Raw genomic sequence first — 241,580 nt, forward strand, 5'->3', positions numbered from 1 at the left:
GCGCCATGGGACCGGTGAGGCACTGCAGAAAGGTGAAGACCTCGGAGGGAGAGTTTAAGGGTTGGGACAGGAACCTTACATTGGAGTCACCACTCCAGCACTGGAAAAAAAAAACGCTTGAGCTTTAAGCCTATAGTCAGATTCATTGAGGTCTGTTCACTTTTTTTTTTACTAGCATATAAAAGCAATTTGTCTTTTTTCCCCAAACCCATTACCCTAGCAGCTTTTATACAGAACTTCTAACATGTGTCCATTACACAAATTAACAGATTTATAGAGAAATTGCTTTACTTTATTTTGTCTAGTTTTAAATATATCCATTTTGCAAGACATAGTTGACATTCTGCAGACATCAAAATTTCTAATGTCTAGTGTCATTCAAACTTGTAAATATTAGAATATAAATAGATCTAAATGTTTTTTTTTCAAGTCTGGCCAGCCCTGGAAGAATGGGTAGAAGATTACTTCTACTCTTTCTGAATTATACATGGCAGACATACATTCTGTATTAGTTCATTATTAATATATGTTTGACACTATAAGGATCCATGCAGGCTTGTAGCGCTATTTTGTAGTCCTGGAAAGGTACTTCGGTGCATATCGGCTCCAAAAGTTGTCCTCTTCTTACCATCTCCGATAACGCTGAAGCCATAATGTTAAGCTTTGTTAGATCTACAAGGATAGGAAAGGTAAAAAAAAGGGAATATGAAGTCATGGTGTTTTGTACAGTCTTCAATCTGAATTAAATATTTGCTTTAAAAAAATAAAAAGGCTGGTCTCACATGTTTATAATACGATTGTCATTTTATAAAATCGCTAAACCAAGTAAAGGCTCTACATCCCCTTCCCCCAGTAGTATGGGTCGTTTCTTTTCCTACTCCATGGTGGTGAAGTCTGGGAGAAGATGAGAGAGCCTCCTGAAGTGAGTGTCCCTCACTGGAGTTTTTGGTTAATCTCTGCAAGAAATGGGCTTCATCCTCCACAGTCTCCTGGAGGCACTGATGGCAGAGTCTGCTCTCAGGGATTGTAGTTATGTCCACACAGGGCCGCTGTCAGGGCTTTACTACCCTTACTGCTGTATGGGGCCCGGAGAGCATCAGTACAGAGGGGGGCCCATACCCCGCCTCTTATGCTTCTGCTCACTGGCCACCATCGTGCACTAAAGTGCACACACTTCAGCACTGGGGCCTGGGAGCTTCTCCCAGAGCTCCACTGCCATCTAATCTTGATGACTGTGCAGCTCCAGCTCCCTTCGCCTTCTCTGGCCTTCCATTAAGGCGACGGTGCATATGTGCCAACATTGTATGAGGATGCTAGGAGCAGAGCTGCGCCTGTAGCGGATCTTCCGGAAGGTAAGTATGAAAAAAGTTCTGTATTTTTTTCTTAAAATTAATTAAATGGGTGAGGGGAGGAGGAGGGAACTGCACATGATGAAGTGGGGGAAGGGGACTTGCAAGTGATGAAGTGTGTTTGAGGAGGGACTGCAAATAATGAAGTGGAGAGGAGTGGGGGGGACAGTGGACTACAAACGATAAAGTGGGGATGAAGGGGACTGAAAATGATTAAGTGAGGGAGTGAATAGGAGTGCATATGATGAAGTGAGGGGAGAACGGGGACTACAAATGATGAACTGAGGGTGAGGGATGGGGGATAGTAATTGAAGGTGGGGATGGGGAGAGCAAATTATGAATTGAAGGTGTGGGGAGAGCAAATGATGACCTGAGGGAGAGCAAATAGTGATGAACTTTGAGGGTGGGGGGCGTAAATGATTTTTTGAATGTGGGAGATAACAGTCGATAATGAATAGAGGGTGGGAGAGAGAGAAGACATGACAATGAATTGTGGTGGAAGGGGCATGTAAAATGAATTGGGGGAGTTGGAGGAACATAGTGGGGGCCGTTGAGGATGTAGTGACTGGTAATGAATTGGGGGAAACAGTACAGGGGCTAATTAATTTATAGATTTATTAGGTGGGGAAAGTGGCTATTTATAGTTAGTGGAGACACAGTGGTGCATTATAATTTGTATTTTGAATGGTGGGTTGCACAATAATTATATATTAATGGTTTGTGCACGTTTGTATTCAGAGGTGTAGTGTAGAAGAAAGCAGAAAACTGGGGAATGTGCTCTGGATAACTGTTATTTTATACAGAGACGAGTCCTGGCTGGAAAAAGTAATGGCATTCAGCGCTGCATGAAAAAGAAAAGCAAATATGAAGGAATTCAGCTAGAGACTTCACTGGTGAGTCGGTGTGTTACATGTACACTGATATTATACACTATATACTGTGTACAGAGCTCATGTGCATAATGTCACTAGTGAGTCAGTGTGTTACCTGTACACTGACACTATATACAGAACTCCTGTGTATAATGTCACTAGTGATCACTGTATTACCTGTACACTGACACTATATACAGAGCTCCTGTGTATCTCACTGGTGATCACTGTATTACCTGTACATTTACAGTAAATAGAGATTCTGTATATAATGGCACTTTGTATTATTTTGTTAATTAGTGATCAGTATTGTAGTATTCGGTCATTATGTGGTGGCAATATGTGGTCTGGTCATGATGTGGCTGTATTTATTCCTTGTATGTGGTATTATTCAGTTGATAGTTGGTGGTAATATGTGGTCTGGTCATGGCTTGGCAGTATTGGCTACTTGTATGGCTTATTATTTGGTCACTAAGTGATGGTAATATGTGATCTGGTCATGGTATGGCTGTATTTTTCCCTTGTATGTGGTAGTATTTGGTCACTATATGGTGGTAATATGTGTTCAGGTCATGGTGTGATGGTATTTGTCTCTTGTATGTGGTATTAATGGTCATTTAAAAAATAAAATTGTGACGTTCTCTTAAAGAAAAATATATAAAAATATGCCTAAACAGTTTTTGGGATATTTTAAGAAATGTTTAATAGGTTAGAGTAAAGTAGTACCTGGCCAAGAGAGTCTACCTTGTCCTGGTGGTGGCTAAAAAAATCTTTTGGCCAGAACAAAAGCTGCTGGCTATTTATGTGATCTGGTGTTTGATGGGAACTGTTAATCTGATTGGTGAGAATGTGGTGCAGAAGTTTAGTTTTTCCAAGAGTGAGAGGTAGGACTGTGGAAGATTCGAGGGGTGTAGGTGGAGCTGGGCGGAGTCTCAAGGGGGCCTGAAGATTTTGCCAGTATGGTGCCCTTTAAATTTCTAGCGGCAGCCCTGTGTCCAGATTCAGTGAGTAGGCTGTGGGCACTCAGTCTGTATATCATCAATTTCTGTGATTTGTTCATGTTGCTCCACAAGACGCTGAGATATTCCACTTTGCCTTTGTGTACCATCTTCTGGATTTTGCTTTTTGTCAAGCCATGCAGATTGGTGGCTTGGTTAGGCTGGTTTTGGGTGGTTTGTTGGGGGGCTTTGTTCTACTTGGGCTTCCTGATGTAGCAAGGATTTCTGATGATAGAAGCTGAGCTACTACTTTGTAGATGAGTCTTGAATGATAGCACTTTCTTCAGGATTTCTAGGTGTAGTGGAAATCTGCCCAATTCTGCTTCACATTCGCTGTTTGATTTGCTCTGATTGACTTAGACAAGGTGTTTGCCGAACCTAGGTGGAATATTTCTGTTGACCTAGTGTCCCACTGTGACCAGTTTGAGTGCCTCAAACTTTGCTACCATACTGAAGGATTGGGGCAATTATGGTATCAAAGCATTTTAGCCAGACGGATACAGGTGCCTTGAGATGGTACAGTTGTTTTCTGATGGCATAGAAGTCTTTGAAATCCTTGTCTTTCAACAACTCTATGGCTTGCTTAAAGCTCCCTGATCAACTGAGTTCTAGGCCCAGGTAGGAGTGCTTGTTGGTTTCTGAAAGTGGACAGTTGTCTATTATGAAGGGAGATGGGCAGCTGGTTTCTTCTTTCTTTTCTGGAAAAAACATATTAGCTTTCTTCCAGTTAATTGGCAGTGCCCATGTGGGGTTTTCAAGTGATCTTGTATGCTTTTCTCAGTGATAACAGCATGAGGTCATCAGTATTCATCGGAAATTTCACCTTGATGTCATGGAAGGTGATGTCACGGGTGTGTCAGAGACGGCAGACAATCGCATAGCATCTGGTTGCAGAAGGTCTCTGCGGTTAGCTTTGCAGATGCCTTCCTATTCCTTCAGACTCTTGGATCCAGTGGCAACCTCCCCTGGCTTTAATTAATACACCTGGACCTGGGTGTTTATTGACATCCTGGCTGCTTCTGGGAATCGCCGGTTATATTTGCATTTCTCCCTGTTGAAGCTTGGAGCTATAGCTGTCGGCTATCTTCCTCTTTGGTGCTGTTGGAGGACGTCAGTGTTTTCTCTCCAAGTCAACTCAGAGGGACAGAGTGCCCTCTGTATCCAGTGAGGACAAGGGATTGATTACCTGCTTCAGTCCATGTTTCCAGGAGGATCTGTATATCAATATTTTTCAGTTTTTGATTGAAGTCTGGATTGCCGTTCTTACATCCCAAGGCTGAAGTTTTCAGGTCATGGATATTGCAGCTACTGATGATTAAATGTGACATTGTGAGCGTGGTCTTTATCACCTCCATATCAGTAATTGCTCTACTCTGTATGGGGAGGGTTGTGTATTCCATGGTTTGTGTTTCCCATGGCCTAATTTTGGGTACAGTTCACAGTTTCCAGTTTGCTGAGCATAGTCAGTTTTAGGTCTATGTGTTGGTAGTGCTCTTTCTAGAGGTTTTTGATTCATGTGGGTGGTCCAGGTCACTCGACTCTGTTTAGCACTATGTCTTTGAGTTCGTAGACAAGAACTCTGATTCCTTGGTTGTTGAGATGTTTATCATCATACAGGTGATAGAGATTTATGGCAGGATGTTGTGAGCGATGTCTGGTGTCAAGGTGGTCTTGGCTGCTAGCTCTTTGATGTATTGGGTGATGTGTCTGGGGACATCTTTTCTTGCCAGCAGAGATGACAGGATGACCTTACAGCCTGGGAACTTTTGTCTTGTAGGCTTTGCTAGCTGGCACAATTGTTCAATATATATTATTTATTACGGCTGTTGCTTCTTCTATAGATGAGCAGTGGATTTTGGAAACCCTTTTTCTTGGGAAAAGTCACGTTGTTTTGAGGTATTTTCTATTGTAGGCAGCACGGTGACGCATGGGCAGCACGGTGGCGCAGTGGTTAGCACAGCAGCCTTGCAGCGCTGGAGTCCTGGGTTCTAATCCCACCTTGGACAACATCTGCAAAGAGTTTGTATGTTCTCTCCGTGTTTGCGTGGGTTTCCTCCGGGCACTCCGGTTTCCTCCCACATTCCAAAGACATACTGATAGGGAATTTAGATTGTGAGCCCCATCGGGGACAGCGATGATAATGTGTGCAAACTGTAAAGCGCTGCGTAATATGTTAGCGCTATATAAAAATAAAGATTATTATTATTATTATTGTAGGTCTATAATCTGGACTGTATCAGGATGTGGTGATTGGCTTCTCCCATGTAGTCTTTTGTTTGCATTCTGTTTGCTACTCTGTCATATTGTGGGGGCCCGCTGTCATTCTTGACTTGGGGTTTTTATATTTGGCTCTGGACCACCCTATATTTCTCGGTTACTTTCTGCATTGCTCTCTATATTTAGGTGGTTATTTAAGTTAGTGGTGTTATTGTTGTTGGCTCTCACTTTGTCTGCAACTCTCCTCTTCCCTGGGTCCCCCTCTTGGGTTACGGGTGGTGTCCAGCTCTTTAACTTTGCTATCTCTCCTCTTCGTTTTGCATTTTCTTGCCGCAGTTCAAGTTTGATTTCCTGGACTGCTGAGTCTAGTACACACTTTAGTCTGGTTATCTCTGCATCTGTGTGGTTATTTGTCTTTGGAGTTGCTCCTTAAATATTGTAAAGCTCCTCTCCAGCTGTAACAGGCAATCTATGGGGATCTCTAGTGTGGGGGGGGGGGAGCATGATTAGGGCTTTGGGCAGCAGGGGGATCTCTGGTGGTCCACTCTGTAGAAATCTGCTCTTCACTGTTCCTACATGCTGGCCTTACCTCTTTGTGTTTGAGCCTTGACTTTAATGTGAAGAAATATTTCTTCAAACGCCTGAAGGATGCCCTCATTGTCCGACATGACTATTATGCCAGAGTGGTATAAATTAATGGTGATTGTGACGTAGTCATTCTGTGGGTCTTTTACTCTGATTTGTCGGCCCCTGCTGATGCCACATTTTAAAATGTTTTTATACACTGTGTGCAGAATTATTAGGCAAGTTGTATTTTAGAGGATTATTTTTATTATTGATCAACAACTATGTTCTCAATCAACCCAAAAGACTCATAAATATCAAAGCTTAATATTTTTGGAAGTTGGAGTGGTTTTTTTTTAGATTTGGCTATCTTAGGAGAATATCTGTTTGTGCAGGTAACTATTACTGTGCAGAATTATTAGGCAACTTAATAAAAACCAAATAAATTCCCATCTCACTTGTTTATTTCCACCAGGTAAACCAATATCACTGCACAAAATTTAGAAATAAACATTTCTAACATTCAAAAAACAAACCCCCCCAAAATTAATGACCAATATAGCCACCTTTCTTTATGATGACACTCAACAGACTTCCATTCAAAGATTCTGTCAGTTGCTTGATCTGTTTATGATCACCATTGCGTGCAGCAGCCACCACAGCCTCCCAGACACTGTTCTGAGAGGTGTACTGTTTTCCCTCCCTGTAGATCTCACATTTTATGAGGGACCACAGGTTCTCTATGGAGTTCAGATCAGGTGAAAAGGGAGCCATGTCATTATTTTTTCTTCTTTGAGACCTTTACTGGCCAGCCACGCTGTGGAGTAGTTGGAGGCATGTGATGGAGCATTGTCCTACATGAAAATCATGTTTTTTTTGAACGATACCAACTTCTTCCTGTACCACTGCTTGAAGAAGTTGTCTTCCAGAAACTGGCAGTAGGTCTGGGAGTTGAGCTTCACTCCATCCTCAACTCGAAAAGGTCCCACAAGTTCATCTTTGATGATACCAGCCCATACCAGTAACCCACCTCCACCTTGCTGGTGTCTGAGTCGGAGTGCAGCTCTCTGCCCTTTACTGATCCAGCCTCTGGCCCATCAAAAGTCACTCTCATTTCATCAGTCCATAAAACCTTTGAAAAGTCAGTTTTAAGATATTTCTTGGCCCAGTCTTGACGTTTTATCTTATGTTTCTTGTTCAAAGGTGGTCGTTTATCAGCCTTCCTTAAATTGGCCATGTCCCTGAGTACTGCACACCTTGTTCTTTTTGTTACTCCAGTAACATTGCAGCTCTGAAATATGGAAAAACTGGTGGCAAATGGCATCTTGGCAGCTTCACGCTTGATTTTCCTCAATTCATGGGCAGTTATTTTGCGCCTTTTTTGCCCAACACGCTTCTTGCGACCCTGTTGGCTATTTGCCATGAAACGCTTGATTGTTCGGTAATCACACTTCAAAAGTTTGGCAATTTCAAGACTGCTGCATCCCTCTGCAAGACATCTCACAATTTTGGACTTTTCAGAGCCCGCCAAATTTCTCTTCTGACCCATTTTGCCAAAGAAAAGGAAGTTGCCCAATAATTAAGCACACATTATATAGGGTTTTGATGTCATTAGACAACACCCCTCCTCATTACAGAGATGCACATCACCTGATTTACTTAATTGGTAGTTGGCTCTCAAGCCTGAACAGCTTGAAGTAGGACAACATGTATAAAAAGTATCATGTGATCAAAATACAACTTGCCTAATAATTCTGCACGCAGTGTAGTGTTTGCACAGGGCTGTATGCCAGGCGGAAGGCTACTCGCTATAGAAGATGACACGTGTCTTTCTCTTATCTTCTTCCTTAAGGAAAATTGATTTCTGCTTTTTGCCTGATGGTGGAGTGTTTTATGGTCTTTCCTGCACTCATGCTCTTGTGATCTATCGATATGTTATCTCATGTCGCCCAAGCCGCTGCTGCTACAATACTGACCTCTATACTAGGCTCAGTTACAAAGCTAGGATTCTCTGTGTCCAAAATGTGATTTATTTTCAAATTTCCTTTTGGGCTTGTCCTCTAGAGGGAATCTATAGGGTTTGGAGATGTAGAGAGATGTAGCAAAATGTCTTTACTTCTTGATGTTCAGCTCTGGGGTCTGTCAGACTTGACATTCTTTGCTGCATGCAGCCTGTGTTGTACAGTTCTCGCTTGTCATCTAAAATTCCTCTTGAATCCTGGTTTCTTCTTTTCTTTCTTGGATGTGTTTCAGTCCTGCTCACTTCTGCCTTCCATGGAGCCAATATTTTCCAGATTTTGCCTTACAGGTTGCTTATTACAATGTGTAAGTTGTTAAAATATCTGTAGCTCATGTTTAGTGCAGATCACTCCTGGGAACCCTGGGTGTTGTTCTCTCTCTTTCTCTCCCTCGCTCTCTATCTCCCCTTCTTCACCTCTTCTCTGTAGCTATTTTAGACATAAGCCATGTTCTTTACTGAAAGCTTTTCATAAGACTCATTATTATCACAGGCAGGACTACAATAATAAGTAACACCTCTATACAATGCTGATAGCACAGAATTCACCATTCATAAAAGGTGATTTCACAGCTGACCTTGATCCTCCTCCTTTGCACTCACCCATTATATTTTTCACTAAAAAGCATATTGTTGGAGACTATTGCTGTGAATGTTCATATGAAGTTCAGATACAGTATATAGATGTCTATTTGATTCCAAACATCTATAACACAATGGACTGACTGTACTAGTGCTTCATGTTTACTTACCATGCATGTGGTTTCGCTTCCATTGTGTCATCCAAAAGCCACATACTTTCATGTTTTTAAATATTAATGCTTTCTAAAATAAAGCAAATGTTGATAATTTTATGTTCAGAAGACAGTCAGAAAATTCTAGTAAAATAAGTATAATTTGTATCAATATTATAGACTCAAAGTCTGAACAATGGCGCTGCTAGATTGCTGTAGGTAATGTCGGGAAATAAAATATGACACTCAAACAGCAATTTTAAGAGTTGGAAATGATGCAGTTTTTGGAAAAATACCAGAGATCCAAATCCCAGGCAACAATTCCGGTTTCAGTGGTTGGACTCCACCAAATCTAATAGTAGGTAAATTCCTTCAACACCTTCATGCCACAGCCGGTTTTAATTTTCCTGACCAGTGTCAATTTATGAAGTAATAAATCTGGAATGATTCACCATATCTCAGTGATTCTGACATTGCTTTTTCATGACACATTTGACTTCATGATAGTGGTAAAGTTAGGTCTATATGACTAGCGCTTATTTATGAAAATATCGAAAATTTGACAAATTTAGAAAAACTCAATTTTTGAACTTAGAATTTTTATGCCCTCAAAAAAGTCATACTGCAGAAAACAATAAACAACATGTACCACATGATATAGGTATAGATAGATATAGATATAGAGAGAGATAGATATATATAATCTATTATATTTTTTACTTCCACTTTATGGCAGCATTACTTTTAAACATTTTTTTAGAAGGGTTAAAAAATGAGGAACACTTTATTTTTCATCGGGATGTTTGCAGAACCAAAGCGAACCTTGAAAGGTTTGCTCATCTCTAGTAATGACAACATTTTCTGCTCCAATTTCTGTGGAAACACCATCTACATCAATGTACACATAAATACGCACAGATAACTATTACCATAAAAACTGCTACGACAAATACATGTTCATTAATAAACCAACCTCTCTGATTATTGGGAAAACATTAGAGATAAACAAATCTTTTGAAATTCAAGCTAACCAGCTTTGCAAAATTCTTTTTCCTTTTTTTGAAAAATTTGATTTGCAATGAATCAAAAGAACTGCAAAGCCTTCAACTATCTTGAAAAGATGTGTAGATCACTCTAAGGTCCCCTAGGATTGTATGTATCCCATTTCAAGCTCCATAATGCAAACACACCCTAAACCCACATGCGCATGTTGAGTATTTGAGTTTTTCACCTTCGTATTCAAAAGCCAAAACCAGGAGTGGAACAGTCAGAGCAAAAGTATAATAGAAACAAGTGCAACACTTCTGCATGTTTCACCCACTCCTGGTTTTGATTTACAAATTCTGCAGTATAAAACTAACCAAATACTCAACGTCTGTGTGCTGCTCGTGTCTGTAGCGTCACAAAATACCTGCATGTGTGATATACTTATATATATATATATACACACACTCACTGGCCACTTTATTAGGTACACCTGTCCAACTTCTTGTTAACACTTAATTTCTAATCAGCCAATCACATGGCGGCAACTCAGTGCATTTAGGCATGTAGACATGGTCAAGACAATCTCCTGCAGTTCAAACCGAGCATCAGTATGGGGAAGAAAGGTGATTTGAGTGCCTTTGAACGTGGCATGGTTGTTGGTGCCAGAAGGGCTGGTCTGAGTATTTCAGAAACTGCTGATCTACTGGGATTTTCACGCACAACCATCTCTAGGGTTTACAGAGAATGGTCCGAAAAAGAAAAAAAATCCAGTGAGCGGCAGTTCTGTGGGCGGAAATGCCTTGTTGATGCCAGAGGTCAGAGGAGAATGGGCAGACTGGTTCGAGCTGATAGAAAGGCAACAGTGACTCAAATCGCCACCCGTTACAACCAAGGTAGGCCTAAGAGCATCTCTGAATGCACAGTGCGTCGAACTTTGAGGCAGATGGGCTACAGCAGCAGAAGACCACACCGGGTACCACTCCTTTCAGCTAAGAACAGGAAACTGAGGCTACAATTTGTACAAGCTCATCGAAATTGGACAGTAGAAGATTGGAAAAACGTTGCTTGGTCTGATGAGTCTCGATTTCTGCTGCGACATTTGGATGGTAGGGTCAGAATTTGGCGTAAACAACATGAAAGCATGGATCCATCCTGCCTTGTATGGAGCATCTTTGGGATGTGCAGCCGACAAATCTGCGGCAACTGTGTGATGCCATCATGTCAATATGGACCAAAATCTCTGAGGAATGCTTCCAGCACCTTGTTGCATCTATGCCACGAAGAATTGAGGCAGTTCTGAAGGCAAAAGGGGGTCCAACCCGTTACTAGCATGGTGTACCTAATAAAGTGGCCGGTGAGTGTATGTATTGCTAGTTATGGTGAGGGCTGGTTCCTCTGCTGGGAAAAACTGCATCCACACAGATTATCCAATCCCTTACTGGGAGATCGATCACTTTAGCCTGCACCTGGAGATGTGCACGATCCCTCAGAGGGGAGGAGATGCTTCTGACAGGTTGCCATGTGTCAAGCAGAAAAGATGTAGGAAGAAGTAGCAAGATGGAGGTCCGCAAGCAGAAGAGAGGAGCATGGACTCTCTGCTAGTACAAGCTGCAAAACACAGGGCATCAGTCAGGGCCGGCGTCAGCACCCGGGCAAGTGCCGGGGCCCTGACAAGACAGGGGGGCCCACTCACGCAGTCATACATCCATCTGGCTGCTTTAACCCTTTCTACCCTTTCAATTTGCCCTGCCTGGCACAAGCATCTTCTCAGTCAGTGCAGGGCCAGGCACATAGGGGTTAAGGACACAGCCAGCGTGACATTTTCGGCGGAGAGTTCTCCTGCTCTGCTCTCCTGGCTGTGTGCACTGTGCAGTGCTGAACTAATCAGGCACAGGCAGATTCCGGACTGGAGGAGCTGCTACCGGCACCTGAGTGAGTGCCATGCTATATCGCTGTATATTCTGACAGTCTGGGTGACCTGGGGCGGCCATGGGCTGGGTGGCTGCAGCTGACATATATATATATATATATATATATATATATACTACAGCAGCCGCCCAGCCCAGGCCCCCAGCACAGCCTGTATAGATACAGTGTATATAATATATATACAGGATAGGTGCTGGGGGCCTGGGCTGGGCGGCTGTTGAAGTACATACACTGCACAGTACCACTCCCCTGTATATATACACCGCACAGTACCTCTCCCCTGTATATATACACCGCACAGTACCTCTCCCCTGTATATATACACCGCACAGTACCTCTCCCCTGTATATATACACTGCACAGTACCTCTCCCCTGTATATATACACTGCACAGTACCACTCCTCCTGTATATATACTGTACACTGCACAGTACCACTCCTCCTGTCCTGTATATATACACCGCACAGTACCTCTCCCCTGTATATATACACTGCACAGTACCTCTCCCCTGTATATATACACTGCACAGTACCTCTCCCCTGTATATATACTCCGCACAGTACCTCTCCCCTGTATATATACACTGCACGGTACCTCTCCCCTGTATATATACTCTGCACAGTACCACTCCCCTCTATATATACTCCGCACAGTACCTCTCCCCTTTATATATACACTGCACAGTACCATCACGCCCCTGTATATATACCGTGCACAGTACCATCACTCCCCTGTATATATACACTGCAGAATTTACAATAGCTATCACTCATGTAAGAAGTGAAATCTGGCATTGTACTATACCTATATTTCTCTGCTGTATCTGGGCATCATGAATCGTGGTATGTGTTAAAGGGGGGGGGGGCACTGAGACTCTTTCGCCCGGGGCCCTCAAAAACCTGGAGCCGGCCCTGGCATCAGTCCCTAGGGCACAGAGACTTCCAGGGTCCGGTACTAAACATAAAGATGGGTTGGTTTTCATATAACGAGCAGTAGAGTGCTTTTGACCAGGAGTTCAGCAGCGCAAGAGAGGGTGTTTTCCACAAGATTCAAGCTGCCTGCTCGAGGGAAGGGATCACAGATCCAGTAATAGCATATCTTTTCCCTGGTCTTAGGGTACTACAATATTTGGGGGTATTTATCTTTGCATCAAGTGTTAATGTGCTTCATGTGTGTAAACTATTTCCCTTTACTACATTATGATTTTTTTCTATCATTATATATATATATACACTCACTGGCCACTTTATTAGGTACACCTGTCCAACTTCTTGTTAACACTTAATTTCTAATCAGCCAATCACATGGCGGCAACTCAGTGCATTTAGGCATGTAGACATGGTCAAGACAATCTCCTGCAGTTCAAACCGAGCATCAGTATGGGGAAGAAAGGTGATTTGAGTGCCTTTGAACGTGGCATGGTTGTTGGTGCCAGAAGGGCTGGTCTGAGGATTTCAGAAACTGCTGATCTACTGGGATTTTCACGCACAACCATCTCTAGGGTTTACAGAGAATGGTCCGAAAAAGAAAAAAAATCCAGTGAGCGGCAGTTCTGTGGGCGGAAATGCCTTGTTGATGCCAGAGGTCAGAGGAGAATGGGCAGACTGGTTCGAGCTGATAGAAAGGCAACAGTGACTCAAATCGCCACCCGTTACAACCAAGGTAGGCCTAAGAGCATCTCTGAACGCACAGTGCGTCGAACTTTGAGGCAGATGGGCTACAGCAGCAGAAGACCACACCGGGTACCACTCCTTTCAGCTAAGAACAGGAAACTGAGGCTACAATTTGTACAAGCTCATCGAAATTGGACAGTAGAAGATTGGAAAAACGTTGCTTGGTCTGATGAGTCTCGATTTCTGCTGCGACATTCGGATGGTAGGGTCAGAATTTGGCGTAAACAACATAAAATCTTTGGGATGTGGTGGAACGGGAGATTCGCATCAGGGATGTGCAGCCGACAAATCTGCGGCAACTGTGTGATGCCATCATGTCAATATGGACCAAAATCTCTGAGGAATGCTTCCAGCACCTTGTTGAATCTATACCACGAAGAATTGAGGCAGTTCTGAAGGCAAAAGGGGTCCAACCCGTTACTAGCGTGGTGTACCTAATAAAGTGGCCGGTGAGTGTATATATATATATATATATATATATATATATATATATATATATATATATATATATATATATATATATATATATACACACACACACATATACACACGCACACTGGATACAGGCCAACTGGCCCTCTTTTTCTAGCTATACGTCTGTGCAGGGTCAGACAGGAGTAAAGGGACAGCCGTCGTATGAGCGGGGGCGCCAATTTCTTGCCAAGTTAGGGTGCCAACCTCCGCATCTAGGTAGGATTACAGGCAGGTGCAAAGATAGGGTTATACCACTCCTTCCGGCACTTCGGCTGAGTAAGAGTGTTATTTACTGAGCACCATTATAGTTCTACACAGTGTGATGAAGTAGTATACATTATATATTTCCCAGGGCCATAGGGTCATTTTTTGAGGCTAAGTTTGCTCAGGGGCTACACTCTGCACGTCTTTATCGTAGCAGAAAGTGGTATATTAGGTTGAATATTACCTTGAGAGTATTTATTTATCCCGAGGCTGTCTATCAAGAATACAGATTCCCTCGGATGATAGGTAGCCCTTAGTCTCCTGCACAAATTTTTTTGTTTATTACACTTTTTTTCGTGTCTTTGCTGCGTAGACTTTGTCACCTTCATGTGGTAATTTACTAGGTATTGTATTAACTTAATAAAGGTTATATTATAGAGAGGGGTTTTTTTATTAGTAAGTAGGATATTAATGAGGTAAATAAACACAGCCTGGTGTTGGAACCAGACTAAGCACCCAATCATGAAATTATCATAAAATGTTCCGGTCATAATAGTTCGAAACGATGGGTTATGGGCCCATGAATGTCTGTAGTGGCGAGGATGCAGTGGCTTTTCAAGCTGATTGAGAAAGCTAGAGACTGGCCTATGTTCTCCTGTATGTAAAGGAGCAGATTATCGTTTCTGTTTTGAACCAAAGTTTCCTCTTTTCCAAAAAAGACCAACCGAGATATGTTGCTGCTTTTATTTTTTTAACATGCAAGTAACTGGCCATAGTATTGGCGTATGCATACACCTATACTGATCAAGCAAATAGCGTGCCAGCTCTGAAATATCTCTCTCCCTAAGCATTAAATCACTATATTATTCTCTTTTCTTCACACACTATTCGTCACTACTGTGTCATCACACACACTATTTGTACGATTTGTTCACTATTTTATGACTTTTGCTATTTCTATGGCTAAGCGGAGCTGAGACATGTTCTCCCTATCCAGGTTTACCACAAAATGGCTATTGCATTCCCTGCTTCAACATTTCTGCAAGCTATGACAGTCACTCTTGATTCGCTAACCCACCATGTGATGGGATAGCTGCAAGGTATTATGGGGAAGTCCACCTGCCAGTCTGTAGTGAAGGTCGTGTGATCCTTTTCTGGCTGATGTAATCTTATGCAAGGTGTAAAATGGCAGTTAGGAGATTCAGATAAAATGAACTTAAAATTGTTTAAATTCTTCCCGATCAGTGAATTCCTAAATCATTTTGTTCATCTCTATTTAATAAATACCCTACAGATACATTTGTTATTGACATGCTGATGAGAAAAAATGCTGTTAGTAAGTATTAACCCCTTACTGACCTCGGACGGGATAGTACGTCCGAGGTCAGCTCCCCTGCTTTGATGCAGGGCTCCGCGGTGTTAGGCGTCTATGAACTCGTAGTGACCTGGAGAATCATAATGGCAGGTCAGTTTTAGCATTTAGTGAACCTAGCAAAAAAGCCAAGCAAAAAACAAGCGTGGGATTGCACTTTTTTTGCAATTTCACCGCACTTGGAATTTTTTTCCTGTTTTCTAGTACACGACATGCTAAAACCAATGAAGTTGTTCAAAAGTACAACTCGTCCCGCAAAAAATAAGCCCTCACATGGCCAAATTGACGGAAAAATAAAAAAGTTATGGCTCTGGGAAGGAGGGGAGTGAAAAATGAACACGGAAAAACGAAAAATCCCAAGGTCATGAAGGGGTTAAGACAGGTGCCATTCTGGAGAGTGGCTAAATTATCATAAGTTAAATACTAAGGTGGGAAATGTGATCTGGTCAACAAGGTAATTAAGAATGATGCTTATGGTTCTACTAATGTATGTGAATGAGTATGTGAATACATACTGCAGGTAAAGGCGTTGGTTTTCTTGACATTCCTCCATATGTTACCATAGTGCTCCCATCCCTATGGAATACATAATAAAACGATTTTTAAGCATATTTTGTAAGAGGAACATGGGTTGCTATGTTTATATAATATAGATATTTATAATTTTTTTTAATAGAAATAGCAAATATTTTTCATAATGGAAGTCAAACAAAATGTGCTAAGAAAAATAGATTGCTTAACAATGGAAAAAAAGTACAAAGCATTGTTCTGCCAGCTGACCACCTGTTCTCTTGATATTATCTTAAGTTATTTTTTTTTTTTAAGATTATCAGCTCCGTACTTATAAAGAGCCCTACATAATGATTTATGCCAAAAGCATGGCATCAACTTCTCCCAGGATCCTCAAGAAGGATTTGTTTAGGCTCATAATGTATCTTAAAGGGATCTCCAACCAAATGATGTCCTGTATTTGTGTGACTGTTATGTGCTCAAGCATCCACTTCCCCCTATATATTTACTGGGAATCCGCTAGAATATGAACAGAAAAATATACATCTTGTTTTTTCCATTAAGAGCTGGTTATATTGAATAGGAACCTAAGCAGTTTCTCTGCAGTTACCCAGGACTGAACCCTCAGGAATAACTTGAGTGGATCACGTGTACCTTGATACTCCGACTGGATCTACACTTATTGTGGATCACATCCCCTAACAGGAGTACAGTCAACAGTCAGTTCCTGCTGCAACAACAGTTTACCTAAAGAAAGTCTATCACCAAGTTTATACTGCCCCATTCCTTTGGCAGTCTTTCCTCAGTACGATACAATACTTTAAAGGGCATTATCAAGTTTGGAAGTTATCCCCTATCCATGGGATAAAGGGTAACTTCCCGTTAGCTGAGGTTTCAACTGCTAGGACTCTCACAGATCTCAAGAACTGAGGCTCTGACGAGCCCTGAGTAAATGGAATGGTGGTCGAACTAGCAACTGCCATTCCGTTGGTCTTATGGCCGTGCCGAAGGCAAGATGAGAGCAGTGCTCAGCTATCACATTAAGAATAAATGGAACGACCAAATGCATACGCTCAAACATGAATGTGCAAAAACTTGTCTTTATATTCGTTCTAGCAGGTCTGCTCCAAGCACCACTGCCAGTGCCCTTTTTGTTTTAAAGGGAACCTGTCAGCTGATACATGCTGTGCAAACCCTTTAACTATATGATATCCTAATGAATCTGCCTCTGTCAACATTGTGTCCTGGCCCTGACAGAATGTGAGCTACCTGAAGCCACCAAGGAAGTTAATATTAAAGGGACTGTCCAGCCTCAGAGTACAAGTCTGCAGTCACTCTGAATCCTCACTGCACGCTGTGAGGATTCAGCGGTGCTGGCGGCGGGCACATGACAGCAAGTATGTGATTTGCACACATGCAGTCATATGCCGAATAGATGTGCACTATATTGTTCAATCTAAGTGAATTGAGTGAGGCTGGACACATCTAGTCAAAATGTGGCTGGAAGTATGTGCATTGTGCCTAATGCTAGGATTCATAAGTCTGCAGTCATAAAGAGTGGCTGCAGTCTTTTACCCTAAGACCTGACCACTCTTTTAACCCCTTTTCCTTTTTGGGCATTACATAAATATGTTATTTGGATATTAAGTCAGTAAAATATAAAATATGTGAGGGATAGACACCATTTTTCTACATTTGTATGGAAACTAGGCTCTGGGTAGCTATTCTGTTTGAGTGTTTTGCAAATGGGCACAATGCCCTTTATACAGATCAAATAAAACTAGCTTTCTTATTGACAGGCAGTTTAATACTTCTTTCCTAATAATTCCAAGTATCAGCTGCTGTACTAATAGGATTTCTCCAGCCGTGAGTTGTAGACTGTATTCATGTCTGCTTCCTAAACAAATCATATAGAGTCATTATCTAAGACAAGGTGGCAATCAGGTTACCAGAGTTGATTTTTACAGGTAATACACAATTTATTCTCCAGTAAGTGACACCTACTTGAGAAGGCAGAAGAGATTTCCAGCAGCTTTTCCACCTACACAATTCAGAGCTAATTTCGGCCTTTCAACTTCCTGAAAAGGGATATGAAAGCGTGGTCAGCTTGCTTCGCATGGCTGTGTACTTTGTGTTGATAATTACTTCATACTGTCACTTCGTATTACTAGTTACAAGCTTGTACTAAAATCCAGCCACCGCGGATGCTTTACAGCTGTAAATGGAATCTAGAAAACGTACAGGGAGTACTGTGTACAGAATTACCTTAAACAGATTTGCCATTTCTGTTTTCTCCAGCATATCCTCAGTAATAACATAGCTGGCACCCTGGGACAATAGTTTCTCCTTCAATTCGGCCAAATTAGGTCTTCAAAGTACAAAGAAAATGAACATGGTTAAATAAATACAGCAGAAAAGCGAAAAAAGTTTATCAAACAGCCACATTATTGATTACATTCATATTTTTTCAATTAAACTGGAATTACATTTGAAGCCAATAGAAGAAAAACATGCTTGGTGCAAGTACAACATGAAGCATGAATAGTAAAACAATCTGGCGCGCAGCAAATTCAAATAACTCTATAAGGTCAGTGGGGGTGCATACCAAGTGAACATGTAACGGAGCATGCCAACAAAGAGAGTCACTATAAGGTATGCACACCAGCCGAAGAGATATATATACACTCACCGGCCACTTTATTAGGTACACCATGCTAGTAACGGGTTGGACCCCCTTTTGCCTTCAGAACTGCCTCAATTCTTCGTGGCATAGATTCAACAAGGTGCTGGAAGCATTCCTCAGAGATTTTGGTCCATATTGACATGATGGCATCACACAGTTGCCGCAGATTTGTCGGCTGCACATCCCAAAGATGCTCCATACAAGGCAGGATGGATCCATGCTTTCATGTTGTTTACGCCAAATTCTGACCCTACCATCCGAATGTCGCAGCAGAAATCGAGACTCATCAGACCAAGCAACGTTTTTCCAATCTTCTACTGTCCAATTTCGATGAGCTTGTACAAATTGTAGCCTCAGTTTCCTGTTCTTAGCTGAAAGGAGTGGTACCCGGTGTGGTCTTCTGCTGCTGTAGCCCATCTGCCTCAAAGTTCGACGCACTGTGCGTTCAGAGATGCTCTTAGGCCTACCTTGGTTGTAACGGGTGGTGATTTGAGTCACTGTTGCCTTTCTATCAGCTCGAACCAGTCTGCCCATTCTCCTCTGACCTCTGGCATCAACAAGGCATTTCCGCCCACAGAACTGCCGCTCACTGGATTTTTTTTCTTTTTCGGACCATTCTCTGTAAACCCTAGAGATGGTTGTGAGTGAAAATCCCAGTAGATCAGCAGTTTCTGAAATACTCAGACCAGCCCTTCTGGCACCAACAACCATGCCACGTTCAAAGGCACTCAAATCACCTTTCTTCCCCATACTGATGCTCGGTTTGAACTGCAGGAGATTGTCTTGACCATGTCTACATGCCTAAATGCACTGAGTTGCCGCCATGTGATTGGCTGATTAGAAATTAAGTGTTAACAAGAAGTTGGACAGGTGTACCTAATAAAGTGGCCGGTGAGTGGATATAGATATATATCTATATATATATAGATAGATAGATATAAAACAGGAAACTTTATTGGTAACAAAGTTTAAAAACAATACAATACTCCACCACATGAGCCCCCACTCTGTGTAAGGTATAGCAATAAACAAAATACACACCTAAACAATCAAATGAATAACAAAACAGAGAAAGATAAACCTAAAATGAAATATAGGCATATAATACTAGAACACCCACCAGCAGGTAAATAGTACACAGCACCAAGTCAATAAAGGTATAAATGACATATATATCACATAGACCTAAAAATATAGTCTAGATCAGGGGTGTCAAACTGCATTCCTCGAGGGCCGCAAACGGGTCATGTTTTCAGGATTTCCTTAGCATTCCACAAGGTGCTGGAATCATTCAGTGCAGGTGATTAAATTATCACCTGTGCAATACAAGGAAATCCTGAAAACATGACCTGTTTGCGGCCCTTGAGGAATGCAGTTTGACACCTCTGGTCTAGATCCATGACGGAAAAAAAAAAAAAAAAGTGCTGAGACATGAGCACAGGGTCCAATTTGTCAAGTAATACAGACACTGTTAAACAGGAGCAAATAACCTGGAAAGGACTGCCATGCTGGCGGCTGAACACAAGAGCGGGTGGTGGGGGAGTGGACTCCCAACGCGTATCGCTGTTACCAGGACAGCTTCGTCATGAAGTATGGACGCAACTTTTTTTTATCTTATCCACTTTCAAAGGCAAAATATTATCTTGTGTTTTCCATTTCATCCTAAAAACAGTGATAGTTATGTGTCAGGTGGAAAAAAAAGAAGTGAGTCTAGTACATGCAACCGACTGTATAATCATTGTATAATCCTACCATGTTTTTCTAGAGGAAGACAAAGATCTCCTATGAGGCAATTGCCAATTTTCTCAATAATTATGGTCAAAAAATCTTTCCCAAATGAAATGATTGGCCCCAAAATAAATGCCCGGATTACAGATCTAATCGCCAGCAATCCAGAACATATACTGTATATTTTCATATGACTTCTTTATTTATTTTTTTTTGCAGCCTTGTATGTTCTATGCTATATCAATTAAGGTAAAACACACTTTTTTAAAAAGCCATTTTGGGACAAGAAACCCAAAGTGACTGGTCAAAGAGGTATGTCCAAGTGGCTTCTCTTCACCCTTCTCCCCTTGACTGACAGGTCCCTCCCTAACTAAATACACATTTATGGGAGGAGTTCTATCAGTCTAGGGGAGTGGGGCTTGAAGTAGCTGATGTGGCCTTGCATTTTGGAGTAATTAACTGTCATGATAGGACTGGAGAGTAAACTGGGACCAGGGGCACCTTTCCTGGCCTTAGCACTAGGGGCCGCCCTAGCTCGCCCTGTTCCCCGGGATACCTCAGATGGTGAGGATGGAGCGCTCCCAGACGCAGGGCCGCGGGGTGCTCGGTACAGGGCCTCTCTGTCTCGATCCTGGGGTTGTCACGGTGGCTAGACCCGGTCCGTGACCCTGCTAAGGGGCGTCCAATGAAAGGTGTGATAATGGTGCGTGGTGCAAGTCGCGATGAATAACGAGGACACAGAGTTGCAGTCTCTTTACCTCTTTACTGAAGGCTTCAGGATCCGCAATCCAGAGCACTGCTAACAGGGCTGGCTGAGACCGGCCAGTCCGAAGGCACATCCAGAGTTCCCTTTGCAGGTGGAAATCAGTGCCTACCTTCTAGCGCCTGTGTGTTGTAGTACCTCCCTGCTGAGCACCACGGGATAGTCCTCAAAACTGTTGTGTCTGTTTCTGATGTTCTTTCTCACAACTCGTATCTGTTCTGATGTTCTTTCTCCGTGCCCCAGATGATATGGCTAGGACGCATCCGTATGACGGGTAGGCCTGGAGTTCTTCCGGGACCCTAGAGACGCCCCTCTCCCACAATTGCCTCCAATGTCGTCTTAGGTGATTTAGGTGAGACAGCCAACCTATAATTAACTGTCCTGCCGCTGTTTGAAGTAATGCTTGGAGCCCAATACTTCCTCGGCGTTCCGGCCACCGGCTACGCGCCTCCGTAGGATGTTGCCACGATCTTAAGTCATGACTCCTACTGGTTCTATTCTCCTTTGTGCTGTGATCTCATTTCTCACTTCTCCACAATAAACCTCCCTTCGTGTCCTTTCTTTGGATGCCACCGCAATGGGGGCAGGCGCGGCTCCATAACGTTCTGTCCTTTTCGCTAGGCCACTGTCAGGATCCCACCCCTGACAGGGACCCGCCGGAATCTTCCCCCGCAACACCCCCTGCCACAGGATGTTGCCTGGATCAAACCCAGTCAGCTTCTCTCTAACTTCCTATCCAACCCCCAGTTTTACCAGATTGTGAGGAGTGGCCTAATACATAGAACCCTTTGCTCCCTCTGGTGGCCAGAGTGTGAAGTGTAATGTGTGACTGTGATACCTGGTCAGGTGAACTCCTTAAGTGCCATCAGACGTACCATCACTCCCCTTAGTGGCGGAGCGTCAGTACTGCAATGACCACGACTCTGGGGCGCTGCAAGGACGCCGGGGCCTTTGCCCTGTCTCCTAGCTGCAGCCCTGCATCTGTCCACCTACCCCACCCGGGGAAGAGAGGCGCTACTGTGTACCTTAGTACACCAACCCGACAGACAGGAGAACAAAGACAAGGGTAAAAGAACATTCCACTCACACAAAATATACTCTCACAAATAACAGAGGTATTCACCAGGGTGGGAAGGATGGGGGAAGAAAATAAGGCAGGTAAGGATGAGGAATTTCCAAGCGTACAAACCAAGCACCAGTCGCACAATAAACTCCTCCAGTTCTCCTTATCCACACCAGCTACTCTCACTCCATCCAGGTCTATGTAACAAGTGCTAACTCAGCCAAGGACCTGGCCAGAAGGCCTAGCTTTTATAGGAGAGAGGAGTGGCTAACCAAGCACTGCTGAATGCAGGGATTTCCACATGGCCAATTAACCCCTGTCCTGCTGAAAGAAAATAAACAAATTTAATACACTAGAGAAGTGCTTCTCAGCGGTGAGCAGGAGCCATCAGACGCTGTGGTCTTCTGGCACTGCTCTGTTGCGGTAACTCCGTGACATTATCCTAGTTTAATCACCCCCGGCAGGCTTCTAAATGTATGTTTTCTCTTAAATGTCACAGCGTAAAACAATTGTAGATGGAAAACTGGAGCCAGTCTCTGATTCATGCTGCTTTTGGTTCAGATGTCAGGCTCTATTTAACCTCTTCCAGACATGGCCAATTTCCATTTCTTTTTTTTTTTCTTTTTTCCTCCCTTTCTCTCAAGAGCCATAACTTTTATTTTTCTGTCCACATAGATATATGAGGACTTGTTTTATGTGAGACGAGTAATACTTTTGAATGACACCATTCTTTTTATCACATAGTGTATTGGAAAATGGGAAGACAAATTCCAAAAGTGGTGAATTTGCAAAAAAAAATCCATCACATTTATGACATTGTTTTTTTGGGAATTGTTTTTATGGAGTAGTTTGTGGTAAAAATGACCTGGCATTCTCCTCATTAGATTACGGTGACACTAAATGTGTACACTTTTTATTTATTATTTTACAGGTGGAAAAAAATCAAAAATTAAAACAAAAGGCTTTGATTGTGTCGCCATTTTCTGAGACGTGGAACAATTTAATTTTTTGTTTTATAGAGCTGTGTGGACTTCATTTTTGCAGCGTGAGACATTTTTATTGATACCATAGAGGGATATAACTTATTGATCTCTTCTTACAGCATTTTTTGCAGTATTTGCGGTGACCAAAAATACACAATTTTAGCATTTTAATTTTTTTTAATCCTTCAGGTTTTATATTATGATAGATCTGGCTTTTCTAGACATGGGGATATCACAGATGCTTGTTTGCTATTTTTTATTTATTATCCTCTGACTATTTGTACTATATACAGCAATACCACAGTAGTGCTGCATATAATAAAAATCACGATCTCTTTTTGAAGTCCAGTCACAGGCTTGGTTTCAAGTGAGCTCTGTAATGACAGGTACAGAGGTCTGTAACAGACCCCCAGCTGTCATAGCAAATTATTGGCGCCCCGTGATCGCTTCACAGGAGAGCAGATGGCCAGGGCCGGACTGGGACTAAAATTCAGCCCTGGCGTTTGATGTTACACAGGCCCACTTGTCGCATGGTGAATATAGAATATATTTGTGCACCTGTATGTCAAAAGATGTGAGGTGCGTTTAACAAGACTATATAACATACAGTCCCAGATGGTCCAGTATTACAGTTCAGTCTTATTTATTGCTCCAAGGCCGGGGTCACACTAGCATATAACATGGCTGAGTGCTATGTAATGATTAATGAAACATCGTATAGCACTCAGCCCAGTGTTATCCTTTGGAGATCTGTGATTATTTTCTCATGTCGATTTGGCATGAGAGAACAATTGCTGCATGCTGCAATAGGCAGCGACACTCGGCTCACTCGCACCCACACAAGTCTATGGATGCATGTGAAACATCGGACTGCACTGGAATGTCATTCCAGTGCAGTCCGATTTACGAAAAGACAGGTAATGGAGGAGATGGAGAAATTACTTTCTCCATCTCCTCCGCAGTTGTGCTCTGATTCTCCCACGTGAGAGCATCGGAGCACAGAGCACTGACACATCCGAGCTGGAGCCGAGGGTCATTGGCATATCGCATCCATTGCTCTCGCATCTGATGTTATACGCTTGTGTGATTCCAGCCTTAGTTGCAATACGAAGAAAAGTTGCTACGTTACACACACAGCAGGGTCTCGTAGACAATGAAGATGAAGCTGCGCTCTCCATAGTGCTATGGTCTTGACCCTGGTAATGTCGAGCCGTTGGGGTAGAAAATAAGAACCCACCCCCACCCACCGAATGACTTTCCCAGTGTCCCATACCCTTGACCTGAAATAACAAATAACTACAAATAATTATTTGGAATAATATCGGCCACAGCAGCCTTTTTATTTAATACAAACAAAACATATATGAAATAAACATCCAATAACTTTAAACTAGGAGGAGTCCTTGGAGCTCCCAAGAATCTGGTGATCAAAACCCTGCATAGCGTGAACATTAACAAAACCAACATTACTCCCAGCCGTTACCACCTGGCTCGGGAGCACCAAAAACCCCAGAGGGTTCACTGTTCACGCTACACTTTCCGGGGAACCGACCACCTCTGCCGGAACCCCCCACCAATTCACCAGATCCAAAACCACTTTACCACTAAATCCAGAGGAGCCATAAGCCAATGGATCCCCCAACCCAATTTCCACCAACTCCAAGGACTCCACCCAGCCACCACTACCACAATGACCCTTGAACACTTAAAATACCGTCAACCCAAATCCCCACCATCCCAAAAGAAAAAAACGTAAACAAATAGGGCGGGAGGGCGGGACACCAATTGCCCAGAGAGCGGGAACTGACCAGGCCACTCCCCCCACCACTAGTTAACCTTTAAATTTCTACCCACAACCCCCTGCACAGTTAACCCTAACCCCTCCCTCCATCCCACGGTCATGCTGTCCTCCACTTACGCCGCGGGGGGGGGAGGGGCGGCTCAGCTCCGGCCATTACTTGACCCTGGTAATGTCGAGCCGTTGGGGTAGAAAATAAGAACCCACCCCCATCCACCGAATGACTTTCCCAGTGTCCCATACCCTTGACCTGAAATAAAAACCGCACACAAATAATTATTTGGAATAATATCGGCCACAGCAGCCTTTTTATTTAATACAAACAAAACATATATGAAATAAACATCCAATAACTTTAAACTAGGAGGAGTCCTTGGAGCTCCCAAGAATCTGGTGATCAAAACCCTGCATAGCGTGAACATTAACAAAACCAACATTACTCCCAGCCGTTACCACCTGGCTCGGGAGCACCAAAAACCCCAGAGGGTTCACTGTTCACGCTACACTTTCCGGGGAACAGACCACCTCTGCCGGAACCCCCCACCAATTCACCAGATCCAAAACCAGTTTACCACTAAATCCAGAGGAGCCATAAGCCAATGGATCCCCCAACCCAATTTCCACCAACTCCAAGGACTCCACCCAGCCACCACAATGAGGGACTTTGAATACCTCAAAGACCCGAGACCCCACCAAAACGAAACGCTATGGCCTTCTCCACACCTTCCTGCAGACCAAGCACCCAAAAATCCATCCCGACAGCGTTCAAATGCACTCCGTCTGCCAACCAGAACGCCCCAACCCCTTTTTCCAACTCGAAATGCCTCACGGCAACTCCACCATTCCTGGTCACAAAAGCCGACACGGCCCTATTGACCTTAATCCTCGCCTTGTTAATTTTATCCAGTGACCGCATATGCCTCCAGCGTTTTCGCGGTACTATCTCCGACCAAACTACCGACAATCCAGGATATAAAACCCACAACCTCAACATGTCTTGCTTTATATCCTTAATTAATTCTCGAAAGGGGCGTATCCCCAAATCATTACCTCCTACGTGCAATACCAAAACATCAGGCGACTTGTCTAAAATTACCGCAGCATGAATTTCCTTCAGGACCCTGTTCCAGGCCATGCCCCGAAAGCCAAGCCACCGAACCACTGCCACCGACCGATCGAAACCCAGTTGCCTACCCTCCGACCGTACGTCAGCTCGCAGGGCTCCCCAATGCACATAGGAATGACCGAAAATCCACACCAGTAGGAGGTGGAAAACCTGAAAAATACAAACACAAGCAATCAAATCCCCACCATATCACAAAACAAATAACCATAACACCGGACCTTACCAGATGACGTAATCATACCCCACTAACACCTCACATAACTACGGTATCTATTTGACTTCCATCTGCCAATACGTTTAATCACTTCCGCATCCAAACCACCCGCAGCCGCGTCAGTTGCCGCCCCAATCCGAAACGAATGAGGAGTAAAGCGCGACCCATCCAACCCCAATTCATTAATCGCCTTTTTGAAAATCATGCCAAACTGATACCTTGACAAAGAGGAACCGTCCTCATGACAGAGCAACGATCCAGCCCTGAGAGGCATGAGCCCCCAAAAAACTTTCAAACAAGTAACTGGGCACATACGCGAGCCGGCGACTGCACCTAGCACCACCTTCTTACTGCGGCCCACCTGGTCAGTCTTTGAGCGACGTAACCAGAACTCCACCCTATCCTCCGACAATAACACGTCACGCGCCAAAATCCCTCCCACCACTTTTTTGGTAGGAGACACCAACTCACCAATCCTCAGCGCACCGAAAAAGGCGAAGGAAAATGCCAAACGGAATAAACAATGCTCAAAAGCCGATCCGCAGCACGTACACAACGCCTCACCCATCCGTTCCAACATAGCAAAAGACACGGGACGCCGTGAGTCCAACCCCCCGCATCGCCTATGGAAACCTTTAACTGCTTGCCACACCAAAAACACTTTGGACAAATCCCGTTGCCCCCTTAACTTAAAACCAAAAGCCAGAGCAGCCAGCAAGCGCGATACCTTCGTCCACGACAAACCTTCCGAAAACCCTCGACTTAACCAAGACAGCAGAACACCCACTTGGTCATCCGAACTAACTACCCCCGGGCAAGCTGTTAACATCCCCTCCCAAGACAACCAAACCGCTTGATACGCCTCCCATGTTTTGGGAGCCAACGATGACCGTATCAAATCTTCAGCGTCCCAGATGCCACAATCCAAAGGTCCGCAGGGCAATCCAAGCCGACGGTCTCTGCTTCTGGAGCCAATACCCGAAAACGCTCGAACTGAAAACGAGAAAGAGAATCCGCTATTGAATTACGCACCCCAGGCACATGAGTTGCCGTAACCTGTGAATTCAACTCCAAACAAGCTAACACCAGTCGGCGAAGAACCCGCACCACGGGAGGTGACGACGCCGTGAGTCCATTCACAGCACACACGACCCCCATATTGTCACAGTTAAAACGAATGCGCCTGTTACGGAATTCATCCTTCCACAAGTGAACCGCCACCAGAATTGGAAAAATTTCCAACAACGCGATGTTACGAACTAGCCCCGCCGCGATCCACTCAGCAGGCCAAGGTGCCGCACACCACTGCCCCCTGAAGTAAGCTCCAAAACCACTACCACCAGCTGCATCTGTAAACAAATCAAGCGAATCATTGTCAATCGCCTCTTCCATCAACAACGACCGACAATTATACGAACCCAAAAAGGTGCTCCAAACTGCCAAGTCCTCTTTCAGCTCAGATGACAAGCGAATAAAATGGTGCGGTGCCCGCACTCCGGCCGTAGCACTCGCTAATCTCCTGGAGAACACTCTCCCCATCGGCATCACCCGACAAGCAAAATTGAGTTTACCAAGCAACGATTGCAACTCACGCAAGGTCAACTTCTTCAAACGCTGCGCACGCGCCAAATCCTCACGCAATCCCTCAATCTTGTCCACCGGCAGCCGAAACTCCCACTCAACCGTATCAATGACAATACCCAAAAAACTCAAACACGTACTCGGGCCTTCCGTCTTTCCAGGCGCCAGGGGAACCCCAAAACGCTCACAAACCCATTCAACAGCCCGCAAAAGCCGATAACAACGATCAGACCCAGCCGGGCCTACACACAGGAAATCATCCAAATAGTGCATAACTGAATCGCAATCCGAAACATCCTTAACAACCCACTCTAAAAATGAACTGAACGTCTCAAACAACGTGCACGATAAGGAACAACCCATAGGCAAACACCTATCAACGTAGAAACCCCCCTCCCAAAAACAACCCAACAGACGAACACTATCAGGATGCACCGGTAGCAACCGAAACGCCACCTCAATATCCGTTTTGGCCAACAGGGCCCCTCGTCCGAACTTACATACCCACGCAACAGCTTCGTCAAAAGACGCGTAGACCACCGAGCAAAGCTCCGGCGCAATACCGTCGTTAATAGACAACCCACGTGGATAAGACAAATGGTGTATCAAACGAAATTTTCCCGCTTCCTTCTTGGGGACCACACCAAGTGAGGAAACAACCAGGTCCTCAAATGGGGGAGACTCAAAGGGGCCAGACATCCACCCCACCGCCACCTCCTTCTTCAACTTCTCTGACACAACCCCCCCATGTAATACTGCTGACCGCAAATTCTTCAGCACCCGAGGGACCACAAATGGAGGGGCAGGAATCACAAAACCATCCCGAAAACCATGATACAACAACACCGATGCCTCTGCCTTGGGATACCTATCTAGATAGGGGACCATCTTTTCCAGCCTCACCGGCGTCACCCCCATGAGAATTCCCGTCCCCAGACTTCGACTTGGCTTTTTTAAAGAATTTTGAAGCCCCGTGAGAGGACCCGCTGCAATGGGAACACAAGTGTTTAAATTTGCAGTTAACCCCAAACTTGCATTGCCCATTGTTGAACTGCCAACATAATCCCGCCTTTTGACCCCCTGACTGACTGGACTGTCCCGACATTCCTGCCGAACTGGACCGACCGCTCTGACCGGAACCACCGGTCCCCCCTTGAAAGGAATGACCAAACTTATACTGCGCCATCACCCGAAGCCAGAGCCCAATATCCTTTTGGTCCCAACGAAGAGTCGGACGTATAGCCTTCCGCTGCCGGAATTGCTCGTCGTACCTCAGCCAAGCCTGCCCACCATAAACCCTATGAGCCTCCCCAATAGAGTCCATGTAGCAAAACAGGCCCGAACAATTCTCCGGCGCCTTTTCGCCAATCACACTTGCCAGAATGGCGAACGCCTGCAACTAGTGTTGAGCATTCCGATACCGCAAGTATCGGGTATCGGCCGATATTTGCTGTATCGGAATTCCGATACCGAGAGCCGATACTTTTGTGGTGTCGGGTATCGGTATCGAAACAACATTAATGTGTAAAATAAAGAATTAAAATAAAAAATATTGCTATACTCACCTCTCCGACGCAGCCTGGACTTCAGCGAGGGAACCGGCAGCGTTGTTTGCTTAAAATTCGCGCTTTAACTTCCTTACTTGAAGTCCCGGCTTGTGATTGGTCGCGCGCCGCCCATGTGACCGCGACGCGACCAATCACAGCAAGCCGTGACGTAATTTTAGGTCCTTCAGGATTTTAAAATTACATTCCGGCGTTGTGATTGGTTGCGTCGCGGTCACATGGGCGACGCGACCAATCACAAGCCGTGACGTCACGGGAGGCAGGAGACGCGCGCATTTTAAAATGCGCGCGTGTCCTGCCTCCCGTGACGTCCCGGCTTGTGATTGGTCGCGTCGCCCATGTGACCGCGACGCGACCAATCACAGCAAGCCGTGACGTAATTTTAGGTCCTTCAGGATTTTAAAATTACGTTCTGGCTTGTGATTGGTTGCGTCGCGGTCACATGGGCGACGCGACCAATCACAAGCCGTGACGTCACGGGAGGCAGGACACGCGCGCATTTTAAAATGGTCCCTTGAGGGGCTCCTGCGCCGCCGGGGGGCCCGCGGAGCTAAGTCGGGCGACAGGCGTTCCGGAGGCCTAGTCCGACGCGAACGCCTCACAGGGGACGCCGGCCCCGCCACTAACCCTCCGCTCCCCACGATGCCAGCAACTTGCTGTTCCAGCCAGCCTGGAGGGTGCACAGCCGCTGCAGCCCTCAGGCTCTCCAGGAGTCGATCCACGGTGGACATAGTGAGTGCACACCAATTGCCCAGAGAGCGGGAACTGACCAGGCCACTCCCCCCCACCACTAGTTAACCTTTAAATTTCTACCCACAACCCCCTGCACAGTTAACCCTAACCCCTCCCTCCATCCCACGGTCATGCTGTCCTCCACTTACGCCGCGGGGGGGAGGGGCGGCTCAGCTCCGGCCATTACTGGTCCAAAGTGACCACATTAGCTATGTTTTGCTTCTATGGGAAAAATGTGCATAGAAAATTTTGCATATCTGCAAGAAAAATGGACATGTTGGGAATGTGAAGCACATACCGCAGGTCAGTTTACACTGCATAAAAAAGCCCAGTGGGCAGGAGATTTTTATACGGTAAATCCCATCCACACTTATGAACTGTAAGACGCTGCATTTTTGATGCAACAAAAATATGTAGCGCCAAAAACACACCAATATCTGAGAAGCCGGCAGTGCTTTGGACACAGTGGACATGTGCTGCGTCCATAGTGCTGCCTAAGGCTATGTGCACACATTGAGGATTTCTGTGCAGATTTTTCCACTAAGTTTTTGAAAAATATGCACGTAAAATGCACGGCCACAGATTTCTAGCATTTTTTGTGCACATTTCACCTGCATTTTACCACCTGCTGATTCCTATAAAGGAGCAGGTGTAAAACGCTGCGGAATCCGCACAAAGAATTGACATGCTGTAGAAAATACAATGCAGCGTTTCCACGCAGTATTTTCCACACCATGGGCACAGTGGCTTTTGATTTACATAGTACTGTACAATGCATGGAAAACTGCTGAGAATCCGCAGCGGCCAATCTGCTGCAGATCCGCAGCCAAATCCGCAATGTGTGCACATAGCCTAATACTGAACGTCTATACATACCCTTAAAGTGAACCTGACTGCTGATATCTGCTATGTGACCCATGGGCAGCATGTGTCCGGCAGCGGCTGTACGATCTAAGCCAGGTATGTTTGTCTCTGAAACGCTGCGGCATCACAGAGAAAAACATGTCTGACTTCTCCCCTCCGGCTGCCAATGACTGGTGTGTCTCTGTACACACACGCAGGAGGAAACTTGTCCCTCAGTGGGAGCAGATGGGGAGAAGCCACCAAGGACCTGCCTGTCTGACTAGTCACCCGTATGGCCTTGGTCCTCGGCGGCTTTTAAAGCAGCAGCATTTCAGAGTCAAACATACCTTTCTGGAATCATACAGCCAATGTGTGACACAAACGACCTGCAGAATGAGCAGCATCTATCAGCCATCATATTCCCTTTAAGATCCCATAGGTGCCATTTATGTCACATGGTTGACTATTATCCTTATCACTTTGAGGAGTACTATAACTCCCAGCATGTACAGAAGCTCCTATGGCATGCTGGGAGTTCTAGTTCACCACAGGAGTGGTGATTTTCTCTTGAATTAGGGTATGTTTCCACGGTCAGTAAATGCTGTGGATTGGACGCTGTGTACAGCCGCAGCATCCAATCCGCAGCGTAAAGATGTTACAGCATAGTGGAGGGGATGTAATGAAATCCCATCTCCACTATGCATGCAAGGACACCTACGGCGCCCCTGTGGAGACGGACATGTGACGCGTCTTTCCAGAGCGCAGCATGTCTATTTAGCTTACGGAGACACTCAGTCTCCACAAGATAAATATCACCGTTCTATGTATAGGATGCGGTGATTCTGCACGGTTCAATGAACACATGCGGAATCACCGCACTTATAAAAGACGGTAGCACTTACGACGGAGAGAGTACAGTATGTGCTGCGTCCAAAGCACTGCCGTTACTGACTGTGGAGACGTGGCATTGGAGCAGAGTGGACACAGCTTTTTTTTTTCTTTTAATTCTATTATTGCTTGCCTTTTAGCAGCTTCTTTTTTCCTAGGTACAACTCCGGGGCTTTCTGTGATTCTGCTCAGGACTTTAAGGTTATCAGCAGCTCCTAAATCTTTTCTGTCCCTGCCGCCTCGCTGGTCAGGAGGAAGTGGGCAGTCTGATGTCCTGATCACCAGCTGCAGTAAGAGGCAAGGTCGGAGCAGCACAGAAAGCAGAGCGCGCCTCTCCCCCTCCCCCTGCCTGTCTATGTTACCTCACTGCAGCTGGTGATCAGGACATCAGACGGCAGCCGCAAACTTCATCTCTTGCAGCGGCAGTGATTTCAACAGAGCAGCTAGATCGCTTCTAGCTGCAGAAGCTGACATCATGAAGGTGCAATAGATCGAGCGGCCCACTACAGGGACCGGCCGTTTTGGCATTTGCCAGAAATGCCCGATGGCCAGTCTGGCCCTGGCTGATGGCCATATAGAATGAAGCATCCACGTGTCGGCACATCGTTAATGTTGCTGTTAGAGTTTAACAGTGGCATTTAACATATTAACAGTCTTGGGAGGAGCTTTGCTCCACCCATGACTGTTGTAGGCAGGTCTTGGCTGTACCACTGTTACACCCAGTCCGGTCCCTGTACCTTTGCGGGGTCCCCGTCAGGACTCTCGCTCTGTGCCGGCTCCACGCTGTCCTGACAGAGCCTCTCCTTCCCCTACCTCCTCTGCTTCCTGGCATGCAGCCAGCAAGTCCTTGGGCTGTGTGCTTAGGTCGCGCGCACGATCGCTCCCGGTCTCTTAACCCCTTTACCCCCAAGAGTGATTTGCACGTTAATGACCAGGCCAATTTTTACAATTCTGACCACTGTCCCTTTATGAGGTTATAACTCTGGAACGCTTCAACGGATCCCGGTGATTCTGACATTGTTTTCTCATGACATATTGTACTTCATGATAGTGGTTAAAATTCTTTGATATTACCTGCGTTTATTTGTGAAAAAAACCCAGAAATTTGGCAAAAATTTTGAAAATTTAGCAATTTTCCAACTTTTAATTTTTATGCAATTAAATCACAGAGATATGTCACAAAAAATACTTAATAAGTAACATTTCCCACATGTCTACTTTACATTGGCAAAATTTTGGAACCAAATTTTTTTTTGTTAGGGAGTTATAAGGGTTAAAAGTTGACCAGCAATTTCTCATTTTTACAACACCATTTTTTTTTAGGGACCACATCTCATTTGAAGTCATTTTGAGGGTCTATATGACAGAAAATAACCAAGTGTGACACCATTCTAAAAACAGCACCCCTCAAGGTGCTTAAAACCACATTCAAGAAGTTTATTAACCCTTCAAGTGTTTCACAGGAATTTTTGGAATGTTTAAATAAAAATGAACATTTAACTTTTTTTCACAAAAAATTTACTTCAGCTCCAATTTGATTTATTTTACCAAGGGTAACAGGAGAAAGTGGACCCGAAAAGTTGTTGTACAATTTGTCCTGAGTATGCTGATACCCCATATGTGGTTGTAAACCACTGTTTGGGCGCATGGGAGAGCTCGGAAGGGAAGGAGCGCCGTTTGACTTTTCAATGCAAAATTGACAGGAATTGAGATGGGACGCCATGTTGCGTTTGGAGAGCCACTGATGTGCCTAAACATTGAAACCCCCCACAAGTGACACCAATTTGGAAAGTAGACCCCCTAAGGAACTTATCTAGATGTGTGGTGAGCACTTTGACCCATTAAGTGATTTACAGAAGTTTATAATGCAGAGCAGTAAAAGTAAAAAATCATATTTTTTCACAAAAATTATCTTTTCGCCCCCAATTTTTTATTTTCCCAAGGGTAAGAGAAGAAATTGGACCCCAAAAGTTGTTGTCCAATGTGTCCTGAGTACGCTGATACCCCATATGTTGGGGTAAACCCCTGTTTGGGCGCACGGGAGAGCTCGGAAGGGAAGGAGCATGGTTTTACTTTTTGAACGCATAATTGGCTGAGATTGAGATCGGACACCATGTTGCGTTTAGAGAGCCCCTGATATGCCTAAACAGTGGAAACACCCCAATTATAACTGAAACCCTAATCCCAACGGTAACCCTAACCACACCCCTAACCCTAATCCCAACCCTATTCCCAACCATAAATGTAATCATAACCCTAACTTTAGCCCCAACCCTAACTGTAGCCTTAACCCGAGCCCTAACCCTAACCCTAGCCCTAACCCTAGCCCTAACCCTAACCCTAATGGGAAAATGGAAATAAATACATTTTTTTGAATTTTTTCGCTAACTAAGGGGGTGATGAAGAGGGGTTTGATTTACTTTTATAGTGGGTTTTTTAGCAGATTTGTATGATTGGCAGCTGTCACACACTGAAAGACGCTTTTTTTTTTTGCAAAAAATTTTTTTTGCATTACCACATTTTGAGAGCTATAATTTTTCCATATTTTAGTCCACAGAGTCATGTAAGGTCTTGTTTTTTGAGGGATGAGTTGACGTTTTTATTGGTGACATTTTCAGGCATGTGACATTTTTTGATCGCTTTTTATTCTGATTTTTGTGAGGCAGAATGACCAAAAACCAGCTATTCATGAATTTCCTTTGGGAGAGGCGTTTATACCGTTCCGCGTTTGGTAAAATTGATAAAGCAGTTTTACTCTTCGGGTCAGTACGATTACAGCGATACCTCATTTATGTAACTTTTTTATGTTTTGCCGCTTTTATACGATAAAAACTATTTTATAGAAAAAATAATTATTTTTGCATCGCTTTATTCTGAGAACTATAACTTATTTATTTTTTCTTTGATGATGCTGTATTGCAGCTCGTTTTTTGCAGGACAAGATGACGTTTTCAGTGGTACCATGGTTATTTATATCCGTCTTTTTGATCGCGTGTTATTCCACTATTTATTTGGCTGTATGATAATAAAGTGTTGTTTTTGGCCTCGTTTTTTTTTTTTTTTTACGGTGTTTGCTGAAGGGGTTAACTAGTTGGACAGTTTTATAGGTCGGGTCGTTACGGACGCGGCGATACTAAATATGTGTACTTTTATTGGTTTTTTTTATTTAGATAAAGAAATGTATTTATAGGAACAGTATATATTTTTTTTTTTTTGAATTTTTTGGGGGATTTTTTTTTTTTTTTTACACATGTGAATATTTTTTTTTTTACACTATAACATTGCCCCAGGGGGGCATCATGTTATAGTGTAAGATCGCCGATCTGACACTTTGCTGTGCACTGTGTCAGATCGGCGATTTGAAGTGCACAGCTCCTGGAGGCTTCCCGGCGCCTGATCTGAGCAGGCACAGTGAAGCCACCTCCCTGCAGGACCCGGATGCCGCGGCCATCTTGGATCTGGACCTGCTGCAGGGAGGAGGCAGTAAGAGACCCTCGGAGCAACGCGATCACATCGCGTTGCTCCGGGGGTCTCAGGGAAGCACGCAGGGAGCCCCCTCCCTGCGCGATTCTTCACTATACCTCTGGAACACTGCAATCATGTTTGAACGCAGTGTGCCGGGGGTTAATGTGCCGGGTGCGGTCCGTGACTGCTCCTGGCACATAGTGCCGGATGTCAGCTGGGATAATCAGCTGATACCCGGCCGCGATCAGCGATCCCCCGTGAGCGCGGCCGATCGCATATGATGTACTATCCCGTCGGTGGTCATACGGGCCCACCCCACCTCGACGGGATAGTACGTCTAATGTCAGAAAGGGGTTAAAGAGACAACGTTCATTTTCCAAAAAGTGCTTCTGACCAATGGCGGGTTAATGATTACTATTTCTAGCCCCTCCACCATAGAGAGGGTGCCGGAGCAACAAGTATCCTCAGTTGCTAACTCCTGGTTCCTGCTAGCATGTGCTTCTGTTTCTGAAGTTCTCTGTCAGTGCTCCACTTACTCTGATTGTCTACACAGACTATCTGCTACCCGTTACCTGGCTTTCCTGGACGATCTTCAATCTACTTACTCCAGTTCAGCCTCGGTCCGCCATCCAGTTACCTGAACCTCAGGACATCATCAGTACTGCTGGAACCAGCTTCTACCTGTACCCCTGGAACCCACCGGTTAGCTCTACGTCACCCGCTAACCCAGCTTGTCTGTCTGTCCTGATGGGTTAGCTACCACAAGTCCAGGGTCTAACTGGAAGTAGCACTCGTGTCCCCCAGGTATCCCAGTCTGACCCTGTTTGAGGGGTCTTACCACGGGTGTCTGGGGCTCATGAAGTCACGCCCCCTTGGGAGCCCCCCGGACCATAGTCCAAAGGTTCCACATTTAATTACAATAAAAACGAATGTGAACTTCACCATCTGTGCCTCCGTTTCCATTCGTTACAACCACACAGTTATTACCTGAGGGTTTACTCCGTGAGCCCACCCCATACACTCGCTATCGACTTGTGCAGTACATGTACAGCGAATGTTGGTAAGGGGTGTGGTAGATTGGCTCACTCGGTTGCTCACATAAATAGACACAGGAACTTTTCTCATTTATATCTTCTACTGGTTTATTAAAAAGGTACACCAAGTATTCCAGCATCAGGGTCTTCCTAAAAGCTTGAAGTTTATTAGGTAAGTATAAAAATATATAGCAATTTGTCACAACCCCACAGGGAGATATTAGTGTTAGTGATGAGCGAAGGTGCTTGGATACCATCTTTTCCGAGCACTCTCGGGTGTTATCCGAGCATCTGGGCGTGCTCATATATTAATTTTGAGTCTCTGCGGCTGCATCATTTGCAGCTGTTAGACAGACAACCTCAACACATGTGGGGATTATGTAACAAACAGTCAATCCCTACATGGGTTGAGGCTGGTTAACCCCTTCATAACCTTGGGATTTTCCGTTTTTCCATGTTCGTTTTTTGCTCCCCTTCTTCCCAGAGCCATAACTTTTTTATTTTTCTGTCAATATGGCCATGTGAGGGCTTATTTTTTGAGAAACAAGTTGTACTTTTGAACGACATTATTGGTTTTAGCATGTCGTTTACTAGAAAATGGGAAAAAAATTCCAAGTGCGGTGAAATTGCAAAAAATGTGCAATCCCACGCTTGTTTTTTGATTGGCTTTTTTACTAGGTTCACTAAATGCTAAAACTGACCTGCCATTATGATTCTCCAGGTCAGTACGAGTTCATGGACACCAAACATGTCTAGGTTCTCTTTTATCTAAGTGGTGAAAAGAAATTCCAAAATTTGCTAAAAAAAACAAAAAGATTTCGCCATTTTTCGATATCCGTAGCGTCTCCATTTTTTATGATCTGGGATCGTTTGAGGGCTTATTTTTTGCGTGCTGAGCTGTCATTTTTAACCCCTTTCTGACATCTGACGTACTATCCCGTCGAGGTGGGGTGGGCCCGTATGACCACCGACGGGATAGTACATCATACGCGATCGGCCGCGCTCACGGGGGGAGCGCGGCCGATCGTGGCCGGGTGTCAACTGCATATCGCAGCTGACATCCGGCACTATGTGCCAGGAGCAGTCACGGACCGCCCCCGGCACATTAACCCCCGGCACACCGCGATCAAACATGATCGCGGTGTACCGGCGGTATAGGGAAGCATCGCGCAGGGAGGGGGCTCCCTGCAGGCTTCCCTGAGACCCCTGCAGCAACGCGATGTGATCACGTTGCTCCGAGGGTCTCCTACCTCCCTCCTCGCCGCAGGTCCCAGATCCAAGATGGCCGCGGCATCCGGGTCCTGCAGGGAGGGAGGTGGCTTACCGAGTGCCTGCTCAGAGCAGGCGCTGGTAAGCCTACAGCCCTGCACAGCAGATCGCCGATCTGACAGAGTGCTGTGCACACTGTCAGATCACCGATCTGTAATGTCCCCCCCTGGGACAAAGTAAAAAAGTAAAAAAAAAAAATGTTTTCCACATGTGTAAAAAAATAAATAAAAAATAAATTCCTAAATAAAGAAAAAAAAATATTATTCCCATAAATACATTTCTTTATCTAAATAATAATAAAAAACAATAAAAGTACACATATTTAGTATCGCCGCGTCCGTAATGACCCAACCTATAAAACTGTCCCACAAGTTAACCCCTCCAGTAAACACCGTGAGAAAAAAAAAAAAAAACGAGGCAAAAAACAACGCTTTATTACCATACCGCCAAACAAAAAGTGGAATAACACGCGATCAAAAAGACAGATATAAATAACCATGGTACCACTGAAAACGTCATCTTGTCCCGCAAAAAACGAGCCACCATACAGCATCATCAGCAAAAAAAATAAAAAAGTTATAGTCCTGAGAATAAAGCGATACCAAAATAATTATTTTTTCTATAAAATAGCTTTTATCGTATAAAAGCGCCAAAACATAAAGAAATGATATAAATGAGGTATCGCTGTAATCATACTGACCCGAAAAATAAAACTGCTTTATCAATTTTACCAAATGCGGAACGGTATAAACGCCTCCCCCAAAAGAAATTCATGAATAGCTGGTTTTTGATCATTCTGCCTCACAAAAATCGGAATAAAAAGCGATCAAAAAATGTCATGTGCCCGAAAATGTTACCAATAAAAAGGTCAACTCGTCCCGCAAAAAATAAGACCTCACATCACTCTGTGGACTCAAATATGGAAAAATTATAGCTTTCAAAATGTGGTAACGCAAAAAATATTTTTTGCAATAAAAAGCGTCTTTCAGTGTGTGACGGCTGCCAATCATAAAAATCCGCTAAATAACCCACTATAAAAGTAAATCAAACCCCCCTTCATCACCCCCTTAGTTAGGGAAAAATAAAAAAAATGCATTTATTTCCATTTTCCCATTAGGGTTAGGGCTAGGGCTAGGGTTAGGGCTAGGGTTAGGGCTAGGGTTATTGCTAGAGTTAGGGTTAGGGCTAGGGTTAGGGCTAGGGTTATTGCTAGGGTTAGGGCTAGGGTTAGGGCTAGGGTTAGGGCTAGGGTTAGGGTTATTGCTAGGGTTAGGGCTAGGGTTAGGGCTAGGGTTAGGGTTAAGGCTACAGTTAGGGTTGGGGCTAAAGTTAGGGTGAGGGTTTGGATTACATTTACGGTTGGGAATAGGGTTGGGATTAGGGTTAGGGGTGTGTCAGGGTTAGGGGTGTGGTTAGGGATACCATTTGGATTAGGGTAAGGGGTGTGTTTGGATTAGGGTTTCATTTATACTTGGGGGGTTTCCACTGTTTAGGCACATCAGGAGCTCTCCAAACGGGACATGGCATCCGATCTCAATTCCAGACAATTCTGCGTTGAAAAAGTAAAACAGTGCTCCTTCCCTTCAGAGCTCTCCCGTGTACCCAAACAGGGGTTTACCCCAACATATGGGGTATCGGCGTACTCAGGACAAATTGGACAACATCTTTTGGGGTCCAAGTTCTCCTGTTACCCTTGGGAAAATACAAAACTGGGGGCTAAAAAATAAGTTTTGTGGAAAAAAAAAGATTTTTTATTTTCACGGCTCTGCGTTGTAAACTGTAGTGAAACACTTGGGGGTTCAAAGTTCTCACAACACATCTAGATAAGTTCCTTGGGAGGTCTAGTTTCCTGTCATGTTCCCAATGGCAGGGAATTAAACACATAACACGGGCAAAAACAGGACGAGCTCTAGGGTGATGGAACCTGAGCTGACCGCGATCCTGAACCTCAACACTCAACTAACAGCAGCCGGGGAACGTTCCTGGGGGACTCTAGACGTCTCGCGCCAGCCGGAGATCTAGCTACCCCTATCAGAAGAATCACAGACCTATCTTGCCTCCAGAGAAATATTCCCACAGAAATAGCAGCCCCCCCACATATAATGACGGTGAAATGAGAGGAAGGCACAAACGTAGTTATGAAAACAGATTCAGCAAAATGAGGCCTGCTTAAGCTAGATAGCAGAGGATACAAAAGGTGAACTGCGCGGTCAGCTTAAAACCCTTCAAAATACCATCCTGAAATTACTTGAACTCATGTGCCAACTCATGGTACATGAGTGGTAATTTCAGCCCACTAGAGCAACCAGCAGCAGAGAATTACATATCTGCAAGCTGGACTAAAAGCATGAAAGCAAACATGAAACAGGGAAATCCAGACTTAGCTTGTCTTGAAGGCCTAGGAGCAGGTAGCAAAGGTAACAGAGACACACTGATACATTGATAGCCGGCAAGGGAATGACAGGAAAGCCAGGTTAAATAGGAAACACCCAGCCTCAGATGGACAGGTGGAAACCAGAGACCGCAACCCACCAAAGTCACCCAGTACCAGCTGTAACCACCAGAGGGAGCCCAAAAACAGAATCCACAACAGTACCCCCCCTTGAGGAGGGGTCACCGAACCCTCACGAGAACCCCCAGGGCGATCAGGATGAGCTCTATGGAAGGCGCGGACCAAATCAGTCGCATGAACATCAGAGGCGACCACCCAGGAATTATCCTCCTGACCATAACCCCTCCACTTAACCAAATACTGGAGTTTACGTCTGGAAACACGAGAATCCAAGATCTTCTCAACAACATACTCCAATTCTCCCTCCACCAGCACCGGAGCAGGAGGCCCAACCGAAGGAACAACGGGCACCTCATACCTCCGCAATAACGACCGATGGAACACATTATGAATAGCAAACGATGCTGGGAGATCCAAGCGAAAAGATACAGGGTTAAGAATCTCCAAGATCTTATAAGGACCGATGAACCGAGGCTTGAACTTAGGAGAAGAGACCTTCATAGGGACAAAACGAGAAGACAACCACACCAAGTCCCCAACAAGAAGTCGGGGACCCACGCGGCGACGGCGATTAGCAAACTGCTGAGTCTTCTCCTGAGACAACTTCAAATTGTGCACCACCTGATTCCAAATCTGATGTAGCCTGTCCACCACCACGTCCACTCCAGGACAATCCGAAGGCTCCACCTGACCAGAGGAAAAACGAGGATGAAACCCCGAATTACAAAAGAAAGGAGAAACCAAAGTAGCAGAACTAGCCCGATTATTAAGGGCAAATTCGGCCAGTGGCAAAAAGGCAACCCAGTCATCTTGATCAGCAGAAACAAAACACCTTAAATAAGTTTCCAAGGTCTGATTAGTTCGCTCCGTCTGGCCATTCGTCTGAGGATGGAATGCAGATGAGAAAGACAAATCAATGCCCATCTTAGCACAAAACGTCCGCCAAAATCTAGACACAAACTGGGATCCCCTGTCAGAAACGATATTCTCCGGAATCCCATGCAAACGAACCACGTTCTGAAAAAATAAAGGGACCAACTCAGAGGAGGAAGGCAACTTAGGCAAGGGTACCAAATGAACCATCTTAGAAAAGCGGTCACACACAACCCAGATAACGGACATTTTCTGTGAGACAGGGAGATCTGAAATAAAATCCATGGAAATGTGCGTCCAAGGCCTCTTCGGGATAGGCAAGGATAACAACAACCCACTGGCCCGAGAACAGCAAGGCTTAGCCCGAGCACACACTTCACAAGACTGCACAAAGGTGCGCACATCCCTTGACAAGGAAGGCCACCAAAAAGACCTGGCCACCAAGTCTCTAGTACCAAATATTCCAGGATGACCAGCCAACACAGAAGAATGGACCTCGGAGATGACTCTACTGGTCCAATCATCCGGAACAAACAGTCTTTCTGGTGGACAACGATCAGGTTTATCCGCCTGAAACTCCTGCAATGCACGTCGCAAGTCTGGGGAGACGGCGGACAATATTACCCCATCCCTAAGGATACCAGTAGGCCCAGAGTCTCCAGGAGAGTCAGGCACAAAACTCCTGGAAAGAGCATCTGCCTTCACATTCTTTGAACCTGGCAGGTATGAAACCACAAAATTGAAACGAGAAAAAAACAACGACCAACGAGCCTGTCTAGGATTCAGACGCCTGGCAGACTCAAGGTAAATCAGATTTTTGTGATCAGTCAAGACCACCACACGATGTCTAGCACCCTCAAGCCAATGACGCCACTCCTCAAATGCCCACTTCATGGCCAAAAGCTCCCGATTACCCACATCATAATTGCGCTCGGCGGGCGAGAATTTTCTAGAAAAGAACGCACATGGCTTCATCACCGAGCCATCGGAACTTCTCTGTGACAAAACCGCCCCCGCTCCAATCTCGGAAGCATCAACCTCAACCTGAAAAGGAAGTGAAACATCTGGTTGACATAACACAGGAGCAGAAGAAAACCGGCGCTTAAGTTCCTGAAAGGCCTCCACAGCCGTAGGAGACCAATTAGCAACATCAGCACCCTTTTTAGTCAAATCAGTCAAAGGTTTAACAACACTGGAAAAATTAGTAATGAACCGACGATAAAAATTAGCAAAACCCAAGAACTTCTGAAGACTCTTAACAGATGTAGGTTGTGTCCAGTCACAAATCGCCTGAACCTTGATGGGATCCATCTCAATAGTAGAAGGAGAAAAAATGTACCCCAAAAAAGAAATCTTCTGGACTCCGAAGAGACATTTTGAGCCCTTCACAAACAGAGAATTGGCCCGCAGGACTTGAAACACCTTCCTGACCTGTAGAACATGAGACTTCCAGTCATCAGAAAACACCAAAATATCATCCAAATACACAATCATAAACTTATCCAGATATTCACGGAAAATATTGTGCATAAAGGACTGAAAGACTGAAGGAGCATTAGAAAGTCCAAAAGGCATTACCAAATACTCAAAATGGCCCTCAGGCGTATTAAATGCGGTTTTCCACTCATCACCCTGCTTTATCCGCACAAGATTATACGCACCGCGAAGATCTATCTTAGTGAACCACCTAGCCCCCTTAATGCGAGCAAACAAATCAGTCAATAATGGCAATGGATACTGATATTTGACTGTAATCTTATTCAGAAGGCGATAATCTATACAAGGCCTCAGGGAACCATCTTTTTTTGCCACGAAAAAAAAACCTGCTCCCAGAGGGGACGAAGATGGACGAATATGTCCCTTTTCCAAGGACTCCTTAATATAATTCCGCATAGCAGTATGCTCTGGCACTGACAGATTAAATAAACGACCCTTAGGGAACCTACTGCCAGGAATTAATTCTATAGCACAGTCACAATCCCTATGAGGAGGGAGCGAATTGAGCTTAGGCTCCTCAAAAACATCCCGATAGTCAGACAAAAACGCAGGGACCTCAGAAGGAGTAGATGAAGCGATTGAAATCAGAGGTGCATCATCATGAACCCCCTGACATCCCCAGCTTAACACAGACATTGTTTTCCAATCCAGGACTGGATTATGAGTTTGTAACCATGGCAGACCAAGCACTAGTACATCATGTAAATTATACAGTACAAGGAAGCGAATCACCTCCTGATGAACGGGAGTCATGCGCATGGTCACTTGTGTCCAGTACTGCGGTTTATTCATAGCCAATGGTGTAGAGTCAATTCCCTTCAAAGGAATAGGAACTTCCAGAGGCTCCAGACTAAAACCGCAGCGTTTGGCAAATGACCAATCCATAAGACTCAGGGCAGCGCCCGAATCCACATAGGCATCGACGGAAATGGATGACAGTGAACAAATCAGAGTTACAGACAAAATGAATTTAGACTGCAGAGTACTAATGGCAAAAGATTTATCAACCTTTTTTGTGCGTTTAGAGCATGCTGATATAACATGAGCTGAATCACCACAATAAAAACACAATCCATTTTTCCGCCTATAATTTTGCCGTTCACTTCTGGACTGAATTCTATCACATTGCATAGTCTCAGGTGCCTGTTCAGAAGACACCGCCAACTGGTGCACAGGTTTGCGCTCCCGTAAACGCCGATCAATCTGAATGGCCATAGCCATAGACTCATTCAGACCTGTAGGCGCAGGGAACCCCACCATAATATCCTTAATGGCCTCAGAAAGACCATCTCTGAAGTTTGCAGCCAGGGCGCACTCATTCCACTGAGTAAGCACCGACCATTTCCGAAATTTTTGACAATATACTTCCGCTTCATCATGCCCCTGAGAGAGGGCTAATAAAGCCTTTTCAGCCTGAATCTCCAGGTTAGGTTCCTCATAGAGCAATCCCAGTGCCAGAAAAAACGCATCCACACTGAGCAATGCAGGATCCCCTGGTGCCAATGCAAATGCCCAATTCTGAAGGTCGCCCCGCAGGAAAGATATTACAATCTTGACCTGCTGAGCAGGGTCTCCAGAGGAGCGAGATTTCAAAGAAAGAAACAATTTGCAATTGTTCCTGAAATTCAGGAAGGTAGATCTATCTCCAGAAAAAAACTCTGGAATAGGAATTCTAGGTTCAGACATAGGAGTGTGAACAACAAAATCCTGTATGTTTTGAACTTTTGCAGCAAGATTATTCAGGCTGGAAGCCAAACTCTGGACATCCATGATAAACAGCTAAGGTCAGAGCCATTCAAGGGTTAAGAGGAGGTAAGAAGCAGCTAGACAGCAATTAAGGGCTAGGCAGCAAAACTCTGAGGGAAAAAAAAAAAAAATTCCCTTCAACACTTCTTTTTCTCCTGCTTCAGCCCAAACAATTAACACTTTGTGGGCCGGCTATACTGTCATGTTCCCAATGGCAGGGAATTAAACACATAACACGGGCAAAAACAGGACGAGCTCTAGGGTGATGGAACCTGAGCTGACCACGATCCTGAACCTCAACACTCAACTAACAGCAGCCGGGGAACGTTCCTGGGGGGACTCTAGACGTCTCGCGCCAGCCGGAGATCTAGCTACCCCTATCAGAAGAATCACAGACCTATCTTGCCTCCAGAGAAATATTCCCACAGAAATAGCAGCCCCCCACATATAATGACGGTGAAATGAGAGGAAGGCACAAACGTAGTTATGAAAACAGATTCAGCAAAATGAGGCCCGCTTAAGCTAGATAGCAGAGGATACAAAAGGTGAACTGCGCGGTCAGCTTAAAACCCTTCAAAATACCATCCTGAAATTACTTGAACTCATGTGCCAACTCATGGTACATGATTGGTAATTTCAGCCCACTAGAGCAACCAGCAGCAGAGAATTACATATCTGCAAGCTGGACTAAAAACATGAAAGCAAACATGAAACAGGGAAATCCAGACTTAGCTTGTCTTGAAGGCCTAGGAGCAGGTAGCAAAGGTAACAGAGACACACTGATACATTGATAGCCGGCAAGGGAATGACAGGAAAGCCAGGTTAAATAGGAAACACCCAGCCTCAGATGGACAGGTGGAAACCAGAGACCGCAACCCACCAAAGTCACCCAGTACCAGCTGTAACCACCAGAGGGAGCCCAAAAACAGAATCCACAACAGTTTCCAATTTGGGGTCACTTGTGGGGGGTTTCTACTGTTTGGGTACATCAGGGGCTCTGCAAATGCAACGTGACGCCTGCAGACCAATCCATTTAAGTCTGCATTCCAAATGGCGCTCCTTCCCTTCCGAGCTCTGTCATGCGCCCAAACAGTGGTTCCCCCCCACATATGGGGTATCAGCGTACTCAGGACAAATTGGACAACAACTTTTGGGGTCCAATTTATTATGTTACCCTTGTAAAAATACAAAGCTGGGGGCTAAAAAATCATTTCTGTGAAAAAAAGAGGAATTTTTATTTTCATGGCTCTGCGTTATAAACTGTAGTGAAACACTTGGGGGTTCAAAGCTCTCAAAACACATCTAGATAAGTTCCTTAGGGGGTCTACTTTCCAAAATGGTGTCACTTGTGGGGGGTTTTAATGTTTAGGCACATCAGGGGCTCTCCAAACGCAACATGGCGTCCCATCTTAATTCCAGTCAATTTTGCACTGAAAAGTAAAATAGTGATCCTTCCCTTCCGAGCTCTGCTATGCGCCCAAACAGTGGTTTACCCCCACATATGGGGTATCGTCGTACTCAGGACAAATTGCACAACAACTTTTGTGGTCTAATTTCTTTTCTTACCCTTGGGAAAATATAAAAATGGGGGCGAAAAGATCATTTTTGTGAACAAATATGATTTTGTATTTTTACGGCTCTGCATTATAAACTTCTGTGAAGCACTTGTTGGGTCAAAGTGCTCAACACACATCTAGATAAGTTCCTTAAGGGGTCTACTTTCCAAAATGATGTCACTTGTGGGGGGTTTCAATGTTTCGGCACATCAGGGGCTCTCCAAACGCAACATGGCGTCCCATCTCAATTCCAGTCAATTTTGCATTGAAAAGTCAAATGGCGCTCCTTCCCTTCCGAGCTCTGCCCTGCGCCCAAACAATGGTTTACACCCACATATGGGGTATCTTTGTACTCAGGACAAATTGCACAATAACTTTTGTAGTCTAATTTTTTCTCTTACCCTTGGGAAAATAAAAAAATGGGGGCGAAAAGATCATTTTTGTGAAAAAATATGATTTTTTATTTTTACGGCTCTGCATTATAAACTTCTGTGAAGCACTTGTTGGGTCAATGTGCTCACCACACATCTAGATAAGTTCCTTAGGGGGTCTACTTTCCAAAATGGTGTCAGTTGTGGGGGGTTTCAATGTTTAGGCACATCAGGGGCTCTCCAAACGCAACATGGCGTCCCATGTTAATTCCAGTCAATTTTGCATTGAAAAGTCAAATGGCGCTCCTTTCCTTCCGAGCTCTGCCATGCGCCCAAACAGTGGTTTACCCCCACATATGGGGTATTATCGTACTCAGGACAAATTGTAAAACAACTTTTGGGGTCCATTTTCTCCTGTTACCCTTGGTAAAATAAAACAAATTGGAGCTGAAATAAATTTTGTGTAAATAAAAATTAACATTTAACTTTTTTTCAAACATTCCAAAAATTCCTGTGAAACACCTGAAGGGTTAATAAATTTCTTGAATGTGGTTTTGAGCACCTTGAGGGGTGCAGTTTTTAGAATGTTGTCACACTTGGGTATTTTTGTCATATAGACCCCTCAAAATGACCTCAAATGAGATGTGGTCCCTGAAAAAAAATGGTGTTGTAAAAATGAGAAATTGCTGGTCAATTTTTAACCCTTATAACTCAATAAAAAAAAAAAATTTGGTTCCAAAATTGTGCTGATGTAAAGTAGACATGTGGGAAATGTTACTTATTAAGTATTTTGCGTGACATATGTCTGTGATTTAAGGGCATAACAATTCAAATTTGGAAAATTGCGAAATTTTCAAAATTTTTGCCAAATATCCGTTTTTTTAACAAATAAACGCAAGTTATATCGAAGAAATTTTACCACTATCATGAAGTACAATATGTCACGAGAAAATAGTGTCAGAATCGCCAAGATCCGTTGAAGCGTTCCAGAGTTATAACCTCATAAAGGGACAGTGGTCAGAATTGTAAAAATTGGCCTGGTCATTAACGTGCAAACCACCCTTGTGGGTGAAGGGGTTAATTATATTATTTTGGTGCAGATACGTTCTTTTGATCGCCCGTTATTGCATTTTAATGCAATGTTGCGGCAACCAAAAAAACGTAATTCTGGCATTTCGAATTTTTTTTTCACTACGCCGTTTAGCGATCAGGTTAATCCTTTTTTTTAATGATAGATCGGGCGATCCTGAACGAGGCGATACCAAATATGTGTAGGTTTGATTTTTTTTTTTTTTTATTGATTTATTTTGTATGGGGCGAAAGGTGGGTGATTTAATCTTTTATATTTTTTTTATTTTTTTCACAGTTTTTTAAACTTTTTTTTTTTACTTGTGCCATGCTTCAATAGCCTCCATAGGAGGCTAGAAGCTGGTACAACGCGATCGGCTCTGCTACATAGCAGCGATCATCAGATCGCTGCTATGCAGCAGAAATGCAGGTGTGCTATGAGCGCAGACCACAGGGTGGCGCTCACAGCAGGCCGGCATCCGTAACCATAGAGGTCTCATGGACCTCTATGGTTGCAATGCAAAAGCATCGCTGACCCCCGATCATGTGACAGGGGTCGGCGATGTGCTCATTTCCGGCCGCCCCGCCGGAAGCGCCGGTTAAATGCCGCTGTCAGCGTTTGACAGCAGCATTTAACTAGTTAATAGCGGAGGGTGAATCGCGATTTCACCTGCTGCTATTGCTGGCACATGTCAACTGTTCAAAACAGCTGACATGTCCCGGCTTTGATGCGGGCTCACTGCCGGAGCTCTGCATCAAAGTGCGGTATCTGACCTCGGACATACTATCCCATCCAAGGTCAGAAAGAGGTTAAGGCTGGTTTCATACTTACGCAGGGCAGAGCTGCGGAGGGCTGTGTAGTTCCTTCGCCCACTGCTTCATCTCTTCCATTCAGCTCCGCCTACATCGGCATGCGGCCTGTGTACCTATCTTTAACATTGGGTACGCAGGCCATGCAGATGTATGCAGATGCCTCCGCATGCGTCATTTTGATGCTGCGCCAACCGCAACAAAATGCAACATGTTGTTATAGATAGGAACTCAGGCCGCATGCCGACATAGGCGGAGCTAAATGGAAGAGGTGCTGCAGTGGGCGGGGCTTAACGGAGAAACTACGCAGCCCTCCGTAGCTCTGCCCTATGCAAATGTGAAACCATCTTAATGGCAGGCATGGCGCTGAATAAGAATGGTGCCTCTGACTGCGGTGCCCTTCGCTCCCCTGTTGCCATGGCCACATTGTTATCCCTCCACATCTAGAAGTATTTATAAGGGGGCAGTGTTTACGGCCATAAGCCAATCAGTATGCGTGGCTTATTATTCCCCCCTCCTTCCCTTTCCTCTCGGGCTATAAAATGCTGAGGTGATCTCTTTTCCCCCTCCTTCCCCCATTTCAGTGGGTTTCGGAGGTGCCTTTCCCGCCCACCCTCCCCATTTTAATGTTCATATTGTAACGTTGGTATTTAGTTTATTTTAGATGCAAGTCACAGCGGGAATTAAAGAAAGGACACAGGGGTACGGCTTGTCGGCTGACGTGCCTGTGATTTGACTACAGGGCATTTGGCGGCGAGCGTGGTTAATTAACTTTATGTGCCTTTCTAAGAGTTTAAAAATATGTTTACAAGTTATATGGAATGCATTAATAAAGCTGTGACCGACCTTCACCCATCAATTTTAGTTGTTTGGTCTTATTTTGTATGTCTAAGGGTTATATGTGAGAGGGATCATAGGTATGCTGGGTTGAGGTCTCCGCAGTCCAGCTGCAAATCACACAGCAGCAGAGGCTGGAACATAATATACCAGCACGCCCAGATGCTCAGATAACACAAAACGTGCTTGGATAAGACGTTATGCAAGCACGTTCGCTCATCACTAATTAGCATAGAAAACGCTTTTCAGATTGTGGGTCTTTAATCATGGACATGCAATGATTAAAGATGCACAGTCTGAAACATGCTTGTTATGCTAATATCTCCATGCGGGGTTGTGACAAACTGCTTTATATTTTTATATTTACCTAATAAACTTAAAGTTTTTAGGAAGACCCTGACGCTGGAATACTTTTTCATTTTTTATCTTCTATCTTGTTGCACTGCTGGTACTGGTTCCGAGCCTCAGACATGTATGTGGGTGAGCTGCCTCTTTCTCCTTTTTTCCATGAAAAAGGTATGCAGGCATAACCAGTGCTAAATTCAGAAAAATAAATATGGCCTTTATTGCTTAACTGGAAAACAGAAAATAACATATAGCACAGTCTATGTGGCAGCGGGGATCCGCCAGCTCAGAGAAAAACATCAAGGTTCATCTCACTTTATCACAAACACATCTGGAGCTCTCGACTCCACTCACTCCGTACCCTGAATGATTCAGAAGGCTATTTACCTCCTAGACCGCACCCTGTGGTGGAGATATGGTGAACAGCCTCCCACCCACTCTTTAACTGTTCACAAAAAGAACAGCCCTTAACATGGCTGATTAACCCCTTTCAGCACTTAGTGTGCTGGAGCATTTTTCCCAGGTTCATAGCACTGAAGTTATCATCCTCAGTGATACCTATATCTCCCTTCTAGTACTTTACCAGTGACCTTGTAACAGGTGTTATAGGGACTCTGTCAGCACAGAATGACTGTTTAAAGTAAAGGCATTTGGTGCACTCTTGGCCAAATATTTAAGAGCCACTTCCCACCTGCTTGTTTTCCATCTATCTATGCCATATTTGACCCTACAAAGCCAGAGTCAATCAAAGAAGAGGATGGATGGCGATAGAGGGAAAATAAGCAGGTGAAAAAGTTGCATTTAAATGGTTGGCTTTGCCATGATGCACTGACTGCCTGTAATTAGTTTGAACAGTCATTCACTCCATTTAAAGGAACTCTGTCAGCACAGGATGACTGTTCAAACCAAGTATAGGCTCTTGATTCATGGCAGGGCCACTCGTTTAAATACATTTTCCCAGCTGCTTGTTTCCATCTATATCCAGTGTTTTCTGACTCTATGAAGCCAGAGCTGTCAATCAAAAAGAAAAGGGTGGAAGTAGAGGGGAAAACAAGCAGGTGGGAAGGCGCACCTAAATGTTTGGCCATGACAAGGGTGCACAGAGCACCTGTATTTGGTTTGACATCCTATGCTGACAGCATCCCTTTAAACCCAATAAACTGACCATTGCAACATCCTATGAGAATAGTGCATAATCTCACTTACTTTTTATAATATTAAAATTTTAATTATGATGTTAAAACCATCTTGTTTCTAGTGTGTGGGAGAACACAGAGTTGGGTAGAGATTTCTTAATGTCTAGTGAGCTGGGATTTAAACATGTCCCAGTGTCTTGTAGGGAGGTCTCAGATGTCTTGTTGTCTGGTGTTCAGCAGTTCAGGATTACTGCTGTCATAAAAAGTAATCAGAACAAAAATCTTCAAAACGTTTTTACTGTTAGCATGAGTTACACTACTGACAACACCTTGAATTATTTTTGTCTGACAACTCCTCAATCTGTAGAAGAATATAAAGGTGGCTAGAAATTTACAGGAAAAGAGCAAAGTCAAGTACGTGTCACCTCCTGGTTATTTGTCCATGTCATATCACCAAAGCAACAGTACGAAATAAGAAACTAATGAGATAGCATTCTCTCATATGATGCAGATTATTCCAAGTGTCATTATTCTAATATTTACAACATTTCGACAGCATATTTCAAACCCACCATGCATTTTTCAGGCATGTAACCAAAATGTTGAATCAGCTGGAATAAAGTCACTTGGATTTTTTGCATCATTTGAAAGAGGGCTCCACAATCTGTTACACAATTCAAGTAGGATCAGGACATTATTTTTATTATGCTTTGCTTATGAACCGCTATCTTATTCCGCAGCGCTTTACAGACATTATCATCGCTGTTCCCAATGGGGCTCATAATCTAAAGTCCCTATCAATGTTTTTGGAATGTGGGAGGAAACCGGAGAACCTGCAACGTGTGCACGTACCCTATTGCTTATGTTTATATGTTTTACCAACAGATAGTGATGTGTTTTGCAGCCTACGGAATGGTTTCCTAGCATGTGACGAGAACTGAATTTGTACAGTTATAAATTAGTATACTTAAACGGTTATTTTACTGTGTTATCCTCAAGAACTTTCAAGCCTCCCGGCTTCCTGGTTGCCAAGGGCAATATGTGCCTGAAGATTGAAAGTTCAGACCAGAAGTATGGTATCACCACTGGTCAGAATTGTGCACTCTCCAATGCAGCAGCATCAAAGGAGCATAGGAACACTTCAATCGGCTCAGCTTTAATCAGTGTTTACAGTGCTTTATTGAGAAGCTCTCGTGAGCACTGCACATGCTTGGCCATGCAGCTAGACTGCACCGGTGGCCGGTAACCAAGACAGCAAGCATTAAACAATAAAAACCTACACTGTTGTGTGTGAAGTTTTTGCAAGCACTTTAACAATTTTAACGATTATTGATGTAGAGACATTTCCTATAATGGCAATTATTGAAAGAAAAGTGTGGGCACATCTGTACATTACTGGCATAAGTAGAACACCATATCAGCCTATTTGATCTGCAGTTCTATAAATAAAGTCTGGGATCGGGGGACTTAGATAGTCTAGTATTGTGTGTACTACATTCTGGTATTACCCCCAACTTCCACCTTGTCCAAGTAATACTGTAACTGGCCATGCCCACTGTGCAGTGCTCAAATTATGGTGCTCGTTTCCAGAACTACAGTAGTTCTAAGCCAACATTGCTGTGGTACCGCAAGGAGGGAAGCATCTGTCGAGCTCCCAATGTAACTAAGCATAATCTTACACTTTTATAAATAATTATAAGTGACAATTATTGGAAGGGTTTTAAATGATCATTTATATAATCGTTAATTCCAGTTTTCAGCCTACTGTTTACATGAGAGGATGTGCTACAGATCAACCATGATTTGTATGTCCTCCTAAAAGATGCAGTCAATGAGAAATGAAGAGATTTTTTTATTGACTCACAAGTAGTGTTGAGCGATACTTTCCGATATCGGAAAGTATCGGTATCGGAAAGTATCGGCCGATACCGTCAAAATATCGGATCCAATCCGATACCGATACCCGATCCCAATGCAAGTCAATGGGACGAAAATATCGGAATTAAAATAAACCCTTAATAAACTTGTAGGTTCATTCTACATGAAGGAAAACAACTAAGAATAATGTAGGATGTATTGGGGGATGTGGCGGAGATATTAAAGGGACAGAGGTTTAGCCCAATGTAATAGAATAGCAGGATTTTTTATTTTTTTTTATGAAGTTCGGCGTTAGAAAGAATTTGACTATGTTATTTTTTTTTTTTTTTATGTCAGATATTGATGTTTCACTACTTCCACGCCCTTCACCTTCTTTTTTACTTCTCCCACGCTTTCTTCTTAATTATCCTCATCATCAGCTTCTTTGACATCAACTTCTTCACCTTATTCATCTTCTTCTTCATCTTCTACCTATTATTTTTTGGGTTACATTGTTCATATTCTTTTTATTTTACTATTATCTTCATCATATTCAACTTCTTCATCATATTCTTATTTGTGACAGGCATTCCCGTAGTTGTTATCTATAAAAGTTTGAAGATTACACCTTCCGTTCTGCCTGTCACAAACCAGTTACATTTGTCCGCGTTCAGTTTGGCCTGCAGCATCAGGCTTTATCCAGGGGCACCACGAGGAGGAACGGACTCACCCCCATACACTGCTTAGTCTTCTTCTGCTTATAATTTACATAATATTTTTTTGCTCTGATATTTTGTGTTATGCTTAATGTCCTTCTGCTCTTTGTTCTGCAGCCTCTTGTTCTTCTGCTTCTCGGTCTTCCAGGTCGTCGTCGTCTCCAGGGTCGTCGTCTCCGGGGTCGTCGTCATCGGGGTGGTCTCCGGGGTCGTCGTCATCGGGGTGGTCTTCAGGGTCATCGTCTCCAGGGTCGTCGTCATCACGGTGGTTGTCGTCTCTGGTGTCGTCGTCATCTTAGGGGTGTTCTTCCGGGTCATCGTGTTTAGTCTCTTGAACTTGGAAATGTAGCAGAAGGTACAAGAAGGCTGAGAAAATGCCGAGAACCAGCTGATGGAACTGGAACTCGGATGGCTACCCGAAGGTCCAAGAGCCAATGGAACTACCGAGGACCAGCTGACGTTACTGGAACCCGGTTACTAAGCAGGAGGTACCCGTGCCTGAAAGCACTACCAAGGACCACCTGACGTTGGTGGAACTCGGATACCCAGAGGGAGGCACCTAAGCCAAAGGCTCTGCCCGGAACCAGCTGACGGTACTGGAACCAGGATGGGGAGCAGAAGGTACAAGAGCAAAAGACACTGCCGAGAACCAGCTGACGGTGCTGGAACCCGGATGGGTAGCCGAAGGTCCAAGAGCCAATGGAACTACCGAGGACCAGCTGACGTTACTGGAACCCGGTTACTAAGCAGGAGGTACCCGTGCCTGAAAGCACTACCAAGGACCACCTGACGTTGGTGGAACTCGGATACCCAGAGGGAGGCACCTAAGCCAAAGGCTCTGCCCGGAACCAGCTGACGGTACTGGAACCAGGATGTGGAGCAGAAGGTACAAGAGCAAGTGTCTGCGTGGCTTTTGCAGGACACGTTGCCGGCTGCACAGCAGGGGAACAGCTGGCGGTGCTGGACCCCACTGACACATTGGCGAGGTGTTTGGCTCTGTGCAGCCAGCACTTCCGGACAGCAACGAGCGGTGTTGTAGCCCGGGCTCTGCAGGGGGAGCAGAGTGTAGGCCGAAGCCTACTTGAACCAATTTCAAAGGTAACCTTTAACCCCCCCTCAGGGGTTAGAAAGTAGAAGAGCCACAGCTTATGCAGCAGTAGTGCTGCACAAGTCAAAGGTTGCTCTTTTAATTTCGCTCCTTGCACACGCTGAATGAAACACGTATAACATTTAGCCCTTTATACAGTCAAACTGTGTTGGAGGCGCGAGTTCCCTTTGTAATGAGACGCAGCACAGATGTCAAGAATCCCACCTTGGTGCTGGGTGCAGCCTCCTGAGCGTTGTTATTTGCTGTACAGGAGTCTGCGCTGTCGTGTTATCCCCTGGCCTAGCGCCGTTAGCGCTGCCCATCTTCTGACCTCATTTAATGTTGGCCGGTGCGGTTCGCGATGCCCATGAATCACAGCCCCGCAGTGTATTGACATAGTTTAAACACTGCGGGGCTGGGATTCATGGCCTGGCGCAGTACATATGTTCGCCTCTCGCTTGGGTTCTTACACCCGCTTCAGACTATGCGGCGTCATCTGATCCCTTATCGCATGCCACGGCCATGAAGCCGCACAGTCCGAAGAAGGCGGAAGGAGAGGAGGGACAGGCGAACTGATGCACTGATCCTGCCCATCAATCACACCCTCGCAGTCCCAATAAATAAGACACCGAGGGGCGTTGTGTGGGTCAGGGCGGCCGCAGAGGCGCAGGCAGCCAAACCATGATGCCAGAAGACGGGCAGCGCTACCAAGGGGGTTGCAGCGTGTCATTACAAAGGAAAGTCACACCACCGGGACGGTTAAATGGTCACACAGAGGACACATTGCAGACGTGTTTTCAGTTCCACATGTGCGAGGAGAATACGTTTCTGAGCCACCTTGCACACATGCAGCATTACCGCTGTACAAGGTGGCTGGATAACGTAAAAACGCCTGGGGGAGGGGGGACAGGTTCCCTTCAATTTCAGTTCTTGTGTCTGCGTGGCTTTTGCAGGACACGTTGCCGGCTGCACAGCAGGGGAACAGCTGGCGGTGCTGGACCCCACTGACACATTGGCTGGTGTTTTTCTCTGTGCAGCTAGCACATCTGGGCAAAAACTGGCGGTGTGTTAGAGCCCAGGGACAGCAGGAGGAGGAGCAGGAGGAGGAGGAGCAGGGGGAGGGGAGTGTAGGCCGAAGCCTGCACAGGCGGCAGCTTTGGGTGTGTTGTGTCTGCGTGACTTTTGCAGGACACGTTGCCGGCTACACAGCAGGGGAACAGCTGGCGGTGCTGGACCCCACTGACACATTGGCGAGGTGTTTGGCTCTGTGCAGCCAGCACTTCCGGACAGCAACTAGCGTTGTTGGAGCCCGGGCTCTGCAGGTGGAGCAGAGTGTAGGCCGAAGCCTAATTGAACCGATTTCAAAAGTCACCTTTAACCCCCCCTCAGGGGTTACAAAGTAGAAGAGCCACAGCTTATGCAGCAGCAGTGCTGCGCAAGTCAAAGGTTGCTCTTGTAATTTTTCTCCTTGCACACGCTGAATGGAACACGTATAACATTCAGCCCTTTAGACAGTCAAACTGTGTAATGGAGGCGAGAGTTCCCTTTGTAATGAGACGCAGCACAGGTGTCAAGAATCCCACCTTGGTGCTGGGTGCAGCCTCCCGAGCGTTGTTATTTGCTGTACAGGAGTCTGCGCTGTCGTGTTATCCCCTGGCCTAGCGCCGTTAGCGCTGCCCATCTTCTGGCATCATGTAATGTCGGCCGGTGCGGTTCGCGATGCCCATGAATCCCAGCCCCGCAGTGTCTTAACATTGTTAAAACACTGCGGGGCTGGGATTCAGGGCCTGGTGCAGCACATATGTTCGCCTCTCACACTCGGGTCCTTACACCCGCTTCAGACTGTGCGGCGTCATCTGATCCCTTATCGCATGCCACGGCCATGAAGCCGCACAGTCCGAAGAAGGCGGAAGGAGAGGAGGGACAGGCGAACTGATGCACTGATCCTGCCCATCAATCACACCCTCGCAGTCCCAATAAATAAGACACCGAGGGGCGTTGTGTGGGTCAGGGCGGCCGCAGAGGCGCAGGCAGCCAAACCATGATGCCAGAAGACGGGCAGCGCTACCAAGGGGGTTGCAGCGTGTCATTACAAAGGAAAGTCACACCACCGGGACGGTTAAATGGTCACACAGAGGACACATTGCAGACGTGTTTTCAGTTCCACATGTGCGAGGAGAATACGTTTCTGAGCCACCTTGCACACATGCAGCATTACCGCTGTACAAGGTGGCTGGATAACGTAAAAACGCCTGGGGGAGGGGGGACAGGTTCCCTTCAATTTCAGTTCTTGTGTCTGCGTGGCTTTTGCAGGACACGTTGCCGGCTGCACAGCAGGGGAACAGCTGGCGGTGCTGGACCCCACTGACACATTGGCTGGTGTTTTTCTCTGTGCAGCTAGCACATCTGGGCAAAAACTGGCGGTGTGTTAGAGCCCAGGGACAGCAGGAGGAGGAGCAGGAGGAGGAGGAGCAGGGGGAGGGGAGTGTAGGCCGAAGCCTGCACAGGCGGCAGCTTTGGGTGTGTTGTGTCTGCGTGACTTTTGCAGGACACGTTGCCGGCTACACAGCAGGGGAACAGCTGGCGGTGCTGGACCCCACTGACACATTGGCGAGGTGTTTGGCTCTGTGCAGCCAGCACTTCCGGACAGCAACTAGCGTTGTTGGAGCCCGGGCTCTGCAGGTGGAGCAGAGTGTAGGCCGAAGCCTAATTGAACCGATTTCAAAAGTCACCTTTAACCCCCCCTCAGGGGTTACAAAGTAGAAGAGCCACAGCTTATGCAGCAGCAGTGCTGCGCAAGTCAAAGGTTGCTCTTGTAATTTTTCTCCTTGCACACGCTGAATGGAACACGTATAACATTCAGCCCTTTAGACAGTCAAACTGTGTAATGGAGGCGAGAGTTCCCTTTGTAATGAGACGCAGCACAGGTGTCAAGAATCCCACCTTGGTGCTGGGTGCAGCCTCCCGAGCGTTGTTATTTGCTGTACAGGAGTCTGCGCTGTCGTGTTATCCCCTGGCCTAGCGCCGTTAGCGCTGCCCATCTTCTGGCATCATGTAATGTCGGCCGGTGCGGTTCGCGATGCCCATGAATCCCAGCCCCGCAGTGTCTTAACATTGTTAAAACACTGCGGGGCTGGGATTCAGGGCCTGGCGCAGCACATATGTTCGCCTCTCACACTCGGGTCCTTACACCCGCTTCAGACTGTGCGGCGTCATCTGATCCCTTATCGCATGCCACGGCCATGAAGCCGCACAGTCCGAAGAAGGCGGAAGGAGAGGAGGGACAGGCGAACTGATGCACTGATCCTGCCCATCAATCACACCCTCGCAGTCCCAATAAATAAGACACCGAGGGGCGTTGTGTGGGTCAGGGCGGCCGCAGAGGCGCAGGCAGCCAAACCATGATGCCAGAAGACGGGCAGCGCTACCAAGGGGGTTGCAGCGTGTCATTACAAAGGAAAGTCACACCACCGGGACGGTTAAATGGTCACACAGAGGACACATTGCAGACGTGTTTTCAGTTCCACATGTGCGAGGAGAATACGTTTCTGAGCCACCTTGCACACATGCAGCATTACCGCTGTACAAGGTGGCTGGATAACGTAAAAACGCCTGGGGGAGGGGGGACAGGTTCCCTTCAATTTCAGTTCTTGTGTCTGCGTGGCTTTTGCAGGACACGTTGCCGGCTGCACAGCAGGGGAACAGCTGGCGGTGCTGGACCCCACTGACACATTGGCTGGTGTTTTTCTCTGTGCAGCTAGCACATCTGGGCAAAAACTGGCGGTGTGTTAGAGCCCAGGGACAGCAGGAGGAGGAGCAGGAGGAGGAGGAGCAGGGGGAGGGGAGTGTAGGCCGAAGCCTGCACAGGCGGCAGCTTTGGGTGTGTTGTGTCTGCGTGACTTTTGCAGGACACGTTGCCGGCTACACAGCAGGGGAACAGCTGGCGGTGCTGGACCCCACTGACACATTGGCGAGGTGTTTGGCTCTGTGCAGCCAGCACTTCCGGACAGCAACTAGCGTTGTTGGAGCCCGGGCTCTGCAGGTGGAGCAGAGTGTAGGCCGAAGCCTAATTGAACCGATTTCAAAAGTCACCTTTAACCCCCCCTCAGGGGTTACAAAGTAGAAGAGCCACAGCTTATGCAGCAGCAGTGCTGCGCAAGTCAAAGGTTGCTCTTGTAATTTTTCTCCTTGCACACGCTGAATGGAACACGTATAACATTCAGCCCTTTAGACAGTCAAACTGTGTAATGGAGGCGAGAGTTCCCTTTGTAATGAGACGCAGCACAGGTGTCAAGAATCCCACCTTGGTGCTGGGTGCAGCCTCCCGAGCGTTGTTATTTGCTGTACAGGAGTCTGCGCTGTCGTGTTATCCCCTGGCCTAGCGCCGTTAGCGCTGCCCATCTTCTGGCATCATGTAATGTCGGCCGGTGCGGTTCGCGATGCCCATGAATCCCAGCCCCGCAGTGTCTTAACATTGTTAAAACACTGCGGGGCTGGGATTCAGGGCCTGGCGCAGCACATATGTTCGCCTCTCACACTCGGGTCCTTACACCCGCTTCAGACTGTGCGGCGTCATCTGATCCCTTATCGCATGCCACGGCCATGAAGCCGCACAGTCCGAAGAAGGCGGAAGGAGAGGAGGGACAGGCGAACTGATGCACTGATCCTGCCCATCAATCACACCCTCGCAGTCCCAATAAATAAGACACCGAGGGGCGTTGTGTGGGTCAGGGCGGCCGCAGAGGCGCAGGCAGCCAAACCATGATGCCAGAAGACGGGCAGCGCTACCAAGGGGGTTGCAGCGTGTCATTACAAAGGAAAGTCACACCACCGGGACGGTTAAATGGTCACACAGAGGACACATTGCAGACGTGTTTTCAGTTCCACATGTGCGAGGAGAATACGTTTCTGAGCCACCTTGCACACATGCAGCATTACCGCTGTACAAGGTGGCTGGATAACGTAAAAACGCCTGGGGGAGGGGGGACAGGTTCCCTTCAATTTCAGTTCTTGTGTCTGCGTGGCTTTTGCAGGACACGTTGCCGGCTGCACAGCAGGGGAACAGCTGGCGGTGCTGGACCCCACTGACACATTGGCTGGTGTTTTTCTCTGTGCAGCTAGCACATCTGGGCAAAAACTGGCGGTGTGTTAGAGCCCAGGGACAGCAGGAGGAGGAGCAGGAGGAGGAGGAGCAGGGGGAGGGGAGTGTAGGCCGAAGCCTGCACAGGCGGCAGCTTTGGGTGTGTTGTGTCTGCGTGACTTTTGCAGGACACGTTGCCGGCTACACAGCAGGGGAACAGCTGGCGGTGCTGGACCCCACTGACACATTGGCGAGGTGTTTGGCTCTGTGCAGCCAGCACTTCCGGACAGCAACTAGCGTTGTTGGAGCCCGGGCTCTGCAGGTGGAGCAGAGTGTAGGCCGAAGCCTAATTGAACCGATTTCAAAAGTCACCTTTAACCCCCCCTCAGGGGTTACAAAGTAGAAGAGCCACAGCTTATGCAGCAGCAGTGCTGCGCAAGTCAAAGGTTGCTCTTGTAATTTTTCTCCTTGCACACGCTGAATGGAACACGTATAACATTCAGCCCTTTAGACAGTCAAACTGTGTAATGGAGGCGAGAGTTCCCTTTGTAATGAGACGCAGCACAGGTGTCAAGAATCCCACCTTGGTGCTGGGTGCAGCCTCCCGAGCGTTGTTATTTGCTGTACAGGAGTCTGCGCTGTCGTGTTATCCCCTGGCCTAGCGCCGTTAGCGCTGCCCATCTTCTGGCATCATGTAATGTCGGCCGGTGCGGTTCGCGATGCCCATGAATCCCAGCCCCGCAGTGTCTTAACATTGTTAAAACACTGCGGGGCTGGGATTCAGGGCCTGGCGCAGCACATATGTTCGCCTCTCACACTCGGGTCCTTACACCCGCTTCAGACTGTGCGGCGTCATCTGATCCCTTATCGCATGCCACGGCCATGAAGCCGCACAGTCCGAAGAAGGCGGAAGGAGAGGAGGGACAGGCGAACTGATGCACTGATCCTGCCCATCAATCACACCCTCGCAGTCCCAATAAATAAGACACCGAGGGGCGTTGTGTGGGTCAGGGCGGCCGCAGAGGCGCAGGCAGCCAAACCATGATGCCAGAAGACGGGCAGCGCTACCAAGGGGGTTGCAGCGTGTCATTACAAAGGAAAGTCACACCACCGGGACGGTTAAATGGTCACACAGAGGACACATTGCAGACGTGTTTTCAGTTCCACATGTGCGAGGAGAATACGTTTCTGAGCCACCTTGCACACATGCAGCATTACCGCTGTACAAGGTGGCTGGATAACGTAAAAACGCCTGGGGGAGGGGGGACAGGTTCCCTTCAATTTCAGTTCTTGTGTCTGCGTGGCTTTTGCAGGACACGTTGCCGGCTGCACAGCAGGGGAACAGCTGGCGGTGCTGGACCCCACTGACACATTGGCTGGTGTTTTTCTCTGTGCAGCTAGCACATCTGGGCAAAAACTGGCGGTGTGTTAGAGCCCAGGGACAGCAGGAGGAGGAGCAGGAGGAGGAGGAGCAGGGGGAGGGGAGTGTAGGCCGAAGCCTGCACAGGCGGCAGCTTTGGGTGTGTTGTGTCTGCGTGACTTTTGCAGGACACGTTGCCGGCTACACAGCAGGGGAACAGCTGGCGGTGCTGGACCCCACTGACACATTGGCGAGGTGTTTGGCTCTGTGCAGCCAGCACTTCCGGACAGCAACTAGCGTTGTTGGAGCCCGGGCTCTGCAGGTGGAGCAGAGTGTAGGCCGAAGCCTAATTGAACCGATTTCAAAAGTCACCTTTAACCCCCCCTCAGGGGTTACAAAGTAGAAGAGCCACAGCTTATGCAGCAGCAGTGCTGCGCAAGTCAAAGGTTGCTCTTGTAATTTTTCTCCTTGCACACGCTGAATGGAACACGTATAACATTCAGCCCTTTAGACAGTCAAACTGTGTAATGGAGGCGAGAGTTCCCTTTGTAATGAGACGCAGCACAGGTGTCAAGAATCCCACCTTGGTGCTGGGTGCAGCCTCCCGAGCGTTGTTATTTGCTGTACAGGAGTCTGCGCTGTCGTGTTATCCCCTGGCCTAGCGCCGTTAGCGCTGCCCATCTTCTGGCATCATGTAATGTCGGCCGGTGCGGTTCGCGATGCCCATGAATCCCAGCCCCGCAGTGTCTTAACATTGTTAAAACACTGCGGGGCTGGGATTCAGGGCCTGGCGCAGCACATATGTTCGCCTCTCACACTCGGGTCCTTACACCCGCTTCAGACTGTGCGGCGTCATCTGATCCCTTATCGCATGCCACGGCCATGAAGCCGCACAGTCCGAAGAAGGCGGAAGGAGAGGAGGGACAGGCGAACTGATGCACTGATCCTGCCCATCAATCACACCCTCGCAGTCCCAATAAATAAGACACCGAGGGGCGTTGTGTGGGTCAGGGCGGCCGCAGAGGCGCAGGCAGCCAAACCATGATGCCAGAAGACGGGCAGCGCTACCAAGGGGGTTGCAGCGTGTCATTACAAAGGAAAGTCACACCACCGGGACGGTTAAATGGTCACACAGAGGACACATTGCAGACGTGTTTTCAGTTCCACATGTGCGAGGAGAATACGTTTCTGAGCCACCTTGCACACATGCAGCATTACCGCTGTACAAGGTGGCTGGATAACGTAAAAACGCCTGGGGGAGGGGGGACAGGTTCCCTTCAATTTCAGTTCTTGTGTCTGCGTGGCTTTTGCAGGACACGTTGCCGGCTGCACAGCAGGGGAACAGCTGGCGGTGCTGGACCCCACTGACACATTGGCTGGTGTTTTTCTCTGTGCAGCTAGCACATCTGGGCAAAAACTGGCGGTGTGTTAGAGCCCAGGGACAGCAGGAGGAGGAGCAGGAGGAGGAGGAGCAGGGGGAGGGGAGTGTAGGCCGAAGCCTGCACAGGCGGCAGCTTTGGGTGTGTTGTGTCTGCGTGACTTTTGCAGGACACGTTGCCGGCTACACAGCAGGGGAACAGCTGGCGGTGCTGGACCCCACTGACACATTGGCGAGGTGTTTTTCTCTGTGCAGCTAGCAGTACCGGGCCCCAACTGGCGGTGTTGGAGCCCAGGGTCAGCAGGAGGAGCAGGGGGAGCGGAGTGTAGGCCGAAGCCTGCACTCGAGCAAGTTGAAAGGAAACCTTTAACCCCCCCCCCCCCAGGCGTTTGTAGCTGAAAGAGCCATTGTGTACAGCACTAATGCTGGAAAAGGTAAACTTAGCTCTTTTAATTATGGTCCTTGCACATGCGGAACCTAACAGTTATGAAATGTGTCCCCTCACAGCGTTAAACCGTCCGGTAGGTGGAACTTTCCTTTGTCGTGTGACGCAGCACAGCCATCATTTTTACCCCCTTGGCGCCGTGCGCCGCCTCCTCAGCGTTGTTTTAATCTGTCCCGGAGCCTGGGCTGTTAGGTTAGCCCTTGGCCATGCACACATTTTGCGCTGCCCGTCTTCTGACATCATTTGGTGTCAGGCTGGCTGCGCCTGTGCGGGTGCGCTGGCCGAGATCCCGCCTCGCAGTGTCGTCTAATGTAATCCCACCGCGGGCCTGTGATCCGTGCCCGTGCGCAGTGCATATCCTCTCCTCTCACTCCCCTCCCTACGGCTTTTTCAGACTGTGCGGTGTCACGGCCGTGGCATGCTATTAGGGACCAGCTGACATCGCACAGTCTGAAGAAGCCGTAGGGAGGGGAGTGAGAGGAGAGGATATGCACTGCGCACGGGCACGGATCACAGGCCCGCGGTGGGATTACATTAGACGACACTGCGAGGCGGGATCTCGGCCAGCGCACCCGCACAGGCGCAGCCAGCCTGACACCAAATGAGGTCAGAAGACGGGCAGCGCAACATGTGTGCATGGCCAAGGGCTAACCTAACAGCGCAGGCTCCGGGACAGATTAAAACAACGCTGAGGAGGCGGCGCACGGCGCCAAGGGGGTAAAAATGATGGCTGTGCTGCGTCACACGACAAAGGAAAGTTCCACCTACCGGACGGTTTAACGCTGTGTGGGGACACATTTCATAAGTGTTTGGTTCAGCATGTGCAAGGAGCATCACGAAAAGAGGCACTTTTTCCCTTTGCATCATTACTGCTGCACAAGGTGGCTCCTTCAGTAACAAACGCCTGGGGGGGGGGGGGGTCAGGTTCCCTTACATTTAACTTGTTGTGCCTGCGTGGCGGTCGCAGTACACGTTGCCGTATACACAGCAGGGGAACAGCTGGCGGTGCTGAACCCCACTAACACATTGGCGAGGTGTTTGGCTCTGTGCGTACAGCACTTCTGGACGGCAACTGGCGGTGTTGGAGCCCAGGGGCAGGTGGAGGAGGAGGAGGTTGGAGGAGGTAGGAGGAGGTAGGAGGGATTGCCACACACACAGCAGGGGAACAGCTGACGTTACTGAACCCCAATAACAGAGGAGGGACTGTTGACTGTGCGTACAGCACTTCTGGACGGCAACTGGCGGTGTTGGAGCCCAGGGGCAGGTGGAGGAGGAGGAGGTTGGAGGAGGTAGGAGGAGGTAGGAGGGATTGCCACACACACAGCAGGGGAACAGCTGACGTTACTGAACCCCAATAACAGAGGAGGGACTGTTGACTGTGCGTACAGCACTTCTGGACGGCAACTGGCGGTGTTGGAGCCCAGGGACGGGTGGAGGAGGAGGAGGTTTAAGGAGGTAGGAGGGATTGCCACACACACAGCAGGGGAACAGCTGACGTTACTGAACCCCAATAACAGAGGAGGGACTGTTGACTGTGCGTACAGCACTTCTGGACGGCAACTGGCGGTGTTGGAGCCCAGGGACGGGTGGAGGAGGAGGAGGTTGGAGGAGGTAGGAGGGATTGCCACACACACAGCAGGGGAACAGCTGACGTTACTGAACCCCAATAACAGAGGAGGGACTGTTGACTGTGCGTACAGCACTTCTGGACGGCAACTGGCGGTGTTGGAGCCCAGGGACGGGTGGAGGAGGAGGAGGTTGGAGGAGGTAGGAGGGATTGCCACACACACAGCAGGGGAACAGCTGACGTTACTGAACCCCAATAACAGAGGAGGGACTGTTGACTGTGCGTACAGCACTTCTGGACGGCAACTGGCGGTGTTGGAGCCCAGGGGCAGGTGGAGGAGGAGGAGGTTGGAGGAGGTAGGAGGAGGTAGGAGGGATTGCCACACACACAGCAGGGGAACAGCTGACGTTACTGAACCCCAATAACAGAGGAGGGACTGTTGACTGTGCGTACAGCACTTCTGGACGGCAACTGGCGGTGTTGGAGCCCAGGGACGGGTGGAGGAGGAGGAGGTTGGAGGAGGTAGGAGGGATTGCCACACACACAGCAGGGGAACAGCTGACGTTACTGAACCCCAATAACAGAGGAGGGACTGTTGACTGTGCGTACAGCACTTCTGGACGGCAACTGGCGGTGTTGGAGCCCAGGGACGGGTGGAGGAGGAGGAGGTTGGAGGAGGTAGGAGGGATTGCCACACACACAGCAGGGGAACAGCTGACGTTACTGAACCCCAATAACAGAGGAGGGACTGTTGACTGTGCGTACAGCACTTCTGGACGGCAACTGGCGGTGTTGGAGCCCAGGGGCAGGTGGAGGAGGAGGAGGTTGGAGGAGGTAGGAGGAGGTAGGAGGGATTGCCACACACACAGCAGGGGAACAGCTGACGTTACTGAACCCCAATAACAGAGGAGGGACTGTTGACTGTGCGTACAGCACTTCTGGACGGCAACTGGCGGTGTTGGAGCCCAGGGACGGGTGGAGGAGGAGGAGGTTGGAGGAGGTAGGAGGGATTGCCACACACACAGCAGGGGAACAGCTGACGTTACTGAACCCCAATAACAGAGGAGGGACTGTTGACTGTGCGTACAGCACTTCTGGACGGCAACTGGCGGTGTTGGAGCCCAGGGACGGGTGGAGGAGGAGGAGGTTGGAGGAGGTAGGAGGGATTGCCACACACACAGCAGGGGAACAGCTGACGTTACTGAACCCCAATAACAGAGGAGGGACTGTTGACTGTGCGTACAGCACTTCTGGACGGCAACTGGCGGTGTTGGAGCCCAGGGACGGGTGGAGGAGGAGGAGGTTGGAGGAGGTAGGAGGGATTGCCACACACACAGCAGGGGAACAGCTGACGTTACTGAACCCCAATAACAGAGGAGGGACTGTTGACTGTGCGTACAGCACTTCTGGACGGCAACTGGCGGTGTTGGAGCCCAGGGACAGGTGGAAAAGCAGAGGAACACAATGTAGGCCGAAGCCTGAGAAAGTCGAAAGGGAACCTTTAACCCCCCCCCAAGGCGTTTGTAGCTGAAAGAGCCAGCTTGTGCAGCACAAAAGATGCAAAAGGAAAAGGTGGCTCTTTTCATCATGCTCCTTGCAAACACAGAACTAAACACTTATAAAATGTGTCCCCTGCAACCGTAAAACCGTCCCGGAGGTGGGACTTTCCTTCGTAATGTGACGCAGCCCAGCCGTCATTCCTACCCCCCCGGCGCCGCGCACCGGCTCCTCAGCGTTGTTTTATTCCGTCAAGGAGCCTGCGCTGTTATGTTATCCCGTGGCCAGGCACACTTAGCGCTGCCCGTCTTCTGGCATCATTTGGTGTCTGGATGGCTGCGCCTGTGCGGCCGCGCTGGCAGAGAGCCCGCCTCGCAGTGTCTTCTGATTTAATCCCACTGGGGGCCTGGGATCCATGGACATGCGCACTGCATATCTGAACCTCCACCTCTCACTCATCTCCCTATGGCTTCTTCAGACTGTGCGGTGTCACGGCCGTGGCATGCTGTTATTGACCAGCTGACACCGAACAGTCTGAAGAAGCCATAGGGAAATGAGTGAGAGGTGGAGGTTCAGATATGCACTGCGCATGTCCATGGATCCCAGGCCCCCAGTGGGATTAAATCAGAAGACACTGCGAGGCGGGCTCTCTGCCAGCGCGGCCGCACAGGCGCAGCCATCCAGACACCAAATGATGCCAGAAGACGGGCAGCGCTAAGTGTGCCTGGCCACGGGATAACATAACAGCGCAGGCTCCAGGACGGAATAAAACAACGCTGAGGAGCCGGTGCGCGGCGCCGGGGGGGTAGGAATGACGGCTGGGCTGCGTCACATTACGAAGTAAAGTCCCACCTCCGGGACGGTTTTACGGTATCAGTGGACACATTTTATAAGTGTTAAGTTCTGCGTGTGCAAGGAGCTAAACAAAAATAGCTACCTTTTCCTTGGGCAGCATTACTGCTGCACAAGGTGGCTCTTTCAGTAACAAACGCCTTGGGGGGGGGGGGACAGATTCCCTTACATTTCAGTTGTTGTGTCAGCGTGGCGGTCGCATGACACATTGCCGGCTACACAGCTGGGGATCAGCTGACATTACTGAAACCCAATAACACTGGGTCGTATGTTTTGACTGTGCAGACGGCACGTCTGAGCCTCAACTGGCGGTGTTGGAGCCCAGGAATTTAAGTTCAGGTGGTAGAAAGATGAACACATCAGGAGACCTGGATAACGTATACAGTGACCTAATTATTCAATCAGGAGGAGGAGTGGCAAATTCCGGCGAGATCCAGGCCTTGTTCATTTTCAGGAAAGTAAGCCGGTCAACGTTATCGGAGGATAGTCGCATGCGACGGTCAGTTAGTACACCACCTGCAGCACTAAAGACACGTTCCGATAATACACTGGCCGCAGGGCAAGACAGCACCTCCAATGCATACTGGCTTAGCTCTGGCCATGTATCCAGCTTTGAGACCCAAAACTTGAAAGGGGAAGAGCCGTCTGGGAGTACAGCAAGAGGGCAAGACATGTAGTCTGTCACCATCTGACGGAACCGTTGCCTCCTGCTGACTGGAGCCGTCTGTGATGGTGTAGACTTTTGTGGCGGGCACAGAAAACTGTGCCACAGTTCGGCCATACTGGTCTTGCCTTGGGCAGAGGCACTGCTTCTGCTCCCTCTTTGTGCAGAGCCTCCACCACGGCCTGGACGCACTGAGCTGCTTTGGAATGCACTAGCAGCACTTCTCTCAGTTGGAATGGAGAAGATGATGGAATTGACCAGTGTGTCTTGGTACTCCCGCATTTTTCGCTCCCGGTTCAACGGTGTGATGAGGCTTTCTACGTTGTCCCGGTAGCGAGGATCGAGGAGGGTGAACACCCAATAATCAGACATGTTGAGAATGTGGGCGATGCGGCGGTCGTTTCTCAGGCACTGCAGCATGTAATCCACCATGTGCTGCAGACTGCCAACTGCCCAAGAAACGCTGTCCCCTGCTGGAGGCGTGATCTCTGCCCGCTCGTCATCACCCCACCCTCGCTGTACACACTGAGTACTGGACAATTGTGTAACTCCCTCCTCTGGACGGATGTCTTCCTCCTCCATTGACTCCTCCTCATCCTCCTCACAAACGGTCCCCTGCCTACGCGTTTGTGAGGAACCACGTGGCGCTGACTGTCCAGAAGATGATGGAAATGGTGAATCCTCATCCTCCACCTCTTCCACAACATCATCCCTTAGCGCTTGCAGTGATTTTTCAAGCAGGCAGATAAGGGGGACAGTCATGCTGACTAGTGCATCATCTGCACTCGCCATCCGCGTGGAATAATCAAAGGGACGCAAAACCTGGCAGACGTCATTCATAGTGGCCCACTCTGTGGTTGTGAAGTCTGTACGGCGCTGACTGCGACTTTTTTGCGCCTGAAGCAGCTGGTACTCCATTACAGCTTGCTGCTGCTCACACAACCGCTCCAACATATGTAACGTGGAATTCCACCTGGTAGGTAGGTCACATATGATGCGATGTTCCGGCAGGCGGTGTCGGCGCTGCAGAGCCGCAATGCGCGCTTTTGCCGTGCTGGAACGCCGCAAGTGAGCACACTCTAGGCGGACCTTGTGCAGCAGTGCATCAAGATCCGGATAGTCCCTCAAAAAGCTCTGCACGACCAAATTGAGCACATGTGCCAGACATGGGATGTGAGTGAGGTTGCCGAGGCCCAGAGCTGCCACCAGATTTCGGCCATTATCACACACTACCATGCCTGGCTGGAGATTCGCTGGCACAAACCACACATCGCTCTCCTGCTTGATGGCATTCCAGAGCTCCTGCGCTGTGTGGCTACGATTCCCCAAGAAAATTAATTTCAAGACGGCCTGTTGACGTTTGGCCACGGCTGTGCTCATGTCGGTCGTAACAGGTACACGTTCATCACGGGTCCATGTGGAGGTGGACTGTGACGGCTCCTGCAGCGATGATTCTGAGGAACTGGTGTAAGAGGAGGAGTCAATGCGTACAGAATGGATTCCTGCAATCCTTGGAGTGGGCAGGACACGTCCTGCGCCACTCGCACGGTCTGTACCCGGCTCAACGACATTAACCCAATGGGCAGTGAGGGAAAGGTATCGCCCCTGTCCATGTTGACTGGTCCACGCATCGGTGGTGAGGTGGACCTTGCTACTGACGGCGTTCAGTAGCGCGTGTTTTATGTGTCCCTCCACATGCTTCTGCAGGGCAGGGACGGCTTGCCTGCTGAAGTAAAAGCGGCTGGGCACATTGTACTGTGGGACTGCCAATGACATCAAGTCACGGAAGCTGTCAGTCTCCACCAGCCTGAATGACAGCATTTCCAGTGACAGAAGTTTGGCAATGCCTGCAGTCAGAGCCTGTGCTCGTGGGTGGTTTGACGAGAAAGGCCGCCTTTTCTCCCATGCCTGTACTACCGATGGCTGTAGACTGGGCTGGGAGTGTGTGGATGACTGGGAAAGTGGCGCTGCGGGTGGAATTACAGCGGGTCTCTGGACAACAGGGGCAGAGGTTCTTCCACGGCGATCCTGGGAGGACGCCGAACCAGCTGCGTGTGAGGTAGAGGAAGAGGCAACACGAGCTGAAGAGGTGGTAGCTGCCGCTGTTGGTTGGCCTACCTCTTCAGTGTGTTTTTCTAACTCCGCCGGGTGCCTGTTGCGCACATGTTTCCACATGTTGGAGGTATTGAGGTTGCTGACATTTTTCCCTCTTTTGACTTTTTGATGACACACGTTGCATCTGACATAGCAAATGTCATCTGCAACTGTGTCAAAAAAGGACCAGGCACTGCAAGTCTTGGGAGCGCCCTTTTTGGCTTTTGGAAGAGACATGCTCCTAACGGGTGCCAAAGCGGAGGCTGCAGGATCCGCAGTCTTCCCCCTCCCTCTCCCTCTTTGGGCCATACGGGGAATCTCTTCCTCAGAGCTGCTCCCACCACCTTCCTGTCCCTCACGCCAAGATGGGTCGAGGACCTCATCATCTACACTACCCTCTGCCCCCAACTGCTCCTCCTGGGTAGTCTCAGCAGCAGAGCACGCACCAGTAAGTGGCACCTGAGTGTCATCATCAGCTGATGCGGCCTGCGATGTGGTGACCGGAGCCACTGGCCCACCCGCCTCTTCAGAGGAAGACAGAAAAAGCTGTTGGGCATCACTGCACCCTGCCTCTTCTTCCATTTCTCCAATGCTGCTTGGCTGGCCCCCTGTTTCCAAGCCAAGAGATTCAGAGAACAGAAGTAGAGACGGCTCCTGTCCTGGGCTCTCTGTCTGCCTGGGCAATTTGGCAGGTGGTGAAGAGACAGATGGCTGCTCTCCAGTGCTCTGTGTCTGAGAGGATGTGGCACTAATGGAAGTTGATGCATTAGCTGCCATCCATCCGACAACAGCTTCAATTTGTTCTTCACGCAGCAGCGGTGTACGGCGCTCGGACACAAAGCTTCGCATGAACGACTGTTGCCTGGTGAAAGTGGGTGCTGATGAGTCACCGGTGCCCGCAGCAGGCACAGAATCCCCACGTTCCCTCCCTGCTCCGCGACGGCTCCCACGCCCCCGTGCCTTACTCACTGCCTTCTTCATCTTGGTTGACTGATAAAGATAAGCAGAAAAGTACTAACGGATTTGTGTGCTTATTCCTGAGCAACTCCTCCTAACAGGTATAAGAAGCACTAATTATCTAAAGTGTGGACTAGACACAAATATGAGCTAATGTGGCCTACAGAAATGTAAAGTGGTGTAACTGGTGTGTTTGGTGAACTTTATTATTTATTTATTTTTTGGGGGCTGAACTGACAACAGATAGAGCTGCAGTCACACGGAGACCGTGCAGACAGACGTAAACGGCGCTACAAGGCCCAAAAACCCTCCTCTACTTTATCCTATGTAGTGTTTTTCCACAAATTAGCTGGAGACGGGTGGAAAGACACTAATAGGATTTTTTTGAATAAATTAGCAGCAGACTACACTATTTTGAAAAAAAAGAAAATTGATTTGGCGGTATGACGCAGTGAAAAACCCTGAGCTGGAGACAACCAGGCTATAGCTGCTCACAGATTACAGGGCGAGCTGCAGTCACACGGAGACCGTGCAGACAGCCGTAAACGGCGCTGCAAGGCCCAAAAACCCTCCTCTACTTTATCCTATGTAGTGTTTTTCCACAAATTAGCTGGAGACGGGTGGAAAGACACTAATAGGATTTTTTTAAATTAATTAGCAGCAGACTACACTACTTTGAAAAAAAAGAAAATTGATTTGGCGGTATGACGCAGTGAAAAACCCTGAGCTGGAGACAACCAGGCTATAGCTGCTCACAGATTACAGGGCGAGCTGCAGTCACACGGAGACCGTGCAGACAGCCGTAAACGGCGCTGCAAGGCCCAAAAACCCTCCTCTACTTTATCCTATGTAGTGTTTTTCCACAAATTAGCTGGAGACGGGTGGAAAGACACTAATAGGATTTTTTTAAATTAATTAGCAGCAGACTACACTACTTTGAAAAAAAAGAAAATTGATTTGGCGGTATGACGCAGTGAAAAACCCTGAGCTGGAGACAACCAGGCTACAGCTGCTCACAGATTACAGGGCGAGCTGCAGTCACACGGAGACCGTGCAGACAGCCGTAAACGGCGCTGCAAGGCCCAAAAACCCTCCTCTACTTTATCCTATGTAGTGTTTTTCCACAAATTAGCTGGAGACGGGTGGAAAGACACTAATAGGATTTTTTTAAATTAATTAGCAGCAGACTACACTACTTTGAAAAAAAAGAAAATTGATTTGGCGGTATGACGCAGTGAAAAACCCTGAGCTGGAGACAACCAGGCTACAGCTGCTCACAGATTACAGGGCGAGCTGCAGTCACACGGAGACCGTGCAGACAGCCGTAAACGGCGCTGCAAGGCCCAAAAACCCTCCTCTACTTTATCCTATGTAGTGTTTTTCCACAAATTAGCTGGAGACGGGTGGAAAGACACTAATAGGATTTTTTTGAATAAATTAGCAGCAGACTACACTACTTGGGAAAAAAAAAAAAAAAAGGAACAGTATGAGGCAATGAACCACCCTCCCTGAACTGAATACAACCAACTATGGATGGCCTATGTGGCTGCACTCAGACTGGAGACTGGGCTGCACTCACACACACACACACACAGACCCTGCAGATCGCTGTGAAAACAGCGCTACAAGGCAAAAGCAAGGTGAATAGTAGGTGAACACAGCGGTTGCTAAATTAGCCTTTGGAAAGCACAAAGAAGCAAATCGCTATCTCTAAACTGTCCCTCAGTCAGCAAACAGCGTCCTGTCACTAACTGAATTCACAGCAGAGTGATCGCAAAATGGCGCCAGCGACTTTTAAACTGCATCATGACATCATTACACCAGCCAATCACAGCCTTGCCAGTAGTTTCATGCCCTCCATGCTAAACAGGATGTGCCCACACTTGGAATCAATCTCATTGGCTGAATTTCTGCTTTTTGAATCTTAGAACTTCCGATTCCGGTATCCGATACGCGGCAAGTATCGGAATCCCGGTATCGGAATTCCGATACCGCAAGTATCGGCCAATACCCGATACTTGCGGTATCGGAATGCTCAACACTACTCACAAGATCCCGGCAACGACTAGGAACTCTCTCTCTAAGTCTATTTGGGTGTTTATCAATCTGTGTAAGTTCTCAAGATGAGTTTTTGGTGAGTTTTTAGCGCTGCATAAAAACACAGTTTCTTACAGTACAATTAGAGCATAATTGATGGGAGTTATAGAAATCTCATGTCCTTTTTTTTTTTTTACGCACCATAAACTGATTCGTAGTGCGTGTTTGAAATCCAGAACCTGTTGGTTTTTCTTGCAGATATGCTGAGTTTTATATAATCAATATCAAGCAAACTGACAAAGTAACACCAAATAGAACAAAAGCGGCCATGAGGCATAGTCTAGCCAACTACGGTATATAGTGGAAAAATCCAGTAATTAGTATAATTCCTATAGCATAAACATGGAGTCATAGATTCACCAGATTCCAGGCTGATGACTGCAAATTTGCCTCCAGTATATGCTGATAAAATGCTGCATTCATCTTTCCTTCAACTTTGACCAAGTTTCATGTGCCTTTGAGCTCATACATCCCCAAAACATCAGCGATCCAACTACATGCTTTACAGTAGGTAAATCACTAACAAACAACAATACCACATATTTTTTTAGGGGGGAATTGTAAAACATTCAATATGTATATAATAATTTATAATACCACCCTATGTGGAAACCTTATACTGAGGACACATCAATATACATAGACCTAATTTCTGCAGGAAAAAATGATGTACTAGTCCATAAATAAAAATATACAAAATCTTTATTAAAGACATTTAAAATACAAAAAGACAACATTGACCAGGTGTTTGTCAGTTTACAACCTGTAACAATATAACACCAAGGGCCCCACCCCCACCGGTTACCCCACCATATATAACAACTCAACTATAATGCTTTCTAACAAAGAATAAATACTGGTGCTCATGCACCTATCGTATACCACATATATGTGAGATCCACTGCGATATATCCCGCTATGAAAACAGCGGACGAAGGACGGACCGAAACGCGCGTTGGGGCGGGCGCTCACCCCCCCTGGTTCCCCGTATCTGCTGCATATCCTGCATTGATGTAAGTACATAGTTATTGTTCCTAGCATGAGGCCCGCTATAGGGAGTTATTTATGGTCACTCACACATGTGTTAGGTTGAGAAACCGAAGGATATTTCCTTGATATCTGTATGTGACTATACGCCCTGCACCTGTTAAAAATAAGGCGTAGCACTAGTTATATATATTTTTTAAAGGTAACATTGATAATCAATCATATAGATATTAATAATATTATAATATGGATATCCTTGTGATACCCTTACATTAGTGCGTGCCTTATATTGGTGTAGGGTGTGATATATAAGTAAATTACTAACTGAGCCCCTGTATAGGTTTTCATAGCGAGATATATCGCAGTGGATCTCACATATATGTGGTATACGATAGGTGCATGAGCACCAGTATTTATTCTTTGTTAGAAAGCATTATAGTTGAGTTGTTATATATGGTGGGGTAACCGGTGGGGGTGGGGACCTTGGTGTTATATTGTTACAGGTTGTAAACTGACAAACACCTGGTGAATGTTGTCTTTTTGTATTTTAAATGTCTTTAATAAAGATTTTGTATATTTTTGTTTATGGACTAGTACATCATTTTTTCCTTCGGAAATTAGGTCTATGCTTTACAGTAGGAATGATGTTCCTTTCATCATAGACCTTGTTGACCTCTCTCCAAATGTAATGTTTATGGTTGTGGCCAAAAAGTTCAATTTTGGTCTCATCACTCTAAATTACCTTGTTACAGAAGTTATGAGGCTTGTCTCTGTGTTGTTTTGCATATTGTAGATACTTTGTGGCATTTGCACAGTAATGGCTTTCTTTTGGTGACTTGACCATGCATCCCATTTTTCTTCAAGTGCCTCCTTATTATGCATCTTGAAACAGCCACATCACTAGTTTTCAGAGTCCAGTATTTCAGCTGCTGTTATTTGTGGGTTTTTCTTTGCATCCTGAACAATATTCCTGGCAGTTGTGGACAAATTTTTTGTTGGTCTACCTGTCCGTGGTTTTGGTTTTACAGAGCCCCTGATTTTCCATTTGTTAATCACAGTTTGAATGCTACAGGCTGGCATTACCAATTCCTTGGATATCTTCTTGTATCCCTTTCCTGTTTTATACAGTTCAGCTACTTTTTCCCCTAGATCCGTTGACAATTCTTTTGCTTTCCCAATGACTCACAATCCAGAAATGTCAGTGGCTGGATGAAAGATGCAAGAGTCTGTCTGGATCCCAGAAACTTACTAAGCGTTTATGCACACACACTGATTACAAGCAAACAGGTCACAGGTGAGGATGTTACCTTTAGTAGCCATTCAAACCCATTTGTGTCAACTTCTGTGCATTTTATTAGACCAAAATCACCATTGTATGTAAACTTTTGATCAGGGTAATTTGGATGTTTTGGGTTGTCACTATGATTTAAAATGAGAAAGCACAGTAGTTGGACAATAAATGGCTTCACCCAACCATTAAACATGAGTGGAGAAAAAGTTTTGGTGTTATCATTCGTATTCTCTAAAAAAAGAGCAAGAAAGCAAAAATTCTGCCGGGGTATGTAAACTTTTGAGCACAACTGTAGATGGCAAAATGAGTGCAGATAAACAATTTAGGAAATGAGTCAGTCCTTGTTTTCACTTTCACCTTACAATCATCATAAATGAGTAAGCATGAATGGTCTTTCAATGCAAGAGTTGGCAGCTTGAGTATTTTTTTCTGGACAGCTTATCAAAAAATAATGGATAGATAATATTTATTTGCAGACCCGTTGTAGAACCATAGTAAATTATTAAAAGTATAAGTGATATGTATCTACAACCCGTAATTCTGATCTGAAGACGTCAACTGCATTTATTGTAAAATGGTGATAATTGCAGTGAAAATAATCTGTAGACGTTTCTTTGTTTCCAAAAAAATCACACAGGATAAAATGTGCCCTATTTTTATGGACTGTTAAGGAGTTTCGGAACAGTTGGCAACCGTGTTCACTCCCCCTTATTTCTATTATTATTAGAAGCAGCACATGCCTTATTTTTAACACCGGGGTGAATTCTCAGATGCCTCATTACTCAAAGAGAGAAATTCCTAATGCTCGAATGCTCATTTTGAGTAACTAGTATAATGGGAGTCAATGGGTAATCTGAGCATTTTTTCCAGCAGACTTTACAAGGGGGTATGGGGGCAGTTAAATTGTTGAAATGGATAGGAGAACAGAATGGGGAAGATCCCTGGAAGCATCTCCTACTCCCAGATCGCTGCTGAGACCCATGGTATCACAATTTTACTCCACTTTAAGGACTGACAATAAAACATTCAAAATTGATGAGAATTTGGAGTTTACAGGAAAAAAATTTCAATAAACATTATTTCCTGTATAATGACTTGTATATAAGGCAACATTTTCAAATAATTTATTAAAATTATAATTTAAGTAAACCAAAACTTACATTTTTATTAAAAAATTGTACATTTCAGAGTAATTTATGAAGGAAGCAAGAAATGGCAAAAATGTGATGGAAAAGGTTATCAGATACACCTTATATTAGATATAAAGGAGGGCTTCATACACATTCTGTTCAAATTGTCATGTAGTGGTACTCCTAGACTCATAAGGGCTATGCACTAATTGCAATGCCTGACAAAAATTACAGGCAGGGTCATCCATACACCTTTGAAGGCATTCAAATATTGCAACAAAGTACAGTTGTGGTACTCCTACACTCAACGGCTCTGCACACAGTACAAAGCCAGGAAAAAATTATAAGTAGAGTCATTCAGTCATCCTGAGACCCGTGCAGGCAACAACTGTCAGGCCTCATTCAAATATTGAACATTAAAAACAATTCATGTTCTGCTGTCATCTCATCTGGTGGTGTGGAAAAGTGGGGGCTAATCCAAGCTTTGTTCATTTTTATCAGAGTGAGCCTGTCAGCACTTTCTGTTAATAGGTGAAAGCGCCTATCTCTTTAGACCCCCCAACCTGCTCAAACAAGATGCTAGAGGCAGGGCAGCACAATACCTCCAAGGCATAGAGGGACAGTTTATGCCCAGTGTCCAGCTTTGAGACCCAATACCTGAAGGTTACAGACGAATTAGGGAGTATGCTGATTTTGTCGATCAGGTATTGCTTGACCATCCTTAACATTTTTTCCTTCCTTGTCAAAAATACCAGTCATTAGGGCCTGTACGCTGGGATGGTGTCATGAAATTGACCTATGCCTTTTAAAGTGTACCCCTGCCTCTGTTCTGTGTCACCTTCTCCTCTTCTCCTCCTTGGTTGGGCAAGGAGGCTTGCCCTCTGCCACTAGCATTGTCTGATAGCACCAATTGAATAGACTTTTCTGCCTCAGAAAGGAAAGATGTAAGGTTCTCCTTGTAGCGTGTGTCTGGCAGGATGAATAACCATTACTCTTTTTTTGACAAGCTGAATGTAACACTTAGGCCACATGAAAGGCAGCAGTACATAAAATCTGCCATAAGTGCCAAGTTTCCTACAGCCAACACTTCCCTGTCTGCACCATGATGACTTCTCTCCATCTCTTACCCCTCATTCCCCTCCTCAGCCCATCCACATAGGAGAGATGGGACAAAGCTTGTGTGGGTACTAGCCTCTATTGCGCTCCTGTTTCTCCTACTCCTCAGCCTTCACATTCTCATTGTTACTCATTCCCCACTTAGCACATGAGATGAGGCAGGGATGGGTAGTATCTCCACCTAGTCTGAATGCAAAGCTTCATTGTTAGCAGTGACTCTTTAAGTAGGCACAGAAGTGGGATCATTGCACTGATGATGGCATCATCGCCGCTCACCATCTTTGTGGAGTTTTCAGGGTCTTGAAGAACTGCACAAATGTCAGACATCCATGCCCAGTCTTCAATTTTATGTGCAGAGGCTCACTAAAACACCCAAGGGCATGTTGGACCTGGTATACCACAACTGACCTCTACTGTACACAAAGCCTTGCCAGCACATGCAGTTTGGAGTTCCAGTGTGTGGGTGTTTCGCACACCAGTCAGTGAGCTGGCATTTGCATGCAGTGCTACAGAACTGCCAGAACGGCAGCAGCTGTAGCTGACTTGCAGAAATGGCCATTGATGCTGCATACCTTGACCAGAAGCTGTAGCAAATTTGGGTAGGTTTTCAGAAACCACTTCACTACCAAGTTGAGCACATGGGCCAAACATGGTACATATATGGACTTCCCAAAGTCCACAAGGGTAATGGCATACCACCCATTAGACCCATAGTTTCAGGGGTCGGATCTATGACTGAACATATGTGTGAGTGGTTGGATTCATTATTGCAACCGTTAGTAAGAAGGATGCCAGGTTACATCAAGGACTCGAGAAGTACTAAAAACTTTCTCCAGAAAAACATGGCAAGAAGGTTTTTCGTGGCTCTGTTGTGATGTAATTTCACTTTACATGAGCATACCACATGATGTTGCCATGAGAACCTTAGAGTTTCATCTGAATAACTATAATCTTTATTCACAGGATCTGATACAGTATACTGTATATTGCAAGTGGCATTTTTCTTACTTAAGCATAATGATTTTTCATTTAATAAGACAATTTACAGACAAAGGCCTGGAGTTCCTATGGGAGATAAGTACTCCCCATCGCTTGCAAACCTGACTATGGCTTTTTGGGAATCTGTGTACATTTATTCTGTTGATAACCCGTTTCTTGATTATTTGTTCTGGTATGGCAGATACATCGACGACACCCTCATTATTTGGGGGGGGGGGGGGGGGGTGATGTGTCTGCCATACCGGAATTCATGGAATATGTTAATGGTAATGGTTTTGGTATTAGGTTTACGTACAGGCACAACAAAAAGTGTATATTGTTTCTTGATCTGGAATTGGAGGGTGGGTGCGGTAAATCTATTCACAGTAAAAGGCATATTAAACCCATGAGTGGAAATACGGTTCTACACGCCAAGAGTAGTCACCCCTCCCACACAATTAAATCCATACCGGTGGGAGAATTCACCAGACTCAAGAGAAACTGCAGCAAAGCAATAGATAGAGAAACTGAGTTTGACAATTTGGAAATACGACTTGATAAGCGCAGTTATCCTAAATAGTGTCGAAAAAGAGCCTGAAATATGGTAGATAAAAAATATAGAGAGAATTTATTAAAATCTAATCTTAAATCTAAAAAAAGGAGGGCAGCTAAACAAAATAAACAGTATATTTGCCTTCAGTATAGTTCCCACTTTAATGAGATCAAATCAATTATACATAAACGGCTAACAATTTTTGAACAGGATGACATTTTGTCAAATATACTATATGACGGCATAAATATAGTAGCCAGAAGAGCTCCAACCATAGGGGATTTAATTTCTCCAAGTCAATATACATCCAAATCTAGATCCAATACATGGTTGGAATGCAAAGGCTTCTATAAATGCGGCACTATCGCATGTAGCACATGTGCATCAAGCCAATCAGGCAATATATTTACTAATTATGACAACTCTAAAAGCTATAAAATTAGAGACTTCATTAATTGCCACTCTAAAAACGTGGTATATAAGATCAATTGTACACAGTGTAAAGTTTCATATGTGGGATGCACCACCAGAAAGCTCAAAACGAGAATCTCTGAACACATAAGAGATACATGTAATTTCTATGGTGGTAATAGAAATGTATCTATGGTTGCCAAACATTTTGCTACTTGCCACGGAGGTAATATTGCAGCGATGGCTGTTCAGGGCACAGAATTGGTTAAATGCTCAAATCGTGGTGGGGATATCAAGACGCCTCCTAACCAGGGAGGCGTATTGGATATACACTTTACAAACAAGATCACCGTTAGGTTTAAATAAGAAAAATGAAATAATATATCATTATTGTTAAATGGCTTTTATTTTCTCAACACTTAGTTTTATTGTTAGATGGTATATAGTAGGACCAGCGACTTTTCAGTCATGTGATTGTGTAATTCACAGTGATTGGTTTCTTAGTACTATGAATACTGGCAATGTTCATATGCTGTTAGACATGATTAAGATCGCATAGATCGAAACGCGTTGTCTATCCTCATGACTGCATCCACCTTTGAGCAAGGATTTTAATCACGCTATATTTATATGCACCAATAAAGAATTTCAAGATTTTAGGAGCTGGAGTACACACCTTTTCCTCATCTTCCATTGCTGCACATCTTGGTCGGGACGAAATCTCCGTGCTCCTTCGGTCTGTCGGTGAGCTGGCTGTGGCTTTTAGCCTTATTTTTCTATATATTGATGCTGCATACCTTGACCAGAAGCTCTAGCAAATTTGGGTAGGTTTTCAGAAATCACTTCACTACCAAGTTGAGCACATGGGCCAAGCATGGTACGTGTGTGAGCTTGTCAAGCTTCACACGCACCACCAGGTTGTCGTCATTAGTTTAGTGGCGAGAGCCACAGATCTGTCTGGTCTGTTATTCCGTTCAATAACTGTGCCGTGGTGTTTAGTTTGTCTCCTAGACAAATTTGCTTCAGCAGAGCCTGTTGCCGCCTTGCTGAGGCAGTGCTGCAGAGCTTCCAGCTGATGTGTGCTTTGAGATAGCACATTGGAGATGGAGGATGAGGATGAGCAGGAGGGAGTGTAGGAACTGTTTAGGAGGTGGAGAAAACACTGATATAAGTAGGGCCATCAATCCTTGGTGTCGGTAGCACATGTACTGTGTCAGAATTGGACTCAGCCCCGGCCGCTACAATGTTCACCCAGTGTGCCATCAGTAAAATGTAGTGTCCCTGGCCATGAGTGCTTGTCCACTTTTTGGTTGTCAAGTGGACAATCCCAGTAACTGTGTTGGTAAGGACACGGGTGATGTTTCTGGACACGTTCTGGTACAAGGTGGGAACGCCACTCCAGGAGAAATAGTGGCAGCTGAGGACCAAGTACTGAGTACCAAATTTGTTCACTGTAATGTAACAAGAATCATTTAAATGGTATGAATTACTAATTGAATCTATCAAATATTTCAGAATGTTTTCTGGAGTTTTATATACCACCGTAATGTAATAATAACCGCATTAAACTGTATGGATGAAAAATTGAATCCATAAAATTCATACACATATTTCTGTATGGAAGAGTAATTGAATGACAAATTTTTGAATTTTTTTGGAGTGTTATATACCACCGTAATGTCACAGAAAGCAGCCAATACTCTATGGATGATTAATTAAATCCAGATACATTTTTCAATGCTTTTTTGGAGTGTTCTATACAACCGCAATATACCACAAAGCACAGAATACTATATGAATTAGTAATTGATTCCAGAAAAATATTTTTAACCTTTTTTTGGAGTGTCAAATACCACCGTAATGTAACAAGAACCGTGTTAAATCGTATAGATGGCTAATTAAATCCAAAATGTAAAAAAAAAATTAACTCAAATATTTTGAAAGTTGAGTTGATGTAATCATACACTAATAAAGGCTTTGCAGAAAATGAAAAGGCAGGGAAAAAATAATGAGGGTCATCCATAAATGCCTGAAAGGAAACATTTGGTGTGCCTCATTCAAATATGTTTAAAGTGTAGTTGCTGTACTCCTACATTCATAAAGGCATTGCCGAAAGTGCAAAGCCGGGAAAAGATTATAAGGAGGGTAATGCAATAGTCTTTTTCAGGTCTCTGCTTCCTCTTCTCTTTCCTCAGGAGGCTGGGAGGACTGCCTCCACATTCCTCCTGGAGCCTGATTTCCAGGTACCTGTGCTTTAGGTTACCTGGTTTTCCAGCAGTGCCAGAGCCCCCAACATGTAGAAATGGGCACCAGCCCCCTGAGTCACCTGCACCATTGCCTGCTCTCACATAGGAGGTGGGGAACCCCAAGGACAATCTGATCTCTGGGGGGTGGTAGAAGCCATATCTTGAGCCATCTCAAGGAGACTCTCCTAGGCCATACATTCCTCAGGAAAGTTCCATCCTGCTCCCTTCCTTCATCATGCCCACAGAATACCAGCGATGTTGCCCCTCCATTTTTTGGAACATGACCTTGGTTTCAGTAATCACCTCTTGCAGGCATCTAGGCAAGTGCTCTGTCTCTACCGTCCACTGGTCCCAAACTCTTCGATGGACCCCCATATTCACTGCCGGTCATACTTAACGACCTCCTGCCGGGATGCCAGCAGTTGGTACCTTGTGGCTGGATGGCCCAGTAGCATTTATCGATCCCTGGTCCTGGCTCAACTCCTTGTCCTTCTGACCAGACTAGGCCCTACAGTCCACTCACTAGTTTCCAGTTTCTGGCTTTCTCTTCTGCAGGTCACAAGAACCCCAGGGGTGAAAGCTGCAGTCTGGATTCGGGTCTTAGTGGTTCCAAATAAATGGCTTTTTCCGGACCGCAGACTCCTACCACCTCCGCGGTTTAACCACCTTGGTCTGGCTCCGATATCTCTCCGGTCATTCCTGTCATGGTTCCCAATGGCAGGGACTCAGGCAAAAACGGACTAGCTCTAGGAATGATGGAATCTCAGATGACCGCGACGCTGAACCTAACACGCAACTAATAGTAGCCAGGGGGTGTGCCTACGTTTTATCCCTAGACACCTCGCACCAGCCGGAGGTCTAGCTGCCCCTAGTAGAGGAATACACAGACCTGGCTTGCCTCCAGGGAAACCCCAAAAGTGATAGTAGCCCCCCACATATAATAACGGTTAGGTAAGAGGAAAACACGTACGCAGTATGAATATAGATTCAGCAAAGAGAGGCCCTCTGACTATTGTGGTTTATTCCTAGCCAATGGTGTGGAGTCGATACCCTTCAGAGGGATAGGAACTTCCAAAGGCTCTAGGCTAAACCCACAGCGTCTGGCAAAGGACAAATCCATAAGACTCAAGGAAGCGCCAGAATCCACATAGGCATCCACAGTAATAGATGATAATGAACAGATCAAAGTTACAGACAAAATAAACTTAGACTGTAAAGTGCCAATTGCAAAAGACTTATCAACCTTTTTTGTGCGTTTAGAGCATGCTGATATAACATGAGCAGAATCACCACAGTAGAAGCACAACCCATTTTTACGCCTATAATTCTGCCATTCACTTCTGGACAGAATTCTATCACATTGCATAATCTCCGGTGTCTGCTCAGAAGACACCGCCAAATGGTGCACAGATTTGCGCTCCCGTAAACGCCGATCAATCTGAATAGCCATAGTCATGGATTCATTCAGACCTGTGGGCGTAGGAAACCCCACCATGACATCTTTAACGGCGTCAGAGAGACCTTCTCTGAAATTCACCGCCAGGGCGCACTCATTCCACTGAGTAAGCACAGACCATTTTCGAAATTTTTGACAATATATTTCAGCTTCATCATGCCCTTGAGAAAGGGCTATCAAGGCCTTTTCAGCCTGAATCTCCAAATTAGGTTCCTCATAGAGCAACCCCAGTGCCAGAAAAAACGCATCCACACTGAGCAGCGCAGGATCCCCTGGTGCCAATGCAAATGCCCAATTCTGGGGGTCACCCCGCAACAAGGAAATCACAATTTTAACCTGCTGAGCGGAGTCTCCAGCGGAGCGAGATCTCAGAGAAAGATACAATTTACAATTGTGCTTAAAATTCAAAAAACGAGATCTATCTCCAGAAAAGAACTCAGGTATAGGAATCTTGGGTTCTAATATAGGAGCATGTATAACATAGTCTTGGATATTTTGAACCTTGGAAGCAAGAGTATTCAGGTTTGTAGCTAAACTCTGGATATCCATTTCTTAACAGCTGAGATCAGAGCCATTCAGGGGTTAAGAGGAGAGAAAAAAGCAGCAGATTGCAATTATGGCTAGACAGAACTTCTGAGTAAAAAAAAAAAAAAAAAGTGTCAGAAACTTCTTTTTTCTCTCTTTCTTCAGCCAATACCTTTAATACATTCGGGCCGGCAATACTGTCATGGTTCCCAATGGCAGGGACTCAGGCAAAAACGGACTAGCTCTAGGAATGATGGAATCTCAGATGACCGCGACGCTGAACCTAACACGCAACTAATAGTAGCCAGGGGGTGTGCCTACGTTTTATCCCTAGACACCTCGCACCAGCCGGAGGTCTAGCTGCCCCTAGTAGAGGAATACACAGACCTGGCTTGCCTCCAGGGAAACCCCAAAAGTGATAGTAGCCCCCCACATATAATAACGGTTAGGTAAGAGGAAAACACGTACGCAGTATGAATATAGATTCAGCAAAGAGAGGCCCTCTGACTAGATAGCAGAAAATACAAAAGAGGACTTCGCGGTCACCTCAAAACCCTAAACAGCCATCCTGAAATTACTTTAACTCCGTTATCAACTCATGACACAGGAGTAGTAATTTCAGATCACTAGAGCTTCCAGCAGCAAGAGAAATATAAATGCATGCTGGACAAACAAACACAAAAAATGCCAAAGATCCAACTTAGCTGAATTGCAGACTTGGAGCAGGTAGCAAGCAACAGAGGTGCTCTGGTAACATTGATTGCTGGCACTAGAATGACTGAGAAGCCAGACTAAATAGGAAACTCCCAGTTTCCTGATGGAAACAGGTGCAAGACAAGAGTCAGCCAGTACCACCAGTAACCACCAGAGGGAGCCCAAAAACAGAATTCACAACACATTCCTTTGAAAGTCTCTTATGATTCTGTCATCTTTGACGCCCACTAAGTAAATTACACCATAAGGAGTGTTAAATACCAAGAAAATGTACCATACAGCACGTAACACTATATAGCTGAGTACTGAATCCAGAAAAATTTTATAATGCTTTTTTTGTGTTATATACTACTGAAATGTGTCACAGAGCATTTAATACTGTATGGATGAGTGATTGAAGCCAGATAAATGTTTCAAGACCTTTTTTTGGAGTGTTATATAATGCAGAAATGTACCACAAAGCACGTAATAATGTATGGATGAGTAATTGCATTCCACAATGCTTTTTTGTAGTGTTATATACCATCAAAATGTACCACAGAGCATGTAATACTGTATGGGTGAGTATTTAAATCGATAAAAATTCAACTCTTTCTTTGAATGTTACATATCACAGAAGTGTACAACAATGCACATAATACTGTATGGATTAGTAACTGACTGCAGAAAATTTTTTCAATGCTTTTTTTTTTGGAGTCTCATATATCACAGAAATATACCAAAAAGCATGTAATAATGTATGGATGAGAAATTGAACCCAGAAACAATATTCAATGCTTTTTTGGAGCATTAGATACCACCAAAATGTACCAAAAGCACAAAAATATTCTATGGATAAGTCATTGAATCAAGAAAAATGTTTCAACTCATTTTTGGAGTGTTATATACAACAGAAATGTGCCACCATGCACGTAATGCTCCATGAATGAAAATATAGTACATTTTTTCACCCACAGAAAAAAAATGTTGTCACGTGCAGCAGATACATATTTAGCACTGGACTGCAAACCCTAACCACTGCCTACAGTCTGTAGTCTGTCACTCTCCCTGCTCCTTCAACTGTCCTTCCTTGAGCTAAATGCAGAATGTATCTGATACAAGAAGCAAAATGCAGTCTGATGGTTCATAATCAGCACCAGTATCAACCCTAGAGGACTCTGAGTCACTCAATTGTGCACACACATCCCTAAACAAGCACTCCCTTCCTCCAATAAGAACTTACCCTGTGCTGTGCAATGGCGTCAGTAAGTCAAGCACGGTGGCGCCTGTTCCTTTATAACCTCTGATGATGTCATACTGCCAGCCTATCACAGTAATTCCACTACCAAGATGGCTACGTATGCTCATTAAGGCTAGTTTCACATTAGCCTTTCTGTGCGCAGCGTAGGCCTGAGTACTTCTTCCCTTAAGATCCACATAGATCCGCATGCATCTTGCATACCTATATTTAACATTGTGCACACAGGGACATGCGTTGTATGCGGAAGCATCCCTGCAAGATCCATACGGATCTATGCAGATCTTAAGGAAATAAGTACGTAGGCCTACGCTGTGCACAGAAACGCTAATGTGAAACCGGCCTTACTGTTTAATGGGCACCAAACATGTGGGCCTGGGATTCGAGTTTCAAATTTGAGCACCCACTAACGAGTGCCAAGCACATTGAAGCCCCCAGATATTTCAGTGACATCCGAGTATCACCAAGAACATTCGCTCATCCTTATTTCTGATCAATCTTTTTTGCTCACATAAAGATTGATCACAGCACAGATTTACTTTGAACAATGATCAAGAACAGACTTTAATTAGAGAGATCATGGTCTCATGAAAATCGTCCTCAGTAGTGGGAAGACTCAAGTGGAGGAGTCCATCTGAGACATTATTATTAGGGTTGAGCGAAACGGGTCGGCAATTTTCAGAAGTCGCCGACTTTTGGCAAAGTCGGGTTTCATGAAACCCGACCCGACCCCTGTGTGGGGTCGGCCATGAGGTCGGCGATCTTCTGAATCTGGAATCGGAATTCCGATACCGATTCCCGATATGTTTAAGATATCGGGAATTGGTATCGGAATTCAGATTTAAGTGTAAAATAAAGAATTAAAATAAAAAATATCGCTATACTTACACTCTGATGGGCCCTGGTACTAACCGGGAACCTTCCTTCCTTAGAATCAGCCTTCCAAGACCTGCGGTGACGTCACGGTGACGTCGCGGCTTGTGATTGGTGGCGCGGCCCCCATGTGACCGCTCGTGCGACCAATCACAAGCCGCGACGTCACCGTGACGTCACCGAAGGCCCTGGAAGGGCTGATTCTTAGGAAGGAAGGCGGTCGGAAAGAAGCAGGGCGTGTCCGAGGGTGAGTATATACCTAATAGGAATATACTCACCCTCGGCTTCGTTCCGGCAGCCTTCCTTCCTAAGAATCAGCCCTTCCAGGGCCTTCGGTGACGTCACGGCTTGTGATTGGTCGCGCGAGCGGTCACATGGGGGCCGCGCGACCAATCACAAGCCGCGACGTCACCGTGACGTCACCGCAGGTCTTGGAAGGCTGATTCTAAGGAAGGAAGGTTCCCGCTTAGTACCAGGGCCCGTCAGAGTGTAAGTATAGCGATATTTTTAATTTTAATTCTTTATTTTACACTTAAATATGGATCCCAGGGCCTGAAGGAGAGTTTCCGCTCCTTCAGACCCTGGGAACCATTGGAAACCCAATGCACTGCATTGGGTTTCGAGTTTCGGCCGACCCCGACCCCGACTTTTTTATAGGATCGGCCGATTTCACTCGACCCGACTTTTGAAAAAGTCCCGATCCTATAAAAGTAAAGGTCGCTCAACCCTAATTATTATACCAAAATTGCCCTTGAATTTTTGGTTTTGTGTAAATCCAGAAATATTATAAAAGGCAAATGAGTTTCCCTTCACCTCATTAAAGAAAAAAAAGACACATCAGGTCATACATTATCAATTTATAGGTTCTATTAGTGTTTTATATAAGCTCAACATGTACAGTCTATTTTATCGCTTTCTGCATACATAATTATATTCTATTGCATTTTTCGTGCTAGAGAATTCTCATCACATATTTCCTGAGCGCTTTGTAGCACCCACACAAATAAGAACAGCATATTATCGGTTTTACACAACATAGATTAACTGTGTGTCATGAGCACAGACCTTCTAATAGTTCTGTCAATAAATCAATCTGCTCCAGTACAGAAGCCTTAGAAAAACCCAGAGTGACTTGTCTGGCACAGGGATACGTTTCCACATTGAACACAAGAGGGCAGTATATGACAACACGAAACAGATCATTTTTTTTAGCTCTTTTTGTCTATTTTAACCTTTGCCAATATGAGCATAATACATGATTGTAATTGAAAAATCACAAAATAGTCAAATCCAAAATAGTCGAATTATCCTATGATTTATTGATGCTGTGCCTTCCAACTGCAGTGCAAAGGGCAAGCTTTTAGTTACCAATTCTGACTCCATGTAAGCTGTAGCTCAGTTTTATTTTTCTAAAGGGCACTGCTTGCATCAAATTCATAGAATCATTGAATGTTAGAGTTTGAAGGGACCTCAAGGGTCATCGTGTCCAACCCCCTGCTCAATGCAGATTAGGAATCATGCAACATTTTTGGGAAATTGATACCTCACGTTACATTTATTTTAAAGAGAAATATATATACATACTGTACACTCACAGATGTGGCCTGTCTTAAAATGGCAAACATGCATAAAATGCATAAAAATAACTTGAGGTTTCAGACCTTAATTAGCCTGTAAGTCACCATCATCGTTAAGAAAAACCAGGTGATGCAAATTTCGTAGCGTTATAAAAACCCAGCCTCTTCTAATCTTGTGCCAACAAACAGCAGCCATAGCTAAGCATCTGCCTAGCACTGTGAAAATGAAAATGGTGGAGGTCCACAAAGCAGGAGAATGCTATAAGAAGATAGCAAAGAGTTTTCAAGTTGTCCTTTCCTCATTTCAAAATGTAATTAACAAATGGCAGTTAACAGGAAATCTGGAGGTCAAGATAAGGTCTGGAAGACCCAAAGACCCAAAGTCAAGTCTACACCAGCCGAGACACAATATCCGAACGCCGCAGGTCAAACACTGAAGGATGAACATGAATGACCATACAGAACTGGGCTTTTACAGTGGTGATCAGGAGATGGGAGTGAACCAGTCCGTTACCAATGTAGACGTACGTTACACGGTGCAGGCCTGCCAGTGTGAGGAGCACATATAGGGTACGAAGTGACTTGATACTAAGAACCTGCGGATTTGCTGGAAATTCCATGACCCCCATTAAGTGCCAGTATAATATTCGAAAATGCTTGAAGAGCGCATTGCAGTGATGGGCCTACAGTTGTGAGTGCTGCCCGTGGAAGCTAGAGAAGAAAGATATTGAAGCTCCATAAGAGATAGCACAGAGGAAATACTATTGAGACTGTTATATTGTTGTTGTCATCGCCATTACTGCTAATATCCGCTGACAGCTCCCTTTGCAATTGCTGACCAATGATGTCCCAGATGTGCTTAACGGCAGACAAATCTGGAGATGCTACACACCTTGATAACATGTTTAGGACACGCAGGCTGCCCACAGTAGCATGAGCAAAATGTGGCTTGGCGTTGTCATGTTGTAAAACTGCGCCTCTGAGACTTTGCGGAAATGTCTGCACCACCAGTTCCATGATTGATCCATTCTGTAATGCAAGTGAAATTGTGCATCACATACCAAGCCTAAGGTGACAAACAGTGTCTACAAAAACCATCAGAAGGCATTTGTATGACATTGGGCTATGAATTGGATGTAAAGTCCCACCGACCCCAAGCCACTGCTCTCAAAGACTATCATGGTGGAAAGCAAGACCGCAATGGAGGCTGGAATAGCATTCAGTATGGCACAACATTCCTCAAACAATGATTAATAACCTCATTGACAGCATGACAAGATGTGTAAGCGCATGTATTTGGTATGTGAGTGACACTGATTGTCAACACTGAATAAATCGAGATGCTTTGAAAGTTTTGTTTCATCATTTGCATATCATTAACATATCTTTCAATACTGTGACTTCCACAATTCCACAAGTTTGCCTTCTTAGTTTTGAAATTGCAATGTTAAAAAGAAACACAAATATTCAAATGTAACCTGTACATATATATTCCTTATAATTTTCACATGCTTGCGTGGATTAGAAAGAATACTGATCATCTCTAGCAAGGAAAAATGGCGCTATTATGTATATATAGCATTGTTTCTTTGTGAGGAATGGAAATATTAAGAATTAAATAATTCTTACCTATCTCTGATTACATTAATGGTATTCACACCCATCGAAGCACAAATCTGAATAACAGCTTGACCGACAGCACTGTTGGCTCCATTTTGAATCACTGTGTCTCCTAGTGCAGGTAAAAACACAGTTTTCAATGGCAAAATTAAGACCCTACAGATTATTATTGAAACGTAAAGCACACAAGAGGCAACTCTGATAATACGCAGACAAAATAAATAGTATCGTGACATTTCATAAATCCTGCATGTACTAATCCAAACCGTCTGATAAACTTGAACTTGCTTGCAGCAGAGAACTGTAATATAATGAGACATTTCACAAGGCTACTAGCATAAGGGTATGTTCTTAAGAGGCTGAATTTTTGAGGGAATATTTATAGCAAATTTTCCCCCAAAAAATTATTTGGCGCTGATTTACTATTTTCACTGCAGAACAATTCCCATTCAAATTCTGCCATGATTTTTCAATTAACATTTGGATGAGATTTGGTAATACTGTAACTGATTTTTAATTATTTTTCTCACTTTCTGTATGCAGCACCATTAATTCCGCTCACATGAGTGTAAATTCTCTTATGCGAGAGAGCCGATCGATTATTTTATGACATTTGCGATCAATCTCTGTTCAGAGCTTTATCAGTGACAGCTTAGTGTGCTCTGGCTTCTCTCAGATGAGATAATCGGAGCACACTGTCCAGAGACGGTGGAGAACAAAATTTCTCCACCATCCGATTGCAGTCTGATGATTTCCACGCACACATAGACTTGAATGGTTGGCTGCATGCCATCCAATTTGACCAGCAAATCGCAGCATCCTACAATTTTTTTCTCATGTGAAAAAAAATGCTAATCAGCACTACCACATAGGATAACATTGGTCCAAGTGCTATCCAATAAAACTTCAGATAGCACTCACCCTGTATGTATACACTCATTTGAGTCAGAATCGCCTTTGGGGCTCACAGTCTAAATTCCTTATCAGTATGTCTTTGGAGTGGTGTACTTGGAGGAAACCTGAGCAAACACAGGGAGAACATACAAACTCCTTGCAGATGTCGTCCTTGGTGGGATTTGAACCCAGGACTCCAGAGCTGAAAAGCTACATTGCTATGTATAAAGCCACCATGCTGCTAATACATTGCATATTTTCTTTTTTGAAAACCTCTGTAGAAAATCGGTGGCTTGTGTGTGAACATACCTTTAGGCAGGTTCCACATGTGTTACATTCATGATCTGACTACATACCACAATGTATGGTCATTTGTTCTTTACCTGAACTCAACAACCTCACCGTGATCCTATTACTCTAATGAGGTTGGGTCAGGAGACCCACAGCCGGACTGGCATTGTGTCTGTCCTTAGACAATGAAAGTCAGACATGACCAACTGGTCTAAGAATGAGTGGAGATAATCTGTTAGGACATTTCCCTTATTAAAAACAGGTTGATCTGTCTTCTCAAAGCTTTTCTACCTTTATGAACTTTTTAATATTTTTTTTCTGACTCATAATGCAGAATTTTAGATACTTTTTCACCTTTCAAGGTCCTATCGATGTTGGATTAAAGTATTTTTATCCTATATTCATATTTTTTAGTTCATTAATAATATCTGATTAAAATCTTTACTTTGACATTTATTCCTATTTGTATATATAGATATGAAGCTAATTCAATGGCTCTAAAAGGAATCTTTCTTGCAGTGTCGTTGTCATGTGTAATGTTTGAAACCGATTTGGTTTCTATATTGTAATTCTGTAAAAGCTCATTAGGTAAGGGTTAGTTAAAGAACTGAAAGGAGTCATCTGTTCCAGAGAGGGAGCTTTGTGACTCCGCCATATGTGGCGTATGAATTCTTCCTGCGCTGTAGACAGGTGAATATGAGTGTGGCAGCTGTAAGTGTGAGAGCCTGTCAGATGTGTTTGACAACAACAGCTGTGTATTCTTTGGGAGTTCTGCATGCATATTTATTACCGGTTATTTATAACGTGTGTTCTCTAGCATATGTTTAATAAAAGGATTATTTGAAGAGGCATTAGAAAAATAAAAAGACCTTTTTACGATACGAATTTAAAGCTTAAAGTGACATACCGACATTCAGAGTTTCAAAGTCCATGAGCATACGATAGGCAGTGCAAGGGTTAACACCGAGCGTTGCCGCGCTGAGGAGAGAGATGTCTTTACTTATGGAAATGATGTCACTGGACGTGCAAACGGCTTCGGTTCTCCATGTACCTATTGTTTAAGGAAGCAAATCTTACATGTGGCTCAGTAATTCGTAAATTATTCGAAAAAAACAAATTGCATTAACTGTGCTGATGCTGTAGCTAATAATGCTTCATGGAGCATTTCTCAGTACAAAATGACTGTTCAAACAAAGCACAGGTGCCCAGTGCGCTATTGGCGTGGCCAAGCGGTTCAGTGCACCCCTCTACTTACTTTTTTCTATTTCAGACCCCTACTTCCTTTATTGACAGATTTAGCCTTATAGGAGGTAGAGGAACGGGAGATACTGATGCAAAAAAGTAAGTGGAAAGATGCACTGGACTATTTGACAACGCCAAGGGTGCCCAGAGGGACTGTGCTTTGTGCTGACAGACGCCCTTTTAAAAGGACTTGTCACCTTGTTAAGCAGTGAGTTAGGTGCTGCAGGTCGGTTGGAGGTATTGGCTGGAGGCCTACACAAAGAAAAGATCTACATTGATAGGCCATCAATACCTCCACCACTCTGCATCATATAAAACAACGCTGTCCATATGTGTGAGTCTGTGACTGGTATTGCAGCTCAGTAAGGGGGTGCGCTATCTCAATACACTTGTACTGAGTGAGGATGCATATGTCTAGCCAGCACATGACGGAATGTATGCAAACCACATACCTGTGGTCACGCACCCACTGCTTCTACATTCGAGCACCGGAGAATCCTAACAGAGCGCTGTGCATGCGCTATGAGGATTCACAAGTCTGCAGTCAGATAGAGTCACTCCGGATTTGTAACCAAAGGTTTGACCGTGTATGGAAAATGCGGGTTTCTTACCTTGCAACTGTCCCCTTTCTGCACCCAACCCGTAGACCATTCTACCCTTTGAAATTAAACATTACTCATCAGTTCTTTGGATAATATTGGCCACAGCAGCCAGTTTATTAACAAACAATAACAAATAATAAATACATATCAATTATTGATATAATCTGTAACATGAGGGGAGGGTTCTTGGAGCTAAAAGATCTAGCTTTTATTTACCAATATTCAACGAAGTTCAACCACCATGTTACCCTCAGCTGTAAACCACCAGCTCGAGGGCACCAAACAACCCATTCAGGGAAGACTAACCACCAAAAGCTCCCAGGGTAAGACCCCGTCCAGAGCCCATAGCCGAATGCCAGATCAACCCCACCTCATTTTTACTGTCCGGAATTTACTCACAATTCCTTCCCCCGATGAATCAGCGTCAACTCCAAGAACCCCACCCTCGCCAACTTAGCCACTGCTCTACTCCATCTACTAAAACAACCATCATTCACATACAATTTTTTGTCCTGCTCCACTCGTAACAAAAAAAATTATATTTAGTTTTATTTTTTGTTATATAATATATATACTATAAACAACCCCTTAAAAGATAATTGTAAATAAAAATTCCACCACATGTTAATCCAAACCACCAACAACCAAAAGTAGGGAGGGTGGGTGGTTCTTCACTCTGCGGTTTCTTTTTGAAAATGACGATATTCCCGCACTTTTTCCAGCCCAAACAAGTCCCTTGGCCTGCCCCCTATAACCCCTCTTCTTAACCTCCACCAATCCCTGTCCGTCTTCTGACACCTCTTGGAAACCCCTCCTAGCCAACTGCAGTCTTGTGGTGCTTCCATCTAGCTATGCCTATTCCAGCCCCCATCTAGACAACCTCTTTAAGCTAGACATTCACATAAAAAGGTAGGCTAGTGATAATTAATATGCATAGATAGGTAGAACAGGTAGATAGACAGAAAGACATTCATGAAAAATACAGATATGCTAGGTTAATGATAGGTATTATTGAGAACCTTTTATTCTTCATGAAATAACTAGAAAGAGCATCCTTTCTTTGTACTGTTCATGTGCTGTTCCTCTGACATTCCTCTTAGAAACTTATGAATAAATTGACAACTGTTGAGATCCAAGATGGCCGCCGACTGAGCAGGACATGGTGCACAGAGTTCCTGATTTGACTGAGGCAATCCAAGCCATCTAGCCTCAAAAAGAAGAAAAAAAGGGCTCCAGGGGTGAGAAACAGCATTCATCCTAAGTATAGACCTCATCAAAGCCGTATCGCCATGGCTGGAAAGGTGGAAACCCCCGCTGCCTGGGGATAACACAAGACCAGCAGGGAAGCGTGGGGCCTGGTAGGGCCTGCACCTCTCACCTGCAGGCAGACTCTCCTGGTGACAAGAGGACTATTAGAGGAGCAGTGTTGGACTGGGAGAAGAGAGCTGAGTGGGGACAGCTGAAGCTGCAGGAGGAGAGACACTTGCGGTGAGCAGCCAGACACTTCCCCCCTCCCCCAGCTGTGACAGGCAGATTAACAGAGAGGAAGCATCGGACTGGAAAGAAGGCAGCTGATGTGGATGAAGCCTGAACTGCAGGAGAAGAGACACCGGAGGTGAGCAGCCAGACACTTCCCCCCTCCCCCTGTGGTGACAGGAGGATTATCAGTGTACAAGGCAGCAGGCCTAACTCCTCTCCTGCTCTGAGGAGAGACTTGCAGGGGGAAGAGAGAGGAGATTATCTAGGAAGCCAACAGTGCAACAGAGGGCTGACAGCAGACACCAGTCAAGTTAAGGATACAGCAGAGGGTGGTGGAGGGACGGGGATCGACAGGCGACAACTAAAGGCTGAGTCACACATAACGATATCGTTAACGATATCATTGCAACGTCACGCTTTTGGTGACGTAGCAACGATCCCACTAACGATCTCGTTATGTGTGACAGCGAGCAATGATCAGGCCCCTGCTGGGAGATCGTTGGTCATTGGGGAATGATCAGGACCATTTTTTGGTCGCTGATCACCCACTGTCATCGCTGGATCGGCGTGTGTGACGCCGATCCAGCGATGTGTTCACTTGTAACCAGGGTAAATATCGGGTTACTAAGCTCAGGGCCGCGCTTAGTAACCTGATATTTACCCTGGTTACCATTGTAAAAGTTAAAAAAAAAAACAGTACATACTCACATTCTGATGTCTGTCACGTCCCCCGGCATCCACAGGGTTAAAACTGCTTTCAGCAGGAGCGCTGCTAATGCATGCGCTGCTGCCGAGAGCTTCCCTGCACTGACTGTGTCAGCGCCGGCCGTAAAGCAGAGCACAGCGGTGACATCACCACTGTTACTGCCGGCGCTGACACATTCAGTGCAGCGAAGCTCTCGGCAGCAGCGCGTGCATTAACAGCGCTCTTGCCGAAAGCAGTTTTAACCCTGTGGACGCCGGCGGGGGACGTGACAGACATCAGAATGTGAGTATGTATTGTTTTTTTTTTTTTACTTTTACAATGGTAACCAGGGTAAATATCGGGTTACTAAGCGCGGCCCTGCACTTAGTAACCCGATGTTTACCTTGGTTATCCGGGTGCTGCAGGGGGACTTCGGCATAATTGAAGACAGTTTCAACGATGCCGAAGTCATTCCCCTGATCATTGGTCGCTGGAGAGAGCTGTCTGTGTGACAGCTCCCCAGCGACCACACAACGACTTACCAACGATCACGGCCTGGTCGTATCGCTGGTCGTGATCGTTGGTAAGTTGTTTAGTGTAACTCCAGCTTTAGACCCGCAGTTCATACAGATATCCAGGAGGCCAATTAAGAGGGAGCCGTGTCCAGGGAGGCTGGTGGGGGCAGACACCAAAAGGTGCAAAACAGACTGGTGACATAGTAGTAGACACCTGCCTCTCCAAACAAAGAACCTTTTCTTGAGGCAACAATTAATGTAACTACAGCTGTGTGAAGAGACCCAGAGCACACAGAATATACAGTTAGGTCCATATATATTTGGACAGAGACAACATTATTCTAATTTTGGTTCTAGACATTACCACAATAAATTTTAAACAAAACGATTCAGATGCAGTTGAAGTTCAGACTTTCAGCTTTCATTTGAGGGTATCCACATTAAAATTGGATGAAGGGTTTAGGAGTTTCAGCTCCTTAATATGTGCCACCCTGTTTTTAAAGGGACCAAAAGTAATTGGACAGATTAAATAATTGTAAATAAAATGTTCATTTCTAGTACTTGGTTGAAAATCCTTTGTTGGCAATGACTGCCTGAAGTCTTGAACTCATGGACATCACCAGACGCTGTGTTTCCTCCTTTTTGATGCTCTGCCAGGCCTTCACTGCAGTGGTTTTCAGTTGCTGTTTGTTTATGGGCCTTTCTGTCTGAAGTTTAGTCTATAACAAGTGAAATGCATGCTCAATTGGGTTCAGATCAGGTGACTGACTTGGCCATTCAAGAATATTCCACTTCTTTGCTTTAATAAACTCCTGAGTTGCTTTGGCTTTATGTTTTGGGTCATTGTCCATCTGTAGTATGAAACGACAACCAACCAGTTTGGCTGCATTTGGCTGGATCTGAGCACACAGTATGGCTCTGAATACCTCAGAATTCATTCGGCTGCTTCTGTCCTGTGTCACATCATCAATAAACACTAGTGACCCAGTGCCACTGGCAGCCATGCATGCCCAAGCCATCACATTGCCTCTGCAGTGTTTTACAGATGATGTGGTATGCTTTGGATCATGAGCTGTACCACGCCTTCGCCATACTTTTCTCTTTCCATCATTCTGGTAGAGGTTGATCTTGGTTTCATCTGTCCAAAGAATGTTCTTCCAGAACTGTGCTGGCTTTTTTTAGATATTTTTTAGCAAAGTCCAGTCTAGCCTTTTTATTCTTGATGCTTATGAGTGGCTTGCACCGTGCAGTGAACCCTCTGTATTTACTTTCATGCAGTCTTCTCTTTATGGTAGATTTGGATATTGATACGCCGACCTCCTGGAGAGTGCTGTTCACTTGGTTGGCTGTTGTGAAGAGGTTTCTCTTCACCATGGAGATTATTCTGCGATCATCCACCGCTGTTGTCTTCCGTGGGCACCCAGGTCTTTTTGCATTGATGAGTTCACCAGTGCTTTCTTTCTTTCTCAGGATATACCAAACTGTAGATTTTGCCACTCCTAATATTGTAGCAATTTTTCAGATGGGTTTTTTTCTGTTTTCGCAGCTTAAGGATGGCTTGTTTCACCTGCATGGAGAGCTCCTTTGACCGCATGTTTACTTCACAGCAAAACCTTCCAAATGCAAGCACCACACCTCAAATCAACTCCAGGCCTTTTATCTGCTTAATTCAGAATGACATAATGAAGGGATTGCCCACACCTGTCCATGAAATAGCCTTGGAGTCAATTGTCCAATTACTTTTGGTCCCTTTAAAAACAGGGTGGCACATGTTAAGGAGCGGAAGCTCCTAAACCCTTCATCCAATTTTAATGTGGATACCCTCAAATGAAAGCTAAAAGTCTGATCTTCAACTGCATCTGAATTGTTTTGTTTAAAATTCATTGTGGTAATGTCTATAACCAAAATTAGAAAAAGGTTGTCTCTGTCCAAATATATATGGACCTAACTGTATGTACACAAGCTGTTTAACAGTAGGAAGCTATCACACCACCTACATCTCCAATAGTGCAAATCGAAGAGTCAAAGCACTGAATCACTTAAACCTGCTTATCATACAAGGAAACAGTGCACTAAAATTACCTTCCTTACACACAAAATGAAGTAGGAGGGAATACAGCACCCAATAGGGAAATATGAGCACACACCACAAAGCATTGAAATTTTCGGAGTCTTCCTTTCAGTCACTGAATAGAATCTGAAACCCTGCAGTATATGAAATCAACAATTGATAAAAGATGAAGGTGACTGTTGCACTTGGTCTATTCAATGGTTAATACGTGTTCATACATTTACACTGCAGTATTACTCTTGAGAAGCTCCATCTAGTGGTGGAAAGGTTACAGGGCAAATGAGAATCGTCTGCATGAGAGGGCCTAACTAAATTACAAAGGAGAAAAAAACAAACAAAAAAAAACTCCTTTACAAAGATAAGGGAGCCCAATCCCTAATTATAAACACAGAGAAGCTCCAAAGTAGACTGCACAAGTTACAAAAGGCAGAAATATGGTAAAAATAGGATGCTTGACAGGACCGAATAACCATAGTGAAACATCATCAAATAAAACTATGGAGAAATTCATTACAAAACAGCGTAGCTCCAGTCAAGAAATGTCACACTCAAAAGACATTATTGAGGAACAAGAATCAGCATAAGTAGAAGAGTCTAGCAATTCAATAGATTCGGATAAACCCATATCCAGGAGTTTTATCAAAAATATCCTGTCTTCTGCCTTAGAACCTTTAGCTAAAGACCTTTCGGAAATTAAGAAAGACATACAACACATCGGGAACAGAGTGGAGGAATTAGAAGGAGCACAGGCTAAACTAACTGCCTGTACAGGGAAAATAACAGAAGGTCTGCAACTTCATGAAGATCACATTAACACCCTGTATACAACATTGGAAGACATAGAAAATAGAAATAGAAGAAATAATCTTAGAATCCAAGGAATTCCAGAGTCAGCAGGGCAGGAAGATGTGACAGCTGTCCTAACGGAACTTTTTTTACCCATGCTAGGCCCAGGTGAAGGTCAAGCGCTGGTCCTAGAAAGAGCACACAGGGCATTAAAACCTAAACCCAAGCCAACGGAACTTCCTAGGGACATAATCTGCAGGATCCTTGACTTCCGTATAAAGGAGAACATTTTCAAAAAGGCGAGATCAATGGAATCTCTAAAATACAGAGACTCCACAGTTTACATATACCAAGACCTTGCCCCTTCAACTTTATCCAAGCGACACATACTGAAACCCTTCACAGATATATTAAAAGAAAGACGTTCCCTTTTCCAATGGCTCTTCCAGTTTGGTCTACTTATTACAGCAGAGGGCAGGAGATACACACTCAGAATGACAGCGGATATAGCAAAAATATGTGAAGAACTGGGAATTCAGCTCGAACCGATACCAGACCTGAGATCGCTACATACAAACCTCCAATCTCTGGACCTACTAGTACAAGAGAAATGGAAAAAAGTTGGGAATCCTAAAAGCCAAAGAAATATTAAAAGATAAGCAGAAGTTCAAAGATCAGGAGATCAAAGAGAAAGTGAACTCTGGAAAATAATGAAAGATTATGAAGAGGACTTTATGTTTTATAGGTTCTCTTTTTCAGTTATGTTTTTTGGTTGTGTTCCTCTTTTTATGGATCTTTCTACCGTACCTTCTTCCATGCATTAGAGAACACTATAATGGTTAAGCCTTATGACACTGCCCATAATATTGCTCATAAGTGGTTTAATTTGCATTACTGTTACTTGAATTTGTCTTTTTTCCCTAGCTGGGTATAACCAAGTTGGATGAATGGTTAGAACATTAGAGTTAGGGCGTCAAGCCCATTCCTGTGTTATTTTGTTTATGTTGTCTCTTCTCATTCTTATGTCCCCCTTTTCCACCCCTCTGTCTTCCATACACCCATTGATGGTGCGGTGCACTGCGGCTCATGGACTCGACATCACAACAAATCATTATGGATAGCAAAACACAAGAAACGGTTATAGCATCATATAATGTGAGAGGACTGAATGCACCGATCAAAAGGTCCCAGGTACTTACACACATCAAAAAGTTGGGGATAGGTATTGTGTTGCTACAAGAGACACATTTCACACAAGAGAAAGCCCCAAATTTAGACAGACATCATTACTATGACACCTGGTATCATTCATACTCATCGTCCAGGAAATCAAAAGGAGTCGCTATTGCGATATCCAAACACACAACATTTCAATACATGGAGACGCTCAAGGATAATGATGGCAGATTTATTTTTATCAAAGAGAAAATTGCCCATAAATTGGTAACGATAGGCAATTTATGCGCCCCCAATACTAAACAAGATATTTGGTTCTCCAAGACCATGAGAGAGGCTAATGATTTTATACAGGGCATGCTGATCCTGGGAGGTGACTTAAATATGCCTCTTGAACCAGTAGTAGATTCCTCAACAGGAAATCAAACGTAACCAAAAAAGCACTTAAACGCATCTCCACGACTTTACATTTGCATCAGCTAATAAACACATGAAGATTTTTATACCCTAATTCAAAAGACTACACCCACTTTTCCCAAGCGCAATCATCCTATGGTCGAATAGATTATCTTTTCCTGCCGTTCCAGATGATCTCGAATCTAAAGGATGCGCAGATAATCCCGAATGTCCATTCTGACCACTCGATACTTATGAATAAAATAGTGCTGGGTCAGGGACCAAAAAATAACACATGGAGACTTAATGAGATCCTTCTGTCTGAACAGTCCGCCAAAGGGAAAATACTGAGAACAATAAAAGAATACTTTGAACTTAACACACAAGATAACACACCATTCCCTATTGTTTGGGAAGCTCACAAAGCGGTGGTAAGAGGGGAATGGATCTCCATTGCATCACATAAAAACAAGACACGACAGACAAATCTGGAGTCTCTCTTCAAAGAGATCCAGACCCTTGAAAAACAACACAAACAAACACTTAGACCTGACACTTTTACTCTTTTGTCACAAAAAAGACGAGATATAATGAATAAGGATTCAATCAGGGTGTTCACAAAATGGAAACACAAAATGCTTGCACATGGGGATAAAGTGTCAAAATTCATGGTGTCTCAGATTAAAAAGAGAAAAGCTAGGTCACTAATATATACGCTCAAAAAATCAAATGGAGAGAAAATTAGAGATCCAGATGGCATTGCTTCAGCTTTTAAAGATTATTACTCCTCTCTATATAATCTGCGCCCTTGTGAGAGTGAAGAACAATTAGATAAAAGAAAAGTTATCAAAATAATTTTTAAATACCATTAATTTACCAAGCCTTTCCAAAGAACAGCAACTAGAATTAGTAGGTCCTTTCACGTTGAGGGAACTCCAGTCTGCCCTGTCGAACTGTCCGGCAGGAAAAAGCCCAGGCCCAGATGGACTCCCGGCCTCCTACTATAAAGCCTTCCAGGAGACATTGAGCCCATACCTTCTGAAATTGTGTAATGAGGTGTTGGGGGGAGCGACCTTCCCGAAACAGACACTAGAAGCACACATATCGTTGATCCATAACATATCAGAGATATGCAGCAATTACAGACCAATCTCTTTATTGAATAATGATCTTAAATTGTTTGCAAAAATGATTGCCAAAAGAATAGGTCTGGTACTAGACACATTAATCTCACTGGAACAGGTGGGGTTTGTTGGGGGCAGAGAAGGTAGGGATAACTCTCTAAGAGTCTTATACCTTATGCAACATGCTAAAATCCATCATAAACCATTGGTGTTGTTGGGAACGGATGCGGAAAAGGCATTCAACAGGGTGGACTGGACTTTTATGCAAGCGACCTTGGAGAGATTTGGGTTTCCACCACTGTTAATCAATGCCATTTTTCAAATGTACACATACCCAACAGCGAGGATAAGGATAAATGGAGACTTATCCACTCCCTTTGTAATTAAAAACAGCACATGTCAAGGTTGCCCGCTCTCGCCGACCCTATTTGTTTTGACCATTGAAACTCTGATTCAAAGCCTTAGACAACACCTGGACATAGAAGGGGTTAGATTAGCTGGAATGTCCCATATTGTAGCAGCTTTCGCAGATGATTTATTACTACTACTGACAAATCCTAGCAAAGAAATCCCTGCAGTGCTGGAACTTTTTGAAAAATTTGGAAGCATGTCAAATTTTAAAATAAATCTTGATAAATCGGAGGCTATGAGTATGAATGTCCAGAACTTGACCCTTCAAGACATTAAATCCAGATTTCCAATTAAGTGGAACTCGAGCTTTATTAAATACTTGGGAATTAAATTAAGCCCGCATTGGCATTCATTATTCTCTTAACTATGCCCCTCTGATCAACACTACATTAGAACTGATTAAGTCATGGAGGGCACCTTTTGTCTCCTGGATGGGATGTAAGAATCTGTTAAAGAGCTTCATACTCCCCAAGTTCAGCTATGTATCAAGAATGCTTCCTATCAAAGTGCCTATCACATTTTTTCAGAGAATACGCTCCATCTTTGGGAAGTATATATGGAGAGGCTCAAGATCTAGACTTAACTATAAAATACTTTTACTCCCTAGGACAAAAGGGGGTATGAGCGCTCCCGATCCACAGAAATATCATACAGCAGCGACACTGTCTTTGATAGTTGATTGGGTAAGGAACCTTAAACATAAGCTATGGACGAAGATAGCAGATGACTCAGTACCTGTCCCGATCACTACCATACTTCATGCTCCCAAAGATCTTATCCACAAATTGGAAATACCTAACACTATGTCTAGAAATGTGGTACACACTTGGGCTAGAAACTCCAACCTATTAAGGCCACTTCCGTCACCTTTGGCCAGGGTGATGGATTTACCAAGGCTGTACTTGGATCAAACTATGATTAAATCCACAGACATCTTACACTCGATTAAGGATGGCATAGATAGTGTACTCACAGAAGGTACACTTCTCCCGTTACCAGAATTACAAAATAAATTCCCAAAACAACATATTAACTTTCTCCACTATAATAGAGTTAAGAAAGCTATTAGATGGTATTTACAAGCTGGTATCCCATTTAGGGAATTAACGACTTTTGAAACCTTATTAGCACAACATAAACAACCCAAAGGAGTATTAGCAAAATTATACCAGACCCTTCTGTCGGACTCAGTACCTATTAAACGTGCCTATATATTAGCATGGGAGAAAGAACTCGGAATTAAACTGTAGGATTGGGAGGTTGAGCGTATTTATAAAAATGTATTTGGGCCATCTAGCTGTGTAAGAGTTCAAGAAAACTCATATAAGATCGTTACAAGATGGTATACCACCCCAGTGGTAAATCATACCTGGTAAGATTAGACCATATTGGAAAAGTGTTTTGAAAATTATTACCAAGTTGTGCAAACTTTCAAACCCCCCATGGCCAAACCTCATCTTTCTGAACTGGTCAAGCGATATTTCACAGACCAAGTACAAATCACTACTCTTATTTTTATTAGCAGCGACCAAACTAATTATTCCCACAAAATGGCGCTCTCAGAGAAGCCCGAGCGTTGTTGATTGGCTCCAAGAAGTTGATCAGCTTTATTATGTAGAGGAAATTGGAGCTTTCACAAACTTCTCAAGAGACAGGTTTGGGGTAACAAGGGAGCCATGGGTTCTGTATAGAGAATCGGATGAATACTTAAGGATGATGAGTCGGCAGTCTCACACAGCGACTGAATGAAGATCTGGCTTCCAACCTAAACACTAACAAGCTTTCATGAGAGATTAATGCTTGTTACATAGGTCTCATGACACTGTAAGGCACTAACCGCCGATACCACTATCCATTCTTACATGGAAGACTCCCCTGCCTCTCCCCTACCTCCTCTCCTTCATCTGATTTTCCCCACCCTACTTTTTCTATCTGTCTCTCTATATCAATGTTATAATTTAAGATCTATAGGTGTGTACACATTGGGTTAGACTCCTTCCTTATAAAAAAGTAGGAAAATGAAGACAAACTTGTGGAATGAAAGATTGTAACTTCTACTATGATTAATCTTAACATGTACTATGTGACGACCTAATGAAAGAACTTTTGATAACATTCTATTGAAAAAACACACACCCTGTTATGTAGTTTTACATGATTGTTTATTTGTGTTATATAACCCAATAAAAAAATGTTTAAACCTAAATTAACAACTGTTACAAATTGCTGTCCGTGTGTCCCTACAAACTCTCACACTGTTCAATCAGTGCTGATAGTGTCAGATCTGTCATGTAAATCTCTATTATCCTGCAGATATGGTTGTAATCTGCCGATTAATAGTGTTCTGAACTTGCCCGTCACCCGCACTGATGGAGCAGTTGCCAGAAGGAAATTAACTTTATTCCTAGCGGCAGGCTTGGGCTTTCAGTCATGAAGGTCCGGCTGCCGTCACGGCTCAGTGCATACTGACTCCCGGATGTAACCACGCCCCCGGTACTGACTGACACCCGACTCAGCAGTGCATCAGTTCACAGCCGGCTGCCAGTCCGGAGAGCAGTTACAGTCGCCATTATGCACTGTGCAGTGTAGGTTTAATGTAGCTTAGAAAATCTCAAAACATTTGAATATAATAGCTCCAATACTTCATCACACAGTGTAGAACACATGTAGAGCTTCTGGCTCCGGTAACTATTCTTATGCCGAATCTGCTGCTAATAAACACTGATGCTGATTACACTTTTTGTGCTTTTTTCATCATATAAGCAATACATTAAATACAGTGAATTACAAAGTAATATTATGCTACTACTCAGCAATACCATATGCCTTTAAGCATGAAATAGATTGGATTTGGAGAGTATTATTGCAACTTGATGTCTGTCCTAAATTGTTTAGCGAATGTTTAGAGCGTTGCTATGTGTATTGATTTGGTATATATCTGGAACCTTTTATTTTCTGTTGTGAATGGTCTTATTTTCTTTGTTATTAGTGTATCTGGAGGGTAGACATTTTCATCCAACCTTCAGAAATCGAGAGGCGCTGTATACTTACAATTTGCTGAATATATTTCCAAAGATAGATAATATAGAAAATAAACCCGATCTGCTTCATGCATCAAACCCATTATGCGTCTTCATAAGAGCAGCTGATAATGGCACAAAGTATCATGAAGTTGGTTGGCTGGATATTGTCTATCATGTTCATCAAGATTACTTACCTCGAGAGTGGAGATTCAGCCGTCTCCTCCTGACAGCTGTGACACTTTCATCTCTGATGTTCCTGAAATTGGATATTCTTTACTAAAACTACCAGCAAGTGAAATAATAGGCTCCAGTTCTAATGGATGACAGCAACTGCCTTTTTATGAATACCATTAGAGCTGCTTATATTGATGATACCTGTACATCTCTGCATATTTTGACATTTATTTGCCTGACACTAAAAGAAGAATTTTGATAGAAAGTAAAATGATTGATAGGAATGGTCATTAATAAACTGAATAGGGAGGCAATAACTGCCTGCTTTTTATGGAGATAAAGGCCTACACCGTATAAGTGTTAGCTCACATGAACCTAGTAACGAGTATTTATTCAGTGCTTGCTGGAAGAGGCATCTAGATATGCAGCTTCATTGAAATGTTCTGTGAAGAGTGTATGACTGTATAAACCTCAGATGTCAGAATTGGACTGGTGTCACCAATTCCTTTAAAAAAGTAATGTAACTGTAATGAAGAGTGAGAACTAATGAGATGAATCCTACATTCTACTGAGCAGAAGTCTTTTTCCTATGTTCCTCAGCAGGACAATTACATGGACCCGGGCATCAAAAAAGTTTGGATTGACTGGTACAGTAAGTAGTAATGAAGAACTGAGCCTCAGGTTCATACCACTACACTATACAAAGAACCACCAGATGGTCATTCAACCTTAACCACTATACCTTACAAGAAAGATCCTATAGATGGTCATTCAACCCTAACACCACTACACCTTACAAGAAAGATCCTCTAGATCAGAGGTGTCAAACTGCATTCCTCGAGGGCCGCCAACAGGTCATGTTTTCAGGATTTCCTTAGCATTCCACAAGGTGCTGGAATCATTCTGTGCAGGTGATTAAATTATCACCTGTGCAATGCAAGGAAATCCTGAAAACATGACCTTGTGGCGGCCCTCGAGGAATGCAGTTTGACACCTCTGCTCTAGATGGTCATTCAACCCTAACCACTACACCTTAAAAGAAAGATCATCTAGAGTCTAGATGGTCATTCAACCCTTTTTCTAGTAAAAATGCCAACGAGACCATCAACCAATTTACCAACTTCCATGGTACACACATACTGTAAGTGTTGCTTCAGGTCTAAGAGTGGCAACATGGGACTTTTATGGTTATGAAAGACTCTCAAAAGTTAGAGGCTTCTGTTTGGGTGTATCTGTCCTGGAATACTATTAAAGGGCACTTGTCACTAGGTTTTCCCAATATATAGTACAGCCACCAGCTTTAAGGCCTCTTTTACAGCATTCTAGTATGCTGTATGTAATTCCCCAATCCCCTTTGCATAACACAAAAAAGGTCTTTCATTATACCCCCATGTGGTGCTGCTTGATGAGTGTCTGAGATCTTGATCTGACGCCTCCTCTTTCATTGCAATCGTTGCCTCCTGCTTGCATCATGTGGAAGACATGTCCTACATCATCCACATAGAGTCCCCAATCACACTCATGCACCAGCATACTTCATTCTGCCCCGTGGAGGGCAGAGCAAAGTACTGTAATGCACATGCGCTAGCTTTATTTATGGTTCATTGGCGCTCTTTGGTCTTTCTCGGCGCATGTGAATTACCATACATTGCCCAGCCCTTGGCTAGCAGAGAGAAGTGCACCTGTACAGGATCGAGATTGGGTAACACTGTGTGGATTGTGCAAGACACGTCATCCACATGAAGCAAGCAGGAGGACGACAAATGTGGGAAGAGAGGAGGAGCCAGATAAAGACCAGTCACGCAAACTGGACCAGATCGAACTATGTGTGAGTAACCTAAAAGGTCTTTTTTGTGCTATACAGAGGGGATTGGGGATTTACATATAACTTTCTAGAATGCTGTAAAAGAGGGTTTAAAGGTGGTGTTTTTTTTCTTTAACCTACTGAAATCCTGGCTAAGTAGCTACATTTTAAATTACAATGTTATGCTCTGTTCACATGCATTCCTGCATCAGTTGAAGTTATTGTATACCAATTGATTATTATAAGTAAATAGTTTTGAGCAAGCCTAGCGTTCCTTGAGCCCAATTTGTTCCACAAAACAAATTTAGATGGCACATGACTGAGGAAATAAAGATGGAAATATTGCAAACCTCAATGTGTACATCTAGGTTCCTGGCCTAAACAAGCGATTGAATACATGAGTAGCAATGTTCAATGAAGTAGGTAATTGTGAAATATTGAAATTCATGTATTCTTACTCTGATTACGTGACAACCAAGAAATCAAACTCCATCAGGCTCTATTTATATACATTACATAAGTGTGAAATAAATGAAAAATACAGCTCCTTCTCTAAAGCACTTGGGGCACCCATGTGTTACATGATTGATAGAAGATTTAACCCTTTTCCGACATGCACCGTACACCTACTGCTCTGCGGGAGGTGCAGTATATGTACAGTGCCGCCATTTCTGGTCACTGCGTGGCATTGCATGGTGACCAGGTTAAGACCGCTGCTGTCCCCGACAGCAGGCCATCCCTGTACTGTCCCCTTATATCGGGGATCGCTGTGATTGGCTGGTCAATTCAGACCAGCCAATTCAAACAATATGTCACTAAAGTTAAGGAAAAAAAACATGTGACATGCTGTGATCGGTGCTGTGTGACACAGCACCGATCACATCCCTTACAATAGGTGGGGTGATTATGACATCACCTCACCTGATTAACCCCTTTGGTGCTGATTGGCTGAACAATAGTTTCTGGCCAATGAGCACCAAAGAGGTTCATCTAAAATAGAGATCACCCCCCTGCACGCCATCTTCATCTCAGATTTGGCATGCAGAGCGGTTGTATAGCCCCACTGTGTCACTTGAGTAAAAGATTCAATGGTCCCCCCTGTGATCTCCTGCCTCCTGTGCTGCATTCTTCTCTGCTGAGAGCTTCCTGCGATCTATGCATGCAGTGCTGTGTTCTGGCTGATGTGTGACTCATCAGTGATCACAGCAGCAGAAACTCCCCATCCCTGTTCCAGTACCCACCACTCCCCTCTCCCTTCCTCTTCCAATTGAATTTTTAATGCACTTTTTGCACTTTTTTTTCATGCATGCAGTGTCTTGCGCTGAGCATTTGTGCTCTTTCTGTGTTCGCAGCGCGCTGATCAGTATCGCTGCTTATCAGAGATTGCGCCTCGTGACTTTTTTTTAGTTAGTTAGTGCAGTGGATGTCGCAGTGTAAGCGACGTCAGATTTTTTTTAAAGAAAAAAACAATAGTAGTTAGTACAGCATAGTTTTAGAGGCAGCGAGGTAGCGCAGCCGGCTTAGAGACAAAATTGTGGCAAGGCACAGATCTGGCCAAGGTTACAACAGCATTTCTGCAATACTCAAGGTTCCTAAGAGCACAGTGGCCTCCATATTCCTTAAATGGAAGAAGTTTGGGACCACTAGAAGTCTTCCTAGACCTGGCCATCCAGCCAAACTGAGCAATCATGGGAGAAGAGCCTTGGTGAGAGTGGTAAAGAAGAACCCCAAGATCACTGTGGCTGAGCTCCAGAGATGCAGTAGGGAGATGGGAGAAAGTTCCACAAGGTCAACTATCACTGCAGCCCTCCACCAGTCTGGCCTTTATTGCAGAGTGGCCTCGACCGAAGCCTCTCCTCAGTGCAAGACATATGAAAGCCCACATAGAATTTGCTAAAAAACACATGAAGGACTCCCAGACTATGAGAAATAAGATTCTCTGGTCTGATGAGATGAATATAGACCTTTTTGGTGATAATTCTAAGCGGTATGTGTGGAGAAAATGAGTCACTGCTCATCACCTGCCCAATACAATCCTAACTGTGAAACATGGTGGTGGCAGCATCATGCTATGGGGGTGTTTTTCAGTTGCAGGAACAGGATGACTGGTTGTCATAGAAGGAAACATGAATGCGGTCAAGTACAGAAATATCCTGGATGAAATCTCTTCCAGAATGCTCTGGACCCTAGACTTGGCCGAAGGTTCACCTTCCAACAAGACAATGACCCTAAGCACACAGCTACAATAACAAAGGAGTGGCTTTAGAACAACTCTGTGGCCATTCTTGTCTGGCCCAGACAGTGCCCTGACCTAAACCCAATTGAGCATCTCTGGAGAGACTTGAAAATGGCTGTCCACCAACGTTCACCATCCAACCTGAAGGAACTGGAGAGGATCTGCAAGGAAGAATGGCAGAGGATCCCCAAATCCTGATGTGAAAAACTTGTTGAATCATTCCCATGAAGACTCATGGGTGTACTAGCTCAAAAGGGTGCTTCTACTCAATACTGAGCAAAGGGTCTGAATACTTACGACCATGTGATATTTCAGTTTATCTTTTTTTAATAAATTTGCAAAAATTACTACATTTCTGTTTTTTTCAGTCAAGATGGGGTTCAGAGTGTACATTAATGAGAAAAAAATTAACTTTTAGAATTTACCAAATGGCTGCAATGAATCAAAGAGTGAAAAATTTAAAGGGGTATGAAAACTTTCCGTACCAACTGTATAAGGACAAAAGAGATGTCTTTATCTTGACCACCATTCACCATGACAGCAGCTCCCTTGTCACTGTCAGTGGTACCATAACACAATTCCCAAAGTCAGATTGTATCTTGGATTACAATTGGTACATGGAGGGTGTAGATCTCTCAGATCAGGTCCTCAAACCATACAGTGCCATGGGAAAAGCTAAAGTATGGTACAAAAAATTTGCCATGCACATTGAATAGATGGCACTGTACAATGCTTTTGTGCTGTTCCGATCTGAAGGCAATACGGGGATCTTCCTTCAGTTTCAGGAGGTAGTCATCAAGGCCCTAATGTTTGGCATTCAGGAAGGTGAGGGTCCCAGTACTTCTGAAACTGAGAGTGCCCATTTTGTCCTAGGTCAACATTTCCCAGGAGAGGTTTCTCAAACAGCAAGGAAAGGACAATCACAAAAACAGTGCAGAGAGTGCTCCAAGAGGGGAATCCGAAGGGACACAATTTACCATTGTGAAACCTGCTCAGAGAAACCTGTCCTTTGCATTAAGGATTGCTTCAAAGTGTACCACTCTTCTATGAATTAATAAAATTTGTTTTTTACCCTGTTGACACAACACACTTTTATAATCTCATGTACTCCGCACAACTTACACATACGGCCACAATATAAATTCATGCACCAGTAAAACCAAAAGCAATTATAATTATTGTTATAAAACTAGTCTTCTAGATAAATTTCTTCAGGAGTGTAGTTTCCAAAATGGGGTCACTTGTGGGAGGTTTCCACTGTTTAGTCACATTAGGGGCTCTGACGCCCTCAGACCATTCAAAGTCTGCAATCCAAAACATCACTCCTTCCCTTCCAAGGCCTACCGTGCTCCCAAACACTGGTTCTATTCCACATATGGGGTGTCAGCATACCTGGGAGAAATTGCACAACAATTTTAGTGCTCCATTTTCTCCTGTTACCCTTGTGAAAATAAAAAAGGGGCTAAAGATAATTTTTTGGGCAAAAATTTTGTTTTTTTATTTTCACGACTCAACATTATAATTTTCTGTGAGGCACTTGGAGGTTCACGATGCTCACCACATATCTAAATAAATTCCTTGTGAGGTCTAGTTTCCAAAATGAGGTCACTTGTGGGAGATTTCCACTGTTTAGGCACATTAGGGGCTCAGCAAACCTGACATGATGCCCGCAGACCATTCCACCAAAGTCTGCAATTCAAAACGTCACTCCTTCCCTTCCGAGCCCTGCTATGAGCCCAAACAGTTTCCCCCCACATATGGGCGTACTCAGGCGAAATTGCCCAACAACTTTAGTGGTCCATTTTCTTGTGTTACGCTTGTGAAAAGAAAAACATTGTTGCAAAAAGATTGTTTTTGGGAAAAAATTAGATTTTTTCTGTTCACGGCTCTACATTCTAAACTTCTGTGAAGAACCTGGGGGTTCAAAGTGCTCACCACACATCTAGATAAGTTCCTTGAAGGGTCTAATTTCCAAAATGGGGTCACTTGTGGGAGTTTTCCAATGTCTAGGCACATCAGGGGCTCACCAAACAGGATATGGCATCCGCTTTCAATTCCAGCCAATTTTGCGTTTGAAAAGTTAAAAAGTGCTCCTCCCTTCCGAGCCCTGCTGTGCGCCCAAACAGTGGGTATCGGCATACTCAGGAGAAATTGCAGAACACCTTTAGTGGTCCATTTCCTCCTTTTACCCTTGTGAAAATAAAAAAATCGGGGCTAAAAGATCATTTTTGTAACTAAAAAGTTTAATGTTCATTTTTTCCTTCCACTTTGCTTCAGCTCCTGTGAAGCACCTGAAAAGGTTAATAAACTTATTGAATGTGGTTTTGAGCACCTTGAGGGGTGCAGTTTTTAGAATGGTGTTACTTTTTGGTATTTTCTTCCATATAGACCCCTCAAATTGACTTCAAATGTGATGTGGTCCCTAAAAAAATGGTTTTTTAATATTTGTTGAAAAAATGAAAAATGGCTGGTCAACATTTAACCCTTATATCTTCCTAACAAAAAAAAACCGGTTACAAAATTGTGCTGATGTAAAGTAGACATGTGGTAAATGTTATTTATGAACTATTTTGTGTGACATATCTCTCTGATTTAAGGGCATAAAAATTCAAAGTTCAAAAAATGCTACATTTTCAAAATTTTCACAAAATTTCTGATTTTTTCACAAATAAACGCCATATCAAAGAAATTTTACCACTGTCATGAAATACAATATGTCACGAGAAGACATTCTTAGAATCAGTGGGATCCATTGAAGCATTCCAGAGTTATAAGCTCATAAAGTCACAGTGGTCAGAATTGAAAAAATGGCCTGGTTAGGAAGGTGAAAACAGGCTTTGGGATGAAGGGGTTAATATCACATTTTAATAGAAATATATATGGGACTACCACTACGCCAGGTGATATAAACTTTATCAGAAGGGTCAAGCAATTGCACACTCTTGATCATTTCATTGTGCAATCCACACATCAGGTCACAGGTGAGGATGTTACCTTTAGTAGCCATTATGATTTAAAAAGAGAAAACACAGTAGTTTGAGAATAAATGGCTTCACCCAACCACTAACCATGAGTGGAGAAAAAGTTTTGGTGTTATCATTCATATTCTCTGAAGAAAGGCCAAGAAAGCAAAAATTATGCTGGGGTATGTAAACTATTGAGCGCAACTGTTGTTACATAGATTGAAAAAAGTCCTAGATCATCAAGTTTAACCTTTCTGCAGTAATTGTACATTTCATCACTAAATTAACTATAAATCGTCCTGCCCTTTTCTAAAAGCATAGTCATAGTGTCTGCCATTACTACCTCCTGTGGTCTGGCATTCCACATTCTGACTGCTCTAACTGTAAAGAACCCTTTCCTCTTTAGCTGCCGGAATCACCTTTCTTCCACCAGTAATGAGTGCCTCTTGGTCCTAAGTATAGTCCTTGGAAGGAATAAGTCATGTGCCAGTGTTTTGTACTGGCCACACATATTTATACATGTAAATGAGATCTGCTCTGAGGTGTCATTTTTCTAAGCTAAACAAGCCCAACTTTTCATACCTTTCATCATATGAGAGGCCTTTCATCCCTTGTAATAATCTAGTTGCCCGCTATAAGGCTATGTGCACACATCTGGAATTGCCGCTGAAATTTCCGTGGCAATTTCGCAACTGTGCAGCGGGTAAAGCGCATTCAGAATTGACATGCGTTTTCCCGCTAAACACTAGCATTTTACAAGTGTAATTAGCTTGCATAATGCTAGCGTTTTCCAAGCAATCTGTAGCATCGCTTGGAAAACTGATTGACAGGTTGGTCACACACTGTGCTTGATAAAGGTCATTGTACCGAAACGTCACCGCAGGAGGCAGATTAAATATGTAAGACTTTCATCACTGGCCGTTGTGGCGCTGTCTTCTGTTTTGAGGTTGGTCACACTTGTCAAACAAAGATCTAATGTTAAAAATAATAAAAAAATAATAAATCGTGATATTCTCACCTTCCGGCGTCCCCGGCAGTCTTCCCGCTCCTCACGATGCTCCCGTTCCCAACAATGCCTAGCGGCAATGACCTCAGATGACGTAGTGGTCTCGCGAGATGCTACATCATCACAGGTCATTGCCGCAAAGCATCACTGGGAACGGAAGCATCGCGAGGAGCGGGAAGGATGCCGGGGACACCGGAAGGTGAGAATATCACGATTTATTATTTTAATTATTTTTTTTAACAATTATATGGTTCCCAGTCTGTGGAGTCTCCTCTCCTCCACCCTGGGTACCAACCACACATGATTCGCTTACTTCCCACATGATGGGCATAGCCACATACGGAAAGTAAGCAGATCAATGCATTCCTACTGTATGTGTGTGGAATCCCTGCGATTCCGCACAAGGAATGAACATGCTGCATTTTTTTCCGGAATGTGATTCCGCTGCGGAAAAAAACGTAACATGTGCACAAAAAATGCGGATTGCATTCTAATAATAGGATGCTTAATGTATGCATTTTTTTTCGCGGTTTTATCGCGTTTTTATAGAGAAAAACCTAGAAAAAAACGCGAAAAATCCTGATCGTGTGCACACAGCCTTAAACTGATTCTCACATCTGAATTTCCTATTTCAAACGTGGAGCCCAAAACTGGATCCCATATTCTAGATGTGGCCTCGCCAGTGATTTATAAAGGGGTAATAATACGTTGGGATTGCAGGATTTTATCTCTTTTTATACACCCTAAAATTTTGTTTGCTTTTGCGGCTGCTGCTTGACATTGAGCACTGCTGCTCAGCTTAGGCTTCTTTCACACTTGCGTCGGTACGGGTCTGTCGCTAAGCGTTGGCGCGACGTACCGACGCACGTTGTGAAAATGTGACACGACGTGGGCAGCGGATGCAGTTTTTCAACGCATCCGCTGCCCATACTAAAGTCCGGGGACGAGGGGGCGGAGTTCCGATTGCGCATGTGCAGTAGGAAATGGCGGACGCTACGTATGAAAAAACTTTCCTTTGAACGTTTTTTCGTGCCGACGGTCAGCCAAAACACGACGCATCCAGTGCACGACGGACGTGACGTGTGGCCATACGTCGCGATCCATCGGCAATACAAGTGTATGGGAAAAAAACACATCCTGTGGGCACATTTGCAGAATCCTTTTTTTTTTTCCAAAATGACGGATTGCGACGTACGTCACACGACGCAAGTTTGAAAGAAGCCTTACTTGTAACGAGAATACTTAAGTCCTTCTCCTGTTCTGTAGCCCCGAGTATACTCCCATGTATATGCAGCAATAAAATTACTCTGCCCTAGGTGCATTACTTTACATTTATCTACATTAAACCTCATTTGCCAAGTGTTTTCCCTTTCAGACTTCTTAGGCTACGTTCACATTTGCGTTGTGCGCCGCAGCGTCGGCGCCGCAGCGCACAACGCAAACAAAAACGCGGCAAAACGCACGCTAAAACGCTGCGTTTTGCGCCGCATGCGTCCTTTTTGGCCGAAAGTTGGACGCAAAAAAAATGCAACTTGAAGCGTTTCTTGCGTCCAACGCTTGCGGCCATGCGGCGCAAAACGCAGCACAACGCATGTCCATGCGTCCCCATGTTAAATATAGGGGCGCATGACGCATGCGGCGACGCTGCGGCGCCCGACGCTGCGGCGCTGACCGCAAATGTGAACGTAGCCTTATTCAGATCGTCTTAACATCCTAACAAAATAAAATTAAATTTGAAAATTATGCAGATGTAAAGTACCGTATTTTCTGGTGTATAAGGCTGGTTTCACACTTGCGCTTTTATCTGCATGCGTTTTTTAAAAAAAACGCATGTGTGAAAAACGCATGTAAACGCGGTAAAACGCATGCGTTTTTTAGACGCATGCGTTTTTATAGAAAAACACAAGAAAACACAAGAAAACACAAGAAAAAACAAGAAAACCCTAACCCTACCCCTACCCCTAACCCTAACCCTAAACGTGACTGAAATACGTGGCACTGAAATACGTGCAACTGAAATACGTGGTACTTAAATACGTGGCACTTAAATACGTGGCACGTGGCACTTAAATACGTGGCATGTGGCACTTAAATACGTGGCACGTGGCACGTGGCACTTTAATACGTGGCACGTGGCACTTAAATACGTGGCACTTAAATATGTGCCACGTGGCACTTAAATACGTGGCACGTGGCACTTTAATACGTGGCACGTGGCACTTAAATATGTGGCACGTGGCACTTAAATACGTGGCACGTGGCATACGTGGCACTGAAATACGTGATACGTGGCACTTAAATACGTGGCAATATGACTGTCAGAAAATGTTCATTAAACGGTTAGGGGTGAGGTTAGGGGTAGAGTTAGGGTTAGGGTTTGGATCCCTTTATCACCTTGATGGTGGTGGGTGGCTTTTCAGTGTGTTTTGTTTTTTTTCTATAAAAACGCATGCGTTTTTAGCGCAAACAAACGCATGTGCTTAAAAACGCATGCGTTTACATAGACAGCAATGCATTTTTTTGCCGCGAAAAAACGCATGCGTTTTTTCGCGGCAAAAAAACGCGCAAGAAAGTACTGCAGGTAGCATTTTTGAAAATGAACGCATGCAGACAAAAAACGCATGCGTTTGAAAACGCGACCAAACGCATGTGCAAAAAAACGCATGCGTTTTCAATGTTAAATATAGGGGAAAAAATGCATGCGTTTTTTGTGCAAAAAACGCTGCAGACAAAAACGCAAGTGTGAAACCAGCCTAAGACAACTGGGCGTATAAGACGACCCCCAACTTTTCCATATAAAATATGGAATTTGGGATATGCCCGCCGTATAAGACGGGGGTCATCTTATACGCCCAGTCATCTTATACGGCGTGTGGTTCCCAGGGTCTGGAGGAGAGGAGACTCTCCTTCAGGCCCTGGGATCCATATTCATGTAAAAAATAAAGAATAAAAATAAAAAATATGGATATGCTCACCCCTCCAACGAACCCTGGCTGTCACTGCTGCAAACGTCTGCCTCCGTTCCTAAGAATGCAGAGTGAAGGACCTTCAATGACGTCGCGGTCAGGTGACCGGTCACATGAGCGGTCACGCGACCAATCACAAGACCGCAACGTCATCGCAGGTCCTACACTCACTGCATTCTTAGGAACGGAGGCAGACGCTTGCAGCGGTGACAGCCAGGGGCCGTCCGAGGGTGAGTATATCCATATTTTTTTTTTTATTCTTTATTTTTTACATGAATATGGATCCCAAGGCCTGAAGGAGAGTCTCCTCTCCTTCAGACCCTGGGAACATCCAGGATCGCTCCCTGCACACGCCGTACCTGGCGTATAAGACGACCCCCGACTTTTGGGACAATTGTTAGGGGTTAAAAAGTCGTCTTATTCTCCGGAAAATACGGTAGATATATGGGAAATATTATTTATTAATTATTTTGTACAGGATGACTAACTGGCTTAAGGATATAAAGATTGAAAGTTTAAAAATTAAGATTTTTTTTTAAATTTTTCACAAATAAACATAAGCCATATCGAAAAAATGTTACCACTGTAATGAAGAAGAATATGTTACAAAAAAGTTCTCAGAATCCGTTGTAGCGTTCCAGAGTTATTATCACATAAATTTACATTGGTCAGATTTCTAAAATGTGGCCTGATCATTAAGGTCAAAATTAGGTTGGTCACTTAGAGGCACCCTAGTTCTATCCCCTGGCCTGTCCTTACAGTTCTGTCATATGAAGCTATGCTGCTGTAGCACGACACCATATATGACACGATAAGGGTAAGTTCACACAGGACGTTTTTGCTGCTTTTTTATGCTAATTTTCAGCTGCTTTTTACAGTACCAGCAAAGCCTATGAGATTTCAGAAATCTCATGCACACACATTGCTTTTTTCAGTATTTTGTGCTTTGCTGCGTTTTTTAGACATAACTAAGGCATGTCACTTCTTTCAGCGTTTTTGATGCGTTTTTTCAGCGTTTTTCACCCATTGACTTGAATGGGTGTTGAAAGAACACAGCAACAATGCAGAAAAAATGCAGGTATCATTATTTGCTGCGTTTTTGCTGCTGAAAATCCAAGGACATTAGCATGGACAAAGAGGAAAAAAAATGCACCAAAATCGCACTTAAACCTGCATTTTTGACATCTTCTTTCCTGCCAAGATGATCAGGTTTTGCTGCAGAAAAAAAGAAGCAAAAATTCCCTGTGTGAACTTACCCTTATACGGAACTCTACTTCTCCCTACAGCGGTAAATACAAATTGTTTTGTTACATGCATTGGATATTATTTCTCTTTAAAGTATTCTCTCACCATTTTTCTTGCTATGTAATCTGGGAGCAGCAAGCTGTAGGGACTGAGACCCTGATTCCAGAGATATAACCCTTAGGCTGGGGTCACACATGGCGTAAGAAAATACGCCACGTATTATACGTCCGTACTACGGCCGTAATACGGAGAAATGTCCCCAAAATATTGATCCGTAGTCAGGGTGTTTCAGCGTATTTTGCGCATGGCATCCTCCGTATGTAATCCGTATGGCATCCGTACTGCGAGATTTTCGCGCAGGCTTGCAAAACCGACATCTAATGGATTTATGTGCTCAAATGTTAGGGAAAACATATATACAGTATATATATATATATATGTCATTGAGACACATATATATATATTCTGTATTTAGATTTCATTCAGCGCGATATCTGTGAACAGCCGCTAATTCAATTGCCGGCTTTTCATTTCTCCTGCACAAACCCGACAGGATATGAGACATGGTTTACATACAGTAAACCATCTCATATCCCCTTTTTTTTTTGCATATTCCACATTACTAATGTTAGTAGTGTGTATGTGCAAAATTTCAGCGCTGTAGCTGCTGAAATAAAGGGTTAAATGGCGGAAAAAATTGGCGTGGGCTCCCGCGCAATTTTCTCCGCCAGAGTGGTAAAGCCAGTGACTGAGGGCAGATATTAATAGCCAGGAGAGGGTCCATGGTTATTGGCCCCCCCGTGGCTAAAAACATCTGCCCCCAGCCACCCCAGAAAAGGCACATCTGGAAGATGCGCCAATTCTGGCACTTGGCCACTCTCTTCCCACTCCCTGTAGCGGTGGGATATGGGGTAATGAAGGGTTAATGCCACCTTGCTATTGGAAGGTGACATTAAGCCAGATTAATAATGGAGAGGCGTCAATTATGACACCTATACATTATTAATCCAATTGTAGGAAAGGGTTAAAAAACACACACACACATGATTACAAAGTAGTTTAATGAAATAAACACAGCGGTTGTTGTAATAATTTATTGTTCTCCCATTCCATTTCCAGGACCTCGCTTGGCAACATAATAAACGCACAAGATACATGCCTTCTGCTGTCAGATCTCGTCCCACGAAGTAATCCATCTGAAGGGGTTAACTAATATTACAGGCAGGAGCCCTGCAAATGCAGCTGTGCTCCGTGCTTGTAATCCCCGGGGAATGAATGAAATGTAGGTCATTGACCTACATTTCCTTCAGTCGCGGTGATGCGCCCCTGCTGGATGTTCTCATGAACTGCAGCCTGGGAACTTTTTCCCACGCTCCAGGTCATATGAGGACATCCACCAGGGGGCGCATCACCGCGACTGAAGGAAATGTAGGTCAATGACCTACATTTCATTCATTCCCCGGGGATTACAAGCACGGAGCACAGCTGCATTTGCAGGGCTCCTGCCTGTAATATTAGTTAACCCCTTCAGATGGATTACTTCGTGGGACGAGATCTGACAGCAGAAGGTATGTATCTTGTGCGTTTATTATGTTGCCAAGCGAGGTCCTGGAAATGGAATGGGAGAACAATAAATTATTACAACAACCGCTGTGTTTATTTCATTAAACTACTTTGTAATCATGTGTGTGTGTGTTTTTTAACCCTTTCCTACAATTGGATTAATAATGGATAGGTGTCATAATTGACGCCTCTCCATTATTAATCTGGCTTAATGTCACCTTCCAATAGCAAGGTGGCATTAACCCTTCATTACCCCATATCCCACCGCTACAGGGAGTGGGAAGAGAGTGGCCAAGTGCCAGAATTGGCGCATCTTCCAGATGTGCCTTTTCTGGGGTGGCTGGGGGCAGATGTTTTTAGCCACGGGGGGGCCAATAACCATGGACCCTCTCCTGGCTATTAATATCTGCCCTCAGTCACTGGCTTTACCACTCTGGCGGAGAAAATTGCGCGGGAGCCCACGCCAATTTTTTCCGCCATTTAACCCTTTATTTCAGCAGCTACAGCGCTGAAATTTTGCACATACACACTACTAACATTAGTAGTGTGGAATATGCAACAAAAAAGGGGATATGAGATGGTTTACTGTATGAAAACCATGTCTCATATCCTGTCGGGTTTGTGCAGGAGAAATGAAAAGCCGGCAATTGAATTACCGACTTTTCACTAACAGCGCTGCGTATTTCTCGCAAGTCACACTGCAGGTCCGTGTGGAATCCGTATTTTTCGCGCCCCCATAGACTTTCATTGGCGTATTATTTGCGCAGTACGCTGACAAACGCAGCATGCTGCGATTTTGTACGCCCGTAGAAAGCCGTATAATACTGAACCGTAATATACGGCTAATAGGAGCAGCCCCATTGAGAATAATTGTGCCGTATGTAATGCGAGTTTTACGGACGTAGTTTCTGCGCTCTTACGTCCGTAAAACTCGCATGTGTGACCCCAGCCTAAAGGTACCGTCACACTAAGCGACGCTGCAGCGATAGCGACAGCAATGCCGATCGCTGCAGCGTCGCTGTGTGGTCGCTGGAGAGCTGTCACACAGACCGCTCTCCAGCGACCAGCGATGCCGAGGTCCCCGGGTAACCAGGGTAAACATCGGGTTGCTAAGCGCAGGGCCGCGCTTAGTAACCCGATGTTTACCCTGGTTACCAGCGTAAAAGTTAAAAAAACAAACAGTACATGCTCACCTGCGCGTCCCCCAGCCTCTGCATCCTGACGCTGACTGAGCTCCGGCCCTAACAGCAGAGCGGTGACGTCACCGCTGTTGCTTTCACTTTCAGTTTAGGGCCGGCGCTCAGTCAGTGTCAGGAAGCAGAGGCTGGGGGACGCGCAGGTGAGTATGTACTGTTTGTTTTTTTAACTTTTACGCTGGTAACCAGGGTAAACATCGGGTTACTAAGCGCGGCCCTGCGCTTAGTAACCCGATGTTTACCCTGGTTACCAGTGTAAAATATCGCTGGTATCGTCGCTTTTGCTGTCAAACACGGCGATACACGGCGACCTAGCGACCAAATAATGTGCAGACCTTCTAGCAGCGACCAGCAATTTCACAGCGGGATCCAGATCGCTGCTGCGTGTCAAATACAGCGATATCGCCATCCAGGTCGCTGCAACGTCACGGATTGCTGGCGATATCGCCTAGTGTGACGGTACCTTTACTGTGATGCTTGGTGCAGTTTTGATAAAATCTGTTTTCTGTGCTGCTGATCTACCAGTTATCTGAATCCTGAACTCTATATAATCGACACTGCTGATTAACAGCTTTCTGTGTACATTGTAAAGTGTTATAAAGCTGCTGATCAGTGGTCGGGTTGCACAGAGCTGAAGGACTACACAGCATGAGACAAGTAGTCCTCTAGTGATAATCTCCTGCTGATATATCAGTCATTATATTGAAACTACAACACACAACCCAGCAAGTAGCACATTGCTGGAAGACCCTTTAAATTCCCAGGTCATCTGGTTACTACATCACCTCATATGAAACACAGATCTGTGTGTATGAGAGTAAGGCCGGGGTCACACTAGACCGTAATACGGACGAGTGCTATGCGATAAAAAATCGCATAGCACTCGGCCCAATGTTAATCTATGGTGCAGCTCCCATCATCCGATATTTTCTCCACCGTATTTCGGATCCGAGGGAACTCGCATCAGGCTGCGATTGTCAGCGTATCTCGGCCGAGACTCGCCAATGCAAGTCTATGGGGGCGAGAAAAAATCGGATTACACACGGACCATGCGTGTGCATTGCGAGAAATACGCAGCGGTGTTCTATAGAAAAGCCGGTAATTCAATTGCCGGCTTTGCATCTCTCCTTCACAAACCCGACATGATATGAGACATGGTTTTCATACAGTAAACCATCTCATATCCCTTTGTTTTGCATATTCCACACTACTAATGTTAGTAGTGTGTATGTGCAAAATTTCAGCGCTGTAGCTGCTAAAATAAAGGGTTAAATGGCGGAAAAAATTGGCGTGGGCTCCCGCGCAATTTTCTCCGCCAGAGTGGTAAAGCCAGTGACTGAGGGCAGATATTAATAGCCAGGAGAGGGTCCGTGGTTATTGGCCCCCCCGTGGCTAAAAACATCTGCCCCCAGCCACCCCAGAAAAGGCACATCTGGAAGATGCGCCTATTCTGGCACTTGGCCACTCTCTTCCCACTCCCTGTAGTGGTGGGATATGGGGTAATGAAGGGTTAATGCCACCTTGCTATTGTAAGGTGACATTAAGCCAGATTAATAATGGAGAGGCGTCAATTATGTCACCTATCCATTATTAATCCAATTGTATGAAAGGGTTAAAAAACACACACACACATGATTTAAAAGTATTTTAATTAAATAAACACAGCGGTTGTTTTAATAATTTATTGCTTTCTCAATCCATCAGCAACACCCTCGCTTGGAAAAATAATAAACGCACAAGATACATACCTTCTGATGTCCTATCACGTCCAACGAGGTAATCCATCTGAAGGGGTTAACTAATATTACAGGCACGAGCTGCGATAAACCACTCGCTCGTGCCTGTAATCCCCGGGTGCTGAAAGGAAAGCAGTGATCTATACTTACATTGAGTCGCGGTGATGCGCCCCTGCTGGATGTTCTTATGAACTGCAGCCTGGGAACTTTTTCCCACGCTCCAGGTCATATGAGGACATCCACCAGGGGGCGCATCACCGCGACTGTAGGAAATGTAGGTCAATGACCTACATTTCATTCATTCGCCGGGGATTACAGGCACGGAGCACAGCTGCATTTGCAGGGCTCCTGCCTGTAAAATATTTTAACCCCTTCAGATCATGGATTACCTCGTGGGACGTGACGGTTCAGCTGAGGGTATGTATCTTGTGCGTTTATTATTTTTCCAAGCGAGGGTGTTGCTGATGGATTGAGAGAGCAATAAAATACTGAAACAACCGCTGTGTTTATTTCATTAAAATAATTTTTAATAATGTGTGTGTGTGTTTTTTAACCCTTTCATACAATTGGATTAATAATGGATAGGTGTCATAATTGACGCCTCTCCATTATTAATCTGGCTTAATGTCACCTTACAATAGCAACGTGACATTAACCCTTCATTACCCCATATCCCACCGCTACAGGGAGTGGGAAGAGAGTGGCCAAGTGCCAGAATAGGCGCATCTTCCAGATGTGCCTTTTCTGGGGTGGCTGGGGGCAGATGTTTTTAGCCCTGGGGGGGCCAATAACCATGGACCCTCTCCTGGCTATTAATATCTGCCCTCAGTCACTGGCTTTACCACTCTGGCGGAGAAAATTGCGCGGGAGCCCACGCCAATTTTTTCCGCCATTTAACCCTTTATTTTAGCAGCTACAGCGCTGAAATTTTGCACATACACACTACTAACATTAGTAGTGTGGAATATGCAAAAAAAAGGGGGCTATGAGATGGTTTACTGTATGAAAACCATGTCTCATATCCTGTCGGGTTTAGGCAGGAGAAATGCAAAGCCGGCAATTGAATTACCGGCTGTTCACAGATATCGCGCTGAATGAAATCTAAATACAGAATATATATATATGTGTCTCAATGACATATCTCTATATATATATACTGTATATATGTTTTCCCGAACATTTGAGCACATAAATCCATTAGATGTCGGTTTTGCAAGCTTGCGAGAAAATCTCGGCATACGGATGCCATACGGATGTCACACGGATGTCACACGGATCATTTGATGCGAGGAAATCGGATCCTCGCACTGCACACGGATCACTGTTTTTGAAACATTTGTGCGATTCTCGGCCGTGAAAAACGGACCGTTTTTTTATACGTTAAATGTGTCCCCGGCCTAACTGTGATCTCACGCTTACTAAAGTAATATATGGGAAATATGACGTGAGAAAACATAAAAAATTATGTGCCAAGAGAAGGACTTTGATGGGAAAGTATTTGTCATAATTAGAAAATAATACTCAATTGAAACTGCTATTAATTGAAATTGTATCACTACAAAATGCCTCATGGAGAACCATGTTGTTACTGGGGTGGGGACAGAATGCGCTGCATGGGTATAACCTAAAGTATGATGGATGAATTGTCTCAATGAATTAAATTCATAACATAAATATATGATCAAACACAAATACTTCATCATTATATCAAAGTAAAGCAAGAAATAATTTTTCTGTGCACTTTAAAGATGAAGCATTATTTAGCCTCTGAATTTCTACTAAAAACCGCACACTAGAAGGGGGGCTGTATTGGGTGCAGCTAAAAGGAAGCCCCCACATGACTGAGTTGCCATGGGGAGGAGTGGAGAATTTTTTAAAAAAGATAAATAGGTGTCCCAGGATTGGTAGGTTTAGGTATGGGGCGGGGGTTTTGTTAGGATCAGGAGGCGGGGGCTGGGGAAAAGTGCGGGAAGGGATCAGTCTTGCTGTGACAGGCGAAGAGAGTCCCTCCCACCCTCCCCTTTTTTGGTGATAATCCGAGACGAGCATACTTTTAGGTGGGGGTAGCGGTGTGGATTGGGTTTTAATTTGGTTTGCGTTTTCTGTTATGTTCCACTCAAATAGGGGAAAGAATTTTTGTCATTATTGTCACAGTGGCGGGTTGGCGGGGGGTGGGGTTCTTGGAGTTGGTGATGATGCTTATAGGGTTGAACTGGCTTTTGTTACGGGCTCTGGACGGGGAGTTTACCTCGGGAGCTTTGGGATTTGTTTGCACGAAATGGGTTACATGGTGCCCTCAAGCTGGTGGTTACGGCTGAGGGTACATAAGTGTTTTTGGTTAAAATTTTTGTGGTGGCTTTCTGCCTATTATGAGCCAGATTTTTTAGCTCCAAGAACCCAATACAATGGTATACATGTTGTTATTCATGTAATTGTTTGTTAATAAAATGGCCGCTGTGGCCAAATTATCCAAAAGAAATTAATGTGTTTGTGTGAATTTCTAGGGTGGGTAAACGGAGTTGTTAAGGGGAGTAGGGTAGTTGGGGCAGAGGATTACCTACGAAAAGGATCCTATATTGGCGATACGTGGTCATGTATTCAAGGCAAGCATTCACTGACTCATATCCGAGGCTTATTGGAATCAGCGTGATATGGACACTTCTCAGTCGGAGCACTTTGATGTGACGGCAGCTCAAACATCAGTAATATTGCCCATACTATTCTGCTTCTTTTAGTTTCCACTATGACTTTATTACAGATAAAAAGCTCACTTTTTATAATAATATTCAAATAATGACTAAGGGCCTGAGAGTGTAGAAAGCGTCAGTAGACTGGTGGTTTCTGTACTAGATTGATTCTAAAGGGTCTAAATAAAGCAAAGAATTTTAAGGAGATCACATGCTGGGCTTTCATTTACTACAATATCCAAATAATAACCTGTTCTGAATATATAAATCCGTTCATAACGCGTCAGTGAAGTTAAAAGCAAAACTGTGCAGATCTTTGTGTGCAGCATGAGCGGGGTCATATTGTAAAGCCAATAGTGTAAAATGGAAGAATAATAATAGAGTAAAATATGTGGAATTCATTTTAACAAACCTTCTTGCACATACATATATTCCCGATTTTAGTGAGTTTTATTATTTCTATTGTATATATAGAAGGAAGCTATTGACAATCCAATGGCTTGTACAATACGTTTTTGTTTTTTAAAACCATTCCAGCAAGGCCCCGGCATAACCAATCCTCTACACACCGCATGTTGCATTCCTGACGGTCTCTAATAATAATAATAATAATAATAATCTTTACTGATATAGAGCCAACATATTCCACAGCGCTTTATAGTTTAAAAGTTTCAAACGTGAGTCATAAGTAACAACGTTAACAATACAATAATTAAAGCACAATAAGACAACCCTGCTCGTGAGAGCTTACAATCTACAATGAGGTGGGGGAGATACAAAGTACAGGTCTGTATTTACAATGATTGTCCAGCCATCTTCAGGGGGTGGGGCATAGATGGAGATAGTGAATTGGGCTACACACGAACCCTTACACATAAAATGACTTTTATTAGGGAACGTGATAGGCCTCTCTGAACAAATATGTTTTGAGGGTGCGCCTAAAACTATGCAAATTGTGAATGGTTCTCATTTCTTGGGGTAGACCATACCAGAGGATTGGCGCAGTGCCGGAGAAGTCTTGGAGTCGGGAGTGGGAGGTACGGATTAGTGCAGAGGTTAGTTGAAAGTCATTTGCAGAGCGCAGAGGTCGGCTAGGCCGATAGACAGACATAAGGGAGGAGATGTAAGGGGGTGCCGCACTGTGGAGAGCTTTGTGGGTGAGAACAAGTACTTTGAATTCGATGAATGGGCAGCCAGTGTAATGACTGGCGAAGTGCGGCTGTATCTGAATACCGATTAGCCAGGTAGATGACCCGAGCTGCTGCATTAAGGATGGACTGAAGAGGGGAAAGTCGAGTGAGGGGGAGGCCATAGAGCAGTACAGTAGCCCAGGCAGGAGTGTATCAGGGCAACAGTGAGGGTTTTTATTGTTCCCTTTTAAGAAAAGGGCGGATTCTAGAGATATTCTTTAGATGTAAGTGGCATGAGCAGGCAAGAGATTGTATATGGGAAGTGAAGGAGAGATTGGTGTCAAACATAACACCCAGACAGCGCGCCTGCTGCCGGGGTGTTATTATGGTGCCACCCACGGAGAGGTAAATGTCAGGTTTAGGGAGGATAGTAGACGGTGGGAGCAGAAGTAGTTCAGTTTTGGAGAGGTTGAGTTTCAGATAGAGGGCGGACATGATGTCGGCGACTGTGGACAGACAGTCACTGGTGTTCTGTAGTACAGCGGAAGTAAGGTTAGGGGATGAAATATATAGTTTATAGTCTCTGAGCTTTCTCTTCCAATTGGGACAACATGTAAACAATGTAGCCAATCTGATTGGCCTCAGTAATTAAATATCAATATAACATCCAATTTTGCTTTTATGTGCATAACATTGTTGTCATATGCTAGAAAAGAAGGCTTGGAAACCAGTTGAGGACCAGGTGGTATGTGGAACTAGATTTCCTTGAGTGAATAGAGAGGTCATTGAGCAGGCACTCTTAAATTCAATTCACTGTCTACAAAACTGCCCAATCGACAGGTAGAGTGCTCAACTTCCTCTGAAAGTCCCATAGACTGTGATTGGCCCAGTACCATGCATGGTCAACCACCTATCCATTCAAAAGAGGAATGCAATTCCATTTTAAGTTATTGTTGTGACCCCCCACTGATTTACTGAAAAGTGAAAATTTCCAAATATTCCTTACAACTAGAATACCCCTTTCCCTGAAAACTTTATCACAATGTGTTAGCTGTCGAGTTCCTGAAGCTGCACAAGGGGAATCTCGAACCATGTCCACTGCAGTCTCCCATTCTCCTCCAGCAGCAGTGGAGCCTGCTCAGCAGAGACATCGATCCCAAGGTCTGGCTCAAGCTGATACTGTGCGCTTGGGTACTGCTACCTTTCCAGACTCTGCCTTTGTAGCCAGCACTGATCAGCAGCGAGCAGGCATTTCAGGGACTAAGTCCTACTTTTACCACACTGACCATGCCCACGGGATTACCTCCCATTGGAGGTTGGGGGTCACATGCTCAGGTCCTGTTGCGGCTCCTATTGGACCATCAGGAAGGTCCCGGAGCGCTACTGATATTAAAGGTTTGCATGGCCGCTCAGCCATGCGCTAGTGTAAACTTGTTAACTTGTGTGTGTGTGGATGAATGCCTGTTGATGGATGAAAGCTCCGAATCATTCCATCCCTAGTGTTATTGCCTGCTCGCGAATGGTAGAGCTATCTAGCACCCGACAGTGCTATCCTGCTCAATTGCACAAGTTACTGAATCTAGTTAGTTAGGGCGCCGTGCGCATATAGTGCACTTTCCTGGCCCTAGTTAGGGTGGTTTAGTGGCGTCCGCCAGAGTGGCACTGCACGCACTCTGGTGCGGTAAATGTTTACTTTAGTTGATTCCCTGGCACCACAGTAGCGGTGTCGAGCGCAAGAGATCTAGAAGCACCAGAGGCATAGCTAGGGTTTTGGTTCGGGGGGCGAAACTTCTGAGTGGACCCCTAACCAGGTAACCTTGATTACATCTCGGTGACGCGCCCTAATGGTTAGGAGAACCTCAGCAGATGACCTAGTTGTTACTGAAGATAACCTCTATGTAAAGACCGATATTGATATTACCGCCATATGGTCAGTGGTAGACACCTGCCCTGCAGAACATATAACAGATCACTGCACAGTTATAGATAATGACTTACCGCTGACGTCCTTTCTGATGGAATCGTTCATTTTTCCCATCTTTTCCATTTGGCCCAGACCGACATGCAATTTCTTCAAGCCAGGATTCATCTGCAGAGAATACAACACATTTCACTTCTCACATTCCAGCCCCATCACCATCTATTCCCAACCTGCACAAACTCCTCATCCTACTGATACACCAATACTAAGCCGCTGCTGCCACATGTGTCCCTATTACTGCACCTGATACCCAAATACTGAGCCGCTGCTGCTGTATGTGTCCCTATTACTGCCCCTGGTACCCCAATACTGAGCCTCTGCTGCCGTATGTGTCCCTATTGCTGACCCTGATACCCCAATACTGAGCTGCTGCTGCCGTATGTGTCCCTATTACTGCACCTGATACCCCAATACTGAGCCTCTGCCGTATGTGACCCTATTACTCCACCTGATACCCCAATACTGTGCTGCTGCTGCCGTATGTGTCCCTATTACTGCACCTGATACCTCAATACTGAGCCTCTGCCATATTTGACCGTATTACTCCACCTGATACCCCAATACTGAGCCGCTGCTGCCATATGTGTCCCTATTACTGCACCTGATACCCCAGTACTGAGCCTCTGCCGTATGTGTCCCTATTACTCCACCTGATACCCCGATACTGGACCACTGCTGCTGTATGTGTCCCTATTACTGCCCCTGATACCCCAATACTGAGCCGCTGCTGCCGTGTGTGTCCCTATTACTGCACCTGATTGTTATGATCTGGTGGCCTAGGAGCAGCATGGACGAGCTCTGGAGTAGGTGGCCTCTATACTGACCGCAGACCCTGAACTTAACACAGCAACTAGAAGTAGCCGTGGAGTGTTCCTGTCACTCCCTAGACACCTCGTCACGGCCGGAGGACTAATTACCCCTAAAGAAAGAAACAGGAATACTATCTTGCCTCAGAGAACATTCCCAAAGAACAGACAGCCCCCCACAAATATTGACTGTGAGAGGAGAGGGAAATTACAAACGCAGACTGAAAAGCAGAATTTAGCAAAGGAGGCCACGCTACCTAGAAAGAAAAGACAGGACAGAGTACTGTGCGGTCAGTATTAAAATTCTACAAAAATCCACCACAGAGGATACAAAAATCTCCACACCTAACTAAAGGCATGGAGGGTAACTCTGTGACTCCAGAGCTTCCAACTTGACTGAATAAATCCTTACACAGACCAAGCTGGACAAGAAAAAACATAGCAATTCACTGAACTATAAGTCCAGCGCATGTGGACTGCAAAAACAGAGCCAGGACTTATCTTTGATGATTTGGACAATCCAGCAGGAGAAACCAAGCAGAGATGTGGATCCCTAGAAAACAATGGACAACTGGCACTCACTAAAGGAAGGAGCCAGAATAAATAGCCCCGTCCAAAGTGGAAGCAGCTGATGACTGCTGTGAAGGACAAACAGCAGCACTACCACTTATAACCACCGGAGGGAGCCCAAGAGCAGAACCCACAACAGAATTCACAACAGTACCCCCGCCTTGAGGAGGGGTCACCGAACCCTCACCAGAGCCCCCAGGCCGATCCGGACGAGCCAAATGGAAGGCACGAACCAAATCGTCAGCATGAACATCGGAGGCAACAACCCAAGAATTATCCTCCTGGCCATAACCCTTCCACTTGACAAGATACTGAAGCCTCCGTCTAGAAAAACAAGAATCCAAGATCTTCTCCACAACATACTCCAACTCCCCATCAATCAACACCGGGGCAGGAGGATCAACAGAGGGAACCACGGGCACCACATATTTCCGCAACAAAGATCTATGAAAAACATTATGGATGGAAAAAGAGGCTGGAAGGGCCAAACGAAAAGACAATGGATTGATAATCTCAGAAATCCTATAAGGACCAATAAATCGAGGCTTGAACTTCGGGGAAGAAACCTTCATAGGAACATGACGAGAAGACAACCAGACCAAATCCCCAACCCGAAGCCGGGAACCCACACGCCGACGACGGTTGGCAAAACGCTGAGCCTCCTCCTGAGACAACACCAAATTGTCCACAACATGAACCCAAATCTGCTGCAACCTGTCAACCACAGAGTCCACCCCAGGACAATCAGAAGACTCAACCTGCCCCGACGAAAAATGAGGATGAAACCCAGAATTACAAAAGAATGGTGAAATCAAGGTAGCAGAACTAGCCCGATTATTAAGGGCAAACTCGGCCAATGGCAAGAAAGCCACCCAATCATCCTGATGGGCAGACACAAAGCATCTCAAATAAGTTTCCAAAGTCTGGTTAGTTCGCTCGGTTTGGCCGTTTGTCTGAGGATGAAATGCGGAAGAAAAAGACAAATCAATGCCCAGCTTAGCACAAAAGGACCGCCAAAACCTAGAAACAAACTGGGAACCTCTATCGGACACAATATTCTCCGGAATGCCATGCAAACGAACCACATGCTGAAAAAACAACGGAACCAACTCAGAAGAGGAAGGCAACTTAGGCAAAGGTACCAAATGAACCATCTTAGAAAACCGGTCACAGACCACCGAGATAACAGACATCCTCTGGGAAACAGGAAGATCCGAAATAATATCCATAAAAATATGCGTCCAAGGCCTCTCAGGGACCGGCAAAGGCAAAAGCAACCCACTGGCGCGGGAGCAGCAAGGCTTGGCCCGCGCACAAGTCCCACAGGACTGCACAAAAGAACGCACATCCCATGACAAAGAAGGCCACCAAAAGGACCTACTAACCAAATCTCTGGTACCAAAAATCCCAGGATGGCCAGCCAACACAGAACAGTGAACCTCAGAAATCACTTTACTAGTCCATCTGTCAGGAACATACAGTTTCCCTGCTGGACAGCGATCAGGTTTATCAGCCTGAAACTCCTGAAGAACCCGTCGCAAATCAGGGGAGATGGCAGAAAGAATCACCCCCTCCTTAAGAATACCAACTGGCTCAAGAATCCCAGGGGAATCAGCCAAAAAACTCCTAGAGAGGGCATCAGCCTTAACATTCTTAGAACCTGGAAGATACGAGACAACAAAATCAAAACAGGAGAAAAACAGGGACCATCGGGCCTGTCTAGGATTCAGCCATTTGGCAGACTCAAGGTAATTCAGATTCTTATGATCGGTCAAGACCACAATACGGTGCTTGGCCCCCTCAAGCCAATGTCGGCACTCCTCAAATGCCCACTTCATAGCCAACAACTCACGATTGCCGACATCATAATTGCGTTCCGCAGGCGAAAACTTTCGAGAAAAGAAGGCACACGGTTTCATCAAGGAACCATCAGAATTCCTCTGAGACAAAACGGCCCCTGCCCCAATCTCAGAAGCGTCAACCTCAACCTGAAAAGGAAGAGAAACATCCGGCTGACGCAACACAGGGGCAGAAGTAAATCGGCGCTTAAGCTCCTGAAAGGCAGAAACAGCCTCAGAGGACCAATTTGCTACATCAGCGCCCTTCCTCGTCAAATCGGTCAGGGGTTTAACCACACTGGAGAAGTTGGCAATGAAACGGCGATAAAAATTAGCAAAGCCCAAAAATTTCTGAAGGCTCTTCACTGATGTGGGCTGGATCCAATCATGAATGGCCTGAACCTTAGCCGGATCCATTTCTATAGATGATGGAGAAAAAATGAAGCCCAAAAAAGAAACCTTCTGTACTCCAAAGAGGCACTTAGACCCCTTCACAAACAAGGCATTATCACGAAGGACCTGAAATACCATCCTGACTAGTGTTGAGCATTCCGATACCGCAAGTATCGGGTATCGGCCGATACTTGCGGTATCGGAATTCCGATACCGGGATTCCGATACTTGCCGCGTATCGGATACCGGAATCGGAAGTTCTAAGATTCAAAAAGCAGAAATTCAGCCAATGAGATTGATTCCAAGTGTGGGCACATCCTGTTTAGCATGGAGGGCATGAAACTACTGGCAAGGCTGTGATTGGCTGGTGTAATGATGTCATGATGCAGTTTAAAAGTCGCTGGCGCCATTTTGCGATCACTCTGCTGTGAATTCAGTTAGTGACAGGACGCTGTTTGCTGACTGAGGGACAGTTTAGAGATAGCGATTTGCTTCTTTGTGCTTTCCAAAGGCTAATTTAGCAACCGCTGTGTTCACCTACTATTCACCTTGCTTTTGCCTTGTAGCGCTGTTTTCACAGCGATCTGCAGGGTCTGTGTGTGTGTGTGTGTGAGTGCAGCCCAGTCTCCAGTCTGAGTGCAGCCACATAGGCCATCCATAGTTGGTTGTATTCAGTTCAGGGAGGGTGGTTCATTGCCTCATACTGTTCCTTTTTTTTTTTTTTTTCCCAAGTAGTGTAGTCTGCTGCTAATTTATTCAAAAAAATCCTATTAGTGTCTTTCCACCCGTTAGTCCATGAGCCAAGAACCAAATTTGACGATATCGGTACCAAGCGGAGTGACTAATTCTCTTTGGTATTTTTAGGTAGATGCATGTCTGTAGTTTATTTTTTGATATGATAGCCCTTACATATACGTAGCTTATTAACCCCTTCAGCCCTAGGCCTATTTGTACCCAAGTGCCTAAGCCAATCTGACCTGTGCCACTTCATGGGCTAATAACTTTGGAACGCTTTCACCTATCCAAGCCATTCTGAGATTGTTTTCTCGTGACATATTGTACTTCACGTCAGTGCTAAATGGGAGTCAATATATTTTACCTTTCTATATAAAAAAATGCTAAATATTCGGAAATTTTGGAAAAATCGGCAATTTTTTAACTTTGAAATTCTCTGCTTTTTACAAAAATACTGATACCCCCCATAATAGTTATTAATTTACACTCCCCACATGTTTACTTCATATTGGCATCATTTTGAAAATGAAACCTTATTGTTTTACGACGTAATAGGGCTTATAGTTTTATGCGCAATTTTTCACATTTACAGCAAAACCCACTTTTCAAAGGACCAAGTCACTTCTGAAGTCACTTTAAGGGGCTTACATAACAGAAACCACCCATAAATTACCCCATTTTGCAAACTACACCCCTCAAGCTGTTCAAAACTCATTTTTAAAAACTGTTAACCCTTTAGGTGTTCCACAGGAATTTTAGCATGAGCCAAGAACCAAATATGACGATATCGGTACCACCCGGAGTGACTAGATGTAGTATTTGTAACAAAATTTAATCCAAGTTATGTAAATACACACTGAACATGTCATGTGCATATATATATATATATATATATATATATATATATATATATATATATATATATATATATATATATATATATATATATATATATATATATATATATATATATATATGTTACTCCATAATATCTTCAACATCGGACTCTGAATCTGACTGTTGTTCTACTGGCTCGTCTTCAGTACCCTTGTTCTGGCATGTCTGTAATCTGCACATGTCTGTGCACTTCAGGCCATTGCTGAGGCAAGTACACTGAGGAAGTTCACATGACCGCACACACTTGCAGGACAGTAGCTGTATAATAGCTTCTGGTGCTGGTGCCCCTTGCATCCACTTGACAACAAGCTTTCCGTCGTTATCTATCATCCAACCGCAGTCTGTTGGGTTTGCAACCCATGGCTGGCTCTGCAGACTTCTCCTCCAGATCGCAGCCTGGTAGTTTGCACGCAGTGCATGCATGAAAAGGCAGTCCTGGCAAGGAGGGAGTTGACTTGACTCTACCACTCCACGTCTGGCACAGAACAGCTGATAACGGAGCCTGTTTACCTCAGTTGTTTGGGTAGTTGGCAGGTACATGTGGCAGGTGATTTCCTGTAACTTCTCAAAAAGTTCGGTAGACACTTCCCATGAACGACCAACTTCCTGAAAGGCATCCTGGTATGTCTTGTTCATCTTCAACTGCTTGAGTGTCGTCATCTTCCCACGGCCAGCGAATGCACTGACGGTGTCACAGCCTGTAAATGCATGCATACCAATCAATGAATCACATACGCTGCCTCCCAATGTTCGGCTCAGAGTGGTGATATCCAGGAATCTTGTCCGGTTCTGTGTACCGCATTTCTGGAACAGGTGGGATGGGATTTTGTGGCACATGCCCAGACACAGGACCATGACATCAGTATCCTCCGAAGTGATGATGACCGACTTGTAACCAGATTCTGCTGCATGAAGAGCATGGAGAAGGAGGCGTGTGTCTGCTTCTTCTTGATTTGACTTAAGGTCAGCAGCCTCTTCCCACTGTTCTTTGGTGATCTTAAAGCAGAGCTGCTCACATGTGACATACAGCTCCTTCTCCTCAAGCTTCTCCCTGTGGTGTTTCGCCTTCCATTCTTCTACCAGAAACTTTATGAGACTTGCCTTGTTGGAGGAACTACTTAGAAGCTTTTTCCACTGCTGGATGTTGTGCCCATGTTGAATGTTCTTGAAATGGATCCCTGTGCCTTCATATCTGTTGACTCTTTCTGTATCTTTGATGGATGTCTCCTTGTAGACGTCAAAGACAATATCAATGCGCTTGCTCTTAGCACCCTCATGGATAGCGCGACTCATTGCTGTGCCTGCTAGCTGGCCAAATGTTGCATTGTTTCCCTTCAGTTTCTGAACCAGGCTCATCCCATCAATGATGGTTGCAGAGGGCTCGGGGATCACTTCTGCAGGACGAGCATTCCTCTCCAACTCCCTTGCGAGGGCAGCCTTGTTGGTCTTGCGGATAGACCCATCACCATTGGCAAGTGCCCATGGCAATGGACCCAGGGGATGAGTCAAGACATCACTCATTTGTAGCTTTCTGTTCTCAGCTACAAGTATCATCTGGCCAAATAGGTTTCTGTCAGCCTTCAAAATTACCTCCTTGCCAAGACCTTGTCTGCGTGTCTTCATTTGGATGTTAGAGAACGTTTTAAGTTTGTTCTTCGTCATCTTGTCATGAAACAATGTAGTTGGCTTATCGGTACCCAAACGCTCATCCTTGAATGTTTGATATGCATCCTCTCCTATACTGTATGCCCCTTGAAGGTCTTTGGCTACATCTGGTGGTGCTACAGTCGCTGTTGACAAACTGATAAGTTCACCATTATGCTCTTTGTTGAAGGGGTTCACCCAACCTGTCTCCAGCAGTTGAACGAAAGATTGGACATCGGCTTCATCTCTTCTAATCCTAGACACCTGTAGGTCTGAATGGCTGAAGTCAGTATATTGTTGGCCTACCAGGGCCCTCAGCTGCCTCAAGTACATACTGCGGTACTCTGATGTCAGGTAGAACCTGGAAACAGCTCCAACTTTGAGGCTGAAGCCTTTTGTGCCCCCTGGTGTCTGGGTGTCTTTGTTGATTGTCTCTTCAATGGTCTGGTCCACAGGAATTCGTCCAAAAGGATTCTTGCTACCGATCTGGACCGAAAAGCCACCTTGCATGAAGTATTCATGGACCTCTGGGTGTTCTATGGGCAGCCGAGACATTGTGGCATAGTAATAGGTTAGGTATCGGGCATAGTTGACCTTGTCATAGGCAAAACACCATGGTATCATCTGTCGGATTGCTCCTAGGTGAAGCATCCAGTTGCCTTCTCTTGAAGCTCGAACCAGGGCCAGCATGGTCTCGACCATGTATGTGTCAGTGTGTACGTGTATGTGTCAGTGTGTGTGCGTGTGTTGGGGCACCTCAGGGTGTCTTCAAATGTGACATAGCCCCCTAGATTTCTTCCAGTAAAATTTGCACTCCAAAAGTCATTTGGCGCTCCTTCCCTTCCGAGGCCTGCCGTTCCCCAATACTGCAGTGTACGACAACATATCGGGTGTTGTTGTGTTCGGGAGAGATTGGTGAACAAATAGTGGGGTGCATTTTTTGCTGGTACACCTCTTAAAAATAAAAAAATGAGCCTAAAATGACACCTTCATGTAAAAAATGCACTTTTTCCATTTTCTCAACCAAGTGTTTCCAACTACTGTGAAACACTGGTTGGGTCAAAGTGGTCACTATACCCCCTAAAAGATTCCTTGGGGGTGTAGTTTCCAAAATAGGGTCACTTTTTGGTGTTTCCACTGTGGGGGTACCTCAGGCAGCCTTCAAATGTGACATGGCCCCCTAGATTTCTTCCAGTGAATCCGCCACCCAAAAACCACATAGCGCTCCTTCCGTGTTGAGCTGTGCTGTGTGCCCATACTTTAGTTTACGAGTACATGTGGGGTGTTTCTATAAACTGCAGAATTAGGGTAACCAAGTTTGGGTTTGCCGTTAACCCTTGCTAGGTTGCAGGTAAAATTGGATTACAATGTAATATCTGGAAAAAAAATGAAATTTTGAAATTTCGCCTTCATTCTGCTAAAATTCCTGTGGAACACCTAAAGGGTTAACAGTTTTTAAAAATGAGTTTTGAACAGCTTGAGGGGTGTAGTTTGCAAAATGGGGTAATTTATGGGTGGTTTCTGTTATGTAAGCCCCTTAAAGTGACTTCAGAAGTGACTTGGTCCTTTGAAAAGTGGGTTTTGCTGTAAATGTGAAAAATTGCGCATAAAACTATAAGCCCTATTACGTCGTAAAACAATAAGGTTTCATTTTCAAAATGATGCCAATATGAAGTAAACATGTGGGGAGTGTAAATTAATAACTATTATGGGGGGTATCAGTATTTTTGTAAAAAGCAGAGAATTTCAAAGTTAAAAAATTGCCGATTTTTCCAAAATTTCCGAATATTTAGCATTTTTTTATATAGAAAGGTAAAATATATTGACTCCCATTTAGCACTGACGTGAAGTACAATATGTCACGAGAAAACAATCTCAGAATGGCTTGGATAGGTGAAAGCGTTCCAAAGTTATTAGCCCATGAAGTGGCACAGGTCAGATTGGCTTAGGCACTTGGGTACAAATAGGCCTAGGGCTGAAGGGGTTAATAAGCTACGTATATGTAAGGGCTATCATATCAAAAAATAAACTACAGACATGCATCTACCTAAAAATACCAAAGAAAATTAGTCACTCCGGGTGGTACCGATATCTGGCCCGGCTCATGGACTACGTCTCCAGCTAATTTGTGGAAAAACACTACATAGGATAAAGTAGAGGAGGGTTTTTGGGCCTTGCAGCGCCGTTTACGGCTGTCTGCACGGTCTCCGTGTGACTGCACCTCGCCCTGTAATCTGTGAGCAGCTGTAGCCTGGTTGTCTCCAGCTCAGGGTTTTTCACTGCGTCATACCGCCAAATCAATTTTCTTTTTTTTCAAAGTAGTGTAGTCTGCTGCTAATTAATTTTAAAAAATCCTATTAGTGTCTTTCCACCCGTCTCCAGCTAATTTGTGGAAAAACACTACATAGGATAAAGTAGAGGAGGGTTTTTGGGCCTTGCAGCGCCGTTTACGGCTGTCTGCACGGTCTCCGTGTGACTGCAGCTCGCCCTGTAATCTGTGAGCAGCTGTAGCCTGGTTGTCTCCAGCTCAGGGTTTTTCACTGCGTCATACCGCCAAATCAATTTTCTTTTTTTTCAAAGTAGTGTAGTCTGCTGCTAATTAATTTAAAAAAATCCTATTAGTGTCTTTCCACCCGTCTCCAGCTAATTTGTGGAAAAACACTACATAGGATAAAGTAGAGGAGGGTTTTTGGGCCTTGCAGCGCCGTTTACGGCTGTCTGCACGGTCTCCGTGTGACTGCAGCTCGCCCTGTAATCTGTGAGCAGCTATAGCCTGGTTGTCTCCAGCTCAGGGTTTTTCACTGCGTCATACTGCCAAATCAATTTTCTTTTTTTTCAAAGTAGTGTAGTCTGCTGCTAATTAATTTAAAAAAATCCTATTAGTGTCTTTCCACCCGTCTCCAGCTAATTTGTGGAAAAACACTACATAGGATAAAGTAGAGGAGGGTTTTTGGGCCTTGCAGCGCCGTTTACGGCTGTCTGCACGGTCTCCGTGTGACTGCAGCTCGCCCTGTAATCTGTGAGCAGCTATAGCCTGGTTGTCTCCAGCTCAGGGTTTTTCACTGCGTCATACCGCCAAATCAATTTTCTTTTTTTTCCAAATAGTGTAGTCTGCTGCTAATTTATTCAAAAAAATCCTATTAGTGTCTTTCCACCCGTCTCCAGCTAATTTGTGGAAAAACACTACATAGGATAAAGTAGAGGAGGGTTTTTGGGCCTTGTAGCGCCGTTTACGTCTGTCTGCACGGTCTCCGTGTGACTGCAGCTCTATCTGTTGTCAGTTCAGCCCCCAAAAAATAAATAAATAATAAAGTTCACCAAACACACCAGTTACACCACTTTACATTTCTGTAGGCCACATTAGCTCATATTAAAGTCTAGTCCACACTTTAGATAATTAGTGCTTCTTATACCTGTTAGGAGGAGTTGCTCAGGAATAAGCACACAAATCCGTTAGTACTTTTCTGCTTATCTTTATCAGTCAACCAAGATGAAGAAGGCAGTGAGTAAGGCACGGGGGCGTGGGAGCCGTCGCGGAGCAGGGAGGGGACGTGGGGATTCTGTGCCTGCTGCGGGCACCGGTGACTCATCAGCACCCACTTTCACCAGGCAACAGTCGTTCATGCGAAGCTTTGTGTCCGAGCGCCGTACACCGCTGCTGCGTGAAGAACAAATTGAAGCTGTTGTCGGATGGATGGCAGCTAATGCATCAACTTCCATTAGTGCCACATCCTCTCAGACACAGAGCACTGGAGAGCAGCCATCTGTCTCTTCACCACCTGCCAAATTGCCCAGGCAGACAGAGAGCCCAGGACAGGAGCCGTCTCTACTTCTGTTCTCTGAATCTCTTGGCTTGGAAACAGGGGGCCAGCCAAGCAGCATTGGAGAAATGGAAGAAGAGGCAGGGTGCAGTGATGCCCAACAGCTTTTTCTGTCTTCCTCTGAAGAGGCGGGTGGGCCAGTGGCTCCGGTCACCACATCGCAGGCCGCATCAGCTGATGATGACACTCAGGTGCCACTTACTGGTGCGTGCTCTGCTGCTGAGACTACCCAGGAGGAGCAGTTGGGGGCAGAGGGTAGTGTAGATGATGAGGTCCTCGACCCATCTTGGCGTGAGGGACAGGAAGGTGGTGGGAGCAGCTCTGAGGAAGAGATTCCCCGTACGGCCCAAAGAGGGAGAGGGAGGGGGAAGACTGCGGATCCTGCAGCCTCCGCTTTGGCACCCGTTAGGAGCATGTCTCTTCCAAAAGCCAAAAAGGGCGCTCCCAAGACTTGCAGTGCCTGGTCCTTTTTTGACACAGTTGCAGATGACATTTGCTATGTCAGATGCAACGTGTGTCATCAAAAAGTCAAAAGAGGGAAAAATGTCAGCAACCTCAATACCTCCAACATGTGGAAACATGTGCGCAACAGGCACCCGGCGGAGTTAGAAAAACACACTGAAGAGGTAGGCCAACCAACAGCGGCAGCTACCACCTCTTCAGCTCGTGTTGCCTCTTCCTCTACCTCACACGCAGCTGGTTCGGCGTCCTCCCAGGATCGCCGTGGAAGAACCTCTGCCCCTGTTGTCCAGAGACCCGCTGTAATTCCACCCGCAGCGCCACTTTCCCAGTCATCCACACACTCCCAGCCCAGTCTACAGCCATCGGTAGTACAGGCATGGGAGAAAAGGCGGCCTTTCTCGTCAAACCACCCACGAGCACAGGCTCTGACTGCAGGCATTGCCAAACTTCTGTCACTGGAAATGCTGTCATTCAGGCTGGTGGAGACTGACAGCTTCCGTGACTTGATGTCATTGGCAGTCCCACAGTACAATGTGCCCAGCCGCTTTTACTTCAGCAGGCAAGCCGTCCCTGCCCTGCAGAAGCATGTGGAGGGACACATAAAACACGCGCTACTGAACGCCGTCAGTAGCAAGGTCCACCTCACCACCGATGCGTGGACCAGTCAACATGGACAGGGGCGATACCTTTCCCTCACTGCCCATTGGGTTAATGTCGTTGAGCCGGGTACAGACCGTGCGAGTGGCGCAGGACGTGTCCTGCCCACTCCAAGGATTGCAGGAATCCATTCTGTACGCATTGACTCCTCCTCTTACACCAGTTCCTCAGAATCATCGCTGCAGGAGCCGTCACAGTCCACCTCCACATGGACCCGTGATGAACGTGTACCTGTTACGACCGACATGAGCACAGCCGTGGCCAAACGTCAACAGGCCGTCTTGAAATTAATTTTCTTGGGGAATCGTAGCCACACAGCGCAGGAGCTCTGGAATGCCATCAAGCAGGAGAGCGATGTGTGGTTTGTGCCAGCGAATCTCCAGCCAGGCATGGTAGTGTGTGATAATGGCCGAAATCTGGTGGCAGCTCTGGGCCTCGGCAACCTCACTCACATCCCATGTCTGGCACATGTGCTCAATTTGGTCGTGCAGAGCTTTTTGAGGGACTATCCGGATCTTGATGCACTGCTGCACAAGGTCCGCCTAGAGTGTGCTCACTTGCGGCGTTCCAGCACGGCAAAAGCGCGCATTGCGGCTCTGCAGCGCCGACACCGCCTGCCGGAACATCGCATCATATGTGACCTACCTACCAGGTGGAATTCCACGTTACATATGTTGGAGCGGTTGTGTGAGCAGCAGCAAGCTGTAATGGAGTACCAGCTGCTTCAGGCGCAAAAAAGTCGCAGTCAGCGCCGTACAGACTTCACAACCACAGAGTGGGCCACTATGAATGACGTCTGCCAGGTTTTGCGTCCCTTTGATTATTCCACGCGGATGGCGAGTGCAGATGATGCACTAGTCAGCATGACTGTCCCCCTTATCTGCCTGCTTGAAAAATCACTGCAAGCGCTAAGGGATGATGTTGTGGAAGAGGTGGAGGATGAGGATTCACCATTTCCATCATCTTCTGGACAGTCAGCGCCACGTGGTTCCTCACAAACGCGTAGGCAGGGGACCGTTTGTGAGGAGGATGAGGAGGAGTCAATGGAGGAGGAAGACATCCGTCCAGAGGAGGGAGTTACACAATTGTCCAGTACTCAGTGTGTACAGCGAGGGTGGGGTGATGACGAGCGGGCAGAGATCACGCCTCCAGCAGGGGACAGCGTTTCTTGGGCAGTTGGCAGTCTGCAGCACATGGTGGATTACATGCTGCAGTGCCTGAGAAACGACCGCCGCATCGCCCACATTCTCAACATGTCTGATTATTGGGTGTTCACCCTCCTCGATCCTCGCTACCGGGACAACGTAGAAAGCCTCATCACACCGTTGAACCGGGAGCGAAAAATGCGGGAGTACCAAGACACACTGGTCAATTCCATCATCTTCTCCATTCCAACTGAGAGAAGTGCTGCTAGTGCATTCCAAAGCAGCTCAGTGCGTCCAGGCCGTGGTGGAGGCTCTGCACAAAGAGGGAGCAGAAGCAGTGCCTCTGCCCAAGGCAAGACCAGTATGGCCGAACTGTGGCACAGTTTTCTGTGCCCGCCACAAAAGTCTACACCATCACAGACGGCTCCAGTCAGCAGGAGGCAACGGTTCCGTCAGATGGTGACAGACTACATGTCTTGCCCTCTTGCTGTACTCCCAGACGGCTCTTCCCCTTTCAAGTTTTGGGTCTCAAAGCTGGATACATGGCCAGAGCTAAGCCAGTATGCATTGGAGGTGCTGTCTTGCCCTGCGGCCAGTGTATTATCGGAACGTGTCTTTAGTGCTGCAGGTGGTGTACTAACTGACCGTCGCATGCGACTATCCTCCGATAACGTTGACCGGCTTACTTTCCTGAAAATGAACAAGGCCTGGATATCGCCGGAATTTGCCACTCCTCCTCCTGATTGAATAATTAGGTCACTGTATACGTTATCCAGGTCTCCTGTTGTGTTCATCTTTCTACCACCTGAACTTAAATTCCTGGGCTCCAACACCGCCAGTTGAGGCTCAGACGTGCCGTCTGCACAGTCAAAACATACGACCCAGTGTTATTGGGTTTCAGTAACGTCAGCTGATCCCCAGCTGTGTAGCCGGCAATGTGTCATGCGACCGCCACGCTGACACAACAACTGAAATGTAAGGGAATCTGTCCCCCCCCCCCCAAGGCGTTTGTTACTGAAAGAGCCACCTTGTGCAGCAGTAATGCTGCCCAAGGAAAAGGTAGCTATTTTTGTTTAGCTCCTTGCACACGCAGAACTTAACACTTATAAAATGTGTCCACTGATACCGTAAAACCGTCCCGGAGGTGGGACTTTCCTTCGTAATGTGACGCAGCCCAGCCGTCATTCCTACCCCCCCGGCGCCGCGCACCGGCTCCTCAGCGTTGTTTTATTCCGTCCAGGAGCCTGCGCTGTTATGTTATCCCGTGGCCAGGCACACTTAGCGCTGCCCGTCTTCTGGCATCATTTGGTGTCTGGATGGCTGCGCCTGTGCGGCCGCGCTGGCAGAGAGCCCGCCTCGCAGTGTCTTCTGATTTAATCCCACTGGGGGCCTGGGATCCATGGACATGCGCAGTGCATATCTGAACCTCCACCTCTCACTCATTTCCCTATGGCTTCTTCAGACTGTTCGGTGTCAGCTGGTCCCTAACAGCATGCCACGGCCGTGACACCGCACAGTCTGAAGAAGCCATAGGGAGATGAGTGAGAGGTGGAGGTTCAGATATGCACTGCGCATGTCCATGGATCCCAGGCCCCCAGTGGGATTAAATCAGAAGACACTGCGAGGCGGGCTCTCTGCCAGCGCGGCCGCACAGGCGCAGCCATCCAGACACCAAATGATGCCAGAAGACGGGCAGCGCTAAGTGTGCCTGGCCACGGGATAACATAACAGCGCAGGCTCCTGGACGGAATAAAACAACGCTGAGGAGCCGGTGCGCGGCGCCGGGGGGGTAGGAATGACGGCTGGGCTGCGTCACATTACGAAGGAAAGTCCCACCTCCGGGACGGTTTTACGGTTGCAGGGGACACATTTTATAAGTGTTTAGTTCTGTGTTTGCAAGGAGCATGATGAAAAGAGCCACCTTTTCCTTTTGCATCTTTTGTGCTGCACAAGCTGGCTCTTTCAGCTACAAACGCCTTGGGGGGGGGGTTAAAGGTTCCCTTTCGACTTTCTCAGGCTTCGGCCTACATTGTGTTCCTCTGCTTTTCCACCTGTCCCTGGGCTCCAACACCGCTAGTTGTTGCCTGGTAGTGCTGTACGCACAGTCCCAACAGTCGCTCCTCTGTTATTGGGGTTCAGTAACGTCAGCTGTTCCCCTGCTGTGTGTGTGGCAATCCCTCCTACCTCCTCCTACCTCCTCCTCCTCCACCTGTCCCTGGGCTCCAACACCGCCAGTTGCCGTCCAGAAGTGCTGTACGCACAGTCAACAGTCCCTCCTCTGTTATTGGGGTTCAGTAACGTCAGCTGTTCCCCTGCTGTGTGTGTGGCAATCCCTCCTACCTCCTCCTACCTCCTCCAACCTCCTCCTCCTCCACCTGTCCCTGGGCTCCAACACCGCCAGTTGCCGTCCAGAAGTGCTGTACGCACAGTCAACAGTCGCTCCTCTGTTATTGGGGTTCAGTAACGTCAGCTGTTCCCCTGCTGTGTGTGTGGCAATCCCTCCTACCTCCTCCTACCTCCTCCAACCTCCTCCTCCTCCACCTGTCCCTGGGCTCCAACACCGCCAGTTGCCGTCCAGAAGTGCTGTACGCACAGTCAACAGTCCCTCCTCTGTTATTGGGGTTCAGTAACGTCAGCTGTTCCCCTGCTGTGTGTGTGGCAATCCCTCCTACCTCCTCCTACCTCCTCCTCCTCCACCTGCCCCTGGGCTCCAACACCGCCAGTTGCCGTCCAGAAGTGCTGTACGCACAGTCAACAGTCCCTCCTCTGTTATTGGGGTTCAGTAACGTCAGCTGTTCCCCTGCTGTGTGTGTGGCAATCCCTCCTACCTCCTCCTACCTCCTCCTCCTCCACCTGCCCCTGGGCTCCAACACCGCCAGTTGCCGTCCAGAAGTGCTGTACGCACAGTCAACAGTCCCTCCTCTGTTATTGGGGTTCAGTAACGTCAGCTGTTCCCCTGCTGTGTGTGTGGCAATCCCTCCTACCTCCTCCTACCTCCTCCAACCTCCTCCTCCTCCACCTGTCCCTGGGCTCCAACACCGCCAGTTGCCGTCCAGAAGTGCTGTACGCACAGTCAACAGTCCCTCCTCTGTTATTGGGGTTCAGTAACGTCAGCTGTTCCCCTGCTGTGTGTGTGGCAATCCCTCCTACCTCCTCCAACCTCCTCCTCCTCCACCTGTCCCTGGGCTCCAACACCGCCAGTTGCCGTCCAGAAGTGCTGTACGCACAGTCAACAGTCCCTCCTCTGTTATTGGGGTTCAGTAACGTCAGCTGTTCCCCTGCTGTGTGTGTGGCAATCCCTCCTACCTCCTCCTACCTCCTCCTCCTCCACCTGCCCCTGGGCTCCAACACCGCCAGTTGCCGTCCAGAAGTGCTGTACGCACAGTCAACAGTCCCTCCTCTGTTATTGGGGTTCAGTAACGTCAGCTGTTCCCCTGCTGTGTGTGTGGCAATCCCTCCTACCTCCTCCTACCTCCTCCAACCTCCTCCTCCTCCACCTGTCCCTGGGCTCCAACACCGCCAGTTGCCGTCCAGAAGTGCTGTACGCACAGTCAACAGTCCCTCCTCTGTTATTGGGGTTCAGTAACGTCAGCTGTTCCCCTGCTGTGTGTGTGGCAATCCCTCCTACCTCCTCCTACCTCCTCCAACCTCCTCCTCCTCCACCTGTCCCTGGGCTCCAACACCGCCAGTTGCCGTCCAGAAGTGCTGTACGCACAGTCAACAGTCCCTCCTCTGTTATTGGGGTTCAGTAACGTCAGCTGTTCCCCTGCTGTGTGTGTGGCAATCCCTCCTACCTCCTCCTACCTCCTCCTCCTCCACCTGCCCCTGGGCTCCAACACCGCCAGTTGCCGTCCAGAAGTGCTGTACGCACAGTCAACAGTCCCTCCTCTGTTATTGGGGTTCAGTAACGTCAGCTGTTCCCCTGCTGTGTGTGTGGCAATCCCTCCTACCTCCTCCTACCTCCTCCAACCTCCTCCTCCTCCACCTGTCCCTGGGCTCCAACACCGCCAGTTGCCGTCCAGAAGTGCTGTACGCACAGTCAACAGTCCCTCCTCTGTTATTGGGGTTCAGTAACGTCAGCTGTTCCCCTGCTGTGTGTGTGGCAATCCCTCCTACCTCCTCCTACCTCCTCCTCCTCCACCTGCCCCTGGGCTCCAACACCGCCAGTTGCCGTCCAGAAGTGCTGTACGCACAGTCAACAGTCCCTCCTCTGTTATTGGGGTTCAGTAACGTCAGCTGTTCCCCTGCTGTGTGTGTGGCAATCCCTCCTACCTCCTCCTACCTCCTCCAACCTCCTCCTCCTCCACCTGTCCCTGGGCTCCAACACCGCCAGTTGCCGTCCAGAAGTGCTGTACGCACAGTCAACAGTCCCTCCTCTGTTATTGGGGTTCAGTAACGTCAGCTGTTCCCCTGCTGTGTGTGTGGCAATCCCTCCTACCTCCTCCAACCTCCTCCTCCTCCACCTGTCCCTGGGCTCCAACACCGCCAGTTGCCGTCCAGAAGTGCTGTACGCACAGAGCCAAACACCTCGCCAATGTGTTAGTGGGGTTCAGCACCGCCAGCTGTTCCCCTGCTGTGTATACGGCAACGTGTACTGCGACCGCCACGCAGTCACAACAAGTTTACTTTAAGGGAACCTGTCCCCCCCCCCCCAGGCGTTTGTTACTGAAGGAGCCACCTTGTGCAGCAGTAATGATGCAAAGGGAAAAAGTGCCTCTTTTCGTGATGCTCCTTGCACATGCTGAACCAAACACTTATGAAATGTGTCCCCACACAGCGTTACACCGTCCGGTAGGTGGAACTTTCCTTTGTCGTGTGACGCAGCACAGCCATCATTTTTACCCCCTTGTCGCCGTTCGCCCCCTCCTCAGCGTTGTTTGAATCTGTCCCGGAGCCTGCGCTGTTAGGTTAGCCCTTGGCCATGCACACATGTTGCGCTGCCCGTCTTCTGACCTCATTTGGTGTCAGGCTGGCTGCGCCTGTGCGGGTGCGCTGGCCGAGATCCCGCCTCGCAGTGTCGTCTAATGTAATCCCACCGCGGGCCTGTGATCCGTGCCCGTGCGCAGTGCATATCCTCTCCTCTCACTCCCCTCCCTATGGCTTCTTCAGACTGTGCGATGTCAGCTGGTCCCTAATAGCATGCCACGGCCGTGACACCGCACAGTCTGAAAAAGCCGTAGGGAGGGGAGTGAGAGGAGAGGATATGCACTGCGCACGGGCACGGATCACAGGCCCGCGGTGGGATTACATGAGACGACACTGCGAGGCGGGATCTCGGCCAGCGCACCCGCACAGGCGCAGCCAGCCTGACACCAAATGAGGTCAGAAGACGGGCAGCGCAACATGTGTGCATGGCCATGGGCTAACCTAACAGCGCAGGCTCCGGGACAGATTCAAACAACGCTGAGGAGGGGGCGAACGGCGACAAGGGGGTAAAAATGATGGCTGTGCTGCGTCACACGACAAAGGAAAGTTCCACCTACCGGACGGTTTAACGCTGTGTGGGGACACATTTCATAAATGTTAGGTTCCGCATGTACAAGGACCATAATTAAAAGAGCTAAGTTTACCTTTTCCAGCATTAGTGCTGTACACAATGGCTCTTTCAGCTACAAACGCCTGGGGGGGGGGGGGGGTTAAAGGTTTCCTTTCAACTTGCTCGAGTGCAGGCTTCGGCCTACACTCCGCTCCCCCTGCTCCTCCTGCTGACCCTGGGCTCTAACACCGCCAGTTTTTGCCCAGATGTGCTAGCTGCACAGAGAAAAACACCAGCCAATGTGTCAGTGGGGTCCAGCACCGCCAGCTGTTCCCCTGCTGTGCAGCCGGCAACGTGTCCTGCAAAAGCCACGCAGACACAAGAACTGAAATTGAAGGGAACCTTTCCCCCCTCCCCCAGGTGTTTCTATGTTTTACAGCTACCTTGAACAGCAGTAATGCTGCATGTGTTCAAGGTGGCTCAGAAACTTATTCTCCTTGCCCATGTTGAAGTGAACACGTCTAAAATGTGTCCTCTGTGACCATTAAAACGTCCCTCAGGTGTGATTTGACTTTGTATTGACACACGCAACAAGCTCCTTGGTAACGCTGCCCGTCTTCTGGCATCATTGTTTGGCTGGCTGCGCTTCTGCGGCCGCCCTGACCCACACAACAGCCCTCGTTGTCTTATTTAATGGGACTGCGAGGGTGTGATTGATGGGCAGGATCAGTGCATCAGTTCGCCTGTCCCTCCTCTCCTTCCGCCTTCTTCGGACTGTGCGGCTTCATGGCCGTGGCATGCGATAAGGGATCAGATGACGCCGCACAGTCTGAAGCGGGTGCAAGGACCCGAGTGTGAGAGGCCAACATATGTGCTGCGCCAGGCCCTGAATCCCAGCCCCGCAGTGTTTTAACAATGTTAAGACACTGCGGGGCTGGGATTCATGGTCATCGCGAACCGCACCGGCCGACATTACATGATGCCAGAAGATGGGCAGCGCTAACGGCGCTAGGCCAGGGGATAACACGACAGCGCAGACTCCTGTACAGCAAATAACAACGCTCGGGAGGCTGCACCCAGCACCAAGGTGGGATTCTTGACACCTGTGCTGCGTCTCATTACAAAGGGAACTCTCGCCTCCATTACACAGTTTGACTGTATAAAGGGCTAAATGTTATACGTGTTCCATTCAGCGTGTGCAAGGAGAAAAATTACAAGAGCAACCTTTGACTTGCGCAGCACTGCTGCTGCATAAGCTGTGGCTCTTCTACTTTGTAACCCCTGAGGGGGGGTTAAAGGTGACTTTTGAAATCGGTTCAATTAGGCTTCGGCCTACACTCTGCTCCACCTGCAGAGCCCGGGCTCCAACAACGCTAGTTGCTGTCCGGAAGTGCTGGCTGCACAGAGCCAAACACCTCGCCAATGTGTCAGTGGGGTCCAGCACCGCCAGCTGTTCCCCTGCTGTGTAGCCGGCAACGTGTCCTGCAAAAGCCACGCAGACACAACACACCCAAAGCTGCCGCCTGTGCAGGCTTCGGCCTACACTCCCCTCCCCCTGCTCCTCCTCCTCCTGCTCCTCCTCCTGCTGTCCCTGGGCTCTAACACACCGCCAGTTTTTGCCCAGATGTGCTAGCTGCACAGAGAAAAACACCAGCCAATGTGTCAGTGGGGTCCAGCACCGCCAGCTGTTCCCCTGCTGTGCAGCCGGCAACGTGTCCTGCAAAAGCCACGCAGACACAAGAACTGAAATTGAAGGGAACCTGCCCCCCTCCCCCAGGCGTTTTTACGTTATCCAGCCACCTTGTACAGCGGTAATGCTGCATGTGTGCAAGGTGGCTCAGAAACGTATTCTCCTCGCACATGTGGAACTGAAAACACGTCTGCAATGTGTCCTCTGTGTGACCATTTAACCGTCCCGGTGGTGTGACTTTCCTTTGTAATGACACGCTGCAACCCCCTTGGTAGCGCTGCCCGTCTTCTGGCATCATTGTTTGGCTGCCTGCGCCTCTGCGGCCGCCCTGACCCACACAACGCCCCTCGGTGTCTTATTTATTGGGACTGCGAGGGTGTGATTGATGGGCAGGATCAGTGCATCAGTTCGCCTGTCCCTCCTCTCCTTCCGCCTTCTTCGGACTGTGCGGCTTCATGGCCGTGGCATGCGATAAGGGATCAGATGACGCCGCACAGTCTGAAGCGGGTGTAAGGACCCGAGTGTGAGAGGCCAACATATGTGCTGCGCCAGGCCCTGAATCCCAGCCCCGCAGTGTTTTAACAATGTTAAGACACTGCGGGGCTGGGATTCATGGTCATCGCGAACCGCACCGGCCGACATTACATGATGCCAGAAGATGGGCAGCGCTAACGGCGCTAGGCCAGGGGATAACACGACAGCGCAGACTCCTGTACAGCAAATAACAACGCTCGGGAGGCTGCACCCAGCACCAAGGTGGGATTCTTGACACCTGTGCTGCGTCTCATTACAAAGGGAACTCTCGCCTCCATTACACAGTTTGACTGTATAAAGGGCTAAATGTTATACGTGTTCCATTCAGCGTGTGCAAGGAGAAAAATTACAAGAGCAACCTTTGACTTGCGCAGCACTGCTGCTGCATAAGCTGTGGCTCTTCTACTTTGTAACCCCTGAGGGGGGGTTAAAGGTGACTTTTGAAATCGGTTCAATTAGGCTTCGGCCTACACTCTGCTCCACCTGCAGAGCCCGGGCTCCAACAACGCTAGTTGCTGTCCGGAAGTGCTGGCTGCACAGAGCCAAACACCTCGCCAATGTGTCAGTGGGGTCCAGCACCGCCAGCTGTTCCCCTGCTGTGTAGCCGGCAACGTGTCCTGCAAAAGCCACGCAGACACAACACACCCAAAGCTGCCGCCTGTGCAGGCTTCGGCCTACACTCCCCTCCCCCTGCTCCTCCTCCTCCTGCTCCTCCTCCTGCTGTCCCTGGGCTCTAACACACCACCAGTTTTTGCCCAGATGTGCTAGCTGCACAGAGAAAAACACCAGCCAATGTGTCAGTGGGGTCCAGCACCGCCAGCTGTTCCCCTGCTGTGCAGCCGGCAACGTGTCCTGCAAAAGCCACGCAGACACAAGAACTGAAATTGAAGGGAACCTGTCCCCCCTCCCCCAGGCGTTTTTACGTTATCCAGCCACCTTGTACAGCGGTAATGCTGCATGTGTGCAAGGTGGCTCAGAAACGTATTCTCCTCGCACATGTGGAACTGAAAACACGTCTGCAATGTGTCCTCTGTGTGACCATTTAACCGTCCCGGTGGTGTGACTTTCCTTTGTAATGACACGCTGCAACCCCCTTGGTAGCGCTGCCCGTCTTCTGGCATCATTGTTTGGCTGCCTGCGCCTCTGCGGCCGCCCTGACCCACACAACGCCCCTCGGTGTCTTATTTATTGGGACTGCGAGGGTGTGATTGATGGGCAGGATCAGTGCATCAGTTCGCCTGTCCCTCCTCTCCTTCCGCCTTCTTCGGACTGTGCGGCTTCATGGCCGTGGCATGCGATAAGGGATCAGATGACGCCGCACAGTCTGAAGCGGGTGTAAGGACCCGAGTGTGAGAGGCCAACATATGTGCTGCGCCAGGCCCTGAATCCCAGCCCCGCAGTGTTTTAACAATGTTAAGACACTGCGGGGCTGGGATTCATGGTCATCGCGAACCGCACCGGCCGACATTACATGATGCCAGAAGATGGGCAGCGCTAACGGCGCTAGGCCAGGGGATAACACGACAGCGCAGACTCCTGTACAGCAAATAACAACGCTCGGGAGGCTGCACCCAGCACCAAGGTGGGATTCTTGACACCTGTGCTGCGTCTCATTACAAAGGGAACTCTCGCCTCCATTACACAGTTTGACTGTATAAAGGGCTAAATGTTATACGTGTTCCATTCAGCGTGTGCAAGGAGAAAAATTACAAGAGCAACCTTTGACTTGCGCAGCACTGCTGCTGCATAAGCTGTGGCTCTTCTACTTTGTAACCCCTGAGGGGGGGTTAAAGGTGACTTTTGAAATCGGTTCAATTAGGCTTCGGCCTACACTCTGCTCCACCTGCAGAGCCCGGGCTCCAACAACGCTAGTTGCTGTCCGGAAGTGCTGGCTGCACAGAGCCAAACACCTCGCCAATGTGTCAGTGGGGTCCAGCACCGCCAGCTGTTCCCCTGCTGTGTAGCCGGCAACGTGTCCTGCAAAAGCCACGCAGACACAACACACCCAAAGCTGCCGCCTGTGCAGGCTTCGGCCTACACTCCCCTCCCCCTGCTCCTCCTCCTCCTGCTCCTCCTCCTGCTGTCCCTGGGCTCTAACACACCGCCAGTTTTTGCCCAGATGTGCTAGCTGCACAGAGAAAAACACCAGCCAATGTGTCAGTGGGGTCCAGCACCGCCAGCTGTTCCCCTGCTGTGCAGCCGGCAACGTGTCCTGCAAAAGCCACGCAGACACAAGAACTGAAATTGAAGGGAACCTGTCCCCCCTCCCCCAGGCGTTTTTACGTTATCCAGCCACCTTGTACAGCGGTAATGCTGCATGTGTGCAAGGTGGCTCAGAAACGTATTCTCCTCGCACATGTGGAACTGAAAACACGTCTGCAATGTGTCCTCTGTGTGACCATTTAACCGTCCCGGTGGTGTGACTTTCCTTTGTAATGACACGCTGCAACCCCCTTGGTAGCGCTGCCCGTCTTCTGGCATCATTGTTTGGCTGCCTGCGCCTCTGCGGCCGCCCTGACCCACACAACGCCCCTCGGTGTCTTATTTATTGGGACTGCGAGGGTGTGATTGATGGGCAGGATCAGTGCATCAGTTCGCCTGTCCCTCCTCTCCTTCCGCCTTCTTCGGACTGTGCGGCTTCATGGCCGTGGCATGCGATAAGGGATCAGATGACGCCGCACAGTCTGAAGCGGGTGTAAGGACCCGAGTGTGAGAGGCCAACATATGTGCTGCGCCAGGCCCTGAATCCCAGCCCCGCAGTGTTTTAACAATGTTAAGACACTGCGGGGCTGGGATTCATGGTCATCGCGAACCGCACCGGCCGACATTACATGATGCCAGAAGATGGGCAGCGCTAACGGCGCTAGGCCAGGGGATAACACGACAGCGCAGACTCCTGTACAGCAAATAACAACGCTCGGGAGGCTGCACCCAGCACCAAGGTGGGATTCTTGACACCTGTGCTGCGTCTCATTACAAAGGGAACTCTCGCCTCCATTACACAGTTTGACTGTATAAAGGGCTAAATGTTATACGTGTTCCATTCAGCGTGTGCAAGGAGAAAAATTACAAGAGCAACCTTTGACTTGCGCAGCACTGCTGCTGCATAAGCTGTGGCTCTTCTACTTTGTAACCCCTGAGGGGGGGTTAAAGGTGACTTTTGAAATCGGTTCAATTAGGCTTCGGCCTACACTCTGCTCCACCTGCAGAGCCCGGGCTCCAACAACGCTAGTTGCTGTCCGGAAGTGCTGGCTGCACAGAGCCAAACACCTCGCCAATGTGTCAGTGGGGTCCAGCACCGCCAGCTGTTCCCCTGCTGTGTAGCCGGCAACGTGTCCTGCAAAAGCCACGCAGACACAACACACCCAAAGCTGCCGCCTGTGCAGGCTTCGGCCTACACTCCCCTCCCCCTGCTCCTCCTCCTCCTGCTCCTCCTCCTGCTGTCCCTGGGCTCTAACACACCGCCAGTTTTTGCCCAGATGTGCTAGCTGCACAGAGAAAAACACCAGCCAATGTGTCAGTGGGGTCCAGCACCGCCAGCTGTTCCCCTGCTGTGCAGCCGGCAACGTGTCCTGCAAAAGCCACGCAGACACAAGAACTGAAATTGAAGGGAACCTGTCCCCCCTCCCCCAGGCGTTTTTACGTTATCCAGCCACCTTGTACAGCGGTAATGCTGCATGTGTGCAAGGTGGCTCAGAAACGTATTCTCCTCGCACATGTGGAACTGAAAACACGTCTGCAATGTGTCCTCTGTGTGACCATTTAACCGTCCCGGTGGTGTGACTTTCCTTTGTAATGACACGCTGCAACCCCCTTGGTAGCGCTGCCCGTCTTCTGGCATCATTGTTTGGCTGCCTGCGCCTCTGCGGCCGCCCTGACCCACACAACGCCCCTCGGTGTCTTATTTATTGGGACTGCGAGGGTGTGATTGATGGGCAGGATCAGTGCATCAGTTCGCCTGTCCCTCCTCTCCTTCCGCCTTCTTCGGACTGTGCGGCTTCATGGCCGTGGCATGCGATAAGGGATCAGATGACGCCGCACAGTCTGAAGCGGGTGTAAGGACCCGAGTGTGAGAGGCCAACATATGTGCTGCGCCAGGCCCTGAATCCCAGCCCCGCAGTGTTTTAACAATGTTAAGACACTGCGGGGCTGGGATTCATGGTCATCGCGAACCGCACCGGCCGACATTACATGATGCCAGAAGATGGGCAGCGCTAACGGCGCTAGGCCAGGGGATAACACGACAGCGCAGACTCCTGTACAGCAAATAACAACGCTCGGGAGGCTGCACCCAGCACCAAGGTGGGATTCTTGACACCTGTGCTGCGTCTCATTACAAAGGGAACTCTCGCCTCCATTACACAGTTTGACTGTATAAAGGGCTAAATGTTATACGTGTTCCATTCAGCGTGTGCAAGGAGAAAAATTACAAGAGCAACCTTTGACTTGCGCAGCACTGCTGCTGCATAAGCTGTGGCTCTTCTACTTTGTAACCCCTGAGGGGGGGTTAAAGGTGACTTTTGAAATCGGTTCAATTAGGCTTCGGCCTACACTCTGCTCCACCTGCAGAGCCCGGGCTCCAACAACGCTAGTTGCTGTCCGGAAGTGCTGGCTGCACAGAGCCAAACACCTCGCCAATGTGTCAGTGGGGTCCAGCACCGCCAGCTGTTCCCCTGCTGTGTAGCCGGCAACGTGTCCTGCAAAAGCCACGCAGACACAACACACCCAAAGCTGCCGCCTGTGCAGGCTTCGGCCTACACTCCCCTCCCCCTGCTCCTCCTCCTCCTGCTCCTCCTCCTGCTGTCCCTGGGCTCTAACACACCGCCAGTTTTTGCCCAGATGTGCTAGCTGCACAGAGAAAAACACCAGCCAATGTGTCAGTGGGGTCCAGCACCGCCAGCTGTTCCCCTGCTGTGCAGCCGGCAACGTGTCCTGCAAAAGCCACGCAGACACAAGAACTGAAATTGAAGGGAACCTGTCCCCCCTCCCCCAGGCGTTTTTACGTTATCCAGCCACCTTGTACAGCGGTAATGCTGCATGTGTGCAAGGTGGCTCAGAAACGTATTCTCCTCGCACATGTGGAACTGAAAACACGTCTGCAATGTGTCCTCTGTGTGACCATTTAACCGTCCCGGTGGTGTGACTTTCCTTTGTAATGACACGCTGCAACCCCCTTGGTAGCGCTGCCCGTCTTCTGGCATCATTGTTTGGCTGCCTGCGCCTCTGCGGCCGCCCTGACCCACACAACGCCCCTCGGTGTCTTATTTATTGGGACTGCGAGGGTGTGATTGATGGGCAGGATCAGTGCATCAGTTCGCCTGTCCCTCCTCTCCTTCCGCCTTCTTCGGACTGTGCGGCTTCATGGCCGTGGCATGCGATAAGGGATCAGATGACGCCGCACAGTCTGAAGCGGGTGTAAGGACCCGAGTGTGAGAGGCCAACATATGTGCTGCGCCAGGCCCTGAATCCCAGCCCCGCAGTGTTTTAACAATGTTAAGACACTGCGGGGCTGGGATTCATGGTCATCGCGAACCGCACCGGCCGACATTACATGATGCCAGAAGATGGGCAGCGCTAACGGCGCTAGGCCAGGGGATAACACGACAGCGCAGACTCCTGTACAGCAAATAACAACGCTCGGGAGGCTGCACCCAGCACCAAGGTGGGATTCTTGACACCTGTGCTGCGTCTCATTACAAAGGGAACTCTCGCCTCCATTACACAGTTTGACTGTATAAAGGGCTAAATGTTATACGTGTTCCATTCAGCGTGTGCAAGGAGAAAAATTACAAGAGCAACCTTTGACTTGCGCAGCACTGCTGCTGCATAAGCTGTGGCTCTTCTACTTTGTAACCCCTGAGGGGGGGTTAAAGGTGACTTTTGAAATCGGTTCAATTAGGCTTCGGCCTACACTCTGCTCCACCTGCAGAGCCCGGGCTCCAACAACGCTAGTTGCTGTCCGGAAGTGCTGGCTGCACAGAGCCAAACACCTCGCCAATGTGTCAGTGGGGTCCAGCACCGCCAGCTGTTCCCCTGCTGTGTAGCCGGCAACGTGTCCTGCAAAAGCCACGCAGACACAACACACCCAAAGCTGCCGCCTGTGCAGGCTTCGGCCTACACTCCCCTCCCCCTGCTCCTCCTCCTCCTGCTCCTCCTCCTGCTGTCCCTGGGCTCTAACACACCGCCAGTTTTTGCCCAGATGTGCTAGCTGCACAGAGAAAAACACCAGCCAATGTGTCAGTGGGGTCCAGCACCGCCAGCTGTTCCCCTGCTGTGCAGCCGGCAACGTGTCCTGCAAAAGCCACGCAGACACAAGAACTGAAATTGAAGGGAACCTGTCCCCCCTCCCCCAGGCGTTTTTACGTTATCCAGCCACCTTGTACAGCGGTAATGCTGCATGTGTGCAAGGTGGCTCAGAAACGTATTCTCCTCGCACATGTGGAACTGAAAACACGTCTGCAATGTGTCCTCTGTGTGACCATTTAACCGTCCCGGTGGTGTGACTTTCCTTTGTAATGACACGCTGCAACCCCCTTGGTAGCGCTGCCCGTCTTCTGGCATCATTGTTTGGCTGCCTGCGCCTCTGCGGCCGCCCTGACCCACACAACGCCCCTCGGTGTCTTATTTATTGGGACTGCGAGGGTGTGATTGATGGGCAGGATCAGTGCATCAGTTCGCCTGTCCCTCCTCTCCTTCTGCCTTCTTCGGACTGTGCGGCTTCATGGCCGTGGCATGCGATAAGGGATCAGATGACGCCACATAGTCTGAAGCAGGTGTAAGAACCCAAGCGAGAGGCGAACATATGTACTGCGCCAGGCCATGAATCCCAGCCCCGCAGTGTTTAAACTATGTCAATACACTGCGGGGCTGTGATTCATGGGCATCGCGAACCGCACCGGCCAACATTAAATGAGGTCAGAAGATGGGCAGCGCTAACAGCGCTAGGCCAGGGGATAACACGACAGCGCAGACTCCTGTACAGCAAATAACAACGCTCAGGAGGCTGCACCCAGCACCAAGGTGGGATTCTTGACATCTGTGCTGCGTCTCATTACAAAGGGAACTCGCGCCTCCAACACAGTTTGACTGTATAAAGGGCTAAATGTTATACGTGTTTCATTCAGCGTGTGCAAGGAGCGAAATTAAAAGAGCAACCTTTGACTTGTGCAGCACTACTGCTGCATAAGCTGTGGCTCTTCTACTTTCTAACCCCTGAGGGGGGGTTAAAGGTTACCTTTGAAATTGGTTCAAGTAGGCTTCGGCCTACACTCTGCTCCCCCTGCAGAGCCCGGGCTACAACACCGCTCGTTGCTGTCCGGAAGTGCTGGCTGCACAGAGCCAAACACCTCGCCAATGTGTCAGTGGGGTCCAGCACCGCCAGCTGTTCCCCTGCTGTGCAGCCGGCAACGTGTCCTGCAAAAGCCACGCAGACACTTGCTCTTGTACCTTCTGCTCCACATCCTGGTTCCAGTACCGTCAGCTGGTTCCGGGCAGAGCCTTTGGCTTAGGTGCCTCCCTCTGGGTATCCGAGTTCCACCAACGTCAGGTGGTCCTTGGTAGTGCTTTCAGGCACGGGTACCTCCTGCTTAGTAACCGGGTTCCAGTAACGTCAGCTGGTCCTCGGTAGTTCCATTGGCTCTTGGACCTTCGGCTACCCATCCGGGTTCCAGCACCGTCAGCTGGTTCTCGGCAGTGTCTTTTGCTCTTGTACCTTCTGCTCCCCATCCTGGTTCCAGTACCGTCAGCTGGTTCCGGGCAGAGCCTTTGGCTTAGGTGCCTCCCTCTGGGTATCCGAGTTCCACCAACGTCAGGTGGTCCTTGGTAGTGCTTTCAGGCACGGGTACCTCCTGCTTAGTAACCGGGTTCCAGTAACGTCAGCTGGTCCTCGGTAGTTCCATTGGCTCTTGGACCTTCGGGTAGCCATCCGAGTTCCAGTTCCATCAGCTGGTTCTCGGCATTTTCTCAGCCTTCTTGTACCTTCTGCTACATTTCCAAGTTCAAGAGACTAAACACGATGACCCGGAAGAACACCCCTAAGATGACGACGACACCAGAGACGACAACCACCGTGATGACGACGACCCTGGAGACGATGACCCTGAAGACCACCCCGATGACGACGACCCCGGAGACCACCCCGATGACGACGACCCCGGAGACGACGACCCTGGAGACGACGACGACCTGGAAGACCGAGAAGCAGAAGAACAAGAGGCTGCAGAACAAAGAGCAGAAGGACATTAAGCATAACACAAAATATCAGAGCAAAAAAATATTATGTAAATTATAAGCAGAAGAAGACTAAGCAGTGTATGGGGGTGAGTCCGTTCCTCCTCGTGGTGCCCCTGGATAAAGCCTGATGCTGCAGGCCAAACTGAACGCGGACAAATGTAACTGGTTTGTGACAGGCAGAACGGAAGGTGTAATCTTCAAACTTTTATAGATAACAACTACGGGAATGCCTGTCACAAATAAGAATATGATGAAGAAGTTGAATATGATGAAGATAATAGTAAAATAAAAAGAATATGAACAATGTAACCCAAAAAATAATAGGTAGAAGATGAAGAAGAAGATGAATAAGGTGAAGAAGTTGATGTCAAAGAAGCTGATGATGAGGATAATTAAGAAGAAAGCGTGGGAGAAGTAAAAAAGAAGGTGAAGGGCGTGGAAGTAGTGAAACATCAATATCTGACATAAAAAAAAAAAAAAATAACATAGTCAAATTCTTTCTAACGCCGAACTTCATAAAAAAAAATTAAAAATCCTGCTATTCTATTACATTGGGCTAAACCTCTGTCCCTTTAATATCTCCGCCACGTCCCCCAATACATCCTACATTATTCTTAGTTGTTTTCCTTCATGTAGAATGAACCTACAAGTTTATAAAGGGTTTATTTTAATTCCGATATTTTCGTCCCATTGACTTGCATTGGGATCGGGTATCGGTATCGGATTGGATCCGATATTTTGACGGTATCGGCCGATACTTTCCGATACCGATACTTTCCGATATCGGAAAGTATCGCTCAACACTAATCCTGACTTGTTTCACATGAGACTCCCAATCATCTGAAAAAATGAAAATATCATCCAAATATACAATCATGAATTTATCAAGATAATTCTGAAAAATTTCATGCATGAAGGACTGAAACACAGATGGGGCATTAGAGAGTCCGAATGGCATCACAAGATGCTCAAAATGGCCCTCGGGCGTATTAAACGCAGTTTTCCATTTGTAACCCTGCTTAATACGAACCAGATTATATGCCCCTCGAAGGTCAATCTTATTAAACCAACTAGCCCCCTTAATTCTGGCAAACAAATCAGAAAGCAAAGGCAAAGGGTATTGGAATTTGACCGTGATCTTATTCAAGAGGCGATAATCAATACAGGGTCTCAAGGAGCCATCCTTGTTGGCAACAAAAAAAACCCCTGCTCCTAATGGAGAAGAAGATGGCCGAATATGCCCCTTCTCCAAAGACTCCTTTACATAGCTCCGCATGGCGGCATGTTCAGGCACAGACAGGTTGAAAAGTTGGCCCTTAGGAAACTTACAGCCTGGAATCAAGTCAATAGCACAATCACAGTCCCTATGCGGTGGAAGGGAACTGGACTTGGGCTCATCAAAAACATCCTGGAAATCTGACAGAAACTCAGGAATTTCAGAAGAGGGGGAGGAGGAAATTGACATCAGAGGAACGTCATCATGAACCCCCTGACAACCCCAACTAGTCACAGACATAGATTTCCAATCCAACACCGGATTATGTACCTGTAACCATGGAAACCCCAGCACAATAGCATCATGCAAATTATGTAACACCAGGAAGCGACAATCTTCCTGATGGGCTGGCGCCATGCACATTGTTAACTGTGTCCAAAACTGATGCTTATTTTTAGCCAATGGTGTAGCATCAATACCCCTCAAAGGGATAGGACTCCGCAAAGGCTGTAAGGAAAAACCACAACGTCTGGCAAATTCTAAGTCCATTAAATTTAAAGCGGCACCTGAATCCACAAATGCCATGACAGAGAATGACGATAATGAGCAGATCAGGGTCACAGATAACAGAAATTTAGGTTGTACAGTACTGATGGTAACGGAATTAGCGATTCTCTTGGCACGCTTAGGGCAATCAGAAATAACATGAGCAGAATCGCCGCAGTAAAAGCACAACCTATTCTGACGTCTGAATCCTTGGCGTTCCGCTCTAGACACTATCCTATCACACTGCATAGGCTCAGGACTCCGCTCAGAAGGCAACGCCATAGTGTGCACAACTCTGCGCTCACGCAAGCGCCGATCAATTTGAATGGCCAGAGACATAGAATCACTCAGACCTGCAGGCGTGGGGAACCCCACCATAACATCTTTAACAGATTCAGAAAGACCCTTTCTGAAAATTGCCGCCAAAGCATCCTCATTCCACTTAGTAAGCACAGACCATTTTCTGAATTTCTGGCAATATGATTCTGCCGCTTCTTTACCCTGACACAGGGCCAAAAGTGTTTTCTCAGCATGCTCTACAGAGTTAGGTTCATCATACAATAACCCAAGCGCCTGAAAAAAGGTGTCTACATTAAGCAAGGCCGGATTCCCATATTCCAGGGAAAATGCCCAATCCTGCGGGTCACCACGCAACAGAGAAATGACAATTTTTACCTACTGGATGGGATCACCAGAGGAACAGGGCTTAAGAGCAAAAAACAGTTTACAGTTATTTTTAAAGCTCAAAAATTTGGACCTGTCCCCGAAAAACAGATCGGGGGTAGGAATTCTAGTCTCTAAAACAGGAGTCTGCATGATATAATCAGAAATACCCAGTACTCTAGCAGCAAGTTGATCCACCCGAGAAGCAAGTCCCTGAACATCCATGTCAACGCCTAACTCCTGAGCCACCCAGAAGTGAAGAGGGAAAGAAAAAAAAACAACAGAGTACAGAAAAAAAAATGGCTCAGCACTTTCTTTCCCTTCTTTTGAGATGCGGTTAACTCATTGTCGGCCAGTTGTACTGTTATGATCTGGTGGCCTAGGAGCAGCATGGACGAGCTCTGGAGTAGGTGGCCTCTATACTGACCGCAGACCCTGAACTTAACACAGCAACTAGAAGTAGCCGTGGAGTGTTCCTGTCACTCCCTAGACACCTCGTCACGGCCGGAGGACTAATTACCCCTAAAGAAAGAAAAAGGAATACTATCTTGCCTCAGAGAAAATTCCCAAAGAACAGACAGCCCCCCACAAATATTGACTGTGAGAGGAGAGGGAAATTACAAACGCAGACTGAAAAGCAGAATTTAGCAAAGGAGGCCACGCTACCTAGAAAGAAAAGACAGGACAGAGTACTGTGTGGTCAGTATTAAAATTTTACAAAAATCCACCACAGAGGATACAAAAATCTCCACACCTAACTAAAGGCATGGAGGGTAACGCTGTGACTCCAGAGCTTCCAACTTGACTGAATAAATCCTTACACAGACCAAGCTGGACAAGAAAAAACATAGCAATTCACTGAACTATAAGTCCACCGCATGTGGACTGCAAAAACAGAGCCAGGACTTATCTTTGATGATATGGACAATCCAGCAGGAGAAACCAAGCAGAGATGTGGATCCCTAGAAAACAATGGACAACTGGCACTAACTAAAGGAAGGAGCCAGAATAAATAGCCCCGTCCAAAGTGGAAGCAGCTGATGACTGCTGTGAAGGACAAACAGCAGCACTACCACTTATAACCACCGGAGGGAGCCCAAGAGCAGAACCCTCAACAGAATTCACAACACCTGATACCCCAAAACTGAGCTGTTGCTGCCATATGTGTCCCTATTACTGCACCTGCTGTGCGGTTCTCTGTGCCCTCTAAATTCTAAAGCAACTCTCTACAATATAGTAATGCCAGGTGCAAGTGCCCTAGAAAACAGTGCCCATATTTTGCCCCTAGAAAGTAATATTGCCCTGTGTGCCCCTTGGACAGTCACAGTAACCTGAGTTCCCCCATAATAATAAGTGCCCACTTTACATTTAATAAAGTCCCGAGTCTCCCCCCCTGTACAGCTTCCCTATACACAGCATGATGCTCTCTTATACACAGTATAATGCAGCCACACAGTATACTGACTCCTTAGTAGCCCTCAAACTGTTTGATGGCTCCAACAATGTATAATGACCCCCACACTGTAATCTCCATAATGTATGATGGCCCACTAGATAGCCTTCATATATAGTAGCATAATGCACCAAATAGTCCACAATATAGTATAATGCCCTCCCCTTAGGCAGACTCTATAGGCAGACACTGTAATAAGGCAGTAACCACATATAGGCAGACCCTGTAATAAGGTAGTACCCCCATAGGCAGCCTCTGTAGTATAAGGCAGCACCCCCATAGGCAGACCCTGTAATAAGGCAGCACCCCCATAGTCAAACCCTGTAAAAAGGCAGCACCCCCACAGTCAGACCCTGTAATAAGGCAGCAACCCCATAGTCAGACCCTGTAATGAGACAGCACCCCTATAGTCAGACCCTTTAATAAGGCAGCCCCCATAGTTAGACCCTGTAATGAGGCAGCACCCCTATAGTCAGACCCTGTCATAAGGCAGCCCCCATAGTCATACCCTGTAATAAGGCAGCACCCCCATAGTCAAACCCTGTAAAAAGGCAGCCCCCATAGGCAGACCCTGTAATAAGGCAGCACCCCCATAGTCAGAACCTGTAATAAGGCAGCACCCCCATAGTCAGACCCTGTAATAAGACAGCACCCCCATAGTCAGACCCTGTAATAAGGCACCACCCCCATAGTCAGACCCTGTAATAAGGCAGCCCCCATAGTCAGACCCTGTAATGAGGCAGCACCCCTATAGTCAGACCCTGTAATAAGGCAGCCCCCATAGTCAGACCCTGTAATAAGGCAACACCCCCATAGTCAGTCCCTGTAATGAGGCAGCACCCTTATAGTCAGACCCTGTAATAAGGCAGCCCCCCATAGGCAGACCCTGTAATAAGGCAGCAGCACCCATTAAAAAAATTAATAAATAAATATTCACCTCTCTTCTTCCTGGTTCCTGCGCTGCTCCCGCTGATCTCCTGACAGCGGGCGCCGGGTAGTGACGTCATTGCGCCTGCTGTCAGTGTCAGCAACATCAGACGCCGTTACTGACAGGGGGATGATGGGAGAAGGAGTGCAGTGCTCCTTCTCCCATCATTGCGATCAGCTGTATCGGCTAAATGCCGGTACAGCTGATGTTCCGCTGACAGCAGGGGACCCTTTGCTAGCACCGGGCCCCCCCGCCTGCTCAGGGGCCCCATAGCGCCGATACAGTTACAGTTGCGTAGCTCCGGGTGGGCCCCCTCAGAGCACCGGGCCCGGGGCGCCCACACCCTCTGCCCCCCCCGGTAGCTACGCTACTGAGAGAGACTCTTACCCTGAATCTTGGGGCAGAGTTCTGTGTTGCCTTGCTTGCCCTCTCTGTGCGGTATTGCGGCCCTGTGACTCAACAGGGTTCGCTTCCTTCATACCAGGTGAAGCTAACCCGTGTGTGTACTCACATTATACCGCCATATAGTCCGTCAATACCAAGCAGCAGGTGTCTTAGCTGCACGGTGGACCCCGGACTGCGAATGCACCTTATATCATCTCTAATTATCATCAACTCTAATTATTATCAATGTATTCACAAAACTACACAAAAAAGTAAAACATATTTACAAGCTCTTTGAATATTTTCCATGCAGACACTATAATCCAAATCTTACTGGACTCCTGACATCAGAGAGCAGTTGGACCTGGATTGGCTTATAACTATCTGCAGAGTTCAAATAAACCCCATACAGACTCCAAGAAGGAGCCAGTAAAATATATGACTTCTTCTTTCAATGTGACAGACCTAAAACTCAAAATCTGAATAAAATTAGTAAACTAGTAAATAGTAGTATGTTCTTAACATGTTTTTATAATAAAATGAGACAAATATAATAAAAAATTATTAGTTTATTTTAAAAAAGACTTACCAAAGCCACAATCGACTGGTATAACCCAATCTCCTGTTTTAAATCCATGGACTTGGCAGCCAACTTTTATCACCTCCCCAACTCCCTCATTACCACCTATTGCTGGTACGTGCGGTAAAATTCCATAGTTTCCTGTACAGAGTTGAAGGGAGTCAATAATAATCAGGAGAATGTGTCAACATATGAGATGAGGGCTTAAGTAGTAATTAAAATACTTATTAAAATACACTATATGGGCAAAAGTATTGGGACAAGAGATGAGCGGATCTTTCGAAATTCAAATTAGCTGACTTTGCCAAATTTTCCTCCAAAATGTAATTTGTGGCTAATAAATTTTCACAAATCTCAATACTGGAAAGCCTGTAATTACTTGAAAATTACATCTGGAGGAGAGAAGAGAAAGAGAGGACCCAGCTGACCATAAGATCTTACACTCCGTAGGTGAGAGATAGAGAGAGCTTGGACTCTAACCAAAAGAAATTACACCGTACAGAAGAGAGAGAGGACCCTGCTGGCCATAATATCTTACACTCTACAGAAGAGAGAGTGAGGACCCTACTGACCATAAGAACTTACACTCTACATTTAAGAGAGAGAAAGGACCTTGCTGATGTTAAGAGCTTACACTCTACAAGAGAAAAAAGAATTATAAAACTGTGAATTTAAGGAAATTTCAGTCAAACTCCATCTTCCTTGTATTGGTCCGCTCATGTCTGATTGAGACATAACTCTTATTTATTGAATTCAAGTTTTTCATTTTATACAAATACAATAGGTGTAATAAATTCTAGCCCTTAGCCTCTGGCTTCTAAAGCTTTTACTGAATTTGAGAGGAGTGTCATAGGATTTCACCTCTGTAATAAGTCAGTGTATTCCATGGTCAACTGTAAGAGGTATTATTGAAAAGTGGAAGGAATGAGGAACCACCACAACCCAGCTATAAAGTGGAAGACGACGTAAAGTTACGGAGCAGGATCACTGAATTCTGAGGTATATTATGTATAAAAGTGGCCAATAACACTAGACTTTGGCATATTGGAAACGTGTTCTGTGGAGTGACAAATCCATTTCTCTTTCTGGCAGTCTGATGGGTTTAGTGGGTACCAGGAGAATATTACCTCCCTGACTTCACTGTGTAATCAGTAAACTTTGGTTGAGGTGGTATAATGCTGTGTGGGTGTTTCTCAGGGTTTGGCCTAAGCCCCTTAATTAATTGAATAGACATCCAGTCTCTCTCATAGACTGGATGTCTATTTAAAAAGTCTGCAGGCCATCATACACGCCCCTGGAAGAAGAATCGTCGAAACGTACGTTGGGGTGGGAGACACGGCAAATCCCTGGCTTATCACTGAGGTAAAATGATTATTATGCACCTTTTCCATTTTGTCCCTTTCTCTGCTGCTAGTTCAGGTTACCATCTAGTTTACATGCACTGAGGCACTTTATGACCAATTGGTCTGCTTTATCCACTTGGACAGAGATTTAAACTCTGACATTGATTTCCATGCTCTTCTTTGCCTCTTTGCACGCTACCTGCCTAGTGTGTATATACTGTATATATGTTACAAATATACAGGAAAGGCACTCCAATAACATTTTATTTATTTATATATTTATTTATGTTTATAGAAACATTCCCATTGGCAGATTTGGCGCCTTATAAGACATAATTTATGTATGGAACCATTTAGGTTTATTTAGGGTGTTACAACATTCCTTGATTTAGTGGTAGTAGTCCCTTTTTGCCTTGTCTTTTGTTTGGACATGAGGCATCCTTTTATCTATTTTGAAATTATTTTTTTTTAATAAAATTAATTTGTAATACACACTCCTTTCTCCTCTCGTTGTGTGTGAGGGCATGGTGGGATTAGATATCATGTGTAGCTGTCCCAATACAATTGTCCATATAGTGCAGTAGTGACGAATTACATAAATTTTCATATATTTATCATATGGCCTGCTGTGATAAAAGGATACACCGCTATTTGAGGAGGCAAATGGAAATGGAACTGCAACATTATTAAAATTCCTATTCTCATTCTGTCTCAGTCCTGATCTGGAAGATCATTGCACACATAGAATCAGTCAGCAGTGTGAAATATGTAGCAGATACTATCAGGGCCGGACTGGCCATAGGGCACTTCTGGCAAATGCCAGAAGGGCCGGTGCCAGTGGTGGGCCGCTCAATCCGCCGCCCCCGCCGTCGCATTCAACTATACTGGCGTATAGACGCCGGTACAGTTGAATGCAATGATGGAGGAGAGAGCGTCTACAGACGCTCCTCTCCCATCATTCCCCGCTCTGCCTCTGACACTGCGGGTGCGCGATGATGTCATATCATCACGCACCTGCTGTGTCCCGGGCAGACTGCAGCTGCTGAGACAGGAGCAGGAACCAGGAAGCAACGCTGGGCACGAGGAGAGGTGAGGAGAGTTTTTTTTTTTTTCTGGACTGTGGGGCCATTCTCGGAGGAGGTGAGGGGAGGAAGAGAAGAGATGTGGGCTGTATATAGTTCTCTGTGGGCTGTGCTCTGTGCTGTATACTGCTGTGGGCTGTATATAGCTCTCTGTGGGCTGTGCTCTGTGCTGTATACTACTGTGTGCTCTGTGCTGTATATAGTTCTCTGTGGGCTGTGCTCTGTGCTGTATACTGCTGTGGGCTGTATATAGCTCTCTGTGGGCTGTGCTCTGTGCTGTATACTGCTGTGGGCTGTATATAGTTCTCTGTGGGCTGTGCTCTGTGCTGTATACTGCTGTGGGCTGTATATAGTTCTCTGTGGGCTGTGCTCTGTGCTGTATACTACTGTGGGCTGTATATAGCTCTCTGTGGGCTGTGCTCTGTGCTGTATACTACTGTGGGCTGTATATAGTTCTCTGTGGGCTGTGCTCTGTGCTGTATACTACTGTGGGCTGTATATAGTACTCTGTGGGCTGTGCTCTGTGCTGTATACTACTGTGTGCTCTGTGCTATATATAGTTCTCTGTGGGCTGTGCTCTGTGCTGTATACTGCTGTGGGCTGTATATAGTTCTCTGTGGGCTGTGCTCTGTGCTGTATACTGCTGTGGGCTGTATATAGTTCTCTGTGGGCTGTGCTCTGTGCTGTATACTACTGTGGGCTGTATATAGTTCTCTGTGGGCTGTGCTCTGTGCTGTATACTGCTGTGGGCTGTATATAGTTCTCTGTGGGCTGTGCTCTGTGCTGTATACTGCTGTGGGCTGTATATAGTTCTCTGTGGGCTGTGCTCTGTGCTGTATACTGCTGTGGGCTGTATATAGTTCTCTGTGGGCTGTGCTCTGTGCTGTATACTACTGTGGGCTGTATATAGTACTCTGTGGGCTGTGCTCTGTGCTGTATACTGCTGTGGGCTGTATATAGTTCTCTGTGGGCTGTGCTCTGTGCTGTATACTGCTGTGGGCTGTATATAGTTCTCTGTGGGCTGTGCTCTGTGCTGTATACTACTGTGGGCTGTATATAGTACTCTGTGGGCTGTGCTCTGTGCTGTATACTGCTGTGGGCTGTATACAGTTCTCTGTGGGCTGTGCTCTGTGCTGTATACTGCTGTGGGCTGTATATAGTTCTCTGTGGGCTGTGCTCTGTGCTGTATACTGCTGTGGGCTGTATATAGTTCTCTGTGGGCTGTGCTCTGTGCTGTATACTACTGTGGGCTGTATATAGTACTCTGTGGGCTGTGCTCTGTGCTGTATACTGCTGTGGGCTGTATATAGTTCTCTGTGGGCTGTGCTCTGTGCTGTATACTGCTGTGGGCTGTATATAGTTCTCTGTGGGCTGTGCTCTGTGCTGTATACTACTGTGGGCTGTATATAGTACTCTGTGGGCTGTGCTCTGTGCTGTATACTGCTGTGGGCTGTATACAGTTCTCTGTGGGCTGTGCTCTGTGCTGTATACTGCTGTGGGCTGTATATAGTTCTCTGTGGGCTGTGCTCTGTGCTGTATACTGCTGTGGGCTGTATATAGTTTTCTGTGGGCTGTGCTCTGTGCTGTATACTACTGTGGGCTGTATATAGTTATCTGTGGGCTGTGCTCTGTGCTGTATGCTACTGTGGGCTGTATATAGTTCTCTGTGGGCTGTGCTCTGTGCTGTATATAGTTCTCTGTGGGCTGTGCTCTGTGCTGTATACTACTGTGGGCTGTATATAGTTCTCTGTGGGCTGTGCTCTGTGCTGTATACTACTGTGTGCTGTATATAGTTCTCTGTGGGCTGTGCTGTATATAGTACTCTGTGGGCTGTGCTGTATATAGTACTCTGTGGGCTGTGCTGTATATAGTACTCTGTGGGCTGTGCTGTATATAGTACTCTGTGGGCTGTGCTGTGTATAGTACTCTGTGGGCTGTGCTGTATATAGTACTCTGTGGGCTGTGCTGTATATAGTACTCTCTGGGCTGTGCTGTATATAGTACTCTCTGGGCTGTGCTGTATATAGTACTCTCTGGGCTGTGCTTTATATAGTACTCTGGGCTGTGCTGTATATAGTACTCTGGGCTGTGCTTTATATAGTTCTCTGTGGGCTGTGCTGTATATAGTTCTCTGTGGGCTGTGCTGTACATAGTTCTCTGTGGGCTGTGCTGTATATAGTTCTCTGTGGGCTGTGCTGTACATAGTTCTCTGTGGGCTGTGCTGTATATAGTTCTCTGTGGGCTGTGCTGTATATATTACTTTGTGGGCTGTGCTGTATATATTACTTTGTGGGCTGTGCTGTATATATTACTCTGTGGGCTGTGCTGTATACTACTGTGTGGACTGTGCTGTATACTTCTACGTGGGCTGTGCTGTATACTACTGTGTGGTCTGTGCTGTATACTACTGTGTGGTCTGTGCTGAATACTGCTGTGTGGGCTGTGTTATCTACTACGCGAGCTGTGCTATAGTATGCAGGCTGTGCTGTATACTATGCGGTTTGTGCTATATAATATGCGGGCTTTGCTATATACTATGGGGAGTATATTATATTCTATGGGGTAGGCCATGTTATGTACTATGTGGCTGTGTTATATACTATTGTGGGGGTATATTATATTCTATGGGGGAGGCTGCGTTATTTACTATGGGGGGCTGCATTATATTCTATGGGGGGCTACATTATATATTATGGGGAGGTGGGCTGTATTATATTCTATGGGGGTTACATACTCTGGGGTGGCTGCATTATACTCTGTGGGGTGGCTGCATTATACTCTGGGGTGGCTGCATTATACTATATGTGGGCTGCATTATACTGTATCGAGGACTATGGGGAATACGTTATACTATATGAAGAACTATGGGGTGCATTATACTATGGGAAGTGAATTGTACTACATGGATGACTGTGGCGGTACATTATACTATATGGAGCACTATGAGGATTGTATTATGCTATATGGAGGACTATGAGGATTGTATTATGCTATATGGAGGACTATGAGGAGTGTATTATACTATGTGGAGGACTGAGCAGTGTATTTTAATATATGGAGGACTATAGGGAGTGTATTATACTATATGGAGGACTATGGAGCACATTATAATATATGGAGGACTATGGGGTGTATTTTACTAAACAAGTAAAATGCTGCATATTCGGATTGTTTTTGCTGGAACAAAAAGCCTTGTTGTCAGCAGCACATTGCCAGTGTAAACTGTAGATGTGCTGCTGAAAACATGATACTGTATGGTGATCTATTAGTGATCGTTCTGTCTCATCATTATTCCTCAGCTGGTGGAAAGAGGCCGGGAAACAAGCGTTGAACAACTTCAGTATTGTCGATCAAACTCGTTTAGCGGCCTGAACTCAGCGCATGTAAATACAACAGAAAGGCTTCTGTGTGATGTGCAATATGTTAGCATTTGGGGACCCATTTTAAACTTTGCCTAGGGCCCCACTTTGCCTAAAACCGGCCCTGCCTACAAGTGTACAAAGATATTATACAGTCACCATGTGACAAGTGGGCCTGTGTAACTTCAAATGCCAGGGCTGAATTTTAGTCCCAGTCCGGCCCTGGATACTATATATAATATATCCAGTAAGATCATAATGGTTACAAATATATTGCCTGTAAAATTGCTTTTAGATTTTATTTTTAACAATCAGAAAAAGAACACCAATGACTAGAATCTCATTAAGCAGCTTACCTTGCAACATATTGATATCTGCAGGATTAACTGGAGCCGCCAGCATCTTGATATGAATATCTTGATCTCCAACATGAGGTAGAGGGACTTTCTCCAATCTGCAAGAAAAAGTGTCGCAACATACAGTAGATAAGTATGAAAGTTCAAAAAAAAGTTTTCTTTTTTTTTTATGAACTGAATGATCTTTGACATATCCTGTGCCCATTATGTGTCTATTTGGCGCCATAATTCATCATTATAAATTAACCTGTATTGTGTTGTAATCTATGATTTTCTGGTCCTGATAAAGAAGTCTGAAGTTCTTGGAAACCCATAACCTGAATAAAGAAGAACTGCAAATACTTTTTGTTTGGATTTTGATCTATCAGATGTGATACCAGCAGTGCAGATTATCTGCAAATTCTCCTTCTATGTGATGCTCCGGTTTCATGACCTGTTGGACTGGATGCAGCAGCTGGATTTATGTGTCATGGAAATTTCATGTATACACAACTAAATCAGGTTAGCATAACCTTCATTAACATTTTTATCTCCCTCGGATAAAACCCTATTGCGCTGTTTTTCATCTCCTAGTTTTTTCCTAATGTCTAGAGATGAGTGAGCACTAAAATGATCGGATGATCATTAATCAAACCAAGCGAATTCTAATGCTTGTTTCAAGTAACAAATATAATGGGAGTAAATAGGAAATCTGAGCATTTTTCCAGCAGACCCTACAAGGAGATCTGGGGGGAGTAAAAATGTTGAAGTGAATGGAAAAAGTCCTGAATAAAGTGAGAAATGCATGTGGAAGACCCCTGGAAACATCTTATTTCTCCCAGATCAAAGGTGAGAACAATGATGTCACATTTTTACTCCTCCATTTTAAAGACTGACAATAAGACATTCAAAATCAACAAGAAATTGGAGTGCTTTTTAGGAAATAATACAAACTGGCATGGCAGGAATGAAAATGCTTATTTTTACCACCTAAATTTTGATAACTTTTGAACATGCCAATATATCAGACGTTAAGGCCATAATTTGGCCGTGAATTGCCATGGCAAACATCAGGACCACACAATCAAGATCTAAGGCTGGTTTCACACTTGCGTTTTGATCCGCAGCGTTTTAGCGCTAAAAAACGCATGCGTTTTTTTTCCTATACTTAACATTAAAAACGCATGCTTTTTTTAGCATGCGTTTTGATGCGTCCGTTCAGTTGCAGAAATGCAACCTGTAGTAATTTCTAGCGGCGTTTTTTTGCTGCAAAAAAACGCATGCGTTTATTCGCGGCAAAAAAATGCATTGCTGTCTATGTAAACGCATGCGTTTTTAAGCACATGCGTTTGCTTGCGTTAAAAACGCATGCATTTTTATAGAAAAACACAAGAAAACACAAGAAAAAACAAGAAAACCCTAACCCTAACCCTAAACACAAGAAAAAACAAGAAAACCCTAACCCTACCCCTAACCCTAACCCTAACCCTGACAAGCCACCCCCCACCATCAAGGTGATAAAGGGATACAAACCCTAACCCTAACCTTAACCCTATATGACAGTCAATACTCTACAAGTTTATATTTTTAGTACTCTATAGCAATACCGTATATCTTGGGGTGTCCACATTGAACAAAGCTTTTTATTAGAAGAATGTCCTGGTCACCAGGTCAACATAATAGCCAATTCCTATGGATCCCTAGGATCCCTAGGGTTAGGGTTAGGGGTAGGGGTAGGGGTAGGGTTAGGATCCCTTTATCACCTTGATGGTGGGGGGTGGCTTGTCAGGGTTAGGGGTAGGGTTAGGGTTAGGGTTTGGATCCCTTTATCACCTAGATGGTGGGGGGTGGCTTGTCAGGGTTAGGGTTAGGGTTTGGATCCCTTTATCACCTTGATGGTGGGGGTGGCTTGTCAGGGTTAGGGTTAGGGGTAGGGTTAGGGTTAGGGTTTGGGTCCCTTTATCACCTTGATGGTGGGGGGTGGCTTGTCAGAGTTAGGGTTAGGGGTAGGGTCAGGGTTTGGATCCCTTTATCACCTTGATGGTGGGGGGTGGTGTTGTGAATTCTGCTCTTGGGTTCCCTACGGTGGTTGTTGGTGGTAATACAGTTGTCCCTGGGTTGCAATCCTGGGCAGGTGTCCCTGCTGATTGCAGTGCTGACTGGGTTATTTAAGGTTGTAGGATTCATTAGTCCTTGCCAGTTGTCCATTGTACTTGGAAGGTTTGGATCTCAGTCTGGTCCCTCCTGCCCTGCTGCCAATTCAGCAAAGATAAGTGTCTGTTTTTTGTTTTTGCAGCACGCATGCTGTGTGCTTTACAGATCAGTGCTATTCATTGTTTTTTCTTGTCCAGCTTAGACTGTGCCAGGATTTTTCCAGTCAAGTTGGATTCTCAGGAGATGCAGATATACGTTCCATGTCTTTAGTTAGATGGTGGAATTTTTGTATTATCTGCTGTGGATATTTTCAGGGTTTTATTACTGATCTCTTAGCATTCTGTCCTATCCTTTCCTATTTAGCTAGAGTGGCCTCTTTTGCTAAACCCTGTTTTCTGCCTGCGTGTATCTTTCCTCTAATACTCACAGTCAATATTTGTGGGGGGCTGTCTATCCTTTGGGGTTCTGCTCTGAGGCAAGATAGGATTCCCATTTCCATCTATAGGGGTAATTAGTCCTCCGGCTGTGTCGAGGTGTCTAGGATTGTTAGGTACATCTCACGGCTACTTCTAGTTGCTGTGTCAGTTTAGGGATTGCGGTCAGTATAGGTTCCACCTACTCCTGAGAAAGTCTCATGCGGCTCCTAGGTCACTGGATCATAACAGGGTGGCTTGTCAGGGTTAGGGTTAGGGGTAGGGTTAGGGTTTGGATCCCTTTATCACCTTGATGGTGGGGGGTGGCTTGTCAGGGTTAGGGTTAGGGGTAGGGTTAGGGTTAGGGTTTGGATCCCTTTATCACCTTGATGGTGGGGGGTGGCTTGTCAGGGTTAGGGTTAGGGGTAGGGTTAGGGTTAGGGTTAGGATCCCTTTATCACCTTGATGGTGGGGGGTGGCTTATCAGTGACCTGGTGACCAGGACATTCTAATAAAAAGCTATTCCTAACCCTAACCCTAGGGATCCTAACCCTAACCCTATCCATAACCCTAACCCTAACCCTAGCTATTTCTATTTATAGTGGGTTTTCTAGGTGATTTTGATGATTGGCAGCTGTCACACACTTCTCAGCATGCGTTTAAAAAACGCAAACGCATGGAAAAACGCATGTAAACGCGGCAAAACGCCGCGTTTTTTTTCTGCATGCAAAAACGCATGCGTCTAAAAAACGCAGCGTTTTGCCACGTTTACATGTGTTTTTTCACCACATGCGTTTTTTTTTAAAACTCTGCAGATCAAAACGCAAGTGTGAAACCAGCCTTAGGGTGCCAATGGAATTAAAGAGGAAGCCCCAGCACTCTGTTAATCATCTAGATGTCATATTCACTACTGACAGCAGCATTTTAGGGGTTAAACGATCATAGTCGGTGACAACACTTATTGTGGCTGATACAGCAAGTTGTCAGCTATAGTGTACAGCAGACAGCTACAGGATTGTAACCCATTGGGGATGCTAGTGCAGCGCCCCAGAGTCCTGGTCGTTGCCGTACTGTCGCTCCATCACTAAGGGGAGTGATGGTACATCTGATGGCACTAAAGGAGTTCACCTGACCAGGTATCACAGTCACACATTACACTTCACACTCCGGCCACCAGGGGGAGCAAAGGGTTCTATGTATTAGGCCACTCCTCACACTTTGGTAAAACTGTGAGCCAACAGTGAACCCAGGATCCAACTTCATGGGGTTCCCCGGGGTGAAGACGCAGGAAGGGGAGATGGTGGAGGCCCTTAGCTGGGCGGAATACCAGGTCCAGCTAGACCAACGGTGGGAGCAGGAGGAGAAGGATTACCAGGCCCGGCGGGAGGCCCATCACCAGCGGGACTTGGCAGTGAAGGACCGGGCCCGCAAGGACCGCACCACCCACCAGGCCCCGCGCAGGCAGGGCATCATCACCACCTTTAAATTCCGTGGGGGCTGGGGCTTTATTAAGGAGCCGGGCCTGTATGCTGAAGTTTTTGTGAATCGGAGAGATGTGGAGTCCCACCTTAGAGAGGGCCACCCGGATCAGGATCTCTACCCGGGGGATGAAGTCCCCTACATCCGGCACTTTGGGAAAAAGGGGTGGTTCGCCCTGAACGTCCACAAGAGGCGAAGCTCTGTGACACCCCCGACTAAGGTGCCGGTGAAATTGTCCCCCGTGGCGAAGGCGCCCCCTTGTGGTCAGGCCACGGTTACTACCAAGACCACCATTGCTACCCCGACGTGCACCATCGTCAAGACCATGACCTGCACTATTGCCACCACCGCCACTGTGGTGGATAGAGAACTGACTGCGGTGATGGCTAGTGCCCAGGCCACCCCAAGATCTAAAACTGTGGGTACCCAGACCCCTGTCTGGAGTGAGGGAGCTCCTGGAACAACATCTGGTAGCTGCAGGTATTCGGGCGGATGGCCTCGCCCATTGCTACCTGTGGAGCTGCAGCCGCCTGAACAGGAGTAAACCTCAGAACAGGACCCAATGTATATATTTCATTTAACTGTTTGTCTTCCTGTGTTGCTGCTTTGAACCCAACCAGTGTTGTCCTTAAAGGGATCCCTTAGTTGACCCGGGATCCCTATTGTTTTTGCTTTTTGTTTTTGCTTTTGTTCATCATTGTTTACAAGGACTGCCGAATCATGGATGGTGAATGGTTCACAAACTGTGTTGTAAATAGTTCGCACCTTCTTAAAGGTACCCCCTACTGGTTTTACAAAAAGGAGAACTTTTTGAAGAGACTGTTCTTGAATACAGCGCAGAAGTTCTTGCCTTAAACGGACTTGCAGATAGAGAGTCTGCACTACCTCAAAGAGACTTAGTCCCCTCTTAAAGGGAATGTTCATGTGTTGCACTTAAGTATAATGTTACTTTGAGAATGTTGAATAGTAATGAATAGTGTGTAGTTATTTAAGAAATAATAGGAAATGTTTGATGATGTTACTAGAGGTTGAGGACAGGAAAGTGAACCCGTAGGGGTTAGTGAGTCCTCTTGGAAACCATAGAGAGATGGTTGATTGATCTTGTACTGTGAATAAAAATTGAGCTTATAGAAGAAGAGAGGCAGTAGGCCCGGATGGGTAGCCAGGCGGTCCTGAATGTTCAAAATCAGAGAGTATAGAAAAGTGTTGCATTTAGAAAAGAGAAATAAGGACAAAGTTAATTTATATTTTAGAGTTTTATAGTAAGCCTTTAGTGGGTTCAGCCTATACGCCCTTAAAGGAAAAGTTAAATTATTGTTCAAAATTTGCACTTAGCAGATAGAATACCCTGCTGGGTAATGATGGTTATTTATAGTCGAGTTAGTCATGAGTGTTATTTAAAATCTTAAGCACTAAGTAAATATGTTTTTGTTTGTAACGTTCAAGTGTCCACACCTCCCATAAAGGGAAGCATTGTTAAATTTACTTGTTCATTGCATTTCAAAATTTTGTGTGTCTTTTGCTAACATGTATTGTTGTTCTTCTTTCCCAGTCCGGGAGTACTGGATTTAATCGGGGGGAGTGCAGCGCCCCAGGGTCCTGGTCGTTGCAGTACTGTCGCTCCGCCACTAAGGGGAGTGATGGTACGTCTGATGGCACTAAAGGAGTTCACCTGACCAGGTATCACAGTCACACATTGCACTTCACACTCCGGCCACCAGGGGGAGCAAAGGGTTCTATGTATTAGGCCACTCCTCACACTTTGGTAAAACTGGGGGCTGGATAGGAAGTTAGGCAGAAAGCTTGACTGGGTTTTGCCCAGGCAACACCTAGTGAGAGAAGAGGTTGCTTGGGAAGATTCAGGGGGGTCCCTGTCAGGGGTGGGATCCTGACAGAGGCCTAACGAAAAGGACAGATCATTACGGAGCCGTGCCTGCACTTCATTGCGGTGGTATCTTAAGAAAGGACAAGAAGCAAGGTTTATTGTGGAGAAGTGAGAAGCGAGATCACAGCACAAAGGCGATAGAACCAGTAGGAGTCGTGCCCCGAGATCGGCAACATCCTACTGAGGCGCGTAGCCGGTGGCCGGAACGCCGAGGAAGTATTGGGCTCCACGCATTACTTCAAACCAACGGCAGGGCAGTTAATTATAGGTTGGCTGCCTCACCTAAATCACCTAATGAAGACAACGGAGGCAATTGTGGGAGAGGGGCGTCTCTAGGGTCCCAGAATAACTCCAGGCCTACCCCGACATACGGGTGCGTCCTATCCATATCATCTGGGGGACGGAGAGAAAGAACAGAAACATACATGACAGTTGTGAGGACTATCCCGTGGTGCTCATCAGGGAAGTACTACAACACCCAGGCGCTAGTAGGTAGGCACTGATTTCCACCTGCAAAGGGAACTCTGGATGTGCCTTCGGACCGGCCGGTCTCCGCAAGCCCTGTTAGCAGTGCTCTGGATTGTGGATGCCGAAGCCTTCAGTAAAGAGGTAAAGAGACTGCAACCCTGTGTCCTCGTTTTTTACTGCGACCTACACCACCACCTACACCTTTTATTGGGCGCCCCTTAGCAGGACCACGGACCAGGTCGGGCCACTGTGACATCCTCAGCACCAATAGACCCGGTACCGAGTACCCCCGCCATCCTGCGTCTGGGGGCCGCTCCAACTAGTCTCTCATATCGCAGGTTAGTAAAAAGATGTATTCTTGTTTCTTCTGCCCAGCCTATGCCCCTCATTCACTCACTATTTCCTGGATCCTGGCTCTCCTGGCCATAGTCAATAAGAACCCCAGCGGTGAAGGCTGCAGCCTGGGTTCATACCTTGGTGGTACTGGAAAAGCGGCTGGTTAGAGATCACAGACTCCTGCCACCTCTGTTGTCGCGCCAGCTTTCTCTGGCTCTGAGATTCCTCTGGTCACTACGTCGGGAGTCTTGTGTGATTCTGTCATCTTTGTCACCCACTAAGCATGTTACACTGTATGGATGACTACTTGAATCCAGAAACATATTTTAACTTTTTTTTGGAGTGTTATGTGGCCCAAATAATGTACCCTAGAGCATGTAGTACTTTATGGATGAGAAAGTGAATCCAGAAAAAATGTTGAACTCTTTTTCGGAGTGTTGTATGCCACAGAAATGTACCCAAGGGCACAGAATACTCTATAAATGAGTACGTGAATACAGATACATTTTTGGACTCTTTTTTGGTGTGTTATGTGCTAAGGAAATATACCCCAGAGAACATGGAATGCTCTATGGATGAGTAAGTTTATACGGAAAACCTTTTCAATGCTTTTTTGGAATGTTATATGCCACAAAAACCACCCCAGAGCTCAGAATACTCTATGGATAAGTAAGTGAATACATTATATTTTTTTAATGCTTTTTTGGAGTGTTATATGTCACAGAAATGTATCCCAGAGCATGTAGTATTCTACAGGTGAGTAATTGAATCCAGAAAAATGTTTCAACACTTCTTTTTGAGTGTTACATAACACCAAAGTGTATCACAGAAGCACTTAATACTCTATAGATCACAATATGCTCACTTTTTTTTACATTAAAAAAGAATGTGGTCAATTGCCCCAGGTATATATTTAGCAGTAGACGGCAAAGCCCTAATCCCTTTTTACATTAAAAAAAGAATGTGGTCAATTGCCCCAGCTATATATTTAGCAATAGACGGAAATCCCTAATCCCTTCCTAGAGACTGTATTCATCCACTCTCCCTTCTCCTGTAACTCTCTCTCCCTCCCTATGCTAAATGCAGAATGTATCTAATTCAAACAGCAAAGCACAAGGTAAGCCCTTAGAAGGGCTGTTAGTATGATGGTTTAGCTTCAGCACCAGTAGCAACATTATAGGACTCTGATCTGTTAAACTGTGCACACACACCTGGACAAGCACTGTGTCCCTCTAATAACAACTGTCACAGAGCTGTGCAATGGCGTCATTGTGCTGAGCGATGTGGCACCTGTACTTTTATAACCCCTGATGATGTCATACAGCCAGCCAATCACAATAATGCCACTACCAAGATGGCTACGGAATTACAATGACTCACAGGCAATCCCCACACGATTGTAACAGGTGCCAAACATGTAGGCTGGGATTTCAGTTTTAAGTTCGAGCAACGGCTAATGCTCGCCAATGCCGAGCACCCAGATACTCGAGTGATATTGAGTATCATTGAGCACATTCACTCATCCCTATTAATGTCCCAACATGACATCTTTATAAGTTTCCTTCCTGTTGCCCTACATTTTACATAAAACTGAAAAAAAAATTATGATCTTATGCAAATTAAGAATGTTCTCTCATTCTTGTTTTTCTCCATTCTGTTAATGCTGTTGTTACAGGGTAGTTTGCCCTTACCTATCTAGCATGTGACCTTTTATACATTGGCTACTTCTTTATTACAGTTTATAGCTCACTGCTTTCTTAGGGGCACTTCTTTAACCCCTTACTGACATCGGACAGGATAGTACATCCGATGTCAGCTCCCCTGCTTTGATGCAGGGCTCCGCGGTGAGCCCGCATCAAAGCCGGGACATGTCAGCTGTTTTGAACAGCTGACATGTGCCCGCAATAGCGGCGGGTGAAATCGCGATTCACCCGCCGCTATTAACTAGTTAAATGCCGCTGTCAAAAGCAGACAGCGGCATTTAACTACTGCATGAAATGACGGCATCGCCGACCCCCGTCACATGATTGGAGGTCGGAGATGCTTCTCCATTGTAACTGCAGTGCCCCAGAGTCCTGTTCGTTGCAGTACTGATGCTCCGCCGCTAAAGGGGGCTGTGGTACATCTGATGGCACTGAAGGAGTTCACCTGACCAGGTATCACAGACACCAAATACACTTCACAGTCTGGCCTCCAGGGGGAGCTAAGGGTGCTATGTATTAGGCCACTCCTCACAGTCTGGTAAAACTGGGGGTTAGATAGGAAGTTAGTTAGAAGTTGACTGGGTTGGAACCAGGCAACATCCTGTGGCAGAGGGTGTTGCAAGGGAAGATTCAGGGGTGGGATCCTGACAGAGGCCTAGCGAACAGAAAGAACGTTACGGGACCGCGCCTGCACTTCATCGTGGCAGTACCCCAAGGAAGGACAAGAAGCGAGGTTTATTGTGCTGAGTGAGAAACGAGATCAACGCAACAAGGAGAAACACCAGTAGGAGTCGTGCTGTAAGATGAGGCAACATCCTACTGAGGCGCATAGCCGGTGGCCGGAAATGCTGAGGAAGTATTGAGCTCCAGGCCTTACTTCAAACCTACGGCAGGACAGTCAGTTATAGGTGGGCTGTCTCACCCAACATCACCTAAGGAGGGGGGCAACATTTGGAGAGGGGCGACTCTAGGGTCCCGGAAGACCTCCGAGCCTACCCGTCATACGGGTGGGTCCTAGCCATATCATCTGGGGGACGAAGAAGAACATCATAATTGAGTTGTGAGGGAACTTCAGAAATAGACACAACAGTTGTGAGGACCTATCCCGTAAGCACAGCAGGGAAGGACTGCAACACACAAGCGCTAGAAGGTAGGCACAGATTTCCACCTGCAAAGGGAACTCTGGAGGTGCCATCGGACCGGCCGGACTCAGGTAGCCCGGTTGACTGTATTCCGGACTGAGGATCCTGAAGCCTTCAGTAAAGAGGTAAAGAGACTGCAACCTGGTGTCCTCGTTATTCATCGCACCCTGCACTACACATCATCATCCTCAACTTTCATTGGACGCCCCTCAGCAGGGTCACAGACCCGGGTCTAGCCACCGTGACAATCCCAGAACCGAGACAGAGAGGTCCGGTACCGGGTGCCCCTCGGCCCTGCGGCAGTGGGCGCGCTCCATAACCATAGAGGTCCTTGAGACCTCTATGGTTACTGATCGCTGGTAGCTGTGAGCGCCACCCTGTGGTCGGCGCTCACAGCACACCTGATTTTCTACTACATAGCAGCGAACAGCAGATTGCTGCTATGTAGCAGAGGCGATCGTGCTGTGCCTGCTTTTAGCCTCCCATGGAGGCTATTGAAGCATGGCAAAAGTAAAAAAAAAAAAAGTTAAAAAAATGTGAAAAAAATAAAAAAAATATAAAAGTTTAAATCACCCCCCTTTCGCCCCAATCAAAATAAATCAATAAAAAAAAAATCAAATCTACACATATGTGGTATCGCCACGTTCAGAATCGCCCGATCTATAAAAAAAAAGCATTAACCTGATCGCTAAACGGCGTAACGAGAAAAAAAATCGAAACGCCAGAATTACGTTTTTTTGGTCTTTTTAAAATGAAATAACAGGCGATCAAAAGAACGTATCTGCACTGAATTGGAATCATGAAAAACGCCAGCTCGGCACGCAAAAAATAAGCCCTCAACCGACCCCAGATCATGAAAAATGGAGACACTACGTGTATCGGAAAATGGCGCAATTTTTTTTTTCTAGCAAAGTTTGTAATTTTTTTTCACCACTTAGGTAAAAAATAACCTAGTCATGTTCTATGAACTCGTAATGACCTGGAGAATCATAATGGCAGGTCAGTTTTAGCATTTAGTGAACCTAGCAAAAAAGCCAAGCAAAAAACAAGTGTGGGATTGCACTTTTTTTGCAATTTCACCGCACTTGGAATTTTTTCCGTTTTCTAGTACACGACATGGTAAAACCAATGATGTTGTTCAAAAGTACAACTCGTCCCGCAAAAAATAAGCCCTCACATGGCCAAATTGACAGAAAAGTAAAAAAGTTATGGCTCTGGGAAGGAGGGGAGTGAAAAACGAACACGGAAAAACGAAAAATCCCACGGTCATGAAGGGGTTAAATTGGACCGTAATATTTATTGATTTATTGATTTAATTTTTATCTATTTACAGTCCCCCATGCACTACAGACAATTTTTACCATTTTGTCATAGTGTTAATCATAAGGGGCTATCCCATAGACACATCTAGTGTTACTTCAATTAATTAATACTGTCACTTTATTGATGTGTGCTGTGGTATTTCTAGTGTAGTTGGTCTTTGGTGGCTGTTTCTAAGTACATCTGCATAGTCCTATTTTTTTTTTATTACTTCTTGGTGTTTATATTATGTATTATTGTTCTAATAAAGATTGTTATATTTTACATACCGTACCTTTATTGACTGAGCCTTCAGTTTTTCTTTATAGGTGTATGCTGCAATAGATTAGTCCGGCAACGAGAAACAATCCCACACCTGAGGTGCCTGTGCATTGGATTTGCTACCAGCGTGACCAGCAGAGCTTTAAGGCACTGTTGAGCCTCCTCTACTAACAGCAAAAGTATGATCACCTGCTCTATGGACGTGTTCCATCCATCTTTTCCACAAATTGAGCATGAACCCATTATAATCTATGGTGCTCTTTACATGTGTACAAACTGAGTGTCTGTACATGACCATTTTTATCTCAGTAACAGATCGAATTTACCCATACTGAATGACTAGATGAATATTAGAAGCTATGAAATTTATTTATTCTTTTTCATAGAAGAAAGTCATTGATAATACAATAATAGTAAAAACTGAAAATCTGATAAAAACACTGATGACACTTGGACCATTTTTTGTGTACAAGAAAAAATCACTGACATTTGAATGAGGCCTTAGTGTACATTAATATTGTTTTTCATCTATTGACTGACATGCATTCATTGTATTACATATATTCTGCCTTCCTCCATGTATGATGCTGTGTTGATTCCAGCTTACAGCTAAACCCTCATCCACTTCCCAGTAAACAGACTGTATGGATTCTTAAGTCTATAGTTATTGAGATGATGATATGAACGATAACAGTGAACAATAATGGTGGATGATAATAGTGGGTGATATTGGTAAAAACTGCAAAGAATAAACACTGTATCAGGTATCAGTACTGGCTAGTGTTGAGCGATACCGTCCGATACTTGAAAGTATCGGTATCGGATAGTATCGGCCGATACCCGAAAAATATCGGATATCGCCGATACCGATACCCGATACCAATGCATTTCAATGGGACGCAAAGTATCGGAATGGTTCCCAGCGTCTGAAGGAGAGGAAACTCTCCTTCAGGCCCTGGGATCCATATTCATGTGTAAAATAAAGAATTAAAATAAAAAATATGGATATACTCACCTCTCCGGTGGCCCCTGGATCTTACCGCTGTAACCGGGAGCCTCCGTTCCTAAGAATCAGCGCGTGAAGGGCCTTCGATGATGTCGCAGCTTCTGATTGGTCGCGTGACCGCTCATGTGACCGCTCACGTGACCAATCAGAAGCCGCGACGTCAGCCGCGACGTCATTGAAGGTCCTTCACGGGCTCATTCTTAGGAACGAAGGCTCCCGGTTACAGCGGTAAGGTCCAGGGGCTGCCGGAGAGGTGAGTATATGGATATATATGGATATACTCACCTCTCCGGTGGCCCCTGGATCTTACCGCTGTAACCGGGAGCCTCCGTTCCTAAGAATGAGCCCGTGAAGGTCCTTCGATGACGTCGCGGCTTCTGATTGGTCGCGTGACCGCTCATGTGACCGCTCACGCGACCAATCAGAAGCCGCGACGTCATCGAAGGTCCTTCACGGGCTCATTCTTAGGAACGAAGGCTCCCGGTTACAGCGGTAAGATCCAGGGGCCGCCGGAGAGGTGAGTATATCCATATTTTTTATTTTAATTCTTTATTTTACACATGAATATGGTTCCGATATCGATTCCCAATACCACAAAAGTATCGGAACTCGGTATCGGAATTCCGATACCGCAAGTATCGGCCGATACCCGATACTTGCGGTATCGGAATGCTCAACACTAGTACTGGCATATCACAGCAACAAGAGCATGATACAGGGTCCAATTACATCAGCAACTAGGACATTACAGCAAAGAATGATACAGGGTGCATAATACAGAAATGCTACTAGGAATGCCCTACTCCATACAGAAATGCATCTATCTACAGTATATGCAGAACAAAGAGCATTATCACTAAATTGGAGGATACAGAGCTCAATATGCCTCACTTCACAATATGCAATACGGAGATTGCCTAAGGCTCACATATACAGACTCTGACACACACATGATGGCATTATAACTCTCACCAGGATCCACTAGAGAGGAGGCGTGATTGTAGGGAGTGAGAGCCAGGAACACGTGTGCATCACTAAGAAAGCCTGAGAAAGATGTCTGCATATCTTGTTTTCCATGGGAAGCTAAGGGGGTGTTTATAACCAGAACACACTGCTCTTTTAAAGGAGAAATACTCATGTATACAGAAAACAGAATAAATGGGTAACTAATGACCTCTAAGGGTTGTATCTGGTACTACGCTATGAATATTTAACTGCTGCTCATAAATGGGCAGAACAACATATAATGCATTATGAATCAGCTTTAGATTTTGTCATATGTCATGGGGGTGCAAATGTTTCCTGTAAATGTCACAATGCATAAATGCCTGCAAAATTATCATGTATTAGATGATTATTGTTCCATTAAATTAATGTGGTGGGTTCTTGATACAATCTATAATTTGCATAAAATCATGTTGTAATTCCATACATAGGATGAGAAGTTGAGAACCCTTAACCCCTTCACCCCCGGAGCTTTTTCCATTTTTCCGTTTTCGTTTTTCGCTCCCCTCCTTCCCAGGGCCATAACTTTTTTATTTTTCCGTCAATTTGGCCATGTGAGGGCTTATTTTTTGCGGGACGAGTTGTACTTTTGAACGACATCATTGGTTTTAGCATGTCGTGTACTAGAAAACGGGAAAAAAATTCCAAGTGCAGTGAAATTGCAAAAAAAGTGCAATCCCACACTTGTTTTTAAGTTCAAAGGTGAGAAAAAAACCACAAATCCGCACTGCTAGCTGAATGCAATCCATAAACAGTTCAACCACTTCACACTAAAATGGTTACAAAAGCCACACGTATCCTGTATGAAACTGGGGGTGCGGTTCCAAGGAAATATACAAATCATCCAGAGGAAAAAAAGAAGAAAAAAGGAACGCACTTACCCCTGTTCAAGCATAATTCACTTTATTTGGACATACTTAAAAACAGATTGCAGGGAGGGATGACAGCAGCTCTGGACAACAGCCGTTTCGTGCGTACAAGCACTTCGACGGGTCCTGGAGCTTCATGGATTCTAAACGGATTTTATAGACCCATCTAGGTAGCTTGCTCCTCCTCTCACCTGTAGCACATGGTGGGGGGAAGGGAGGAAAGGAAGAGCGGGGGCAAGCAACCTGTCAGAACACCGGCAAAGCTGTGCTTTAAAAAGACAAAACATACATGTTAAAAACATACTCAAAGCACTATTTGTAGAACATAACTAAATGGATGCAAAAACTAATGAAATTTTTATAGAAACACAGACATGTCCACTTTGTCATTTAAACCGATGGGTCCTGCAGCATCTGTGCGCAAAATCCATCTAGCCTCCCTCTGCAGGAGGAGGCGGTGAAGATCTCCGCCCCCCTCTGGGAGAGAGACCCGTTCCAGACCGGCAAAACGCAGAGCATGAGCGTCTCCTGCATGGTAAGTGCGGATATGGTCGATCAATCTACAGGCACCTTTTCCAGTCTTTACTGAGTTAAAATGTTCCCTAACCCGAACAAATAAAGGCCTGATAGTTTTCCCGATGTAGAAATTTCTACAGGAACAGAAAAGGACATAGACCACATGAGTGGTTCTGCAGGATATAAAATCGCGCACCACATGCTGTACATGGCCAATTCTGATAACGTTCCCTGTGAAATGGAACGAACAGAAATTACAGCTTCCACATTTATAATTTCCTTTAGGGATATTCTCTGTTAACCAATTACTTTTGTTGGATATAAATCTGTTGCGAACTACACTGTCTCTGATATTCTTACTCCGGCGGGCAGCAAAAAGGGGACCTTTATCTACCATGGTTTTCAACTCATCATCTTGTCGCAGAATGTGCCAGTTTCTGCGAATAGCAGCTCTAATTTGATTATCCAAAGGACCATATTTAAAACTAAAAATGAATCTTTTTTCTTGTTTTTTTTGGAGAGAAACGCATGTCTCAGCTTTGGCAGCCCTTTCGAGAGCACCATTCAAGACTGCGGGGGGATATCCTCGTTTCATGAACCTATCCTTTAAATCAATTGATTGTTTGATAAATGTCGCCGGGTTACTATTTATTCTTTTCACTCTGAGAAACTGACTATAGGGGAGAGACCGCTTAGTGTAAGGCGGATGAGCACTATTATAGTGTAGTAGCGCGTTTGAAGCCGTGGGTTTACGGTATACTTCTGTGGCAATGCTATTCTCTATAATTTGTAATTTAACATCCAAGAACACCAGACTAGAACCCCCAAATTGCGAGGTAAAGCCCATGTTCATGGTATTGGACGTCCCCAGGTAACTCACAAATTCCGTGAATTCATCCTGGTGCCCGTCCCATACCATGAACATGTCATCAACATATCTAGCATATAGCTTGATATGTTTGAGGAACGGATTATTTGAGGAATAAATATATTCCTCCTCAAACCTGGCAAGGAAGAGGTTCGCCAGGGTACATGCGACGGGGGTAACTTATTTAGACTGTTATTCATTTCCACATCACCGGCACGCACAGCTGAGATCCATTCCTTGCCACACTAGGTTACTCTGAAAGCCGTAGTGATTATTCACTAGCCGAGACCCTATAAAATGGAGCCGGCATCAGTATCCTTTTCACATGGACTACTAGCAGGGAGGGAAAATGTGGATTCTTATTTTTCAGAATGCGAGCTGCACGACAACATTTTTTCTCTCAGCACAAAAACTCTTGAACATAAGCTCTTTCTGGTTGCAGAAAGAGAAGTAAATTTGTTTTGGACGAACAACTCTTTGAAATCCTATGTGGAATGCGGTCGAGTACCGCGAGGGTTACGGGTCATAAAAGAAATGGCCCAATTCAAAGATAACGAAGCTTTTGTTAATGAATGGGAGAAAATACTATTGCAGTGCTCCCAAGATTTATTACAGTTAGTCCTGAAGCAAAACATCATTAATTACGAGACAACTAAGGTGGAACTGTTAAAAACTAGGGAAGAATTAAGAACTAGACTGTCCGAGACACAATGGCTAACAACAGACAAAAAATTGGATGTTAAACTTGTCGCATTGCAAAATGAGATAAAACAAAGAAAAAAAGACAAGTTCATCAGAGACAAGGTCGACTTCGAAACAGGCAAAGTTTTCACCTGGAATAAGGGCGTTCCTCTGCAAAATCAACGAAAATTCCCAAAAAAATGGAATCAGAATAAAGGACAAGTGCGCAACAGAACTCACAATAAAAATAAAAGGGATTATTTGACCACTGATTCCGACTCCAGTGCCACTGAAGATCCTGCTATTCCATCAACATTGACAGTTCCAGCTTCAACTGGTTCCCCTTTAGACGCAGGACGCGTCGAGGGAGTAGAAGAAATGGCAGGCGGAAACACCAAAAAAAGGAGACAAGTCTCTTGGAGACCAATGAGTTAACAGTGGTTAATTTAACTTCACGAGTTCTCAGTGAGGCACATATTTCAGTACTTTCTAAAGGTCTCAATTTCTGCTTACCAGAACCGTTTAATATAGTGGACTTTAAAATTGATTTATTTAAAGCTATTCGTAAAATTCATCTGTTTAAATCTTTTTCTTCCAACAGGAATAATACTGCTTCCTCTATCTCCAGCACCCCGTTCCCTGGAGACACACCTTGCCATGTGGGCCCCCTTGGCTTTTTTGTCACAGAGGACCCATTTGGCGATGTGCGTGAAGAAATGCATATACTACTTGATTCCTTAGGCGCTCCTCCCGTGCCTGCACAAAGCAATGAGTCAACCAAACCTGTGTTCACTGGTGGTATTAAATCCACGTATATGCCTCCTACTTCTCCAGGTAATCTGGTAGATATTTTTCAATTACAGGTATTAAAGGACGTGGAGGCTTTGATTTATGAACATTCTAATGAAAACTTAAAGTCAAATGAAAAAAGAGCTTTAAAAGAAATAAAGGGCTGGTCTGACGTAATTGTCCGGAGTGCAGACAAGGGTGGTAGCGTTGTCTTGTTAACAAAAGATCATTATAAAGCGGAGGCACTTAGACAACTTTCAGATGAGAGAACGTACATGAAATTAAAGGGGGATCCCACTATAAAATTTAAAAACCTGCTTCGTTCTTTATTGAGGAGACATGTGGATAATGGGGTGTTTTCGGTAAAACAGGCTGAGAAGCTGTTACCGGGGTTTCCAAGAAAACCCCACTGGTATTATATACCGAAATTACACAAATCTGTAACAGCCCCCCCGGGTCGTCCAATTGTGTCAGGGGTGGGGTCCCTGACAGAACCACTGTCCTCATACATTGATTGGTTGCTGTGTCCCCTTTTACAAGATATTCCATCTTACACAAAAGATACGGGAGAATTTTTAAAAATGGTAAAAGACTTCGAGTGGAGAGATACTTATGCTTTGACCTCCATAGACATTGAAAGTCTGTATACTAGGATTCCCCAAAGGCTAGGGGTTGATACTATTAGACGTATTCTTGAGAACACACCCACCAGCATTGACACCATCCACTTCATATGTGAAGGTCTCTCTTTCATCCTCGAACACAATGCCTTTCAATTCGACACCCAGTGGTACCTGCAGACGGTGGGTACCGCAATGGGTACCCCCGTCGCATGTACCCTGGCGAACCTCTTCCTTGCCAGGTTTGAGGAGGAATATATTTATTCCTCAAATAATCCGTTCCTCAAACATATCAAGCTATATGCTAGATATGTTGATGACATGTTCATGGTATGGGACGGGCACCAGGATGAATTCACGGAATTTGTGAGTTACCTGGGGACGTCCAATACCATGAACATGGGCTTTACCTCGCAATTTGGGGGTTCTAGTCTGGTGTTCTTGGATGTTAAATTACAAATTATAGAGAATAGCATTGCCACAGAAGTATACCGTAAACCCACGGCTTCAAACGCGCTACTACACTATAATAGTGCTCATCCGCCTTACACTAAGCGGTCTCTCCCCTATAGTCAGTTTCTCAGAGTGAAAAGAATAAATAGTAACCCGGCGACATTTATCAAACAATCAATTGATTTAAAGGATAGGTTCATGAAACGAGGATATCCCCCCGCAGTCTTGAATGGTGCTCTCGAAAGGGCTGCCAAAGCTGAGACATGCGTTTCTCTCCAAAAAAAACAAGAAAAAAGATTCATTTTTAGTTTTAAATATGGTCCTTTGGATAATCAAATTAGAGCTGCTATTCGCAGAAACTGGCACATTCTGCGACAAGATGATGAGTTGAAAACCATGGTAGATAAAGGTCCCCTTTTTGCTGCCCGCCGGAGTAAGAATATCAGAGACAGTGTAGTTCGCAACAGATTTATATCCAACAAAAGTAATTGGTTAACAGAGAATATCCCTAAAGGAAATTATAAATGTGGAAGCTGTAATTTCTGTTCGTTCCATTTCACAGGGAACGTTATCAGAATTGGCCATGTACAGCATGTGGTGAGCGATTTTATATCCTGCAGAACCACTCATGTGGTCTATGTCCTTTTCTGTTCCTGTAGAAATTTCTACATCGGGAAAACTATCAGGCCTTTATTTGTTCGGGTTAGGGAACATTTTAACTCAGTAAAGACTGGAAAAGGTGCCTGTAGATTGATCGACCATATCCGCACTTACCATGCAGGAGACGCTCATGCTCTGCGTTTTGCCGGTCTGGAACGGGTCTCTCTCCCAGAGGGGGGCGGAGATCTTCACCGCCTCCTCCTGCAGAGGGAGGCTAGATGGATTTTGCGCACAGATGCTGCAGGACCCATCGGTTTAAATGACAAAGTGGACATGTCTGTGTTTCTATAAAAATTTCATTAGTTTTTGCATCCATTTAGTTATGTTCTACAAATAGTGCTTTGAGTATGTTTTTAACATGTATGTTTTGTCTTTTTAAAGCACAGCTTTGCCGGTGTTCTGACAGGTTGCTTGCCCCCGCTCTTCCTTTCCTCCCTTCCCCCCACCATGTGCTACAGGTGAGAGGAGGAGCAAGCTACCTAGATGGGTCTATAAAATCCGTTTAGAATCCATGAAGCTCCAGGACCCGTCGAAGTGCTTGTACGCACGAAACGGCTGTTGTCCAGAGCTGCTGTCATCCCTCCCTGCAATCTGTTTTTAAGTATGTCCAAATAAAGTGAATTATGCTTGAACAGGGGTAAGTGCGTTCCTTTTTTCTTCTTTTTTTCCTCCACACTTGTTTTTTGCTTGCCTATTTTGCTAGGTTCACTAAATGCTAAAACTGACCTGCCATTATGATTCTCCAGGTCACTACGAGTTCATAGACACCTAACATGACTAGGTTATTTTTCACCTAAGTGGTGAAAAAAAATGCCAAACTTTGCAAAAAACAAAACAAAACAAAATTGCGCCATTTTCCGATACTCGTAGCGTCTCCATTTTTCGTGATCTGGGGTCAGGTGAGGGCTTATTTTTTGCGTGCCGAGCTGGCGTTTTTAATTATAGCATTTTGGTGTAGATACGTTCTTTTGATCGCCCGTTATTGCATTTTAATGCAATGTCGTGGCGACCAAAAAAACGTAAATCTGGCGTTTCAAATTTTTTTCTCATTACGCCATTTAGCGATCAGGTTAATGCTTTTTTTTTTATTGATAGATCGGGCGATTCTGAATGCGGCGATACCAAATATGTGTAGGTTGGGGGTTTTTTTTATTGATTTATTTTGATTGGGGCAAAAGGGGGGTGATTTAAACTTTTATATTTTTTTTATTTTTTTCACATTTTTAAAAACTTTTTTTTTTTACTTTTGCCATGCTTCTATAGCCTCCATGGGAGGCTAGAAGCAGGCACAACGCGATCGGCTCTGCTATGCAGCACCGATCATAAGATCGCTGCTACACAGCAGAAATGCCGGTGTGCTGTGAGCGCCGACCACAGGGTGGCGCTCACAGCCACCGGCGATCAGTAACCATAGAGGTCTCAAGGACCTCTATGGTTACAATGGAGGAGCATCGCCGACCCCCGATCATGTGACGGGGGTCGGCGATGCGCTCATATCCGGCCGCACGGCCGGATGCGGTAGTTAAATGCCGCTGTCTGCGCTTGACAGCGGCATTTAACTAGTTAATAGCGGCGGGTGATCGCGATTTCACCCGCCGCTATTGCGCGCACATGTCAGCTGTAAAAAACAGCTGACATGTCGCGACTTTGATGTGCGCTCACCGCCGGAGCGCACATCAAAGCGGGGGTCCCGACATGTGACGTACTATTCCGTCACATGTCGGGAAGGGGTTAATTGTGAGGTTTTGAAGAAGGTAAGTAAAGGGAAGATTCAGTAATACATCAAAGGTTCTAAGGAGAAGTAATAGGAGCTTCCAGAAATCTAAGGTTAGGTTTTCTGTTAGTGTAAACCCTGGGGGATGATGCATCAAAGCAGAATTCTGGCGAAAAAGCTTTGAAAAAATACACAAAATCTAGGCACAATCCAGAGATTTAGGCCACGTTCACACTGTCAGTATTTGGTCAGTATTTTACATCAGTATTTGTAAGCCAAAACCAGGAGAGGAACAATCAGAGGAAAAGTATCATACAAACATATACACCACTTCTGTATTTATCACCCACTCCTGGTTTTGGCTTAAGGCCCCGTCTCACATAGCGATTTACCAACGATCACGACCAGCGATACGACCTGGCCGTGATCGTTGGTAAGTCGCTGTGTGGTCGCTGGGGAGCTGTCACACAGACCGCTCTCCAGCGACCAACGATCAGGGGAACGACTTCGGCATCGTTGAAACTGTCTTCAACGATGCCGAAGTCCCCCTGCAGCACCCGGGTAACCAGGGTAAACATCGGGTTACTAAGCGCAGGGCCGCGCTTAGTAACCCGATGTTTACACTGGTTACCAGCGTAAATGTAAAAAAAAACAAACAGTACATACTTGCCATCTGATGTCCGTCAGGTCCCTTGCCGTCTGCTTCCTGCTCTGACTGAGCAGCCGTACAGCGAGAGCGCAGCGGTGACGTCACTGCTGTGCTGCGCTCTCGCTGTACGGCCGGATCTCAGTCAGAGCAGGAAGCAGACGGCAAGGGACCTGACGGACATCAGATGGTGAGTATGTAGTGTTTGTTTTTTTTTACATTTACGCTGGTAACCAGGGTAAACATCGGGTTACTAAGCGCGGCCCTGCGCTTAGTAACCCGATGTTTACCCTGGTTACCAGTGAAGACATCGCTGGATCGGTGTCACACACACCGATTCAGCGATGTCAGCGGGACCTCAGCGACCAAAAAAAGGTCCAGGCCATTCCGACACGACCAGCGATCTCACAGCAGGGGCCTGATCGCTGGTACGTGTCACACATAGCGAGATCGCTACTGAGGTCGCTGTTGCGTCACAAAACTTGTGACTCAGCAGCGATCTCGCTAGCGATCTCGCTATGTGAGACGGGGGCTTTACAAGTACTGAGGTAAAATACTAACCAAATACTAAACTATTGAGCGTGGACTTAGTGTGTTAAAAACTTAGATGTCTTTCGGAGGCATTTTCTTTTCTCTCATGAGAGAATTTTTATCTGTGAATTAACTTTTGCCATAGGGTTTAATTAAAAAATGTGAACCGTTCAGCTTTTTAACCTCTACGTGTCACAGATAGTAAATGGTTTTTGATGCCAGGGTATGTAATTCTTAGATTTCTTCTCCGGAATGATCTTCTAAGCTGATTTATGGTTACATAAAAGTTGGATGCTTCAAAATTTCTTCTTATTGGGGTGGAATATTTATTAGGTTAAATTTATTCTAGCTTATGTAAAACTGTAAAAAAAAATTTTCAGAGATAACGGACAATTTTTCATCTGTATTGTCATCCATATGGCATTTGTTTTTATACATCAGCAAATTGCAATGAATGACGTGTACTACACCGAAAATAGATTCCTATGCTAATAACTGCAATGTATCCACAAAAATCGTATCTTACTGTTGATCTGTATCTAAACTGATTTTTTTTGCGCACACATAGACGAGTATTATTCGAACTAGTCTAGTGCAGGCTTCTTTTCATGCGAACATTCAGTCACTTTGAAAAAAAATACAGTCATCTGAACAGTTTGTGGGAAGTCAGTGATCCTTTTCCACATTCATCTCAGTCTAGAGCCAGGTTGTGTCAAGACCTGTGGGAGCCACTATCTTAAGATGTGATATGGACCATGCAATATTTTCAGTTTTGGGCACGAATCTCAGAGGTTTTTGTCAGCAAAAGTTGCTGAGATTTGCAAACAACGAGGGATTTATCTTTATTTTGTCATACACCTCGTACTTGATTTTCTGCGTATGAAGATTATGAAGCTGGTTATTGCCATGTTTGAACTAAATACTCTGCTGGAGTGAAAGCCCTTATACTCTGCTGGCAATCATCTATACTTCCACAATACTACACCTTTAAAGGCAATTTGTATAGATGAATATGTTTTCATCTGTAGTGTGATTGCTTGCTATATATTGTTCAGTTAACTTATGTTACGCAATGACGTAGGGGTATTGCATAGGTCACTGAACAATGAGGCGATCTTGAATTGCGAATGAGGAAAATACATGGCAGTGAAATTAGACGAATGTATGAAGTGCAGCTTGTAAGAATAGTTAAGTAGAAGCAAAATCATTGAAGTCTGACAGGAAGTGAAAATGAGTAATTTGATGCGATCAAAAACTAGGACCAGTAAAATAATCATTAGCATAGAAAATAAAAAGATTAATTACATAAAACACCTGTGGAGCTGCAAAAGCAACAAGAAATAGGTAAAATCAGGGATATTATATCAAAATGATTGAAGCAGAATTTCTATATCAATGATCTGCCCACATATCTCAAGCTGAAGTATATGTATGTATGTATATATATATATATATATATATATATATATATATATATATATGTTACTGTAAAAGTCAGAAGGACGGTAAAACCTAGGATTTACCGGTCAATCTGGACATTCACCGAGGCCGTCGGTAAAAGCTCAAAATGAAAAGTACAATTGGACTTTTACCGGTGAAGTCTTGGTAAATGTTAACATTTCTCAACAGCGTTCGTAAAAGTCAGAAATATCTGGTGTGAAGATGGAACATCTGACTTTAACCAAGCGCAGTTGGTAAATGTGCACATTTACCACGGCTTCTTGGTAAATGTAGCTGAGAAGGGTGTAATAAAAAGTGTAAGCCACCGCGGGCGAGGAAATGGAGAACACAGTGGGAAAGGTGTCTGATTAGGCAGATACGGCGAGGAAATGGAGGACACAGTGTTCAAAGTTTTCTGTGACTCAAAGTGCGTTTAGTTAGCTTTTACCATCATCATCTGCTGGTCAGAGTCAGAATTCTGTGACTCAAAGTTACTTTTACCAACACATGCTGGTAAATGTGAAGATTTACCAAATCGCCCAGGTAAAAGTCCAAAATCGTTTGTTTATATGGAATACATCTGACTTTTACCAACGCTGTTGAGAAATGTTAACATTTACCAAGACTTCACCGCCGGTAAAAGTCCAATTTTACTTTTCATTTTGAGCTTTTACCTACGGCCTCGGTGAATGTCCAGATTGACCGGTAAATCATAGGTTTTACCATACTTCTGACTTTTACAGTAACATATATATATATATATATATATATATATATATATATATATATATATACACTCACTGGCCACTTTATTAGGTAAACCTGTCCAACTTCTTGTTAACACTTAATTTCTAATCAGCCAATCACATGGCGGCAACTCAGTGCATTTAGGCATGTAGACATGGTCAAGACAATCTCCTGCAGTTCAAACCGAGCATCAGTATGGGGAAGAAAGGTGATTTGAGTGCCTTTGAACGTGGCATGGTTGTTGGTGCCAGAAGGGCTGGTCTGAGTATTTCAGAAACTGCTGATCTACTGGGATTTTCACGCACAACCATCTCTAGGGTTTACAGAGAATGGCCCCAAAAAGAAAAAAAATCCAGTGAGCGGCAGTTCTGTGGGCGGAAATGCCTTGTTGATGCCAGAGGTCAGAGGAGAATGGGCAGACTGGTTCGAGCTGATAGAAAGGCAACAGTGACTCAAATCGCCACCCGTTACAACCAAGGTAGGCCTAAGAGCATCTCTGAACGCACAGTGCGTCGAACTTTGAGGCAGATGGGCTACAGCAGCAGAAGACCACACCGGGTACCACTCCTTTCAGCTAAGAACAGGAAACTGAGGCTACAATTTGCACAAGCTCATTGAAATTGGACAGTAGAAGATTGGAAAAACGTTGCTTGGTCTGATGAGTCTCGATTTCTGCTGCGACATTCGGATGGTAGGGTCAGAATTTGGCGTAAACAACATGAAAGCATGGATCCATCCTGCCTTGTATGGAGCATCTTTGGGATGTGCAGCCGACAAATCTGCGGCAACTGTGTGATGCCATCATGTCAATATGGACCAAAATCTCTGAGGAATGCTTCCAGCACCTTGTTGAATCTATGCCACGAAGAATTGAGGCAGTTCTGAAGGCAAAAGGGGTCCAACCCGTTACTAGCATGGTGTACCTAATAAAGTGGCCGGTGAGTGTATATATATATATATATATTTATACAGGTGCTTCTCACAAAATTAAAATATCATGAAAAAAATATAAAAATATTTATTTCAGTTCTTCAAAACAAAGGGTGAATCTCACATATTATATAGAGTCATGACAAACAGAGTAACCTATTTCAAGTGTTTATTTCGGTTAATGTTGATGACTATGATGATTATGGTTTACAGCCAATGAAAACCCAAAAGTCATTATCTCAGTAAATTAGAATACTTTATAAACACCAGCTTGAAACATGATCTTAAAATATTCGATCAGGGCTCCTTTTGCATCAATTACTGCATCAATGTGGTGTGGCATGGAGGCGATCAGCCTGTGGCACTGCTGAGGTGTTATGGAAGCCCAGATTGCTTTGATAGCAGCTTTCAGCTCGTCTGACTTGTTGGGTCTGGTGTTTTTGCAAATTTCTACTGACGCTTCATTCAAAATTTTTCTGATATTGTCCATCCCATTACTTTCTTGACAAAGAAGGAAAAGCCCTTTAAGTGGTCATCACAGGCTCAAGAATCTTTTGATCAGCTTAAGATCTGTTTCACATCAGCACCGCTGTTGATATACCCAGATCCAACACTTTCTTTCATTGTGGAGGTGGACGCTTCTGATAATGCTTTGGGGGCTATTCTCTCCCAAAGAACTGGAGAGAAGGGTCTGCTACGTCCTTGTGCTTTCTTTTCCCTTAGACTAACCCCAGCAGAGAAGAATTACGACGTGGGAGACAAGGAATTGCTGGCTATTATTGCGGCTTTCAAAGAATAGAGGCATCATCTGCAAGGAGCTGCACAACAGATCATAGTGCTAAGTGACCATGGCAATTTAGAGTTCCTTAGATCCGCTAGATGTCTTTCTCCTCGTCAGGCTCGTTGGAACTTATTTTTAAATCAATTTAACTTTGTTATCTCGTACCGTCCAGGTTCTCGTAGAAGGATGAAGCTTTATCCTGAATCCATGCTGTGAATTCCGTACCTGGATCCCCGTCCAAGACCATTTTATCTGATGCCAATTTCATCGGAGTTATCCACGATCAGGACTTGTGGAAGGAGTGCAGGGAGGCCTATGATGGTGATGTATTTCTGGCCAACCCACCTGTGGATATTAATCTTGTCTTTAATCCCTTTACCCCCAAGGGTGGTTTGCACGTTAATGACCGGGCCGATTTTTACAATTCTGACCACTGTCCCTTTATGAGGTTATAACTCTGGAACACTTCAACGGATCCCGGGGATTCTGACATTGTTTTCTTGTGATATATTGTACTTCATGATAGTGATAAAATTTCTTTGATATTACCTGCGTTTATTTGTGAAAAAAATGGAAATTTGGCGAAAATTTCGAAAAGTTCGCAATATTCCAAATTTGAATTTTTATGCAATAAAATCACAGAGATATGTCACACAAAATACTTAATATGTAACATTTCCCACATGTATACTTTACATCAGCACAATTTTGGAACCAACATTTTTTTTTGTTAGGGAGTTATAAGGGTTAACAGTTGACCAGCAATTTCTCATTTTTACAACACCATTTTTTTTTAGGGACCACATCTCATTTGAAGTCATTTTGAGGGGTCTATATGATAGAAAATAACCACGTGTGACACCATTCTAAAAACTGCACCCCTCAAGGTGCTCAAAACCACATTCAAGAAGTTTATTAACCCTTCAGGTGTTTCACAGGAATTTTTGGAATGTTTAAATAAAAATGAACATTTAACTTTTTTTCACAAAAAATTTAATTCAGCTCCAATTTGTTTTATTTTACCAAGGGTAACAGGAGAAAATGGACCACAAACGTTGTTGTACAATTTGTTCTGAGTACGCCGATACCCCATATATGGGGGTAAACCACTGTTTGGGCGCATAGGAGAGCTCGGAAGTAAAGGAGCGCCGTTTGACGTTTCAATGCAAAATTGACAGGAATTGAGATGGGACGTCATGTTGCGTTTGGAAAGCCACTGATGTGCCTAAACATTGAAACCCCCCACAAGTGACACCATTTTGGAAAGTACACCCCCTAAGGAACTCATCTAGATGTGTTGTGAGAGCTTTGAAATCCCAAGTGTTTCACTACAATTCATAACGCAGAGCTGTGAAAATAAAAATTATTTTTTTCCACAAAAATTATTTTTTAGCCCCCAGTTTTGTATTTTTCCAAGGGTAACAGTTGAAATTAGACCCCAAAAGTTGTTGTCCAATTTGTCCTGAGTACACTGATACCCCATATGTGGGAGGAACTACCGTTTGAGCGCATGGCAGAGCTCGGAAGGGAAGGAGCGTCATTTGGAATTCAGACTTAGATGGATTGGTCTGCAGGCGTCACATTGCGTTTGCAGAGCCCCTAATGTACCTAAACAGTAGAAACCCCCCAGAAGTGACCCCATATTGGAAACTAGACCCCCCATGGAACTTATCTAGATGTGTTGTGAGAACTTTAAACCCCCAAGTATTTCACTACAGTTTATAACGCAGAGCTGTGAAAATAAAAAATCCTTTTTTTCCACACAAATTATATTTTAGCCCCCAGTTTTGTATTTTTCCAAGTGTAACAGTTGAAATTAGACCCAAAAGTTGTTGTCCAATTTGTCCTGAGTGCGCTGATACCCCATATGTGGGGGGAACCACCGTTTGAGCGCATGGTAGAGTTCGGAAGGGAAGGAGCGTCATTTGGAATGCAGACTTAGATGGATTGGTCTGCAGGCGTCACATTGCGTTTGCAGAGCCCCTAATGTACCTAAACAGTAGAAACCCCCCACAAGTGACCCCATATTAGAAATTAGACCCCCCCAAGGAACTTATATAGATCTGTTGTGAGAACTTTGAACCCCCAAGTGTTTCACTACAGTTTATAACGCAGAGCTGGGAAATTAAAAAATCTTTTTTTTTTCCACAAAAAATATTTTTTAACCCCCAGTTTTGTATTTTCCCAAGGGTAACAGGAGAAATTGGACCCGAAAAGTTGTTGTCCAATGTGTCCTGAGTACGCAGATACCCCATATGTTGGGGTAAACCTCTGTTTGGGCGCACGGGAGAGCTCGGAAGGGAAGGAGCACTGTTTTACTTTTTCAATGCAGAATTGGCTGGAATTGAGATAGGACACCTGGTCGTGTTTGGAGAGCCCCTGATGTGCCTAAACAGTAAAACCCCCCAATTATAGCTAAAACCCTAATCCAAACACATCCCTAACCCTAATCCCAAAGTTAACCCTAAACACACCCCTAACCCTGACACACCCCTAATCCCAACCCTATTCCCAACCGTAAATGTAATCCAAACTCTAACCCTAACTTTAACCCCAACCCTAACTTTAGCCCCAACCCTAACTGTAGCCTTAACCCTAGCCCCAACCCTAACCCTAGCCCTAACCCTAGCCCTAACCCTTGCCCTAACCCTAACCCTAGCCCTAACCCTAACCCTAACCCTAGCCCTAACCCTAGCCCTAACCTTAACCCTAAACCTAATGGGAAAATGGAAATAAATACTTTTTTTAAATTTTTTAATTTTTTCGCTAACTAAGGGGGTGATGAAGGGGAGTTTGATTTACTTTTATAGCGGGTTTTTTAGCGGATTTTTATGATTGGCAGCCGTCACACACACTGAAAGACGCTTTTTATTGCAAAAAATATTTTTTTGCGTTACCACATTTTGAGAGCTATAATTTTTCCATATTTTGGTCCACAGTCATGTGAGGTCTTGTTTTTTGTGGGACGAGTTGACGTTTTTATTTGTAACATTTTCGGGCACGTGACATTTTTTGATCGCTTTTTATTCCGATTTTTGTGAGGCAGAATGACCAAAAACCAGCTATTCATGAATTTCTTTTGGAGGAGGCGTTTATACCATTCCGCATTTGGTAAAATGAATAAAGCAGTTTTATGCTTCGGGTCAGTACAAATACAGCGATACCTCATTTATATCATTTTTTTATGTTTTGGTGCTTTTATACGATAAAAACTATTTTATAGAAAAAATAATTATTTTTGCATCTCTTTATTCTGAGGACTATAACTTTTTTATTTTTTCTTTGATGACTCTGTATTGCGGCTCGTTTTTTGCGGGACAAGATGACATTTTCAGCGGTACCATGGTTATTTATATCTGTCTTTTTGATCGCGTGATACTCCACTTTTTATTTGGCGGTATGATAATAAAGCGTTGTTTTTGCCTCGGGTTTTTTTTTTTTACGGTGTTCACTGAAGGGGTTAACTAGTGGGACAGTTTTATAGGTCGGGGCACTACGGACGCGGTGATACTAAATATGTGTACTGTTATTGTTTGGTTTTTGGTCCTTGACCGCTCCTGGCACATAGTGCCGGATGTCAGCTGAGATAGTCAGCTGACACCCGGCCGCGATCGGCCGCGCTCCCCCCGTGAACGCGGCCGATCGTGCTGGACATACTATCCCGTCGCTGGTCATACGGGCCCACCCCATCTCGAAGGGATAGTACGTCTGATGTCAGAAAGGGGTTAAGGGTGGCATGTGGTTCAGAGATCGACGTATCTATGTCCCTGAGGTCACCTGTCTGCAGATCCTCAAGTTGGTACATGACTCCAAGCTGGCTGGTCACAGGGGGGTACAGAAGACACAAGAGTTCCTGAGCCGATTCTTCTGGTGGCCAACTTGCCTGAAGGATACCAAGGACTATGTTCTCTCTTGCGAGGTATGTGCTTGTTACAAGACTCCTCAGGTGGCACCTAGGGGTCTTCTACAACCAATACCTGTTCCGTCCCGCCCTTAGGGGTCTATATCAATGGACTTTATTGTGGAGCTGCCTACATCGGGGTGCATGAATACAATCATGGTGGTAGTTGATCGCCTGACTAAAGCTGCTCATTTTGTTCCGTGCACCGGCCTCCCCTCAGCTAAAGATGCAGTGAACTTGGTTATACAGAATGTCTTTCGGTTGCATGGGGTTCCGGATGAGATCATCTCTGACCATGGAGTACAGTTCACTTCAAGATTCTGGAAGGGGTTTTGCTCTGCACTCAATATTAATGTCTGTCTCTCTTCCACTTACCATCCCCAGACAAATGGTCAGACTGAGCGTACCAACCAGACGCTGGAACAATATCTAAGATGCTATGTCATCCATCTCCAGGATGATTGGTTGGAGTTGCTGCCGTTAGCTGAATTTTCATACAATAATTCTCAGAGCCCCTCCACTAAATTTACACCTTTCTTTGCCAATCTGGGTTATCATCCGTGTATCTTACCTAGGTCTCCAATTAATTCTCCGGTTCCAGCAGTGGAGGAAAGGCTAACTGCGATGAGTGTTATGACCCCAATGGCAGAGGGTCTCAGAAATAATTACTAAGTCTGCAAACACAAAAACCAGCTCATAGGGCAGTGGTAACTGGGCTGACCATATATCTAATCCTAGCACCACAAATAACAGCAGCCGGGGAACGTGCCTACGTTAATTCTAGACGTCTCGCGCCAGCCGGAGAACTAACTAACCCTAGAAGGGAAAAGAAAGACCTTTCTTGCCTCCAGAGAAAAGACCCCAAAAGTAGGATACAAGCCCCAACAAATAATAACGGTGAGGTAAGAGGAAAAGACAAACGTAAGAATGAGCTAGGTATTTAGCAAAGAGAGGCCCACTGTTGTGAAATTGGATTTTGGGCTCCCCCGGTGGCCACTGGTGGAATTGAACTTGTGTGCATCATCTCCTCTGTTCACCTGTTCCCATCAGGATGTGGGAGTCGCTATTTAACCTTGCTCCTCTGTCACTTCCATGCCGGTCAACATTGTAATCAGAAGCCTTTCTGTGCATGTTCCTGCTGCTAGACAACTCCCAGCTAAGTTGGACTTTAGTCCTCGTTTGTTTTTGCATTTTGTTCCAGTTCACAGCTGTAGTTTCGTTTCTGTGTCTGGAAAGCTCTTGTGATCTGAAATTGCCACTCTGATGTTATGAGTTAATACTAGAGTCTTAAAGTAATTTCAGGATGGTATTTTGATAGGGTTTTCAGCTGACCATGAAAGTGCCCTTTCTGTCTTCCTGCTATCTAGTAAGCGGACCTCAATTTTGCTAAACCTATTTTCATACTACGTTTGTCATTTCATCTAAAATCACCGCCAATATATGTGGGGGCCTCTGTCTGCCTATCGGGGAAATTTCTCTAGAGGTGAGCCAGGACTATATTTTCCTCTGCCAGGATTAGTTAGTCCTCCGGCCGGCGCTGGGCGTCTAGGGATAAAAAACGTAGGCTACGCTACCCGGCTACTGTTAGTTGTGCGGCAGGTTTAGTTCATGGTCAGTTTAGTTTCCATCCTTCCAAGAGCTAGTACTTATGTTTGCTGGGCTATGTTCTCTTGCCATTGAGAACCATAACAGTTTGACCGGCCCAAAAAGGGTTAAATTAATTGACAGAGAAAGGAGAGAAAAGAGAAGTCTGCTGAAGATTTTTTTTTTTTTTTTTTTCCCTTCAGTTCTGAGTGTGCTTGTAATTGAATCTCTTGCAAGTCTGCCTATATTGCAGCCTTTCTCTCTCTCTCTCTCCTTCTAATCCTGGAATGGCTCTGTGTTCACCTGTTTAAAATGGATATTCAGGGTTTAGCTGCAGGTTTGAATAATCTTACCACGAAAGTTCAAAATTTACAAGATTTTGTTGTTCATGTTCCTATATCTGAACCTAGAATTCCTTTGCCTGAATTTTTCTCGGGGAATAGATCTTGCTTTCAAAATTTCAAAAATAATTGCAAGTTGTTTTTGTCCCTGAAATCTCGCTCTGCTGGAGATCCTGCTCAGCAGGACAGGATTGTGATTTCCTTGCTCCGGGGCGACCCTCAGGATTGGGCTTTTGCATTGGCTCCAGGGGATCCTGCGTTGCTCAATGTGGATGCGTTTTTTCTGGCCTTGGGGTTGCTTTATGAGGAACCTCAGTTAGAGCTTCAGGCGGAAAAGGCCTTGATGTCCCTATCTCAGGGGCAAGACGAAGCTGAAATATACTGCCAGAAATTCCGTAAATGGGCTGTGCTTACTCAGTGGAATGAGTGCGGCGAATTTCAGAGAGGGTCTCTCTGATGCCATTAAGGATGTTATGGTGGGGTTCCCTGTGCCTGCGGGTCTGAATGAGTCCATGACAATGGCAATCCAGATCGATAGGCGTCTGCGGGAGCGCAAACCTGTGCACCATTTGGCGGTGTCTACTGAGAAGACGCCAGAGAATATGCAATGTGATAGAATTCTGTCCAGAAGTGAACGGCAGAATTTAAGACGAAAAAATGGGTTGTGCTTCTATTGCGGTGATTCAACTCATGTTATATCAGCATGCTCTAAGCGTACTAAGAAGCTTGATAAGTCTGTTTCAATTGGCACTTTACAGTCTAAGTTTATTCTATCTGTGACCCTGATTTGTTCTTTATCATCTATTACCGCGGATGCCTATGTCGACTCTGGCGCCGCTTTGAGTCTTATGGATTGGTCCTTTGCCAAACGCTGTGGGTATGATTTGGAGCCTCTTGAAACTCCTATACCCCTGAAGGGGATTGACTCCACCCCATTGGCTAGTAATAAACCACAATACTGGACACAAGTAACTATGCGGATTAATCCGGATCATCAGGAGATTATTCGCTTTCTTGTGCTGTATAACCTACATGATGTGTTGGTGCTTGGATTGCCATGGCTGCAATCTCATAACCCAGTCCTTGACTGGAAAGCTATGTCTGTGTTAAGCTGGGGATGTAAGGGGACGCATGGGGACGTACCTGTGGTTTCCATTTCATCATCTATTCCCTCTGAGATTCCTGAATTCTTGACTGAATATCGTGACGTTTTTGAAGAACCTAGGCTTGGTTCATTACCTCCGCACCGGGAGTGCGATTGTGCCATAGATTTGATTCCGGGTAGTAAATACCCTAAGGGTCGTTTATTTAATCTGTCTGTGCCTGAACATGCTGCTATGCGAGAATATATAAAGGAGTCCTTGGAAAGGGGACATATTCGTCCTTCGTCATCTCCCTTAGGAGCCGTTTTTTTCTTTGTGGCTAAGAAAGATGGCTCTTTGAGACCGTGTATTGATTATCGGCTTTTGAATAAAATCACGGTTAAATATCAATATCCGTTGCCACTGCTGACTGATTTGTTTGCTCGCATAAAGGGAGCCAAGTGGTTCTCTAAGATAGATCTCCGTGGGGCGTATAATTTGGTGCGAATTAAGCAGGGGGATGAGTGGAAGACCGCATTTAATACGCCCGAGGGCCACTTTGAGTATTTGGTGATGCCTTTTGGTCTTTCAAATGCCCCTTCAGTCTTTCAGTCCTTTATGCATGACATTTTCCGTGATTATTTGGATAAATTTATGATTGTGTATCTGGATGATATTTTGATTTTTTCGGATGACTGGGACTCTCATGTCCAGCAGGTCAGGAGGGTTTTTCAGGTTTTGCGGTCTAATTCCTTGTGTGTGAAGGGTTCTAAGTGCGTTTTTGGGGTTCAAAAGATTTCCTTTTTGGGATATATTTTTTCCCCCTCTTCCATCGAGATGGATCCTGTCAAGGTTCAGGCTATTTGTGATTGGACGCAACCCTCTTCTCTTAAGAGTCTTCAGAAATTTTTGGGCTTTGCTAACTTTTATCGTCGATTTATTGCTGGTTTTTCTGATGTTGTTAAACCATTGACTGATTTGACTAAGAAGGGTGCTGATGTTGCTGATTGGTCCCCTGCTGCTGTGGAGGCCTTTCGGGAGCTTAAGCGCCGCTTTTCTTCCGCCCCTGTGTTGCGTCAGCCTGAGGTTGCTCTTCCTTTTCAGGTTGAGGTCGACGCTTCTGAAATCGGAGCTGGGGCAGTTTTGTCGCAGAGAAGTTCCGATTGTTCCGTGATGAGACCTTGTGCCTTTTTCTCGCGTAAATTTTCGCCCGCCGAGCGGAATTATGATGTTGGGAATCGGGAGCTTTTGGCCATGAAGTGGGCTTTTGAGGAGTGGCGTCATTGGCTTGAGGGGGCTAGACATCAGGTGGTGGTATTGACTGACCACAAAAATCTAATTTATCTTGAGTCCGCCAGACGCCTGAATCCTAGACAGGCGCGCTGGTCGTTGTTTTTCTCTCGGTTTAATTTTGTGGTGTCCTACCTGCCGGGTTCTAAGAATGTTAAGGCGGATGCCCTTTCTAGGAGTTTTGAGCCTGACTCCCCTGGTAACTCTGAACCTACAGGTATCCTTAAGGATGGAGTGATATTGTCTGCCGTTTCTCCAGACCTGCGGCGGGCCTTGCAGGAGTTTCAGGCGGATAGACCTGATCGTTGCCCACCTGGTAGACTGTTTGTTCCTGATGATTGGACCAGTAAAGTCATTTCTGAGGTTCATTCTTCTGCGTTGACAGGTCATCCTGGAATCTTTGGTACCAGGGATTTGGTGGCAAGGTCCTTCTGGTGGCCTTCCCTGTCTCGAGATGTGCGAGGCTTTGTGCAGTCTTGTGACGTTTGTGCTCGGGCCAAGCCTTGTTGTTCTCGGGCTAGTGGATTGTTGTTGCCCTTGCCTATCCCGAAGAGGCCCTGGACGCACATCTCGATGGATTTTATTTCGGATCTTCCTGTTTCTCAGAAGATGTCTGTCATCTGGGTGGTGTGTGACCGTTTCTCTAAGATGGTCCATTTGGTTCCCCTGCCTAAGTTGCCTTCTTCTTCCGAGTTGGTTCCTCTGTTTTTTCAAAATGTGGTCCGTTTGCATGGTATTCCGGAGAATATCGTTTCTGACAGAGGAACCCAATTCGTGTCTAGATTTTGGCGAGCATTCTGTGCTAGGATGGGCATAGATTTGTCTTGCTCGTCTGCTTTCCATCCTCAGACTAATGGCCAGACCGAGCGGACGAATCAGACCTTGGAGACATATTTGAGGTGTTTTGTGTCTGCAGATCAGGATGATTGGGTTGCTTTTTTGCCTTTAGCGGAGTTTGCCCTCAATAATCGGGCCAGCTCTGCCACCTTGGTGTCTCCTTTTTTCTGTAATTCGGGGTTTCATCCTCGATTTTCCTCCGGTCAGGTGGAATCTTCGGATTGTCCTGGAGTGGATGCTGTGGTGGAGAGGTTGCATCAGATTTGGGGGCAGGTGGTGGACAATTTGAAGCTGTCCCAGGAGAAGACTCAGCTTTTTGCCAACCACCGGCGTCGGGTTGGTCCTCGGCTTTGTGTCGGGGACTTGGTGTGGTTGTCTTCTCGTTTTGTCCCTATGAGGGTTTCTTCTCCTAAGTTTAAGCCTCGGTTCATCGGCCCGTACAAGATATTGGAGATTCTTAACCCTGTGTCCTTCCGTTTGGACCTCCCTGCATCTTTTTCTATTCATAATGTTTTTCATCGGTCATTATTGCGCAGGTATGAGGTACCGGTTGTGCCTTCCGTTGAGCCTCCTGCTCCGGTGTTGGTTGAGGGCGAGTTGGAGTACGTTGTGGAAAAAATCTTGGACTCCCGTGTTTCCAGACGGAAACTCCAGTATCTGGTCAAATGGAAGGGATACGGTCAGGAGGATAATTCTTGGGTGACTGCCTCTGATGTTCATGCCTCCGATCTGGTCCGTGCATTTCATAGGGCTCATCCTGATCGCCCTGGTGGTTCTGGTGAGGGTTCGGTGCCCCCTCCTTGAGGGGGGGGTACTGTTGTGAAATTGGATTTTGGGCTTCCCCGGTGGCCACTGGTGGAATTGAACTTGTGTGCATCATCTCCTCTGTTCACCTGTTCCCATCAGGATGTGGGAGTCGCTATTTAACCTTGCTCCTCTGTCACTTCCATGCCGGTCAACATTGTAATCAGAAGCCTTTCTGTGCATGTTCCTGCTGCTAGACAACTCCCAGCTAAGTTGGACTTTAGTCCTCGTTTGTTTTTGCATTTTGTTCCAGTTCACAGCTGTAGTTTCGTTTCTGTGTCTGGAAAGCTCTTGTGATCTGAAATTGCCACTCTGATGTTATGAGTTAATACTAGAGTCTTAAAGTAATTTCAGGATGGTATTTTGATAGGGTTTTCAGCTGACCATGAAAGTGCCCTTTCTGTCTTCCTGCTATCTAGTAAGCGGACCTCAATTTTGCTAAACCTATTTTCATACTACGTTTGTCATTTCATCTAAAATCACCGCCAATATATGTGGGGGCCTCTGTCTGCCTATCGGGGAAATTTCTCCAGAGGTGAGCCAGGACTATATTTTCCTCTGCCAGGATTAGTTAGTCCTCCGGCCGGCGCTGGGCGTCTAGGGATAAAAAACGTAGGCTACGCTACCCGGCTACTGTTAGTTGTGCGGCAGGTTTAGTTCATGGTCAGTTTAGTTTCCATCCTTCCAAGAGCTAGTACTTATGTTTGCTGGGCAATGTTCTCTTGCCATTGAGAACCATAACAGCCCACTAGCTAATAGCAGAATATAGTAAGATAACTTATATGGTCAGCAAAAACCCTATCAAAAATATCCACGCTGGAAATTCAAGAACCCCCGAACCGACTAACGGCCCGGGGGGAGAACACCAGCCCCCTAGAGCTTCCAGCAAGGTCAGGAATCACATTTAGTACAAGCTGGACAAAAATGAGAGCAAGCAAATAACCCAAAAAACAAAGAAGCAAGACTTAGCTTAATTTTGCACGAACCAGGACCAGCAGATAGGAGCAAACAGAAGGGATCTGATTACAACGATGCCAGGCACTGGACTAAGGATCCAGGGAGTTTATATAGCAACACCCCTGGACTAACGACCCAGGTGGGTGCAAACTGAGGGAAGAAAATCCCAGAGTCATATCACTAGTAACCACAAGAGGGAGCCAAAAAGTCTAATTCACAACAGTACTCCCCCCTTAAGGAGGGGTCACCGAACCCTCACCAAGACCACCAGGGCGATCAGGATGAGCAGCGTGAAAGGCACGAACTAAATCGGCCGCATGCACATCATAGGCAACCACCCAGGAATTATCCTCCTGACCATAGCCCTTCCACTTGACCAGATACTGAAGCCTCCGTCTGGAGAGATGAGAATCCAAGATCTTCTCCACCACGTACTCCAACTCGCCCTCAACCAACACCGGAGCAGGAGGCTCAGCAGAAGGAACCACAGGCACAACGTAGCGTCGCAACAAAGACCTATGGAACACGTTGTGAATGGCAAACGACACCGGAAGATCCAAGCGAAAGGACACTGGATTAAGGATTTCCAATATCTTGTAAGGACCAATGAAGCGAGGCTTAAATTTAGGAGAGGAGACCTTCATAGGAACAAATCGAGAAGACAGCCACACCAAATCCCCAACACGAAGTCGGGGACTCACACCGCGGCGGCGGTTGGCAAAACGCTGAGCCTTCTCCTGTGACAATTTTAAGTTGTCCACCACATGATTCCAGATCTGCTGCAACCTATCCACCACAGAATCTACCCCAGGACAGTCAGAAGGCTCCACATGTCCCGAGGAAAAACGAGGATGGAAACCAGAGTTGCAGAAAAATGGTGAAACCAAAGTAGCGGATTATTAAGGGCAAACTCAGCCAACGGCAAGAAGGTCACCCAATCATCCTGATCTGCTGAAACAAAACACCTCAAATAAGCCTCCAGAGTCTGATTAGTTCGCTCCGTTTGTCCATTAGTCTGAGGATGAAAGGCAGACGAGAACGACAAATCAATGCCCATCCTAGCACAAAAGGATCGCCAGAACCTGGAAACAAACTGGGATCCTCTGTCAGACACAATATTCTCAGGAATGCCGTGCAAACGAACCACATTCTTAAAGAACACGTGAACCAGATCGGAAGAGGAAGGCAGCTTAGGCAAAGGCACCAAATGGACCATTTTTGAAAAGCGATCACATACCACCCAAATGACAGACATACCCTGAGACACCGGGAGATCAGAAATGAAATCCATGGAAATGTGTGTCCAAGGCCTCTTCGGGACAGGCAGGGGCAAAAGCAACCCGCTGGCACGAGAACAGCAAGGCTTAGCTCGAGCACAAGTCCCACAGGACTGCACAAATGACCGCACATCCCGTGACAAGGAAGGCCACCAAAAGGACCTAGCCACCAGATCTCTGGTGCCAAAAATTCCCGGATGACCTGCCAACACCGAGGAATGAACCTCGGAAATGACTCTGCTGGTCCACTTATCAGGAACAAACAGTCTGTCAGGTGGACAAGAGTCAGGTCTACCAGCCTGAAATCTCTGCAACACGCGTCGCAAATCAGGAGAAATGGCTGACAAGATAACTCCCTCTTTAAGAATACCAACTGGTTCTGCGACTCCAGGAGAGTCAGGCACAAAGCTCCTTGAAAGAGCATCAGCCTTCACATTCTTTGAACCTGGTAAATACGAGACCACAAAGTCAAAACGGGAGAAAAACAATGACCAGCGGGCCTGTCTAGGATTCAGGCGTTTAGCAGACTCGAGATACATCAAATTTTTGTGATCAGTCAAGACCACCACACGATGCTTAGCACCCTCGAGCCAATGACGCCACTCCTCAAATGCCCACTTCATGGCCAGCAACTCCCGATTGCCAACATCATAATTCCGCTCAGCAGGCGAAAACTTCCTAGAGAAGAAAGCACATGGTCTCATTACCGAACAACCAGGGCCTCTCTGTGACAAAACGGCCCCTGCCCCAATCTCAGAATCATCCACTTCGACCTGAAAGGGAAGTGAGACATCAGGCTGGCACAAAACAGGCGCCGAAGTAAACCGGCGTTTCAACTCCTGGAACGCCTCCACGGCTGCAGGAGCCCAGTTAGCAACATCAGAACCTTTCTTGGTCATATCCGTCAAAGGTTTAACAACGCTAGAAAAATTAGCGATAAAACGACGGTAGAAGTTAGCAAAACCCAAGAACTTCTGAAGACTCTTAACTGACGTGGGTTGAGTCCACTCATGAATAGCTCGGACCTTGACTGGGTCCATCTCCACAGCAGAAGGGGAAAAAATAAACCCCAAAAAGGGAACCTTCTGTACTCCAAAGAGACACTTTGAGCCCTTAACAAACAAAACATTCTCACGCAAAACCTGAAACACCATCCTGACCTGCTCCACATGTGAGTCCCAATCTTCAGAGAAAACCAGAATATCATCCAGATAAACAATGATAAATTTATCCAGATACTTCCGGAAAATATCATGCATAAAGGACTGAAACACTGAGGGAGCATTAGAGAGCCCAAAAGGCATCACCAAGTACTCAAAATGACCTTCGGGCGTATTAAATGCAGTCTTCCATTCATCACATTGCTTAATGCGCACAAGGTTGTACGCACCACGAAGATCTATCTTGGTGAACCACTTGGCACCTTTAATCCGGGCAAACAAGTCCGACAACAGAGGCAAAGGATACTGAAATTTCACAGTGATTTTATTCAGAAGCTGATAGTCAATACAAGGTCTCAAAGATCCGTCCTTCTTGGCCACAAAAAAAAAATCCCGCACCAAGAGGGGAAGAGGATGGACGGATATGCCCCTTCTCCAGAGACTTCTTGATATACGAACGCATTGCGGCATGCTCAGGTACAGACAGATTAAATAATCTTCCCTTAGGAAATTTACTACCTGGAATCAAATCTATGGCGCAGTCACAGTCCCTATGAGGAGGCAAAGCACTGGATCTGGACTCGCTGAATACATCCTGATAATCAGACAAATACTCAGGAACTTCCGAAGGAGTAGAGGAAGCAATAGACACCGGCGGGGAATCAGCATGAATTCCCTGACAGCCCCAACTTGACACAGACATTGCCTTCCAATCCAATACTGGATTGTGGGTCTGTAACCATGGCAGACCCAAAACGACCAAATCATGCATTTTATGCAGAACAAGAAAACGAATCACCTCCCGATGCTCAGGAGTCATGCACATGGTTACCTGCGTCCAAAACTGCGGTTTATTTTCCGCCAATGGCGTAGCATCAATACCTCTAAGAGGAATAGGATTTACCAACGGTTCAAGAACAAAACCACAGCACTTGGCAAATGACAGATCCATAAGACTCAGGGCAGCACCTGAATCCACAAACGCCACAACAGGGTAAGAAGACAATGAGCAAATTAAAGTCACAGACAAAATAAATTTAGGTTGCAAATTACCAATGGCGACAGGACTAACAACCCTTGTTAGGCGTTTAGAGCATGCTGATATAACATGTGTTGAATCACCACAGTAAAAACACAATCCATTCTGACGTCTATGATTTTTCCGCTCATTTCTAGTCTGAATTCTATCACATTGCATTAAATCAGGTGTTTGTTCAGACAACACCACCAGAGGATTAGCGGTTTTGCGCTCCCGCAAACGCCGGTCAATTTGAATAGCCAGCGCCATGGAATCATTCAGACTTGTAGGAATGGGGAAACCCACCATCACATTCTTAATGGCTTCAGAAAGGCCATTTCTGAAATTTGCGGCCAGAGCACACTCATTCCACTGAGTAAGCACGGACCATTTCCAAAATTTTTGGCAATATACTTCGGCTTCATCCTGGCCCTGAGAAATAGCCAGCAAGGCTTTTTCTGCCTGAACTTCAAGATTGGGTTCCTCGTAAAGCAATCCGAGCGCCAGAAAAAACGCATCAATATTTGCCAATGCCGGATCTCCTGGCGCAAGCGAGAAAGCCCAATCCTGAGGGTCGCCCCGTAAAAAAGAAATAACAATTTTAACTTGCTGAGCTGAATCTCCAGATGAACGGGGTCTCAGAGAAAGAAACAATTTACAATTATTCTTGAAATTCCTAAACCTAAATCGGTCTCCAGAAAACAGTTCAGGAATAGGTATTTTAGGTTCAGACATAGGACTACTGGTAACAAAATCTTGTATGCCCTGCACACGAGCAGCCAGCTGGTCTACACTTGTAATCAAGGTCTGGACATTCATGTCTGCAGAAAGCACAAGCCACTCAAAGGTAAAGGGGAGAAAGAGAGGAAAAAAAAAAAAAACTCAGAATTTCCTTTCTTGTTATCCCACTTCTGCAATGCATTAAACATTCAATGTTGGCCTGGCATACTGTTATGACCCCAATGGCAGAGGGTCTCAGAAATAATTTCTAAGTCTGCAAACACAAAAACCAGCTCATAGGGCAGTGGTAACTGGGCTGACCATATATCTAATCCTAGCACCACAAATAACGGGGAACGGGGAACGTGCCTACATTAATTCTAGATGTCTCGCGCCAGCCGGAGAACTAACTAACCCTAGAAGGGAAAAGAAAGACCTTTCTTGCCTCCAGAGAAAAGACCCCAAAAGTAGGATACAAGCCCCCAACAAATAATAACGGTGAGGTAAGAGGAAAAGACAAACGTAAGAATGAGCTAGGTATTTAGCAAAGAGAGGCCCACTAGCTAATAGCAGAATATAGTAAGATAACTTATATGGTCAGCAAAAACCCTATCAAAAATATCCATGCTGGAAATTCAAGAACCCCCGAACCGACTAACGGCCCGGGGGGAGAACACCAGCCCCCTAGAGCTTCCAGCAAGGTCAGGAATCACATTTAGTACAAGCTGGACAAAAATGAGAGCAAGCAAATAACCCAAAAAACAAAGAAGCAAGACTTAGCTTAATTTTGCATGAACCAGGACCAGCAGATAGGAGCAAACAGAAGGGATCTGATTACAACGATGCCAGGCACTGGACTAAGGATCCAGGGAGTTTATATAGCAACACCCCTGGACTAACGACCCAGGTGGGTGCAAACTGAGGGAAGAAAATCCCAGAGTCATATCACTAGTAACCACAAGAGGGAGCCAAAAAGTCTAATTCACAACAGATGAGGCAAAATCTGGAGGTTCTGAAGGAATCCCTGACCACAGCTCAAGAACGTTATGAGAGATCGGCTGATAGATTCTGTAAACCTGCACCCATGTCCAAGGTAGGAGATTCCGTGTGGTTAGCAACTAAGAATCTGAAGTTAAACGTTCCTTCACAAAAACTTGGACAGAAATTCATTGGCCCTTTCAAGATCAATGGTATTGTTAGCTCTGTGGCCTGCTGGCTGAAGCTGCCTAGGACTATGAAGGTACATCCAGTTTTTCATGTATCTTTACGAAAGCCTGTATCTCCTAATACCTTCCAGGGATGTGTTGTGCCACCTCCGCAACCTGTGGTGATTGATGGGCAAGAACAATTTGTGGTGGAGGAAATTGTTGATTCCAGGATTTGCAGGAATCGGCTCCAATATCTGATAAGATGTCAGGGATATCCCCCTGAGGAAGACTCTTGGGAACCTGTGGAAAACATCAATGCCCAACAGAAGATTTCTCGTTTTCATCAGAGATTCCCTGAGAAACCAGGTCCAGGATCGTCCTGAGGCCGCTTCGAAGGAGGGAGTCAGGACTCTGAACATTTTTTATTACCTTTTGTGCATTACTGCCCTTTTCCAAGATGGCGTCTTTGGTTTCATGTGCACTGTCTTCCTGCTATAAAACTCCACCCCAGCCTTCAGTTTGTGCTAGAGTATTCTGCCTTGCATCCAGCTCCTGACTCTGGTGACTCCCTGGCTATATACCTGCTCCTGTGAACCTGTGTGGTGATCCTGCTACTTTGCTCTGAGTTCCTGCTGCATACACCAGTTTCCAGTAATCCTCCTTCATCTGCTGCTTGTGTTACTTCCATCTGCATTTGCTGGATATGTAAGCTGTTGCTGCTCTGCTTAAACCTGAGATTATCACCCAGGCCTTCCTGGTTGAGATAAGACATTGCTTGAACTGCCTTATAAGCATACCTATCTGTGTTTGGACTAAAACAAGGACTTATTCGTGTCAAGTGTCCTCAAGAATAACTGTGCTTCATAAACTTTCTGCGTGATTGCTTTTTCCTCTGAAGTTTCCTATAGACTGCTAAGCTGCGTTTAATATTTACACCAAGTGTTGTGGACTTGAGTTTCTCTCTGCACCAGTTTGAATTACCGTGTGATAATATAGACTTTACCACTTATAAAACTGTGTCCTGTAGTTGTCTTGTTCCACGCACAGAGTCTCCTGAGTTATCCCCTATAATTATTACACTAAAATTTCCTGGTAGATGACTGAACTGACTTTGGTCTTGATAAAACACAGCGGACCTACACCTGCAGATGACATGGCTCCCCAAACCATCACTGATTGTGGAAACTTCACACTACACCTCAAGCAGCTTGGATTGTGTGTCTCTCCACTCTTCCTCCAGACTCTGGGATGTTGATTTCCAAATGAAATGCAAAATTTATTTTCATCTGAAATCAACACCTTGGACTACTGAGAAACAGCCTAAGGCCATGTTCACACTTTTACTGCGGATCCACAGCGTTTCTGCAGCTGCGGGTCCACAGCAGTTTCCATTGCGTTTACAGTTACATGTAAACCCTATGGAAACCGCAATCCACTGTGCACATGATGCGGGAAAAACCATGCAGAAACGCAGCGGTTTACATTCCGCAGCATGTCACTTCTTTGTGCAGAATCGCTGCGATTCTGCACACATAGGAAAGCATTGATCCGCTTACTTCCCGCATGGGGCTGTGCCCACGATGCGGGAAGTAAGCGGATCATGTGCGGATGGTACCCGGGGTGGAGAAGAGGAGACTCTCCACCAGGCCCTGAGAACCATATTTGTGTAAAAAAAAGAATTGAAATAAAAAATAATGATATACTCACCTCTCAGCGCTGCACGCGGCCGTCCGGTGGCAGGGTTGCTGTGCGAGCAGTACCTGCGGTGATGTCGCGGTCACATGACCGTGACGTCGCAGTCACATGATCGTGACGTCACAAAGGTCCTTCTCGCACAGCATCTTTGGAACCAGACCGCCGCGTGCAGCGCCGAGGAGATCGGGATGTCAGAGGGTGAGTATATAACCTTTTTTTATTATTTTTAACATTACTATTGATGTTACATATTGCAGCATATGCAGCATCAATAGTATAGGAGTAAACCCGCAGCGGAAACCGCAAAGCTAACCGCTATAAATCTGCAGGGATAACCGCAGCGGTTTTGCCCTGCAGATTTATCAAATCTGCTGCGGGAGAACCCGCAGAGGACCCCGCAAAGTGTGCACATAGCCTAATACTTTTTCTCTTGGCCCAGGTGAGACGCTTCTGTCACTGTCTATTGCTCATGAGTGGCAAAAATTTCAAACTGATATTTAGCCTGCTGTATAACGTTACTAACAAAAGAAAGTATTTTTTTTTTACTGTGGATGAGGCCTGTAGACAATATAATATATGCTGAAAACAATTTCAAACTCAGATCTAGCCTGCTGTATGACTTTTGTCACTGAAAAAAATGTTTTTCTTTTACTCTGTGTGAGCTCTGCACACAGCTAAATTTAACCACCACTAAATGACAAGATATGGCATGCTGAATCACATTATCAGCTGGCAAAATTATTATTTTTTTACTGGGCAACAGCTCAAATCACAGGACAATTTCACCACCACTAAATGACAAGGTGAGATAAGGCATGCTGTATCACGTCAGCAAGTGCAATTTTTTTTACTGAGCAACAGTTCTGCACACTGAAAAATGTCACTGCCACTGAATGACAAGGTGGGATAAGGTGGGCTGTATCATGTTTAGCTACAGAATTTTTTTTACTGTGCAACAGTTGCAGGAAAAGATTAATTTCACCACCACTAAATGACAGGGTGAGTTGTGGCGTGCTGAGGCACGTGAGCAACTGCCAAATAATTTTTTCTCACTGTGCAAAAGGTCAAATCACAGTACTATTTCACCACCACTAAATAAAATGGTGAAATATGGCGTACTGAATCACATTAGTAACTGTAAAATATATATTTTCTTTTTACTGTGCAACAGCTCTGAACACAGAACAATTTCAGCGCCACTAAATGACAAGGTGAGATATGATGTGCTGAATCACATTAGCAACTGCCCAAATTTTTTTTTCACTGTGCAACAGGTCAAATCGCACAACAAATTCACTGCCACTTAATGACAAGGTGGGTGTTAGGTGTTGAGTAGGGTTGAGCGAAACGGGTCGGCAATTTTCAGAAGTCGCCGACTTTTGGCAAAGTCGGGTTTCATGAAACCCGACCCCTGTGTGGGGTCGGCCATGAGGTCGGCGATCTTCTGAATCTGGAATCGGAATTCCGATACCGATTCCCGATATGTTTAAGATATCGGGAATTGGTATCGGAATTCAGATTTAAGTGTAAAATAAAGAATTAAAATAAAAAATATCGCCATACTTACCCTCTGACGGGCCCTGGTACTAACCGGGAACCTTCCTTCCTTAGAATCAGCCTTCCAGGACCTTGCGGTGACGTCGCGGTGACGTCGCGGCTTGTGATTGGTCGCGCGGCCCCCATGTGACCGCTCGCGCGACCAATCACAAGCCGCGACGTCACCGTGACGTCACCGAAGGCCCTGGAAGGGCTGATTCTTAGGAAGGAAGGCTGTCGGAAAGAAGCAGGGCATGTCCGAGGGTGAGTATATACCTAATAGGAATATACTCACCCTCGGCTTCGTTCCGGCAGCCTTCCTTCCTAAGAATCAGCCCTTCCAGGGCCTTCGGTGACGTCACGGTGACGTCGCGGCTTATGATTGGTCGCGCGAGCGGTCACATGGGGGCCGCGCGACCAATCACAAGCCGCGACGTCACCGCGACGTCACCGCAAGGTCTTGGAAGGCTGATTCTAAGGAAGGAAGGTTCCCGGTTAGTACCAGGGCCCGTCAGAGTGTAAGTATAGCGATATTTTTTATTTTAATTCTTTATTTTACACTTAAATATGGATCCCAGGGCCTGAAGGAGAGTTTCCGCTCCTTCAGACCCTGGGAACCATTGGAAACCCAATGCACTGCATTGGGTTTCGAGTTTCGGCCGACCCCGAATTTTTTATAGGATCAGCCGATTTCACTCGACCCGACTTTTGAAAAAGTCGGGTTTCGTGAAACCCGACCCGATCCTATAAAAGTAAAGGTCGCTCAACCCTAGTGTTGAGTTCCCGCCGCTGCACAGGGGGAATCTTGAACCACCTCCGCTGTGGTCTCTCATTCTCCACTGGCCGCAGTGGAGCCTGCTCAGCAGAGACGTCGGTCCCAGCGCCTGGCTCAGACAGATACTGTGCATTTGGTTACTGCTGCCCTTCAAGGTTCAGCCATTATAACCAATACTGTTCAGCGGCGAGCAGGCGCTCCTGGGACTAAGTCCTGCTTTCTTCCTTCTGAGCATGCCCAAGGGAAGACACTCAGGCCCTGTACCATCTCCTATTGGTCCACTAGGAAGGTCCTAGAGAACTGCAGCTATTAAAGGTTCACATGGCCCCTCAGACTTGCGCTAGAATAAATCAGTAATTGTGTGTGGATGTATGCCTGTTCTGGTGAAAGCTCTGAATCATTCCCATCCCTAGAGTTGATGAATGTTCATGAATGTTGGAGCTGTCTAGCGCCAGATAGTGCCATCCAGCACAAGGCACAATCTATACTGTGTCTAACCAGCAGTGACCGCCAGTGCGGTGCTGTACGCACTCTGTGCGGCCATCTCTAGTTTCTCCTGACAATCTGTCAGTGTAGGGTGGGAACTGCTGCTTGATCCCAGGGTGTCATCAGGCGCGGGCTCAAAAGCCACCAAGGGTCAGAGTGGGATCAATCACCAACATAGTGGGGTGAATTACAGGGATCCCACTAGTTTCCATTTGTTGCACCCTGTGACTGCTAACAGGGCACAGTATTACCTTTATTCCTTGCGACTCTGTGAAGCAACAGAGTTCGCTCTTATACAGACCGGGTGAAGGAACCCGTGTCTATTCTGGCATAGTACCACCATATAGTGCCGCCATTAACAAGCAGCAGGTTACACTCCTGCACGGTGGACCCCGGGCTGCAAACGCACCTTTACTATCATTATATTTACTTGGTGCGTTCCGCCAGCCCTAACAGTGGGATACGGTGGGCTGTATCATGATAAGCTACATTAACATTTTTTTTACCGTGCAACAGCTTTACTGAAAGATAAATTTCACCATCACTAAATGACAGGATGAGATATGGCGTGCTAAATGATATTAGCAACTGCAAAAAATATTTTGATTTACTGTGTAAAAGCTCTGAACACAGAATAATTTCACCACCACTAAATAACAAGGTGAGTTATGGCATGCTGCATCATGTTAGCAACTGGCATTTTTTTTTTCACTGTGCAACAAGTCAAATTACAGGACAATTTCACCTCCACTAAATGACAAGTTGGGATAAAGCGGGCTGTATCACGCTTGTAACAGCCAATTTTTTTTTTTTTAACTCTGCATGAGCTCTGCACAAAGCTGATTTTCACGCCACTAAATGACAAGGTGAGATATGGTGTGCTGAATTACGTTAGCAACAGGGCACTGCTAGGTATGAAAAGTTAGCATGAGGCTGTGATGCTCTAAGTTGTTTGGCAGCATTAAGAGATCAACTAGTGTAATTTTTAAAAAACAACACAATCATTTTAATGGTTTTGGGGGTAACAGTTTCTGCCCAGTTTCCTGTAACTCAATCTTGCTGCGTTGCCTTTTTTGCTGCTTAACGCTGTTTATTTATGGACTTCAGCCAAAACTGTGCATGCCATAACAGTTAACTAATCTATTTGATAAATATAGCCAAGTCATTGCTAAAATTGTGGGGTTCTTTTCCACAACTAATTTGACCATACGATGTAATGAAATAAAAAAGGGAATTTTCAAATAGCTTTATTCATTGGTAATTAATGTCAACATCGGTAATCAGGAAAAGGACTAAAATAATTGTATTTTCACAAACTAAGCAGCAATGATGCTCAGTATCATTCACTTTAATTATTCGTTTTCAAGCTTTACTGAAATAAAATCAAATGCATTCTAATTATTTAGGTAATGGGAAAAAAGGTCGGCTAATTCCAGAGCAGCAGCTTTTCTGAAGGATAAATGTCTAATTACTGTAGAAGAGCAACAAAACTTATCATCATTAGGGAATGCATTGCAAGCAAACAGTGGTCTGTGAGGAGACACGAATGCACGCTGGTCAACAGATAACTAAAGAAATTGCTCAACAACAGATTTTGTGACTGAAATTCCTTATTAGATATGTCTGAATTTGTTGATTTAAAGCATTTATGTACCTTTGCAGACATTTATTTTGTCTAATCCATTGAAAACAAAATTTCTTGATCAATAAATATTCATTCTTTTTTGTCTGCAGCATGTATGCAAAAAAATGATTCATGGATGCAGAAAATAGACAAACGCATGTAGGGTGTTACTAATTATTACTACTGTATATTTGCTGTATATAAGCCATGAGACTGGACAGTCAAGGGGTGCGAGGTCAATAGCCAAAAGAGTACGTCATAGACTAACAGATGAGACGAAGGTGTAGTCATGAAATATTTGACGGTCAATATTCCAACAAGGCAGCAATAATAACAAATGTTCTTGGCAAACAAATGGTCAAGGCAAATCCTAGGTCAAGCAGCAAAGATCAGAATACCAGACAAGGAGCAAGCAGACACCTCATGAGCAAAGCTACAATTGGCAGTAATCAAAGGCAGAGAGCTGGTTAAATAGCCAGGTAATTCCTTTGGACAAGACACATGGATGGAGCCCTGGCACACACTGGTGACCTCCAAACACTTACAGCTCAGCACGCCCTAGCATCTGATTGCGCGGCTAAGCTGTCCATCACCATACTGGCAGCTTAGCATACCCCATTCTTAAATTGGACTGCAGAACTTTCGTTCACTGCATCCAGATAAGAGGAATTGTGACATCATCATAATATGGATGTGATAAAAGCTGCTTGCTGCTTTGGAGGTGAATGTGAAAGCCAGGTACAAACTATTCTGATTTATCCTAAGACTTTAAGACATGAGTATGTGTTAAATCACATTATGTCACCCAAAGTGGTTTGTCTATATCAAGAAGAGGCTGATAAGGGGTTGGCTGATCTTAAACTACGAGCCTGCAGTTACTCTTTTTAACTGCAGACTTGTGAATCCTCACAGTGGGAGAACTGCGAGCTGTGAGGATTCTGCAGGGTACTCTCAATGGGAGTAGGCGGTCATTCAGAATAGACTGTTTCCAACCTCTTCCAATGCACTTGCATTGAGTTAGGCTACTACATGTATGCAAATCACATTCTTGCAATTGCTCACCTGACATTCCCGACACCGGCACCAGAGAATTATTGCAGTATGTCGGGCGCAATGTGAGGATTCACAAGTCTGCACTCACAGAGAGTGACTGCAGAGTTGTAGCTTACGACTGGATGAGTCCTTTAATACAACTAATCTACTGTGCAAAAGAAAGTGTGTTTGATTGTCAAAAAAAGTTCAGCTTAAAGATCACTATGCTATAAAAATAATCAAATGTGGCATCATCTCCTCAAAAGTCAAAACACATGATCATTGAATTGCTTACTTTAAAACTTCCTTCCAAGGACCATGTCTTCTGTAGATGAGGCTTTCACAAGATGTCTGGTTGGACCATTTTGAGGATCTTCTGTAATTGAATTGACCATTATAAATTGTCTCATATTGTTTGGTCTTAGAAACAAACAATCCTTTTAGAAGTCTTAACACACCAGTCTTCTCCATATGTGGTATAACGTAACAAGCAGAAGAGAAGTTAGCTTCCTGTTTCAATGTATTTTCACAAAACGACTACATGGTTACTCAATAATGCAAATTGCTTCTTCAGAGAGGAAGAAGACTTTAACTCTAGTGCCACCTATTTCCTAGAATTTTTTTGCAATCAGAATATAGTAAATGTTACGTATGTTTCATTGAGGCAGCAATACATTCTACTAAATACAGGTCCTTCTCAAAAAATTAGCATATAGTGTTAAATTTCATTATTTACCATAATGTAATGATTACAATTAAACTTTCATATATTATAGATTCATTATCCACCAACTGAAATTTGTCAGGTCTTTTATTGTTTTAATACTGATGATTTTGGCCTACAACTCCTGATAACCCAAAAAACCTGTCTCAATAAATTAGCATATTTCACCCGTCCAATCAAATAAAAGTGTTTTTTAATAACAAACAAAAAAAACATCAAATAATAATGTTCAGTTATGCACTCAATACTTTGTCGGGAATCCTTTGGCAGAAATGACTGCTTCAATGCGGCGTGGCATGGAGGCAATCAGCCTGTGACACTGCTGAGATGTTATGGAGGCCCAGGATGCTTCAATAGCGGCCTTAAGCTCATCCAGAGTGTTGGGTCTTGCGTCTCTCAACTTTCTCTTCACAATATCCCACAGATTCTCTATGGGGTTCAGGTCAGGAGAGTTGGCTGGCCAATTGAGCACAGTAATACCATGGTCAGTAAACCATTTACCAGTGGTTTTGGCACTGTGAGCAGGTGCCAGGTCGTGCTGAAAAATGAAATCTTCATCTCCATAAAGCATTTCAGCCGATGGAAGCATGAAGTGCTCCAAAATCTCCTGATAGCTAGCTGCATTGACCCTGCCCTTGATGAAACACAGTGGACCAACACCAGCAGCTGACATGGCACCCCACACCATCACTGACTGTGGGTACTTGACACTGGACTTCAGGCATTTTGGCATTTCCTTCTCCCAGTCTTCCTCCAGACTCTGGCACCTTGATTTCCGAATGACATGCAAAATTTGCTTTCATCAGAAAAAAGTACTTGGGACCACTTAGCAACAGTCCAGTGCTGCTTCTCTGTAGCCCAGGTCAGGCGCTTCTGCCGCTGTTTATGGTTCAAAAGTGGCTTTACCTGGGGAATGCGGCACCTGTAGCCCATTTCCTGCACACGCCTTTCCACACCAGACTCAGTCCATTGCTTCCTCAGGTTCCCCAAGGTCTGGAATCGGTCCTTCTCCACAATCTTCCTCAGGGTCCGGTCACCTCTTCTCGTTGTACAGCGTTTTCTGCCACATTGTTTCCTTCCAACAGACTTACCATTGAGGTGCCTTGATACAGCACTCTGGGAACAGCCTATTTGTTGAGAAATTTCTTTCTGGGTCTTACCCTCTTGCTTGAGGGTGTCAATGATGGCCTTCTTGACATCTGTCAGGTCGCTAGTCTTACCCATGATGGGGGTTTTGAGTAATGAACCAGGCAGGGAGTTTTTAAAAGCCTCAGGTATCTTTTGCATGTGTTTAGAGTTAATTAGTTGATTCAGAAGATTAGGGTAATAGGTCATTTAGAGAACCTTTTCTTGATATGCTAATTTATTGAGACAGGTTTTTTGGGTTATCAGGAGTTGTAGGCCAAAATCATCAGTATTAAAACAATAAAAGACCTGACAAATTTCAGTTGGTGGATAATGAATCTATAATATATGAAAGTTTAATTGTAATCATTACATTATGGTAAATAATGAAATTTAACACTATATGCAAATTTTTTGAGAAGGACCTGTACAACTACAACTAAATGTAAAAGACATACTGAATTCAGCAAGTCAAGAACTATGATACACAGTATTTTGTTAGCTATAAGTTTATATTAGAGTGGTTACTGTGATTTATTAGATGTATTTTGGATAACTAAATTAATTATCTGCACAGATTTGATAGCAACATTGAGAAATATAAAAATTACATGAACTGAAGCCAATTTGCTTTTAACCCCTTTCTGACATGCGCCGTACATATATGGCACCACGGCAGCTCCGTAGTTGCAAACCACCATATCTACTATATAATTGTCTAAGGGTCACTTCCATCTTTCTGTCCTTCTGTCCTTCTGTCTTTCTTTCTGTCATGGATATTCATTGGTCGCGGCCTCTGTCTGTCATGGAATCCAAGTCGCTGATTGGTCATGGCAAAATGCCCACGACCATTGCCATGACCAATCAGCGACGCGCACAGTCCGGAAGAAAATGGCTGCTCCTTACTCCCCGCACTCAGTGCCCGGCGCCCGCATACTCCCCTCCGGTTACTGCTCACACAGGATTAATGCCGGCAGTAACGGACCGCGTTATGCCGCGGGTAACGCACTCCGTAACAGCTGCTATTAACCCTGTGTCCCCAATTTTTTACTATTGAGGCAGCCTATGCGGCATCAATAGTAAAAAAATGTAATGTTAAAAATAATAAAAAAACAAAAAACCTGCTATACTCACCGTCCGTAGTATGCCTAGCCGCTCGCGCCGGCCGCCATCTTCCGTTCCCGGTCTCACGAGACCGCTAAGTCTTCTGGGTAATTTTGCAATGCATCCTGGGAACGGAAGATGGCGGCAGCCACGCGAGTGGCTCCGCGGAGCTTCGGTGGATCCCAAGCGTCGGTACCCGCTTCCTGGATCCAGGCACCAACGGAAGGTGAGTATATAACTATTTTTTATTTTAATTCTTTTTTTTTAACAGGGATATCATGCCCACATTGCTATATATGTGGGCTGGGCAATACACAACGTGGCCTGCGCAATATACTACGTGGACTGCGCAATATACTATGTGGGCTGCGCAATATACTACGTGGGCTGTGCAATATACTACGTGGGCTGTGCAATATACTACGTGGGCTGCGCAATATAAAACGTGGGCTGCGCAATATACAACGTGGGCTGCCCAATATACAATGTGGGCTGCGCAATGTACTACGTGGGCTGCGCAATGTACTATGTGGGCTGCGCAATATACTATGTGGGCTGTGCAATATACAACGTGGGCTGTGCAATATACAACGTGGGCTGCGCAATGTACAATGTGGGCTGCGCAATATACTACGTGGGCTGCGCAATATACAACGTGGCCTGCGCAATATACTATGTAGACTGCGCAATATACAATGTGGGCTGCGCAATATACAACGTGGGCTGCGCAATATACAATGTGGGCTGCGCAATATACAATGTGGGCTGCGCAATGTACTACGTGGGCTGCGCAATGTACTACGTGTGCTGCGCAATGTACTACGTTGGCTGCGCAATGTACTGCGTGGGCTGTGCAATATACAATGTGGGCTGCGCAATATACAACGTAGGCTGTGCAATATACTACGTGGGCTGTGCAATATACTACGTAGGCTGTGCAATGTACTATGTGGGCTGCGCAATATACAACGTGGGCTGCGCAAAGTACTACATGGGCTGCGCACTGTACTACGTGGGCTGCGCAATGTACTGCGTGGGCTGCGCAATGTACTGCGTGGGCTACGCAATGTACTGCGTGGGCTGCGCAATGTACTGCGTGGGCTGCGCAATGTACTGCGTGGGCTGCGCAATGTACTGCATGTGCCGCGCAATGTACTGCGTGGCTGTGCAATATACTACGTGGGCTGTGCTATACACTACGCATACATATTCTAGAATACCCGATGCGTTAGAATCGGGCCACCATCTAGTACCATATATACTCGAGTATAAGCCAACCCCAGTATAAGCCGAGACCCATAATTTTGCCACAAAAAACTGGGAAAACTTAATGACTCAACCATAAGCCTAGGGTTGGAAATGAAGCAGTTACTGGTAAATTTCAAAAATAAAAATGGATACCAATAAAAGTAAAATTAATTGAGACAACAGTAGGTTAAGTGTTTTTGAATATCCATATTGAGTCAGGAGCCCCATATAATGCTCCAGAGAGTTCATGATGGGCCCCATAAGATGCTCCATAATAAAATATGCCCCATATAATGCTCCATAAAGGTTATGATGGGCCCCATAAGATGTTTCATACAAAAATATGCCCTATATAATGCTGCACAAAGGTTGATTATGGCCCCATAAGATGCTCCATAGAACCTATTCGTCCCATACAATGCTGCATAAAGGTTGATTATGGCCCCATAAGATGCTCCATAGAAAATGTGCCCCATATAATGCTACACAAAGGTTGATTATGGCCCCATAAGATGCTCCATAGAAACATTTGCCCCATATAATGCTGAATTAAGGTTGATTATGGCCCCATAAAATGCTCCATAGAAAATGCGCCCCATATGATGATGCATAAAGGTTGATTATGGCCCCATAAGATGCTCCATAGACATTTGCCCCATATAATGCTGCGTTAATGTTGAATATGGCCCCATAAGATGCTCCATTGAAACATTTGCCCTTTATAATGCTGCATTAAGGTTGATTACAGCCCCATAAGATGCTCCATAGAAACATTTGCCCCATATTGCTGCATAAAGGTTGATTATGGCCCCATAAGATGCTCCATAGAAACATTTTCCCCATATGCTGCTGCTGCGATTAAAAAAAAAATGACATACTCACCTCTTGTCCTGAGCAGGCAGGGACACTGGCACTTGTGATATTCACTTGTCCCCGTTCCACCGCCGCGCACCACTCTTCTGTCTCTCTGCAGTGACTGTTCACACTAAACCCATCAGTGCGCTCTCTGACCTGAACTTCACAGCCAGAGGATGTGGAACACGGAGCAGCACGTGGCGGTGGAACGGGGCAGGTGAATATCGCATGGCTCACCTCCCCCGTTATACTCATCCTTCTGGCGCGGTCCATGCTTCTCCGATGCGATGGCGCTAGCAGCTTGTTCCTGTGTTCAGCGGTCACTGGTACTGCTCATTAAAGTAATGAATATGCAGCTCCACCCCTATGGGAGTGGAGTCGCATCCATATTCATTACTTTAATGAGCGGTACCACCTGACAGCTGAACACAGGAAGAGCTGCGGGCGCCGGAGAAGCAGGGACATGCAGTGACGTGCCAGAAGCTGGTGAGTATGATGGACAGCTGCTGCTCCCCCTCCCCCGCTGAGCCCCTGGGACAATGACTTGAGTATAAGCCGAGAGGGGCACTTTCAGCCTAAAAAAATGGGCTGAAAATCTCGGCTTATACTCAAATATATACGGTAGGTATGGCACCTTGATCACGCAGGCTTACGTTGAGAGCCGCTGTGATCGGGTATGGGTGTCAGCTTTATATGAGAGCTGACACCCTGCAGCAATGCCCACGATCGGTGCTAGAACCGATAGCAGACGTTTAACCCCTCTGATACCGCTGTCAGTAGTGATAGCTAGGGTTGAGCGACTTTGACTTTTTTAGGGTCGAGTCATGTTTCGCGAAACCCGACTTTTTGAAAAGTCGAGTCGGGCGAAATCGGCCGATTACTGCGAAAAGTCGAGGATCGGCTGGAACACGAAACCCTATGCACGTCAATGGGGATTTTTTTTTTTTTTCTTTTCTCTCTCTCTCTCTCCCCCCCCCCTCCGTCCCAGCACAGAAAATCTCGTGTTACACATTGCAAATCCCTACTGCGCACAAGCGATAAAATGATGATAGCCGTGCACGCCCCTAACCCCTATGTCATCACTCTGCCCACACTCCTTCATTGGATGAAAAAATGGCGCTAAACGCGTCATACGAAACGCGACTTTGGCGCCAAGATCGCGTACCGCATGGCCGACCCCTCACAGGGATCGGGTCAGGTTTCATGAGACGCCGACTTTGCCAAAAGTCGGCGACTTATGAAAATGAACGATCCGTTTCGCTCAACCCTAGTGATAGCTATATCGAGGAGCATCGCAGAGGGAGTGTGCTATGTGCTTCCATGGTCTGCATGATGCCCCCGGGCCTCAAGATGGTCGCAGGGTCCTTCAGGGTCTGGCAGGGAAGTTGGCCTAAGAGCACATCCTAAGAGCAGGAGCTGACATGCCTCCTCCCCTGCTCTGTTCCCCTGCAGTGCTGAAGCATTGCAGAGTATCAGATCAGCAATCTGTCACTATACAGTGATGTCCCATCCTGGGACAATGTAAAAAAATAAAAAAATAAAGTTTTTAAAATGTAAAAATTTAAAAAATCCCTAAAAAGAAAAAAATATTTATCCAATAAATACATTTTATGTAAAAAAAAAAAAAAAAGTACACATATTTGCTATTGCCATGGCTGGAATGACCTGCTCTAGAAAACTGTCCCACTAGTTAACCCTCTCAGTGAACACAGTAAAAAAAATAAAGAATGAGGCAAAAATATGGCTGAACAAAAAGTGTAAGAAAAACACGATAAAAAAAGACACATGTAAATAAAAATGGTACCGTTGAAACTGTCATCTTTTCCCGCAAAAGACAAGCTGCTATAAAGCTCCAGCAATGAAAAACTAAAAAAGTTATAGCTCTCAGAATAAAGCAATGTAAAAATAATTATTTTTTCTATAAAATAGTTTTTATAGTGTAAAAGCCCCAAAGCATAAAAACATTATATAAATGAGGTATTGCTGTAATCGTACTGACCAGAAAAATAAAAGATAGAGTGCAATCTTTTTTTGTATATTGCATATGGAGGTAGCTCCTCCTGGTATGCACCTATTCACACTAGTCTGGATGTACCAGTCAGTTTTTTGTCATTTGTATGTTAGCTTACTGACCGAGCACTCCGCCCTGCAACATGTGGTGATTATAATTATAGCAGGTTCCTACTTACCCATAAATACAGGCTTTACTGAGAGGTGTCCACATCCACCCAGGAATTCAGACATCAACCTATGGGCTCATACCCATATGTGAGAAAAAAAAGTCAGATTTCTGGACCGAAAAAATGGAGGCAAAACATGTGAGTGTCATGCGATGTCAATGCAATTTTTTTATCGCAACATCCGTATGACATCCGTATTACATCCGTATGCAATCCGTGCCCGGTCCGTGGCCCTGCTAAGGGGCACCCAATTAAAGGATGTAGTTTGACAAGTGTTCGTGACACCACCTGTGGTGTTCGGTCAGGGTGACCGACGCTGCTTAGGGGTCCGCTGGGGTGATGTTATGGCAGCTAGATGGAATACCTTCCCACAGGTGAAGTATGTCCCCAGGGCTTCCCAGTAGGGTAGATGATGATGGTGTAGGTCGCAGTAAATAACGAGGACACAGGGTTGCAGTCTCTTTACCATTTACTGTAGACTTCAGCATCCACAATCCAGAGCACTGCTAAAAGGGCTGGCTGAATCCGGCTGGTCCGAAGTCACATCCAGAGTTCCCTTTGCAGGTGGAAATCAGTAGCCTTCCTACTAGCGCCTGTGTGTTGTAGTACTTCCCTGCTGAGCACCACGGGATAGTCCTCACAACTGTCGTGTATGTTTCTGATATTCTCTCTCTTCGTCCCCCAGATGGTATGGATAGGATGACCCGTATGACGGGGTAGGCCTGGAGCTATTTTATAGGGACCCTAGAGACGCCCCTCTCCCACAATTTGCCTCCGTTGTCTTCATTAGGTTAAAGGTTGGGCAGCCAACTTGGAATTAACTGTCTTGCCGTAGTTTGAAGTAATGCGTAGAGCCTATTACTCCCTCGGTGTTACGGCCACCGGCTATGCGCCTCAGAAGGATGTTGCTGATCTTAAGGCAGAACTCCTTCTGGTATTATCTCCTTGTGCTGTGATCTTGTTTCTCACTTCTCCACAATATACTCTGCTTCTTGTCCTTTCTTAGGATGCTGCCACAATGGGGTGCAGGTGCAGCTCCGTAACGTTCTATCTCTTGCTACGTCTCTGCCAGGATCCCACCCCTGACAGGGACCTCTGTTTGCAGCTCAGATGTTCCTCCTTCTCCCCCTGCCTGCCTGACAGGTCTTCTCTGGGTCGAACCCAGGTAGCTTCTCTCTAACTTCCTATCCAACCCCCAGTTTTACCCGAGTGTGAGGAGTGGCCTAATAGATAGAACTCTTTGCTCCCCCTGGTGGTTGGAGTGTGAAGTGTAGTGTGTGACTGTGATACCTGGTCTGGTGAACTCCTTTAGTGCCATCAGACGTACCATCACTCCCCCCTGGTGGAAAAGCGACAATACTGCAACAACCAGGACTCTGGGGCGCTGCACTCCCCCCCCATTAAATCCAGTACTTCCGGACTGGGAAAAGAAGAACACCAATACATGTTAGCAAAAGACATACAAAATTTTTGGAATGCTGTAAACAATTAAATATAACAGTGCTTCCCTTTATGGGAGGTGAGAACACTTGAACGTTGCAAACAAAAACATATTTACATTGTGCTTAAGATTTTAAATAACACTTATTAATTAACTAACTATAAATAACTGTTATTACCCATACAGGTATGCTATCTACTATCTACTAAGAGCAACCTTTTCCTTTAAGGGCGTGTACCCACTAAAGGCATGCTATAAAACTCACAAGTGCAAATTAACATTTTCTTTTTTTTTCTCTTTTACTTCCACGTATGCAGGACTATCTGTCTACCCCTCCGGGCCTACTGCATTCTTCCTTTAGTCTAATTCTATGAAACCTAGCAATTACTGTAACTTCAATTTTATTTAAAGAACATTATCAACACTTCTATTCCTTATCACTATCTTTACTAACTACATACTATCACTATATAAAACATTATTACTATCTAGCTATTTAAGGCAACATTATCATGTTTTAAGCAAAGTGCAACAATTGAACATTCCCTTTAAGGGGAACCAAGTCTCTTTTGGGGTAGTGCAAATCATCAATTTGCAAGTCTGTTCAAAGTAAGAACTTCCGCGCTGTAATCAGGAACAGTCTCTTCAAAAAGCTCTTCTTTTTGTAAAACCAGTAGGGAGCACCTTTAAGAAGGTGCAAACTATATACAGCGACAGTTTGTGAACCATTCACCGTCCATGATTCGGCAGTCTTTGATAAACGTAGAAAACTTGTGCAAAAACATAAAACAATAGGGATCCCGGGTCAACAAAGAAATCCCTTTAAGAGACATAACCCTGAACGGGTTTAAAGCAGCAAAAACAGGGAAACAAACAGTTTACTATTTACAGTTTCAGGTTTCCGAGGTTTATTCTTGTAAGTTGCAAGATAGTGAACACTTCTCGACCGGGGAAGCTTCGGTTCTTTGCTCTCGTCTGATGTGGTGTCAATGTCGTTGGTTCGCTTTACAAATGCGATCAAGTCACTAGGAGTCTGGGTTCGAATGTCGGTTTTAGTGGCAGGTTCAATAGTAGAAATGATGCACACAGTGGTGGTAGTGTTGGGATTCGCTAGTTCAGAGACTAGGGGGTTAATGTCATTAGTCTTAGTTGTGGCAGCAGGTAGCACTGCTATGGGGCCTATCAGCAGTCCTTCGGTCACCAAGGCAGGGTCGGCATTCTTACCTGCCGCAGCGCTGTCCTCGATGTCGGCTGGCTCTGCTGGCGGCGGCGTCCGCGACGGTGTTGGCAGCGGCTCCTGTAGCGATGTAGGGAGCAGTGGCGATGTTGAGGAATCCTCCACAGGTGTCGTCCAGTATGCAGCCCTGGTGGTTACCCGCATCTGCAGGAGCTGGTCAATCAACTCCTCCATTCCGGCCTGCAGGGAGTCGGTATCAGCGGTGGAGGCCTGGTTCCGGTGCCCTTCCGGGTAGCTGGGGGAGTCCTCTGCTCCGACCCCACGCTCTGGTCCTGGGCAGCTCGCCATGGCGTCCCCCATGTAGTTCGCCTCTTCCTGGTCCTTTTCCCGCTCTTTCCTTCGTGGGCAGTTCCGTTTTCGTTGTCTCCGCCCGCCATTGAGGATCAGGAGGCGGATCTCGGCTGCTGACGGACACGTCCTCAAGGTGCAGAAATATTTAGACTGGGCGGCCATTGTTCTTCGCGCTTCTCAGTTCATTCACGCCAACAACTCCACGCCCTACTTCTTCTTCTGCGCTCCTCGTGGCGCTGTAATGGCGGCAGTTTTGGCGGGAATTTTTGGCGGCAAGTGGCAATACACAGTCTTTGCAATAAATCACAGTTCAAGCACAATTCAGACACAGTTCCAAGGCACACATGACCTGATTTTCAGGCTTAAGTAGATCCTGTTCATGACGCCAAAGTAGGATCGCCACCAGGCGCAGGGCAGTGGGGTACTTGGTACCGGGTCCATCTGTCACAGTTCTGGGGATGTCACGGTGGCCCGACCCGGTCCGTGGCCCTGCTAAGGGGTGCCCAATTAAAGGGTGTAGTTTGTCAAGTGTTCGTGACGCCACCTGTGGTGTTCGGTCAGGGTGACCGACGCTGCTTAGGGGTCCGCTGGGGTGATGTTATGGCAGCTAGATGGAATACCTTCCCACAGGTGAAGTATGTCCCCAGGGCTTCCCAGTAGGGTAGATGATGATGGTGTAGGTCGCAGTAAATAACGAGGACACAGGGTTGCAGTCTCTTTACCTTTTACTGTAGACTTCAGTGTCCACAATCCAGAGCACTGCTAACAAGGCTGGCAGAATCCGGCTGGTCCGAAGGCACATCCAGAGTTCCCTTTGCAGGTGGAAATCAGTAGCCTTCCTACTAGCGCCTGTGTGTTGTAGTACTTCCCTGCTGAGCACCACGGGATAGTCCTCACAACTGTCATGTATGTTTCTGATATTCTCTCTCCGTCCCCCAGATGGTATGGATAGGATGACCCGTATGACGGGGTAGGCCTGGAGCTATTTTATAGGGACCCTAGAGACGCCCCTCTCCCACAATTTGCCTCCGTTGTCTTCATTAGGTTAAAAGTTGGGCAGCCAACTTGGAATTAACTGTCCTGCCATAGTTTGAAGTAATGCGTAGAGCCTATTACTCCCTCGGTGTTCCGGCCACTGGCTACGCACCTCAGAAGGATGTTGCCGATCTTAAGGCAGAACTCCTCCCGGTATTATCTCCTTGTGCTGTGATCTTGTTTCTCACTTCTCCACAATATACTCCGCTTCTTGTCCTTTTTTAGGATGCTGCCGCAATGGGGTGCAGGCGCAGCTCCATAACGTTCTATCTCTTGCTAAGTCTCTGCCAGGATCCCAGCCCTGACAGGGACCTCTGTCTGCAGCTCAGATGTTCCTCCTTCTCCCCCTGTCTGCCTGACAGGTCTTCTCTGGGTCGAACCCAGGTAGCTTCTCTCTAACTTCCTATCCAACCCCCAGTTTTACCCGAGTGTGAGGAGTGGCCTAATAGATAGAACCCTTTGCTCCCCCTGGTGGTTGGAGTGTGAAGTGTAGTGTGTGACTGTGATACCTGGTCTGGTGAACTCTTTTAGTGCCATCAGTAGTGTTGAGCGATACCGTCCGATACTTGAAAGTATCGGTATCGGAAAGTATCGGCCGATACCGGCAAAGTATCGGATCCAATCCGATACCGATACCCGATACCAATACAAGTCAATGGGACTCATGTATCGGACGGTATCCCTGATGGTTCCCAGGGTCTGAAGGAGAGGAAACTCTCCTTCAGGCCCTGGGATCCATATAAATGTGTAAAAGAAAGAATTAAAATAAAAAAATAGGGATATACTCACCCTCTGACGCGCCCTGGACTTTACCGCCGTAACCGGGAGCCTTCTTTGCTTCAAATGCGCGCGTTTTCTTCATTCCGTGACGTCACGGCTTGTGATTGGTCACGTGCCGCCCATGTGGTGGCGGCGCGACCAATCACAGCAAGCCGTGACGTAATTTTAGGTCCTTCAGTATTTTAAAATTACGTTCCGGCTTTGTGATTGGTCGCGACGCGAAGCGACCAATCACAAGCCGTGACGTCACGGGAGGCTGGACAAGCGCGCATTTTAAAATGTGCGCTTGTCCTGCCTCCCGTGACGTCACGGCTTGTGATTGGTCGCTTCGCGTCGCGACCAATCACAAAGCCGGAACGTAATTTTAAAATACTGAAGGACCTAAAATTACGTCACGGCTTGCTGTGATTGGTCGCGCCGCGATGCGACCAATCACAAGCCGTGACGTCACGGGAGGCTGGACACGCGCGCATTTTAAAATGCGCGCTTGTCCTGCCTCCCGTGACGTCACGGCTTGTGATTGGTCGCTTCGCGTCGCGACCAATCACAAAGCCGGAACGTAATTTTAAAATACTGAAGGACCTAAAATTACGTCACGGCTTGCTGTGATTGGTCGCGCCGCGATGCGACCAATCACAAGCCGTGACGTCACGGGAGGCTGGACACGCGCGCATTTTAAAATGCGCGCTTGTCCTGCCTCCCGTGACGTCACGGCTTGTGATTGGTCGCTTCGCGTCGCGACCAATCACAAAGCCGGAACATAATTTTAAAATACTGAAGGACCTAAAATTACGTCACGGCTTGCTGTGATTGGTCGCGCCGCCGCCACATGGGCGGCACGCGACCAATCACAAGCCGTGACGTCACGGAATGAAGAAAACGCGCGCATTTGAAGCAAAGAAGGCTCCCGGTTACGGCGGTAAAGTCCAGGGCGCGTCAGAGGGTGAGTATATCCCTATTTTTTTATTTTAATTCTTTATTTTACACATTTTTACATTAATGTTGTTTCGATACCGATACCACAAAAGTATCGGATCTCGGTATCGGAATTCCGATACCCGCAAGTATCGGCCGATACCCGATACTTGCGGTATCGGAATGCTCAACACTAGCCATCAGACGTACCATCACTCCCCCCTGGTGGAAGAGCGACAATATCGCTTTACAACGAAATATTGTTAAAAACACACACATATACTGTATATATATATATATATATATATATATATATATATATATACACATATACATATATATATGACAGATAGATAGATAGATAGATAGATAGATAGATAGATAGATAGATAGATAGATAGATAGATAGATAGATAGAAAAGCTGGCAATTCCTGTGCGCTTAGAGTAAAATCACACTGACAGGTTGCAATAAAATAGATAAAATAAATGTCTACACATAGTATAGGTAGATATAATAATAATATAATAATAATTTTTATTTATATAGCGCTAACATATTCCGCAGCGCTTTACAAATTATAGAAGGGACTTGTACAGACAATAGACATTACAGCATAACAGAAATCACAGTTTAAAATAGATACCAGGAGGAATGAGGGCCCTGCTCGCAAGCTTACAAACTATGAGGAAAAAGGGAGACACGAGAGTTGAATGGTAACAATTGCTTTAATAATTCGGACCAGCCATAATGTAAGGCTTGGGTGTTCATGTAAAGCTGCATGAACCAGCTAACTGTCTAAGTATGTAGCAGTACAGTAAAGTGTATGAGAACATGATGCGAGGAACCTGATTATGTTTTTTTTTTTTTTTTTAATAGGCCACATAGGGATAGTTAGGTTAATGCGTTGAGGCGGTAGGCCAATCTGAACAAATGAGTTTTTAGGGCACGCTTAAAACTGTGGGGATTGGGGACTAATCGTATTAACCTAGGTAGTGCATTCCAAAGAATCGGCGCAGCACGTGTAAAGTCTTGGAGACGGGAGTGGGAGGTTCTGATTATTGAGGATGCTAACCTGAGGTTATTAGCGGAGCGGAGGGCACGGGTAGGGTGGCAGACTGAGACCAGAGAGGAGATGTAGGGTGGTGCTGAGCCATGGAGTGCTTTGTGGATGAGGGTAGTAGTTTTGTACTGGATTCTGGAGTGGATGGGTTGCCAGTGTAATGACTGGCACAAGGTAGAGGCATCGGTGCAACGGTTGGTGAGGAATATGATCCTGGCTGCAGCATTCAGGACAGATTGGAGCAGGGAGAGTTTGGTAAGAGGCAGGCCGATTAGTAGAGAGTTACAATAGTCCAGACGAGAATGAATAAGTGAAACAGTAAGAGTTTTTGCAGAGTCGAAAGCAAGAAAAGGGCGAATTCTAGAAATGTTTTTGAGATGCAGATAAGAAGAGCGAGCAAGTGATCAGATGTGGGGGGTGAATGAAAGCTCAGAATCAAGGATGACCACAAGGCAGCGGGCATGTTGCTTTGGAGTAATGGTGGAACCGCACACGGAGATGGCAATGTCAGGAAAAAGTAGGTTAGTAGAAGGAGAGAACACGAGGAGTTCAGTTTTTGACAGGTTCAGTTTCAGATAGAGGGAGGACATGATGTTAGAGACAGTGGTAAGACAATCACTGGTGTTTTCTAAAAAGGTCAGCGTGATAATAGGAGAAGAGGTGAATAATTGGGTGTCATCAGCATAGAGATGGTACTGGAAACCAAATCTACTGATTGTTTGTCCAATAGGGGCAGTATACAAAGAGAAGAGGAGGGGGCCTAGGACTGATCCTTGAGGAACCCCAACAGTAAGGGGAAGGTGAGAGGTGGAGGAACCAGCAAAACATACAGTGAAGGATTGGTCAGAGAGATAGGAGGAGAACCAGGAGAGAACGGTGTCCTTGAGGCCGATGGAGCAGAGCATAGTGAGGAGGAGCTGATGATCCACAGTATCGAATGCTGCGGAGAGATCCAAGAGAATTAGCATGGAGTAGTGACCATTAGATTTAGCTGTTAGTAAGTCATTATAGACTTTAGTGAGGGCAGTTTCAGTAGAGTGTAAAGAGCGGAAGCCAGATTGAAGAGGGTCGAGAAGAGCGTTATCTGAGAGATAGCGGGTAAGACGGGAGTGGACCAGGCATTCGAGGAGTTTAGAGATGAAGGTAAGATTAGAGACAGGTCTATAATTAGCAGCACAGTTTTGGTCGAGGGACGGTTTTTTAAGTAATGGATGTATGATGGCATGCTTAAATGAGGAGGGAAAAATACCGGAAGTGAGAGAAAGGTTGAATATTTTTGTTAGGTGAGAGGTGACAGCCGGGGAAAGGGACTGGAGGAGATGTGATGGAATGGGGTCACTGGTGCAAGTGGTCGGGCGAGAAGATGCAAGGAGCCTGATTACTTCTTCTTCTGTAACTGGTTCAAAGTCAGAGAGTGAACTAGATGCAGTGGGGGAGGGAGGACAGTGCATGGTATGAAGAGATTGGGAGATGATTTCCTGTCGAATGTGGTCAATTTTTTCTTTGAAGTAATTGGCCAGATCGTCAGCGCAGAGATCCGTGGTTGGGGCCTGCTCTCTTGGGTTGAGTAGGGACTGGAAAGTGTCAAAGAGATGTTTAGTGTTATTTGACAGTGAGGTGATGAGGGTGTTGAAACAGGTTTGTTTGGAGAGGTGAAGGGCAGAGTTGTATGTTTTTAGCATGAACTTATAATGGATGAAATCATCGGGTAGATTAGATTTTCTCCACAGATGTTCGGCGCACCTGGAGCACCGCTGCAGGAAACGTGTTTGCAGCGTGTGCCACGGTTGTCGCCATCTGTGCTGAGTTGTTCTATGTATAGGAGGTGCAGATTCATCCAGGGCACTTTGCAGGGTTTCATTGTAATGCTTCAGAGCAGAATCAGGACATGAGATGTAGGAGATTGGGGCCAATGAGGACTGCAAGTTCTTCATAAGTTTCTGGGTGTTAATGGCCTGTATGTTTCTATAAGTGTGGAAAGTGGGGGTGACCTGAGTGGGATGGCAGTTCTTGATAGAGAATGAAAGAAGGTTGTGGTCAGAGAGCGGGAGAGGGGAGTTTGTGAAATTATATATATATATATATATATATATATATATATATGTCAGTGAGACACATGTACTGTATATATATATATATATATATATATATATATATATATATATATATATATATATATATATATATATATATATATATATTTCATACAGCGCTAGATAGCATAAAATCTGGTAATTCAATTGCCGGCTTTTGCTATCTACTTCCCAAACCCGACAGGAAATGAGACATGGTATACATACAGTAAACCATTTCATATTTTTTTTACATATTCCGTACTAAAATGTTCCAAGTGTATGTGTGCAAAATTTGTAGCTGTTAAAATAAAGGGTTAATTCACGGAAAAAACTGGCATGGGCTCCCGTGCAATTGGGAAAGCCAGTGACTGAGGGCAGATATTAATAGCCTAGAGAGGGACCATGGTTATTGCCCCCCCTGGTTAAAATCATCTGCCCCCAGCCAGGCCAGAAAAGGCGCATCTCTCTTCCCACTCCCCTGTAGCGGTGGGATATGGGGTAATAAAGGGTTAATGTCACCTTGCTATTGTAAGGTGGCATTAAGCCTGGTTAATAACGGAGAGGTGTCAATAAAACACCTATCCCTTATTAATCCAATAGTAATACAGGGTTAAAAAACCACACACATTAGAAAAAAGTATTTTAATGAAATAAAGACACAGGGTGTTGTAATATGTTTATTATACACTCAATCCAAATGACAACCCTTGTCTTCTGTAAAAAAGGTAAAAAAAACCCACAAACAACAATATCCCATAACTCTCCGCCGCTACAGTCATGTCCCACGATGTAAATCCATCAGAACGGGTTAAATAATTTTACAACCAGGAACTCTGCTAATGCAGCTGTGCTCCTGACTGTAAAAACTGGGGAATGAATGGAAAGCAGGGGAACGTAGCTACCTAGACTTGTGGTACTGTACCCCCTGCTGGCATAACCTCAAATGAACTCCAGCGTGAGAAAATATTCTCAAAAATTCTCTCGCTCGAGTTCATATGAATTTATGCCAGCATATTATTATTATTGACACCTCTCCATTATTAACCAGGCTTAATGTCACCTTACAATAGCAAGGTGACATTAACCCTATATTACTCCATATCCCACCACTACAGGGGAGTGGGAAGAGAGAGGCTAAGTGCCAAAAAAGGCGCATCTTACAGATGCGCCTTTTCTGGGGTGGCTGGGGGCAGATGTTTTTAGCCGGGGGGGCAATAACCATGGTCCCTCTTTAGGCTATTAATATCTGCCCTCAGTAACTGGCATTCCCATTCTGGCGGAGAAAATTGCGTGGGAGCTCACGCCAGTTTTTTCCTGAATTAACCCTTTATTTCAACAGCTACAGCTCCCAAATTTTGCACACATACACTTGGAACATTATTGGTGAGGAATATGTAAAAAAATAAGGGATATGAAATGGTTTACTGTATGTAAACCATGTCTCATATCCTGTCGGGTTTGGGAAGGAGGTAGCAAAAGCCGACAATTGAATTACCGGCTTTTATGCTATCTAGCTCTGTATTAAATATATATATATATACGGTATATATATATATATATATATATATATATATATATATGTGTCTCACTGACATATATATATATATATATATATATATATATATATATCTACCTATACTATGTGTATATATCTATTCTATTCTAACCTGTCAGTGTGATTTTACTGTACACCGTGCTGAATTACCGGCTGTTCAAAGAACACCGATGCGTAAAAATCGGACAGCTCTCGCATGGTGCGAGTGCTGTGCGATTTTTTTTCTCGCACCCATTGACTTGCATTGGTGAGTCTCATCCGAGACTCACAGCAAATCGCAGCATGCTGCGATTTTTTTCTCAGTCCGATTTCGGCTGAGAACAAAATCGCAAATGAGATGACTATTGAACATTGGTCCAAGTGCAATCCGGTTTTTCATCAGATTGCACTTGTCCGTTTTGCTCGCAAGTGAGTATGAGCCCTAAGAGAGGTATTCATACACATAGGGACCCATCAGTTTTTGAGACCACCTTGACAATGTTTGATGGGCAGATATAATTTGGCCAAATTTCATGCTAAGCGTCTCAATTTTTTTTTCCTAATATTCAAAAGCCATGTTGCTATTCATATTTCATGTATTTCGCATTGACATGCTTTAGCATGATAGAGTGCAACCTTTTTTTGTATATTGTATATGGAGGTAGCTGCTCCTGGTATGCACCTATTCACACTGTCTGGATGTGCCAGTTGTGTCAGTTTTTTGTAATTTGTAACCAGAAAAATAAAGCTGCTTTATTAATTTTACCACACGCCGAACAGTATAAAAAAATATTCCTGAATTTTTGTTTTTTTCTAATTCTACCTCTCAAAAATCAGAATAGAAAGCGATCAAAAAATGTAATGTGCCCGAAAATGGTACCAATAAAAACATCACCTTGTCCAGCAAAAAAAGAAGCATTCACATGACTGTCGGCAGAAATTTGGAAAAGTCATGTTCTAGAGTAGTACATTGTGCAAAGCAGATGAGACTCCTGTCACCATGGCAATATTCTGTCACTATGGTTTTATGAAGTCATGGTGTAGTGATATCATTTAAACTTATATAGCAGTGTTATTGATGATATTGCATTTATAGTAATTTTGATTTTCTCTAGGAATCATACTATTTATAATAGAGACCCCAATCTGTGTAAAGAACAGCATGTGCTTACAAATGCCAGGGTGCAATTTCAGTCCCAGTCTGTCCCTGCACATCAGTCACACAGCTGCTTTCCCATTTTGTTTTATAGTGCTGGACCATAATATATAAGAGGCATGTAAAGGTTTGGGCACTCCTGGATAGAATAACTGGTATTGTGAACTGTTAATCAAGTTGAAGATTAAATGATCTCTAAAGGGCCTAACTTTAAACATGACACATTTCCTCTGTATTTTAGGAAAAAAAAATATCCACTTGCACCAGTGACCCCATTCCGTCACATCTCCTCCAGTCCCTTTCCCCGGCTGTCACCTCTCACCTAACAAAAATATTCAACCTTTCTCTCTCTTCTGGTATTTTTCCATCCTCATTTAAGCATGCCATCATACATCCATTACTTAAAAAACCATCCCTCAATCAGAACTGTGCTGCTAATTATAGACCTGTCTCTAACCTTCCTTTCATCTCCAAACTCCTTGAACGCCTGGTCCACTCCCGTCTTACCCGCTATCTATCAGATAACTCTCTTCTCGACCCTCTTCAATCTGGTTTCTGCTCTTTACACTCTATTAAAGTCTCTAATGACCTAGTAACAGCAAAATTCAATGGTCACTACTCCATGCTAATTATCTTGGATCTCTCCGCAGCATTCGACACTGTGGATCATCAGCTCCTCCTCACTATGCTCTGCTCCATCGGCCTCAAGGACACTGTTCTCTCCTGGTTCTCCTCCTATCTCTCTGGCCGCTCCTTCACTGTATCTTTTGCTGGTTCCTCCACCTCTCACCTTCCCCTTACTGTTGGGGTTCCCCAAGGATCAGTCCAAGGCCCCCTCCTCTTCTCTTTGTATACTGCCCCTATTGGACAAACAATCAGTAGATTTGGTTTCCAGTACCATCTCTATGCTGACGACACCCAATTATACACTTCTCCTGTTATCACGTCGACCTTTTTAGAAAACACCAGTGATTGTCTTACCACTGTTTCTAACATCATGTCCTCCCTCTATCTGAAACTGAACCTGTCAAAAACTGAACTCCTCGTGTTTTCTCCCTCTATTAACCTATCTTTGCCTGACATTGCCATCTCCGTGTGCGGTTCCACCATTACTCCAAAGCAACATGCCCGCTGCCTTGGGGTCATCCTTGATTCCGAGCTTTCATTCACCCCCCCACATCCGATCACTGGCTCGCTCTTCTTATCTGCATCTCAAAAACATTTCTAGAATTCGCCCTTTTCTTACTTTCGACTCTGCAAAAACTCTTACTGTTTCACTTATTCATTCTCGTCTGGACTATTGTAACTCTCTACTAATTGGCCTCCCTCTTACCAAACTCTCCCCTCTCCAATCTGTACTGAATGCTGCAGCCAGGATCATATTCCTCACCAACCGTTACACCGATGCCTCTACCTTGTGCCAGTCACTACACTGGCTACCCATCCACTCCAGAATCCAGTACAAAACTACTACTTTCATCCACAAAGCACTCCATGGCTAAGCACCACCCTACATTTCCTCTCTGGTCTCAGTCTACCAACCTACCCGTGCCCTCCGCTCCGCAAATGACCTCAGGTTAGCATCCTCAATTATCAGAACCTCCCACTCCCATCTCCAAGACTTTACACGTGCTGCGCCGACTCTTTGGAATGCACTACCTAGGTTAATATGATTAATTCCCAATCCCCACAGTTTTAAATGTGCCCTAAAAACTCATTTGTTCAGATTGGCTTACCGCCTCAACGCATTAACCTAACTATCCCTGTGTGGCCCATTCAAAAAAAAAAAAAACATAATAAGGTTCCTTGCATCATGTTCTCATACACTTTATACAGTTAATAGCCTCTGTGTCTGTACTGCTACATACTTAGGCAGTGATTAATATTACAGTCATGAAGCACCAATATACTTTGTATAGATGAGTGGTAAATACCAACTCTCTCTAGGCACTCCTCAGGTGCCCTTCTGGGACTACTCCAAACCAATACATGAACAAAAACACGGAGAAAAAAAGTCCACTTCAACATATTTAGAAAACAATGTACAAAAGGTTTATTAAGTAATCAATCATATACAAATACAAATATGTAAAATACAAAACATGGGTGTATTGTCAATACCGCCATATAGCAGAAGACACATATAGGAGGAAATGCGGCAATGACCAAGTCAGGGGGGGAGTTCACATATACACCTTTTGGGTGGCAGCGTCAGCTCAAAAGTAAAGAGAACGTATGACCAAATACAATCACTATGTCTAAATCACATGGCAAAAAAGCCCAAAGTACAGGATCATATCTTCATAAGTACATATAGTTGCTGCTTACCCATTATGGATCAGGTGTGTTCTCCCCACCTCACTCGGTCCCCCCGGACTCGCGTTTCGCGTGGCTTTTTCAACAGGGTGTTTTTTCCTGTTGAAAAAGCCACGCGAAACGCGCGTCCGGGGGGACCGAGTGAGGTGGGGAGAACACACCTGATCCATAATGGGTAAGCAGCAACTATATGTACTTATGAAGATATGATCCTGTACTTTGGGCTTTTTTGCCATGTGATTTAGACATAGTGATTGTATTTGGTCATACGTTCTCTTTACTTTTTGAGCTGACGCTGCCACCCAAAAGGTGTATATGTGAACTCCCCCCCTGACTTGGTCATTGCCGCATTTCCTCCTATATGTGTCTTCTGCTATATGGCGGTATTGACAATACACCCATGTTTTGTATTTTACATATTTGTATTTGTATATGATTGATTACTTAATAAACCTTTTGTACATTGTTTTCTAAATATGTTGAAGTGGACTTTTTTTCTCCGTGTTTTTGTTCATATACTTAGGCAGTGAACTGGTTCATGCAGCTTTACATGAACACCCGAGCCTTACACTATGGCTGGTCCAAATAACTAAAGCAATTGTTACCATCCACCTCTCGTGTCTCCCTTTTTCCTATAGATTATAAGCTTGCGAGCAGGGCCCTCACTCCTCTTGGTATGTATTTTGAACTGTGATTTCTGTTATGCTGTAATGTCTATTGTCTGCACAAATCCCCTCTATAATTTGTAAAGCGCTGCGGAATATGTTGGCGCTATATAAATAAAATTATTATTATTATATATATATATATATATATATATATATATATATATATATATATATAATATATATATATAAAAAAAATAAAGGGAATGCTTAAAAACAGAATATAACTCCAGGTAAATCAGACTTCTGCGAAGTCAAACTGTCCACTTAGGAAGCAACACTGACAATCAATTTCACATGCTGTTGTGCAAATGGAACAGATAACAGATGGAAATTATTGGCATTAATCAAGACAAACTGAATAAAGGAGTGGTTCTGCAGGTGGGGACCACAGACCACATCTCAGTACCAATGCTTTCTGTCTGATGTTTTGGTCACTTTTGAATGTTGGTTGTGCTTTCACACTCGTGGTAGCATGAGACGGACTCTAAAACCCACACAAGTGGCTCAGGTAGTTCAGCTCATCCAGGATAGCACATGAATGTGAGCTGTGGCAAGAAGGTTTTCTGTGTCTGTCAGTGTAGTATCCAGAGGCTGGAGGTGCTACCAGGAGACAGGCCAGTACACCAGGAGATGTGGAGGGGGCCATAGGAGAGCAACAACCCAGCAGCAGGACCTCTACCTCAGCCTTTGTGCAAGGAGGAACAGGAGGAGCACTGCCAGAGCCCTGCAAAATGACCTTCAGCAGGCCACAAATGTGCATGTGTGTGCACAAACGGTTAGAAACCGACTGCATGAGGATGGGCTGAGTGCCAGACATCCACAGATGGGGGTTGTTCTCACAGCCCAACATCGTGTAGGACGATTGGCATTTGCCACAGAACACCAGGATTAGCAAACTCGCAACTGGCGCGCTGTGCTCTTCACAGATGAAAGCAGGTTCACACTGAGAACATGGACAGATGTGACAGAGTCTGGAGACGCCATGGAGAGTGATCTGCTGCCTGCAACATCCTTCAGCATGACTGATTTGGCAGTAGGTCAGTAATGGTGTGGGGTGGCATTTCTTTGGAGGGCCGCACAGCCCTCCATGTGCTCGCCAGAGGTAGCCTGACTGCCATTAGATACCGAGATGAGAGCCTCAGACCCCTTGTGAGACCATATGCTGGTTCGGTTGGCCCTGGGTTCCTCCTAATGCAGGACAATGCCAGACCTTATGTGGCTGGAGTGTGTTAGCAGTTTCAGCAAGATGTAGGCATTGAAGCTATGGACTGGCCCACCTTTCCCCAGACCTGAATCTGATTGAACATATCGGGCACATCATGTCTCACACCATGCACCACACACTGTCCAGGAGTTGGCTCATCAGGAGCATGCCCAGGTGTTGTAGAGAGGTTATACAGGCAAAAGGAGGCAACACACACACAATTAAACATCATTTCCTTGTCTTGAGGCATTTCCACTGAAGTTGGATTAGCCTGTAATTTGATTTTCCACTTTGATTTTGAATATCATTCCAAATCCAGACCTCCATGGGGTATTCATTTTGATTAACATTGATCATTTTTATGTTTTATTGTTCTCAACACATTCCACTATGTAATCAATAAAGATTTGCAACTGACGTATTTCATTCAGTGATATCTAGGATGTGGTATTTTAGTGTTCCCTTTATTTTTTTGAGCAGTGTATATATATATATATATATATATATATATATATATAAAAAAAATTTAAAAAAGGAAAATGGGCAGATGGGTAGTACCTAGCAGAAGCCCCTTCACCTCCCTATCACAGCTTGTAAATGCTTCCTGCAGCCAGCCAATAATATATCAATTCTTGTTTGAGGGATGTTCTTCCATTCTTCCTTGGAACATTCTTCCAGTTCTCTGATGTGCCTGGGTCTTCTTGCATGTATTTCTCTTTTTAGGTCTATCCACAGATTTTCAAAGATATTCAGATCACGATACTGTGGAGGCCATTGTAAAACCTTCAGCTTGCATCTATGAGGTAGACTATTGTGGATGCCTTCAGTGTGAATTCACAATTTTCATGGTCATGAAAATACAGAAAAATCTTTAAATGAGAAGGTGTGTCCAAACTTTTGCTCTACTGTATGTAAAGAGAAAAAAGGGCACAAAATTTCAGGAAAAGAACATCTTGCCAACAATTAAACATGGGGGTGTATCAATCATGCTTTGGGGTTGTGTTGCAGCCAATGACACTGGGAACATTTCATGGGTAGAGGGACAAATGGATTCAATTAAATTTTAATAAATTCTTGATGCAAACATTACACCATCTGTAAAAAAGCTGAAGTTGAAAAGAGGATGGCTTCTACAAATGGATAATGATCCTAAAATCCACAATAGTCTACCTCATAGATGCAAGCTGAAGGTTTTACAATGGCGGATGGTCTCTTGAGGGATCTCCTCCCAAACCTGGACTAAAGCATCCGCCAACTCCTGGACAGTGTGTAGTGCATGGTGTGAGACATGATGTGCCCGATGTGTTCAATCGGATTCAGGTCTGGGGAAAGGCGGGCCAGTCCATAGCTTCAATGCCTACATCATTGTCCTGCATTAGGAGGAACCCAGGGCCAACCGCACCAGCATATGGTCTCACAAGGGGTCTGAGGATCTCATCTCGGTATCTAATGGCAGTCAGGCTACCTCTGGCGAGCACGTGGAGGGCTGTGCGGCCCTCCAAAGAAATGACCTGGCCTCCACTGTCACCAGAGCTGAACCGAATCGAGATGGTTTGGGGTGAGCTGGACCGCAGAGTGAAGGCAAAAGGGCCAACAAGTGCTAAGCATCTCTGGGAATTCCTTCAAGATTGTTGGAAGACCATTTCCGGTGACTACCTCTTGAAGCTCATCAAGAGAATGCCAAAAGTGTGCAAAGTAGTCATCAAAGCAAAAGGTGGCTACTTTGAAAACCCTAGAATATAAGACATATTTTTGGTGTTTCACACTTTTTTGTTAAGTTTATAATTCCACATGTGTTAATTCATAGTTTTGATGCCTTCAGTGTGAATTCACAATTTTCATAGTCATGAAAATACAGAAAAATCTTTAAATGAGAAGGCGTGTCCAAACTTTTGCTCTGTACTGTACCTTTGTTTATTGTGGCCAAAGACTTACCGTATATTTTAACCTCATTGGTCCACTGGACTTGTTTCCAAAATTCATCAGGCTTGTTTAGATGTTCGAATGCTGAATTTTATGGTGAGGACGCAGGAGAGGTTTTCTTCTGATCACCTTTCATGAAAGCCATATTTGTGCAGGTGTCTCTGAACAGTAGAATAATGTATCACAACTACAGATTATTCAAATTTTTTCTGAAGGTCTTTTGCAGTCAAGTTGGGGTTCTTATTTGCATCTGTATCAATCTTACGAGCAGCTCTCACTGAAATTTTGTTTGATTTTCCAGAACTTATCTTGACTTCCACTGTTCCTGTTAATTGCCATTTCTTAATTACATTTTTAACTGAGGAAAGAGCAACTTGAACAATCTTTGTTATCTTCTTATAGCCTTCTCCTGCTTTGCGGGTCTCCATTATTTTCTTTTTCAGAGTTCTAGGCAGCTGCTTAGAAGAACACATGGCTGCTGATTTTTGGCATAAGGTTAGAAGAGGCTGGGTTACAATATTGCTATGTGAAACATACACACTTGAGGGCACACAAAAGTAAAGCACCTATCAAAATAGGGCTAGATTTTGTAAAGACTTGGTGACAAACTATTGATTCTTCACTTTGCAAACTTCTGACATTTTCCACCTCCTTTACAAAAACTGATCATGTTTGTATGGATTGACAAAAAGCCTCATATGAAAAACTTAAGGCTTCTTCTGTTTGCACAACCTGTGTGTATTGCCTGTTTAAACAATTAAATGTGCATTACACAGTATTTAGTTGCTGGTTACCTCCGCTAACCATACATATCCCCGCTAACCAGATAGGATGAGGTGACTTGTTAATTAATAAGGCTATGTTTGCTTTACAGAGCTCAAAACAAGTTCAATACTGTCATTTGAGACCTCCAAGTTTTCTACATGTATTTTTCAGGCAATTAGAGGTTCTTCATCATTAGAAATTCAGCAAAGTTGGCAAATACGAATTTCAAACAATCTGTTCATCTCGAATCATGGTATGACGAATGTGAGAGTTGATGTACGGTGGCTCAGTGGGTATCACTGCAGCCTTGCAGCTGGGCATCCTGGGTTCAAATC

At 45.4% G+C, this 241,580-nt stretch overlaps 1 protein-coding gene across 1 annotated transcript; it reads right to left on the reverse strand.

Moving 5' to 3' along the window:
* Positions 1-274: 274 nt before the first annotated feature.
* On the reverse strand, positions 275-216,078 carry LOC143809838 (enoyl-[acyl-carrier-protein] reductase, mitochondrial-like). The gene is made up of 10 exons (XM_077292831.1): positions 215,903-216,078; positions 166,945-167,042; positions 160,814-160,945; positions 90,845-90,988; positions 88,762-88,864; positions 18,167-18,269; positions 17,906-17,979; positions 15,907-15,967; positions 8,770-8,842; positions 275-672 (listed from the first exon to the last, which is right to left on the reverse strand). Exons 1-10 carry the CDS (start codon positions 216,076-216,078, stop codon positions 509-511), a joined length of 1,128 nt encoding a protein of 375 aa, XP_077148946.1. The 3' UTR covers positions 275-508.
* Positions 216,079-241,580: the final 25,502 nt, after the last annotated feature.

The sequence above is a fragment of the Ranitomeya variabilis genome, chromosome 2, assembly GCF_051348905.1.
Source record: "Ranitomeya variabilis isolate aRanVar5 chromosome 2, aRanVar5.hap1, whole genome shotgun sequence".
Lineage (NCBI taxonomy): Eukaryota > Metazoa > Chordata > Amphibia > Anura > Dendrobatidae > Ranitomeya > Ranitomeya variabilis.

Bases quoted from the DNA above. Each gene is read 5' to 3' on its own strand.
- LOC143809838 (XM_077292831.1), bottom strand. From the start codon at position 216,078: ATGGAGAAGACTGGTGTGTTAAGACTTCTAAAAGGATTGTTTGTTTCT. The intron at 17,980-18,166 runs GTAATTCTGTAC...ATCCCTTTTCAG, and splicing joins AAATGGCAAATCTGTTTAAG to GAAGTTGAAAGGCCGAAATT. The intron at 15,968-17,905 runs GTAGGTGTCACT...TGTATTCCATAG, and splicing joins AATCTCTTCTGCCTTCTCAA to GGATGGGAGCACTATGGTAA.